The sequence below is a fragment of the Sinohyriopsis cumingii genome, chromosome 3 (genome assembly GCF_028554795.1).
Source record: "Sinohyriopsis cumingii isolate HCF-2022 chromosome 3, ASM2855479v2, whole genome shotgun sequence".
In the NCBI taxonomy this organism is placed as follows: Eukaryota; Metazoa; Mollusca; class Bivalvia; order Unionida; family Unionidae; genus Sinohyriopsis; species Sinohyriopsis cumingii.
The window spans coordinates 106085929-106356601 of NC_142963.1; the positions used below are offsets into that span (position 1 = coordinate 106085929).

At 36.9% G+C, this 270673-nt stretch overlaps 5 protein-coding genes across 9 annotated transcripts; 3 read left to right on the plus strand and 2 right to left on the minus strand.

Moving 5' to 3' along the window:
- Positions 1-46495: 46495 nt before the first annotated feature.
- On the plus strand, positions 46496-97114 carry LOC149803474 (caspase-3-like). The gene is made up of 7 exons (XM_089953196.1): positions 46496-46631; positions 50922-51009; positions 53914-53968; positions 57557-57819; positions 71685-71902; positions 79739-79874; positions 86453-97114. The coding sequence occupies exons 2-7, from the start codon at positions 50991-50993 to the stop codon at positions 86713-86715; spliced, it is 954 nt and encodes a 317-aa protein (XP_089809322.1). The 5' UTR covers positions 46496-46631; positions 50922-50990; the 3' UTR covers positions 86716-97114.
- A 17261-nt stretch (positions 97115-114375) lies between these two features.
- On the minus strand, positions 114376-134070 carry LOC149803475 (lys-63-specific deubiquitinase-like). Of its 4 annotated transcripts, none has more exons than XM_089953198.1 (4): positions 133934-134070; positions 127972-128391; positions 125710-125874; positions 114376-115332 (listed from the first exon to the last, which is right to left on the minus strand). In XM_089953198.1, the coding sequence occupies exons 1-4, from the start codon at positions 133936-133938 to the stop codon at positions 115131-115133; spliced, it is 792 nt and encodes a 263-aa protein (XP_089809324.1). In that variant the 5' UTR covers positions 133939-134070; the 3' UTR covers positions 114376-115130. The 4 variants fall into 4 exon arrangements, with proteins under 4 accessions (XP_089809324.1, XP_089809327.1, XP_089809326.1 ...); XM_089953201.1 differs by lacking the exon at positions 133934-134070 and adding an exon at positions 130620-130714; XM_089953200.1 differs by lacking the exon at positions 133934-134070 and adding an exon at positions 130604-130698.
- A 43-nt stretch (positions 134071-134113) lies between these two features.
- On the plus strand, positions 134114-143696 carry LOC149803476 (uncharacterized). 2 transcript variants are annotated; one of them, XM_089953203.1, is made up of 3 exons: positions 134114-134266; positions 138565-138857; positions 139928-143696. In XM_089953203.1, the coding sequence occupies exons 2-3, from the start codon at positions 138599-138601 to the stop codon at positions 140134-140136; spliced, it is 468 nt and encodes a 155-aa protein (XP_089809329.1). In that variant the 5' UTR covers positions 134114-134266; positions 138565-138598; the 3' UTR covers positions 140137-143696. The 2 variants fall into 2 exon arrangements, with proteins under 2 accessions (XP_089809329.1, XP_089809330.1); XM_089953204.1 differs by having other exon boundaries at positions 134185-134307.
- A 3692-nt stretch (positions 143697-147388) lies between these two features.
- Positions 147389-203331, minus strand: LOC149803477 (WD repeat domain phosphoinositide-interacting protein 3-like). The gene is made up of 10 exons (XM_089953197.1): positions 203153-203331; positions 175665-175739; positions 171076-171177; positions 168639-168726; positions 166123-166217; positions 163941-164131; positions 157877-157962; positions 157355-157456; positions 156081-156202; positions 147389-155129 (listed from the first exon to the last, which is right to left on the minus strand). Exons 1-10 carry the CDS (start codon positions 203223-203225, stop codon positions 155023-155025), a joined length of 1041 nt encoding a protein of 346 aa, XP_089809323.1. The 5' UTR covers positions 203226-203331; the 3' UTR covers positions 147389-155022.
- A 164-nt stretch (positions 203332-203495) lies between these two features.
- Positions 203496-243451, plus strand: LOC149803478 (enoyl-CoA hydratase, mitochondrial-like). The gene is made up of 8 exons (XM_089953205.1): positions 203496-203622; positions 216229-216423; positions 220083-220210; positions 229172-229271; positions 236830-236934; positions 238709-238828; positions 242026-242093; positions 243176-243451. The coding sequence occupies exons 1-8, from the start codon at positions 203514-203516 to the stop codon at positions 243239-243241; spliced, it is 891 nt and encodes a 296-aa protein (XP_089809331.1). The 5' UTR covers positions 203496-203513; the 3' UTR covers positions 243242-243451.
- Positions 243452-270673: the final 27222 nt, after the last annotated feature.

Here is a 270673-nt window from a genome sequence, read left to right on the forward strand (position 1 = left end):
ATAACGTGTCTATCAACTTCACGTCTGCAAGATGACATTGTTGCAAATCTGGAATTTTATACGCGACATCATGAACCTGGCAAGCTTGATCAATTGCATTTTTTGGATACTATCCATATCTTGGTTAGTCTCGTTCGTCAAGTAGGATATCGAGTCGGATTCCAGGACCACAATAATTATATCCAGGAAGATGCTTTTCGCCAGGATACTTAGCCCATTGAGCTCATGGTAATTTTCCTAGTGAAGCAGCGATATCTCCACCTGTTTTATTAGAGATAAATTTATATTTTTTGTACCACATTTTATACACTTGCCTGTAAGTGCACGCTTTTTATTCCTCGTCTTTATTGTTGTTAATCCACGGGGGGGGGGGGGGGGCTCTGCATCGAACACAATATAAATTCATATATTTCTGATATGTGTACAACATGGATATCATGACTTCTCAGCGACACGAAAGCAAGAGCCAGTCAAGCATCATCCAGCGCTACCAAATTCTATCAGAGTAATTATCATAGGTCCATCTGGGCCTGGTAAGACGTAAATGTTGCATAACCTGATAATGAGATGGCTCAAGTGGGATAAGTTGTATTTAGTGACACCATCTGTAGATGATCAGCGATGCTACAACGTAACAAAGATTTTAATGAAAATGCAAAGTTGTTGGACGAGGATGGTAATGATATTATTGACTTTATTACCGATATTGATGAAGCTCCATATGTTGATGCTCTCGATTGATGGATTAACAATCTTGTAATATACGATGACGTGATGATGAACAAACAATCAAATCCAGCTCGGATATTTTCCCGATGCAGACACAAAAACACGGACGTGATTTATGTTACTCAGCGATACACGCAAATACCTAAAGTGAACAGAGAGACCTGCAATCTTCTGGTCGTTTTTAATGGAGTCGATACCACACACTAAGAAACATCGACCAAAGTTGGTGTTCTGGGGGCCTGGATATGATTAGGTTAAAAAAAAAATATTCTCGCACGCGCAAGCGATTGCTCATGGATTTATTTCGATAAATTTACATGATCCTCGATCGTGATATCGTATAGGTCTCGATAAAATATTTGGTTGAGAGCACTGACCGCGTCTTTTTTTTTTTTTTTTCTTTTTGCACACACACACACACACACACACATACACACAATGGTGACTAATCAGGTAAATATATTTAACGCACAAAAAATAGCCCGGTTAGAGATCTCAGTGACACTTGTATTTTTCATTCTATGTAAAAGGTTTGTTTCGGTCTGTAAACCATCCCTGAGTTAGTGTTATTGACGCTTATATTTTTTTACCCTCCTTATGAATCTTTATTTCGGTCTGAAAATCTGGTCTGTTCACCCCCTCTGCTGCTCGTAAACATAAAGATTGACGAGAACGATGCTGCCATACAGAAACTTCTGAATGATAAACATCGCCTACAGAAGGTTTATTTAGAACACAGCACTTTGTCATATAAAGAGGCAGCCTTCACCAACATCAAGAGCATTGCCCAATACAAACTGGGACAGTTGCAAGAATCATGGACGAGCAATAAGGCAGATGAAACTCAGTCCTACGCGGATAGAATGACCTGAAGAAATCATATGATGCTTAAAAGACATTCTACGGGCCACAGTCATAAGGCACATCTCCAACAGCGAGTGCTGACAGCACCAAACTGCTCACTGACCAAGAAAATGTACTTCAAAGAAGGGCATGACCCTTAACAACATTATCTATAAACCGTCATTTATCAGGAGGAGGCAACTGATCGAATGCCCACCTGCAGATTCTACAACTCTGAATGAAACCGAGAAAGCAACTGACCTGGAGCAGCTATCGTCGCCGAGATCATCCTGTGCATAGTCACGTGTGGTTTTCTGTTCTATTGGCAGACCATAGGTTTGCTCCATATTTGAGGACTAACTGCGCTGTTGAAAAATAATTATATCTCTCTGCTTTTATCTATTAATCAATGTGACTCAGACTGCATACATTGTTTTAAAATCGATCAAATTCGCTCTAAAACTGATGATAACGTATATTTTTGTAGGCGTCTATATTCCTCGATCAGTTTCAAGGTTATATTCTTACGATGAAATCGATACTTTTGTATCCTAAATTATCGTCATGTGTACTTTGAATAAATATATGTTTAACAGTAGATTATTTTAATTCCAGAGTTCATAACGTCACGGATTATTGCGAAAAAGATGAGTTCCTTTTCAAACACTTCGATTTTGGTGACGATTACGTTCAATAGTTCAGTAATACCAGGACAATTATCGACGAGCATAAATTGCATAATAAACGAATAACACCTAAATAAATAAGTTATTAACGCTGGGGAAAAATGACAGACATATGTAGAAATAGTGGTCTTAGTATATTCAATGAAATATGTGGTGACCATGATAGTATTGTTTTTACAACTTTCAGAAATACGTCTGTTTTTGACTATTCAGAAATATGATAATAATTTATTCACACATTATTTTACATTTACATTTGCTTACTCCTTAACCTACAAAACTAGGGGCCCCGAGTGACCGAGTGTTCTAAAGCGCAACTGGCAAGCTTTCATGTGTGCAACATACAGATCAGAGCACAAATTGGCATCAACAGCCGTTCGCAAACTCTCTAAAAATCAGACCAGTTAGTGATATCATGATCAACTTCGAACAAATAACAACATGCAGTGGCGTCGTTTGACTAGGTTAATGGAGAGCAGTGGCTCCGATTCCACAGCAATGGCTGCACTATTGCTAATTATGCACCTCTGCTCTCTGACCATGATTTACTATCCAACTTTGTATATTATCCCTACGCCGACCAGCACGGACGACTTGTCTGACTTTTAAGAGTAATAAAATAGTTCCAAACACTAAGTGCCATTATTTTGTTCATCTGTATGAATTGTTGTGTGCAGTCTAATATATATATATATATATATATATATATATATATATATATATATATATATATATATATATATATATATATATATATATATATATATATATATATATATATATATATATATCTATATATATATCTATATATATATCTATATATATATATATATATATATATATATATATATATATATATATATATATATATATATATATATATATATATATATATATATATATATATATATATATATATATATATATATATATACATTTCACGCGGTGCTCCCTGTTTTAACAGAGCCTGCTGTGTGGCGCGACCGAGTACCCGGCGGTATAACTGGGTGGGCAGACTGGGCTCATTAGCCTTGGCAGGCAACCAGTCTAAGAGAAGGGAAACTCTGACCCCAAACCCGGGCAGATGAAGCTCGTTAGCCTTGTCAGGCAGTTCATCTAAGAGAAGGAAACTCTGATTCAAAACCAACCAAGCCCCATCCATTGGATTATGGCTCCACTGCCTTGTGGATATCTTCGGGAGAAGGAAAGGCTACGGGAGTAAACCCAGACAGAAAATCAGGAGTGGAGCCCCTAAGGCGGCTGGGGGTCGACTACGACCTCCTTCCGGCAGCTCCTGCATCCAAACTGGTGCCAAATGTCATGCTCAGCATTCCTTTGGACCCCACCAGTAAGGACGAGAGGGGGATCCTGACGTCTGGGCAGCCCTGGATCTCCATACTCCACGCCCAGGCTTACACCCTGGAGAGGACACTCCGGTCTCGCTACAGAGTGAGGAAACAACACGGAAGCTGACAGTTTACGGGTTATAAGTCCCACCCGACTGGCGTAGGGAAGGGGCGCCACGGGTCAGCTTTGACGGTGGGAGGGATCATCGTGTCCCACTGGCCAACTATCGCCCGCCTCAAGCCAGGCAGCCCCCGGTCAATAAGGTGTTGACCCGCCATCGTCTGCCTGCTCCAGTGGGTGTCTGGAGCTCAGTGTGTTGTTCAGCATGACAAGCAGACGGTAATTCCACACCAGACAAAAGAAACAAGAAACCAATAAAGAAGACTCCAGCTCTTCGATTTGCAAGCTGGAATGTGCGCACCATGTATACAGGCATCTCCGACGACCTCAGAGAAGTGGACGACACCAGAAAGACGGCCATCATCGATAGAGAACTCACCAGACTAAATATCAGCATAGCTGCCCTCCAGGAAACCAGGCTCGCCTCTAGTGGCTCCCTCAGAGAGGAAAACTACACCTTCTTCTGGAAGGGTCGAGAACCTGAGGAGCCCCGTCAGCACGGAGTGGGCTTTGCCATCAAAAACAATCTCCTGGCCTCGGATGAACCTCCCACAGGGGGCACTAAGCGTCTCTTGTCCATCCGCCTCACCACTGCTTCAGGTCCTGTCAACATCATCAGTGTCTACGCCCCAACCCTCACGTCATCAGAAGACGCGAAGGATCAGTTCTATGGGCAGCTGGACGAACAGATCAAAGGATGCCCCAAAAATGAACCACTATTCCTCCTCGGCGACTTTAATGCCAGAGTAGGTGCGGACCACGAGTCATGGCCTACCTGCCTCGGATATCATGGCACTGGAAAGACCAACGAAAACGGCCAGAGCTATGCACCTACCATGGCCTGTGCATCACAAACACCTTCTTCAAGTGTAAGCCACAACACAAAGTGTCATGGAAACACCCCAGATCTCATCACTGGCACCAACTCGACTTGGTCATCACCAGGCGCTCTGCCCTTAACAGCGTCCTCTCCACCAGAACCTACCACAGTGCAGACTGTGACTCCGACCATGCCCTTGTGAGCAGCAGAGTGCGACTACAGCCACACACGCTACACCGCTCAAAACCAAAAGGACGTCCTCGCATAAACACTGCGCAGATGTCAGTCCCTGCCAAGGTGGAGGAGTATGTGTCTGCCCTGAATAAGGCTTTCCAGGACCTGCCTGAGTACGACGCTACAGCCAAGTGGAACGCCATGAAGGGTGCCATCTACAGTACAGCTATGTCAACGTTTGGCAAGAAGGAACGACCCAGCCAGGACTGGTTCAATGCACACCTATCAAGGATGGAACCACAAATCGAGGAGAAACGAAAAGCCTTCATAGCTTACAAAAAATGCCCTAATGAACGGACGCTTGCTGCTTTCAGAAGTGCCCGAAGTAACACCCAACGCATTGCTAGACAGTGTGCGAACGAGTACTGGCAACAACTGTGTGAAGGGATCCAGCGCAGTGCCGAGTCCAGACACATCCAAGGTATGTACAGTGGCATCAAGAAGGCTCTAGGCCCTACAGTGAAAGGGGTCGCTCCCCTGAAATCCCTGACGGGAGAGAAGATCACAGACCGTGGGCAACAGATGGCCAGATGGATGGAGCACTACTCAGAACTATACTCCCGAGAAACGTGAGTCACTGATGCAGCCCTCAGCAGCATAAAGAATCTGCCCACCATGGAAGAGCTCGACAAAATGTCAACCTTAGAGGAGCTCAGCAAAGCAATCGACTGCCTTCCAAACGACAAAGCACCAGGTAGTGACAGCATCCCGCCCGAAGCTATCAAACGTGGAAAACCAGCATTGATTAAACCACTGCACGAGCTACTTTGCCGCTGCTGGGAGAAAGGAGTAGTCCCCCAAGACATGCGTGATGCCACAATTGTGACCCTTTACAAAAATAAGGGCGACCGCAGTGACTGTAATAATTACAGAGGGATCTCGCTCTTGAGTATTGTTGGTAAAGTGTACGCCCGCATCATACTCAACAGGCTGCAGTTGCTGGCAGACCGTGTGTACCCGGAATCACAGTGCGGCTTCAGAGCAGGCAGGTCGACGACAGACATGATCTTCTCCCTACGACAACTCCAAGAGAAGAGCAGAGAGCAAGGTCAACCACTCTACATGATGTTAATCGACCTCACCAAGGCCTTTGACTTGGTCAGCAGGAAGGGCCTTTTTGAACTTCTGAGTAAGATCGGTTGCCCCCCAAAACTCCTCAGCATGATAATCTCTTTCCATGCAGATATGAAGGGAACAGTCCTGTATGATGGATCCTCCTCAACCTCCTTCCCAATTAACGCCGGCTCAACTCCTTCCATATACGGTGCCTAAAACGCATCCTGAAAATCAGCTGGCAAGATCGTGTTCCACACAGCGAGATCCTGCAGCGTGCAAGTACCCCCAGCATGTACGCCCTGCTAATTAAACGCCGCCTTCGATGGCTGGGTCACGTCCGACGCATGGAGGATGGAAGGCTGCCAAAGGACATCCTATATGGACAGCTAGCCACTGGCATGAGAAGAGTCGGACGCCCCTCACTCCGTTTCAAAGATGTGTGCAAGAGGGACATGAAGGCATGCAACATTTCACCCGATGGCTGGGGAGAGCTGGCCGAGGACCGAGGCACCTGGAGACTGATGGTAAACAATGGCATATCAGTCGCTGATGCGAGGAGAGGCCAGTTGGCGGCAGAGAAACGTAAGAGAAAGAAGAACGCAGCAGCAACCACAGTAACGCAGACTTCCCAGTATGTCTGCACCAACTGCAATAGGGACTGTCACTCACGTATAGGCCTGCACAGCCACAGCAGACGATGCCAACAGAGACAGACAACACCCCAAGGGCACTATTCGCATGGTCTTTCGAGACCGAGTCGCCAATGATGATGATGATGATGATATATACATACATGCTGTAATGTAAAGTAAGTAAAATTATTCGTTTTAAAATGAGCTGACATGTGCTTTTTTATAAAAGGTAACATTGTCCATGATAATTGAAGGCAGATGCCTCAAATGCGAAGAGCAGACCACTGCACTTGACTTCGCACATAAATAATGTGCATCACGTGCTTGGTAGGGGTTACGAAGCCTACTCCCTTGTTAACAGTTCGAGGCTGGACAGACCAGGGAATACGGGAATCGTTAGGAGGATGAGGGCCAAAGAAAAGCCAGAGCGAAGCACCAGCAGAACTGAGACAGGTCACCACGTGGCGAGAAAAGAAACCGGAAGTTGGAGATGGATTATTCAGACAGCGATTCAGAATGGTTAACCGTTCTGTCCGATCTAATCGATCTGTACTATGGGACAAATAATCTATCTTCTGCCGAATCCAATCAGCTCGGGGAACCCTTGTTTTCATCTTCGCGACGAGTGACCCGTGAACCATTTGAGGAGGCCAAACAGCCGCAGTATGCTGGGAATGAAGATGATACTGGCACAAAAGTTCCCAGTCAAGCAACTGTTTCAACCAGTTTAAAGAACTTGCAGTCCGATGTCAACCATTTCCCATTACCCTCCTGCCCAGCAACGGTCAGTCATCCAGGGGAGGAGAATCGTGTCCTTGTGAAGGGGGGGACCCAAATTACAAATTCCCAGGGAACCGAAATATGAAGCCCTGCTTTTTCTCACTTTAGGGGGCATCAGTGGGGTCACAAGGGGGTGTAGACCACACCGGCGTGACACCATCAGAGGGGGTGAGACCAAAATAACTATAAAAGTTTTGAATTTTTGTGCAGGAAGGAGGTCCATGGGGGTGACACCATGAGTTACCGCACTTGACTGTCTATAAATTGTTTGAATTTTTGAATTTTTGTACAGGAAGGAGATCCATCGGGGTGACACCATGAGTTACCGCACTGGGTGACACCAACCCTAGTTACGCCACAAGAGGGATATGTCTCTTTATCCTCCCGTAATGATAACTTGGACTGAGGTCGAAGAGGAGTCGGTTGCGTTGTGAAGGATGTTGAAATGGCCCCCATGTATGTGGTCAACAACGAGGCAGATGCCAAGCTAATGTTATGGCAGGTGGCTGCCCTAATCTTGGAGAAAGAGATGAATCCAGATGGGCAACTGCATATAAATTTTCTGCTAAAGAAATAGATTTTCCTTGCTCTGCCAGGGGGACCGCTCAGCCAAATATTTTCAATATGCAGATCATCCATTTTATGGGGTTCCTTAACTTCGGCGCCCTGCGAAACATAGTGACCTCAGCTGAAGATCCAAATGGTCTCCTTGAATCATTCCAGAAGGCAGATGAGGCCAGGGACCAATCTACAGACAATATATTTAAATGGCTACAGGGCATCCCTGTTTGGATATAATAACAAGTGGTAATAGTAATAAATACTGGGGCCTGCGGTAAGTATTTGAAATACTTTTACGACAGGGAGTTTAAAAAATTTGCAGTAAGGGAGTAACACTTGTTTTGTCTTGTTTTTCCACTACACGTTTTACTATTGTAGAATAATGCATATTTGCTTTAATATTTTGTTTAAAAGAAACATTTATTGTCTTGGAAAGGTCCTCAGAGACAATATAAATTTGAAATCTATAAACTTTATGTTGTAATTGTTTTTTAATGTCTAAACTTCGTGTTGCATGATGAATAATATGTTGTCGAGGATAACAACTTTTGAAAAATTGTGGTAGTGTTACAAATTTTACATGAATACAAATATTCTAGTTTCATGTACAGATGGGTCTTTAGAGACAATGTTAAGTAAAAGGTTTTGCCAAAGAATGTTCGGTATGATTTATATTATATACAACGATCGAAGTAGGTTACTATGGTCGCCATCTTTGTTTTGGAGGCAATTAATGTATTCGAGGCAAGGCACCTCAGATTTTTACTATGCGGTGTGTACATGCATACTTGAATACTAATGAACAGTTTAAATATAACGGGTTTTAACGTAAAATAAGTTTTGCTTAGCAATAAAATAATGCACTTACCATCTTCTGCAAAAATTTGTTCTAATGTTCCCCCTTGTTTTTTTTTGGAGGGTTCTCTCTCCATTTTGATCTTCTCAGACCATTTAGGAGAGGTCCTCCTGCCCTGCATGTTATGGGTTGCTATTTTTGTCTGTTTTGCTATTGTGTTATTGATTTATGATTAAATGTTTTTTGTTTTTTGTTTTTTGTTTTTTTGTTTTTTTTTTTTGTTTTTTTTTTTAAGGATTTTATATATTCATATTTTTTAATGTATTCATCTTTGCTAAACCAGATTTCGATTTCCATTCTTTTTTCCTCCTCCTCTTGTTTTTGTCTTCTTTGTTCTTTTCTTTTGTTTTTCGTCATTTCTCTGAGCGCTTTTCGTACTTCCGGGCTTGTTGTTCGTTGCTCTTCTTCAGCAGTTTTTGTTTTCCTTTCTTCTTTCTGTGGATCCAAATTTCTTTGTTTTGTAATTGCATTTTCTATTTGAAGCGATTTCATCTTTTCCCTTTCTTCTTAGTAGTGAATGGGGTGAGATTAGCGACAATGGGAATTAGCATTAAAAACACCCCCTGGGTAAGATTAGCGACAATGGAAATTTAACATTAACCACCCTGGGTAAGATTAGCGACAATGGAAATTTAACATAGGCAAAAAACCCTGGGTAAGATTAGCGACAATGGAATTTAACATTGGAGAAAGGAAAAAAAAGGAAATATTGATTTTAGCGACAAAGGCATTCGAACAATGGAAAAAAAATATCGATTCTAGGGACAAAGGCAATTGAACATGGGGAATAGAGTTTGGGTCTGTCTAGGGACAAGGGGAATTGAACATGGGAATAGAGTTTGGGTTTGTCTAGGGACAAAGGGGAATTGAACATGTTAGAAAAAAAAAACTACTTTAGGGACAAGGGAAATTGAACATGGGATTTTTTTTTAAAAAAAAAATTAAAAAAGGGGTAGGCAATCGAAAGGCTATCTCTTTTCGAGAAATGTTGGTGGCCCTGAAAAGGGCCTTTGGGTTTCTTCTTCTTCTAATTTCTTCTATTTCTCCACCAACTTCTTATTTTCTCTCCTACACTCTTTCTCTTCTTTTCTTTCTTTTCTTCCTTCTTTTTCTCTTCTTTCTGCTTCTCCTCCTCTTCTTTCTTCCTCTTCTCATTTTCTTCTTCCTTTTCAATTTTCTCGTTCCATACTCTCATCCTTATCCTTTCCTCTTCATCCTCCTTCTCCTCCTTTATTTCTTTCATCACAGCACTTATCATTTCCTTTACTTTTCTTAAGTCGTTAATCTCCATCTTCACTCTATGTGGGCTATAAGAATAGTGATCCTCGTTTAACCTCACTAACATTTGCTCCATCATACCTAAATTGTCCAGGACGTCTTGCAATGTTTTCATTTTATCGAGCTGGTTCGAAGCCATCTTCTTTTTTTATTCTTTGTAGAATGGTTTGAACGACGAATACTGTGAGTTCTTATAGTGAAAGCACGGACGTGAAGGAAAACATCCCCCTACTTTCTCATTTCATATAATATACTATTCACATAAGTGAATCAGCAATAAACTAACCCCAAATCTACTATCCACACAATCGTACGTGAGCGGTTACAAAACCCAAACTATACTCTCCACATACGCTAAGAAACAATAAACAAACCCAAATCTACTATCCACACAATCGTACGTGAGCGGTTACAAAACCCAAACTATACTCTCCACATACGCTAAGAAACAATAAACAAAATCCATAATCTACTATCCACACAATCGTACGTGAGCGGTTACAAAACCCAAACTATACTCTCCACATACGCTAAGAAACAATAAACAAAATCCATAATCTACTATCCTCACAATCGTACGTGAGCGGTTACAAAACCCAAACTATACTCTCCACATACGCTAAGAAACAATAAACAAACCCATAATCTACTATTCACACAAACTTACGTGAGCGGTTACAAACACAAACACACAAACACATACACTCGCACTATGAAAAAAGAGTCAGTGTTTATATTCACACTACTCTACCTACACACATTGGCAAATTGATGGTTATTTCTTTTCTAGAGTATTGGGTAGCCCTGAAAAGGGCTGTTTTTTTGGAACTTCATGGACACCTGGTTAATGATGGCACCTTCCAGGCCTGGCGCCACATACACATCTTGTTCTTCAGTTGCTTTTTACTTTTTTGGGGAAGAGAGCAGAGGGAGGATAAATAGCTTCAGAATCCCAATTTTCTGTCTCTGGGATTCTGAAATTTCTTCTCTCCTTTTCCTCCTCTTCTTTGTTTCTTCTCTCCTCGTCCTCTTCTTTGTATCTTCTCTCCGTCTCTTCTTTGTATCTTCTCTCCGCCTCTTCTTTGTATCTTCTCTCCTCCTCTTCTTTGTTTCTTCTCTCCTCCTCTTTCATCCTTCCCTCTTCCACAATGGCTTCCGCGGCCAGTTCGTTCAACAGGCGCCTGGCATAATCCAGATGCACATGAAGTTCCAACAGTTTTGCTAGTCTGGTGTTCATTCTGGTGTTGATCAATCAATAAGGGTAGCTGGACTGCCGAACGAGTTTCAATTTATACTAAAAGTGCGGACGTGAAGGAAAACATCCCCCTAAAAACATAAAATTGATCTTACCTAGATCATGACCAAACAACGCGCGGACCAAAAAGAAACACTCACTCACTTTTTTATACTACCCATTCCTATTCTAAAAATTTTTTTCATTAATCACTTCAATATACTATTCACATACGCAAAGCAATCCAATCAAACCCCCAAATCTACTCTCCCCACACCTCAAACAGCCAAAAAAAACATGATCTTAATCTACTATCCACACCAACGTACGTGAGATGTTACAAACACAAACACACAAACACATACACTCGCACTATTAAAAAAAGAGTCAGTGTTTATATTCACACTACTCTACCTACACACATTGGCAAATTGATGGTTATTTCTTTTCTAGAGTATTGGGTAGCCCTGAAAAGGGCTGGGGGTTTTTTTTGTTTTTTTTTTTTGTTTGCTATGGCAATCTTTTAGTTTCTAAGAATGCGGTGTCCTCTGAGGATAGACTTTCTGGCGATAGGTCTGCTTCTTCGGAAAGAGAAGAAGAACTCTTTGGTGTCGATACGACAATCGACAAAGCCTCTGTCAGGTTCAGGTTGCTGCTGCTGCTGCTGTTGCTGTTGTTGTTGCTGTTGCTGCTGCTGTCTCTGAAGTCTGTACTTCTCTGTCCATTCTTCTTTCTCCCTGTTCGCTTCTTCTCTGAAGAGCTCTTCTATCAGGTCTTCAGTAACTTTTAACATTCTCACATTCTCTATCTCTTCTGGCTTCGGTATCAGACTGTGTCTGACCCTATGCAAATTCACGTAGGCTTCGTTTAGCTTAGCTAGTCTGGAGCACATCTTCGTAGGAGGATGAGTCGACAATGGATGGTTAGACTGGAAACAACCCGGTTCTTAAAGTCAAAGCGCGGACGTGAAGGAAAACATTTCTCTACGGTTTTCGAGCCGCAACGTTCAATGAGTGTCATGAGAGGGATAGTAAGAAGTCAAAGAGCATAAATCAACATTCTTATAGCCAAACAAACCACAAAGGCATTTTTTTCAAAACACAACATTTTTTATTCAAAATCACTTAACATTAACCAACAACTCTAACATTTTTTTAACAATAATCCAACAATATAACATCAAACATTTTTTCAAATGACAAACATTTTTTCAATTTACACTCTACTTTAAACAGGGTTGGCAACGTTGTGAATGAAATTGTGATTTCCACTGTTGCAAGTCATTGAGTCATGGAAGGACACTACGTTTCCTAGCTGAAGACAACAAAATAAGCATACTAGTCACAAAATCAACGATTTACTTTCTCATCGTTTCTAGAAAAATCGTGATCAAAATAAGTCACTAAATGTTCTTTTGCTGATAATAAGTGATCAATTTCGATCTCGACTTTCTCTTTGAATTTGTCAAAGAGGGCTTTGATGTAATGGATTTCTTGAGTCGTTAATGGAGGACAGAAATGTTCACGCAAGTCTTTATACCACCAATGTAACACGTCTTTTTTAAATAGACTCCAAGCTTCGACCAGATATTCGTTGAATTTTTCTTCTTGACTGATGTTTTGACATTCATAGTAATCATGCTTCATCCATATCGTAACTGTGTCTGCCAGGTATGTAGCACAGTAGGAGACCAATTGCTGTTCTTGTTCTGGAAATCTCGACTTGATCATGATGTCCTTTTCGTCTTTGTCTTGGGATTCTCCTTCCACGGTCTCCTCACATTTCATGTCTAAAGTTTCTCCACTAGGCAAAGAGGGATAACAGTCTTCCATGGCTTCTAATAGTCTAGAATGACTTCTCTCAAACTGTTGATTTCTATGGTATTGTCGAATTCTGCATACAGGTGGACGTTCACTGTGTGATCTGGAGGTGGATTTGCAAACTGAAGTTCCACACGAATCTGGCCCGATTTTATAGGGTGGAAATGTCCCTCGTCGCTGCCTTGGTCTGGAGTGAAATCAAAACCCCACAAAGCATAGCTTCCTGCATAATCGTCGTACGAAATACCGTGACTGGTGTTGGTTCCTAACTGTCCCGTGGCTTCGTACAGGGACAAGTACGATCTCAAATAATTCTTTGCGACACCAAAGTTGGGCTCAAAGGGTCGGGTACACAAGGTCTTGCCGTCGCGACTGACTTCGATCTTGGACACATTGTAATGTTGAAACTCAAAAGGATTTTGATCGTGGGTTCCGTTGAAGGCTGAATTCCTGACGATACCAACAATCAAACGCTTGGGTAACTGTCCTTGGAACAGATGATCTTCGATCATAGATCGCTGTCCAGCGGGAATGGTGAACGTTTTCACTTCTACGCGTCGTATCGGATACTTGGCGGTCGTTCTGCTCAACGTCTGACTCACGTTGTTTCCCACTTTAGGTAACACTTCCACACGACGCACGTAAAGTCGGGCTTCTTGAATGATAGTTTTGTATTCGTTGGCATGGGCCATCAAATGGAAAGCGGCACTGCTACGATTCAGTCTCAGACGGATATCCACCCCGTTCAGCAAATACTTTTCTTGCAACCACATGTCCAAATGCAAACGATCCATCAGTTCTAAACTTCGCCCTTGCAGAATTTTCTTACGACGGTCGTTAAACCCCACATTGTGAGGATTGTCATCTTCTGTCAGGACTGTGTCGCTAAACGTGCCTACACCTGCCGTGTCAGGTTTCCATACCACGCAAGCATCCAGATGAGTATTCTTGGCTTCTTTTCCGTACGTCAAGAGATTTTCCAAGTAGGCACGATATGGGTAAGTATCCATGCTGCTGCTGACCAATTTGTTATTCAAGTGCAAGTCCACTTCGCTGAACAAGGAATGCATGAAATTGTTGACTCTAGCATCGCATCCTGGATTGGTGTTGTCCGTTTTGATCACTTTCACTTTCAAATACAGGTAACTGCTATTCAGATCGATGTAATCTTCGGGTTGTCCTTTGATTTCAAACTCGATCGGAGCGGAACCCGTCAAAGAGGAGACGGGATGAAATTCCACCCATTGGGATTCTTGCATCGTCATCATGGTAGGGGGCATGGCAAAGAGATCCAGTTCCGACTTGGAACAAGCACAAGACTCTCGGTGCATCATTTTGTTCTGTGTCTCAATAATCGAAAACGTCTAAGTCTCGAACGGTTCTTCTTTTCTTTGTCTTTCTCGCATTAGACGTGTGAAGTCTGGTGAAAGGGTGTTTTCTTCATCGTCTCTTTCTGCCTTGTCCTTGCTGAATGCTTGACTCGGTAGCGTGCACGGCATTTATAGGTGTTTCGCGTCGGTCCAAAAGGTCTTTGCCCGTTTGCAGCAAGACATTTTTGCCTGCCCTCATGAAGGCTTCTTTAGGGTTTTGTTTGTCGATGATGACATTTTGGAGAAATTCTTTGCCTTGCGTCAGTGCCGCATCTTTCAAGGCGTGCAATCCGCGTGTCACCATCGGTTTCAACACCGGGGCCACCGAACGAAAGGCCGATTTTAACATATCTCCTAAACCGTGTCCTCGCTGTCGAGCAACCCCTCGGTACACTGGATACATGACTTAAGAGTCGTGAGAGAACCGTTTTCGAAAATGGAGTTTCACCGTGACTTTTCCTTTGGTGAATGGAATATTTTGTCCCAAATCTCCTTTTATAGCAATGTTGACCGTGTCCAAATACGACTTGCTGACAGGCAAGTAGTGAGGATGGACAAATTCGCGGTGAACGTGATAAGTGTTTCCACCTTCCTCGTCAGTGACCGTGGCAGAATCCACTTTGAAAGGAATGACACGCAGTAACGGTGCGGAGGTGTGTCCCACCACGTTATACTCCACCACATCGGAGTACACAAACATCAAATTCAGTCCTTGGTTCAGTTCTACCGGGGCACGAAATAACTTGCTAAAAGACTCGTTGTCGTAAACGATTGGTAATTCGTTTTTCTTGAGCATGGCCATTCTCATGTCCATGTCTCCGCCCAACATGTCAAACAATTCAGGTCAAAATAAAATGGACAGGATTTTACTCCCGTCAAATTTCATCAAGAAGCGACGAGCTGCTTTGTGGTATTCCATGGTGACACTTTTTTTGACACTCTCCAAAGCTTTCAGAAACACGACATTAAATCTGGAGGTTATGATGCTCACCAAATGTTGACCACTAAAATAATAGCCTGGAGGAATGAACAAGTGATAGGTGGTGTACTTTTGATTTTTTGTGCCAGGGGTTTTCTTGTCATATTTGCCATAGGTATCCAAGTACTGTTGCAATTGTTCGTCATGAACTTCTACATCAAAAAAATTTTGATTGGGAAGGACATTGAGGACTTGGGTCGGGTGAATGATTTCTGCTAAAGCCACTTCCCAATGGGCTTCGTGATCTAAGGGGATGGTCTGAGGTAATTTGGCCGTGTAACAGCACAACGTGTTCTTGGGAAACACCTCCATGGAACTGTCACTGGGTAAGGTTAAGTAAAATTGGTTTTGGTGACTCATAATTCCAGAGTTCTGTGGCTGTCCGAGGGGTTACTGGACGTCAGAGGCGTGTCTCCGCCCAAAATGGGGTTCTGGTTGTGGTTGTTGTTTGAGTGGTGACTGGCACTGGCACTGGTTCCCGTGGTTCCCGTTCGAAGAGAATTTCAGGGAGGGATTAGGAAGCAGGTAACCAATGCAACTGCTCAATAAAATGGTCCACAATTGTTTGTCTCCTTGTTGCAAACTCAAATTGGCAATGGCTGCCCCGATGACACAATACACCACGAAGATTTGGCAGAAAAAGACGATTTGCGTTTGAGGCACTCGTTCTCCGCACCACACCCACAAGGGTTGTTTTTGTAAATCGTGCAGAGAAGAACTGGGTGAAGGAGTGGTCGACGTAGCTGCGTCTGTGTGAAAGGGCATGATGGTCACTTCTTTTTATAGTCGATGACTTGCGAAGCGTCGATCCAAGAATCAAAACTGGGTGGATATCCTTTCCAACGTACTTTGACTTCTTTGACACGTCGTTTGCCTACTTTACGGGTTGTGCGTTCGAGAATGCTTTCGATGTCGTACACGTCGTCTTCTTTTTTGGTGACACGTTGTAACTCGGGCAAATAAAACGTTCCTTGAGCACTTCTCCGTTCATGTCTTCCAATTTATAGACGGCAGGATGACGGCCATGCACTCGTCCAGTGACACGAAACAATTCGGTCGTAAAGATAGGTAAATAACATTTGTCGAAAGTGCGTTTGGTTTTGCCAATGAGCACCCAATCTCCTACGGTCAACTCTCCACTTTTCTTGGGGACAGCCCTCGTCGGGGACGTACCAAAGAGACGCTCAAACACCAGCACTTCGTTGTCGGGAGTCACTTCTTGCGGGGCACGTCCGATGCTTCGATGGTAAGATTGGTTGTACGCTTGCACCAGGTGCGGTAAGATGTCGATGTACTTCAGAGTGTGGTGATGTGTAAAATATTTCCACATGCGTTCTTTCAAAGTGCGTTGAAAACGTTCCACGATGCTGGCTTTGGTTTCGGGATTCTCGGTGGTAAAAAAATGAATGTCACGTTTCTTTAATTCTTTTTGGAAAGCTTGGTTCAGAAATTCGGTGCCTTTGTCCGTTTGCCATCGAAGAGGGTGACGACCACTTTGTTTCAACACCCGTTGCAGGGCTCGCATTAACTCGCTGCTCGATTTGGAAGTCAAGGGCACGACCCAGGCAAATTTGGAAAAGACGTCGATGACACAAAACAAACATTTGTAGCCACGATTGTAGCTGGCCAAATGAGAGACATCGGCTAAATCGGCTTGCCATTGATGATCGATGCCTTCCACTCGGGTGCGACTTCTGGCAAACTTGCGTCGAATGGGTTTGTGTAAAGTGTAGGTAGCTTGTTCTTGTAACCATCGTTGCACTTGAGGTAAACGGAGACTTTTCAGTCGCGTTTTGGCAGCACGATACAATTTTTGAACTCCTGCGTAACCTGCAGGATGAGAGGGATCGTAGTAAATGCTGGCTAAGACTTTTTCCATTTTTTTGTGTTTGTGTGTTAATAAGACACCCACTCTTGGAGGATGCTACTCTTTTTCTCTTGAGGTACTTTCTTGGATTGCAATGCTTTGCGTGTGCGACCGGCAATAGGTGTTGAAGAGGAGGATGTCTGAGCGGGGGATATCGGTTCTTGTTTCACTTCTGTCTTCACTTCTGTCTTCACTTTCTTTTTCTCTTGTGATGAAGAAGGGGTGGCCATCATCTTTTTAATCCATCCAATTCTGGAGGTAGGTGGTGTTGTTAACTTGCGTACTTTTTCTGGTGGAGTTTGAAACCCTTCTTCTTCTTCTTCTCCTTTTTCTGTCTTGGTCACTGGTAGTGGTGGTACTGGTACTGGTACTGGTGATGGTGCTGGACTTTTCATCAAGGTCTTAAAATCTTTCAGAGTGGGTAGAGCTCTTTCGTCTAAAGCTTTCTGGTGAAAGAGTTGCAGTCGTTGCAAGAGTTGACCGTACTTGTGCGATTTTTCTGTTTCGGACAAATCTTGGCGATCCATCAAGGACTGCAATTCGTGTTGCAACTGGGACATCTCGCTCAAATGTGGATTGGGAGGTAAATGCGGGGTGCGTTGTTCTTGCCAACGATGGTATTCCATCCATCGTTTGTAAGGCACTAAAGCTAGTTTTCGTCCTTCCATGGGGTTGTCATCGGTCAATTCTGAGATCTTGGGACTTCCGAAGGCCTTTTTATCTTGCTCCCACCAGTCCTCCCAACATGGTTCCCAAGACTCCTTTCAGTAAGGGACCTAACAAGAGGGGTAAAATGCCTCCACGTTGGACCAACATCTTCTTCTTTTGACGAATGGGAATTTTCTTTTGAACCATTTGGCGAAGAACGTGACGCTGTTTACCTAAGCATTGTTTCTGGTGTTTGGACAAAGGGATCGTGCCTTTCAAGACGTTCAAACAGCATTCGCATACGGTATCGATGACCTCTTTGGAGGCTGATTGAATGAGTTTTTTTCGTAGAGGTGGAGAAGCTTTGGACAGGACAGATAACATGTCCCCATGTTTAACTAAACGAGGAGGCAGACCTTTTCTTTTCTTTCCTTGGGGCTGTTTAGCAGAGGGATGTTTTCTGGAGGGTGACATCTTTGAGTCTTCAGCACCAAAAACACTGATACCCCTACTTGGTCACAGACCTTTTTTATACTGGAACGCGTCGCCACTGATTGTCTTTACGTCGTATCAGATTGAGGACAGGCATGACACGTCGTGCAGGGGTACGTAACGGACTAAATCGAGCCAGTTCTTGCTTGGACAAATCCAGTAAACTTTGTAACATGCCCGATCTTTCTTGGACTTTGATTTTGGGAGAAGGTACTTTGTGAGCAGCAGCCACTGCCACTAAATTGGAGGGTCCTGCCACTGGGGAAGTTCTTCTTGGGGTCATCAACGGAGATGTTCTTGGTGTGATCAACGTCTCCAAGTACCCTTCAGTTCTTGGTGTCATCAACGGAGAAGTGGATGAACTTGAGGATGCCGAAGACGCAGTCACCGCCGTGGCAGGTCGTTGTTTGCGAGTGTAAAGTTGCGTCCTGGCCGAAGTGCCTCTCTTGCGACTAGTTTTCTTCTGTGGACTTTTCTTTTTCTGGGAGCTTCTTTTCTTTTTCCGAGGTGGCGTCTGGTAACAGGAGGGTCCCGCCACTGGAGAAGTTCTCCTTGGGGACCTGGTCTTTTTCTTCTTCTTGGAGCTTCGTTTGACTTTTTTCTTGGGGAGAAGTTTGGGGGCATTAGGATCCCATCTTAAGAGAGAGCGAATGATGACCCCCTCCTAGAGTACCGCTTCCTCCAGGTTTCAAAATGATTTGTTTTTTGGTTTGAGTGTCGAGGCGCGGATCGGCCCGTTGGGTCAAAGCGACTTTGTTTCGATCAAAAAAGCGTTTGGTTTGATGAGGAATCTGAATGATTCCTTGGAGTAATTGACGTGCCGTCACCGTGAACCATCGTAAGACTTCTTTGAGACTAGCTTCTAAGACACGAGCTCGTGTTTGTGGATTTTTTTCTCGACTGATGCCATACAAGGCACGAATCAATTTGACGGGAAGATGCGACTGAAGGGACGTCATGTTCAAAATGTGTGTGAGACAGACGAAAAGGGTCTGATGTTTTTATAGATTTTTTTTGTTGAGTGAAATGAAGTCGAGGACGGAGACGTGTACAGGACAGGCCCTCCGTCTTGGCACCAGTGGTGAAACAAGTGGGTACGAAATCGCAAATCCTCGGGGGTCGTAGGTTTCAAATCGACGAGTAAATAGGCGTGTGGTGTTTGAGTGGCATCGTCGTACGCCTGAGTCAGCCAAGGTGTCCCTAACTGTTTGGCTAAGACTTGCACTTGCGATTTATCTCGAGGGCTTTTAAACAAGACCACGTAATGCGCATTGAGACTGATGGTGCGATGGGCTTTACTTTGTTGAAACAAATTTTGGGTGATGTAAACGACACTGGCATTACGGTGATGCCCTTTGCGCGTGAACCACAGTTTAATTTCTTCTTCGTCTTCTCCTAACATGTCGTCAAAAATGACCAAATGGGTTTGACGGGAGTCAGAGACGATGCCGTCGTCTTCTTTAGGAATGCCTTCCACAAACACGATGGAATCGCCTTGACTTTCTCGCAAGAGGCTGTACGCCGATTGCCACTCTTTGTAACACCACACGATCCGTTGAGGTGGCCGATCGATCAAATGATGTTTATGTTCGATCAAACGTTTGACGAATTCGGTTTTGCTTGAACCGCTAGATCCAGCAATGAGCATGTTAAAAGGATGGCGAAGATACAAAGCCTCCCAACTGGCACGATCTAAGTGTTCGTCGATGACTTTGACAGTGGAGGAAGAGGGAGCAGAGACAGCAGAGGTAGCCATAGTGTCTGGAATGTCACTTGTGACACGAAAACAAACAAGACGAGAGTCTATATACTTTTTTTCAGAACACGTTTATTGAATGTTTCAAACATGAACACGAAAGACAAACAAATACATAAAAGCCAAAGGCTTAAGTACAAGGATAAAAGGCACATGATAACCATCAACGTGGAATAAACACAAGTGTCTGTACAACATGTTTTGGGTAATGTTCTGACCAGTTCTATAGGGGGTAAGGTCACACAAGTTTCCTCCCGAAAGGGTCTTTCAGGCCTGTCCACGACAGTCCTGTCCTTGGTGACGGGTTCTTCTGGCAACGTCACTAACACAGGTTGAAAAGTCGCAGGGCTCACAATCGCATTCCAATTCAGAAGCCCCACACTTGAATTGTGCCTGTCTAAACTTGTTTTGTGTTTCTGTGAAAGTATTCATCTTGTTCGCTCGGTCTTGGTAGTCACAATGAACTACTGATCTTGCCTAGGGTTCCTTTTTATATACAGACCAATACCGACGTGTCCATACGGTAAGGTGAAATGATTGGAAAGTCGCACTCGCTTCTGGTACACGATTTGATAGACTTTTTCCAAGGGTCGACTGACGATTTGGTGAGTGGGTAAACGTACAATCTTGTTGGGTTGATAGGTGGTCACTTTAAAGTTTCCATCCTCTCCCGATTGCAAGGCTTCTTTCAATACCCCAAAGTTCACCACACGACTGGTACGATAATTCAGAGTCAATCCTTTCACTTTACACGTCGTGTGCAATTCTCCTTGTGGGTCCCGGTATTCGTAGCCGTAATTTTTGGGACCACCACTGACGAAACTTAGAATCTTGTCGTCGGGATGTTCGTCTGTCCAGGCTCCTAAACGGTCTCCTTCGATGTCAGGGTGCTGTTGACTCGGGTGATGGATGTAAATGCAACTGTCCGTGTCAAAGTACAGGACACGTTCCCCTAACAGTTCTAAAGCTTCGTACAATTTTAAGCGAGCATGAGCTGTCACGTAAACCGCAATGATGACATTTCCAAAGGGGTCGTCTTGTACAAAGTCCAGATCTTCTTCGTAATTGACCAAGATCAAATCCTCGCGAACGAAGTCCACGTGTTTCATGTATTTGGTTTTGTCGTGAATCATCTGAAAGTAGCGGGGAGGTTCTGTCAAATATTCCGTCTTGGGTAAACACGGTCGTTGTGCCATTTTACCCCACAAGCAATTTAACATCACTTTGGCAAACGACCGCCTGCCTTCGTTTTTCTCGATGTGGTCTAAAGAGATGCCTTCTTGTTCACAGTATTTCTCTTTGAATGTCCTTTCGTCTTCGGAAGTGTGACACCAGGAAGGATAGCCGCTGGCTTCTTGCTTCAGTTTCAAAAAGGCATCCACGTAGTCGGCGAAAATCCCTTTCTGACTGGGGTCACCCTTGTGGTATTGTTGTGTCTTGGGAAAGTGGCAAATTTCGTACACTTCTAACAGTTGGTATCCCATGTCCAGAGCTTTGAACAATTCTACGCTGACCCAGGTTCCCGTCAAGGCACGTTCTTCCCGGGTGTGCTGACAAGGTTGGTCTTGGTTGCACATTTCGGCACAAGTACGGCACAAAGGAAACATCAGTTTGCCTTGGCAATGGTGAGGTAAGACGGGATGGTATAGGTTCGTGGGAGGCAAAACTTTATACTTGATCAAGCCTTCGTATTGTCGAATGTTTTTTTAGGTCGATGTGTTCCGTGAACAATTGTGGGTGCCCTACAGGAAAGCGACAATATTTGTGCACGTAAGGATACAGCGAACACACGTCCAACGTCCAAGTATTTGATTTCTTCTCCTTTCTCTTCGTCGGCTTGGTACAGCAAACAGGTGGCATTGGTCCTTCCTCCGTACAAACTATCCCTCAGGTTTAGGGGGCCCATCAGCTTGTAACTTTCCACGGCACGTTTAAACTCGGGATCGGTTTTCATACGGTGATCGTACTCGTGTTCCCACATTTCCACCACTTGGTATCCTTGCTGTTCTAACTTTAGGCGTCGCTGACAAGTGTCCTGGTACAAGTCTTCCATGGTTCGTTGTAAAAACTGATTTTTAGTGCTACGATCAGGGTAACAGACGGGACATCCGTGAAATAAGCAACCGTTAAACTCGTACACGATCTTGGGGTTTTCTAAGTCCCAACCATCGACCGAATACGTTCCGATGGTCTTTTCGCCTCCTCCGTTGCGGGCATGCTGAATCCATTTATCTTCCTTGTCGCACAAGTAATGTAACCAACGTAGGGCTTTGACCGAGTATTGACGTTTGACATAGTGGGTCGTTTGAGGACTGATGACAGCTACGGTGTTTTCAGGCATGAATCGTTGTCGATACACTAAGGAACACGCTTTGGCAATGGTGCAAGCTTCTTTCAAAGGATCGACCCCTCCGTGTTCCATGAACAGTTATCGAAATTTTCCACAGCAACGCAATAAAATGTCCACGTCGGAACGACAATACTTTAGCATTTCTTCCTGAAAGTCGAAAGGGTCGGAGGCGTGAGTCTGGTACCAAGCGTAGAAAGCTACTCGTTGTTCGGTACGCATGTTGTCGGGGTCGTAATAGTGAGCCTCAGGCAAATGGGGTAGAACGGCGTGTTGACTGGCTTCCGTATTGAAAAAGTATGGAAAGTACCCTTTAGCCATTTCTGTCATTCCAAACGTTTTAGCATTCGACTCAAAGGCATGGCCAAATAGCTCATCGAATCTTTAAACTGCACTTGTCCCACTTGCATGAAAATGATTTTGGCTCCGTTCAAAGTGACTTTAGGACGTTCGGTGCCTTGTTCCGTATAGTATCTGAGAAGAAACTGTCCATCGTATCCGGAGAAATTGTGAGCCATCACTGTGGCATGACGATGACAATCTCCGTAACGTTCGATGTCCTCTTGGCTCCACGTCTTGTCGATGGGATCTAAGACCCATTGGGCAAAATCGGCTAACGTGTTCGGTCCTCGAAAGATTTTTTCACGCCCTCCGGGAATCTTGCTGCAGTGAGGGCAATGACTGAAGATAGGTTCTTGAATGCACTTCTTGCACGCTCGATGAACTACCCAGAAATTAGGAATGTGAATGCCAGTCTCTTGCATGCATTCGAAATCGAAAAAGATGAAATTGCCTTTCTTATTGTGACCGTCCTCTTTCTCTGGTGGGGGTTGGTATTTTTGCACGTAGCATTCGTGTTGCAGGTCCACGATGTGGTGACAAATGTGACATTTTTTTCCCTGAACATACGTGTGTCTTGGTACTGTTGGTACGTAGGCCTTGTCGACACGTAGGGCACAATCGCAGCAGTTGACAAGCACATTTCTGCTGTGAACCTTGCGTCTTCAGATGTTGTTGGTAACAGGCGGGGCTGACAAACGTGCGCAGACAAGCAGGACAATGTACTCTTTCTTGTCCTTCGCTCAGACAGGGTGGAGAGGCCAAACATCCTGGGCATTTCCATCCGCAATGTTTGTGTTGCTCTCGATTGTTATAGCCATAGTCACATTTCTCACAGTAATAACTGTATCCCAGGAATCCAGTGATAGTGGTAATGGTATCGAAATGGTCATCATGATAATAGACATGAATGTATTTTCCGTCCTTAAAGTCTTTCCCTCGAAACAACAGAGGTCCGCGCATTTCTTGAGGGTGCACTTTCAAGATGTAGAGTGGAGCTAGGACATCTTGCAATTTCTGCATCTCAGGAATGCCACAGGGTGTGTCTTTGGACAGTCCGGCTTGTTGTAACAGGAGTTCTGCTTCGTTTCGTTGTTTGGCTCGGTCGGATCGTTGAATAGTTTTCCAGGCTCTTTTCCATTCTACCGTGTCCTTCTTGTTGGCATAGGTTCGTCCCACAACGATGGCTCGGGCTAAACACATCTGGTCTTGAGAATTGTGAACTTGGACGAGACTCTTTTTGGTGTTGCGAAGGTCGTTCACCAATAACACCTTATTGCGTTGTCCGGTCCCTTGAGGAGGAGAGACGTGGGCCATTTTCAGTGTGGCTTTACCATCGGTGATGTCAAACTGGTCATTAGATTGTTGTACGTGTTGAATCTTGTCCATGACTTTGGAAGGGGTTAGTTCTGCGGGTCTGCTAAACTCGATCCAAACAGGGGATTTCAAGCTGTCCTGATCTATGGATAGTGTCAAGCGATCGTCTTCTTTGGGTTGACATTGTCGCTTGAGTGCGGTGAGCAAAGAATCCCACATCTCGGTGATAAACCCTTCTGCTTTCTCCAATGGTACGTCGGACTTGAAATCTTTAAACTTCACTGTGTAGGTGTAAGCCGTGGTTCTAAATTTTCTAGAGGAGCGCTTTTCCGTCTCTCGAATGGAATAGTACTTTTCAAGGTTGACTAAGGGTGGTGAACTTTGTTTAGAGGGTTCGGATTCTGGTTCACTCATGTCCTCTTCAAAATCACTGGCATGAATTTGTGCCAAGACTTCAGCTCTGGTACGAGGCGATAGATCACGTTTCTGCCTCTTACTTTCTTCTTCTTTCTTCTCGAATGAATAGGATCGTTTCATCTTGAGTGCAAAACGTCAAATGACTCAAGTTTAAACACCATAGACTAATTTATAGTCATGGCAAACCAGCGTATATAAAAAGGGTGTGTGTCTTGTCCTTTCACTATTCATTTCACTCTCAAACCGAGCACAACGATGGAAGAGACTACCCAGATGGAACGTTTCATCAGAGCTTTGCGAGGGGTCATTAGAAAATTCTCTTCAGACCAGCCGACGGACTACTCTCCTTCCTTTCGAGATAAAAGTCAAGATACTTGCTATATCTGTCAGAAGAAAGGGCATTGGTCTTCAGAGTGTCCAGACCGTCAAAAAAGAACAAAAACAGGGGCTAGAAAAGACAAAAGTCAAGATACCTGTTATTATTGTCAAGAAAAAGGACATTGGTCTCCAGATTGCCCAAAAAAGAATCAAGAGGAGTCGGAAGAAAAGAGGGATTCTTCAGAAGAAGAGAGAGATTCTTCAGACGAAGAAAGCAGCCAGGTGAAGAAAAAGAAACAGGAGAAGAAAAGAAGAAGGGAAGAAAGTGAGGAGGAAGAGGAGGAAAAGACTGTGACGGTGAAGAAATTAAAAAAAAAGAGAGAGTAAAAAAAAAGAAACAGAAGAAGTGAATGTAATTTATAAAGTGTTCTGTTGTGAATTGTGAATTGGATTGCAACTATGGAGAAAAGAATACATTAATTATATAAGGTAAGTGTCTTTGAGTTTTGATTTTAAATAAGAAGCTACACTCACGCACTCATACACAGACATGTACTATAAGGGTAAAATGTTTTGTTTTTTTTTGTTGATTTTTGAGTTATTGGCAAATTGAAAGGCTATCTCTTTTCGAGAGAAGTGGGTGGCCCTGAAAAGGGCCTTTTTTGGTGTAGGGGTGAGTTTAAGCAATCAACTTTAACTGCCTTAAGCCTTTGCCACGGCCGAGGCCTACTTCTGATGATTTTGATTGGGTTGAAATCACTAAGGGTGGTACGATAGGCTTAGTCACAGGGTTGGCGTGTTTAGCTCGGGAAGGTCGTATTCTCTTCGGTCGTGATAAAGAAGTCTGATACATTTGTTTCAGACTTCTTAACTCCGCTAAAATGTCCAACAGTACCGTGGCCGTTTGATTTTCACCCTCTTGTTTCTTTGCTGCTACTTCTTCTTGTTGTTGCTTTTTTCTTACCTCTTCTTGTTGCTGTTGCTGTTGCTGTAGGAGAAAAGCTTGTTCCGCTTCCTTTTGTCGTTGCATAAATTTCTCCAATTCTTCTTTCTGTCTCTGTCTAAAATTCTCCACTTGCGGTAATGAAGAATGAGACGAAGGTTCCGGAGCAAATTCTTGCGAGGTAAGAAAATCCACAAAATCCCAATGTACCTCTTCTGAAAGTAAGTCCGGGTTCCCTTGGGCGGTCTCCACTGCTGGTGCACCCCAGTGAATCGTTTTCTGAGTTTCCGTCATGTTGAATCACTGTCTCGCATCGATTGACTGCACACAGGCGCTAGCGAATCTATATAGACCACGTGACGTCACAGACTGCTCTCTTCGGATTGGATGCGGGCTGACTGAATTTTGTCACGCGTGTTTGGATTGGTCAATGAACTCAATCCGGTTCGATCCTTCCTCTCCCTATAAATAAGCGCAATTCAGTGCATTGATTCACCTGTTCTCAGAGCCTCACGATATGGACCACAGATGAATCATCCACCCTTGTGTCTTCAATGATGTTTAGGACGGACATACCCATGTATGTCCGATCCAAGTGGACTGTTGTTGATAGGACAGATACTAGCCTATGGATGAGAAGAGTTTACATAGAAAGACAAGGATGCCTCAAGAGGGTACTTGTGTATGGACCTGCAGTTAGAAGGAGTTTAAGAAGAAGAAGATGTGACAGATGCCGTCTATGTTAATATTAATATTAACATAAAACCAAAGGCCCTTTTCAGGGCCACCCACATTTCTCGAAAAGAGATAGCCTTTCGATTGCCTACCCCTTTTTTAATTATTTTTTTTAAAAAAAATCCCATGTTCAATTTCTCTTGTCCCTAAAGTAGTTTTTTTTTTCTAACATGTTCAATTCCCCTTTGTCCCTAGACAAACCCAAACTCTATTCCCATGTTCAATTCCCCTTGTCCCTAGACAGACCCAAACTCTATTCCCCATGTTCAATTGCCTTTGTCCCTAGAATCGATATTTTTTCCCATTGTTCGAATGCCTTTGTCGCTAAAATCAATATTTCCTTTTTTTCCTTTCTCCAATGTTAAATTCCATTGTCGCTAATCTTACCCAGGGTTTTTTGCCCATGTTAAATTTCCATTGTCGCTAATCTTACCCAGGGTGGTTAATGTTAAATTTCCATTGTCGCTAATCTTACCCAGGGGGTGTTTTTAATGCTAATTCCCATTGTCGCTAATCTCATCCCATTCACTACTCTTCTTCCTCTCTTAATCTCCTATAAAATGGATGTTCCTGTGTATTTTGTTGCCTAAGTTTCTTAATTGTATTTTCTATCTGTAGTGCCTCTATCTTGTTCTTTTCTTCTTCCTCTCTTAATCTCCTCCAATATGGATGTTCATGTGGATCTAAGTTTCCTTGTTGCGGTGACTTGGTGCTTTTTGTTATTTCTGTTATTTGAGGTACTTGAGTTTTCTGGATTTCTTGTAAATGGAAGATTGTGATTTCTTCTTGTAATGAATCTTCTCTTAAACTCTTTATATAAGAGTGTTCATCTTACAGCTGTTTTGCAGTTTCTATTCATTGCTGTACAGCCATGGTTTGTTGTTGCTGTTGTGATCCTATTGGTCTATTGTCTTTTCCTTGTAGGCTTTGCAAGGTTTGTTGTTGTTGTTGTTGTTGGTTTTAATTTTTAATTGCTGTTGTGTCCTTTGTTGTTGTTGTTCTCTGGTTTCAATAACTTGTTGGCTTGGTGTGTCTTTTTGTTGTTGACTTATTTCTTCAAGTTGTTTCTGTTGTTTTGCTTCTTTGGATCTGTTGTCGTCTGTGCGTCGTTATTTCCTGCTTGTTTCTGTATTTGTTGTTGTTGTTGCTTTTGTTTATATTGTTGTCTATTTTCTACTTGAATCTGGGCTCGGGTCTGTTGGTGTTGTTGTTGTTGTTGAGTTTTCTGCCCTTGTTTTGCGTTTGTAGTTTCTTTCTGTAGTGACTTTTTTCTTTCCTGTTGCTTTATATTTCCTTGCTGCTGTTGAGGATGTATTTGATCTATCCTTTGTTTTTTAGCTGCTTGTATAGGTTCTGTCTGTTCTTGTTGGTTGTTTTCTACCTGTACCTGTAGCTGTTGCTGTTGTTGCTGTAGCTGCTTATAATGTTCTTGTCCGTTCCCATCTAGCAGCAGAGAGGGTGAACAGACCATAGAATTCCGACAAAACAAATAAAACAAACAAATAAATCATCTCGTAGAAAGGTCCAGATTTTACAAATGAACTTTCCTTGAGATGTTTATTTTTGCAATGACCGATTGTACTAATAAAACCTCAGTTCGAAATAGTATCTGAAAAAATAAAGTACTCTACGTGTTTATTTATTTCTTGTTTATTTTTTTTGACGACCAACGTTGGTAGGTACCCTCTCTGCTGCTATTAATTTACCACCATACCAAGTTTGATGAATATTTTTCAACACGTTCTCGCTGTTGTTTTTCCTCATCTGTTTCATCTTCATCTGAATCTTCGGAATTTGTTCTATGTTTCAAGTAATATTCAAGTTCTGATGGTGGTTTTTCTACTTTGGGATTTATGTTCTTTCTGTGTTTATAATATATCATCAAACTTCTGTATTCCTCTTCTGCTGATATTAATTAAATTATTATGTTATAATAAAATGGTACATCCAGAATCTCATACTACAAGAACAGCACGAGAACGATTAGAAACAATTAAAAAATTTCTTCCTGTCAGAGACTCATTTAGAAAAAACTTGCAAGCGCAGCAAGAAGCACAAGTTGAGTATGAAGAGGACACTAAAAAACTGTTTAAACCCGTCACTGCAGCTACTGAGAAAGCTGCGGCGGCTGCTGAAAAAACTATATGGGGAGATATTGCGGAGGAAGATGAGAGGAGGAAAAAGAGTATTTTTCCGGTATTAGAAAAAACAGCAAAAAGAACCAAACAGACAAAGAAGATTTTACGAGACCTTCCAACTGACATAGCTGCAGCTCAACCTCCACCTGTTGGTGAGGAAATACTTGAAGGTATTGGAGAACTTCGTGCTGAAGTCGCCGATGTGAGAAAAAAACTTGCATCTGAACCCAAAACAGCAGAAGAGAGCTTAAGATTAATTGCAAGATTTAACGAAGGAGTTGTTGAGGAAATTAGAAATATTGAAAGAGAGAGATTACCTGAGATGATATCAAAAAATATATCTAATAAATCTAGTATTTTAAAACCCGGTCATGAAAAAACAAATGATGATAATTTCATTAAATGGATATATCGCGTATATTACAATAAAAAACAAGCTAGAGGTCAAGAATTTAAAAGACTTAAAGAAGAAGTAAAAAGACTTTATAGAGAGAGACGGGAACAACCAGAACAAGGAGAGTCCTCCCAGTATCAGCTTCCTCCACCTCTGCAACAAATAGAACAACAACAATCTTCTTCGTCACAGCAAAGGTTGATGTCGGAAATTAAAAAGGCTAAAGAGTCACTTAAATCGCCCTCCTCGAAGAAAATTCCTTCACCTTTACGTAAAATTTCTGCACCGAAAATGACATTTACACCGACAGATTCACCACCTGGATCACTCCCGGTCACCACTGAAGTACTTACTCCGGTAATGCAACCACCAGTATTTAAAACATCTCAAGATGAACCTAAAACAGGATCTGGTTTATGTCCTGATAATATCATCAATGATGTGTCACGGTTAGAAGTTCTCATAGGAGGAAAACGTGCCGGAAATAATTCACCAGAAATAATTAATGAAGCAGCTGATATTTGTCGGCGACTATTTCAAGGTGGTATCATGGATATTGGCGCTTACCGAGAACTTATTGATGAGCTCGTTGATGACTAGTTGTTAGATAAATGGTAAATAAAATAAGATGATTGTGCATGATAATCATCGTAAACCCACACAGGTTAGAGCGGTAAACTCACGATTACCAATCTATGAAGCAATTTACGGAAATGGACTTGGTGATGTCATTCGAGGATTATTCACGAGGATAGCTCCAAAAGTAGCACCTGTTGCAAAACAATTATCGATGAAGGCTATTGATATTGTTCGTGATAAAGCTCCTGGTGCAATTGTCAATGTTGCTGGTAAGGCGTTCTCGGCGATCAAGGAAAGACTAGCACGATTATTGCGACGAAAACAACAACCACCGGTGAAACTGGCAAGTACTGAGGTGATGCCTGCAGACGTAAGTAAAATAATAAATCAGGCTGCAAATCAAAAACTAGCGGCGATATCTGAAGAAGCGGAAAAAAATATAACAGCAAATTTAATAGCAGGAAGTGGTCTTCGTCGACGATGATCATCATTTGGAAAAATGGTAACTATAATAAAATGTTCAGGCGCGAATCAGACCCAGTATTTGATATGGAGGCACCTGTCCTTAAGTACGAGTCAGTACGTGATTATCAATTTTATTCTTATGACGCAAGACTACCAAATCAGCGGGGAAGAATCGAATTACAGGTTCATGATACAAGTAGATATTTCTTGCCCGCTGAGGCGTTTATTGAAGTAGAAGGTAGACTTGTAACGAATGTTGTAGCTAATACGCCATATGCTGCTAATTTGCGTGTTGGTTTTGTCAACAACGGGATCATGGCGTTGTTTGATAGCGCCACATACATGATTGATGGAAAAAATATTGAATCAGTTCAGAAGGATGTTGACGTTGCTACAACAATAATTGGTCTGGCGAGATATTCTGACGACTTTAAAAGATCAGCTGGTCCAACAATGATGTTTGCTAAGGATATTACCAACAACGCTGATCATGTTCAGTATATTAAGTTACGAGCAGAACAAGTTACTGCAGTTAATCCACAACCGATTGATTTTGAACACGAAGACAGACCGGGTGCTGCTTTTGATATTATAAAAAGTGTTAGTGCGACTTACAACTTAGGATTTGCAACACGCCGATCAGCTCTGTCGGGAGATAATAGAAATTTTTCGTGTGCAATTCCATTATCACACATCTTTGGATTCTGCAGAAATGTTAGAAAAGTCATCTTTGGAGCTAAACACACAATTGTGCTCGTAAGAAAAGGTGATGATAATGATGCAATCTGGCGAGGTGCTGGTGTTGCTGATGGTAAAGTAAATATATCAAAACTTTCATTGTGGATGCCAGTAATAACTCCATCTATTACTGAGGAACAAAAATTACTATCTTTTATGGATCAAGGCGGTAAATCATTGCTATCATGGTTAACAGTAACCACAGATGCTGCTCAAAGCAATATTAATGGTTTATTTACATGGCATATAGCATCACAACAGGGTGTTTCTGCACCACGACATATTTTTATTGCACTGCAAAATATAGACCGGATAAATGATCAAGAACGTTCACATATGATATTTGATAACCTTGGAGTTAGTGAAGTTTCTTTACGGATAAATGGACATCAAGAACCATCCGAGGATATACAACTAAATTATGCACAAAATCATGTAGCGCGCGCATATCATCGTTTAATGTCATTCATGGGACGTGATCAAAATATAGATACCGGGTTGCAAATATCACAACTAGATTTTACAGGTCTATATCCGATTTATTATTTTTCACTAGAACATCTTGATTTATCCAAACAATCTGTTGTTGATATACACTTTCGAGCTCATGTTACTGCCCCGCCAGGTGCTGGTGCCTTTTACAGAGCGATCGCGGTCATACTTAGCGACAAGGCCATGTTACTTGAAGGTGGCAGTGGTCGAATGAGGGTCGTTGATGCACCGGTGGAAAATCTTTAATCGTGTTATTTAGAAAAATATATTTTATATAAAAATGTCGTATCGTCATGTTAATGTTACTCTGACCCCGGGTCAGGTAAAAAAGCTTCAATCAAAAACCGCCAACAAATGCGGAACTAAAATATCACTAAAACGAGATCAGATTGGTGGTGGTCCAAACAAATTATCGTTGACAAATAATCAGATTAAACATTTCAATAAAGCCCTAGAATCAAAAACTGGAGTTCAATTCCATCTCTCCCCGAGCGCCATCAAAGACATGGTTAAAACGGGTGGTATATTTCCACTTCTCGCGGCCATTCCGGCATTAATAGCTGCGGCTGCTCCAGCTGTAGCAAAAGCGGCCGCGTTAGGTGCTGTTGGAACAGCAGCTGGAATGGCACTAAAGAAAGCAACAGGGCGGGGATACAAAAAAAAGGGACGCGGTCTAAGATTACCGGGATCTCGTTGGGGGAGAGGCCTAAGGCTTCCAGGGTCATTTCGTTAAACGTTCCATCATCAAATTTTGATTTACTTGATGCTGCTAAAAAATTAAAAATATCTACCTTTAGAGGTGTTTTTATGCGAGATCAATTACCGAAACAACCAAACAAACTAGAAACAGGTATTATTAATCTTGACAAACGTTCCGGACCCGGTACTCACTGGGTATCATACGCGGTTGATCCGCGTGGAATTGTTTATTTTGATTCGTACGGGTTAGCTCCACCTGTTGAATTTATCAAGTATGTCGCACCACTCCACGCAACTAGAGGTTCCAAAGTTTGGTATTCAACGCTACCCACACAAACAATGACAGATCCGCCAATATGCGGCCGTGAAGTAATTAATGTACTCGATGCTATATCAAAATCATCCAGGCCACCACTATTATTATAATGGTTGACATTTACGGAAGATCTTCTACTAGTAAGAAAATAAAATCCGACGTTGATCTGTCAAAGTATGCGACTAAAGATGACCTCGCTGATATTATGAACCTTGCTGGAGTTGATCCAGATGAGGTTGTTATTTTTCAAGATCGATATGGTAAACTAAAAACCAGCAATATCAAATGGAATGATATAGTCCGGCGAGTACTTGGTGCAGTTACGGATAATATTCCCGTGTTTACTGAGAGCGGCAAAATCAGAGATTCAAGTATGTCACTTAAAACCATCAGAGATGAAATTGCAAAAAGTGTTGCTAATCGTATGAAAAACACCGGTGACACAATGATGGGTGAACTTAGCATGAACGGGAACAAAATAGTAGTTTTAGCGGATCCAACATCTGACGAAGACGCAGCAACAAAAAAATACGTCGATGTCAACTATGGCACCGTAGACGGTAAATTATCCACGTTACGGGCCGAATATGATGTTCACGTAACCGGTTTTTTAAGGCATCGAAGAAATTTTCAAAGGACCGATGATTCCATAAGTAAGTTCTTTGGAACTCCTTCCGTCATTGACATGAAACTCGTTGATATCAAAAATAACCTAGACACGATCAAACGAACACAGCAAGACGTCGTAGCGGGAATTCCTGAGATTATCAGTAAAACCAATCTGATTAAAATTCCAGCTGCAATAACTCCCGGGCATATTACAAACATCGTATGCACGGTATCATCGGGATTTGCAACATGGTCGCAGCAAAATAATACTATCAAATATACCGCAACAGTCACTGGCGTGTACAGGCTGTCTGTGTTTTCCGCCGCTAAGTTTGAAATATTTACAACGTTTCCATGGCGTCATTCCACAGACAGGTTTTCCGGGGTTGTATCTGTTGTATTAAATAGCGGAACCGAAGAAATATTTATTCTGGAAGCAGATGATAAGGAATTAACCTCAACATCCTTCTGGTGGTGTTTGGAATTTGTAGCTGAAACACCTCAATTGGTTACGGCATAAAAATATATATGGACGGTGCACAATACAGATACAATCAAGCGCGTGAATGGCAGGCTGCGCTAAAAGATCAAGTTGATCAATATACAGTAAAAGTAAAAAAATATCGACGACGATTGGTTATCGTTGATGTGATTGTTTATTCAGTATCCGCTGTTGTTGCTGAAACCGGTGTAATATTATCAGCGTTGACAACGATGTCACCAGTAGTTGTAACTATCTGTATTTCAGCAGCAACAACTATTGCAGGTGTGCTTGGCATCATCACAAAAAAAATATGTACTTGTACGAACGAAAAGTTATCCGATTACAAAATAAAATTACATACAGTGACGGCAGCATACTCGAAATTATCCTCGTTGTTATCAGCGAGTCTCAGTGATGGAATTATATCTGATTTCGAATTTTCAATGATGACCAAAATATACGATGAAGGTATTAAAGATACAAGTATCAATAATGACAGAATTACTCCAGCAGATCGTGACCAACACAACTCCGCCAAAGATAACGATGATCTCGGTAAGTTCAACTAATCCTGAATTTAGTGTTAATTTTCCTACTGCAATTCCAGTAAAAGAAATAGCACTAGCACAATTACGAGTATATTACAGCTGGCCAAATATCAGATCAAAATCATTTAATGGTACACCAGCAAATAATTCGCTTGTATTTACTAACAACAACAAACCCGATGGAACACCTGACTGGGTTGTTGTTGGAATACCAACCGGCAGTTACCAGATTGAAGAGATCGATGAGGAATTTGCGCGTAGAATAAAATCAATAACGGGAAAGGAATCAAAAATATCAATAAACGTTCACGAGCCGACGTTGTCCTCGACGGTTGAAATAAACTCGCCTGATTATGCCGTTGATATTTATCAATCTTCAGTCAGATCCGTGCTAGGATGGCCTGAAATATCACCACCGATAACACCGATACCACCAGAACCGAAAAAGTCTGATTATGTCACGGATAGACAATCATATCATGAAATTAATCCATCATACGGGGAACACCTACGTATTATAAAAAACTCATCAATGCTTCACAATTTTGTCTTCTTCGGTAGAGTTGAGGCATGGTTTTTTTATAATCCGGGAGAAATAGGACCTCATTTGGGTTTTCATCGAGATACGATTATTAGATATTTTCAGGAAATCAATCAAGAGTGTAAAAAACAACTAGATCAACTGAATCAATATTTTAACGAACATATTTTTGACATATCAGCGTCATCACGTGAAAAAATCATCACGCGTGTAGAAATATTAAATCAGCTTATATCAGATATGGAATATATTAATAACCGAATAGTTCAGGAGATGCTTAGTCTTTTAGAATCACCTGAAAATCCTGAAGTAAAAGCATGGTTAGAAAAATATAAATTAACAGAAGCCGATGTACCAAATTATAAATTTCCCGGGTATAGTGTAACCGAGTTGAGAAAATCTATCAATGATGTCATCGACGAGTTTTTTTCTAAACTACTCGATGCATGGACAAAATTAATTCCACCTCCAACTGTTCTTAGACATGATAATGATCCACACGGCGGCGGAAGGCACGTATCCCCGCGGATCGTTAATATAACACCGACGGTCGCGGTCAATCTGGTTTGTGACGTAATCGATGGCAGCTATCAAATAGATCTCGGAAGATCAAATCAAGCTCAACAAGGATACATCCTGTACACGTTCACACCACAAGTTCCTCCTGGAAATTTAATCGTGCAAGAACCAACTAATCCCGTGTATTTGCGGTGTCACAATAATATGTTAACACGAATCAATTTTAAACTCACAGACCACCTTAATCGCTTGATTGACATACGTGAAGAAGAGCTTATAATAAATCTGTATGTAAAGTCGTAAAGACTTCCGTCGTAAGACTTCCGTCGTAAGACTTTATCGTAGATCTTTATGTGGAGGGTTTTTACACACGAGGATTTCTTAACAGTTAGAAGAACATTTGTAACGGAGATCAGAATCAAATTCGATCAACTTAAAAAAATATTTTATTATTACTGGCACAAATTTGTGTTTGGTACAAATTAATCGGCCTAGGCAACTAAGGCCTAGGCAACTAAGGCCTGGGCAACTAAGGCCTAGGCAACTAAGGCCTAGGCAACTAAAAAAGCTAGTCGATGAAAGTAAAATTAAAATTTCTATCACAAAAAAAAAATAATATTTATTAATTTTCCTGATTTTACAAATTACTTGATTTTGACTACCAACTACCCCCTCAGAAACATAAAAATGCACGAACTACTTGATTTTGACTACCAACTACCCCCTCAGAAACATAAAAATGCACGAACTACTTGATTTTGACTACCAACTACCCCGTCAAAATCAAGAAAGTTCTAACCTTGTCAAATTGTTCCTAACAAATTTTATTTATTATAAATTAATTTTATTTATTAATAATATTATTTTTACTGAGATTTTTATTTTTTTTTTACTAAAATACAACGAAATTGCTCAATTTTCCTGATTTTGACTACCAACTACCCCGTCAGAAATCAAGTAATTTGTGCATTTTTCTTTGATTTTGACTACCAACTACCCCGTCAGAATCAAGTAATTTGTGCATTTTTCTTGATTTTAGTAAAAAAAAATAAATCCTCAGTAAAAATAAAATTTATAATAAATAAAATTTATAATAAATAAAATTTATTAGGAACAAATTTGACAAGGTTAGAACTTTCTTGATTTTGACTACCAATACATGTGGTCAGCGTTGACTTGGACCCCAGTTACCAAAACTTTCATTTTCATTATCATCAGTAACGAGGTTACCTTGGATCGTTTCACCAACGAAGTTACCTTGGATCGTTTCACCAACGAAGTTACCTTGGATCGTTTCACGATCTGACATTATTTTTCTTAATTGTCTTATGCGAGTACTAATCGTTTTCTTTGCCTCATACTCGTGGGATAATAACGACTTAATTCTTTCTACGGCGGTAGAAAGAGGAACGAACTCCTTCACATGATCATCTTCTACGGTAGCTAGCGACTGAAACATTGCCGATTGAATCCGTTTCATGAGCCTGTATTCAGATGATAGTGTGTGTGTCCCCATGGTTTTACGTTCTTGTAAAATCTCAAAGTCAGAAACTATTTTTTCAGGATTAAGTTCATCAGATATATTAATTCCATCTTTTTTTAATTTTTTAATAGCAACAATTACATCATTGATATTTTCATGGTTCATTATATAATATATATAAATCTTTAAAATAAAAAAAAAATATCCCAGACCCCCTTCGAGCTCGTCGGGATGTTTCTGGGACAGCACAAACATATAACTTAATTAAGGTACGCTCAGCAAAATCACACCCATAATAATTAATCCAGTGGGTGATACGAAAAATAGGTATCAACAACCAGTCAATATTGTGGTTGTGAATTTGCTGAGCGGAGGGGTTCTTGCGGTTCCCCCCACTATTATAAAAATCGCAATTATGCGCACCACCGACAAATTGTCAGCCATGGGGGTTCGATCCTGGACCGCGAGCGCCACAGTCCAATACCATACTGATCGAGTTATCAAACATTGTTACGAACATATGTTTCGGAAGTTAATATATAGCTAAGGAACCAATATTTACACTAAACAGCGGTTTCTGAATCATAACAGTTTCTGTATTTAACAGTTTCTGTATTTGTAGCGGTTTCTGTATTTATAACAGTTTCTGCATTTATAACAGTTTCTGAATAATAGTTTCTGAATAATAGTTTCTGTATTTATAACAGTTTCTGTATTTGTAGCTGGTTTCTGTATTTAACAGTTTCTGTATTTGTAGCGGTTTCTGGATAATAACAGTTTCTGCATTTATAACGGTTTCTGTATTTAACAGTTTCTGTATTTGTAGCGGTTTCTGGATAATAACAGTTTCTGTATTTGTAGCAGACCGAAAATCAATAATATAGTGGCATTAATGCACCAGTCAAGGAACTTTCCAGAATTGTAAGTTCAGTGAACACACAACTGCAGGTCAATTACAATGAGTAACGATTTCTGTTTACACACAGCTTCCTACGGATCAATAATATTATCATGTGTTGTATGATGGGAAAATATTTAAAAACCATAAATAATACTTATGAGTCTGTTCGTTCGGCACTATACGATGTAATTAGTTAAACTGACTAATTACAATCATAAAAAACCAACCATCTACGAAGAAAACTATATATTACAAAGTAATCTCCCCTTAAATCAAAAATTCAGTAGTGTATGGAGGACCTCTGTGGCATAAATTAAAAAAAATTAATTCAATGTGGTGATGATAGTTAATAATGTGGTGAAGATAGTTAATAATGTGGTGATGATAGTTATTGATACTGAAATGTAATTTTCTGCTTATATTTTTTCGAGAAAGTAGATCTGGTTATATTATCTGCGACGTATTTTACCACACGCGAGTTAATATCAAAATATGTCGCAGCCGCGTTCATAGACTGAAACATAATTTCTTCACCAGTTTCTATGTTTGTAGAAATTACCGCTCTCCTTCCGATTGTCTTATATCTTCCTGTATTTCCACGTGTATTATTCTCGCTGTAAGAGATAGCTTGTAAATTGGATAAATTATTGTTTTGAGTGTCCCCGTCAATATGATCAATAACAAGACCATCATTGATCACTCCGAAGAAACATTCATACGTAAATCTATGACAGAAATAATGTTTTTTTCCCCCCTCGCATGTGAACCTTAGATAACCAAAATTATTAATACAACCAACTTGTCTCTTCAACTTGCGGTGTCTGATGATACCATTAATATTTGATTCATAGTTTGTTATGACAGGATGTGGGACAAATATATTTTGCTCCATTATAATAATATTATATGTTTAAATCATTGTTTGTCTGAAATCTTGATATATAATCCTCCACGGATTTTATAGCGTTTTCACCGCTATTATTTTTTTTGTCATAATATCTTTTAAGTTCTCTGAACCGTTTCCCGCCACACTTTCCACATAATTTTGTCTTTCCTCGCACTCCAATACCACACCGTAGACATGGTATTGGTCCTAGACTTCCTCGTCGTATGTTTTGTGAGTGCATCCAACAAAATTCCTTTCTGCAGGATTTGTTGCATCGATTTACTGAGCCGATCATCAACCATCTGCATTGGGACATTGTATATATATATATATATATAATTTTCTTTATTTAAATATTTGTTTTAATTATATGAACGAGTTTGAAAGATTATCCCAAACTAGGCCTGTTAAGTATAAATTCAACCTTGACAGATTATCTTCTGACTTGCCAGTACGAGATCTGGTTGATCCGAAAAATAAAAGTTTGATCTCGAAAATTCATGACGCTAAGAAAGAATTTTACACGGATGGTGCATCTCATACATGGTCAACGTTCAAGATTATACGCGCTGACTCCGTCAAGGACGCTGTCATGGACGCCACAATGAATGACAAGCGAGCGGCAACTATCATTAACTACATCGCTGAATACGAGGGCAATCAAAAATATTTATTCAGAGTAAAATTTCTTGTATTAACAGAAACAGATAGTTGGATTATCCGTGACAAATATGATCCTGTCCTTGGCAATAATAAAACTATCATATTAAGTAAAAATTCCAGACCGGGTCTATTGACTGGTATTGATAAACCGTATTATGAGCGAGCGTATCCTGTAACGGCGGTTATTTATGGAATTTATGAGATAAATAAAAAACCCAACGTTGATAAACTAGCGCCGATGAAATTATCATCCTTGACCTTGTCAAGGTTAAATTGTGTAGCTGAACGAGTAATAGAAAACTTTACAAACGCGATGCGTGGAAATGGATTAACTGATTTAAGGCGTGAAAAAATAAACTCGTGGGCTGATTCAGTTAAGAACACCGGTGCTACAATAAAAGATGTTGCTGAGTTAGGAAAAATATTAAAATTTCCAATAACCGTAGCAACAATAACGGGAGAAGTACTGTACCAGTCGAAATATAAATCGAAAGGAGCTCCAATAAATATTATCGATCATAACGCACACGCATGGACTAACGCAGTAACAATATTTCCACGTGATCGAACTGTTAGATTTTATCCCACAGAATTATCTGTGGCAGATATGGCTGTGGCAGATATGAGTATGTTTGATTTTATTAACGAAATAAGTAAAACCGATCCTGTATCGGTATGGTTATTCAAAAGTAATGAGGAGGGTGAATTTGATCAGTTTGTCAAACCGAACGGTGAAATATATCGCACAGAATCCCTCCATGACGAGATGAAAAATCTTGCGACGTTTTTACAGTGCAAGCACGCGGAAAATACTGACAAATTACTAACTAATTGTTTTACCGTTCCATCTGTTGCGGCTCATTTCGCCAGAGAACGAAATTCATGGAAACCAACACGATTTGATTTACTCGAGGACGTACGCGCAAGTTGCGTCGAATATGGACATGGCGGATTATGGAATACCAAATACAATTACAATGATGTTATTTCGGTTGATATGGTTGCATGTTATCCAGGAAGTTTTCTGGGATACGGAGATTGTTCTACGTACTTTGAAAGATTTGGTCACCCTACAAACGAGATGACGCGAGTGGCAATTAATGGACCATTACCTGATTTTGATCTGACTGGATTCGCCTGTATTGAGTCGTTCGAGTTTAACGAAAATCTTCACAAGATTTGTTATGTTTGGTTTGGCAGACATTTTTGTGAAAAACGTTGGACACCTATAGTTTTGTTGCGATATATGCTAGATTGTGCGATACTGACATCGTTGGTGGTCAGTGAGGCAATTATATCATATCATGCACAGACCAAAGTTTGGTTGCCCATGTCAGATTCTGAAGTTATTAGCGAGTTTAAGGACGATATTCCTAATAAACTCAAAACCGCAAAAGATCTCGGTAGAAAAATTATAGGTAAATTTACTCAAGGTGGTGCATATGATTATAAAAGACATCACGCACGATTAATTTTAGATGATGCCGAGTACGATTTTATAATCGCTGATACAACGGCGAAAAATACATTTGTAAATCGAGAGAGTGTTTATTTATCCGACGGAACAAAATTAGGTACGATCGTTAGTTACATAAATGACGTATCCCCGCAATATACTCATCTAAGATCTTCCATGTTGGCTTATGTTTCTATAAATTTATTATCGATGATTAATAGATTTCCTGAGGCCGCAGTCAGAGTCGCAACGGACTCGTTTTATATTTCAAGTAAATATTTAGAACCTGTTATGAAATTTACAAGTAATGATGAACGATGGGGTTCGTGGAGAATAAAAAAGGAACTATTACACAATTATGTAGAATCAGCAGATGTTCCAATGAGAGATGTTTATCGTGAGGGTAATAAAATATCAGAAATGTCGAAGGCACCATCGTTGAGTGATCCAATAACCAGATATAAGACAGTATATCTCAATGGACCTGGTGGATGCGGCAAAACAACTCGAACGATTAATGTTTTTAGAAATTCAGATATAATCGTGCTGACACCCACACATAGACTTGCACGTGAGATGAAACAGCGGCAAGTACAATCGTGTACGTATCATAGTTTCTTCCGGTGGCGCGGAGATACATGGACTCCTGAACGGATGGGAGAAAAATATATACCTAAAATAATTATTTGGGACGAGATATGCACGGTGTCATTGGATACATTAAAAATGTTTCTTGATTGGTTGTTGACGAAAAATACCGCCATAATAATGTGTGGCGATCATGGTCAACCTCCGCCTTTTGTTGGACCATCTCCACATGATTGGTTAAAAAATTTCGTTGATTATTACGAAGAAATAGATGATGATCATAGAGCTCTTGATGCAAATTTGAAAGAATTTAAAAAATTAATCAGATTACAATCAAACAAAATTCAGTGTGAAATAATACGTGGAGTGATCTCAGAGACATCAATGAGTGATTTTTTGAACTCATGGAGACCCACCGATTTGATCGTAGCAAGTAGAAAAATAATCAGAGACGCTTTACAACAACAGTTATTTCAACTACATAAAGAACAATATTCAGAACTACCCGTACCGTTGTGTTATAGACCATCAGATACACGAAAACAGAATATTAATGTTGATATTCCAGGACCCTTGACAGAGTCAAGGAAGCAAAATCTCGTATTAAATGATATTGTCGCCGTTGATATCAGTGTGGTCGAAGATGCATTACGCGCTGACAAATCTCCATGGGTGTTGGGATACGCCATGACGATCCACTCGTCACAGGGATTAACTATTTCTGACACACGAGTCTGGATTATAGACGATCGCATCGAGTGGTCAAATTTAGTTTATTTAGCGGTATCGAGGGTCAGAAATATATCTCAATTACGTAGAATTATAATTCCTGAAATCGTTGATAAATTTAACATCATCGATGATGATATAATAAGAAAAAAATTAATCGGATACAAACAATCTGATAAAAAAAATAAACGTGACTTTGATCTTGATGTTGAATTTATTATTGAGTTAAAACAGCAGCAGAACAATCATTGCATCAGTTGTAATTGTATAATGTTATGGCGATATTCGAGTAATGATTCAAGACAATTTACCGTAGATAGAAAAGATAATAGTCGCGGTCATACACGAGAAAATACCATGTTAACCTGTCTTGAGTGTAATCGACGTAGAGGCGCTAGCGCCTTGGGTGCTAGTTAAGTGATCGAAATCACCGAAGTGATCGCGGCGGTAGTTGTGTATCCGCGGGAATTATTTGTAGTTGTTCACGTGTAAATCCACGTTGAGGAGCAGCTGAATCTAATCTGTAGATTGCAGGTCTGGAAACGCCTACATTTCTTCCAGTGGATCTTGTCACGGTAGATATTTTGTGTGTGGTAACACTCCAAATAGGATCAGTTGCTCTCGCGCTACCACCTTCAAGTTCACCAGGCTCATATAAATATCTGACTGTGACATCACCTAATATTTTTTGTTTTCCAGCATCTTTTCGTTGTGTTGGTATATTTTTTTTTGTGACCGCGCTAATGGGTTTCATGTTGGTTGTTCGTGTGATCTCATTATTTAATGCAGCTATCACGATTGGTAATCTTGCAACCCATTCACGAGATCTTTTATCCTGAATAAATTCCCTCGCGTATTGATATCCAAATAACCGCTCAGCAAGTGTTCGATTAAATCGCTCAACAATTGCCTGATCACGGTGAATTGCAGTATGACCTCGTCGTATTTTGGTATTATGTTGTTTCATCAACGATGATACTGGACCAAGAAATTCTTTACCAGGATCAACCTGTAGCAGCTGTGGCCATCGCAGACCACCTTGTGGTCCGAGTCCTCGTTGATAAATTCGTTCAAACGCATCGGCTACTTCAGATGATGTTTTCGCTGATAGCGGCTCTGCTTCTTTATATCTACTTGCAACATCAACTACGGTTAGCGCGTACTTGTACGTTTTTCCACGCACAGTATCATGCGGTAAAAACAGAATATCAGCTTGATGAACTTCATTAGGAACACTGACATCGAAATACGAGTACTGAATTTGTTTAGGACGTGGTAGATAAATTTGCCATATTGCTTGTTTAGATAACCACGTTTTAGCAGTAGAATGTTTAACCGATGCTGCATCAGCAAGTTTACCAATTGCTGCTTTGCCTCTCCAGTATCCTCTCGGTGAATAATAAATTGATTCCATTATTAATTACCAGCCCCAATCGCTAATTTACCTTTCATCGAGGATCTTACTAACCAATTAGCTAATGATTCTCTAATATTTTTATTTTTTATAGAATTTAATGAATGAATTAATTTTACATCTGCAATATGCCTATCTTGTAGATTTTTACTTTTATAAGCTACATCATGAGCATGACAAGCTCGATCAATAGCATTTATTGGTTCCTCGCCTGGTTTTGGTTGATCTTGATCATCGAGCCTGATATCGAGTCGAGTACCAGGACCGCAATAATTATATCCTGGTAGATGTTTTTCTCCGCTATATTTAGCCCATGGAGCACCTGGAAACTTTGACATCAAATTAGCAATATCACCACCGCGCTTATTAGGTAAAAACGAAAATTTCTTTCTACAGCATATAGAACATTTTCCATCGTACGCTATTTTTTTATTTTTTGTTGTAACTGTAGCTAAATCAATAGTTGGAGTTTTAACTTTACAGCGTAAACAATATAAATTCATGTTATAATATATATGGATATAATTGATTTCTCAGCAACTCGGCAACGAGAGCCAGTTAAGCATCATCCTGCGCTACCGAACTCCATCAGAATGATTATCATAGGACCATCTGGATCGGGTAAGACGCAATTATTACTTAATCTGATAATGAGATGGTTGAAATGGGATAAGTTGTATTTAGTAGCACCATCCGTTGATGATCAACGATGGTATGATGTACTTAAAGATTTCAATGAAAACGCGCGATTACTGGATGAAGATAATGATGTTATAGAGTTTATAACCGATATTGATGAAGCACCATCCGTAGATTCCATAGATGGATTTATTAATAATTTAGTTGTATACGACGATGTGATGCTAGATAAACAATCAAATCCAGCCAGAATATTTTCCCGAGGGAGACATAAAAATACAGACGTGATCTATGTTACTCAACGATATACACAAATTCCGAAGGTGATCAGAGACAACTGCAACATTTTAGTTGTGTTTAATGGCGTAGACACACACACGTTGCGAAATATTCATCAAACATGGTGTGGTGGTGACATGGATATAATTAAATTCAAAAATTTCTTTTCACGAGCGCAAGCTACCCCACATGGATTTATAACAATAAATTTACATGATCCAAGAACAAGATATCGTGTGGGTATTGATAAAATATTTGGGTAACAGGGGTGATGATAAAATTAAATTTAATTAAATAGATAATGAACAACTGTGCGTGGCTGCGTCAAGGAACAACAGATAAATGCAACAAAAGGTGCCGTGGAGAATATTGCAAGAAACATAATTATCTTATAAAGAAAAATCCTCATGCTGGTCCACGAAGATGTGTTGAAAACAACGGCGTTAGAGGATTATATCAGATTTGCAAAAATTGTGGTGGAGATCGATACAGAAGTTTGATGATATATTATAAACACAGAAAGAACATAAATCCCAAAGTAGAAAAACCACCATCAGAACTTGAATATTACTTGAAACATAGAACAAATTCCGAAGATTCAGATGAAGATGAAACAGATGAGGAAAAACAACAGCGAGAACGTGTTGAAAAATATTCATCAAACTTGGTATGGTGGTAAATTAATAGCAGCAGAGAGGGTACCTACCAACGTTGGTCGTCAAAAAAAATAAACAAGAAATAAATAAACACGTAGAGTACTTTATTTTTTCAGATACTATTTCGAACTGAGGTTTTATTAGTACAATCGGTCATTGCAAAAATAAACATCTCAAGGAAAGTTCATTTGTAAAATCTGGACCTTTCTACGAGATGATTTATTTGTTTGTTTTATTTGTTTTGTCGGAATTCTATGGTCTGTTCACCCTCTCTGCTGCTCATCTTGTGATATTTGTTGTTGTTAGGGCTGCATGTTTTCTGTTGCTATTTGTCTGCTGGATGTGTTTGTTGTTGTTGTTGTTGTTGGTACTCTTTCTTCTTGGTTTTGGGGACTAACTAATTTGGAGGAAAATGAGTACCGGATTACCCATTACGCATACAAAGCACGTATTTAGGGCACCAGAAATAATTCAAATTAAATTGATGATAAAACTGAATGAATTATATATGACCATTTTCGATCTGCATGTTCGAGTATTTTGATTTGGAATGATGGCAACACTGGTACTTTTCCCACCTTTTTAGCTTTTTAATATTGTTTTTTTTTCTGTTCCTTTGTTTGTTTGCTTCTTTTTAAGTATCACATTTTGTAAGGGGTGCGACACCATATTATCAGTGTTTAGGGCCCTTCTGACGCAGGACCCTGTCTATCATAATATAAAAGAGGCTCTTTTGTAGTAAGATAGAAAGGGTCCTATGTCAGAACGGGTCATGGGGGTAATCTGAGGTGATTTTGTCACTCGGTATGTTTTGTTTTTTGTTTCCATTCAAATCATTGCTTCTTTTTTTTTTTAAATATCAAGATCACGTCAAGCGCCTGTGGTTACAATATTATATAACTCTGTTCTTCGCACAGCTAACATCAGCCAACAACTTCCTAATTAGAGTTATCACTACGATTTTCTCTCGTCCTCATTTTGAAATCGGAAAAGGCGAGAACATGCTAAATGCTGAAAGAAGAAAAAAAAACAGCAATAGTAGCGTCCTGTACCTTTCCGACAAGTCGAGAAAGATACTGCAAACGGAATTACATCACAATTAATACTTCTGTAGTTCTAGTCTATTTTTAGAACATTTTTTCCTCTCTCATTTTGGTGGTGATAGAAGAGTTTTATTTATGCATTTTTGGTAGGGATTTGAAGGTAACTGTTTATTCTTGATAATATGTGCTCAGGGTGTTGTTGTCTGTATGTATTTTGGCGACAGTGCACAGTGAGTAATAAGGCCTTGGTGATGATCCGGAAGTGAAATTCGTGTTCTGGTTACATGCTGTTATGTTGACAGTCAATAATCTAAAAAAAGAGCAGGTCAACCTTTGACAAGAACTTCACCGTGAAGTCATCTTTGAAGGTATTTTAGATTAACATATGATTTGCATTGATTGTCACACAGTGGGAAGGTCAGTACTGAGAAACAAATGTAGAGAACATATAGTAAAATTAATTGTGTACTATGTCCAAACGTAAACTTTCTATGCCATTGAGTAGTCTGGTCCCTGCTCAGTATGCTCCCTGCGTTGCACTCCGCTATACTCACTAGTATCGCGGTGTGCAAGGCAGGGAGCATACTAAGTAGGGAACCAGACTAGAGGCGAATCAGCACCAAACATCAAATTATTGTGCGTTCCCACAATCACTTCGGTGGTTTTTTAATTGTGATGCAGAGATATTCCGATTGCACAATTATATTTAGCTTATCTAATAAGACCTCGATCAATTCGGTGTACAAGATGCAAGAAATTTTGTATAACATCGATGGAGTCTGGCTAAAGTACATGAAACATTAGCTGTGGACAAGATTTACCGAAAATACATAACACTCATCAGACAGGTACACCGATAGTATTGTATTACAATGAAACAGTGACGGTAACAGCAGATTGAAAGATAATACAATAGTACACTATATACTTATAACTTGGAAATATAGTTTTTAATCACATGACAGAAGGGAGTAAAATAAAAAATCTCTTAATTTTAATGTTAAAAGCATTTGAGACCTGGACCATGGCTGAATGATGAATCAGAATGCTGAATTCTCTAACATTAGGAACTGCTACAAAAATGCCAAATTCAAAAGTATTTGTAGATAGAAGCTTAGTATTGATGGAAACGTTGCAAGATCTTGTCTTGGTACAAAAAAGTGTCATATTTGATTTGACTGCTGATTTTCGTATAGCCCAAACAGCAAATTTTGAATGACCTCTGTACTTGGTAACAAATTATCATTGAGGAAGTAGTGAGTTAACACTTGTTAAGTCGATTTCTTTCAACAATTATTCTAGATTTATTGAGAGTCATATTTACGTAAATTTCATACCATGTATAGTCTGCTCTATTTTGGTCATAAATGAAAATTTCATAGCAAAGACACGTGTTCATTACTGAGTAAACATTACTATAAGGCCCATTGTTTTGTTATTATTTCAATAAATGGTAAGAGATATGAAATATGAAGTTTTTTTTATCAAGTAAAAATTATTTTTAAAAAATGGAGGGGGGGGACCTGTCATTTTGAACAGAAAAATAGATAGTAATCAAAGAATTGGTACCATCTCTATTGGACCAGCTCTTTAGCTGTTTCATTTACATAACCAAAATGAGTTACATTGTCAGTTTCTGATCTTTATGCTAGTCAGGCAGTACAGTTATAATAGAATAAAGGTTTGAAAGGTGTTGAGATCATAGATGTACAAGATTGTTATTGCCAATATACTGTACTTATAATTTATATATCAGATTTTTTTTATAAATGCAAATACATGTCCTGCTTTGTTACTATAATGATAAATATGGTTATATGAGTTTATATTAAAATCATGTATCAAATATTTAACTTTCAGACCTCAACCATGTTATCCAGAGAAAGTCAATAAGTCACTGGATTTAGATGATTTTTTATTTTTCTCATATTTATATACCTTTTCATCTTAGCTCATTAGCTAATGACCATCATTTATTGAATGAGATCTTGAAATTTAACTTTGTTAGAGGTAGAAAATTGCTCCACAGTAGTTGCAGTTTTTGCATCACATAAAACACAAGGATATCTGTCTAGGATGATTATGCATTTCATAGGAATGTACACCTATTAACCAATAGGTGATAAGGTATTTTAAAAAAATTGGACATTGAGTCTGATAAAAAAGATTTATAAACCTGAATGTGTGTGTGTGTGTCTATATATATATATAATACATGGTACCCATCAGGGTCATGTTCTGACAATCAAGCTAAATGGCATATCTGCCAGATCACAATGTGTCACATACAAAACATGATATTTGACTTTCCAGTCCCTATATGTGATTATATTTATGAAAAGGAAATAAAGAAAATTACCTTACCAGACAATGTAATATTCACCTGTAACCTAAAGTCAGGTAAACAGTGAACATTAAATTTTGTAATTCACATGCCTTTGTGCCTAATACATACACGTGAAACTCCTGCCAGGGAAAGTTTTTGTCCTGAGCTTAAGGGTGTCTTCTGTACTTCAGATCTAGTTGAAATAATATTCCTGAGACAGGTTTTCATGCAAACAACAAAAACTATCATAATCTTGATTGTATAATAAGTTATTATATAAAGTTATGTTGAGAATGACCGTCTGCAGAATATGGCCAGTGACAGTGATTTTTCAGGCAAAATATGCATTCAATACTACTGTGAATAACTGCATCGCAGAAACTGATGTAAACTCCATTGAAATTAATTTAATCTCTGTGCAGTTCGTGTTTGTTTTGAAATTTTTATGTTTAAGCAATTTGAGTTACATCGCTATGATGTCTGCACTGTACCCCTCCCTGTACACATGCATACTTTTTTACACCCACCAACTGCATACATATGCTTGACCCCCCCCAGTTCTGTAGAATGGCCTATATTTGATCCATGCAGAAATTAATAACGTGTTTAATAAAACAGATAGTCCACAGATGTTGAATGTCTGGCTGCATCAAAGGAATAAGCTGTGTAACTTCAAAAAAGTTTTTGTCTAGTGCTAAAATTCAAATGCAGATTGAACTCGGTTGAATCAGACAAATTGTTATCAATGCCCCCCCCCCCATTTCCTATGTGTATGTACATTATCAGTAGACTCCCCCATATGCAAGTGTATGCATTTGGTTAATCTCCCCTCCATGCATGCATACTAAATGGACGGCCCTATCTAGCACTTGAGCATCATGCCGCAGAAATGTGTTATCATGTCCTACCCTATCACTTTATCCTGACACAGGCCAACCATTTCTAACACTAACTTTTTAATAATAAGCACCAAGTGAGACAGTTGCCAGTACCATTTTTATAAATTTTTGGTATGACTTGGCCGGGGTTTGAACCTGCTACCTCCCAGATCTGAGCAGACGCTTTAGCCATTGTAGCAATCCTAATCCTTTATAACATAAATGTAAACCAGACTAAAGTACATGTCACTAACTCATTGTAATCCATAATGCCTAGACTAAATGGGGTATTTGTCTTTGTTTATAATACTTGATCATGATAACCATGTTCTGGATGTGATTGTCATTATTAAAGAGTGATGATAAAGATGACAACAAATGTGTCTACAAATTAGGCATAAAGCCACAAAGGGTGTGATTGTATAATGTATGTGTTTGTGCTTCATGTGAACAATCTTACTGACGTATAAATAACATACCAAGACAGTGCCAATTTCAGCAGTTCCGGCAGAAACTCAGCAATATGAATCTACACACTGGCAGGAAACAATTCAGACTTCTTGGCAGAGTTGGTAGAAATGTACTGACATTGCCACATTTAAGTGCAACACTAAAATTAGCATTTTCCATTTTGTGGAATGTTCAGGCTGACTCTAGAGGAAATCTGGATCCAATAACAGTACATCAACTCCTAAGCCTTGAGATCAACTATGATGAGGACTGTCATATTATACTGTATATTCCCAAATTAATGCCCCCAGGGTTGTTATATTTTCCAAATTGGGTTATTTATATAAACACAATAATTAAAGCTATCGTTTTTTGTTGTTGTTGCTCTAATCTTATAATGACCAACAGGTGTAGCTGCCACAGAAATCAGTCATTGTAAATATCAGTGGGAACTCCTGGTTGACAGCATTGATTTTACTATGTACAGCAGTGAAGAATAGCATTTTCTACTTTGCACATACTGTAGTACCATATCAGTATTAGTTATTTTGGAGTATATGGCATCCATTGGCACAGTAACAAATAACACCACCCTGTATCATGTCAGATGCAGAATAATATTATTTAAAGCTGATAAATATTCAGCATGATCTTTGCAGTTATTAAAACCATATAAAAAATTTGAAACAAAATATATTCACTAAAATTCAGTTATATCCAGATTCTTGTGATATTGCTTAGATGCACTGAGCCAGCCAGTAATATCTTATTGATGACATCATAATGTAATGATTATATCATTTTGAGAAGTTCAATAAACATTGATTGTACAATAGCAGATATACAAAAATGGGTCTGCATAATTCGTAAAACAATTGTCTGTTTTGCCACCTGTCATTTTTGATGAGCATAATTCTAAACTAATGGTAGAAACAGCTTGTAAGCCCACCTCTTCCAGATGTATCAAAAGCTTGTGAAAAAGTATTAATATTTGCAGTATAATTTAATACATGAACATTGTAGAGAATTGTCACATTTATTATGAAGCATGTAAAAAAATATTGAAAATCAAAGGAAGATTGTTAATTATAATACCAATTATTAACTTATAGTATCACTTGCTGCAAGTTATCATGTTTATAAAAATATTTTAATTAAATTTGCTTTCCATTTAATATGTTCTTTCTTTCTCTCTTTTTGAGTCAATTGTACACATTTAAAATATCTTTAACCTGTATCAAAAGTATGCTTACAAATCATATAGCCAAGTTATAGCTTTTGCCATGAGAACTTAAACTTTAGTGCAATTTTTCCCCAAAAGAACAAACCCTCAACTTTTTTGTCTAGTAAGGCAAATTAGGTATCACTGAAATTTAGACAGAGATTCTGCTATGAACAAGGAGAGAATCCTGCAAATAAGTTTAAAAATATATATTCTTTACTAAGCCATATTCCCTGTTCAAGTGTATACATTTAATTTTCAGATAATGAAGTAAGCTACAGTCAGTAGTAAGCAAGCACCAGGGGAGGCAACAAAGCAGTTCTCATAGGGCATGGCTAGTGGCAAAGATGGTAAATACCAATATAGATTTAAGGGCTGCAAAAATGCTCAAGAATTTCAACTTGCCCAGAGTGAATTATTTTATGAGACTGAATAAAGTTGATTTTATTTGCCTTTCTTGAGACCAGTATATTATGGAGTCTGTTTATCAGTTTGTCTTTCCATTATTTTTTACTTGTCCAGCCCATAACTTTTTAATGGTTGAGAGATATTTTAATGAAGCTTTAGCCAGTTATATAGTCTATATAAATGGTATGTCACATATCAAAGCCACACCCCTGCCATAAGGTTAAGGTCATTGCAAGAGAAAATGTAACTCTAGACTGGTATCCTTTTTGGCTTTTTATTTTGTTGTTCTGGTCATGTGACTTAATGTTTTGTTTGCCCAGCCAGATAGAGACTTGACTATGGCTCGATTGTATATGAATTGGCTTCTAAATCTTACCTGCAGAAGCCAGATGATTGATTGATACATAGTCCAGGAATTGGACTTTATTTAAGAGCATTGCATACTTTGCCAGAAAGCTTCAGTATTGAGACAAATGAACCAACATTTTATATTAAATGAAACTGACTTATAAATATACTACCAAGCCATTTCTAATACCACATATTAAAAAAAAACCCTGTGGTGATATTTTTGGATTTCCTGAAAATCTTGTAAAAATTTTAGATTTTACAATCTGTTAGTATCCACATTCGTACAGAAATAAAATTTGCTGGTTCAGTCTGGAGAAAAACATTGTCTACTGCCGACATTTTACAATTAATGTAAAGTAAGTGGAGATAAAGATGCCAAACCTGTCCTGTGGTTCCCCATTTCAAAATGGAAGGTTCCATATACAAACAAAAATTATTATGCCAATCAGCATGTTAAATATACTTTGCCAGGTATTAAAAATGAAATCTACACAAGTTTTGTAAAGTGGAATCTATCATTGGACAGTTGCATCCCTATTATAAATAAATTGCAGAGAAGACATATTGTTTAGTCATTGTACAGGACATGTATACCTGATTCATATGTACCTCCTGAATGGTGAATCTGACCAGAGTGCATATTCTGCCACTGTCCACTAACATTGAAACAGATTCTTTTTGAGTGTATTAACTTCCACTCTGTGAAACAGAATTTTCAGTTAAGAAGCTTTATGATGATGTACCACCAGATTTGTATTTGAGGGAATGTACTTTATTTAATAAATTGCTGTGTCTCTGTTTTCAAAGCTTTTATGATTTTATTCCTTTGTTTTTTATTCTCTATACATGTTACAGAATTGTAATATCTTTTCCATTAAGCTATTAGTAATTTATATTTATGTTTATTTGGAATGGTTTGTCTTCCTAAAGTGTTTATGCAGTTATTTATATTTTTGTTTAAAGGACTTTATTTTTAATTGGTACTGTATAATCACTATTGTACTGATGTGCAGTTAAATACTAATACATACATATAATATATTGTACAGATTCTGCCAGTCAGCCATCAAATAAATGTGTGGCTACCATTACTAATGCTAGAAAACTCTTTGAAAAGATTCTTCTGAACTAGAAAAAAAAAACCCACAAAAAATATTTAACATGTTTTGACTGAATTTGACAGAATCATACTGGATTTTCTGACTGGTGCAGTTAATGTGAATCTACCACCAAATGCAGCTGCTGTTACTAAAAATAATTAAAACTTGAATGACGTAATCTGCCCAGTGGAATTTGACCACATGTAACAGAAAGCATCCTTGTGTGAAAAGGTTTTAAAACATTTGTACAAATGATTCATTGAAATTTATTGATGGCCATCAAAACTAATAATTTAAACAACTTCTTAAAAACTGCTCAACCATATTTGATAAAATTTATAAATGGCTTTCATGCTTTCACAGATGATGCCAGTCTACTGTTAAAGATAATGTCTTTTGTTGAAATTAAAAACACTTTTAAATATTTATTTTCTAAAGGCACTCTACAGAAGGGAATCAAATATAGCAAAAAGCATTGTGACTTAAAGAATTTTCAGTTTGATGAAAATGATGTCAATCCACAATCAAATACAGCCAATGCTACCCTAAAAGGAAAAACCTTGAACTGACTCTTTCTGAAAAAGCACTTAGCTGAATTGAACCAATTTTGAGAGAAAGAACTATGGGTTTGAAGATTTGCCAAAAGTGATGCTACTTGACCACTAAATATGAATACTATTTCTAAAAGCGGACAAAAAAATCAAACAACTTAATCTGAACAAATGAAATTTGGCCAATCTTGACAGAAAGTGTCCTGGTATAAAGACCTTTCAATACTCTGTAAATGTTAGAACCCAGCTGTGTCAGATTTCTTGGCAATCTGCTTATGTATTTATCTATTAGACATATGTCAGCCAGATGAACGAATTAAGACCCACTTGAATCTCTTGTTTTTGTACTTGTTAGAAATATTTTTGGGGTCATACTTCCTTAGAATTGTGTATAGGCAATCAGCAGTATGACTTCAGTTGCACTGTTTAGTCTTTCTGCCAATTTAAAATGACTGCTGCTTGAAACAAAAATAAACAGAAAGTCTTCAACTCCAAAACTTCTTGACCAAACTTGACACCACAAGATGGAGGATCCAGAAATAGGACAAGAAAAACTGTCAGTGGATTTTTTAATATGTTTCTTTATTCTTTTCGATTCTTCTAATCAGGAAAGGTGATATATAAAACTTGTTCATTCATGTTTGCCTCTTTGTTTGTTCTTTACAGAAATTTTTAATTCCCAACTGGTCTCCCAAATTTAAAACCCCCAATAAAAACGTATTATTTAGGTTCCTTTTTGATGGCCTCGAGAGAGTTCTTGGCATGATATTGGCCAGATGGGTAATATCAGGCCCTCATCTGCTTTATAACCTCACTGTATATAATTGATCAATTTTCATTTCAGATGTAGATATACATGTACCTGGTGCCATTCCAAAACTAATCAATGCTATCATCAGGTAATAATTCTGTTTTTTCAGGCCTTAACTTTTCATAAAATTTTTTAAAAAGTTCTTCATTATGTTTTTAACGTAATCAAGTTATAGAGTTTACCATTCTAGTTCTAGAATGCATTTTGTAGGTTTTATATATTTTTATATGCCTATCTTATATTGAGCATTTTGTATTATGTCGCTCTCCATCTATCCATCTGTTAACAGTTGCTTGTCTGACCCATAACATCGTAATTGTAGGATAGATTTTCATGAAACTTTGTCCAAATATATGCTGTCAGTTTGGTGCATATCATAGCCAGGCTTGATGTCTCATGGTCAACTTCACAGCAAACCACTCTGGTGGCCTAGTGGTTAGAGCGTCTGCCTCAGATGAGGGAGGTTGTGGGTTTGATTCCCGGCCAAGTCATACCAAAGACTTATAAAAAATGGTAATAACAACTGCCTCGCTTGGCGCTCAGCATTAAGAGGTTAGTGTTAGGACTGGTCAGCCTGGTTTCAGGATAATGTGACTGGGTGGGGACATCATGCTACATGTCTGTGGCATGAAGCCCCAGTGCTAGACATCACTATAAACTGCCACACTGCAGACACTGTAGCGATATTACTGAAAAATTGTTAAAGCTACATTAAAAATCCAAATCACACACACACACACACACAACTTCACAGTAAGGGAAAATGTAATATGTGACTGTATCCTTCTCCAGAGTATAACTTTTGAACTACCAAAGATATTTTAACACAACTTTAGCCAGTTCTGTATCATGTAGTGATACCATAGCCATTCTCCACACTGCAACGTCAAGATCACAAGAAGGGTAAATGGAATTCTTTGACTTATATTCTTATCTGTAGTGTAACTTTTGAAGTACTGAAGATATTTTTTTATTGAAGTTATAGGTCACTTTTTGCACACCATAGCCATGCCCCCATCCTCAGTTTGAAGATCACAGGAAAGGAAAATGTAATTCAATCTTACATTCTTGTCCAGAGTGTTTGCTTTTGAAGATGTTTTCAATCAAAGTTTAAGCAGGTGTGTATCATGACTATACATACAGTACATCATATACCATAGTCATGGGCCTTGACCCAAAGGCAAGGTCACAGCAATCGAAAATATAAATCATTGACCTATATTCATATACAAGTATAACTTTTGAACCATTTAAGATATTTTAAGGAAAATTTGCCATGTTCAATATGTATTGAGTTTATTGTGTCTTGCATATTGACAGTCACACACCTTGTTTCAAGATCAAAGTCATAATAATCAATAATCTAAGTCAATAGCATACTTCCTTATCCAGGCTGTCACTTTTAAACTCGACTGCTTCAGTGGCCTAATGGCTAGAGCATCCACCTCAGATGCAGGATATGTCGTGTGTTCGATCCCCAGCCGAGTCATACCAGAGACTTAAAAAAATTGTACTAACAGCTGTCTTGCATGTTGCTCAGCATTAAGAGGTTAGTGTTAGGACTGGTCAGCCTGGTGTCAGGATAATGTGACTGGGTGGGACATCATGATACATGTCTGCATCATGATGCCCCTGTGCTAGACATCACTATAAACTGCCACACAGCAGACATTGTAGCGATATGACAGAATTTTTTTTAAAGCTACATTTAAAGTCCAGATCACACACACACACACTTTTAAATTCCAACAGATATTTTGATGATACTTTAGTCATGTCCACAATATCATAATACAGTAGTGAACATGCTAGCTCATGGGTTAAAGTCATTCATAGGAAAAGGTCATGAGATGGGTATATCATGTACTGTTGCAGTACTCTTTTACCCTCTCTTGGCTGAAGACCAAACCTGGCTTATGGCATGATCCTGTCTCTATCATGAATCCTCTGTTGCCCATCTTCTATCATCCATCCATCCATTAGTTTATCATCCATAATCTTTTGCTATTCTTCACTTCTTAAATAAAAACTGCTTTACTAATTCAGTTAAAATGTGTCAGAGCTTCCTGCTATCAAAATATTCAAATTTATATAAAATATTCCAATCTTCCATCAAACATGGCTGTAATTACTACAAGAAGATAAAGCTTGCAGTATTTCCAAAGTCACTAAATAGAATTAGGCCAGAGTTAGTAGACAGCATTTTGGCATTATAGCCCATCAAGTTTGTGTGCATGATGCCAATCTACCATCATATAGGATCTCAAAACTCAGAATAAAGAAAATGAGAAACTTGAAATTAACTTTAATTTTAAATTGCTTCAGAGGGTTGGAAACAGTTTAATAAAAAGCATACTGTCATTAATATGCTTTGAATTTAGTCAATAGCTTTTGAGAAAAACTCTGAATTTTAAAATTCAAATTTCCATAATTTTTGTATAATAAGTTCATCTTCTGCATGTACAAATTTTTTAATTTTTTAATAGTTTTTTTATGCTTTCAATGATGATAGGTCCACACCAACTTCATCTTCATTTCCCAACAATTTGCAGGACTGGCCCCTTGTAGAAAAAATAGAATTACTAAATGCATTGATCATAAAAAGGAGATTACTACTGCTTTCGGTTATTAATGGTAGGATGGAGTTAGAATTATGCTGATTGTAAGCAATATCTTTGTTTTATACTTTAAACCAGGTTACATTAATTTTACATGAAAGTATTTTTTAAATATTTTCCCATATTGAACATAAGTAATATTGTAGCTGAACATTTGCATGTACCAATGTTAGCATGTGATTGAGGACTACTGTACTTCTTTTTACAGAAAACATGGCATATGTAGTAGTTGATAGCAGGGAATCAAAATCACAAAAACGTTTTAGAGTTTAGAACAAAATTTCAATGTGGTGTGTGGGAGTAGGCAGGACAGTGGTTATTGACCAAGGGACAGTCTCTGTTTCAGTTTCACTGACAAGAAAATTAAATCCCAGATATTGACAGTACAGGGTAGAGTTGAATGAGTACCAAAACCACAGAACCCCTGCTTGGATGAAAAGAAATATGGTCAAATAACAGTAACACTTATAGAACTTTGGATGTTTTTTTAACAGAAACAAAAAAGTACTCAAATTTTTGCTGTCATGAAATTTTACTGCCAGCAAAATGTAATACCTCATTTTTACATCACCACTGCTGTTATTGCTGTTATATCACAGAGTGGTAAGCATGAATATGATTCATTGGAAATTTCAGATCATGGTTGTGATCTTCTAAATTTATCAGGGTTCAATCCGAGGTTAAGAATTGTGCAAGGGTTAGTGATTGTCTGTACAAGATCAGTGAGATCTTCCATTCTGTCCAGTTCTTTCCAATTCAAATATCAGTGTACACCAAACACAAAGCCATTGAAAGAATATTGCCAAATTTATTAGAACTTGTCATACAATCAACATTAAATGATGGTTGGTTTCTTGTTTTTTTATGGCACTTCAGGAACATTTTGGATTATATCATGCCAAGCAAAATGTCTTTCCCACTGGAGTGTCTGGTCAGTTATTGAAACTATGAACCATAGATTATGAGTTTGATGATGTGGCAGCCTCCATCATTAAATGAATAAGTATGTAAACTTTTCGGTCCAGACTTATTTATTTTTTATAATATTATACTTTTAGACCATTCAGAAAACATGAACCCCCATCATCAGAATCTGAGCCACAGCCAGTTGTTTGGGATGACTCTGATGAGTACTGTTTCACACACTCTAAGCGGGGTAGGGCTTTGATATTCAATAATGAGTACTTCAAGATGTATTCGTCACGACCAGGTTCAAGTCAAGATGCCAAAAACCTATCTAAAGTCTTACACAAGCTGGGTTTTGAAGTACAGTGTCTGCACAACCAGACCAAAAGACAGATGAAAGGGGTTCTAAAAAAAGGTATGGTCTTTAATACTGTCTTTTAGTTCATAAGCATCACCTATAGGCTGAGATAATCAAATATCATATTACGGTTAGGAACTAATCTCTGCTTCCTCACAAATCCAACCCTTGCAGAAAAGACAAAAGTCATCTTTGCCATCTATATCATGTAGACCAAGGACAGCAACTCTTTCCCTTTAGATCCCCTTGCCGCCACCTGGCAGCAATAGTTTTAAGGTTTTGCTCCAGTACATGCAACATCGTACTAAAGGTCTCTTGAAAATCCTTTGATTATCATCATGGTTTTTCAGTGGTCAAGGTAGACCTAAATTTTAGGGAGAAGTGATTTCACCTTTTGGACTGAACAGGGAGAAGTGAGAGCTAAACAGGGAGAAGTGGGACCTGAACAGGGGGAAGTGGGAGCAAAGCGAGACATGCAGTGTTTTTGTGTGTCTGCTTCATTCACTTATTTGAATTATGCCATCTATTTCCCAGTGTGCATATTTGCATTTAACATTGGTTTTAAGAAAAACTTTATTTTCAAGTAGAAAAGTTTCTGACTTCTATCTATATTATAAACACATTTGGTGCATATTTAAAAACTGTCGGGGGGGGCGAGTGGTCTAAAGTGTTCACCATTACAGATCACTGCCATCTCACCTCTGTCTGCGTTGGTTCGAGTGTCGGATTTGGCTAATGTGGTTATGTGAGAAAGCTTGCCAGTAGCTCTTCTTGGGTCGTTGGTTCTTTCCGGGGTTTTTTCTCTGTTCTTCCTCCACCATTAATACTGGCCGCCATGTATAGCCTATCTTGTGCTGAAAAATGGCATTAAACGCTACAACAACATCAACAAAAAATAAAAACTATCATATTCATATTCATTGTATTTTGGCAATATGACTTAAAAAGAGAACAATAGAAACTATACATTGTAAAGAATTTAAACTGAGTAACTAGATTACAGTATTGTAATTGCAAGTTAGTACAAACGCTTAATCAGCTACGCCTAATCAAATTTTTTTCTTCTGAAAGTTCATTATAAAATGGCATTTAAAAAGATTTCTGCACCATGCACATGCCATAAAATGCACACGTCTTTCAGACCATACTGTTCGTCTTAATTTCTTGTTGCAAATAAAACTTTACCGTGCCTGTTTATAGACAACACACTGAAGAATTAAAGTCAGTATATGAATGAACTAGACCTTTTTTCAACTGAGTGCATCTGTTTTTAGAAAGAGGGGTTTTCTTAATGTAACCACTCACCTTATAGCTTCATTAAAATAATATTGTTATGGGTTAGACCCCCCCCCCATCCCTTGATTCATTGACTGATACTCCTAATTTTATTTGTAATGAGCCCCTGTGGTTACAACAGTTTATTGATAGGATTGCAGATGTAAGATTTTATTATTTGTCTACATATTTGGTGTAACATTAGGCACTGGTTAAATAGTATTTGCTTTGCTGTTTTTTTTTGTTTTTATTTTCTTCATAATTTCACAAAAATTAGTAAACTCAGAATACAAACTTGACCTTACAGCATCTCGTCAAATTTTACAACATGGCATTGTCCCATACATTTATGACCTACATAATTGCATTTTAAAACTAAATCTTTAATAACATAATATCTAGTCTCAGCTTTCTTACAAATTGTATATTTTCCTAAATATATTTGCCCAATGGTTTATGAAAGGAGACAATCTAATAAAATGGTACTTTCCAGAACTGCAATGTCCACCAATACGGTTCCAAAGAGATTTTATAAAGAAAATAATGTACATGCGGCAGTTAAAATATTGATGCTACCAATTCTATTCTTAAAACTCACTTTGCTATTTAAGTTTCGAAACACAAGTTTGTATGTTTTTATCATCAAAGGATAACTTGTGGAAATAGGGCAGCAATAGTTGCTAAGTTACTCAGGAAATTCTTTATGGTCAATCAGCTATCAAAACATATGCCTGTAAATGTGCAAGAGTTTGTTTGTCAGTGTACATGTAATTGATATCAACACCAGCTGTTTGATGGCTTGAAGTGTACATTTTGACTTGAGATATATATAACATAACACTGGAATTAACCTGGCCAAGGCGATGGAGCATCTCAATAGGGATGGTCATTCAGTGTTCCTCTAAAAAAATCACAGGGCAAAGTCATTTTCACTTTCCTAACAGAAGAAGGCAAAGTTTACATCTTTTAGGTGACTTAGTCGCCCATTTTGCCTGGTAGCGTGACCCTTGGTTTTTAATGCTATGTCAAGAAATTTGATATTCTAATAGTAAGGAGTCTGCTACAGGTGGTATACATCATTTTTAAAATTTTGATAACTATTTGTGTGAAATTTATGGCAGTTGTAGAATTAATTTATTCTGTTGGAGAACACAGTATAACTGATGTGTATTCTTGCTTATGTTTGTGCACTCACTGCATGTTTTCATTTAATTGTTTGGTAATGAGTGTTGTTATTGTGACCTATTAACATGTTTGAATTATTTATTTATTAATTTGTTTTTCATTTCAGTTAAATCATGATGATGAAATGTACTAAATGCTAAAAGTTAAAGAACAATGGGGACATGCATGGTATGTGCCTCACCAAATACACATCATCTTGAACATGCAATGTCTGCACATTTTGTTCATGGTATTTGGTCCACAGTTTTACAGAAGTGTGTTAAGAACAGGGAGAAATTGGTCAAACCTCATACTGATCAGTCTGATTTATTGAGTATCGAGCCCAAGACAAAATCAGTTAGGGGCTTAGTTGGAGACCTTGCTGCTCCCTCAGTCCCCTGCCACCAACACCGAAAAGTGACATGTGCAATACCAATTGCTACTTGAGCCAAATTTGAGGAGCAACGACCTTCTTCACCATTGTTAGCGCTACAGATGCATCACCTGGTACAGGAGGTGAGAAATGCAGTTAATAAATTTTGGCTAGTTTCTGTCCATTTGTCTGTCTCACACTTCAGTAGATAATCTTGAATTTATGGTCCCTAGGCAGCCCAGTGGGCGTGAGTCCTCCAACATGTCTGTGTATCACCTTCATGCCCTTAAGTATGGGCAAATAGGGATTTTAATGGATCTGAATGATACATTCCATCATACAATAATGCCATATGGCATCCTGGGCTGCTGACCAACTCATCCAACTGTCCAGTCAACAGTACTCGGTGACCAATGACTGTAGATAGGTCACTTTGGCAATCTGTCCCATATACAGACCTATGGGGATGTGGAATATGGACACATATGGGAATCTTACTTAGATATCTCTTCATTTTATCATGCCATCAAAATGGCCGTGTTTAGAACTGACCATGCCACTGTCTTTATCATTGACACCCATTCTGACTGTTCAACTGGAAGGGCAGCTATCTGTACCACTATGATATGTTTGTCCTATACATTAAGAGGCAGTATTACAGAGGGTTGAAAAAGCAAGGTTCTCATTCCCCTTGCCTCCTATCTCCTGCAGTTGACTCACCATCCTGACCACCCATAGACAGCTTAGCTATGACATTTCTCGTTCTGTGTTTGCCAATCACAGTAACATTAGGATAAAAGCCTGTTACCATCTGAATCAATCAATACTTCTTCGTCTTTTCTGTCAGAATCATATGGATAGGGTTACCATGCCTCCTGATTTTTAAGGTCCTGGAATCCAACTGAAATATGAAGTCGATGAAAATATCCTGGAAACCTCCATGAAAATTACTTTTTGTCATAAAATATTCTGGAAATTGATATTAAAAAGCTAAACTTAAAATTTTGTTTGAGAAAATATGTTATTTTTCCAACTTCAGCTTTGCAGTGAATGATTTTGCATTGATCGTCATATTAGTTCGGTGACCCTAGTTGACACTGGTAACTAAGAGATTTTTGCACATGTGCATTCAACTGTGGTATTGTTTCTTTTTCTTTAATCAAAGTATGAGACTTTAAAAATGACTCTTGAAATTTGTCATTTTCTCCTTAAAATAGCCCAGAAAATCATTTTAGTGTAGGAAACCTGTATAAAGAAAGGGCAATAACTCTTGCCTATTATATTCCCTTGCTGCCACCAGGTGTTGTTAGTTTATGAACTTCGATGTAGCATTTTTAGCCATTGATACAGTAATTTGGATTTATATTGTGTTTGGATAGTTCTGACCAGTCAATCAAACCGAGCACATTAATTATTTTTGACCAATCAAAAATAGGCCTTGAATTCAATGCATAGTCATACATTGCTATCTCTGATATTTGCTTACAAACACAAGACCACACTTGATTACTTTCTGTATATTTTGCACATGTGAAAATATGTCAATGTGAAAAAATATGAAAATTATTTCATCAGTTAGTTTCTGTATTTCATACATTAATATATAATAAATTAAAATCATATTTCATATATAAATACACAAAGCTGTTTTAAAATAATGACATTATTTGTTGTGCTTATGAAAATTAAGAATTTTAAGCTAATTGTATGCTTATGTTCAAAATTGTAAATCTTCGTCATTATTTAGTTCAAAATTTAAATTGATTTGTAAAAAAATAATTTCATTGTAGAGTTTATTATTTCTTAACTTTGAAGAGGTGAAACTAATAAAATATTTCTTTTGTCTTTATTAGGCCTGAGACTTATATATAAATATCAACAAGCTATATCCTGCCATTTATTGTATTTTTGTCATGATGACTTCATACAAAACTTGTCTCTTACAAAGTACTTGATTTTATAACACCTGCAAAAAGTTATGACATCAGTGAACTAAGATAAAACATGTCACACTAATCATTATGAAGTAAGATAACGCATGTCACACTAATTCTCAAACAAAGAAAAAAGCAGATGCCAATATACCCCTGTCGATGTGCCTTTAGTTGTTTATTTTGACATGCCATTATTATTTCTTTCTATTTTAAGAGATTTTGATAAATGATCATTTTGCATGCATTTGATATAATTAAAGTGTGCTGGTTTATCAGTGATACTCTTGCAGAATGATTTTTTTCCATCCATCCAAGGATACACATTAATGTGGTGTAAAGATCATAAAACACTTAAGTCACATGGATAACTTTGTATACATTTTTCATTTACTTATTTTACCATAAATACTTTGCTAAAGCTTATTTAAATTGTTAACTGATAATACTTTTTTAAAAATTATTGTAAATTAGAAAAAGTACTTGGTTTATAATTCTTACATTACAATTATATGATGTCAATTTAATGAGTGTAATACATAACTAGCATTTTTTTAAAAAAATACTGAAGTCATAAAATATAAATTCAGATTTAATGAATTAACATATCCAACTTTGCAAGAACAGAAATATTATGTTATTCTGTCCTTGTCTAGTAAAATGTCTGCTGCAGCTTGTGAGCATGTTTGTTCCTCATAGACTGCAGCAACATGCTCCACCTTTAACATGATTTTTGCATAAAAAATTCTAATTTGATAAATATATCCTTGTGTGTAGTAGCTCAGGTGCAGTGAGGTAGGAAAGTTTCAAAACTATTATCAGGAATATTTTCCAATGAATCTGTTGTTGAATCCACTGTTTTGACGATAGCTTGTGAGCCAGAGCAACAATAACTACTGTTTGAGATCAGAACTATCCATTGAATATTCCTCTACAGGTAATGTAAATTATTTTTTTAATTTTTTCATATTTTCTCAAGAATTTGTCATGTTCTTGGACTTGTCTGTTTAGACTACTTGGTACAGCATGTTATTGTTGATGCTTGATGTGATTTGTGTTTTATGTCACACTTTGTTGTGTTTTATGTCACACTTTGTTGTGTTTTATGTCACACTTTCTTGTGTTTTAGTGACCTATTAACATGCTGTATTGTTAATTTATGCACTTTGTCATTTTGGTGAAACATGTTAACAGAGCGGAAAAAATATGCAGGATGTTCAAGGCCAGGGTAGACATGCTTGAGTTGTGCCTGGTGTGTACAAATTGTTTTACAGCCTTACCTTGCAGTGAATGTTCCATATGATCCAAGGATCTATTGGCCACTGTTTTGCAGAAGACATCCAAAGGCAAAGAAAAGAGGAAAATCTTGCAAGGACAACACAGACATATGAAGTATTCATCCACAGGCAGAATCTCTTGCAAGTCTTGTGGGGGATGTTGCTGGTACCCCCTACACAATGGTGGCATATGCACCTATCAGCTGCTATCACTTATGCGGTATTGGGGGTGCAAAACAATGAGGTTTTGCAGTCACAACTCTGCACTGTCCAATTCCAATTACAGATGTGTCAACCAGGACAGGAGATGACAATGCAAGTAATAAATTCTGTGCAAATTTTGCCCTTGTATTTCTCTTACTTCCACAGATAATTCTGACACATTTTAGACAGTCCATTGGGCATAATTTCCTCCACATGTGCAAGCATAGCCTTCAGGCCTGTAAGTCCTGGTGTATGAGCTTTTTTTTTTAACAGATCCATTGAATCCATCCTATATTATGGTATAGCTGTCTGAAGCCATCCTGGTTATCCAGCCAGTACAGCTGTCTCAGTTTGGGGATCATCTCTCTACAAATGTGGGGATCTTAGTAATAGATCCATCCATCTCACCAAGCCAATGGCTATACATACCTACCATGGCAGGGACTTTTGTGATAAATACATCCATCCAGCTATGCCCAAGGCACAGCAGGTACTGGCACCAACTGGAGTGCCTTCCACATGGTGAGCAGCTGTGATAACCATGCTACTGTTGAACCAAGCAATTTTTACCAGTATCACAAATTCATCCGGCAAAGCTTGCATACAATCTGTTCACAGCTTACCTGCAGGGAAGTTAGATTGATTTATATAGAGATGACAGTATTGCAGGGAGCAATAGTTTAGCACTGGATTCACCTGTAAAAAGTTAATTACTTAGAAGAGTTCAGTAATCCTATTTTTCCTTGGGTATAGTTGTCATGGATCACATGACCATCTGTTGTGATGTCAACAAGTTTGGAGTGCAGGTTATCTTTTATATACGGAATCCAGCCTTTCTTCCCTCGAAGGATGCCTGAATCATAGGTAGGATGCTCAGTATTCCCTCCTCCTGTTACCTGTTCTCCAAATGTTAATGTTATCGAGGAATGTGTGGGAATAAGAAAGCAAATTCTTCAATAAGTTATGTTTGTCCAAGAATATTTACTCAGTCACATTACTCAAAAACCCTACCAACCTGCCTGCAAATGTGAGCACCCTGGTTGATGTAACACTCAACTTAAAACTAGCACATCTTGGAGGCAAGAAGTAAGAAGCAAGAGTTTCTAATCTTAGTAGATATGATTATTATTTTCATCATTTTAGGAAGGCTGGTTTTGCCAGGTAGCAGAGCTTAGCTCCAAACATTAATGTGATCGTGTATGTATTCTTGGAGAAACATACTTTACTTAACATTTGCTTTTTCTGATCAGTAAAGCTTATGAGCCACACATACCACCCCCCAACACAAAGACAAAAATATGCCTTTTTGTACCTCAGCTTCCTGCAGATTTCATTGCATAGTACAGTTAGTTTGTAAAAGGATCAAAGGGAATACTTCAGCATGGAGTCAAGATGTAATAACTTACAGATAAGTATTGTATGGTAGAAGGAATTGGTCTAGATTAGTCTTGTTATGAGGAGTCAACTTAATCTGGGTAATATGGTTAATGGCTTAGATTCATAGCCTCTTGGCATAAATGTCATTTGCTTAATTTCAGGCATAACCAATTTGGACATTAGGATGCACCAAGTCTGGTTCTCAGATTTAATTTTTCTTCATCATTTCTTGATGCACTTAGTTTAAAGCTTAATATATCTAATATACTATTATTGTTTCAAAGAAGACCAATTCTTGTTATTATTGATCTTTCATAGTTAAATTTTCAGCAACTTTTCAACTTTCCATTTAGAACAATAAAGCCTCCAGCACAAATTTGTAGCAAACTTATGGTTTGCTTGAGGCAGCCTTGCAGGAATGCTTTCTTTTTTGTTGTGTATATGTTATTTGTACAGAACACTGTTTGTGGCAAAGTTGTGGCAAAACAGATCTTATGAACTTTTGCTTCATTTGTGGTACAAATGTCTAGCAACTCCTGGCATAGTTGTTGCACAGTTTTAGCACTGTTCTGGCACACAAATGGTAAGATTGTGCTACTTTCAAGGACACAATTCTGGCACACTTTAATTTTAGTTTTTTGAAAGTATGATTTGTTATAATTTACCTTTTTTGAACTGTAATAATTAAGCAAGTTTGTAGTATTGAGCACTTAAAGCAAGATTATGATCTTCAAGCTGCTTTTAGATGTTAATTTCACTTTCAGGTTTGTAAAGGCTGCTGTTCCTGTTAAATTTGTAATGATTAAATTACTCCAAAACTGGCTTCGTATTATATTCTGAAGAGATTCACTCTGTAGTTTGACACAAATGAAATCATGTTAATAAATTGGTATCAGTAGATCAGACTTACTCATCTAACCACGCTGACTTCAAGAAGTACAGCAAAGAGTACCAAGTTTTCACCTATTGAATGTAGTGTACTGTCTGGTAAAGGAAATGATGAAGAATCAATAGTTTTACCAAATGATAAGTATTCCGAATTAATTTCAGTAGGTGAAAGACCTTTGGTTTTCTATGACCTTCTCCAGTTATCGAATCAGCACTAAATCAGAGTAAAATTCACATATTCATCATCATTATAAAATGTTTGAGTCCTATTTGAGTTAATTTGAGACTCAGAAACTTTCATTTGTTTCTTGAAATTTGCACAGTTGTCTCTCCTGTCCAGAGTGAGTTACATGGGTTATTTGGCCAATTATGGAAAGATTGCACCCAAGAATCAACCGTTCTGTTGGCCTTGTGGTTAGAGCATCTGCCTCGAATGTGGAAGGTCGCTGGTTCGAACCATGGCTGAGTCATACCAAAGACTTATAAAAATGGTACTAACATCAGCCTCACTAGGCACTCAGCATTAAGAGGTTAGTGTTTGGATGGTTGGCCTGGTGTAAGGATAATGCGACTGGGTGGGACATGATGTTACATGTCTGCAGCATGATGCCCCAGTGCTAGTTATCACTATAAACTGCCACACTGCAGATATTGTAGCAATATGACTGAAAAATTGTTAAAGCTATGTTAAAAATCCAAATCACACACACCCAAGAGGCAAAAGTATTTCCACAAAATGGCTGCTTTTTGGTGTTTTCAACTGTGCAGAATGGGCAGATTAGTAACTGATTTTCCCATTTCTCATTTGTTTACTTGTTGTCTACAAACAAAAATGGGCTTAAATGGAATGGAATCAAGCAAAGAGCAAAAAGAATTGGTATTGCAGCTAACCAAAGGGAACTTTAGAATGTTAGGGTGCCAAGAATTGCAGAAATATTATAAATAAATCAGTTTACTGTAGTGGCATTTCCGTGGCATAAAACTACAAGGTTATGAAGTGGGAGACCTCAGAAAAGTAATGCTAGGACAGGCCACCATCTGTTTTGTATTGTAAAATGTACTACATCCTTAAAGGACATTACAAATACTTTTAATGATGGTACACCTTTGAAATTATCTGAATCAGCTGTGTCCAGACATTTGAAATTTCAGAGTGGTAAAGAAAAAAATATGTTATTAAAATTTTAAAGGGAGGGCCCGTTGTCATTCTAAATTGTATATGACTGTAGATAATAATTGTAGAATGTTATCCTCAATTGAAACTCATATTGGGTATTGGTAAAGACATAAGTCATGAGAGTATATTATTTGCTGCTGAGAAAAGGTCCCTACACAGTAGTACATAAGGATCCTAAACCCCATATTCAGGTAAATGTAATTATTTGGGATTGTGTCACTCACAGTGGCATGGGTGTCTTTGTCCCCACAAATGGCAAGAGAAACGCAAAAGAAATATAAAGCCATTCTTGAAAAAATGACTGGCCAGATGTCACTAGGGTCTTTCTTCAAAGTTGATTGACGTGTCGGAATGATAATGCAACCCCCAGCACATCATAATACATGATGCAGTAGAAACAGAACAATAACATTCCAACATTTCAGCCATAGCACAGCAAGACTTTGTATATGTTGCCAGTGACATTGAAGCATCTTTCACAAAGGCTGTCATAAGACGCTTGTATGCATCTCCCCCTACTCAAATGAATCATGTCCTTAGAGCTAATCGATGTATCACTAAGTTCTGAAAGAAATGAAATAAGGAATACACAAGTAAGGTGATTCAGGTCTAGATACTACATGAGGTGGCCATTTTGTGGAAACACTTTTGAGCTGCGAGTGTTAATGACTAGTGATGTATGAAAGACCTTACTTTGGATTATTATAATTAAAATTTATAATAACAATAATCTTTAACAGTCATAGTTATGATGCTGATGAATGATAATCTCAAATGAAAAATTTTAAAATGTGAAGTTTTGAATAATATCTTCTATAGTGCTTGACGATTAATTTGACAAAAATTATTGTCTTGGTTTAATTTTCTTGCCTTTTTGAGGTCTTGAATTTTCTTACAGTTTTATGTAGCTATAGATTGAAAGAGAGAAAGAAAATGCAAATACAGTGACAAATGAAACTATAAATGCAAATACAGTGACAAATGAAACTATAAATGCAAATACAGTGACAAATGAAACTATAAATGCAAATACAGTGACAAATGAAACTATAAATGCAAATACAGTGACAAATGAAACTATAAATGCAAATATGGTGACAAATGAAACTATAAATGCAAGCAACATTTTATATTTTAAAAACATATGTATATGTCAGAATAAATTATGTTCAAATTTAGATAGAAAATGTACCAGTCACCAGTACATCTAGGGCTGAAATAAATAAACTAATGAGCCCTGACAATTTAAATCAAGAAAATCAACCACCCAACATACATATGACTGTTTTGAACACTTTTTATGAATTCCATCTGCACCACCTCCATGGACAAGAATAACATACAATAAATCATTACTTTAAGACATGTTATGCACATTACTTTAAGACGTGTATTTCATTTAAGTTTTAAACTTCATTTATTAGCAAGCAGTGTAGAATAGGGCTGTGAACTTGGAATAATGGCAACTCACCAAACATTCAGGCACATGGGGCAGGATAGTCAACTCATTTGAATGAAAATAGGATTGTTTCCATTTACCATTTTTGGTATATTGTACTTGGTTAAAACAAGTCCAAAGCATCCAACGCATCACACACTAATTATCTGATGATATATCTAGGCTCAAAAGTAAGTCTGCCTCACCTCCACCTGACCCCACCCCATTTGAATCAACTTGTAGAATTAATGGGGGTTCTTCAGAATAAGCTAACCTCCACATCTGACCCAGAAATGAACAAAAAAATATTTGCAATTATTTTTATTGTAATTTAATTAATTTCAAAAGAGTCAGCATAGTTAATTTTTGTCTCTATTAAAACCAATGCTGTGATAAAAGTTATTAATTCAATAAAACATTTCAAACTGTAGTTTCTGACATTTTTTTCTTTAAGTGACACTCATTTGTTCCGAATATTTTTATGATTAAGATACAGTAATCCCATTCTTGAACAGCCTCCCTGACCAGCAGACAACCACCTTTTACAGCCAAAATCATTGTACACAAACAATTTTGCATTCAACAGTACCCCTTTTGGACAGTCATAGACCAGAAGAGCTCATGGGATGATCTGTTGTCGGTCATCTGAAATCTGCTAGTATATGTTTGATATTAAAATTAAATCGAGAATGGCCATGAAACTTTACACACACATTCGTGCAAAAGTCAATAGCTTATTCCTTCACCAGAAGACTTCTTATGACGTCTGGTTGGTTCTAAATGAAAATGGTGCCAGCCAGAATCCAGTATGGCAACCAGAGTGGCCATCTTGAAAATTGTATGCTACTCTTGAATGGAAAATGTTATCTACATATATAATAACAAGAGACAAGATTTGTAACTCGAGAGCTGTTGCACACTTAGCCCTCAGTTTCTTAAAGGCATTCATGTTAACACTGAAAACATTTGTGTAATCTAGCAGTCATTTTTAGTAATCTAGCAGTCTTTTTTAGTAATCATGCCATCATTCCTTGTCAGTGAGCTAATACACAATATGAGTTAGACCTGAGAGAACAGTCAAATGTCAAAATGTTGTGATTTTTCATCATGTCAGAAATGGTCTCATAATGTAAGAAGTTTACCCAGTAGTTATGATTGGGGGCGGGAGGGAGGCTTCTGCAACTCTACCAACTTTGCTACTAAGTACTTGTAATTCAAATTAGTCAAACCTTGAATTTCTAGGAAACTACTCAAAGGTACTTAATAAATGGAAATTTTGCTAATTGGCTGAAAGAATTTAAGGGTTTCTGTGTCCTAACCATGATTCAGTTTTTTCTAGTCAGCCATTGTCTCAACAGTATGTGCTTTATGAATGGAGTAGAATATGTGCATTCTGATGAAGTTGGGGAAAATCAGCCGAAACACTTAAAATATTTCATTTGAATGTAGGCTAGGAACCTTTTTTTTGTGAAAGTAATTAAATTTGACAGAAAGATCTGCTGACATCTTTGCTTTGATATAACAATGTGTCAGTAAAGCTACAGTCTTGAAAATAGCTTTGTCCTGGGACAAGCACAACACGGTCTATCCGATGAAATAGCAGAAAATTGTACCATTCATTTGCTGTTAACTTGTCAGAAGTCTTACTCACAAAGATGTGTGATAGAAACTTTTTGCTGTAAACATGAATACCATTAGGAAATTGAGGGCTGGGTGTCAAACTGTAACCATAGACATCTTGTCACATATTAAAATTTATCAAAGGGTCACAGTATTGGGTTTAAAATTCACTGTTTTCACTATGAACATATATACATATTTTAATGATTTCCATATATCTTTGTATGAAATGTTGAAGTTAGGCACTTGTTAATGGCAGAAAATGGATACATAGTGTTAGGACTGGTCAGCCTGGTGTCAGGATAATGTGACTGGGTGGGACATCATGCTACATGTCTGTGGCCTGATGCCCCAGTGATAGACATCACAATATACTGCCACACTGCAGACATCATAGCGATATGACTGAAAAATTGTTAAAGCTATGTTAAAAATCACATCACATCACATTCTCCAGCTTGCTATTAATTTGATTATTCTTACAACTGTGTGTTCGTTAGTTGTCAAGTTTTGTCAGTTTGATAATTATTTGCTATTATTACCACCAATAATTATCAAAATGACAAAATGCAAGATATCATGACAGTATAGTTTAATGCTGTTGAATCTTTAGCTGGAATACATTAATAATAAAATTACACATAATTATACAATTCTAATTGTAGGAAAATATTTTAGATGTTTGGTGAAATTGGGCACAGACTTGAATAGTGATTGCTTTTAAATGCAAAACTGATTCTGCCATGCAGTTTATTCCCATTTATATTCATGAGAGGATGGCAAATATATTCCTGCCAAAGACCTGAATGGATAAAACATTTAGATTTAATCACTTTTTGACCCTTGTGATGTGGAAGATAATTAAATGGATACCTTGTATTTAAAGTACTAAACAGAGTGTACTTTATGTAAGGGGTCCTGCAAGGGGTAAATATAAGGAGGCTTATTACTGAACAGTGCCTTCTTACAAGACCCCAAAAATATGTAAACATGTGGATAGGCTTTGTTACGAATCATGTCCTTATCATTGGGGAATCATCTTTCTGTGCTTTCTCTTAGCTCTGCTTCCAAAAATCTTTGCCTATAATCTTTGTATATCAAAATTACTTCCCTGAAAAATATAAAAAAGCATATAAAAGTTCAATCCTAAAGAAAAAAAACTAAAATTGTAAGTGACAAATGATTAATATAATTTCAGTCTCAAAAGAGGACCATTCAGATGAAGATTGCATTTTGATAGCTGTCTTGTCTCATGGGGACCAAGTGGAAGTTGAGGGGGAAACAGAAAGTGTATTAGAGAAACATGATGTTGTGTATGCCACCAATGGTACACTACTGACCAGAGAGGTGGTGCATCTGTTTACTGATGACTGCTGCCCTTCATTAATTGGAAAACCCAGGCTTTTCCTTATACAGGTGGTTTACTTTAATCTTACTGTAAACCTTTACTATAAGATATTACTTTTCAGTTCCTTCTGTATCATTACTCAAGATACAGAAATGGTTGAAAAAGTGTCTGTAGAGAAAAGAAGGAAGACACTATTTCAACTGAATTACATTATTTTATTTTATTATTACCAGGAGACACATACACTTCAAGTCGAAATTGTTATTTTACTTTTTACCTTTTGGTAACAGAATTTTATTTGTAATATGAGGTCAACTTAATTTTTCAACAGTTTAAAGAAAGATAACATACCAAAGTCAGATAGTTTAAAGGAATCAATAACACTCCAGTGGCAAATAATTTAAACAATTTGATAACACCCTAACATATGTCATTTTAAAGATATTGAAAACACTCCAGTGGCAGATAGTCTAAAGAAATTGATATCACTTCAGTGGCAGTTAAGTTAAAGAAATCGATAACACTCCAATGGCAGTAATTTTAAAGCAATTGATAGCACTCCAGTGGCAGATACTATAAAGCAACTGATAACACTTTAATGGCAGATAATTTGAAGAAATTGAAAACACTCCATTGGCACGTAATTTAAAGCAATTGTTAACACTCAGAGGGCAGATAATTTAAAAAAATGGAGAACACTCCATTGGCAGGTAGTTTAAAGCAATTGATAACAGTCCAATGGCAGTAATTTAAAGTAATTGATAACATTCCAATGGCAATAATTTAAAGTAATTGATAACATTCCAATGGCAATAATTTAAAGCAATTGATAATATTCCAATGGCAATAATTTAAAGCAATTGATAACATTCCAATGGCAGTAATTTAAAGCAGTTGACAACACTCCAATGGCAGATAATTTAAAGCAATCGATAATACCCCAGTATAAGATAATTTATAAGAAATTGATCAGTCTCCAATGACAGATTATATAAAGAAACTGATAACACCCCAACGTTAGATATTTGAAAGAAATTGATAACACAACAGTGGCAGATAATGTAAAGAAATTGATAACACATGAGTGGCAGATAATGTAAAGAAATTGATAATACTCCAGTGGCAGATAATCTAAAGAAATTAATAACACTACACTGGCTGATAATTTGAAGAAATTGATAACACCGCACTGGCAGATAATTTAAAAAAATTGATAACACTTCACTGTAAGATAATTTAAAAAATTGATAACTCTCCATGGGCAGATAATTTACCAAACAAATTGATAACACTCTAGTGGCAGATAATTTAAGTACCATATATACTCGCATCTAAGCCAAATAATTTTGGAAAAATTAAAGGCCTGGAAGGCGGGGAGGGTTGGCTTTTCCATTGGCCAGTGTCTAAACTTGACAGTATTTAAGTCTTTTTGTTGACTACTGTCAAGGCTGTAAATCCTGGTACACAACAAATAAGTTTTGCTCTGTCCTAAGACATATGCATGTAAAAAAAATCATTTTTGGTGACCTGACACTTGTCGAACTGTTATCAAGTTCTATGATTGATTTTGTTATTATTTTGCATGTGCATATTTTCTGATTTCTCTAGCATGAAATTAAATGAAAGTAAATACAGATTTAGAAATTCGTGGGTCGGTTGAGTTTACCAGGGAGACAAGGCTGAACTCTGATGTACAGTACTTACACAGTGCAAAGCGTACATAGCGTCACTTAAATCCATCCCAAAGATATTAGATGCAGGTTTTGTTTTAATTATTGTTTCGACCAAATTGCATTCTTCCAGATAACATTTCAGCAAGTCCTTAATAGCTGTTTCATTTAAGTTTAATCCGTGCTTACGAAATACTCATATTCAATGATATAAGCGATCCTACAAACTGAGGTAATATTTATGAAAAAGTACACACGTTTAATTGTACAAGGTACATAACCAGCATAACTTACATGTTCGTGACAAGTGGTAATAAAAAAGGGTAAACTTCTCATTATCGATCAACTAAGATCATCACCAATCTTTCTTTGTTTTGTGTTTTGGCTGAACAACATCAAACGTTCCACACAATTTAAAGCTTGATGTTTTGGCATCTCCTTTGTTGATGGTTAGTGGATTTGTCTTTTGTTTTCCAACTGCAATACAGGCCAGTTAATCATTAATACCCCAAAATTCGCTTCTATTAAGAGGGAATTTTGACCAGCAACTATACCAGTACATTCATGTGTAATTGCCTAAAATCAGGAGGTTTTTTGTGACATTTTTAAAGCCTTGTGTTTACTAAATATTGATCCATCTTCCGAGGCTAATATAGGCAAAATTCGCAAGGACATGTGGTTTCTTCCTTTGACGCACCTTATTTTCCCCAGGACGTGCCCTATTTTCATATTCTGGTCAGCTGTGGCCATACTGCACAATAGCTAAAGGTTAGTCTTAGATAAACAAGCAAGAAAGAATGCGCGACTAATTAAAAGTTGATCCATATCGATGCAACGATTTTGTGAAAACGACTGGCCCTCCATCATGATTCAAAGAAACCATGTTCTACACTACCGTGTGTTATGCAAGCACCAACAATTGATTGGGAAATAAAGGATTACCAATTTTGTTGAACTAAAGGTACCTAAATAGGCAGCCTTACGGTACCATACATGTAACTATTTTCCCCTCGTATATCCGACCTATTTCCCTTAATTGTCAGCTCATAAGGCATTTAGTATTGTCTACTAAAAAATATATATATATTTTGAGGACACATATGCTGCATAGTATGTATTTTTGTTCCTTTTTTTAATTTAAAGATGGTAATTAATGTTCATATATATGGTATAAAAATGCCAGGTGCTCACTCGTGTAAGTTTCTTTGGTGGGAATGGAGCTACAGCATATGGAGCTACAGCATTCACGTTGTTCATTCTTTGGATTGAAATTAATTGCCAACAATTTTGATGTTGTGGTTTATTTTTTGTTCTGGTTATTTTCTGACTTTTGTATTGTTGTAGATGAAAAAAAATCATAAATTTACGTGAATAATGTTTTAACTTAACATCATATTTAGTGAAGAAGCGAATTCTTTTTAGTAAACTAATTATTTTGGTCACGATAATATGCACAGTAGTCATATATGTAAGACCTCAATGCTGATATTGTGTTTTGGGCATCAGGGTCTTAGCACCAAAACATAAATAACATGTGATATGTCTTACATGTAGGACTATATTCACAGGTGATACAACAGAACATGCCTTCCATGGATTGCATACGATATTTCTATTTATTTAGGACTTTTCAAGTTGAGGGTAAATTAAAATTAAAGACATAATGTAATAATTGGGAGTTCTCTGCAAAACTTGGGAGATATCATGAAATCAGGAGGTTCGCATGAAGTCACCCCAAAATTCAGGATTTTCTTTTTCAATCCTGGCATGAGAATTGACAGGTATGGTGTAAGGTCGCTTACATCAAAGCAAACTACAACTCAGCTTTAACTGTATTAGGATAATTTTCGAAGGATTATTTCTGAAACTTCATTAGTGTATTTTGGAGACATTAAAATTTAGTGCAGTGATGCCCATGATTTGACTCTAGGGCATGTACTTCATTCAGCAGAATGTACTTCATTCAGCACGTGTTCATACCTACGATGTACATGCATATTGTTATTCGTTGTGTTGTCATACTGGGATCAAATTTTAATGAGTTAGTTATTTACAATTTCAAGGCAAAACAAAAACATAATTACCTGTGCACTGATATATATTGTCCAATGCAATGATGCATAAACAAACAATAATTGAGTCAGAATTGAGAGGTAGTGTTAAAGCAACATGAGATTGCTCAATTCTTGTCATTTTTGATCAAATATACACTAATCTAAATTAGGCAGAACCAATAAGAAAACAGACCACTCCAGTGGCCTAGTGGTTAGAATGTCGACCTTGGAAGTGGGAGGCTGTGGGTTCGATCCCCAGCCATTTCATACCAAAGACTTACAAAAATGGTACTAACAGCTGCCTCATTAGACGCTCAGCATTAAGAGTTAGTGTTAGGACTGGTCGGCCTGGTGTCAGGATAATGTGACTGGGTGGGACATCATGCTACATGTCTGCGGCATGATGTCCCAGTGCTAGACATTACTATAAACTGTCACACTGCAGACATTGTAGCAATGTGACTGAAAAATTGTTTAAGCTACGTTAAAATTCATAATCACACACACCCAATAAGAAAACAGAAAAGTAAATAAATTACTTTTCAAACAAATTTATACCATTTCTTTTTAATAATCACACATGCCATGCCCGAGATAAGTATATGTGTACTTTTTGTTAATATAAATTTGCCTAAATAAACACATTTATAACTTACCACATGCATCTTGTGATGTCTTGGAATTGTGGGTCGGCTTATACGCAGGTCGTGCACTTTTTAGTGTTTATACCTGTTCAGTTTTGGGGGGGGTCGGGTTATATGTGAACAGACTTATATGCGAGTATATACAGTAAATGGATAAATATCACAGTTTTGATGTGAAGATATATATTGAGTTTTTATTTTGTCATGGACTTAGAAATTTAAACTGAAATTTATTCATATTCATTTGGCTTCAGCTTTAATGAGAACCTTGAGAAACACTCTGACTATAACAATGATGACTAACACCATATATGCAAAGCCCAGAAAATCCCTCAAACAGCTGTACAGTACAGTAAAACCTGATTCAAAAACCTCAGCTATGAGCAGAAACTTGTCATTTATGCCAAGTTTTTATGCATGAATTGATTTTACTAGATAAATGCACTAGCATTAGTGACCACTTACTAAATGTGAACAGCAATCATACATTTTTGGTAAAAAATATGTTTCAGCACTGCTAAAAATTACCATATCACAAAAACTAGATATAATCACTACAAAACCTTTATTTAATGTTCAGTACATGTACTGACTACTGAGTATGTCTGGTTGCAAAGTACAGATGGTTCCAAACAGATGCAAAAAAACATGTATATTAAGGAAAAGTTCAGACTGATTAACAGTTTCATTAGTTTTAAAACCTAAAGTTGTTGTGTTCAGACCATAAACCAGACTCACAAATTGCCATAATAGTGTCCTAGTCATCAGAATCCCTGTTACATTGAACCATTCCATCTTGAAAGAATTAGCAGTCAGGTACACAAATAGGCGATTCAGAGGTTTTTAATGTTTGTCTTTGGTGAAAATCACACTGAGCCAAAGTCTTCTTTCTAGCTATTTCTGTAGCATGATGGGTCTGAGTTACAGTATATAATGACCAGGGTGAATGAGATCTTTGTCTTATCCATCTTAATAAGTTGTTTGTAGTTTCTGGATTAGTTAATTATAAAATTACTGTAAAGGTTTGTATTCTTGATACCTTTTCGATGTTACAGTTTTTAATAGCCACACAAGGTTGAATTTGCCAGGGTCATTGATCTTGCCATCTGTTCACCTTAACGCCTCAGTTACATCCTTTTCTTTATTGAGTTGATCCATTCATTTTTTATGCTTTCGATGACTTAGCTTTTTACATTTGGCTCTAAACTTAAAGACCTAATAATGTTTCCTACCTTAAATATTTTCAGCATGTTTTTTTTCTTCTAATTTCATGGTGTTTGTTTTTTGTAATCATATCATTATATGTTTTTTTATTATGTTATAGGTGTTGTCTAATGTTGTAAAGTGCTTAGAGCTTCTAAAGGTTAGGCATTATGCAAAGTCCTCATTATTATTATTATTATTAGTATTATTTTTAAACAAGCTAGTTTTACAGTTTGTGTACAGGATAAGAAACTGCTTCATTTTAGTTAACTTTGAATTTCATATGCCCATTTACTACATATGAAATACAGATTAAAAAAACAATGTTTATGACTGCTGTATTTTTAGTACTTTATTCTTTTTGTTTTATGTGATACTTGTAATACTTTTACAAGAACTATGAAGAATAGAATATATATGCAGAGTAATCATGGGTAATTTTCCTTCTTAAATCTGCTAGAATTTTGACCTTGAAATCTGGACCTCCAGCACATAACTGTTATGAAAGACTGCACGCCTTAAGCAGCCATATTTACTTGGCAGAAGGGATGGTCTCTGAAGACAGGGTTTACTGTACAAGGAATACAATTATCTACAGAGCCTTGAGAATCAAAAAGTAGCACCAAAACCAAAATCAAACTTGCAGTCATTTTATTACATTATTGATAGTCTCTAATTTCCTATTTCTGTTGAAATTTGCTGTAGTTATTATTATTTATTTTCAAGTCTGCAAGAAACACATCTTGATTGTACAAGATTAAGAAAATTAATTTGTGCATGCAATTCAGGTTTTTTTGCTGTGTTAGACCAAGATTACTGATATTTAAATATTAAACTGTAAAAAAATGAAAGCAGGAATATTTAAGATTATCTACAGGCAAGATTTCAAAACCTGTTTGACCTGGATTCAGAATTATTATCAACATTATTTTCTTGAAAAAATTTGTAAAGATGTTGTGAAAAGACTGTTGATTAATAAACACGGTCATATAATTTGGCTGTAGATGTTGATGGCACACACCCTCCCTAAAACTCATAGAATTCTGTGATAATGAATTCTGTTTGCTGACAAATTACATTGAGATGCACATGCTAATTCCTAAGTACTCTGTGTAAAATACATCCTCAAGTGAATTTTGTCCTATTTTGACTGAAAATGGTGAAATATCACATGCATGGATGGATGTGCAACATTCTGAAAGCTGAAGAACTTGATGCTATGAGGTGAGAAGACTTTGCTTTCTTTGAAAATTAAAATTAGATCTCAAAAAACACTCAGGGTTGATCTTCATGAGCAGAAGGTATTGTGGACAGCTCAGAGTCATAATAAAATCTGGAAATGATGAAAAAGTCCGATATTGATTAATATAGATTGCAAACCAAAATTAAGTGACAATTGAAATTCAGGTGCAATGTCTGACACCATAATAGACATCAAGCTTAAATTCACATTTGAATGCAGAAAGAAACAGAATAGAATTTGAATGCAGAAAGAAAAAGAGTAGAAATCTAATGTCTTACAAGTAAATGCAAAATAATTAAAGTCTCTTGTTTAATGATGTTTCACTCTGAAATCTGTTGGTCAGTTCATTAGGTTTGAAAAAATACACAATGTGATACATTGTGTATAATTAAAACTTTTAACATTTCAGAATTTCATTTTGTTAATGTAGTAATGCAACTGTTTTTGGCATTGATGAAGGATGGAGAAACCCTGCAGATTGAAGGTTTTTGCTTAAAACAGTATGTTATTAAAAACACTTGAAAGCACTAGATAACAATTATCATTATACAGTTAAAAGATATATGTTTCCTTTACTGTAGTAAATCAAATATCTACCATGTTTATTTAGCTTTTGTCTTTTTATTTGCTTGAACCATTAACAGTACTGTACACTCAGCAATGGTTTCTGAGGAACATTATTTGCCAAAGAACACAAATATCATAGCCTATACACCATCCATAACCAAACCAAAGAGAAGCACAGATTTATAAAGCTTCATATATCTTTCAGAGCAGCTAACATGGGCATACGGCATCACAGGTATGTGCCTATTATGGTGAAACTAACATGGGCATATGGTATCACAAGAATGTGCTTATTGTGGTGAAGCTAACATGGGCATGTGGCATCAGTTACATTCTTATTGTAATGAAATTAACATGGGCATATGGCATCACAGGTATGTGCTTATTGTAATGAAATTAACATAGTTTATGGCGTCACAGGTATGTGCTTATTGTGGTGAGGTATAAGCTCATCAAATTGACCCAAATAATTTGTTCATGTATACAGTGCATATATCATATGTCTTAAACATTTTTATTTCAGGCATGTCGTGGTACAACACTGGACCCTGGAGTTGAAGTCATTTTGAGAGATGAAGTTGATGCAATAGTTCCACCTCCAGTAATTACACCTGCTCCCTTATATAAAGATTTTCTAATAATGTATGCCACACCCCCAGGTAAGCTTTTCTTAGCAGGTAGCTATTCTTCAATTGTGATTTCAGCTTCTGTGCTGTGTTTTTAACTGGAAGATGCATTGAAGGTGACCAAACAAATTGCAGTTGTGCTCATTCTAGTTCTACTGGTCATAGTCCAGAAGAGTGTATATGATGGCCATCATATATTGTCTGTTTGGCATCTATCCATTAGTACAATTATTTCAACACTATTTCTCTTAAACTCCTTGGAGGATTGCCTTGAAACTTTACACATATTCATACCAGGTTCTAATTGGTCCTAAATGAAAATTTTATGGCCTAGACATCTGATATCACCAGAGTGGTGACTGCCTTGAAATTCTTGTTATCACTACTCCTTCTGAACTGATGGTCATATTGACTTGGGGTTTTCACCTTAAGGCTTCTGATAATGTCTTGTTTGTCCTAAATGAAAATGGTGCCCATCAGACATCCAGGATGACCGTTATGATGGACATCTTCAAAATCTTGTTATCACTTCACCATAATGGATGGTAATATTGACGTGAGTTTTCACTATAAGACTTCTTATGATGTCCAAATGATTCAAAAGAAAATGGTGCCAATGTGACATTCAGCAGGCTACCATTTTGGCAATCTTGAAAATATTATTATCACTAATCCTTTTAAATAGAAGGTCATAGTGACAGAGGGTTTTCACTGAATGACTTCTTTTTAGTGTCTAGTTGATCCTAAATTGAAATGGTGTCCTTTGGACATTTTAATATGGTCCCTGTCGAGACCATTTTGAAACTCTTGTCATTTTAACCCCATCTAAATGAATGGTCTTATTGACATGGTTTTTTTTTAAAGTAAAAGTCTTCTTATGATGTCTATCTGGTCCTAAATTAAACTGGTACTGATTTCACAATAAAAATGGCTGCTGTTACCATCTTGAAAATGTTAATGCTCCTTCTCCATAGCAGTTGGGTCATATTGACCTGGAGATTTACACAGGTGATGTCTAGTTGCTCCTGAAAGAAAATGGTGCCCTTTAGACATCAAACATGGCTGATGTGGGGACCATCTTGACAATCTTTTTTATCATTGCTCCTGAATCAGTGGCCCCAGTGACATAGGGTTTTCACAAAATGACTTTTTATGAACCTGATTGGTCCTAAATGAAAATGGGGATCCTTGGACAACCATTGGTGGTCATCTTGAAAATCTTGTTGTTGCTACTCTACCTGAATGGATGACCTTATCACCATGAAGTTTCCACAAAAAGACTTATTATGATGTCTAGTTGGCCCTGAATGAAAATGGTGCTGATCAGACCTACAGTTTCATGGTCATGATGGCCTTCTTGAAAATCTTGTTATAGCTACTTCTGAAATTGTACTAGAAGACACCTTGCCTAATGTAATTGGTTTTAAATGAAAATGGTGTCAGTCAGACCTACAATATGGACACATCGTAGTGATATTGAAAATCTTGTTATAGTAAATTCTCCTAAATAGATGTATCTTTAAACATGAGATGATGTTTTAGACTTGCATTTTTAACCGAAAAACATCTTATTATATATAATAGGTTTCTTAATAAAAATGGCGCTGATTATTGATGGCCATCTGGTAAATCTTATCACTGTTTCACTGGCATAAATGCCTACTTCTTTTTCCATACATGCCCAAGTCAACACATTTAGTATTATCATCTAAAGTAATTAGGTTCTCATGTGATCCTAAAAATCACGCTCAAATCATAAACTTCTCAACAATTAAGGATTAGATGCCTGAACAATGCACATGATTATAAATCACTTTTGATTGAAACAATACTGCCAAATTCATCCCTTTTTTTATGGGTGACCTTGACCTTGTGGATCCCTAAAATTATGACGAATATCGAGGTTATTAATACATGTGTTATGATGGCTGTTGCTGAAGGAAAAATATACAAAACATAAACTGCAGATATATGGACAGCGGAGATGTACATTGAGATTAGGTCTTGGTTGACATGAAAACATCGACCTTTAAACCAATTCATGCAAACTGGCCATCTGCACACATGATGAAGTAGCACTTTGGAAGGATCGGATTGAAATGGGTTCTGAGAAAGCAGCACTAATCCACTTATTGTTTATTTAACATTTAGTCGATATGTGCAAAACGTATATATGAATGGGAATAATATGTGCTTTGGGAAATAAAAAAGGACATGGACAGAGAATAAATCTGCATTTATTACTACATGTATACATCAGTCATTTTAACCTTACATCAGTTTTCATACTGAGGAACATCTGCATTCAATGAAATTATAATCAGATAGTTCAGCTTTCCTCATCATTGGTGTACTATCCTAATGTATATTTTACATTCTCAGCACTATAGGTAGCCTTGGTATTAAAACAAAGAAGCAGGTAATGCATTTCCCTTGCATATGACCAGTGGGGGGGGGGTGAATGTTGGATTGGTAGATATTTAATTGTGACTTTAAATTTGTGTTCTAGCTCACCCACAGAAATGACAGAAATTGGAACCCAATGAATCTTAAGTGGTTAACAGTCAGTGATTTTCTGCCCCTGATACAAGGTCAAAGACCAGGACAGAATATTTTGCACTGCACTTACAGGCATATTGTGAGCATGTTAAGTCAGATATATAAGAAAATATTTTTGTCAGTAAGTTTGATGTGTTGGAGTTTTTCAAGAGATTATTTCATTACCCAGCAGTTAATAAGAATAAAAGGAGAGAAGAAACAGTCTTGCTTTGGAGCAAGTTGAGCTTCAGTCACTTTGAGGGACTCGTTTGATTTTACAATCACAAGTAGTAAATCATTTGCTAACAAGTGAAGTTTTTAGAATGGTCTTTCTTCCTATTAAACACATTAAGAATAAATAGTTCTAAACTTATTGACTCTTTGGAAGAAAGACTTTTATATAAAACCTGGCTCTGCAGGGATATTTCACTAGATGGACATAAAATGGGTAAAAGTGATGCATTTTGTCAACAAGTACATTTTCTGTTGTCAGAATTATTGTAAATTAAAGTTAATACCATCAGCGGTACTATCAACACATAACTGTGACATACATCACAAGCGTATCACTTAGCATTTTTTGGGGTGGGGTGGGGAAGGATAGCAGAGGGAGACAATTTTTTAAGGCTGATATTGGGATCTGCACAGCAGTAATTTTGCTCATCGGCTAGAACATTACATTGATAATTAATTCATTGACTGTATGCATCACCATAGTGTGACAGATCAACTAATGGAAGTGTCTCAGTGAAATATGATTACATTTGTTTATTGGTATCATCCAGGAATTTGTAACACTTTATGGTAAAATTTTATTGCAGTAAAACAACAAAATAAATGCCAAGATTTCACAAGCTATAATGACGTAATTAGATCTGAGCTCATGTTTTTTTTTTACATTTGTTTAGATCAAACAAAAATATGAAAGTGTTAGAGCTTTCACAAGCCATAAGGATGAACATATTTAAGGGCTGTTCTATTGAATACATGGTACCCAGGAAATGCAATTTAAAAAAAAAAATATATGCTAGGGTATTCTGATTACTCAAGAGTTAATTTGAAAATGATACAAAATTCTAAATTTTATCTCACTATGACTACTCCAAAGTGCATTCCCTGGGTCCCAAGCATGTTTAACTGGAATAGCTCCAAGTCATAAACCAAGGCAAACTAAATATAATAAAGTACAGTCGGCTGTTATCGTATTCATAATCTTGCTTGTACCATTCATTACTTTATCTTGTAAAAAGATGATAATCATTTTGTATTTTCACTTCTGAATAGAGTGCACACCATAGATTGACAGTAAATATTAGGTAAAAAGATAATGCTCATTTTTTATATTCATATCTGAATAGATCACATGCCATACATTGACAGTAAATATCAAGTGAAAAGAAGATACTTCTTTTGTTTTGTCATATCTGAACAGATCACACATTATAGATTGACAGTTTCATCCCCTATATTGAGTTTGCCATTCCAACAGGTATCATAGTACAAAAGCAATTTCTATATACAGTGTTATGTATATGTATGTATGTATGTATGTATTATTATGGTCTTTTGACCTTGAAATCTTCTTAATGCATTTTCCCTAAGGAAAACCAGGTGACCTCATTTCTGATTGGTTAGCTGCTAAAGGACCTTACATTGTTGACAGTTAGAAAGATCTAGAAATTAATTATTCAGCGCTTCATTCTGGTTCTGAAATTGATCTTATATTTGTATATAAGGGATGTTTACCTGAGAATTAGCTATTCTTATCTTAAACATCAGTCTTAGTGGATTCGTTTAGTTGTGCTCAATAGAGAAATTGGATCTAATTTATTTATTTCAGTTATTCATTCAAATTACAAGTTGCTCATAAACTCCAGACTAAGTAGCTGTTTTGGAATTGCTGTCATTTAAAGACATTTTGGATTATATCATTGTGATACATAAAACTATTCCAGGCTATTGGCACATCAGCAACAATTCGACCTCATTCACTGGAACTCATTTGGAATACTCAGTACTTTTGGACTTGTGATAGAACATTTGGGACTATTTAGAACTTCATTTACCATACTGTATTGTTACTTTCAATTTTTCACTTTGTATTCTAGGTAAATCAATTATTTGTTGAATTTTGCAAAACTTGGTGTTCACTCTTTTCTAGTACTTAGTTTAAGACCATATATTCCTAATGACAGTATTGGAAGAACATTGAATCAGTATTAAAACTATGACTGTATGAAGTGATTGATCATGTTTTTATTGCAGTATATCCCCAAACTGTTGAAACTGTTCAATTACATGAGGTTATTGAGATGGGTTTTATTCAAGTATGATGAGTATATTTTTGAAATGGTAATTTCACCCTTATTGAATATTTAAACATTTGTATGATAAACATGTACACATATTTTGTAATGTTAGCTAGAATTGTCTGCATTTATTATGATACATAGCCACAACTAATTTGAAAAGGTTTTTAATATTCACACATGTCCACCAGATTAAAGATCACTATTTAAAGAAGAGAGAACTAAAAAGATAGAATCATAACAAAATAAACAGATGAATAATAGTGCTTAGAAATAAACTAGGAACTAATGTTATTTAACAGAACAAATTTTACCTGTTTGACATTCTTTTACACTATATGCAATTATTACTAGAAAAATATTGAAAGGCCAATGTGCATTTATTTTTTCACATATACCTATCTTTACTTGAACACATATAATCCAGATTTTATAATAATATCAGTAGATTTATTGAATAACAATAAATATAAAATTTAAGGAAAACCTACTGCTGAATAATACAGTGTTTATAGACACTCAGTGCAGTCCTCATTGCATCTTCAAATTACAGATGAAATTAAAGTCATAAGCATATTAATGAGACAGAAGGTCTATAATATTACCAGAGCTATAATTTACTTGTGTATAACATGTGTATCCATCTGCAAGCAGGGTAGGTCCAAATCTGCATGATATAAACCAGTGGTAAATCAATGTCCACACTCCTTGCTTCAAATCATAAATAGAAAACAATTGAACAGCCATATAAGACCTCAGATGTAAATAGTGGCCATTTTGAACTGCTTTTAAGCACATAATTCATTACATTATAATAATTTTATTACAACAATTTGATGCATGATCACAAATAGCAAAATAGGAGGTAATTTGAGACTATGGAAACTGAATAATATCTTCGTTTTTTTTCATTCAGAAGCTACAGGAATATAAAAATTGAAGTACAGGTATTTGATTGGTTGTTGAATGACTGTCTTACAGTATGAGAATCTTATTTATATACCTAGCTAGTCATTCATCTGCTAAAATGTTACCAGTCTGAGTCTGTTTTACAAAGTCCAAGCTAGTTAGCTCACATTGGAAAGAGATGAGGATGTTTGTATTGAAATAATTTGTAAATTAAGTCTTGACCCAGATCTGCTGATCTATTTATATATCTGAAAATCAGGTTCAGTGTTTGTAGCACCAGATCTGCTTCTCTATTTATGTAACTGAAAATCAGGTTCAGTTTTTGTAGTACCATATCTGTTTATGTATTTATGTAATGGCCTGTCGGGTTTTGTGGTGTTTGTAGTTTGGTTAAGTGTTTACCAAGATATGCTGCTGCATTTATTTAACTGCATATCAGGTTCTGTGTTGTTTATATTTTGTTGCTCATTATATTTGAGCAAATATGGAATTGAAAAATGTAAATTATGTAACATGCTGTACTGGCTTATATTTAGGAGTTATCATTGATGTGTATCATGTTGTAATTAGGTGGAGAAAACTGGAGGACCAATGAACATACTACCTCCACCAAATTATTAACAGGCAACCACAAATATGTACATTCATTGGCTGTGTGCATCAAACTATAGATTGCTAAGGGAGTATTAATTTACTACAACACAGCCAAATGTTGCAGGAAATGTCAGATATATTTTATCAGCATTAAAGTGGTACTTTATATGAAGTAAAATGAACAAGGACTCCATATTCAATGATTGTACTATTAATTTGTTTCCCAAAGTAAGAGTTTGTAAACCATACTTTTTCTTTCAGGTCACTATGCATTCCGTCGACCTGACACTGGGTCATGGTTCATTAAGGCTTTTTGTGATGTTTTCTCAGGCCCAGATGTGTCAAGCACAGAAATACAGAAACTACTGACCAGGGTAATAAAAAAGGTCTCATTTGAGTACGAGTCTCACTGTAAAACAAGAGAGCTAGCTGGCAAAAAACAAACCTCTTGTTGTTCTCACATGTTGATCAAAGACATTTATTTTAGGGTAGAATTGGATAAAGGTTTAGAGTCAAAAGAATAAGAAACCAAGACTTAACATCTGATTGAAAGGGATTAGAATGCAGAGCCACTGTATCAAAAGAACCTCAACGTAATGATTAGGGTAATATTTATTTATGTTAATGATTTTCAGGTGTTCATGACTTTGTTGATTGTTTTCCATATTGTATTGATTTTATTTCCTTAGTTATATTATCTGTTCTACTTTTTTATACTTCAATAAGCCCATTATTTTAACTTTTTTACATTTTATTTTCTTCCACTTTTGTGCCATATTTGATGCTTAGATAATCTGATAATATGATTGTCAATGCTTTATCTGATTTATTTATAATAATATAAATTATTATTTTAGAAACAGATGCCAAAATTTAACAAATTCATCGAAATCATGAGCTTTAGAAAGTAGGGGTCATGCTGAACTCCAGATTTCAGGGAAAGTGACTTGTCACTTGGGTGAAATAATGGCTTTATGTGGAGAAGTGAGGTAGAGTTCTGATTTTCTGATGGCTAAACAGGTTCATTGAGAACTTTCTTACTGGCTTTGCAAATTAAATAGTGTTAGAATACATGAAATTATCATTTTATACCTTTTTCAGATAATCATAATTTTTCTATCTTGAATTTGAAAAACTGCTGTATAGCTTCATTAGTTAGGACAGTAATTGTAACCTTAAAAATAGGCAACTGTTTCAAAAATAATTTCATTGGGCATACTAGAGGAGGTAGAGGGTGGGGTTGGTGAGAGTTCTTGTCAAGGTAAAGTCAGCTTCACGTTCTTGATATGTTGTAGCAAACTGTATGGACCAGGGGGACTATTTTGTTTATATCCCTCCCTAGCATGACCCCCTGATGTAGGTATTATGACTTTGGGTGTGCATAGTGGCAATCAGAGGGTGACCCCAATTCACCATCAGCACATACTACTGCAATCATTAATTGTCGTAAAGTAATATATTGATATATTCACATATATATAAGTTTTAACCATTTGTTTGAAAAAGTTGAAGATGGAGGGAGGATAATCAGGATTTTTTCAATAGGTAGGTTTTGATTATGAGAAGTTTTTTATGTCAAATATCCAACTTTAGGTTTATTAACTGAAAGATGCACCATTTTATCTTTTTTAAAAATGGGTAGGTGGAATTTGGTTAAATCTCCCCAACCTTATCTGTTGATTGCTGACTGACATGTGCTAGTACATATAGTGTCAACTAAAAGAACAAAGTAAAGTGCAAAAATCACTTGCAACCCTCTACCCTTTCCAAGCCACCCCAATCCAGAGAAAATATGGGTTCTTTACTGGGCAACAGTGATGGAAATTATTGGATTTTTCCTTTCATTTTATAACCATGCCTGCCTGGACTTTTCTGAAATAGTGAATTAAGGAGCACTACTGCATACATTTTCAGAAAAAATTACGATTTTTTTGTCTATGATTTTTAATTTAAGATGACACAAACCAACTTTCAGATCTACAAGACATCAAACCTTAGATCTTTTGAAGAAAAAAACTATCCCAAGAGTCATAATTAAAATTTTAAAACCACTATTTTTAAAGACTACCCCCCAGTCATGTCCCAAAGTTTCAAATCTGTTTCTTCAATGGTGTAGGAGATGCACTGCCTTACTAATGGAAGGATGATCAAACAGGAAGACATAATCATAAACTTTCTAAAAGATGCATGGTGATCAAAGTCTTGTTAATTTTATTTATACTTATTTAAACATTATGACTGTCATTAATAATTATGAAAAGATTTCAAATACTATTGATACTTAGAGAAATATCTTTGGCTGGCAAAGTACACCTTCTATGAAACAGCTTATCATTACATGAGAAACACAAATCAGATTCCAAATCTCTGAACTTATTAACATAACTAAAAACTATACACATTAACTTTATGAGATTTTTATTTTAATTTTTAATACCAACCATGCTTTCATCACAACTATAAACAAGAGAAACTCTAGATGAAACATTATTTTCCATCTGCCCTATTAAGATAATATTCCAGCTGTCTTCCAATTCTTCATAAATAGGAATTTTCCATTTGTCACAATGGTAAAAGTAATGGTTATGAAGTACACACAGATAGTGAATAGGAAAAGGAAAACTGCAAATAACAACATGTGCACATTGCAATTTATTAGTTTTTGTTTCTTGTGTGAAGCTTCCAGTAGCTGATTTTTTTTGTGGTATTTGTGATAGCCAAGTTCCTCAGATTACAAGGTATTAAATGTTTACTAAAGATGGCAATGAGAAAATTTTATTTCTCCACTTCAGATGATGATTTAAAAAGATATTGAAATTATTATCCTTATCATGATAATGGACAGAAACATTGTTTTACATGCAAACATTCATACAATCCATTCGTTTCCCCTTTCCAAGAACACAAATTTAACTGTATTTTGTAAACATAAACAAAATACGTTCATTGGATGCACTGTAAGTAAAATATAGATCTGATTGAAGTAAAAAATATACATAGAATCTTTCACCACAACAGTTAAACTTCTCCAAGGTAAGCTAAGTTCACGATCAGTTTAAATTGACAAAGGAATGTGGATTCTAATATATGAGAATCACTGCTAACTATGTTCACGTGAATAGTTCTGTTAAACAGTGGTTTTGAAGGTCCTTTATGTGATGTCTGAAAAAAAATTAATATGGAATATAAACTAAAACAAATTCACGTAGAATGATGCCCTGCTCTATACCTCTGCAGTACATGGAATGCACAATAAACAAATGTTGAGTAAAAATCAGCTGACATGGAGTTTAACAGTAATGGCTTTCTGAATTAGAAATAGTTTCAGGTTATGTAGATAGTGAGCATTGCAGTCATGCTGTCACAACCATGCTACAGTATTATGAATAATATGGCAGACAGGTGTGCATCAAGATTGTTCAGCCACCACCCTCACACACACACAGAGTCAACGTAAGCTGAGACCCTAAACAGCATCATATGATAACACTCATTAGATATAAAATTTTGTAACAAATAATTGTAAAGAATCTTTTTAGTAAATATATTAAACTTAAGTTCTCAATCACTGCTCAGTAATATTCTCACAGCATTTGACCTGGTTAGTCGAACTCCATTTAACAATTTAGCACATGATATGAAAGTCTATGATTTGTTTGTGAGAGTATCAATCAATCTTGGGTCATCTCTGTGCTCATCTGTTTCTCCTTCTTTCTCCCTCTATCCTAATTTCCACCACCATTCCTTCCTTTTCATTTCTGTCCTTCCTTCTCCCTTCTAACTCTGGGTCACTCCTATGCTGGCACCCAGAAAGCTTTATGTAGGCAGAAGACAAGGGACATAATTTTTTGTGCCCCTGCTCTACCTTCAGTTAATCAACCCACCTCATATTTTCTGTCAGATTAATGGGTGACTGACCTTACAAGGTCCAATATACAACTACAAATCTCCTTACAAAACTTACAGTTTTATGCCACCACATAAAAATAACAATTACTTCTATGAATATGGTAACACATTGTCTAATGTTGATATTTCCTACACCATAATCCATTACATAAATAATGAAGTAATTATTCATACTGCTTGAATGTCAAGAATTAATAAAGCCCTACCTAATGCAGTGAAAGTGCATACAGTAATCTTTGACATAATTAATAAAGTAATTACTCATACTACTTATTTCATAAGAATTAATAAAGACATACCTAACTCAGAGTCTAGGTTTATACAATTATAGATCTATGCTCATTACAGTCTAATAAATTCAAATGTACATCATACTCAGTGCAAACATAATTACAAGTAATAGCATGCAACATATTTACTTAATTACCTTTCAAAGCTCTCAATTTCAATTTTTTAACAAGCCAATCTAATCTCAAGGGCTACTTGGAGTGACTTTTTCTTTGACTTCTTCCACCCACCCCAGTTCCTTGTACCTAGAATATGCTGGTCACACACGGACACCAATACGTCTTCACTCTACCGAATTCTTCAGTGCACTACCCGAATTTAATGTAGTTTTCCTGCACATTCCCAAGTTACAAGCTTAATTTTTTTTTACTGTCCCCCCATTCAGTGTTAGCTCTCTAGTCTTCTTTGATTGGATCACTTGCATCCATTGAATTTATGGCCAACGTAACAAGGTTCTTAACACCAGATGTATAAGGTCCCCTACTAAACCTCAGGCATTAACTAAGCTTAGAACAAAGGATTATGTCTCTTTGAAGTATTCTGGTGGTCCAGGATTGCATAACACCAATGTAGTGACTGCTACCGGTCTAATAGACTGAAATCAATAAGTCAATAATCTGGACACAGACTTCCATACAAATAAGAGTTATTACAAATGCACTCAATTAAAGGTTAAAAGGATGAGTATGTGTGTATGCATTAACTTGACAGGTTAAAGGTCAAAAGGATGAGTATATATGTATGCATTTACTCTCCAGGCTAATTACCAGTAACGATAGTCTTATCCATTACATCAAATGCATATCCATTCCTCCGTCACTAATTTATGTAAATCTATCATTGTGTATTTTAAATTTGCTGCAGGTATTAATTTGAAATCATTCTCTCAGTTAGATCTGTAATTATCGAGCATTGTTAGTTAACTGTTTTGAGATGCCCATATTTCTCTCATATCAACTTATTTCAAAATCATTTTCCATAGGTTGCAAGTATCTGGCTCCAATGTATCTTTTGTACTTTCTGCTATTTTTTCTTTCACTGTCTCCGGAATGAAACTAATCCCATCAACACAGTTTCTCCACAAAACACATTTCTTTTTCTGGGTCTTCCTCACTCTCAGTATTTACTCTGAATCATCAGCTTCTATGTTAACAGCCACAATTGTTCGAACATGTATACCTTATTCCTGTGTACTGTTTATAAAATAAAAAACAACCTCATCATGTTTCAAATCAGAAAGTTAACTTTGATTATCTATGTAAACCCAAATGTTTTACAGTACTTTATAGTCAGAAGATTGTGTTTTTACAAGGACTACAATTCCCAAGAGTTTTCTGGAATTTTATATTTTGTCATATCACGCAGTAGTGCTCCTGTAAGGATAATTGTCACAATGAAACGTTAGCTTCTCCCTTTAAAATACTAACTTTATCAAAATAGAAACTGGTTGAAAAAAATTAAAGCATAAATGTTAACGCTTGATAGGAAGTGAATTCTAAGTCAGTACTACCTGGTGCCATGTTTGTTTAATTTTTAGTAAAAAATTGATTATGTATATGTATCTCCCCATTGTTCTGTGTTTTTGTATTCCTTGCAAGTACCATTCTTAAGTAATAATAAGTATGAAAATGGCATATATCATGTTTGATATATAATTCAGTTAATGCTCATCTCTTAAACTTAGTCAAATCAAATACATTTTTGCAACAGTCATATTAATTTACTAGTCATAATAGCCTTCTGATGCATGTTCATCCTTGTACTGAACAATTAAATGAGTTTACAGTGAACCCCTATGAATACACAAAATTTCTTCATTAAAACAGCAACTATCAAAAGCTAACAGAATACAGAATGCATACTATGGATACTGCATATAAAAATGGATATGTGGATTACAGCTTTAAAAAAAAAAATGCATATGTGTATTACATATGTAAACAAAATAAAAAATGCATAATATGTTTATTACATATGTAAAAGAAATGCCGAATGTATAATATGTGTATTACATATGTAAAAGAAATGCCGAATGTATAATATGTGTATTACATATGTAAAACAAAATAAAAAATGCATAAGATGTGTATTACATATGTAAAACAAACAAAAACATGTATAATATGTGTATTACATATGTAAAAGAAATGCCGAATGTATAATATGTGCATTACATATGTAAAACAAAATAAAAAATGCATAATATGTGTATTACATATGTAAAAGAAATGCCGAATGCATAATATGTGTATTACATATGTAAAAGAAAAAAAACATGCATAATATGTGTATTACATAAGGTATTCAGATTAGTGTTAGTACTGCACTACATCTAAAACTTAGCTAAATAAGAGTTAGTTATAAATAGGTTACACATCCATCTGTTTAATTATTGCTTTTATCTGCTTGTAGGTGTGGATAGTTAAATACATGCAAGTACTTAAGTTTTCTGATTGTGAACACATTGAATGTTTTGATTTTGTAGTTTTTTTTTAAAGAAATATTGTTTGATATATACATTTTTTTAATACCTCCATGACAATCTTAATATATAATTTTAAATATGTTTAAGGCTCTTGAAAATGAATCAAATTTAATACATAGTCAAACCTGTAAATAGCAGTCACTTATGTGATGAAGCCAAACTTGCCTTCATAATGCTATTATACCTTAATTGAAACAATGCCATTCTCATCAAACAGAAATTTAATTTGCATGCACTGAGCAGTCACTATTGATGTGCACCAGTGACTGCTTTGTTTGGTTAGGAGACACCTGGTGACCTACTGTGGAAAGCAGATGTCTGTTTTATGCATGATCGTTATATAGGAATGCCTGGATGAGGGGATTAGAGTGATTGTTATGACCAAGTGACCACCGTGTATAATGCTGACCACTGGGATATTTGACTGTACTTGTATTTTCACCATCCTGTGATAAGTAGGCTGGTTATGTTTGCGTTCTTTTAAAAAAAAAGTGTTTTCAATGTATTGTCAGTATTGATCGATTACAGGTTGCATGTACACATTTTCTGTTGTTCAAATCATATCGAATTATGACTTATTTTAACTTATAATATTTTTACAGATATATTTCTTTCTTTACTTTTATACCTTTATTTGTATGTACTCAACAGTGTCCTTATAGCAAAGGTCTGTACTGTCATAAAATCTTCTTGCCTTTGTAGAAAATAGTCCTATAGTTATTAGCACTGGGGAAAGACACAAGAGTTGTGGCACCAATTTTTACATCATAATTAAATGGTTTAGCAGCTAATACAGTAATTACATATGCAGCACAAAATTTAAATTTTAACATACATTTCATAGACATGCAAGATCGTTTAAAACTTTGGTATATTTTTTTTTCTATCAGCACTCGTTCATAAAATTGTAAATCATGCATGGGGTTTCATTGTATTTTGATATTGTCAGCATGTTTTCTTTAACTACTTGGTGTTATTCATGTGTTTCTTCAAATACCTGATAATAATATGTTAGAATTGCATATACTTAATAGCTAATACAGCCTGCCCATGCTAAGAAAAGATGTTCACTACATATTGGACTTGCTTTAGCTACAAAACTGATACTAGGATATCTGGTTGCCCTGGCAGAAGTGTACTTGGATGGTCTCCACTTTGATGGTTATTGGCACCAAATCCCATCCAGTCATCAGTTACCACTTGTGCCTCATCAGTATGTTGAATACAAGGTCTTACAAATACAAGTCTGCTTTATGCCTTGTGATCAGTTGAATGAGTTGTCTCATCTCAGAATAGTATATATTTTTATTTCTAAAGCAAGCACTATCATCATCATAGGCAAATATTCTGCACTTAACTGCTAATGCTTCATCGTATGATAAGCTATTTGGCTCATGATTAATTGCCTATCATTTGGTCTATAATACTTACAATTTAACTAGGTATTTGACCCATTTCTATCCATAAATAAAAAGTAAATTGTTATTAATTTCATGCAATAAATTCATTATTGAGGTTTTCTCTGGCAGTTATGTTAATTCAGAAAGTCCACATCACTGTAAGTTCAACATGATGCTTTGAGTTTACCTGTTTTTTTTATTTGTCATGCCTTCTCTAATTATTGGTATTAATAATAACAGGCAACGATTAAGTGTATGTGATGCAGGCATTTTGTTTTCTGGTGAAGACCACTCTTCCTGTATTAGTCGTATTGGGTGCAATTCAAAAACCATACATGTGACATGTGCTCACATTGGTCCAAGGGTGACAGTTGCAGCTAAGCAGTTAATCCAGAAAAATTCGAGAGCAAAGAAATCTACCTGCACCACCAACATTGTCAGTATTTTGACTGAAGCTTTGCAGGTGGAACGCTGTCCCATCAAGAAAAAATCTGGTGATCTTTGCTATCATGGGCTTCTGACATAACTGAAGCCTCACTGTTGCCCCAGGCCCCTGCCACAACCCAAAATATGTCATCACAGCACAACACATTGGGATAATACAGACATGGTATGGTGGCCCAATCAGACCAGTCATGGGCCTTCATTAATCACAAGCAGACCCCAGTACTGGCTTCAGTGATTGCTCCTGGTATAGTCAATACTGGATTTTTTGTACCGGACACCAGTCAGCCTCAGAACACGTACATTCCAGCTATGATCTTTCTTGATATGCCCAGTCTGTTGAAGATAGACAATGGAATGAACCCACAGTCATAAGGTCCTATTGTCCAATGAGGCGAGATGAGATGAAATAGCAAACAAAACTATACATTTTGGTAACACAGATGGGTTCTCAGAACCAATGACATTGGAACCTTCTCTTTGTCTCACCCTACTTGTCAGATGATGGAGGAGGAACTGTGGATCTTTGACAAGGCAGGAAATGAGATTTACCACCTTCTTCACAAGGTTTGCATCCAAAACCCTCGGAATCTTGGGATGCTAGGATTCTCTCCATTTTGGAGAGACTCTACAGGGCACAGCCTAAATTGGACCTTTTGTTGCTTGCCTGGTAGTGGTGAGGGAACTAACTCACCTTTGTCTCAAGACCAGGAGATTGCCAGACAGCAAAGAGTAGTCTATCCTTTCTCTTACACTTCAGGCCCTGGTTTCAGCCTCCAGTTAGATGGAGATTTAGCAATGACCTAGGCACATGTCCATGTTAAGTTTCTGGGGAACTGAAAGCTCATACTCTAGTTGACTTAGCCACCTATGCTGATCTTTTTTTAGTTGCATCTTTCCGTGTGTTGAAGTTGGAATTGTTCTGTCCAACTGTGTTGCAGAGATTGTTAGAGCCCATTATGCAGACATCAAAACAAACCCTCTCAATGTGTATGTCACTCTCTGCAGGGCTTGAGCACCGTCCATAGGGCTGCTGCTTTGGAGACATCAAAGATTTTGTTTGAGCACAGTAAAAGCCATTCGTGAACTTCCAAGTCATTTATTAGCTTCTTAATGTCATTGATTACTCTACCTCTGCTGAAGTTGTGGAAGTGAAAAAGTTTTCTCAAAATCACAACCATACACAAGACTATTTAATAATCTTAGCCCACATCTCACAGGAAACTCAGAACTGTTTCAGTTAGAAAAATTGGAGACAGGGCCAATTCCGTTACAAGAGGATGTAACTCCCTCTGCCTCAAACCAATTATGCCAATATATTATTTTCAGGTAATATATTTGAAAAAGAAACAATTTTAAAGGATAAATATGTTCCTTTAACAATACTTATCCAATTATAATACATACATACTCTCCAAAAGCCCTATCTGCAGTCCATGGAATATGGACTAATGGATGATTGATGGGTTTTGGTGCCATTTTCTCTATCTAATAGCAGACTACTAAAGTCTGATTTTTGTCTATGCCAGCATATGACTTTTTAGTACTTTTGTTGCTAAAGCAAGTCAAAGACAGGGTGAACTTTCTCATCTTGGGAGGATCTGGTCTTGCAATGTAGTGAATTTCTTTTCATTTCTGTTCATTTTTTACTGCCAGGTCTATATCAGTTTCATTGGTTCTGATTTATTTTTATTAAGTTAAAGGTCAAATATTTGTGCCAGTATCTTTTAATTGTTATCAGTTGTTATATATGACTTTACATAAGGGTACTACTTCAGGGCCTTCCATTAAGGTTGGAGGGTGAGTTGCCAAAGTAGGGGGCTTTTGTGGGACCTCTTTCAACAGGGATACAGAGGTATTTTTTGAGTAGCCAGGTGTAAAATAAAAGTCCAGTTAATCACCTGGCTTCTGGTTGATAAGGAAAGCCCTGCTACTTGTATGCAACTGTTAAATAAGGGTAGACATGGACAGTATTTCAGTCAGGGTGGACAATGACAGTATTTCAGTCAGGGTAAACATGGACAGTATTTCAGTCAGGGTAGACAATGACAGTATTTCAGTCAGGGTAGACAATGACAGTATTTCAGTCAGGGTAGACATGGACAGTATTTCAGTCAGAGTAGACATGGACAGTATTTCAGTCAGGGTAGACAATGACAGTATTTCAATAAGGGTTATGTTTTGAACTGTTAGCACAGCAAACTATTCGATTCTGTCAAACGACAGAAACACACACACACACACAAATGATTGAAATAGCAATATTTAGAATTTTTCAGGCTTTTATGATGTATTTGTATTTCTTTGATTTGTTCTCTTCGATTGCTTTTAGAATTTTGTTTAAATTTTAATATGTATCAGAGTAAACAGTTTTCAATAAACATCATCTACAGTTGACGTGAGTTTTAGTCCAAATTTTGTACCATGTCAAGGTCTTTCAAGCCTGTGTGAAATTACCTTTCACAAGAACTCATCTTTTTCAGTGAGTAAAAATGCGGTTGCATACTTTTCAAGCAGCAAGCTATGTCACTAAACCATTTGCTTTTATTTCAGCTTCCATAAACTAATCGACAGCCCATTTACTGCACTTGTAAGAGTATAACATATAATGCAGACAGCATAGACAAAATCTCATCTCCAGCCACATAATGTAGCGGTATTTAGGCCCTGTATTCCTAAAACTATGTTAGGTCATGAGTCAAGTGCAAGATCAAACCCATCTACCCCACTCCCAAATAGATATGAAAATTAGAGCACAAAGAACGTCGTGGAAAACTTCTTAATTTCAAAACAGTTGGTTTTATCCTGAAAAGTCTTTAAATATTTTTAAAAACACCTTATGTTTTGCCAAAATCTCTTTAAATTTATATGAGGGAATATAGAAGGTTTAAAAAGATTAAAATGTATCTTTAAATTTAAATTTTTTGTTAGTTACACATTTTTCAAAAATAATTAAAATTTAATCAAATTGCATGGATCAAAGGACCTCACACTAGTAGTTATGTAAGTTTGTCCTGAAAACTCCTTGAGTTTGAGAAAGTTGTTTTTATCCTTGAAAACCCATTACGTTTTTTTGAAAACCTTGAACTTTGCCAAAGACTGGGTCAATCAGATTACACAATACTAGTAGTTACCAGATAGAGCAGCATCCCTTTGCTGTAGTGGTGGAGTTATGTGTTTTACAACAATACAGGTAAACATCAGGGGATAATTTAAGTTCTGTATGAAAAAATTCTTCTTACAAACTTTAACTCATTCAGCCCCAATCCCACCGGTAGGCGTGATGAGGCTGTACCCTATTTCCAAGCTCTGCAGCATCAAGGTCATTTAAGATACACCACAGTGGGTGGTATTACAAAAAAGCAGACAGATATAGCTCTACAATGATACCAAATAATCTGGAAGTTCTAGTTGCACTACAAAATAAAGAGGGTAAAACCTTATTTTTTGGACCTGTTTGGTTTTTCACCCAAAATTCGCTCGTGGCCGGAATGCGATTTTGTGTCTGGATTTTAGACCTTCTGGCCTCAGCTCTAAGGCAGACCAGTCTGAACTGCACACAGACAGGTGAACCTTTGCATTAACAAGGTTAAGGTGGGCATTTGGAATAAACAGTGGTCTCCATACAAAAATGATGGGTCCATTAAGCAAAAGAAAAAAAAGAACTCCAACTTTTACCCTTCTGCTCATGCACAAGCAAAATAACAATGGAAAACAATGTTTCTAATACAACTAAGCATTAATCTCATGGAAAATCTGTTGAAAGCTGATGTATTCAAAAATAGCCCCCAAAATGTCTTTCCTACTCGCATTTCAGGCGAAAATTGACAAAAAGCTCCAGGGCTGAATGAGTCAAGTCCTTGAAAATTTGAAAAGTCATTCAAACTCACCAGAGCTGTAAGTCCACCTAGCCTTGAGGGGGATTCTTTGGATAGTATATTTGTTTACATGTAAAAACATTTAAAAAAAGAAATTGTTTTAAATTAACTTTCATATATTGTTAGTGACATTTTCACAATAGTTTCTGTTTAATTGAAATAATTTTGAAAGGATAAGGTTTCATTTGTTCTTTGAATACATTCCTCAAAAACATTAACATTTGGAATATAACCCAGCTACTGTACTCTCGAATCCAGCCCTACTAAATTACAGAAATTCATTTTCTCTGTCTACACCATATAGACAGAGGGCAGCAACTCTTGCCCATTACTTCCCCTTGCCACCATTAGGTGTAACAAGGATTTATGCTTTGTTTCCATGCACTATAACATACAGAATAAGGCTCTCGTTAATCCAAGTCTTTGTGTGTGAAATTCAAGCCATATATTTTTAAATTTTGGATTTAATTGGACCAGTATTGATTCATAAACAGGTGGCATGCATTACTTTTTTGGTTTGGCTGATATTTTGTGAAATTTGTCACTTTCTCAGACTTGGACATTTTAGACCACATTGTACATGCTGTTGTTGATGCATGTTGACTTTCATTAGTTCTTGCATGCCATCTTTTATTTTACACACTCTTACATGTTAATATATCTACTGAAGCAAAGATAAAGAGAAAAAGCAAGGCCAGTACAGATGTACTAATTATACATTAAATACAGAATCAGTTGTAAGCCTTGTGGGGGATGTTACCAGGTCCACTCACCCACCCACCCACCCACACATAAAACCAGAAGGCGAGATGAATGCAGATAATGTTGCTGTCACAGATATGCCAGTGTTTCAAGAACATATGCATTGACTGCTACAGGAGATAGCAAAGCAAAATTCCTTTACCTATCTTTCATCTTTAGCAGATAATTTGGATAAAATGCGGAATTGTTACCCCATTTTTAGGCAGCCCAGTGCATGCAAGTCCTTCCACAAATTTGAACTGGACTTTTGACCCATAAATATTGTTCGGATCCAGTGGATGCAGTATATAATACTGTCTTGCTGTCCAGAGATATACTGGCTATCCAACCAGCCAAGCCATCCCAATCCAGACTCAATTAAAGGGATCTTAGTGATATATCTAACCATTTAGCAAGACATATGGCTACATATATTGATAAGGATGAGAATCATAGTGAAAAATCCATTCATCTAGACAAGCCAATGGTTACACATGCAAATCAGGACAGGGACTGTTTTGGAAAATCCGTCTGTGCAGCCATGCTTCCAGTATGACCAGTACTGAAGCCATTCTTCCGGCAAACCAGCCATCTGACCAGGTGTGATAAAATTCCCTGGCAGAGCCAGCTTTTCTTACTTTGAACCACCTACCCCCAGAGTATTAGCAGTTGTTTATTTAGGGATGATGGCATTGCATCATCATTATCTCAAGGCGAAGTTTATCCTGAAATGGAAGCAGACAAGGACCAAGAGTATTCATACAGTGACTGTGAAGATACTTCTGAGCAATAGCCATACTTTGATCTAACCATGGAGAGGATGGAGTTTAGTTTTAAGGATGCCATTGAAGAAATATACCGTATGTTGCTGGCTTTAGAATGCCATCTACCACCAAGCATGACTATAAAATCAAAGCACTGGTCAATATCGATGATGAGGAATAGTCACCTTCTTTCCATCTGCTTCTCCAGTTAGCCAGACTCAAGGAGATGAACAATCAGCTGTTCAAACATATCTGTGACCTGGGGAATGCTAAAGCCTTCTTTTCAGAAATCTAGGTATTTACCACTTTGTCATTGCACTGGTTCTGGGCACATTCTACTAAACTCCCAGAGTCAGACAAGAATGTAACCATTAACATGTCTACCCCATGGCTTTTTATGGTGGATAAGAAAGTACTTCTTGGCACATCAAAGCTGGTTTGAAAAGTTGTCACTTCTTCAATGCTGAAACTGGCATCATTAGAAATTTTCCAACTACTGGAAAAATCAGCCAAGCAACACACCTGGGAGTCGATGCTTGAATTGCAGCTGACCATACAGTGGCAAATACATTGACTGCCTCTGCCAACCTTGACTTGACATCGTATGATGCATGTATTTCTGCCACTTGGCTCGCCATTGCTTATTTGGGGGGCAAATATGAAGTTGTTCAGAGAGAGGTGGTTCAGGAACCTCCTCTCCAAATGGTCACTCCATCAGCATCCTTGCTTTGGAACCTGCGTGGCAAGTCAGTCAAAAGATATCTTTTATGCCTCAAGGTTTGATCAGATCTAAACCTTTTGCCAGCAGACAACAGCTGAATCAGTCTTGGAGCAAATTTTACTGTGGAGGTATGAACAAAGTTCGTCTATCCTCAAGCCTCTGCCTTCCCAATGCCGACTTAACACCCCTACCGCCTGTAAACAGCCTACTAGTGGGTACCAGATTCCTGCATGTCTGTTCACACTGGATCAACTTATTCCCACAAAATGGGCCCCTGAGTCATTTCAGAGGGGCTTTGGATTTTGTTTATCCAACCCCCTTCTTTCATCCTCTCTACTTTTAATAGATATGCCATCAGATTGGCAAAAGGACCACATTCTTCACCAAAAGGAGCTCATCAACAACCAGGTGGTGAAGATCTGAACAACCCTTAAGGTGTAAATCAAGTTGAGGCCAATCATAGACCTGAGTTGCCTCAAGCATTTATTCTTCTGCCAAATGTCAAGATAGAGATGGTGAGGTCTATCCAAGCAGCAGAGAAGGTGAACAGACCACTTGCTGGAAGGTCCATTTTTGACAAATAAGGCTTCCTACGAAAACGAAAAAAATAAGGTCAATAACATCAAACCAAAGCCTCTAACTGACCGAGAGTTTCTCAAATTGGGTTAGTTTATTTTGTTACTTTATCTTTGTCTTTCATATTTTTGTTAATTTGTAAGTGCATTCGCTTACCCGCCGGATGTTTCATTGAGGTCACACCCTCTCTGCTTCTGTAATGTGTGAATATTAAATCTTTATTATATCAGTCTCTCTACCAAATATTTTATAAAAACCTATATGATATCACGATCGAGGATCATGTAAATTTATTGTTATAAATCCTTGTGGGGTAGATTGTGCTTTTGAAAAGAAGTTTTCGAACCTAATTATGTCCATATCCCCACTACACCAAGTCTGATAAATATTTTGCAGAGTATGTGTATCAACTCCATTAAACACAACTAAAATGTTACAGTTATCTCTGATCACTTTAGGTATTTGTGTATATCACTGAGTAACATAAATAACATCAGTATTTTTACGTCTGTCACGAGAAAATAATCTAGCTGGATTTGATTGTTTGTCCAGCATTACATCATCGTATACCATGACATTATTAATAAATCCATTGAGGTCATCTACAGATGGGGCTTCATCAATATCAGTGATAAAATCAATAATATCATTACCATCTTCATCCAACAATTTTGCATTTTCATTAAAATCTTTAAGTACATCGTAACGTCTCTGATTGTCAACTGACGGAGCTACTAAATATAACTTATCCCATTTGAGTCATCTCATTATCAGATTAAGTAATAATTGTGTTTTACCAGAACAAGATGGACCTATGATAATTGCTCTGATAGAATTTGGTAGCGCTGGATAATGCTTGACTGGCTCTTGCTTTCGTGTCACTGAGAAATCAATGACATCCATGTTATGCAAATATAATAAATAATATGGATTTATATTTTATTCTATGTAGAGCATTCACTCCCACAAGTGGATTAAAAACAATAATAACAAAAAAAAAAAAGCATGCACCTATAGACAAGTGTGTAAAATGTGGTGCAAAACAAATCTAAATTTATTTCTAATACTAAAATCGGTGGTGATATCGTTGATTTATTAGGAAAATTACCAGGAACTCCATGGGCTAAATACCCAGGAGAAAAACATCTTCCTGGATATAATTATTGTGGTCCTGGAACTCGACTTGATATCCGACTTGAGATCAACCAAAACCTGGAGAGTATCCAATAAATGCAATTGATCAAGCATGTCAAATTCATGATGTAGCTTATAAAAATCCAGATCTGCAACAACGACATATTGCAGATGTGAAGTTGATTCACTTAAATTCCATAAAAAAATAAATTTTTTGGAGAATTATTAGCTAATTGGTTGATAAGATCTGCGATGAAGGTTAAACTAGTGCTAGGGGCTGGTAATTAAGCATCTGATTATTAAAATAATGGAATGAATGTATTATAGCCCAAAAGGATATTTGAGGGGTAGAGCAGCGATTAGTAAACTCGCTGATGCAGCAAATGTTACACGTTCTGTTGCTGCAAAATGGTTAGCATGACAGGCAATATGGCAAATTTTACTACCACCAACTAAATAAATTCTGCCTGCTAATTTTGATGTCAGCACTCTTAATGAAGTTCATCAAGCAGATATTTTGTTTTTGCCACATGATACTATTAAAATTGGTAGACGTCAATCAAGTACATACAAATACGTGTTAACTGTCGTTGACATTGCAAGTAGATATAAGGAAGCAGAACTGTTATCATCTAAAACAACAGCTGAAGTTTCTTCTTTTGAACAAATGTATCAATGAAGACCCTTGTGATGGCCACAGTTACTACAGGTTGATCATGGCAGGGAATTTCTTGTTGCAGTATCATCTCTGATGAAAAAACATAATGTCAGAATTAGATGAGGACATACCACAATTCATCGTTATCATGCAATTGTTGAACGATTTAATCAAACACATGCTGAGCGGTTATTTGGATATCAATATGCACATGAAATAATTCAGAAAGGTATGAGTTCTCGCGAATGGGTTGCAAGATTACCAAGTGCGACAGCTGCATTAAATAATGAAATTACTCATGCTACTGCCATGAAACCCATTAATGCAATTACAAAAAAACATACCAATACAACGACATGACTTTTCAAAACAACCAGCATTAGGTAATGTTACTGACAGATATTTATATGAACCTGGTGAACTTGAAGGTGGTAAAGAAAGAGCAACTGATCCTATTTAGAGTATTACGATGCATCAAATTTCTAGCGTGGCGAGATTCATGGGTAGATCTGCAATCTACGGATTAGATTCAACTGATCCTCAACTTGGATTTATACGTGAACAATTACCAATAATTCCTGAATACACACAATTACCACTGCATTCACTTTTATAAACTAGCACCTCAACGTCGATTACATTCAAGACAGGTCAGCATTACATTTTAGTGTGTATGACCAACACTACTAATAATTCTATCTACAGTAAATTGTCTTGGACTATTATTTGAATACTGCCACAACATTACTGTGTTACAGCTCTCACAACGATTATTCTGTTATTGTTGTTTTAATGTCATGATAAATTCAGCATCAAGATCAAAGTTGAGCTTATTTTTTTGGTCACGCTGTTTATAACTAGTTATTTTCTTAATATGCCATTATTAGGTTCCTGAATTTGATCATTATTTTCTGTGAAGTCTATGACAATTCTCCACAGCTGAGATTTTGTTCTGACTAGAGACACTGTGAGATAAACTAAATTTGACCATTCGATACAATTATCGACTCTCCAAACATTTGTATCAGAGGTGGTTAATCCTTGTGATGAATAAATTGTCATTGCGTATCTTAGTGTCCATGGAGTTTTGTCCATAGTTAACGTGCTCTCAACAACATTGATAGGTACTTAAACAATATCATTTAATACAAGATTTTGTTTCTCTGATGATCCTGGTATATCAACGTCGATAGTCTGTGGTCGCATATCTGCTGGTTGATAAGAGAATGGTATGGGTAAATTTGAAAAATTTTCTTTATGTAACATAAATAATTGTTATGGAAGTGTATCACGAACTATCTTTCTACTTGCAACTATCAAATTATTTGGTCTCCATAAATTCCCAAAAATTTTAATAGGAGTTTCTGAAATTATTTCACGCATTATTTCACAATGAACTTTATTCGGTTTTAGTCTGATTAATTTCTTAAAGTCTCTTAATTCTGGGTCAAGCACTCTATGATCATCAGTATTTCTTCATAATAATCCACAAGTTATTTCAGCCATTTATGTAGAGACAATCCAACAACATGACCGCCACACATTATTACAGCAGTATTTTTTGTCAATAACCAATCAAGAAATATTTTTAATGTTTCTAATGAAACTGCATATTTCATCCCAAACAATAATCCTTGGAATATATTTCTCCCATTTGTTCATGAGTCCATTTATCTCCCTTCCATCGAAAGAATTTATGAAAAGTGCATGATTTCATATTTCTTTCTCTCATTTCTCTTGCGAGTCTGTGTGTAGGTGTTAATACAACTATTTCTGAGCAACTGTACTGTTCAAGAATAATTTAATCACACGAGTTGTTTTACCAGAACTTCCAGGTCCATTGAGATAAATTGTTTTATGTATAACAACAGGATCATATACCGATGGTGCTGATGAAAATTTTGATATTTGATTTTTTTGGTAATTAATATCCTTAATTTCATTGGTGGCAGATTCAGAATAATTAAGTATATTTTCTTGTTTTATTCTCCATTGACTCCATGATGCATTAGTGCTGATATGTAGTTGTTCTTGCAATCCCGTATTTTTTTATATATATATAAAATGAATCCAGTGACTCTGACAACAAAATCAGAACCTCTATTTGTTATCAATAATAAATTTATTGAAACATACACAAGCACTGAAGATCTTAAATGAGTAAGCTGCGGTGACTCACCATCAGTATAACTCACAATTGTACCTAATTTAGTTCCGTCTGATAAATTAACATTACTTCGACTTATAAACAAGTTTCTATTCATTGTATCAGCATTTATAAAATCGAGTTCAGCATCATCCATAATCTATCTTGTATAATGTCATTTATGATCAAATGATCCTCCTTGGGTGAATTTACTGATTTTTTTTTCTGCCAAGATCTTTTGTGAGTTTATTCTCAAAATCAGTTATATCAGGATTTTCATCATCAGAATATTACTTTTGTTGTGGTATCCAAATTTCCTACTGCAGATGACATGACATAATTGCTTCACTTACTGTTAGCAATAATAGTATTTTTATATCGTGCATATACCGTAATAATACTATTGGTGCCCACATTTTGTTTGAAAAATGTTTGCCAAACCAGACATACATAACAAGTTGGATGAAGATTTTCAGCAAAATTAAATCACTCGATTCAAGCGAATCCAGTCAAATAAAAATCTGGTTATGGTCCGTTTATCGATACTCTGGTCATCTCGTGTGTTGGATGTCCAAATCACTCAAAATACTTAGAATAGTCTCTCATAGCAAGAAAACTTCCCGGATAACATGCAACCATATCAACCAAAATAACATCTCTATAATTGTATTTAGTATTCCATTATCCACCGTGTCTGTATTGACACAATTACGTTGTATTTCTTCAAGAAAATCCAATCGTGTTGGTTTCCATGAATTTTTCTCTCTAGCAAAATGAGCAGCAACTGGCAGAATGGTAACACAATTGCTCAGTAATTGTTCAGCATCGTCATGGGTATATTTCAATGCAATATCTTTCATTTCTTCATGGAGAGATTCTGTGCGATAAATAACTCTGTTAGGCTGTACAAACTGATCATAGTTTCCATTATCTGAACTTTGAAACAGCCACACGGATACAGGATCATTCTTACTTATTTCATTAATAAAATCAAATATATCTCCTTAGTAAAATTTAACAATTCAATTTCGTGGAAATATTGTTACTGCATTAGTCCACGCATGCACATTATGATCAATAATTTGAAGTTCCTTTTGATTTATACTTTGATTTGTATAAAATCTCTCCAGTTATCGTTCTTAATGTTGTTGGAAATTTTAATTTCTTTCCTAATTCAGTAACGTCATTTATTGTGGCTCCTTTATCCAGGACTGATTCAGCCCATTTGTTTATTTTTTCACATCACTGATCCGTTAAACCATTTCCACTCATCGCGTTTGTAAAATGTTCCCTTACTCGTTCAGCTACACAATTTAGCCTTGACAAAGTTAAAGACGAAGATTTCAATGGTTTTAGATCATGAACGCTGGGTTTATCATTCAGCGGATAAATTCCATAAATAACTGCGGTCACAGGATATGCTCTTTCATAATACGGTTTGTCAATACCAGTCAACATTCCTGGTTTGGAATTTTTACTTAATACAGAGATTGTTTCATTATGAAGGACAGGGTCATGTTTGTCACTGATAATCTAAATATCATCTACTTCCTTAATATATTTTACTCTGAAAAAATATCTTGTCTATTGAGATAATTAATAATCGTCGTTGGTCGTTCATTGTGGCATTGACATCATCAGTGTTGCATGTGATTTTGAATGTTGACCACACATGAGATGCATTATCATTGCAAAATTATTTGTTAGCAATACGAATACTTTTAATCAGAGTTTCCACCGGATCAACCAGAGCTTATCTTCGTAAGTCAGGGGTTTTCCTGTCAAGATCGAAACTAGATTTCAGGTTTAATTCTAATCACTAATAATATCTCATCCATATTATAATTAGGACATATATATATATATATATATATATATATATATATATATATATATATATATATATATATATATATATATATATATATAATTCGTACAAAGAATAAATGCAAATGGCTTATGATAGGCTCTACAACTTGTAACAAAGCTTGCATAAATGCATTTTGCAGATATCATTTACAAATTGTATGGAGAGGGAGTTTAGGACCTAAACCGTGTTTGAGATATGGTGTTGGGTTTAGAGAAAAAATAGAGAGCTCAAAAGAATATTATGAATAACACTGATAATAATGACAAAGAAATGCAAAAGATTATGTAGCCAGATTTTCAAAATGATTTAGACGAATCATTATTTAACAAATGATATTATTATTTAAACTGAGTAAAAAGAATTTGTGAAACATCCTATCATCAAGGATTACAATGCATCTCGTGATGGTGTAATCAGGAACTGTCAGCTAAAAAATCAGTTGGTAATGTCACTAACGCTGGTTATCTCATGTTCAATACTAAGGGGAATAAACATTATTCCTGTCATAAATTCATATATGAGTGTTTCAACGGATTAATCGAGAAGAGTCTTGTGATAGATCATATTGATTCAGATAAGAAAAACTACTCTTTACGTAATTTCCGAGCTATTCCAGTCAGATCAGCAAATTTGGAAAAACCGAAAAAAATACAAAAATTGCAAAAATTATTACGTCTGTAAATACAGAAACTGGCTAAGAAATAATATTTCAGTCAATGAATACAGCTGTAAAATATTTTGATATTAACTCGCATTTGGAAAAACATGTCACATATAATATTTCCAGATCTGCTTTCTCTAAGAAATATAAACGAAAGATAACTGTCAAGCTAAAACTCTCTCCGGCAGAGTAATCAAGTAGTTACATCAGTTTAAGAAAATATTTACTTACCTCTGTTCACTCGAGAACGCACTTCCAGACTGACTGGGAGAGTTGTTTTTGAGTTTAATTATTGTGGCATGCACACAATTGTGCATACTAAATGAATATTTCACTTACCTCTGTTCACTCCCAAATACACTTCCAGACTGACTGGGAGAGTTGTTGTTTAGTTTAATTATAGTGGCGTGCACACAATTGTGCATGTGCCACTTGACTGGGAGAGAACGATTCTGTGCCTTTTATAGTCTGTGCAGAACATTGTAGAATGACGGGCATTTCCAGAGTAACTCAATCATGTGATTTTCTAGAACATTTTGAAATGACAGGGATTTCCAGAATAACTCAATCAGGTGATTTTCTATAACATTTTGAAATGACAGGGATTTCCAGAATAACTCAATCAGGTGATTTTCTATAACATTCTAGAATGACGGGGTTTTCCAGAATATTTTGTGTAGACTATAAAAGGCACATAATCGCTCTCAGTCAGTCTGGAAGTGTATTCGGGAGTGAACGGAGGTAAGTGAAATATTCATTTAGTAACCTAGAGGTTGTGTTTGCACTATATTACAAAATTATATTATATCGTCTTGGTTGAGGAATACAATATATATATAAAATGATTATTGAAAGTACCACCCAACCAAAGCAAATTTGCTTAGGTTAGGTGGCACTTTCAATAATCATTTTATTAAGATAATCGAGATCTGATAAAGCATGTTCTAATGTATTAATTCAATAATAAACGCTTCTTCCTCGACATCCCATTTCCTAACAAGATTAATAAAATCCTCCAGAATAACCTTGATAGTATATACTTAAACCTGGCCATGGATGTTTTGTACCATCAGATTTAATATTATATATTATTTTTTTGTCCTTAATTATATCACAGTCATAATTTTTTGGTAGTTCTGTAAACTTCCATGGGAATTTTTCTTGATATTTTGGAAGATTTATGAATATTTTCTTATCCGTGAGGAAATCATCAAGTTTTGGTTTCTGGCAGTCCTTGATATTCAGATGGAATTTCAGGCCATCCTAACACACTTCTGATAGATGATTGATAAATACCTACAACATATTTTTCGCAGCTGATAAAGTTGGTTCGTGAACAGTGATAGCCATTTTTTAATCTTTTCCTATTATAGATTTGATTCTGCGACGGAATTCATCGTAATTGTTTTCATCCTGATAATTACCTGTTGGAATTCCAGCAACTTGCCAATCAGGAGTTCCATCATCTTTATTTTTATGCAAAAATACAAGCAAATTATTTGCTGTCAATCCAACAAATGATTTTGATCTGACATTTTGCCAGCTGTAATATACTCATAATTGTGCTATTGCTATTTCTTTCACTGGAATTGCAGTTGGAAAGTTAACATTAAATTCAGGATTAGTTGAGCTTACTGATATAATCGTTGCTTTTGATGGACTTGTATTAACTGTAATGTTATTTGTTTTTGAAGAATAACTGCAGAAGACGTTCTATAGTATTTATTAAATACAAGACATCAATACAGCTTGGAAGGGGAGTAAAGTCTGCCCTGAGCGTATATTTCCCATGGAACTCAAACCCTAGTGAATGTATAACATAAACCAGCTGTTTGTGGTGTATCAGTTCTAGTCCAGTGTGGGATATCTGATTACTTTTACTGTCAAGTGATATTTCAAAGCTAATTAGATTAAGGCTTACACTACATTAACAACAATCTGTTGTAGTAATTCGTTCGGGGTTGATATTATTATTAGTATTATTATTTAAATCAGGTGTGGATTCTATCACAGTCATTGCTTCTTTGTAGATTTTAATCATCTCCGTGAACTCAAAATTTTCCATCACTGAGGCTTGATGATAATAATGAGGATAATTTGAGTATGCTAGCATTGCTGTAATTTTATTATATAATCATGCAATTTTGCATTTGTGCATGTACATATTTTTTTTTTCTTGTTGATATTTAGAAGGCCAGCAATTGTTGTTGCAGCTGAAACACAAATTGTTACAACTACTGGTGCCATCACTAGCAATGGTGTTATTGTTGATAATAATAAACCAGTTCCAGCAATAACAGCAGATGCCTAATATACAATTATGTCAACGACAACTACACGTAAGCGATATTTGTTTAATTTTGCTGTATACATTTTTTTTGTTGCCATTCACGTGCTTGATTATATCTAAAACGTTGAACGTTAATCGGAATGCGCATTATATTTTAAGTAGGTGGGAATTTAGCTACTAATTCAAGAGACCAATAATAAATCAAGCCGAGATTTTTTTCTTTGGGTTCCACAGTAGATGTTTCCTCGTCATTTTGCTCCAACATCACTAACATTGATCCAGAGGATCCAGTTAGTGGATAATGCTGTGAAATTGTGGTAGACATTATAAATGTTGTAACACCAGGTACTGACAGCCTGTATATACCAGTAACCTCAGCGCGATGATTAATGTTTTTATTGACTGGTGATCATAATGCTTGATCAGATGCTACAGTATACACTGAACTGTCGGTAAATAATTTTATGTCAGAGAGTTTAATATCAACGACTGGTGGACTTCCAAAAAATTCATTAATGGATCTATTTCTGTTTGTATGAAAATTCATAAACAATTGTACATGATTAGAAAAATCAGTTTTAAATGAGGTCATTTCATTATTAACTGCAACTAACGAGTTCATCATTGGAAGGTTTTTATTACTGATATATTTCTTTGTTACAGCATCATTGTCTGATTCTGGTCCCGAGTTTGCTCAGCAGTTTGTTTTAATGCCAGAAGAAGACTCACTGGCTTATGCAACTCTTTCAGTAACCTTTGTAACAGGTTTAAAAAATTGACGTTCTTGCAGTTTTTGTTTAAGAGCGTCATGAGCAAGAATATGTTTTAATTGCTTCTAATCTTTCTTGAGCTAATCTACTATTATAAGATTCCATTATTGATATATTAATGATTTAATTACTCACACATTTACAGCAGCAAAGGAGGTACGACCTCAATGAAACATCCGGCGGGTAAATGAACACACATACAAATTTAGAAAAGATAAAGGAACAAAATAAACTAACCGAATTAGAGAAACTCTTGGTAAGTTAGAGGCTTTGGTTTGGCGTTACTGACCTTATATTTTTCATTTCGTATGAAGCTTTATTTTTCAAAATTGAACCATCCAGCAAGTGGTCTATTCACCTCCTCTGTTGCTATCCAACTCTCCATCTGAAGAGATGAATATACAATCAGTCTCAATCTCACAGATGCCTACTTTCATGTCTCTTTTCACCTGGCATCAGTAAAATTTCTTCAGTATGCTTACTGTGAGAGAGTTTACCAATTTTGAGTCCTTCCTTTTAGAATAAATATTGGCCCCTGGGTCTTCAGCAAAATTATGGATTGCATCATCACCCTGTTCTGGTCGACATCCTCAATGGCCAAGGCAGCACAAATGGATGATCTCCTCAAAAAAATATATGGTAAGTGCTATTGTCCTCACAGGCCAAAACAATATTCTCTCCTTTTTGAATCAATCTGTGTTTTCTAGTAAATGGGGAAAAATCCAACCTTCATGCATCCCAGTGTTTTGTTCACCAGAGTATGAAGTTTATAACCAATCTCAGTCTTGTATGTTCTTCTCCACATATCTGCATTCTGTGGTTCATAGAAATCATAGGGCCATTTCCAATAGGATATGGATTTCAGTGAGAAAGTTCTTGTAGCTCCTCAGGTTACTCATTGAGGCAGCAGATCTAATCATGCTGGGCCACCTTTATATACGTGCATTACAATGTACTTTGCTAGCTCAGTGGTGCCATTTTTCCAGTCCATTCTATCAGAAGTTAAAGTTAACAAGTTAAGTACAATCATTCCTGTGTCAGTGGTGCAACCATGGTTGGCTCAAAACAGGAATTCCTCTGGAGAAATCCCAGCTGAAAATGACATTATGTACAGATGCTAGTATATATCGTTGGGAAGGCCCTCTTGCTACCAGGCTTCAAGACAGTCAGTGGCAAATGGGGACCATGGGAATGGCCTTGTCACATCAGCCTTCTATAAATGAAAGCCATCATAAACATATTTCGCTCTGGAAGGCGGATGGGGAGTCATGTTCTGTTGGGCATTTTATGCAGTGGTGTCTAACCTCAAACAGGGCACCAAATCGACTGACCTGTGTGTGTTAGTTTGACAGTTTCTTTGTTGGTGTTAACCAACTTGTTATCAACGTGTAAATCAAACACATTCCCAGCATACTCAATGTTCTGGCTGATGTTCTATTTAGACAGGGTCAGGTCTATTCATATGGAATGGTCCTTTCATCTGTCAGTTTTGCATTGGACATGTACACTTTGGCATCTGATGATCGGCCTGTTGGTGATGAGGTAGAACCACAAGATGCTCACCTTTGTTTCAACAGTCCCAGAGCCAAAAGCTTGTGCTGTGGATGTGCTATCAATCAGTTGGTTGGAACTCATTGAACCTGTTATCATAGAAAATCTGTTTCAATATAGCTTTAGCTACAGCTTGCAGGATGAGTGAGTTATATCCCCTTGAAGTCACCCCAAACTATCTTTAGTTCAGATAGAATGTGTCAATAATCGTCGGGGCCCCGAGTGGCTGAGTGGTCTAAAGCGCTCTCCATTACGGATCACTGCCATCTCACCTCTGTCTGCGTGGAGTCGAGTCTAGGATTCAGCCAATGTGGGTATGTCAGAAAGCTTGCCAGTAGCTTCTCGTGGGTCGGTGGTTCTTCCCGGGCTCTTCCTCTACCATTAATACAGGCCGCCATGCATAGCCTGTCGTGTGCTGAAAAATGGCATTAAACCCAACAACAACAACAATAATCGTCTGCACACAAAATAATTTGTGACCAAGAACTGGTTACCATCAGTGGGCAAACAGAGTCGTCATACCATCCCTCTCACCTATAGATAGGTTTAGAGCAATGACCCTGCAGATCCTGTTCATGCCCTCAAGCACTACTTTAAGTACATAGAGACAATTTGTAGTAACTGCAAAGACTTTCTCCCCATGAAGGCAGGAAAGCAGAATATCACCTTTCAAGCCCAGTCTTCATGACTTAACTTCAATATTAGCTCTGCATTTTCTGACGTCTCAAATAAATTAGAGTCGTCCCATGAAGAGGTCAGCTCATGAAATTAGAGTGATCTCTGTAAACCTCACATTTGAACATGATGATTCAGTTCAAGACATCGCAGAAGCTGTTGACTTTCCTGCAGATTCAACCATCTCAAGTTTTTATCTCAGAGATTTAGCTTTTGAGACAAAATTTTAATCTTGATGGGTTATATGGCTGTGGTCCAGATGACAACAAAACCTAATTAAACCAGCACAGCCTCTTAGTTTTGCTGGATTCACCCATGAATTTTGATGGCAAAAAGATTTCAATTATCATCTTCTTAACCACTGAGCAGTCATGGATCACATAACCATAGACGGTATTGCTTTAAGCAGGAAAATAGATTATCATTCACATGTGGAACCCAATCCTTCTTCCCATGTAGGATAGAAAACTTACCCAATCACATTACTTGAAAACCCTCACAACCACCTGAATATCCTTTATGGTAGTTCACTCAGCGTAAAATTGGTGACACTTAGAGGTGGCAAGGGGAGGTAATTTATGAGCTATTGCTCATAATCTTTATAATATAGACAAAGACAAATTTTCATCTTTTAGTAGGGCTGGATTCAGTAGCGAGCATGCTAATATTTCTAATGTTAATGTGATTCACTGAAAAACATAACTGACCACTATGGTGGCCTGGGTAGTCAGAATATCCACCTCTGATGCAGGAGTTCATGGGTTTGAACCCTGGTCAAGTCACATCAAAGACTTATAAAAAAGGTACTAGCAGCTGCACTCAGCATTAAGAGGTTAGTGTTATGACTGGTCGGCCTTGTGTCAGGATAATATGAGTGGGTGGGATATGATGCTATATGTCTGTGGCATACTACTCCAGTGCAAGACATCACAAACTGGCACAGTGCAGACACGATAACGATATGACCAAAATTATTATAGCTATGTTCAAAATCCAGAAAACACAAACACAGAAACATAATTTCCTATAAAATGTGTTTTCACAGAAAATACTAGTGTATCAGTGTATTGATGCTTTTCATTCAGACAGTTGGTCAATGTACAGCATTTGAATTTGTGAATTTTCAACTGTACATGGACCAGATGTCTTGATTAAAAAGAAATATCATCCCTGCATGATGATATTCCTGAAAAGAAACTGATAAAATTACAATGTTCTACATATGCTATTCTGAAATTCTTTATTGGCAAGTTTTAAGAATAAGTGAATCTGTCAGAAGACAACATAGATGACCTACATCTACATCACGAAATGTCTTAGGTCTGCATCTCTCAAATCTAATTATAAATAACGTTGATTATGTAGGTGAAGGCTGCAATTTTTTTTATTGGTGATGCTATAGTTCTTAGGATGCAAGCATTTACCAAGTTTCAATACAGTCCAAAAAACTGTTCCTACACTGTATCAAACGAGTTCTTTCACCTGACTCGGGACAGACCACTTGTGTGGTTTTGTATTTATTACATATCCTCTTTTTATTAACACATTCAACAAAAATTGTGATATATACTTTTTAAAGAATTAAGCTTTTTGCATTTTTATAAAAGCTACTGTACAACCCTCATGTATGTAAGCAGGGCTAGGTATATACAGTGCAGTGCATCATTGGACTGTCTGCATTCCTGACATGGATTTACTCGAGCTCAGAATTTTAAATATTTTGTATTGGACATGTGAATGAATTTAATCTGCAGTCACAGGCAAGTGGACTTTCATTCTTTCTCAATCGGAACAGAGGTTTGGACCAGTAAGTGACCCCTGAAAAGTAGCACTCCTGTACTATCAATGTCAATAGATCAGTTTTAAGGACTTTCATCTGTATGTAAATATTACACAGTACTCAGCATTTATTTTGTTCTATGGCATCATCTGTAATTATCAGGAGAAAAATGGTGCAATTCCCAGCTCTTGGAAAATTTTAACTTGATTCAAGCTGCTTTTTTAATTCTTCCTTCTCTTTTTCCAGAAATTCAATCCTTTGTTTGTTTGATTCCAGTCTATTCTCAAGTGCTTGCAGTAAAGGTCCATTCATTACATCCATTATGTGACACAGAGATTTAGTGTATACTGATGCATTGTGCAATTTTGTGAGTAGGTCAGCATCCTTGTTCTCTATTGTCCTAAAATGACAAAATTGATAAAACTGCATTTTAATAAAAGGCCTATATGTCAAATCCATGATCAAATCAATTAATGTAAAATGTGTGACCTTTATCCCATAATCAAATCAACTAATGTAAAATGTGTGACCTTTATCCCATGATTAAAAGTTGAGCATGCTGTGTTACAGGATGAATTGTTTTACCTTCATAATGATTCATCCCAAGTATGAATGAAATCCATCAAGTGGTTTAGTAAATTTAAGAAAATGAAAAGCACTTAAGTAAACCATAACACAAGTTTTGTTTGACTGTGACTTGGAACCCAAAATCAAAGTGTTAAGTTTGTGTGTCAAACAATTAATTGTCTTCACTTCATGATGACTGATCCCATGTATGAAGAAAATCAATCAGTTGATTGTGGCATTCATAATTTATAAATTATAAAATTTCCACTGAGATTATCATCCTAATGATATAAATTCTGTCATATATGCAAAGCCAAACTCATATTTCTTATTTAAGTCCTATTATAGAAATTTCCCACTTTGTTCAAACAGAGGGGTGAATTTCCACCCTAAATGTTTGGCTCTAGAACACACCCCAAATCAAAGGGTTTAGGAAATATAAACAATAAAGCTGAAATGAATAAATTTGAATCAAAATACCATTAATATCTGAATAGAAAATATATATTCAAATATTTGTTTCTTTACCAAGTGAATAACAAAACATACAACTAGACTCAGCAGCTGGCCATTCTGCCCATTGATAGGCATACTGCTGCTTAACACCATTTTGCAAAAGAAACATCCAAGGAAAAATGCAAACAATTCAAATATAAAGCATTTTAAATGGGAACTCCTAAAAACCTGCAAAATCACCTTAAATTCAAGTTATAACATGACTTTATATCAAAACTCATTCGACTTTAGATTTAAATGATATCCTAAAGATCAAAATTGCTCCGTCTTCTTTCTTGGATAGACAGGCAAGAAAAATTGATAGGGCACTACCTACTTAACTTCATTATTAGAAATGAAAATGCTGAAATATTTGTAAAGTAAGATGCCACTAATCAATGTAAATTAGGTCACTGTGACAGTCCTTCCTCTATGACATTCAAGATATTGGTTAGATCTTTACTTATGGTGTAATGATATAATCACTCATGGAAGATTTCTCGTTAAGAATTTCTTTGGGGAAGTCCTTTAAAGGTTCTGGATTTATTAACAGTGGCCATATTTGATGGCTTACCATCATCATTATGTTTAATTCCTGTCAGATTTGAAAATATCATGGAACATTTCGGAATATTTGTAAAATTTATTTTAAGCTATTTTTTAGTTGTTACAGGTTTTTCCATTTTTCATATTGGTAGCTAGCAATATTTGTTCAAATTTAAAATGTCCTCATTCCAGTATGATTTCCATCAAATCTTTTCAAATTTAAAATGTTGTCATTTCAGTATATTTTCCATCAAATCTGTTCAAATTTAAAATGTCCTCATTCCAGTATGCTTTCCATCAAATCTGCTCAAATTTAAAATGTCCTTTTTCCAGTATCCTTTCCATCAAATCTGTTCAAATTTAAAATGTCCTCATTCCAGTATCCTTTCCATCAAATCTGTTCAAATTTAAAATGTCCTTTTTCCAGTATGCTTTCCATCAAATCTGTTCAAATTTAAAATGTCCTTTTTCCAGTATCCTTTCCATCAAATCTGTTCAAATTTAAAATGTCCTTTTTCCAGTATCCTTTCCATCAAATCTGTTCAAATTTAAAATGTCCTAATTCCATTATGCTTTCAATTAATCTGCGGTTCTTTTTTAATAGATGAAATCATTTAAGGTTTTATTCGAAATTTTAGCTTGCCTGGTTGTAAGACAAAAGAGCTTACAGTATGACCCTGCATCTGTATGAATTTTTTAGTTCATATCACTAACAATTTTCTGATGCCTAATTCAGAAACCTTTACTTGTCAACAGTGCCAATTACACTATTATATTCCTTGCTGCACCTTTCTGTGTGTGAGTCTGTGTGTGTTTTGGACTTTTAATGTAGCTTTAACAATGTTTCAGTGATATCACTACAATGTCTGCAGTGTGGCAGTTTATAGTGATATCTAGCACTGAGGCATCATGCCGCAGACATGTAGCATGATGTCCCACCCAGTCACATTATCATGACACCAGGCCAAATAGTCATAACACTAACCTTTAAATGCTGAGCCCCAAGCGAGGCAGCTGTCAGTACCATTTTTGTAAGTCTTTGGTATGACTCAGCCGGGGATCGAACCCACGACCTCCCGCATCCGAGACGGATGCTCTAACCACTAGGTCACCGAAGCAGCCCGTATCTTTCTGTAAAAATGGCATATCTGCCCTGTGTAGAGACTACTGAATCAGATGTTTCTTCAGATCACCAATTTATAATGATGTACCTTAAATGCATGCATTGAAATATTCCAGAAATTGTATAATTTTAAAATTATTTTTGGAGACAGTACATATAATAATCTTTCAACATCTATGATGATTTAAGAAAATAAAGATCAGCAATAAAATTGCACTTTTTTATCCAAATTAGAGCAATTTTTTGCTGCTTTCCAAATGTTTGTTTTCTATTTTTAATAGGAGGCAGAGTGTCATATGATTCAATCAACTAAAACATTTGCCTCTGTTTCACAAAGTGGTGGTTGTACCATATGCACAAAACAAAGGAAGTCATAGGTATAGTTTTTCAAAATGTTGTTGGTTACAAACAAATTAGAAATTATGACATCCTAGCTTATCAGGAAAGCTGTGCTAGGCCTTTTTCAGATTCACTGCACACAAAATATGGAAACTTTATGCATATAAAGTCACGTTTGCAACGAGGTTTTACCGAAGACTAGTTAACTTCACGTATATAATTCACAATTTGCAACAGGTAGGAAAATATCCCAACAGCATTAATGACCATCATTTTGCAGATGGATCTGTTTGAGAAACAATTTGAATGGATTATGGATTTGAATAGCCCTTCCATTGACTTCCAGTGAAAGCCAATGCTTTGACAGTTTTATTTCTATAATGTATCATAGCATCTACATTTACTGCAAATATTCACAGAAATAAACTTACAGGACGTAACAAAGAATGGGTTGACATTTACCCACAAATCTGCCATTTCCAAATTAATTCAATCATGACCTTCTGCCCATCAATCCCAAAATACTTTGTAAACTAATACCACAGAAACTGACAATCTGTAGTAGCAGAAATATTGATCCAAGTACAAGCATTCCATGTGAGTGTACAGTGAATAATGCAAATGACATTTCATTCAGAAACCTCAGTTTTGATGCACATTAATAAAAGACTGAGAACTTCAGCTAGCATTAAATGCTCTAATCTTAAAACCAATATACCATTTATTGCTGTGGGGAAAAAAATGAGGCATCAAAATATTTTATCATAGCTTTCTTTTTTATATCAATACTACTTTTCAACTACTGGAAGTTCACGTATTGACATATTACATTCATAGAACAGTAATATTTTCTTAGCTTACTTCTAATGATACAGTATACAATATCTATTCCTGGTATAATTATCAATTTTGAGAAAACCCTCTACCAAACAACTCTACTTTCTCAAGTCACCTTTATAGTTGTCAGACTATTCTGCAGAGAGCAGGAATTTTTCATCCTGAATTGAATTCTTTGGTCTACAGTCAACATCATCATAATGCAGTCCATCAACATTATGCTGGCGGGTACAAAATTATATAAAAAATTATGTCAACTTTTCAAAAAGAGGACGAAGCAAGTCTGAGATTGTTCCCCTGGATAACATCTGCGTAATAGCCAATAGGCAGCAGAACCAAGAAGTCAGTCAGTAAATTTCTTCAAATGCTGTTAATTGTACTTAGTTATGAACACAACTGTTTAAAACTTTCCAAAGTTTTTGTATCTTAAACCATACCTGACAGAATATCACCATCATCTGTCCAATACTGAAGGGCCAGAATGCTTTCAGTCAAGGCTGGTCAAATTCTGTTCTGCAGTTGTATTTGAATAAAGTCGTGTACGTACTTTTAATAATGACAGTCATATTTAATAGCAAAATGGCATCATTTGTAGAAGTCTGAAAGATGTTCAATCTAGAACACATTCTGTCAAGGCCCTTCATGCTGGAACAGTGTCTGTAAAATTTGGTCAAATTTTGCTGATTGGTTTATGAGAAGAAGTAGTTTAATGGATCTTCCATTTTTTAATAACAGTCTCCACATTTAATAGTAAATCAGAATCACTTGAAAGCCATTAATACCTCAACACTTTTTGTCAAATCTGGTCAAATTCTAGAGAGTCATTGTGGTGAAGATGTTAAAAGGTTTTTGTAATTTTAGTAACAGCAGCCATATTGGATAGCAGATCAGTATCATTGGACAAATCTGGAAGACCTTCATGACACCATCATTGCTACAAATTTGGAAAACCTTCATGCCACCATCATTGGTAACAAATCTGGAAGGCCTTCATGACACCCTCATTGTCAAATCTGGAAGGAAACCAGTCAGCATTGGTCTACCACTATGACACTGGATCAATATCCCTCAAGATACAAGGCTCATTCAGAAATTTCTTCAATTGGTTGTCGATATGAATTGATGTACTCTTTTCTGATTACAATGAGTCTGCTGTTCATGAAGGTTGACCTAACTGTACTATTTACATTTGGCTGCATCATTCTATTCGGCCAAATACTAATAAACTTTTCAGGGCCAAAGCGAATACAAAGTGAATATTCATTACATGCCTAGTAGACAGGAATCATCTCTACAAATCTAAAAGATCTTCATGCCATAATACTTTATTTATTGGTAACACTTTCAAGAGTGGTTTTTGGGAAGTCATTTCGAGATTTTCCTTTTTTAGTAATAGTGGCCATATTTTAATGGCAGATCAGCATCATTGGTCTAAATGTGAATGCAACTCAAGCTATGAAGTCTTTATCCAAATTTGGTCAAAAGTGGTCCAGTTATTTTTGAGAAGTTTAAAATAGCAATTTGATCAATTCACAAAGCACAACACACAACAATGCAGGGCAATACCATACTAAAATCTTACTTGTTCTTATCGTCATTTCTTCTTTCTAACTGCCAAGTATTAAAACCATTTCTGACATTGTTGAGCAATAAAATTTTCTAATTGGCCACATTGGCAGCTATACTGGGTGTAAGATCAGCACCATTTTCATTTAGGATGAACATGACACTATTAGAAAAGTTCTGCTGAAAATGCCATGTTGAAATGACCATCCACTGAAGAAAATTTACAATAGTTTTTCAATGTTTATTCGGGCAGCTATATAACAGGTCAGATCAGCACAACTTTCATTCATCATTCATAACTGGTCACCTGGCTTTCCATTTAAAAGGAATAGCATCAGCAAGATTTTCAAGACGGCTGCCATGCTGGCCATACTGAATGTCAGATCGACATCACTTTCATTTAGTACCAACTGAAATGAAATCCCAATGTTGATATGACCTTCCTGGAAGAGCAACGATAATATTTTCAAGATGGCAGTTGTGGTGGCTATAAGAAGTCTTCCAATAAAAATGTCATGCTGATATAAAGCTGGTTGCTACAGTGGTCATAATGGATGTCAGATGAACACCATTTTCATTCATGGTCAACTATTCTTCAGACAAATCATTTAGTGAAAACTCTGTGTTGATATGACCATCCAATCAGGTCAAGTACATGTAGTGATAACATAATTTTCAATATGGTGACCATATTGGACATAAGATCAGCATCAATTTCATTTAGGACCAACTAGAAATCATAATAAGACCCCATGTTGTTGTTGTTGTTGTTGTTGTAAGGTTTAACACCATTTTTCAGCACACAATAGGCTATGCATGGCGGCCAGTATTAATGGTGGAGGAAGAACCCGGGAAAACCACGGAAAGAACCACCGACCCACGAGAAGCTACTGGCAAGCTTTCTCACATACCCACATTGGCTAAATCTGAGACTCAACCCCATGTTGATATGACTTTCCCTTCAGGAGGAGAGGCTGTAACAATGGCTGTCATGGCAGCCAAATTGGACATCAGATCTGCACCATTTTCACTTAGCACCAACTAGCCATCATAAGAAGTCTTTTAGATAAAACCCTCTTTTGACATAACCATCCATTTAGAAGGAGTAGTGATAATAAAGATTGTCAAGATAGCTGCAGCGGTGACCATATTGGCTGTTTGAGCAGAACTAATTTTATTTAGCACTAACTAGACCTTTAGCTTTATGTTTAGGAGGGAAAGTGATTAAAAAAACTTGTGCTAACAGATGAACAGATGTCAGATGATGGATAATATGAAAAGCTAGTTTATGACCAGTAGAGCTAAATATGGATAAACCTTTAAATGTAAGAAATCGTTTTTTCCAAGTCTAATATGTTTCTAAGATAATACCTGTTCTATCATAATACCTTAGGAGAGAAATAGTATAACTCTGCAATTCCAGCCCTCCCAGGCTAAACAATTTAGCTAAGATAGTATTTACAGAGATCAGTTACTACTGGAGTGAAATGCATGCTCTCAATAAGAATATAACTACAAGGAGGCTGGAGGAGTGTAAGTGTATTATGATTAGGCATTATTGATGAAACCTATTTTAACTAGAACAAAAAATGGATTCTTCTTCAAATACATCACCCAGTCATATTATCCTAGGATAACAGGTAAGAAGTGGAGCGAATTAAATCCCCTAGCCCCAGAAAGACCATCTCCAGTCCCCTAAAGTAGGTAAGTCTGCTTCTAGTAAATCTGGCTCAAGAAATGACTCAATATGCAGAGGTATAGGTTCTTCTGAAGTGCATTAATTTGCCCTCCTGCAAAGTCATCAAATTACATCCTTCGGAAGGTAATCTGTTTTGCTACAACAACAGTACCCAACAGGTTTAGTTCAGCATTTTGGGATGAAAGCTCTCTGAGGCAGAAGCTCCAGTATGTTGACTCTAAACTCCATTCCATGCTATATATACTGTCACCTAGAGAACATTTTCTCTTTAATGCTTCTTGAGATGAGCTGAAATGCATTACAAGTTCATTTGATCTTGGGTTAATTCTTGATATGCAGAGAGATAACCCATTTTATCTGGAATGAGAGTAGCTGTGCTGATATGTCACCCTTTCCCTGTTTTAAGAATAGACAACTTTTCTCTCCACATACAGCTCTTCTTCTCAGGTACCACTGCAAGGCTCTCACCAGGTCCCGTATATGACCGTGAGATGAAGGGTCCTTTTAACAGAGATTTCACCATGAAAGATTCCCATGAGCAGGAGCCTGTTCTTGGCAATGAAAATGGGAACTATCAGGAGTGACACTGACCAATTCTATTGGAATTGTAAGCAGTTCAGGTGGACCGACTTGGCACATACTTCACTGATTCTGTCATTGCTAAAGTGAGCAGGAAGCAGGTCCTATACAAGAGATGAACCAATAAAGTGCTTGAGGATGGTTTAAAGAGTCTTACTAAGCCAGGTTAACACCAGTGATAGATTCTACTTTCAATACAGAGCCAACACCTTTGGACATGTGAAATCGAAAATAGACTGAAAATGTGAATGGTCTTTGTTTCGTCCAATGATGCAGTGTTTTGGAGATCGTGGATTGGTACCCTTTTATCATAAATGGCACTAACTGTTTCTCCTCAAAGAAAATTCTTAATTTCCCCTCATATACTTTCAAAGTGGACGAACTTCTCACTGGAGTGATTCTCTACACAACTTGTTTGTATTTGTTCTTGACATTTAGTTTAATTATGATCCAGACATGCAAGTTCAAGAATTGTGGATTCGGATGAAACATCTGCCATCATGGCCATTTGAGCAAATTGAGAAATATCTCTATTTTCCTTTGGATTTCATCTGCTAGATTTATTTGATAATTTATTCACATTTTTTGTTTCCACTTGAGTGGAACAATCAGGATGAGGAAATGCTCCAATTTTATTTATTATCACCTTTGGGATCAGTGGTGTTTTGGGGTAAGCTTATGGAAAGTGCATTGACTGTCACAAAAAGATTCACCAGTGGTCCATTGCAGCAGGTACATTTGCAAATGACGCAACCATTTTCTTTGTATTAGTTGATTTTTCTGCAACAGCAAATTCACTAATACATTTAGACAATTTGGAATACAACAAACTTGTATGTGGATTTTTCATTGAAGATACCACCTGAGAAAATGCCAAACAAGTCTAGGGATGTGGTTCCCCTTGTCATTTAATATAATTCACAATACTGGAGTTGTTGGCAGAATGAGAATGCACTTCCATGTAGCACACTTTCAGTCTGGCTTTTCTCTAAAGGCAATCCTGAGTGTGCCACACTTCACTGGCTTCCTGGAATGATGGAAGGAGATGTGATCCACTTCCCAGGACTCTGTGCTTGCAACTGTATAAACCATCATATCCAGAGGTTGAACCTGTAAAGGAACATCTGACATTGGCCTGTACAGGTTGGCATCTCTAGACTGGTACTGGTTGGTCTAAGTGGCAAAGTCTCAGCCACCATTGGACAATGGAGTCATCTGTAAGGATGTCATAGTAAGGCAGCCCAGGATGATCAGGTATGCTGCTGCACTGAGTGAAACCAGTAAGTGAAGGAATTTTCAAGCTGAGAGACTAATGCCATGTGTAAGAATCAAAACCACCACTGAGCTCATTTTCAATGCACATTCCTGTGGAAAACATACAGTTTACATGTGTTTGAACTTTGAGAAAAATGTTTTACCTATGCCTGTTTAAATGTATTTGAAATATAACAAATTGTAAATCAGCTGTCATGACTTCTGGCATATTATTGTTTAGGGGTTTTAGTCCTGAGGGTTATTGTCCAGGGGATTTTGTCCTGAGGAGAAGTGTTTTTCTAGGGATTATTGTCGTTGGTGGTGGTGGGGGTAAAAAGGTAAGGTATAAAGAGTGTTTCTGTCCTGGAACCATGTAGCCTGGCATGTGTCCTGCTTCATGGGCTTAGAGAGTGGTATGTACACAGCAACACACATAACAATTTATCTGTAAGAAGGGTCCATGCCTAAACAATACTGAATCATCGCTATTAATACTGACAAAGTGGACACTATAAATTCCAATATAACTTACCTGTATGAAAGACCAAAAGTGCCTATAATGGTAAAGTCATTTAAGTGTCACTTTAAATAACTATGAAGTGAATGATATGACTAAAACAATGTACACTACCTGTATGTATCCCACCATTACAAAGCAATTTATTTTAGTTCTCTATAACACACAATACCTGCACATAAACAGGAGCTACACCAATGGGAGAGGATGCATAAGGGGCATCTATATGTGCAACAAAGTGATCATTTTACAAGCAAAAAAAACTTTGTTGTGAAAGAAAAGAACAAAAAAAAGTTGGAAAACTGTAGATAGAGTATTTTCATTCAACAGAAAACTCCTCCAACTTGCTTCAAGATAGAAAAACTTTCACACTTCTTGTAGGTGGATTGCAAGATCTCATCAGGTGAGAAGAAGCAGTAACCCTAAAAGTAGTGGGATATGGTGCCAATACTTGTATCATGGGGAGATCACTCTATCTAACTGACACCTAAGCGAACATGTAACATTTAGGTTTCATAGATAAAAAGTTTCACCTGAGAGGACTGGAATTGCAAGGTAGTAGTAATTCTCTTAAGTTATTATGATCAGGTAATGTATTTGAAGATAAAAAGTCTAGCCTGGGAGGACTGAATTTGCAACGCAGTATTTGTTCTTGGAAGTTATTATGATTGGGTACTTTTAAAGGTCTTCACAGAAGGATGCTTCTGTCAAATTTAATTAAATTCTGGCTTCAGTTTTTGAGGTAAAGTCTTGAAATGGTTTTCTGTTTTAGTAATATATTTAAAGCAATGTCCATATTTTATGGCAGCTTGGCTTCATTTGTGTAAAGACTTCAGGCTAAATGGTTTATTGAAGTTAAAATAGTAGATCTTAAAAAGATTGTGCATGATGGAGGGCATGTGCCACAAGCAGGACCATATAAGCTCATTTAGCTTATGGTGTGGCCAGATAAGTTAAAAGGTAGGTCAGTGTGAACTACTTTTATTGTAAGCTCACTTGGCTTATAGTATGGCCAGATGAGTTAAAAGGTTGGTCAGTGTGGACTACTTTTACTAGGCCTCCTGAACATTATTGCATCCATCATGACTGCAAATTTAACAGCTTCAGAAATATATAGCTACATGCAAAAACTTCACACAAGATCTCTTCTAATACAAATATAAATGCCACAAAAAATATGATACCTGTCTATCACTTGTGCTGTGCTGTGTCATAGACAAACAAACTCAAACTCAGTCATCTGTAGAAACTTTACCTTTGGTATGCCTCTTCTTCCTCCATTCTGAGTATTTGGGGGAGATTTGCCAGAGATGTAAGACAGGCTGGTCCAAGCCACTGACTTGACACTATATGAAATGGCACCTGAACACGTGTGTAGTCACCACCATTTGAGACAGACTGAAAACATGTTACCTGAATCCTGAAGAAAAAATACAGTCTCACATTAAAACAGTTTTACGTAGGATTTTCAAAGTGACAGACCAAGGTCATTTTTGCATAGATATATATATATACCATGTTTATAGTCCTCTGTGTGAGAATTAGTTGGGAGTTGTTGACTCTGGTCTCAATGACCTCCATCTTTGGTCAACGTATGCAATCTTAAACTAACCTGAATGTGCAGAAACTATTATTTTCTTATTAGACTCCCCAAATCCATGACCTCTGATCTCTAGACCTCTGGTTTATTTACTACCATAAGTGCAAGTCATAAGTTTTGTCAAAGAATTTACTCAAACAAAAGTCACTCTGAGAAACCAACATTTCTTGAGCCACAATAACCCTAATCCCAAAATCAATAAGCCTCTTTCATACCTTAAGAGCAAACCATCCACAAACTTTGGACATTAAATTTTGACCTTTTAAGCACAATACAAAAGGTATTTTTCTTGACATACACAAACTTTGGTGAAGGTTCATGGTCAATAAAAAAAATTGTGCAGAATTCATTTTTCTTGTTTAAGTCAGTGACCTTGACCTCTGACCATTTGACCCACAAATCAACAGTCTTTTTTCTGACCCAACGTGCAAACCTACACAAACTTTGAACGTATAAGTAAGGTAGAACTTATGTTATTGTGCAAAAACAACTTTTCCTCCCTATGTCACAGTGACCTTGTCCTCTGACCCTGCACACTTACTTGCATCAAGTGCATGCCACCTACAAAGGTTGAATTTGTGATTTTTAGAGTTAAATGCCATTTTTAGCATATAATAGGCCATACATGGCAGCCAGTATTTGTGGTGAAAGAAGAACCCAGGATGTCCCCAAGAAAAACCATCGACCCAAGGGAAGCTACTGGCAAGCTTTCCCATATAACCACAATGGTTGAGCTGAGGCACTAAATCCATGCAGACAAATGAGATGTGATTGATCCGTACCTTAGACCACTCAGCCACCCTTGGCATCCACGAAGTCATGAACTGAAGAGGGTGGAAAACTCAAGTTACTGTGTGAAAATCATTCTTCTTCTTTCAGTCAGTGATCTTGACTTTCAACTTTGTGACGCTAAAATTTATAGGGTTTTTCCTTACCCTATACGCAAGCAATCTACTAAGTTTGTTAACAGTAAATGGTGGACAACTTGAATTATTGTACAGGAAAATGAAATTGATAGATGGACAGACAACATTATAACATAACATGGTTTGGTAATGCCTAACCAAAAGTCTCCAGCTCTTGGAAACAGCCTCTCACAACAGAAATTTATGACTTAGTTCACGTTTCAAAAAAATTTCAAAAACAATACCAAAGGTTTTTCATTTAATAAAAATGTTTAAACTAATATTCTTCAATATCAGCATGCAAAGGTGTATAAACACTTCTCTCGAAGATCTACTTTATCATCATTTTTACAGCTATTCAAACACTGTTACGCATAACCAGCACTGTACTTTTCAACCATAGTCTCCTAATTTAAAAATAACGAAAACACTGAATAGGTAAACATTTGTTGATCATTGTTTCTTTGACTCAATCAAAGTAATGCATGTGCAAACAGGAACTTTGATAAGTGTTCACATTATTAAGATCTATATATGCTTATGTTCATAACTGGAAAGAATGTGCAAAAAATGTATTCACCTTACTGGACTAGTACTTTTTTACATTGAGGACAATACTACAATAAAAAAAACATTATAAATATTTTGACTATCAACACTACCAATTATGAAAATAATATATGAGATTAATGAAAATAATGTGTGGCTTTTATATCGAGTCCAACACAATCTTCCAAACTCCCAAACTCAATTTTGTTATGGATCATGAAGAAACCCCAAAAATATGCTCCTCAAAAAACAAATAAAGAACAGTAGCCAAAATTATGCAGCAATATAAATTTTTGTTCATAACTACAGCACCTTTATCTCTTTTCTTTCTAAATGGACAAGTAACCAAAGATTTAGCAGTCATCATGAAAAATTATTAGTGGGGATTTTGGCTACCAGAAATGTGAAACATAGTAAAAGACAAATGGGAAATATAGTAAAAGAAAGTTTCAAATATTCCTACCTATTCTGCTTTGTGACTTTATCTTCACAAAAAACAGAAAATATCAAGCCAATAAAGCCCTCATCCATCATTTGATACATAGCTTGAGTCCGAACATCTACATGGGATGGCCACACTGTAATATGGGGATGTGAATGGTACCATCCTAAAACCCTCATTGGTCGTTTAAGTTCATATGCCAAATGCTCAGCTTTAGTTGAAGCATCAGACAGCTGTTCAGGGGAAATTTCAACACGATCAGCTTGCTTATCAGATCTCCTAAGTATGATCACAGCCGAGATATGGGATATTCGTTTTTCATCCACCTCTCCAATCAAAAGTCCCATGACCTCCTCTCTCTCAGTAGAAAGAGCATGTGTTAAACAGACAAGGTAGGCATCTGCTTCAATATGAACACAGTTTATAGCCATTCTTGAGTCTCTGAAACAACAAGATGACAAAGTGAACATTAACACCTAAATAGATATTATTTTTAAAAGTAATAAAAACTTAAAAGTATGTCAGGTCTTACAATACACCAGTTATCTCCCCCAAGATCCTACAAATCTCATATGGGTTGTTTTCACAGACGTCATGACTGAGTACGCAATTATCCACAATGCAATGCACATGCACCTTGCACCGCCATTTTGAGTCCCAAACCTTTGTCAACATAAGTCATCATGTATATTCAAGATAATAATCCGATTTAAATGTTGATAAGGACATTTACTTCATCGAAATGATACATAGATTATACCTGAAATTAAGTGCCCTATAGCATGAAAATAAAAATGCTGGAAGTTCCCTTGTATAAATCACAAGACAGAATAGTGAATTTGAACCATACTTATGCATATTGCTATAAAATAGAAATGCAGTTGTTTTTTTTTACAATGAGACAATATTGACATTTTTAAAAAGTGTTTCATATCATATGATATCCCTAAGCTTGAAAAAGGGTTTTCCGGACAATGATTTTTGGGATACAATATTACTTACGAATTAAAATTTCATAGCATGTGTTTTATGTCAGAACTTTTATGTACAAATACTTTTCGTGACAACAGGTGTTTGTGCCAAAGAAGTTGACAAACCAATTTAATTTGCATGGTCAAATATTGTATTTGTGGTGGAGATGATGGATGTAGGATGATACTGAATGAAGGTGATAACCGTTCAAAGAAGTTTCATCTTCAGTGTATTCAAACGAAACATGTGCCTTACGGAACATGACTTTGTGTTGAATGTCAAAATGACGTATTCCTGAAATGCTTTTAAAAATATGAAATTATATATTAACAATAATTAGCCTCTTTTAAATTAAATGATAACCAAATGTTTCTACTTGTTTTTGTATCCATTTGTTTATGTGTTTGTTTCTTGTTGTTGTTCTTCTAGGATTTAACGCCATTTTTCAGCACAAGATAGGCTATACATGACAGCCAGTATAACTGGTGGAGGAAGAACCCTGGAAAACCCAGGGAAGAACCACTGACCCACGAGAAGCTACTGGCATGCTTTCCCACACACCCACGCTAGCCAAGCCTTGGACTCTAACCCACGCAGACAGAGGTGAGATGGCGGTGATCCAGAACGGTGAGCACTTTAGACCACTCTGCCTCTCAGGGCCCCCGTTTGTTTCTTGATTGATGTATTTGTTTATGAAAGAAAAACATAGATGGCTGAAATTTAAATGTTTTACTTGAAGAAAACAAGTAGAAAAGTCATGCATTCAGTCTAGTGTGGTTGACATGCACAACAGAATGTGATGTATCATATTCTTATGCACAAAATGAGACATGCCTTCATAATTATGCGGAAAGAACAATGTTATTAGGCGCCAGTTTGTGGGGCTAGGGACTTGAAATGGCTGATATGGAAGTACACACATTTTGTGACGTCACACAAAAACAACAAATCTTCCAAGTTTGCTCAAAACTGGATCAGAAATATATAATCCAGAGTTTAAAGATGTAATTGCTCAAATGGGTGCACTCACCTTAATGCCTAGTGAGTTAAATACCTAGTATCCCTGCATAAATCCTGTAGCCCAAAGTAATCACTTTAACATGAAACTGTCAACTTCAATACTATTATTTTACTATCGTATGTGTTATTAACAATTATTATTCATTGTTAATTATATTTCTGTCCTTTTAATAATGACCCAATTTGATTTTCATAAACTTCAATGTAGACGGTGACGGAATACCCACCCCAAATGGAAACTTCATAGTTTTCAGTTGTATTATTTTAATTCATTTTAACAAGTTATAGATAACAGTTCCATCTAAGACAGCAAACACGAGTCCTAGACAAATACCCGTTAAAGTGTGTTCTCCTTCGTTTTAAATTTTTTTAAATGGGGTCTGATCATTTTTTTAATAGAAAAACGAGTTGGACTGACGTGTCTGTTTTTACTGTCTCATATTTTACTGTTCATAAAAATAAATAAATAAAGACATAAAACTACGATTGGGTAGGCTAATTTATGTTGTCTCGAAAATACGTCACAAATATTTGTCTCATTCAATCGCTTTAAGCTTTCAAAATAGCTATGACTTGCATCATATATATCATAAAATCTAACAAAATGCTATATTTTGTAAACTCTATCAACGTCCAAAGCATGCAACTCTGACATTTTTACCAAGCCTTGTCCTTACTCTACTTCCTAGTCAATGGGAACACCTACTGCTCCATTTCGGGTGCATAGAAACACCGGAACGCACCGAAACGCCGGAACGCAGTAGAGTAGATACACCGGAACGCACATCAGTTATATCGTATATACCATATCGTATATTGGTGGTGTATGCATAATTCATATTTGTGACATTTAACAGTAGTTATATAATAAATTAATATGTAATTTCTTTTCTGCAAGTGATGCAACATTAAACTAAAAAGAAGCTGGAAACTGCGCATTTTGGCGACAGTTCTTATAGTAACAAAATTTAATATTAACAGCGTGTAATGCAATTTATACACGAGTTTAATGCTTCAGCTCTTAATAATAAAAACATTAATATTGATTTAATATTAATTTCTTAAGTTGATTATTATGTTGTGGTTATTACTTATTAATTTTTCTTATTATCTTAAGTTCCGAGATGTGTGAGAATTGTGCAACCCAGCATGCTAAACAGCTGTATAGTTTGAGTGTAACTATCATGAATTATGCGTGCAAATGGTCTAAATGCAAAAAAACATGCGAGATTGGCGTGTCAATTCATTTCCCTCATTCGCTGACCTTTTTAAACCTATTCTGCTATTTGAAGAAGAGTATGGGATAGTGGTAGAAATAGGTTTAATACACAAAGACAAGATTTGGATCATATTTCAAAATGTATATGTTACATATAACACACAAATGTTTCAAAATTAATATACAAATAAGGCTTGCCCACTCAGAAATAAAATAATATTAAATGTAGCAACAACATGAATAAACACATACCAAGTTATACCAATTAAATTGATAAGACTTTGGCCTCAGCATACAGCCTCATTGCCAAAAAATGTATGAATCGTTGCGCAGTTTTACCCGACGAGCAGCATTAGCCAACATGGTGGCATATATATATATATATATATATATATATATATATATATATATATATATATATATATATATATAACATTCACTAAAATATACAAAGTAATTAACACGTTGCCATGCTATATATTCCAAAGGACAATTTACTAGTTTATACCTGTTTATATACAAAGCATCACATAACCTACCATCAATTTATGATATAATTCCTATTAATATTAACTTTAAAACTTATACAAATATGAATAAGAAAAGCGGGCATGCAAAGATACTAGTTTCACAGCAATCAAACATTAGATTGTTGTTTCATATAACACACAAATGTTTCAAAATTAATATACAAATAAGGCTTGCCCACTCAGAAATAAAATAATATTAAATGTAGCAACAACAGAAATAAACATGCTATTTACTCGTCTTAGTCTTTTGTTTCATCACTGTTCGTTTGTTTATTTTTCGTTTTCTTTGTCCTGGTTTCTTTCCACGTGTCCTCGGAGCCACAATTTCTGAATGTCCGCCAGATGATGTCATGTATTTACTGTCTGTAACAATGAATCGTCTGAATTTTGTGTAGAGTTTATCTCTTTTTTTGGGTAGTTTGTGTCACCCAGTCTGTCTTCGAAATGTGAAACTGCCTGTAACTGTCAGCAAGTCGGTATGCCACAGGGAAATTCAGCCATCTATCTTAATTCACTAATGAAGATAGCCAACTGACCTAAGATTTGTCCGCGTATAGATCTTGATACACTTCCACTGTAGGGCTATTTAAATTGCTGATTTTCACGAAGTTCATTCATCCCGGCATTAATAATAAATCATACTATGTATTAATTAGTAAGAGATTAAGAATTATAATTATGTAACAATTGTATTAGACACTATTAATAGTAAATGTTCAAAATTTCACAATTTTCAGCTTTGGTATATACGATATTGCGTTCCGGTGTTTCTACTCTGCTGCGTTCCGGTATTTCGGTGTGTTCTGGTGTTTCGGTGTGTTCCGGTGTTTCTATGCACTGCTCCATTTCAACTATTGGTAGGTATATAGCTCAGCCATTAATTTGATCTGGTTCCCTGCTCTTTATAGATTTGAATACCTGAGTGCAACGCATGGAGCATACGAAACAGGGAATCAGACTAATAACAGGGCAATATTTATTTCGTTCAACATTTGCAGCTTTCGATATGGCATCACAGAACACTGGTTAGAATCCGTTCACACCTTCAGACTGATCTCGTCCAGAAATGTCCGCGTACATTACATTGTATTTCTCGAGCGTGTATATGATGACAGCCCAAGAAATAAATATGTATGAAAATCAAAATGGTAATTAAATTTAAATAAAAAAGAAACCCATTACTGAAATACTGCATTTGTATGGGGGAAATATGAACGGGTTTTTCTTAAAATTACTGAACGACCTTGTGGAGTAGAGTATTTTTTAAGTGGAAAAAAAAACAAGTTCATATTTTTCCATTTTAAGTAACTGAGGCTTAATAATAAAAAGACATCACAAGAAATAATGTAATTTAATTTATGCTTTATTCCAAAATAACCGTAGATTCACCAATATACAATAACAATAATCATGCGCACATAGCTCTGTCCAGCGACCATTTAACTTACTCGCGCTGTACATAAAAACGCCATTTTTCAGCACACAATAGGCTATACATTGCGGCCAGTATTATTGGTGGAGGAAGAATCCGGGAAAACCCTGGAAAGAACCACCAACCCACGAGTAGCTACTGGCAAGCTTTCTCACATACCCACATTGACCGAATCCGAGACTCGAACCCACGCAGACAGAGGTGAGATGGCAGTGATCCGTAACGGAGAGCGCTTTAGACCACTCGGGTCCCCTATCATTTGATGAATTGTAATCAATATCCTGGTCTCAAACGCTTTATATAGAATGAATTTGTTCACATGATTTAAATTTCATTACTAAATTTTTTTGCTGTTGTTGTTGAAAACTTAAAATTTACATTACATCTGTTAAAAAACAGCAAATTATATATGTCGTGAAAAACTGTTTAACTCTCTTTTCCATACATGTCAGCAATGTATGGAATTTCTTGGGAAAATTGTAGCAAAATAAAATTTGGAAGAATAAAAATAAGAATAATTGAAAAAAGAAATGCACGTCTAGTTACTAAATAGTACTAATATTAGTACCCAAACTTCGCCGACGTTAAGCTATGATGTAATTACTAAAATGCACTGAAATATACTAAAGTACACTCAAATATAGTCAAAAACGTTACTTATTTCAATTATCTTACGGAAGTAATGGCTGTTCTAATGATTATGAAAATAGAAATGTATGTGTCGTAACAACACTTTGCAGCTGTAAATCGGACTCGGTGTAATTTAGAAATGTCGTCATATATTATACGTTTCACATTTTATTTACTTACAACATATTTTCTCTGATAAATTTGCATTATAATGCATTTTAGTGGTGGTTTGCTGCAAATACATGTGCCCACATTTTTACACGTAATGGATTCGTCTAAAGTCGAATGCGTGTAAACATTATTCGACTCTCATCGAGAAGAAACTAGGTTTCGAATCGATGCAATAAACCGACATAAATTGTCTGGATCGTGTAACGTTTAAAAATATATTTAGGTTATGTTACGCGTACTAATAGAGTATCCAGTCAACGTTCTCGTGTAACGCTAATAGGCTAATGCGTTGGTTGTTGACAATGGTTGAACTGGTGAAGTTTATATGCCGGAAACAACACAGTAAGATATATATTTTTGGCTGAGACAAGATTATAACTGTTGTGCGTTTAATATTTTTATTGCCGATGTAAATGTGTTTTCTTATAGCCTTGGTTTACGGTATGCTTTAGGATAGTTTTTCTCTGTTATTTCTACCACAACTTGAACAACTCCTTTTTGCTGATTTCAGTCGTGATTATTTTACGGTTTGCATGGTTTCGCTGTAGCTTTACCTTTGATTAAGCTTTATTTTTTGAAAAAATTAGATATTATAAAAAGGACACATAGTCAAAATTTAAAAAGTACGTTGCTCTTGCATTAGTCCTAACTGTATATTACATCGACCTTTGTATGTTAGTATGTTAGTCCTACAATCTAAGACCCCGACCCCGATATTTATGTTTTGGGCCTAGACCAGCAAGTTGTTCTCCACCTTTTTTTTTTGTTTGACTGGCGGCGGTCAAACAAAAAAAAAAGGTGGAGAACAACTTGCTGGTCTAGTTTTGGGCCATAACCTAAATATCGGGGTCGGGGTCTTACATTGTAGGACTATTGGTATGGGGTGGGGGTGGGGGCTCTTTTATTAGCTTTAAAAATTCCATATCCATATGCCATGGATATATATATGCTTGTGCATGCAAAATTTGAACCTCTTTCATTAAAATGAGTACTTATGAAATGTATAGATATGTTGATGTGCTCTCTTTCTCAAATAAATCAGTAATTATTATATCAACTATCAAAGCAAACGGATAATGAGAAGATACATTTTCGATGTGCAGACTATCAAGTGAAATTTTTGTTGTTTTATTTACGTCATAAATGTTCACTTCCTTCAACCCCATTAAAGGTAAGAAAACTAATGATTGAGTTTAAAAACTGCAACAATTGCCCAGAGAAATCACAGTACATTATAACAAATAAAGAGGACTTAATTTTTTTTTAAAAAAACATGCAGAACACCAATTGTTATTGTGTTCTGTTCCTTGTTTTGTTTTCCAAGCTGCTTAGCTTAGCCTCATTTCTGTAATACATGAATATTAATGAGGATCCTATTAAGAATGGCCACTGTGTGTGTGTTTGGATTTTTAATGTAGTTTTTAAAAAAATGTGTCATATTGCTATGATCTCTGCAATGTGACAGTTTATAGTGATGTCAAGAACTGGGGCATCATGCTGTTTTCAAACCCATGACCTGCATCCAAGGTGGACACTTTAACCACTTAGGACACCAGAGTGGTGTCACAAATAATAAGTGCGTGTATATGTGATTTAAATTTTTAACGTAGCTTTAATATTACTACAATGTCTGCAGTTAGACAGTTTATAGTGATGTTTAGCACTGGGGGATCATGCCGCAGACATGTAGCATGATGCTTAGTCCTAACACTGACCTCTTAATGCTGAGCACCAAGAGATGCAGCTGTTAAAGTACCATTTTTAGAAGTCTTTGGTATGACTCAGACAGGTTTGGACCTGCAACCTCCAACATCTGAGATGGACCTCTAACCACTAGACCACTGGAGCAGTTAAGAATGGTCAATACTAAAATTTACACTTTATTGGCCAACAATATCACTCCTATGCAAAATCAGTATGAACTGGGTGAGGCTAACAGTTCATTGACGTTATGCTTAGATGTGCATAACTAAATCAAGGTTATGTTGGATTGAGATAATCTTGACATTTGTGGTTGTCAGAAGAAGAGAGAACTATGACAATCATGTTGATCAGATTAACTTTTGAACATATTAAATCAGCATTTCTTTGCTTGTCCTTTTAAATTATAAACATTTAAACAAAACTTTGGAAGATGTGGTGGTTGCAAAAGTTTTGTTGGCAATTCAGGATTAGCACTAGCTTTAAAAACGTTGTTGCCCAAAAGATTGTCAATCTCATATTGTCGCCAATTTTCAAACAGTGTCGCCATCTTCATAATACGGTACTATCTGTTTATCTCAACATCCTCATGACCATGGTAATGTTGTCAACATAAGTGGATGTTTAGATAAGTAAGGAGGGAGGGTTGAAAATAAATTGAAATTTCACATACAATTGATGTGATGTGATTTTGATTTTTAACATAGCTTTAACAATTTTTCAGTCATATTGCTATGATGTCTGCAGTGTGGCAGTTTATAGTGATGTCTAGCACTGGGGCATCATGTCGCAGCCTGAACTTTCTTGTTGCAAACAGGAAACTTTCATGGCACAATATGTATGTTCCAATCACTATGAAAAATGAAACAATGCTTTTTTTCAGTATGTTGCTGACTTCCTTTGTATGTTGCTTATTTCACAGGTCATCGGCTTGCTTTGATTAAGGTGCATGTGTTATTCCAGGTGCCGCTAAAGCCTCTGTGTGAAGGACCAAACAAATACCCATTTGTTATTGCTGTGGCAACATAATTATAATTATAGAACATTGACTGAGACAGAATTTGTTTTTCATTTGCTTACTATATGTATAGAACAATTGGTGCTTCAAAGGTAATCAGGTTTCTTTGAAGTTGCAGCAAAACTAATTTTCTGATACAAAAAATGAACATCTTCCGTTGTCTGGTCAATTGTAGTCATTCCCGTTCCTGCTTCAGTGGTGGTCGATTGTAGCTAGTCGGGTAGAATGACTATTTTGGTTTGTATTGCAGCATACGCTACCAAGGCCAGATATCAGCATAAGCGGATTATGATATAACAATGCACTGTTTGGGTCGTTTGTCAATATGAACCAAGGATTTGTTTATGTAACAATAGATTCCAGTTCATTTTTATATCCAAGTTTGTGGCTTCCTGTCATGGTGCCCTTTAATTTCTCCACTCCAAAGCCAAGACTATATTCAGCCAAAAATGTTGTCACCAAAATTATCGCCAGAAGGTATATTTTTTTGCCAATAAGGGGAAAAAATCACAGTTTGTGACATTGGTGAAGCCCAGTGTTATCCCTGCAATTAATTTCCTTCATTTGGCAAAATGTTTAAAAATATGGGTGTTTTAATTAATGTATCATTTAGGAAGAATTTACTGGATATTAAACCCCGTGATTTATTTTGTGGATTGGAATTACTCATGAATAATGAAATGGAATAATTTTGTTTTATTGTATTTGAACTGTTAAATCACAATGGCTCTTATAAGTGTTTGCTCTTTTCTGTCTGTCTTAGAAACAACTTGCCAGTGATGATCATTCCAACTCGCAAACCCCAAAGAAACAGGTCATTAGTAAAAATTCTGACAAGAAAGTTGTCAGAAAATTTAAGGAAGGGTTCAAAAGGTGAACTTCCATGGGTAACAATTGTTGTGAAGGTGGAAATAAGGCATTGATATGTGACTGATGTAATGAAGCTGGAAAATCAAATCCATTTGTCACTGAAAGTAGTTCCAATCCCCAAAAATGGAAAATAATATAACCTTTTTTCTGTTTAATATACAAAAATAAACAGTCATACATAATTAGAAAGAAACAATTATACGAAAGGTAGTATTGTTCCTATCTGTATCGCTGTCTGCTTGTCAGTCTCTCACCCAGTAAGAGTGTTAAGAGTTTCTCATGTTGTTTAGCATGAGATAATAAAAATCTTAAACATCAGTTTGCTTTTCAAATAACAAACAGTCCCAGTTAAGAGCTAATGACCATAAAAAAACTAATGACTCTTGAGATTTCAGTTTTGACCATGAGATATTCATTTTGACTCTTCAAATTATGGGCTCATGGGTAAGATGACTCTTAAGTTTTGAAATCTGTTGAGCACCTTGTTATGTTCTCTCACATTTGCTTCCATATCCATGTCCTCCAGTTTATCACCTTCAAATTGATGTCATGCATCTAGACAGTCTTTGACAAGCCAACTTTTCAGAATGATTTGAGAACACTTTTTCAACAATTGAACTGTTTACCAAACTGGTTTTCTGTCTTAATCATGTAATTGCTGATAAACACCACTGGTGGTTGCTCAATTTCTACAGGATTATAATTGTTAAAGACAAGTAAGTGTCATTTATTTCCCAAGACACATGTCAAAGAAATCTCATGAGTTATATTACTGACAAATATCACTACAGTAGGATTTTGTTTGTTTACTATTTTGGAGGTTCTTTTAACTCTTATATATATATATATATATATATATATATATATATATATATATATATATATATATATATATATATATATATATATATATATATATATATATATATATATTGTGTGTGCGTGTGTGCAATGGATGATTTTTTTTATAAATAATCGGGGGGGATTCCCTCCCCTCCCGATCAACCATGTTTATATTATTGTTCAAGCTTTTTCTTTTTTTTTTCTTCAGTTTTTGCCTGAACAACTGAAAGATTATAGCAATAATGGCAGGGAAAATTGACCAGTCAATCCTAACTGATGAAAAAGAAGAGAGTCAGTTGAAGGAATTCTTCAAATTTATTGGCGAATACTTTGAGCTTGACAAGAAATTCCAGAATGCTAAAATCTATGCAGAAGACCATCCTATCGTGTCCTTATTTTTTCTTATCATCACAGCGATGTGTACAGGGCCAATAATTTGTTTTGTAATATTTGTTGTTGGAAGTGTCACTGTTACCTTTTGTGGATTTCTGTTTGTTGAAGGTAAGATATCTAGAAAAGCAAATGTCATAAAATGTATCTATATGATCTATATCTGTGTAACTTCATAGAGATTTCTCTAGGATTTTAAAACTAGGAGTCCAGGATGCCTAATTTTCCCAAAATAGGAGTCCCACCAACAAAAGTTGCAGTCCCCTACCAGAAGCATATTGGGCATCCCTGAATTGACTAAATTTCCATTTGAGAAGAACCAGCAACCATTGAGTTTAATGTTCTAACTTCTTTACACCACTGACATATAGCTCTTGTTTGTCCATTAGAGTGAGACTGAATTATGTAAGGCCAAGGAAAGGTCTTATTCCAAGCACTAAGCTAGGCATCACACTTTCTTACATATGGCTACTGTTCCATGTAAACTATCAGTTCTAGCAACTTTAACACTCTTCTGAATTTCATTACAGTCTTCATCAGTTTGCCGTTTACCCCAACATACTTTAAATTTTTTATTGTTTAACCCACTATTTGGTCCTTAATGAAATTGGTGCTGGTCTGAAATCCAATATGGCCTCAATAGTTAATCTTGAAAATCATATAATAGCTACTCCTGAACAAAAGCCATATTGACAGTTTTCACCAAAAGAATTATTAAGAATAAATTAAAATGGTGCTGATCTAAATTCCAATATGTCCACCAGGGCAGCCATCTTGAAGTTATTGTTCTTGCCACTCCTCTTCAACAGAAAGTCATACCAGCATTGTTGTTATTTTTAATGTGCACTATCGGCAGATTGGTGCTTGATAATTTGCTATTTTGCAATTTATCACAGCAAGTTTATTATTCTGTGAGATGTTACATTGGTAACTTTGCCATTAGTCAAGTTGTCATTCAGCAAGTTGTGGTAGACCTTACTGAGACATTTACTTTGCACAGCATTGTCATGTTCTTGATAAGTGCAGGGAATGTAATGAAAATCTCAAGTAAAAGTCTATATGATCGCTCTGTTTTCAAAAGTCTCATATAGAGGAGATGGTGTAAAGTGTTTACCATGTCTTGTTAATAATTGATATATGCATGTATGCCTTAATTATATTATCTCTGTTTATTTTTACAGGTACTTTCTTGATTATAGCAATCATGGTGTTAGGAGGAGTTCTGGTATTTGTGGGTCTTACAGCAGTGGGAATCTGCATCTTTCTCCTGGCCTTGACATATATCATCAAAATATCAGGGGATTTGTACCAGAAAATCACTGAGATCTTCCAGAGTTACCTTCCTTCCATTATCTCTTCCAAACAGAGAATAGAGGCAAAGGCAGAATAAAACTGGAGGAAACATCAGATGCACAGATTCTCAAAAGGAATATTCAATTTTAATTAAGAGAATGATATGTTATTATTAAAAGGCACAAAATAAGTTGTTCTTTCTTGCAGTGCACATGTTTCAGTCAAAATAAAGCCAATATCTGTGTGGTGATGTAGCAAGACCAAAAAAATATTACAAAAACTACATTAAATTTCTGAGGAATTTTAATTTAAATCATTAGCAAATTATGTAACTGTTGTGATGGTTTATCATATCAAGTGATACCTGCTTTTATGCATTGCCTAGGTTTTATGTTTTAAGAACTCGATGTAGAATGATAGAATGCCAGCTACGTTGATACATGCATAGTTAGTTTGCTTGTTGTTCTCTTTCAACACCTTGTTAATTAACACTTATTGGTTGCATCTTGCCAAATAAATGGGATCTAATTGCCTTCCCCAAGGACACATCAAGGGAGCCAATCCAGTCAGGCCTGGGTAGGTATCAAATTTGTTACCCTTGGGTTATGAATTGAATGCTTTGTCAGGTTATATAAATAACTGGTAGGTGTTTTAAATTTCTTTAAATTTGTTTTAACTGAAGTCCTTAAATTCAGTTAATAATCAGTTGGTATGTACAGTACATATAAATAATTTTTTTTGTGTGTTCTCAACATACAGTGAATTCATGCAGGGTGTGAGGATATTTGGACATAACTGTAACAATGAGCCTGCCATATTGCTTAAACGTGTCCAAAAAGCAAAGTTCACTTCACCATGCATTGATTTCATGCTATTTCCTCCACCTCCTTTTGTTTCAATAGAATTTGTTAATAATCATTGTAAAACATTGACTTTTGTCTCATTTTCCCTTCAAAGAGGAAATTGGAAAGTTGGGAAAATAAGTTTTCTACTCTTTTGTCAAGTTTGTTGCTAATTTGATAATTATAAATATCAGAAATAACATTGCTATTTTTGGAATTCCTGCCATAAACTCACACATCATCCTGGAAAAAAAATGAGAGAAAAATTGAATTTTGTAGCCCAGTTGAAAGTACATTGTGACACATTGGACAGATCCAGGTCAGTTGCTGATCAGATTAATGTTTTTAACCAATATTTCCTCCTATAAACATACAAAAAGCAGAATTCCACTACAAAAGCAGTTGCCAGTTTATTGACTACAACCTAAGTTCGAGGTTGTCATTTGATTCCACAGCTGAGGTGAAGGAAAATATTTGCAAAAAAGTTTAAAATGCTTTTAGAAATTTCTAATAGTGTTTCATCAGTATGTTTATTTTCTGATTTGAAAATGTGCAAAACCAAAATGTAAAGTAACCATTTTCACCAAATAGATTATGTACTTGCTACACTCACATTCTTAATACTTTCAACAGCTTTGCCCCATTCAAGCTGGAAAGAGAAAGTCATTGCAGCCAAAATTTAGAGTCTGGCATGGATATTGCACTGATTTTTTTAAGGATTTTCATTGACTTTATGACTCCTTTAAATCGTAATTTTTTTTATCAAATAAACAAATATTTGTCTATAAAAATAAAAGAATTCAATTACCCAATCTAGGAATTTAAGTACCTACCTATATGTACCTGTATTTACCATAAAACTTTATTCCCAAACAACAAGTTAATTCACAACACTTCTATAAATTTTCTTGATCTAAGTTACTGTGAGTTATTATTTGCTCCTGTGGCCCAGTGGTAGATCATCTGCCTTGGCTGCAGGAGGTCACAGGTTCGATTCCCGGCCAAGTCATACCAAAGACTTTTTAAATTGTTACTAAGAACTGCCTCGCTTGAGACTCAGCATTAAGAGGTTAGTGTTAGGACTGGTCATCCTTGTGTCAGGATAATGTGACTGGGTAGGACATCATGCTACATTTCTGCGGCATGATGCCCCAGTGCTAAACATCACTATAAACTGTCACACTGCAGACATTGTAGTAATATGACTGAAAATTTGTTAAAGCTACGTTAAAAATCTAAATCACACACACACTTATTATTTGCGAGACCACTTTGGTGGCCTAAGTGGTTAAAGTGTCCACCTTGGATGCAGGAGGTCATGGGTTTGAAAACAGCCTAATCATACCAAAGAAATAAAAACAGCTACCTTGCTTGGTGCTCAGCATTAAGAAGTTAGTGTAAGGACTGGTCAGTCTAGTGCCAGGATAATGTGACTGGATGGGATATGATGCCACATGTCTGCAACAGCATGATGCCCCAGTGCTAGACATCACTATAAACTGCCACACTGCAGACATCATAGCGATATGACTAAAATTTTTAAGTTATGTTAAAAATGTAAATCACAGACACAAAACATTATTTGCAAGATGACACTTATATATTTTGTGGTTGATACAAATCACAAATTTAAAGACATGACTTCAGCTGAATCAAAAAGACCCTTTCACCAATCCAAAGCGAGAAAAATGAAAATAAATGAATTCACATTATGCTGTTTTCTGATTTTAAGCTTTCATTAGTGTTTGTCATTTGCAAGATCCAGAGGTGGTATGACCATGGATGTATAATTGTGTAATATTTGTACAAATAGAAAAGAGAACAACTTTTTCATGAGTGTAAAAGAAAGGTTTATCTAGTGCATGAGCACACGAAGCATTTGCAAAGACTGATGTCATCTGTCTGAAAATGAAGCATATTCAGTTTTTGAAAATCATATGAAAAAGTAGGGTTATTTCATTACTCAGACTTGACAGAATTTCATCTGTATACCTTTCATATCTTTACATACAATTTTATTCACATTGGCAGGTTCTTGGCTATTGTTATTCAATGATTTAATTTTATTTTTGCAGATTTTTTTAAGCATGCATTTATCTTGATCAGTGAATTATGTATAAACACTGCTTGATCTTAAAATTGTACAAGTTTCTTAGGTATCCATGTTCATTACTTGAATTCATGGATATGTCCCAAGGTCCAATTTTCTTTGCAGATAGATCATTATTCATTGAATCTTTACATACATGGTGAGAAGCAACCACAGATCCCACAACCAGATTGGTACCCCATGAATAAAATTTATTTTGCAGTATTTTAAATACCGACAAGATACTTTTTTTATTTAGCTTTCTCAGCAGACAACTCATTGAAATTGTTTTGTCACTTCAAAATCTCCATGTAAACTGTTGCTACAGATATTAATATGCTCTTCCTGACTGTTTGATTTGGTAGTTCTTTAGTATTCCCTTCTTCATATCTCTTCCAGGGTGCAAAAATTTTGGAAGATGATGGAACTGTGATGAACTTTTGAAGAAATCCCCAACTCCCATTCTCTGTGTTTAGTCTTCCAACCCTGCTGTATAATTAAAACAAAATGTCTGTGAGAAAGATTGTTAAAATTGTGACTTGAGGGGGAAAAAATTACAGTCATTATAATTAATTAAAAAGTATTTTTTTACCTTGATAGTAAAACTTGTTATATAGAAATGTGCCTTATATTTTTGTTAATTATTTTTAGCAGTAACCAAAATTTACTCTCGATTTGTATTATTGTTATATGGATTGGAAAGATGCAATAAAAGTTTTCATTGAATTTGTGTCTGTGTGGTTTGTTTAATTCAGATATAAAATTGCAACTTGCTTCTTTCTATATTCATATTTGTTGCCATTGGACTTGAGGCCAACCTTATTTTGTGTGGCTGTCTGAATTATTACATAATTACATGATTATTTTTAGAAAGTGCATGTGTATGGATTTTTTATCTGCACCAAGTAGGGGGGCCCCCAAGTGGCCGAGTGGTCTAAAGCATCAGTGTTACGGATCACTGCCATCTCACCTCTGTCTGATGGGTTTGAGTCTCGGGTTTGGCCAATGTGGGTATGTGAGAAAGCTTGCCAGTAGCTTCTCGTGGGTCGGTGGTTCTTTCCGGTGTTCTCCCGGGTTCTTCCTCCATCAATAATACTGGCTGCCATGTATAGCCTATCTTGTGCTAAAAAATGGCGTTAAACCCTACAACAACAACAACAGGACCAAGTAGCTTTCATAAATCTATAAGTATTAAATCAGCATAATTAAATTTCGAGAACATACTACCCTGAAGCATCTGATGATGTTGAAGCACTCCTATTCTTAAAACTGAGGAATCTTTCACAACATTTTTTTATATAGAGAATTCAGAACAAAAGCTTATTCAATTTATAACATGAATATGGTGTTATATAGGTTCATAAACCTAAATCATATTTCAGTCTCACACATTTGTAATATAGCGGCCTAAGTGTCTGAGATTATTCACCTGGCTGACAATGCTTAGAGTAGTGGCTCAAGAAATCTTGGTCAGTCTGTTTAAATTTCTCACAATGCTGTTGATTTCATTTGTTATGAAAGCAATTATTGTAAGGTTTCTCATGTTTTTTTTAAATAATCTTTATCCATATTTGATACAAAGTCAGCATCATTTATTCCATATTAAAAAGGCTCCGTTGACCAGGCAATTTGTTTCCCTTGAGTTCTCTTTCTGTGGACATTCACCACAGCCATGGTACTTACAGAGTAAATTCTCAGTGTTTTGTCACTATAAGAATTTTTTCAGGAAGCTGTTCACTCTACAGTAGTAATTTTCAGCTGTAGAGGTATGTGAAATATAAAATCGTATTCTTTCTTGCTATCCATTTTATGTGATATAATTGTTTTATATATTTCATAATGTATTCTAAATTTTATAGATTCAGATCTATACCATATAACCCCATAATATTTTTTTCAGTAATTTGTATAATTGGACAGACAGATTGAATTAAATTAGATGTTGCATGCATTAAATGGTGAATAATAAGTTCTTATGATCCAGTGAGATTATTTTTGTTGGACACATATTCATGTACAAGCATGGTTATTAATAATAGTTTTGTACAATAGATCTGATAAGATAATGTGTAACAATGTCAATTAATGTGCATGCATGTGTGATGCACACCATGCATTTTTACTTAATCATGTATCATGTACTATACAGATCAGTCATATTTTTAGCTGCTTTTGGTGATGGGAGGGGATGCAACATGCATGTTGCCTTGGAGGATGTTATTAGTTTAACTGTAGTGAGGGACCAAACTTTTGGGACCAGGTGGTCTAAACGGAATAAGGAGGCTCTCCAGTGATCCTTTGATAGACTGGGAGGGGTGGACCATGCATTGCTTCTTGACCATTTGATAAGATTTGTCAAACCAGAAATACATTGTGGTTGTCAACTGGACGCAACAAGATACATTGTTCTTTTTCAGAATCATTATTATTCAATATCACTGTATAAGTGAAATCAGTAATACATACATCGTACTTGTGGATGAAACAAACTTTATATTTTTGTTCAAATTCTATACATTGATCACCCTTGGAGACAGAATTATATATTGTTAACAGTTGTGTATAATCCTATACTTTTTGATATCCTTGTTGATAGAATCATACTGTTCAAATTTATCTATAAATTCTAAACATTGATCATCCATGGTGATAGATCCATATATCAATCATATTTGTTTATAAGTTCCATATGTTGATTCTTACTTGATTACTCCTTAAGTTGCACATATAATTAAGTTCAATCCTTATATAAAATATATGTCAGCAATATATTACTAGCTAATTTACTCATAAACACACACAGCCATTTCTCCCTGTTTTTCTCTCACTTCCCCTGATTTTGTCAAGAAGTCACTTCTCCATAAATTTCAAGTTTAACTTGACTCCTTTAGTACAATACTGGTACTATGCTGCCAATTAAAGGTCAAGATTTTAAAAAGCTTGAAATGTTACAAGACAGAATTGCAGATATGCTTTTATTTGAAAAGGGGCCAGCATTTTGTTGTCATATATCAACTTATTTTCTGCATGATATATAATGGCCACTGGAGACCATTAGAAGCTTTAAAGAGGTGAGCTAAGCTATGTAATTGTTGATTACACTCTGGTTCTATTTTTAGTAGCATTGCCATATTTAATGACCGATTGGCAAAACTGAAAGCCCTTCTTGCCAGAATGCTTTCTGTTAAATTTGGTCAAATTCTGTTCAAGTTATTTTGAAGCAGTAACAGCTGTCATATATAAGGCAGATCAATGTCATTTAACCAGCTTGAAAGGCCTTAATGCCAGGATGCTTTGTGCTATGTTTCGTTGAAATCTGCTTCGTGATTTATTTTCCCTTCTTTGTTTTAAATAGAAAAAGCTGCAAATAACAGTTGATGGACAAGCACAGTTATCATATTTTAATAATTGCAGCCATATTTAATGATCAGTCATCTTCATTTGTACAAACTTGAAAGGCTTCCAAACCAGGATGTTCCTAGGGGTCAATGTGTTTAAGATTTTTGGAAGTGACCTCCTCTGGTTTTATGGCCAGGTTTTCATAGAGTATATACAACAGAGTGAATGCCATATTGCTGTTGGGCCCAAAGGTCAAAGGCCATTGTCATGGGTTGAATTAGCTCCATCTCTCACTTGAACATGAACTGTCAGAGATAATCAACATGAAAACTTTGATGGCACAGACAACAAAAGTGTACAAATGGTTGATGTAAAGTAGTTTTAAAATATGTGATGTCTATAGAACGTAATAAGCCATCTCATCAATAGTTTAACGAGAATCCACTGAAAACTGCACCAGTACATTGCATCCAATGTAAGCTAAGAAGACAGTAACATGTTCAAGAATCATGAGATTTGTAAATTATGTATCTTTAGGTGATGACCAACATACGTTCTGAATTTCACACCTATTCATAAAAATGCTGCAAGAAAAACGGGAACTAATTGCACTAATGAGATTGTGTCATATGCAGCAATCAGCAAAAAGTGGGGGAGTCAAGTGTTCTTAAAAATATGTGCATCTTCTGGTGACAGACAATATATACCAAGATTCATGGCAATCAACCAAACACTGCATGACTAGTTGTGCTAATGAAAGTGTGGCAGGACAAAAAGGTCAATAAATCTAACACAGATGGAAGGATCAAAGTGACGACCATAACATTTACCACTTTCACAGCAATCCATCAAAAACTGCAGAATAAGCTGTGCCAATGAGTTCCAGATCAACAGAAGGATGCACAAGGATGACTAAATATCACCACCTCTATAAAATGAAAAATACTCGATTTATAAATGTTTATATCTCGTTTTTAAAGATGCAACAAAGCTTGCAACCATTGCAAATTGTGTAATATACACATGGCAGGTTTAAAAATCTTGTTTAAACTTGGAAGAATTATCAGGAAACAAATATATACTTAGATCAATATACCTTTATTTACAGCATTATACATTACCATGACAATTCTTTTATCATGATTTCATATGTATATACATATATACAAGACAATAATAAAACAAATGTGCCTTTTAAAAGCCATTAATGATCACTATTTGCTTTTACTATCCTTTCATTCATTCATTCAATTACAATATCCAATCTGGGATATTATTATAACTGCCCTTGCCCTTATGGAACACTTTACAAGCTACTTGTACCTATGAAAATACTGACCAAGAGAGATCACAGATTTCTATTCATGGAAAAGTTATTCAATAAGTCCCTGTGTTATCATCTTGACTATGAAATCTAACTATAACATACTGTTAATTCTTTCATTTTAATGAGCATCAGTTTTTGTGAAACATTTTATTACTCCTTTAACAAAAGGAAAGTTGGCTTGTGTAGTAAAGAACATACTTGACATGGTGCATAGAAAATTGTGAAAAATGCCAACTTTGTGAAACCTTAGGTGGGAAGGTAGTAGCCTACCTTGACAGTGCACATGATAAGAAAGTAACCGATGTACAGATGTACCAAATTCTATACATGTTAGCAGAACTGCACATTCTAGCTAATCTTGCTATTTTCTTCTGTGCTTTAAAAATAGGTCTATGTAGCATATTTTACAATTAAACCAATTAACTAGAAAAGACATTAACTTAAAACAAAGGTTTCTGTGGAATACTATGTACTGCTATTAATGACAGCAGAATCTACTAATACTTCCAAATAAATGTTTTTGCAAATTCGAGTACTAGCTAAAGACATACAGTAATATTTAATATATAATACTGAAAAACAATAAATACAAAAACAGGAAATCGTGACTTCGTTTTGGCATCAACGTGTAAAGTTAACATAATAGTCACTGAGCTACAATCAACATATCTTTTATTTTATTTTTAAAAGCCAAATTACTTTTATTAAACAATAATTAGGAGAATTTTTGTATATTTTTATTTATGGATTGCTGTTGTTACCATTTCAAAGTGTATCAATCTAAATCATGAACAAATGACTCCTAAAACAAAGCAAATAATGCAACAACATGGTGGTCAGCTGCTGGCAATTTTGTGACAGGAATAAGAAGGGTTCAACAGTTAGCATGTCATATCACACAATAACAATAGACCATCCATTGCTTGTGGACTGGTCCAGAATAATGGATTCCCTTATTAGAATCATTTCCCTCCTTATGAATCATTTTGTGACAATATCACTGAGTATTTACTGTGCAATTTATGTCAAAATAAATGTACACACCTTGATCACACAACAATCAATACTATTAATTCTGATCTGCAACTTCAGTGCCACCTGAACATGAAAAGGAGGCTGCACTGACCAGCTTTAATATAGTACTTAAGTGCTTGTGATGCAGTTAGTAACGTCACTATAACAAAAAGTATATGATCAACCTGAAAAACATTTCAGGTTGATGGAACATTGAAAACTGGTCACTGGAAATGGAAGCAAATATTGATAAACACAGCACCTCAAGGTGCTTGCACCTGCCATTGATTTCCTCCTTACCTGTTTGTCGTGTGACAAAATTGCAATTTCATTAACGGAACATAATTTTTTAAAATCAAATTCTATAAATAAATAAATGTTGGTACTTTTAGCCAAAAGTTGCCAAAAATGTCCAACACGAAAGTTAAATGTTTATAAAGAAATGTCGAAGATCTACCGAATGAAGATTATAAATAATGACAAACACTGCTCTGTACAATGACCCATAGTAGGCAAAACTAGCAACTTTTGTTACATGTGAACAATCAGCCAGGTAAAAATCATGTCCTAATAAATGCAAAAGTTTTTATGGATATCTCTATATAAAAGGCATATGTTTACAAATAACAGTAATAAATGTATCAAATGAATTGAAAGTTTACCTACATTCTTTGCCACTATCTCGAGAACACCTGTATACAAAAGCCAACAGTTTTATTTCTTTGAGTATCCTCCACAGACCATTGACATTGTTACTGTAATTAAAAGTGCTGTGCTTCCTCAAACTTTCAAATGCATGTGTCTTCTTCAAGAAAAGACATTCTGTTGCAGAGATATACTATAGTGTCAAATACAGCCAATAAGGCATCTGTTGTTATTTCAAAATACCACACAAAACAGTATGTAGAAATCCTGTTCATGAAAAATATCATGAAGGCTCCTGGAGGCAGGATAGGAACAAGATAAAATGCCATCAAGTGGTTTACAAATGCTTTCCAGAGGGAATGCCATTGAAAACAAATAATTCTTGCTATAAGAATTTGCATGGGATCTTCTTTCATTAACACAATATCCACATTTTAACATTTATAATTAAACAACATAAAATTGCATCACATTTATAAACATAAGAATTCTAATTACATGCAACTAATGCTGATGAAACAAGGGAAGAATACATTTACATCCAATGTATACAAGAAAAATGAACTAAACAATCTCAAGCATAAATAATGTCAAAACATTGTACACATATGAGCAACAGGCCCAGCCACTTAAACAGTAAGATATTTTCCAGTATTAATACATAATTTACTGCTTTGTTCTGAATCCATTTATTCAAATGAAAATATTGTTCTGAAAAAATGCAGTATCTGGTTCATAAAAAAAAGATGCTAAAACAATGCACAAACCTATCCATTTACCAAAGAATAATATGTTTTCAAATGTGAATGGACCCTGGGATCAGGCATTACTTTATGTGGCAACAAATCAGGATCAATGTAAATGCACTGATCCTTGGATCAACCATTACATCATGTGGCAACTAATCAGGAACAATGTGAATGGCTTAGACTTAATGATCAGCCATTATATGACAACAGATCAGGATGAACATGAATGGCTTAGATGTGAGATATGTCATTACATTATGTAACAACAGATCAGGATGAATGTGAATTGCTTTGACCTGAGATATGTCATTACATTATGTAACAACAGATCAGGATGAATGTGAATGGCTTAGACCTGAGATATGTCATTACATTATGTAACAACATATCAGGATGAATGTCAATTACTTACACCCTTGGATCAGCCATTACATTTTGTAACAACAGATCAGGATGAATGTGAATGGCTTAGATGTGAGATATGTCATTACATTATGTAACAACAGATCAGGATGAATGTGAATTGCTTTGACCTGAGGTATGTCATTACATTATGTAACAACAGATCAGGATGAATGTGAAATACTTAGACCTGAGATATGTCATTACATTATGTAACAACAGATCAGGATGAATGTGAATGGCTTAGATGTGAGATATGTCATTACATTTGTAACAACAGATCAGGATGAATGTGAAATGGCTTTGACCTGAGATATGTCATTACATTATGTAACAACAGATCAGGATGAATGTGAATGGCTTAGATGTGAGATATGTCATTACATTTGTAACAACAGATCAGGATGAATGTGAAATGGCTTTGACCTGAGATATGCCATTACATTATGTAACAACAGATCAGGATGAATGTGAATGGCTTAGATGTGAGATATGTCATTACATTATGTAACAACAGATCAGGATGAATGTGAATGGCTTAGATGTGAGATATGTCATTACATTATGTAACAACAGATCAGGATGAATGTGAATTGCTTTGACCTGAGATATGTCATTACATTATGTAACATAAGATCAGGATGAATGTGAATTACTTAGACCCAAGATATGTCATTACATTATGTAACAACATATCAAGATGAATGTGAATTACTTACACCCTTGGATCAGCCATTACATTTTGTGGCAACTGATCAAAATCAATGTCTGAATAAACTTCATTGCCCTAATCCAACAGTCAATTCTGCCATGACAGATTTTGTACTGTGGGAATTTTTAGTGCGGGGAAAAGTTTTAGTAATTTAGCAGTCTCATGGTGAGATCATAAAAATAATTTATGTCCAAGTTTACAACCTTAAATATTAAAACATCTCTATAATATAACACGCAAGACTTAAAATCCAATTTTTATTTAAAATATTGCTAGCTTGTCATGCATGAAAAAATTATCCACATCTAGTATGCAATATATGACTACCCTTTTTACCTTTGGATTTGTGTTATACACAAGCAAAAAAGTCAGTCCTTGAAAGGTAATGTGAGATAAACCTGATTTGATGCCAGTGATGTGGCCCATAATTTCCTTTCCTTTTGAATACAATGCAAATACCTTATGTTTTTGCATGGAAATGAGATGATATGAGTCTTGTATTTGAGAATTTGAAGACATTAACGGTTGGTTATAGAACTGTACATTGACATATTTCCAGTAAAACAATGATCATGGTTCTAAAATACTCAAATATAAATGCTACTAAAATAATACGATTTTCAAAAATTCAACTGTATCACTAAATTTTACAAGACTCTATAATTAACAGTAACTATTCATCCTGACCTACACTCGTGCCACTCAAAACTATTCTGACCAATCAAACTACATTTGTATATTTAGTTTATAATTTCCAAGTCTCTTAAGATTTAACATTTATGTGAAATATTATTAAAGTAGATCTTTATGATGGAGGGCCCTAATGCTAACATCTTCATATCTTTTAAACTAGATGTGTCAGAATACACTGACAAAAGAAATTTACATTAGTGTGTTCCCAAATGTTTATGTGACACACAATCTAGTCATAATATAAAGGTAAGCAAAGTTTTATGAAGGTATCTCAAACTGATCAGGAGATCTTAACTATACACAATTTTTAAAACACAGCAATAACTAGAAAAGTACTTGTGCAGCAAAAAGCCAACATATGTAAACAAAATTTTTCAGCTGGGCAGATTACTAAAAAGTACCTGTCTGACAAAGTCACCTGCCAAGCTATAATAACCATGCCAACAAAGAAAATGATACATGCACATACTTGGCAAGAAAGTAAAAACTAACATTTAGCTCTGTCTAAATTTTAACACTGAGCTTAAACTAAGGCATCAACAGAAGACACAAATATGCCAAAGTGATTGTGACATCAAGCTTCTGCTAAGGCTGGTCCAACGAAAACAGTGCAGGAAATATTAACATCTGACAAAAGTGTGAAAAGAGTAAACATAATTTGTCAAGTGGGGAGATAACTCACTATTCTGACAAAGCCCACTTATGTTCTTGACACACTGCCTACTCTTGATTTATATGAATAACAAGTTTTATAAATACAGCAAACAGTTTATACAGATAAATTGCTAACAAAAATTAGATGGAAGGACAAACTCACTCCAGTACACCAACCTCAACCTAAACTAAATTTCCAGCGGTACTAGATTTAAGCTACTGCTTTTTTAATAAACTGTTTGGAGGAACTTCAACAAAGCAAACATTCATCCTAGGAGGTACTGGTTGCTGCTTAAGACAAGTTCTTTAAAAGTACACCATCCTATGTCTGGCATGAACAGAGAGTTTAGGATTCCTAAAGACCAAGCAAATCTTCAAATTAAAAACCAAATGACATTCCACAGTGACCTAAACACAAAACTTGACAAGAAGGATGGATGAACAGACATGGGCAGTACTACATACCAACTCTACTCATGAAGGGACATAAAAATGTAAAGTTTCATCCTTTGCAATCTAACATATCCAACACTAATGTTCCATATCAGATACTAATCCAGATCTATGGAATAATCAATAACTGTATCAGCATTTTCTTTATTATCTGACATCATGAAATGGCATTTTCTGAATCAATCACATAATTTTTTAATTGGGCATAAAATATCATCTCCTTAAATCACAAATGACACCATATAAGACAAGAACGTAATTTTCAGGTCCGTAGGTTCTTCATGGCATTTAACATACTCAATTTAGTTCATTATATATATATATATATATATATATATATATATATATATATATATATATATGTCATATGAATGAAAATTATTTTGCATTCATGATAGTATAATTTCTTTTAAAACTATACAATTCATTTCCTATAATTTGCTTTGTCAAATGTTTGTGTCCTGTAATCAATGTGTTGTTTATTAGTGTTGGATACAAGTGTTCAAGAAAACTAAAGTATTTCCATGAAAACTAAAGCTTTTCCATGTAATCTGTATGTCTTAAACTGTCAATAAATAGTACATTTCAGATGCATGATAATCTCCAATAATAATAACTGCTTCTGATAATAATATTTTACAAAACTTGTGTCCAACAATAAAACCAATAACAAATGTTGTGTCCATCAAGAGAGAGATAAAAAAAGAACTATGGTATCATATAACCAAAAACAAAAATTACTGACAACCTTTTGCTGATTTATACTGTGTTCAATATAATTTTCAATTATACTGATAACAACATATAAAATTTAATGTACAAAAACTAGTCAGGCAGTAAAGATTATATTACATTTAATTAAATTAAGCTAAAACAGGACTGAAGACAAAATAAATCTGATGATAAATTGCAAAGATAAGCTTTTGTTTACATTGCCTAATGAAAAAGTCTTAAGAACCATCATTCATTACTTAATGCAAATACTCATAGACTAAATGATGATACTAACTACAAGAAATATTTGTAAAAATGGCCTTAATGACCTCACATTCTAGGCAAGAAAACAAAATGACCGTAGGGCTCTACCAAAGTGATCTGGCAGTTGACCTTTAATTGGGCTATATATCAGTGCCCTGTCACTTAAATATTAGGAGGAGAGATGAAAGGGTCTTTTGCATCATTGTTATTGACCTGTTGGCTGATCCATACCCAAGAATATACAACATATGCACATCATCTTACCTACTGTACCTAATGTAATACTTGTATTGCATCAACACCAAGAATACATCATATATGCACACCACTTAATGTAGCTGATTTATGCACTGCATCCACACAAGAAGATTACATGATGTATGTACATCACCTTGCCTACTGTATTTGAAGTAATTTACTGCATCAATATGTACATAAACTTATCTACTGCATTTAATGTAATGTAATGCATCCATGTACCAAGAATACCTCATCATAATAAGTAGACAACATTAAAGTATAGCATCACTATCATGTGCTTGTGCATTCACACAATGATTTAGCTCCCTTTATCTTTGTTAGAAACACTGTACTCAAAACGTTCAATCTATCTTCCAATATGGTTGTGTTCAGTACAACACATGCTAAATCTATATTTGACACAGATTTAGCCCAGAAAGTCAAGTGATAACAATTTTCCAGGTATGATTTGTGGTAGGTTGTGAGACAATATTTTTTTCCAAGGTTAATTTGTTTTAGGGTCTAAGAAAATAATTATGTTCCATGTGTGAATTTAAGTACATGCTTCCCCTCCCCCTTTGCTATTATCAAAATGCATAAGTTTACAAGTGTATGCTGCATTATTAAAGTTTTGATGAAAAAGAGTAGCATGCATATATTATAAAAAAGTGTAAATTTATTGCAATCAATAGGGTATTTCTCACGTGGAAAGGTTCAACTGAATATGCCAGTTAAAGTTAAAAATGCCAGGTTGCTTTAGTCTTCTATATTAAATTAACAATATTGGGCATATAAAGAAGTTTGATTTAACTGCAAATGATACTGTGAAATAGTCAGGTGTTAATACTATGTTCGGTCATCTGTCATTTCCAGAAATTGGGCATAAACATCACGGGTGCATTCTCCTTTCTGGTTGAACACAAACTTATAATAGCTGCCATCAGCACATATCACTGAAAAGAAAACAAAAGAGGAAACTGCAGTTATTGTTATTTATTAGCACTTTTTCTTGGATCATCTAGAAGAATTAGTATAAAAAACAATATAAGACATAAGAGAATGCTACATTATATACTGGCAAATAATCATATGACAAAGCAACTGAAAAGAAAAACAATATTTCATGGAACATTATGCCTTCAATTTATCTTCCACAAAAACTGTGTGGCCAATCTCGTTTTTGAGAAACTTATGAAAAAAACAGCACTGCAGATAATAAAGTATCCTGTTTAATTCTCCAGACTGTTAATTTATGTGTTTATTCTTGTTGATATTATTAATCGGAGGGTTGATAGTGTCTGACTCCATTATAACTCCAAGGGTAATGCCCCAGTCATTTGCAAACAATAATCAGTTCCACTTCAACCCCACTCAAATATAAGGTAAATTTTTTGACCGTAAAGATGAAAATGCAACACTTTTATAAGTCAAATCTACTCTGTGTGTGTGTGTGTGTGTGAGAGAGAGAGAAAGAGAGAGAGAGATGTACTGAGAGGAGGGGAAAATGATCCTTGTTTCCAAACACTAGGAAAGTTAAATTTTCTAACAAGTCCCATCGGTTGGGGAGCACTGGCTGTTGACCAAAGCACAAAAGGCATGTAGCCTTACTGTGTACATGACATAATATCTTGGCTGCTAGCATGGTAAACACATCTACTGCCCCCTATTAATATCAATGCATGTTTGCATCATCATCATCAACATAAAGATTTATGTAAGGCCACTGTAAGGGATGAACCCTAAAAGAATGCATCATCACCATCAGTTATATATGATGCCATCACCAAAATAATAATCAACATCATTATCATTCCTCAGCACCAGCACTAATATCCACACCATCACCATTCGTATTAAAATCTAAATGCAGCCACTACATAAGCAAGGGTGCAGTGTAAGCATACCAATAACTGAGTTGCTGTCTGACCCAAAGGCACAGATACAGTGAGCACCACCTGGGACTTGGAATTTGGAGAAACTCCACTTGGAACTGAAATACTTTGGTAGGAATCCTGCACCTGCCAGGCTGTGAAAATGAAATTCAGGCATAATGTTACAGTCCAGTTGGAATATGACATAAAACTGATGGACAAAAGATTAAGTATCAAAAGATCGACACTAATATAATATTGTGTTCATATAGTAATCTTACATTTAACTATCCCTTAAGTACTGCTGTACAGTGTCATGACCCTATCAAGTTCCCAACAATTGCATTATGCTAATGTTGGAACAATTAAATTTGTAATTAAGTTCTGGAGACTGTTCTGATGCCTATCTTGTTGAATGCTGTTCCATCTAAACATACACAGTACCCAGGGAAGGAAGTTAATATTTATGTATATGACAAGGTACTCTGATTACTGTACGAGTTTATATGAAAATTACATAAAATTCTAAACTGCATCTGTTGGTGACTACTCCCAAGTTAAAGTGTGAAAGTTTCTTTTCTGTATTCAAACTATGCTTCACAGGAACTTCCCTGTTAAAATTGAGGTAAGATGCCTAAGAACTAAACACTGTTCTTTTGACCTCTCGTTTTGGATAACTGATGTGAGTGCTAAAGTCCAAGACATAAAATTTTTTTTTAATAAGATTCCAGGTCAATCAATCCACATCTTTCCATACTACAGACTGTTCAAACCTGATGATGTTTAAAATAACTCCAAGATTATGCTAACCAATAAATCCAAGACATTCTACTGTTTTAAGAGAAGGTTGGGTGGAGTTTATTGCCTTGTGAGAATATGAAAACTGCTTGTAATATGCAAATAGAAGATTCTGCTAGCTTGGGTAATAAAGCTCGACCTGCCAGTTTATTTCGCTGATAAATGGAAATAAATACAAAATTATGTTGTATTTATACCATCACAATGCCAAAAACATAATGGATAACCTGAGGAAATTCTTGGTAGTGCATCTTCTAACGACCTCAGCACTAACATCAAGTGCCGAAAACAAGGTCAATGTTTAGCGCTAAGTTGTCCTACAAGTTGCAGTGCAATCAACTGCCATGCACTTGTTTACTCAAAGCAACATTTTCTTGAATTAAAGTTCAGAAAGAAAGATAAAGAGACTGAGAGATTTCAATAAATTATTCTGCCTTTCTTGGAAGATTTCTGTTATAAACAAGTGCTACATAAGCTGAATATGAAGGAATATTCTTAATGCTATTTACCTGGACTGTTTGTTCTTTTTAGGGTCCTCTGTGGAGAAAACATGGACTGTTCCATGATCACTTGATACACAAAGCATGGTGGAATCCTGATTAAAGCTTATACTATAATGAAATATAAAAAAATTTGGTAACTAAAAAAATTAGCCAAAGAAAAGACAAGTTTACATAATATTGGCAAGTAAAACGCTCCACAGAAACTTTAGGATATATACTATGCACCGTGGACAAATTTTGCATCAATAACTTTTCTGCTAAACCTTTTAAAGTACCTTCATGACTGACTCAGATGTTAGATTATGTCTGCATGATTTTCTCCTGGCAACTTGTTTCAAAAAATTACTGGCTTTATCTTGGTTTATACCACCAATATTTTGTCAAATAAAGCCATTGACAAATTCACAACATAATACATGTATTGCACTTTTTTATCGCAAACTAATTGGTGTACAGTTAAACAATAGGAGAAACATGGAAAAGCACAAGTACTAAAAGAGTTATAAAGTTTTACAGGAAAATACATACCAGTATATGTTGGCGTGATTAGCTCCCCTTCTTAACTCGTGTAACTGCTGACCAGTACTGGAATCAAACACTCTAATTAAGGTGCCCTGCAATTACAAAAATTCCTTCCTCACAGAACTAGTGACATCTCAAAAGAATCATAAATGGGCCTGAGACATCTTCCTAGAAGTCAAACTGATAAGAACAGTTAGCCAAGAAATACGTCTTAGCAGGATATCAAACATTTTTTATTATCTGTTGATTGGTTTTGAAAACAGCCGTTTTAAGGTTTCTCCATCATCATATCTTCATCCTGGTTTAAAACAGATCAGCATCATTTACATAAAAAAATGAAAGGAATATATGTCAGCTAGCTTTTTTTGTCAAATTTGGATCAAATCTGATTTAGTTGTTTTGGATAAACAAAAAATCAATTTTAGTTCTTTAATTTTTTATTAACACAGGCCATTTTAGATGTCAGATTGCTTCCATTTTTACAAACTGTAATGGACTTCATGCCGGAATGCTTTTTGTCAAATTTGTTAACTTCTGATAAGTGATTCTGGGGGAGAATTTTTCTAAAAAATATTTTAAATGTGGCATATGTAATAGCTGATCAGCATCATTATTTTAAAATTGAAAGGCATTCACACAAGGATGCTTTCTTTAAAATCTTGTCATACTCTGTTGTGTAATGTTTGAGAACAAGTCATTCAAAGGTTTTTCTAAATTTAAGTAATATAGGCTGAAGGTGTTGTTGTTGCTGTAGGGTTTAAAGTCATTTTTCAGCACACAATAGGCTATACATGGTGGCCAGTATTAACGGTGGAGGAAGAACCCGGGAATGCCCCGGAAAGAACCTCCGACTCACAAGAAGCTACTGGCAAGCTTTCTCACATACCCACACTGGCTGAATTCGAGATTCGAACCGACGCAGATAGAGGTGAGATGGCAGTGATCCATAACAGAGAGCGCTTTAGACCACTTGGCCACTTGGGGCCCCAACTGAAGGTGCATTAGTAACATCTGCATAAAACTGAACAGGCTTCATTCCAAATGCATTTAAATATGGTCAATATCTCTTGAGCGGTTGTCGAAAACTGATTCAAAGTTTTTTTTTCTGTCTTTAGTAATGTAGACCATACTTGATGGTGGCTTTGCAGGGCCTCCCATGGAAATATTTTTCTTTGCGCCATGAAATTTTGCCAAATTTAAAAGTTTGGAGCCACTTCAGCCAAAGGAGCCATTTTACTGCCATGATGCATGGACTTAAATATATGCGTTATATTATATTGGCCCTATTTTTAATCTATATAAACATTTCGTAGCACAAGAATAATAATGAATAAAAATAACAATACCATTATATACACGTGAAGTTCAGTGTATAGCATATGAAAAGCAAGAATGAATAAGAATGTTTCTTTATAACTGATAATACAAAATATTGCTTAGTCTTTATGAACAATGGAACTGACATTTCATCAATATCTGCCTCATTTTTTCCCAGACCATTTCTTAAATGCCTTCTTGAAATCAAAATTCTCAACACTGGGCCCATCAATAGAAATTCTCATTAAAATTTTCAGAGTAGATATTCCCACAGAATTTCGTTTGTTTTGTTCCGATTCTGGTGACTGAACCCCCCCCCCACACACTCTACAGTAGAAATAGAGGCAACAAGTAACCTGGTAGCTGCTTCAGAGGCAGCTGGTTATAAATCTTTGTCTTTCAGAGCTACATTAGCCATATTCTTTGTGCTTGATACAGTCTTGTTTTATAAAGTAAATTTTTCATTATTCATAGATATAAGCAACTCTGGACCATTACAGTCGACGACTGGCATCTTTGTAGCGTCATACTGTGTTACTCTGTCACATCCCAACCACAAAAATGTTTTAAGTAAATAATCCCTAAAACTCTACACAGTCCCAAGTGTGTCTCGCACTCTCAGTTTGCAATAAACATAAATAAATAACACATGCAAATGACACCAAATCTTTTTGCTGACCCATTGAACAATAGAGTATAGTATATCCCCGGTCATTCCTTATTTCCTACTAATCACATTTAATTGCTTCTCAAAACTGACTGACTACTTGCAGTTAGCTGCAATCATGTTTAAATAATGTCTTATTTATGATCTACCGACATGGTCTAAAATCATCAAAGGGCATTTGAATTTGATTTTTAGGAAGAGGTCAACATTTTCTTTGAGTTGTATAAAGCTAAGATGAACACCAAAACTGGGACACACAACTCTAAAACTATAAACAGACACAACAATTACACATGTACAAACTACAAATTTGTAAATATATTACAAGCATTTTAATGTAATTTAAAAGGCATACAGGTACATAATCTTGTAAGTGATAAATCAGACAGGGATATAACTTAGTGAAACTAAACAGCTATAAAATAACTTGATGCAAAATATCTGTATAGCAGAGAACAAAGAATAAAATATGGAACAGCCATAATACATAAGGCATGCAAGTAAATTGCTCAGTAAGATGTTTTTGTAGTGTTGACAATCTGTACAATCTATGGACCAATCAACTAATAATACATGGTATTAAAGTTTTATAATAGGCCGATTCTCTGTCTCTAATTTCTAACAGATAAATGTAGGTTTTGCCTGAATTCTACACTATATGAATTTTTAAAATATAAATCATGTCTAATTATCCAACAAAGTTTCTATGGAGAAAAATTCCTCAACAATGGTTTCTATTTAAATAAATGTAATTCCAACCAATCATATTTTCATGTAAAGTTCCCTACTTTTCTCTAATTTTGAAAAGTAGAGGTAACAACTTAAAGTGGGCACTGTTGCCAAGCCCTTAACATAATCTTTAAATCTCCTCTGCCCTGTTGCAGTTTTCAGCTTAAAATAGTGATTTATTTGCAATAGACTATGAGACCAGTCTTGAACTAATAGTAATTTTCTTCCTGATCAACCAACAAGGACACAGCTGAGATATTTTTAAATATGGCTAGAAATGGTGGTTCAGCAGGTCAGGCTGGATTTGATTGATCAGCCTGCTTTGTTTAAGAATTTTCATCACAGAAGGTTAACAACATTAAACCAAAGTGACTGCAATCTGCATAAACTGTTCCAGATATTTTTTTAAAATTTATATTTCATTGGTAAAGAAATTAACACTACTTATATCTATTCTGCGATATTTCAGAAAAATTGTTAACTGAGGTAATGTATAAGGCAATTAAAATTATAAATCCAATACTTCCCACCATCAGCCTCTGTTAAATAACTTAAAAAAATAAGCAAGCAGACTCAGTGAATTTTTGTCTCATGCTAAGTATGGTGAAGTCGTCATCCTTCAATCACAAAAGGCTAAAAATTATTGAGTCTAAGTAAGATGGGAAACTTCAAATACTGCATCACAATCTTGACCCTGAACACAGGTGTGTCACAAATTCTAATGATGTCGTGTATCAAATTCAACATTTCATCCTTAAACCTCAAACAGCTTTAAAACTGGAAGGTAAAGTGTGATGAAAACAAAATCATGATCAGTGGCCATGATTATGAAGACAAGACACACCTTCTACTGATGATATGTACACCAAGTTTTATTCCCTAATATCCAATGAATTAAAGTTATGGAGTAGAAAGGACAAGGGAGCAATGACCGTGACCTTGAAGATAGAAGGAACTTGCCACACCTCTAAATAAGATACTTGCTTTCATTCCTTAATCTCAAATGGCTTTAAAGCTACAAAAGGTGGCGCTCACCAGATAATATGTACTTTTGAGAGAGTGACGTATGTAAGGTGAAGTAGTTCGCATTTAAAACATGCACAGTGGAGAGAATGTTTGCATATCTCTATGCTACATTAATGTAATGTGGATGATATTTCTTTTGGATATTGTACTTTTGGAAATTTTACACGATTTAAGCACACTGCTAACTAAAATGACTGCTCCCTTGTGTTAAAAAATCAGTCTGAATTAGTCTAAAGTACACTATACATAGCAGCTATTAAAATAGGGAAAATGAATTTTGCCAGACTAGACAATACCAGCTTCTGAAAGTGCAATGAATGAATTACCAAATATATAAAATGTAAAAAAAGTTATCGGCTCTTTTTTATACAACTGACCTCTGAAGTTCAGGAAGTGAAAATGACCAAGTAGAGCTAGCACTTTTTTGAAAGGTGCACATTTGAAGTAAGGCCAAGCTGTATACTCTATAACCCATAGTACACCCATCAATCATACACCAAAATAAAGGGAATTAAAGGTTCTTTGCATTATACCTAAGATATACAAGGTCTTTTTTAAATAGCCAGTATAACCAGTGAGGAAAGCCGGGGACATTCTTTTTCTTTAAATTCCTAACCCTATGCAAAATGCGAAACTGTATAGCGCCACCTTAAAGAAAATAAAAAAATGTTTGCAATTATTTTTTTTTATTTTCATATAATTATGTATGATGTTCTGAATAAAATGGTACATTCATATTGCATTTAAGCATGAAAATAAGCTAATTATGATCATTTTTCTCTTGCTTACATAATTTGCCATGAGGTATGTTTGTGTGAGTAGTGACCTTAATTATGGGGAAATTAGAAGACTTAGAATATAGGAATAGAGTCAACTTAAATTTAAAACTGTTGCAATAAGTGACAGAAATATATGTTGAAAATGTTTCTTTTCATTTATTTGCAATGAAATAAAAAAATAAATGAAGAGAAAGTGAATTCGCTTCTTCCATATTAAACAATAGGCAAATATTTTACACTTTGACCTTTGACCTTTATGAAGCTGATGAGTTACCTCCCTTTTCTAATTGTAAAATTCATTGTTGATATCTCAGAAATAATTCTGGCTAGTTTCATGTTCCTGTCATTCAGCATAACATTGGTTGCTATGTTTACAAAATGTAATGTGCATTCTTAAAATAGCTCACTTTTATCATGGGGGGGGGGGGAGGATGGACTTGTTAGAGACTCTGACACTCATAAATACTGTTCTGTGGGGAAAAATGCAGGAGAATAATTCATAAGGATTGTTTTGATGCTTGCGACTTAAATGTTTCAACCATATAAACATAATTAAATCATACAAAAATAATACCTACATCTTCTTTATGGTGGCGCTCACCAGATAATATGTACTTTTGAGAGAGTGACGTATGTAAGGTGAAGTAGTTCGCATTTAAAACATGCACAGTGGAGAGAATGTTTGCATATCTCTATGCTACATTAATGTAATGTGGATGATATTTCTTTTGGATATTGTACTTTTGGAAATTTTACACGATTTAAGCACACTGCTAACTAAAATGACTGCTCCCTTGTGTTAAAAAATCAGTCTGAATTAGTCTAAAGTACACTATACATAGCAGCTATTAAAATAGGGAAAATGAATTTTGCCAGACTAGACAATACCAGCTTCTGAAAGTGCAATGAATGAATTACCAAATATATAAAATGTAAAAAAAGTTATCGGCTCTTTTTTATACAACTGACCTCTGAAGTTCAGGAAGTGAAAATGACCAAGTAGAGCTAGCACTTTTTTGAAAGGTGCACATTTGAAGTAAGGCCAAGCTGTATACTCTATAACCCATAGTACACCCATCAATCATACACCAAAATAAAGGGAATTAAAGGTTCTTTGCATTATACCTAAGATATACAAGGTCTTTTTTAAATAGCCAGTATAACCAGTGAGGAAAGCCGGGGACATTCTTTTTCTTTAAATTCCTAACCCTATGCAAAATGCGAAACTGTATAGCGCCACCAAATGAAAGGGAAAGTGTGACAGCTAGCAAGATATATTGAAATAAGGATAGCATTATCTCCTCTTTTTCTCTGAAAAGGTGAAGGACAAATACTAACTTGGGAATTTAAACTATTGGTGCATACTTGTCACTGAGCAAATGTTACTTGTTTTAACAAACAAGAAAGTGTAACCCATGTAATTATGATGATGACTACACACCTCAAATTTGCCACACAACATGGCTTAGCGCTGATGCACTAAGTTTGATTAGGTTCAAGAAAACTTCAATATATCAGGCATGATATAACAACGAAATTACTAAACTGATACCTTTTCAGAAGATGTGGCTAACCGTGTCCCCTGTAGATTGAGTGCTATGCAGCTGAGTGGTGCCTCATGGGCAGCTATATCTAGAGGAGGTTTTTCTGTGTTGGCCAAGTCCACAACCTGTACGTGACCCGTCTTCCGGCCAGGAAATGTGAGGAGGGAATTATTACTGTTGGGACACATCACACACAGACCTGCCAACAGCATCAGTAAAATTGGTGAATTATTTATACATTAAATGGAAAAACTAAGGTGTTTTAAATTATTCCACTCTGAAAAAAATCCCAATCGCACATTCAATAAAAAAGTTCTCCAATAATTTTTTATAAATTGACCTCAGTTTTATATTCCACATAATAAAATATCCACTCAACATTCAGTAGATATTAAAATTAAAATGCAATCATTCTTCATTCTTCAACCTTTTACAAAATTTGTATTGTTAACTCATCTGAAGACTTAGTCGTATCTGAGAAGATAAAAAGATAACAGACCGTTTAATATAAAAGATTTCTTTAATGTTGTTTAATTTTATGATTCAACTGTCATCATCCAATTTATTATCTCTACTAATGACAAAATGCCCCATTAAAATATATTTCACAATCAAAACGTAAGCCGAAATTAGTGAAACTCGTGGCCAGAAATCATGTTTTATGAAGACTGCCAGAAAGTTTGTTTTAGCTGATGGTTAGACATCTCAAATGATAAGCAGATTACTCTTTCTCTCCTACTGTATTTTTCTCTAGTAATTTTAGGATAATACAAAAGATAACAGTACTATATAATCAAGATTTAGCTGCTGCAGTTAAAGTCACCTGTGACAAAACAAAAACATAGAACTTGTTTCTGTAAGAAAATGTATGTGCAACTGCATTTAACAAAAAACAATCCAAACTTCACTAATAATTAACTGGAGATTATTCTAGACAGATACTTTTAACACCCAAGTACAAATGGTTAAAACATCTTAACATTATAATGGTACCCCTCATATACGGCCACCCCTTCTGCTACGGTAAAGTGGCCTTATAAGACAGGTGGCCTTTCCAGAGGGGGACTATATTTGTGAGATGTGTATGTAAATGTGTATATAGTAGGAAAGCTACATATAACTTAAAGCAGTTATTATCTTCATTTAAAAGAGGCATTAATTATTAAAATCATCTTGTCTTCAAAACAGATTTACTTCACGGTAACATAATAGTTTCTATTCTTATGCGTGAAATGTGAGAGAGGTATTGTTGGCATGTGCATTACAAAACCATTCAAAAACATTATTTGAATCTTGGTACATACGATGTTTCATATTTAAAATAACTATTTCCATTTACTCCATTTTCCAACTGCTACAGAATGTTCTCTTATTTTTTATGTTCTTATTTATCCGAGTCTTCAAAACATACATTTTTCAGCATGTGAACTCTCCATTGTCATCAAGTCAAATAACTTTTGTTTTTCTTCTAAAGTATTATTTCTTTGTTTACGTGACAGGTTAAAGTTTTGTAATGATTTATTCATATGTGGCTAATTGTACAATACTGCAACTTAATTTTGCAGATGAAACATTTGTAAACGAAATGCCTTATTATACAGTGATAAATGAACTGTCACATGATTTTTTGGTCTTTGTCTGGTACCCTGTTTTGTTCAATGTTAATTGTTTGTGTGTGTGTGTGTGTCAAACCACACAACCTATTTTTAGCCTATCTGACCATGTTAAAATCTTTACAGTTATGTCAGTCATAATCATCAATAAAAAAAAAACATAATCTGCGAAGCGTAAAGCTCTATCAAAACACTGCTGACCCTATTTCCTGCAAATATCAATGTTCATGATATAACAATAACCTTAGTGGTACATGTAATTTAGCCAACACTTCTTTCAGTAACGAAAACCTGACGTCCGCAAACATACATTGAGACAAATTGGATTACTTCACCATAATGAAATACTGGTTCTGGACAAATTAATAATAAAATGTGGCCGCTTGTGAGGGGTAAATTTTACATTTGTGCACTAATATTGTGGCCGCTGGTCATGTTAGCAGGATGGCCTTTCATGAGGGGTTCTTTTAAACAAAAACTCATTGGTGCCAATGGATTCTGGCAGTAAAGAGTGGGTGGCCGCTGGTCAGGGGGTCTGTTCTTGATGGGGACCACTGTAGATCAAACAATATTTTACCTTTGGGATTATGACAAGTTTCAAACACATGTAGCTGTTGTGGGTTTTGTGTGAAGGTATATACTTTGATCATTGCATCTAGAACCACTACAATTCTGAAATAATGAAGAAATAGGACACATTAATATCACTATTATAGCTATAAAGTAATTTCTACAAAAATGTTAAATTTGATTCTAAATTTAAATAGGATCATAAGCTTTATTTTTAAAAAAACTAACATTTTTTTAAACTGTACAATTTTATAACATTATTTATTGCAGCATTTATATTTTTTTCAAAAGTGAGTCCTAGTTAACCTCAGTGATAAAGTGAGGATGGGAGTGGATGTGATATATGTTAACAAAAAAAAAATAAATGGATTAATGGAAGGATGGAATCTTATTTCTTTCCCGATAAACATTACAGATCACAAAAGGTTTCTCACACCAATATTTAAATTTTACTTAAATAAGTTTGGTCCACTGCTCCAACCAAAACCACTACAACGTATTATACATCTGCGATAAACCTTAACTTTGCCAGTAGCTTCTCGTGGGTCAGTGGTTCTTTCCGGGCTTTTCCCAGGTTCTTCCTCCACCATTAATACTGGCCGCCATGTATGGCCTATCTTGTGCTGAAAAAATGGTGTTAAACCCCAACAACAACAATAAACCTTGACTTAAAATTTAAGTCAACAAATTCATTCCAGGACATACATTTATGACAATTGTTTGCCCTTTTTGCATTTGCTGACGTGGAGTACATTCATGCATGATTATTATTTGCCATATGGCTGTGTAAGATGTATAAACTTGTTAAATCTAGGATTAAGTTCTTTACACATTTCTGCTTTTCATGAAAAATAAAACTGGCTTACTATCTATACTTGGTTATAGGTCTGCTCAAACTTCAAACAACAAAGATCCTGATCTGCCATAGCATAAAGCATATGCAATCCAGGGTCTATATTGTTTGACTACCGATTATTCCTATCAAACTGCACAAACCCATCTACTGGCACATAATGTGTCAGCAGATCTTGGTCTGTGCAGCCTGCAGTTGGGTCTCGACTTAAAAGTGAATATATCATATATAAGCTTCTGGGTTGTTTTTCAACATCCTGACTTAATTCAAAGTTGTATAGACATCTTCAGTGCTTTCAATTTGGCAGTTCTCTATTACCTTGCTCCAGTGTAGGGAACAGTTTACAAAATGTCCGCTCATTGAGGTTTAAGAAGTAATGAATCTGGAGACTGACTCCATCAAACAAGAGACTGACTCCATCAAACAAAATAAATAAATGGTGATAGTAAAGCCATAATTTTCTCCACCAATAAAATGCCTGAATAAAGCTTCTGATCACATCTGGCCTAGGTTCTTGGCAATTATCACTGATGACTATCTTTGCTTGAGAATGCTCACAACTATCAAACTAGTATACATGGTGGGGCTAAGATATGACTATGGTAACGCACTTACTTTGCACAGTCTTGAGTTCAATTCTGGTTTCAAGCATGAACCATGGATTCGTTTGGTAAGGAAAATGTTAAGCAGTGTTAGCACAGTAGCCATTTTAGTATTACTGAATACCCAATCCTCTCTTGGAAATTTTCAAAATTTTAATCATCACTGACAATTGCTCAAATTGATTTGGCACAGCATTAAATTTTCCAACATTTCAAATGTGTTCTTCAAAGATTTAAATAAATATAACTTGCCCTTATAAAATGTACAGATCTTTAACTCATCATCAATGATACAAGTTTAAATACATGTCAGACATACAACATTCACAGTAATATTTATCTCTGTATCTAGAATCTGCAAGCCTCTGTTTACAATCTCATTTGGCAAGCTCACCTGTTAGTAAAACTAAATCTGCATGTATTGTTCAGTGTGGGCTACTTCAATCATGATTAGCTTTTGTCATCCCAGGCCATTCACTGGCAACCCATGTAGTATAATTGTTTGCCAAATGCTAGCCATATTGAATGCAGCCCAGGATAGGTGGCTGCACCCCCAGGGCAAGTGGCTGGATGCCCAATGTTGCTGATTTTCTACTGTTTCCTCCAGCTCAAAAACAATATCATGATAATAACTGACTTCCCTGAAATGTGAAGCATGCTCCAACTACTGGCTGTTAGTAGTAATCTTTAAAGAAAAAGTGGGTTATTTATTTGCTTTTGAAAAATATTCCTTGTCCTGGCCAATCACATGGGGCATTTAAGGACCTTAAAGAGAATTTCACGAAAACTGGATGAAAAATGTCGACTTAGGGAAGAGTTAAACTTGTACATGTTATATACTCAAAACTACACATTACACAGTGTACTAATTGCTGTTGTCCAACTGACCAAACACCTGCAGTCAAAATGAGATAACGTAATAAACGTTTCTGGCAATTGGACTGGTCAACTGTCTATAGGAATTTTATACATTCATTTAATGACAATGATGTGCCAATAAAAGTACTTAATGTAAGTTGCAAAAGTGTTGTTGTCAAATCAACATAAAATACATAAAGTTTATCCCACCTGTCTCTTCTGAGCCTCACGCTTCTGACATCACTTGAAAATTCCAGCTCTATTACATGTTTCTTCTTCAGGTCATCCCACACCATCACTGCAAATATATACTGATATGCAATTTCATCCCTGATCACTGCAGTGTCTCATTAAACTAAGTGTACACACGTGGGTCTAGAACTCATTTATGCATCATCATTCATTACATTTAAAACTGTTAGATTAAACATATCATATAAATCAATATCACCTAAAGACTTTTTTAACTTACTTTTTTTCTTCATGTTTGCTAAATTTCATTAATGAGATTTTTAAATAAGATTCAATCAGTGACAGGACAGCCATTATACCTCATGACCATGCAATCAGCTCTACATTTTTGTGATTACAAGACCTAGAAAAACAATTCAATTGGCCCTGTATCATTTGTGTAATAAGGCAGTAACCACAGCAGAAGATTTAATGAATATGCAATGCCTATAAAAGCAATAGCCTGTTGTGCTTAGGTTAGACAAAGCTGAGCAGAGAGTACTTGCATTTAACAAGTTAGAGGGAGATTGGATAAAGTCATAGGCTGTACTCACACTTACTTAACCAGGTTAGAAGGAGGTTGGATGAAGTCATGTACACTGTACTCACACTTACTTAACCAGGTTAGAAGAAGGTAGGATGAAGTCATATAGACTGTACTCACACTTACTTAACTTGGTTAGAAGGAGGTTGGATGAAGTCATGTACACTGTACTCACACATACTTAACCAGGTTAGAAGGAGGTTGGATGAAGTCATGTACACTGTACTCACACTTACTTAACCAGGTTAGAAGGAGGCTGGATAAAGTCAAGTAGAATGTACTTGCACTTATTTAACTAGGTTAGAGGTTGCAATGTATAGTACTAAACAAAGTATGATTGAGGTAAAAAAAGGTCAAGTATGCTGAACTAGCATTTATAAAACAAAGTTGTATTAGCATTTACCAAACAAGATCAGACATCAATTGCATAAAGTCAAATAGACTGTACTAGCATGTACCTAACAAATAGACTGCAATAGCATTTACTTCCATGTAACAACTTAAAGTTAAGGGCACAAATGTTAATTTTGCATCAATTGTTGAATCTGTCAAATATGTCACAACAAGATGGTTTTAAACTAAGTATAGAAAGAAGCAAAACCAAAATGCTTTGTAAAACATAACAAATAATTTAATTCTCAAAGTTATACAATAAAAATATAGGATGAATTTACAGTAAGGTGAATTAAATCAAAAATAGTTTTAATTTTTTTATCACTAGTCCAAATGAAGTGTTCCAAATGACTTCCAGGTCATGGATGTCCTGATGTACCAATATCATGGGATGGGATACGCTGAAGTGTCGACAGCCTTGATGCATCACAATGGCATTTTAAAGAATGTCTCTGAACGAATTCACAATATAATATTTTAGTCCAAAGTAAATGATTAATCCAAACAAAGGAGTCCTCTCAAAATTATATCTAAACACAACATTAAATACAAATGCAGACTGATTTTAAAACAAGAACACTGGAAATAGGAATGAATTGTCTACTCCAGCATCCTTATAATCACCCTGCAGCTCATTTTTGCAATATTTTCCCACTAGATATATGTCACAATATCTCCAGGCTCCCACAGGGCATATTTCACAATACATCTCCTTGCCACAAGCTAACACACTTGGCTTAATCATCCGATTACCCTAAACCTGTAAACAGGTTCATTATTAAGACTGAAATTAAAACTTGCAAACACCTATTTATAAGCTCACAGTCATGCACCAAAAATTAAAGACATTACAGATTTACATAACAAAATTGAATTCTTTCAATTCTTTTATGAACTTTATGTAAGAGTGCTTTTCATCATAAAGCAAGAAAAAAGTTTCACTGATTTGTACATGTTTGCATGTCACTTATTTTCCAAGGTTACATGACATAAATTATTCCTATAATTTGGAAAAAAAATCTATCTGCTCAAGTCTGTTTTTCAAGATGATTTCATAAATTTCAAAATAATTCTTAAATTGTATAATCTTTTTTTAAAATACAAATTACCAGTGTTTTAAGATCAAAAGCTGCTAAAACATTTCTTTTTAAATCCTGCTGTCTTGGAAAAAATGCTGACTTGGGAATGTAGAATACATCTGATACATTCTCCTGCATGTTGTAAAAGGTAAAAGGTAACTAATGGAGTCAGCAGCTGCAGTGGCTCAGAGATTAGAATGCTGGACTAAAAAATATCCCAAAACATTTCTGCCACTTTTTACAGCCAAATTCCTTCTTCCTTTTATGACCTAAGAATCAATTCCATAGATAAAGTTTTAAAATAATACAAAAAGCAAAACTCTTTCTCAATTACACATTATCAACCAATACGGAGAAAACAAATTCTCAAATAAAACGTAAAGGAGGAAGTTGTTCTTACCTTTGTTCGGTGAATATTTTGGACTTTTTCCTCCTCCAACCAATGCGAGGTAATTACATCTGAACAACATCTCTATGTTACCTATGCCACCATCAGTGAAATCTGAAATAATTGTCAAAATATTCTCCATCAATAACAATACCCTCATTGTTTGATAGTCAATAGTTCTACTGTCTTGTGATGGAGCACTTATTTAAAGAATTAGGTTGAGAAACAACGAGCTATCATAAATTGTGTGTCAATTATTCAAATTAACATATAACTGCTTGCAAAAGCTAAAGGAGAATTAAATTATAATCTCTAGCATGGAGTCTTAATAATAAAAGTTTTTTCTTTGGACAATTTTATGTTTAAACATTCATTTTATTGTTATCACTTTCTGGACAAGCAAAATATATGTTCAAGTTTCTAGTTAAAACAGCCTTACACAGTCAGGCACAATCCAAGTGCCAACAATATGGCAGACAAATGTAAAAAGTAATTAATTAAACTTTCAAGAACTCAAAACAATGATTCCAATTATGTGAAAATGATATTATCAATTAAAAATACTGGATCTATTTAAAAGTGGTTACAATGAAGGGTTGATTATTTCTGATGATATAATAACCTGTCTACACATTTGAACTGATTCCCAACACTAGCTATCATGAACCAACAATGGTTTTTTGGAATGTTCTGTACTGCCTTGGCATCATGTACTGATGTACCACACACATACATGATATATCTGGCATATATAAACTTTCATAAAAAATATAATAACAGAATCCAAATGCTGAATTTGACATTGTGCTAATGCCAGTGTCACAAAAATGGTACCTCCTTGTCACCATTTACCAATACAAGCTAGAACATAAGCAGTATTAGTGTTTTCATAACAGCTGAGAAATAAGACATTTCAAACTGGCTATCATGGCTTTCCATTTGGAATCTTCACATTTTTACATACAAGTATCATGGTTTTTCATTTGGAATCTTCTTGCTTTGTCACATACAACTACCATGATTTCCCATTTAGAATCTTCATGCTTTTCACATACAACTATCACGTCTTTCTACTTTAGATCTTCATGCCTTTTACAAACAACTCTCATGGTTTCCCATTTGGAATCTTCATGTTTTTTCAGATACATCTATCGGGGACCCCCGAGTGGCCAGATAGTCTAAAGCGCTCTCCGTTACCGATCACTACTATCTCACCTCTGTCTGCATGGGTTAAAGTCTCAGATTTGGCCAGTGTGGGTATGTGAGAAAGTTTGCCAGTAGCATCTTGTGGGTTGGTGTTTCTTTCTGGGGTTTTCCCTGGTTCTTTCTCCACCATTAATACTGGCAGCCACGTACAGCCTATCATGTGCTGAAAAATGGCGTTAAACCCTACAACAATAACAACAAGATACATGTACATCTATCACAGCTTTCTACTTGGAATCTTCTGCTTTTCACATACAACTATCACAGCTTTCCATTTGGAATCATCATGCTTTTCACATACAATTATCATGTCTTTACACTTTAGATTTTTATGCCTTTTACAAACAACTATCACAGCTTTCCATTTGGAATCTTCTTGCTTTTCACATACAATTATCATGTCGTTACACTTTAGATTTTTATGCCTTTTACAAACAACTCTCATGGTTTTCCATTTGGAATCTTCATGCTTTTCACATACTGCCTACTCAATATTTTAAGACAGTACATGTATCATTCAAGATTTTTGCATCCTGCCATGACACATGTAATTTCATTATATACCCCTGCCCTAACCATAACCCCGGGGTCATAGCTCAAAATATGTTATACCTGTGTTTTTCTTCTATGAATGCAATGATACATCTTGTCAATATACATTTAACAATAAAAGAGGTCATATTATATAAATATCTGCCACAACTTCTTTTCTGATAACCCAGCAAACACCAGAAATTGGTCAAAATGTGTAAATTAACTATGGTGTGGCATATAAATATGGACAAGAGTGGAGCTTTGTAGAACATAAATGACCATTTGACTTTCACAGGAAAACTCCAGGAAATGTCAAGAAAAATAATGCCGGATCGTCCCTCATGCAAATGGTTACCAAAACAGGGAAAAGAACACTAAATGCTTTAGTCAATTTCCAAACAATTTAGGTGGGTAAAAGATACACATTCACAAAATATAACAATATCAACAAAGCTATTTATAAATAATAATAATAATACAATGGCAACTTTATCAAAACATGCCTTGCTTTGTCCACACACCATCACCAAGGCCAGCTGCTTCAATGTGTCTTTGAGAACGGCTGCACAATTCACCCAAAACCACCTAATTCCACCAAAAACCTGCCCCAAACAACCCAAAATGTGCCCAAATCCACCCCAAACATGATGTAAATTAAATGAAAAAAATACCCCAAACCACAAGAAAACATTGGCAAGAGTACTATCTTGTAGAAACAGACAACAAATTATGCTGCATTTAGTATCTACATTGGATGGAAATGAAACAAGACAAATGTTACTCGATTCATCACCAGTGCTGGTTATCAAATCAAAATGGACCCAGTCAATACGTTCCAAGTAAAAATAGCTTCATTGTGAGGTAAATAATAGACCATCAGAGCCATACATATCAGTGGAGATGAAAACAATAAAATAAATATTTTTACATGTATTTGTACTTATCTTTATTAACAATTGGTTGTTGCTTTGGGCTATAGCAATATATTGTATTTTTTCTTGACATTCAATATAAATTCTTATAGTTAGAAATCATGTAAACGTAGCGATTCTTTTTTTTCCCAAACTGAAGCGCAAACAACTGCTGATCCATTATGTACTTTTATACTTCATGTCATTACATAAAAAATGTTATTATCATTGCTTGGAATTTAACAATAAAACAGTCTTCTGTGCATAGAATTTATTTATGTGAGGCAGATAAAAAGATCCATGAATACATACATAAAAATGTAAAATAATTTCTTCAAAACACAACATATTTTAGAATACGCTAAACTATTATTTGGGTACATGCTATGACAAAGCAGCAGTCCACAGAAGGCGGCAAGAATCAAAGAAGTGAGCAAATAAAAGATGTTCTAAAATGAATGAGAAAGGTGATATTATTTTGTAATTAATTTGATTGGTGTGCATCAAGTTGCAATAGCAAACTGTACCATTTTTGTACTTGAATTGGAAAATAGACTGCCTGGTTTATACAAAAAACAATGTAACATGTATGAAACAAAAAATAAGAATATTACATATATTCCAACTGAACCACAACCTGAAGAGGTACTTTCATTCCATAGATATTACAAAAAGATTAAAGGAGATGAAAAGTTTTTAAAAAAGTGTAACAACTATAATTAAGGCACCTAGCTGAATGCATCTTACCTATAAATGTGCTGTGGTAGTATATTGTGGGCAAAGGTCTTTAAAATTATCCAAACACACAGAAACAGTAAGCATAATGAGCTCTCTTGGCAAACAAATCCAAATATTGTAAGAGAAGCTGTAAATGTTCTTGTGGTTTTGGGTATGTTTCATTTGATTTACATGTTTGTAGTGGATTTGGGCCAGTTTGGGGTGAATTGTGCAGCTCCCTTGAGAAAGGCACTTAGTTCCAATTTCCTCTGCATGATATAGCCAATACTGTGTTAAACGGGCTGTTAAAACCAACAATATTTAATTAAGTCACCACCACCCATTGAATTTATTTTCTTTTTGTCATAGGTGTAAAATAATTCTAGCACACATATTTCATTTAGAACAACTGGAAACACACAGCTAGTCACAACACTTAATTAGCTAGGATGGCATGTGACCTTGTGATAAAAGAGAAGTCACATGACAGAAAACAATGTGACCGGACATTACAAATATTTGTTTACATGAGCAACATTTCATTACCATGATCCAAATGAAATTACTCAAGCAGTTGTGGTCATAGGGTTCGAGGTGCCGATGGTTAATGTTCTTTAGTGGTGCCCCTACCGAAGCAACCATGGCCAATGTTCTTTAGTGGTGCCCCAACTTTGCTGCAGGGAAGTTTTTATGACACTGCCAACCTCCCAGTTTTCCTCTCCTCCAAATATAAGTTTTTTGAAGAATTGTCTCCATTACACTAAGGTGAAGGTGAAATACTATGAAAATATTACCTGCCAATAAAAAGGCTCCTAACAGTATCCCAGTCACCTTGTGCCCAGGGCAAATAACCCCCTCCCACCAACTCCCTTCCATCATTTAGAGAAAGAGTAGACTGCAACAAACTTCTAAGTCATTTTTCTCAATGGCAATTACGACATAATAATGTATGTAATTTAAGTGCAATCCACCTTCAACTTGGTCAAGGTATATTAGAACTACACTTTATTATGCAAAGCCATTTTTATTCAGTCACCAAACTTTGATGAAGGCGCATGGTCAAGAACTATTTTTCTTTCTTTCTGTAATATGACCTAGAGCTGTTGACTCCAAACTGGATTTGTCATGCTAAAACAAAGTTGGTAACAGATGGATGGAAGTGCAATAAGATGTGCTCCACCTAATGGTAGGCATATGAAAAATGGAATGCAATAACATGCAGGAACAGATTACCTTGCCTTTCCTTTTCTTTCAGTGGATCTGCATTGTATACCCTAAAACCATTTTCCATCCCACAGGCAAAACACCCTGGAACAGAAGAAAAAAATTAAAAAATATATGTATAAAGCTTTTTCTTAAGAATATTCTTATATTTAAATTCTGGAACATTCTTTCAGGTACAACAGTGTCAGCTCTAGCTTTGTCTCTCTTAAAATCCATGCCATAATTTTGTTTTTGATCTCCTCTGCCTATTAGGTTGGATGAATAACAGAGCTGATGGGCTTCTAAGTCTAGCAATGGGTCCACTATGGCAGCTGGATTTGTCTAGCATAAAGATGAAACAATGACATTCCATCAATTATGTAAATATCTGAAGATTAAAAAATAACCATGTTTCTCCTCTATTTGGATAATTTATGTGTTCATGAAAATTATCATTTTACTAAATATCTTGTGGTGGAAAAGTAATACTGCCAAGATTATATTTTAAAACTAAAATTCATTGCTGGTCAGAAGTGGGCAAGGTAAACATGTTGCATTATGTTATTGTTTGACAGTAAAAAAAACAACACATGTATAATATTTCAGTGCTTCCTTGTATATATTTAATGAATTCTGGTTGCAGTGCTGGTGGGGTTTTTTCTTTTTGTTTGTATAACCATGTCAGTCAGTTCACAATTATGCAGATTTGTACAGTACCTAAATAGTATCAGTGACCAGTCCCTAAATGACAGAAAATGACTTTAATGTATGTAAACCGAAGGCAAGTTTGCAAATGGCATGTGTATGGCATCTGACTGAATGGATATAAAGTATGACACAAATTCAACTGATTAAAGCCCAACAACTCTCAATCACAAGAATATGATCTCTAACCATGACCCAGAATAAAATAATGCAAGTAACCATGACCCAGATAAAATAATTTATGCAACTGTTGACCTAACCATGACCCAGATTGAAATAATGTTACTAACTGAATGTATACTATTTGTATATCCACCTATGAAATTTTGACATTAAAGTTCATTTCTGTCAAAAATCCTTGAAATAATCTACATACTACCAGCCAAATGTGAGGATTCTGCCAAATATGCAAATCACTTATTACACAGTAAACCAAACCAAAATAAGGCTATCAATAGGCAAGAACTCTGCTATGGAATAAAACAGATGACAAGAAGTTAAATCTGCATGTTGGAGATGCTGATCACTTAGTTTTAGTAATCATGAGTAGTGGAGGTTGTCGAGAGTCTGAATTTATGCTGTGGCAGTGCTCATAGATAATACATCTAGATAATCCATGCAATAATTGGGTAATGGTTTCATGATCTGACATTTGTCTCTTCAATCACCTCATTTTGACATATGGCATACCTTCAATTACAATTATTTTAAAACATATATACTTGATGTCTAAATAGTTTATGTACCATCGAAAATTATGAATAATTTTGAAAGGATTGTGTCCTGAAAACTGAAAGGTCAGATATTTATTTTAATTACTGTACTTCCAATGTGTCAGCTGTCAATTTTTCTAATTTTCTTGTATCACTCCTGCCCAGACAACTAGATCAGTCAACTGTTAATGTTGCTGGGCACAGTTCAATGTCTTTAACGTGTTGATGTGGTTTTAAACACCATTTAAATTAATCTTAAATTACCCATGAAAATACTACATACATTAAGTAATATTATTAGTGTAAGGCCAACAGAAAAATATATTTCCCATTAGCTGACAATCCCTGATTTTCATAGCCGACCATATCCCTTTTTTTTCCCAATGGTAAAAAAACTCCAGAATTTGATTTGTGAATCTAACTGAACCAGTTCAGTCCAGTACTTGAAACACATAGTACAGTATAAATAATAATCATTATAACACACATATATACATATATATATATATATATATATATATATATATATATATATATATATATATATATATATAAAATGTTAAAAAAATACATACCAACCATAATTTTAAAATCAGAGCAACAGGAAACATATTGTTTTTGCCTAACCACTTAAACAGAGGCACCAGTTCCAATTTCAACCTGCTAGCTCAGTACAAATGATGCTGGAAAAATGGCACCCAAATACGAAATTTAGTCATTTTGTTCTGAGAAAATTGGTCAACAAACAACTGTAGTTTTGAAGCTGTTTGGCAAGGGTAATGACATCCGCTGTCAATACATGTATATATCATACAATGTTGGATTCAGGTGGAAGCTAAAATGGGACTATTTCATCCAGATTAAACTTGGAGAAGTGAGTTTGAGGGGAAATTAATAAAGATGTACAGTATAGCTGATATTTTCCTTTGCAAATGAATAATGTAAATAAATATATCTTTACTTAAGTCAACTGCTCTACTGCTGTTTTGAAATTAAATATGTTGTGATGCACATTTATTACATACTGTAATGACACTCTTTTAAAAAAACAGTATGGTAAAATGATATATAAAGTAATACCTACACATATCTAGCAAAGAATTTTTAAAGCCAGCCTTTTCACAGAAAAATAAGTAGTGTTAAGTAAAAACTGGGACCTGTACATACGAAGGGATTGGAAATTCCCAATAAATATCTCAATACCCATTCCAATAATCTGTACCAACCAAATCTTGTGATATTTAATGGAAGTAAAAACTAAGGGAGTGGGCAGAAAGGATGGACGGCTCATGTTGTCTCTTTTAAAATCAGAGAAGATTCTAACAGTACAATTTTGGAGATCACATTCCTGGAATTGGTAATCATTTCTCACAAAATGTTCCCTTTTGGGAATTTTTAACACACAGGCTTATGATATATCTAAACTCTTATCTTCCATGACCCTGGTAATTTTAGTTGCAATTTGTTTATATATCCCTTTACAGCTGATTACACCATTATTATAATATGGGTGCACTTACAGTGTACACCAAAATTTTTTTTAAATAACTGTTCTTGTTTGGCAAAGAATTTACCTTTCTGCAGTAGAATTAATAGTACAGATATATTCATTTCTACTGATGTACATGTGGTGATATGCCATAATACATCACTGCAATTAAACTAGTTATTCATAATAACTAATACACAAAAAGCTGTAATTAACAAATAATAGCAGGCAATTAAACCTTTGGCTTAACAAAGATTGAAATTAAAAAGTTATTTTTAAAAAAAATTGAAAGTCGTGTTTCCAGAAAACACTGAAGCTGCATTTTGGAAACCATAAAATCTATCCTTTTTATAACATCCATAAGTAGTGAAGGGGGATACTATACGTACAATGGGAATTAGCATTAAAAACACCCCTAGGTCAATATACGTACAATGGAAATTTAACATGGCGAAAAATCGTGGGTCAATATACGTACAAGGGGAATTTAACATGGCGAAAAATCGTGGGTCAATATACGTACAAGGGGAATTTAACATGGCGAAAAATCGTGGGTCAATATACGTACAAGGGGAATTTAACATGGGATTTTTTTTTTAAAAAAATTTAAAAAGGGGTAGGCAATTGAAAAGTCATTCTCTTTTCGAGAAATATGGCTGGCCCTGAAAAGGGCCTTTGGGTTTATGTTAATGTATTCATTAACATAAATGGCACCACATTGGTCTTCTTCTTGTTCTTAGGCTGCGTCTCACTGTTGGCCCGTAAATCAGCACTCTTTTCAGGCATCCTTGTCTTTCAACGTAGATCCTACGTATCCACAGACTGGTGTTTGTCCTGTGGACAACGGTCCACTTGGATTGGACATACATGAGCATGTCCGTCCTGAACATCATCGTTGACACAAGCGTTGAAGAGTGCACATCGGTCCACATGTTGAGGTGCCAAGAACAGGTGAATCAATGCAGTGAACTGCGCTTATTTATAGGTAGAGGAAGGATTGAAACGGATTGAGTTCATTCACCAATCCAAACACGCGTTACAAAATTCAGTCAGCTCGCATCCAATCCGAAGAGAGCAGTCTGTGACGTCACGTGGTCTATATAGATTCGCTAGCGCTTGTGTGCAGTCAATCTATACGACAGTGATTCAACATGACGGAAATTCAGAAAACGATCCATTGGGGTGCACCAACAGGGGAGACTGCCCAAGGGAACCCGGACTTACTTTCAGAAGAGGTGAATTGGGATTTTGTGGATTTTCTCTCCTCGCAAGAATTTGTTCCGGAACCTTCGTTACCTTCTTCATTACCGCAAGTGGAAAATTTTAGACAGAGACAGAAAGAAGAATTGGAGAAATTTATACAACGACAAAAGGAAGCGGAACAAGCTTTTCTCCTACAGCAACAGCAGCAAGAAGAAGAGGTAAGAAAAAAACAACAGCAACAACAGCAAGAAGAAGTAGCAGCAAAGAAACAAGAGGGTGAAAATCAAACGGTCACGGTACTGTTGGACATTTTAGCGGAGTTAAGAAGTCTGAAACAAATGTATCAGACTTCTTTATTACGACCGAAGAGAATACGACCTTCCCGAGCTAAACACGCCAACCCTGTGACTAAGCCTACCGTACCACCCTTAGTGATTTCAACCCAATCATCATCAACATTACGTAGTCCAGAAGTAGGCCTTGGCCGTGGCAAAGGCTTAAGGCAGTTAAAGTTGATTGCTTAAACTCACCCCTACACCGAAATAAAAAAGGCCCTTTTCAGGGCCACTCACATTTCTCGAAAAGAAATACAATTTCAATTTGCCAAAAACTCAAAAAAATAATGAACCAACCCATTTTACCCTTATAGTACGTGTCTTTGTATGAGTGCGTGAGTGTAGCTTCTTATTTTAAAATCAAAACTCAAAGACACTTACCTTATATCATTAATTTATTCTTTTATAAATATTTACAATCCAATTGACAATTCACAACAGAACACTTTAATATAAAGTTCATACACTTCTTCTTTCTCCTTCTTTAGTCTCTCTGTTTTTTGAATTTCTTCACCATTTTTTCCTCATTTTCTTCCCTTCTTTTCTTCTCCTGTTTCTTTGCCTCTTGTAAACAGAATTGTCTTCTTTCTTCCTCTTCTTCCTCTGAAGAATCCCTCTCTTCTTCCGAAGAATCCCTCTCTTCTTCTGAAGAATTCCTCTCTTCTTCTGAATTCTTCTTCTTTTCTTCTGACTCCTCTTGTTTCTTTTTTGGGCAATCTGGAGACCAATGTCCTTTTTCTTTACAATAATAACAGGTATCTTGACTTTTGTCTTTTTTAGCCCCTGTTTTTTTTCATTTTTGACGGTCTGGACACTCTGAAGACCAATGCCCTTTCTTCTGACAGATATAGCAAGTATCTTGACTTTTATCTCGAAAGGAAGGAGAGTAGTTCGTGGGCTGGTCTGAAGAGAATTTTCTAATGACCCCTCGCAAAGCTCTGACGAAACGTTCGATTTGGTTAGTCTCTTCCATCGTTGTGCTCGGCTTGAGAGTGAAATGAATAGTGAAACGACAAGACACACACCCTTTTATATACGCTGGTCTGCTATGACTATAAATTAGTCTATGGTGTTTAAACTTGAGTCATTTGACGTTTTGCACTCAAGATGAAACGATCCCATTCATTCGAGAAGAAAGAAGAAGAAGAAAGTAAGAGGCAGAAACGTGATCTATCGCCTCGTACCAGGGCTGAAATCTTGGCACAAATTCATGCCAGTGATTTTGAAGAGGACATGAGTGAACCAGAATCCAAACCCTCTAAACCAAGTTCACCACCCTTAGTCAACCCTGAAAAATACTATTCCATTCGAGAGACGGAAAAGCACTCCTCTAGAAAATTTAGAACCACGGCTTACAAATACACAGTGAAGTTTAAAGATTTCAAGGCTGAAGTGCCGTTAGAGAAAGCAGAAGTGTTTATCACTGGGGTGTGGGATTCTTTGCTTACCGCACTCAAGCGACAATGTCAACCCAAAGAAGACGATCGCTTGAGACTTTCCATACAACACGACGGTTTGAAATCCCCTGTTTGGATCGAGTTTAGCACCCCTGCAGAATTGACCGCTTCCAAAGTCATGGACAAGATTCAACACGTGCAACAATCTAATGACCAGTTTGACATCACCGATGGAAAAGCCACATTGGACATGACCCACGTCTCTCCTCCTCAAGGGACCGGACGCAAAAAGATGTTATTGGTGAACGAGCTTCGCAGCATTAAGCGTAGCCTTGTCCAAATTCACAATCCTCATGACCAGATGTGTTTAGCCCGTGCCATCGTGGTGGGACGAACCTATGCCAACAAGAACGACACGGTAGAATGGAAAAGAACCTGGAACACTATTCAACGTTCCTATCGAGCCAAACAACGAAACGAAGCAGAACTCCTGTTGCAACAAGCTGGCCTGTCCAAAGACACACCCTGTGGCATTCCTGAAATGCAAAAATTGCAAGATGTCCTAGCTCCACGATACACCTTGAAAGTGCACCCTCAAGAAATGCGCGGGCCTCTGTTGTTTCGAGGGCAAGATTTTAAGGACGGAAAATACATTCATGTTTATTATCACGATGACCATTTTGATACCATTACCAGTATCACCGGATTCCTGGGATACTGTTATTACTGTGAGAAATGTGACCATGGTTATAATAATCGAGAGCAACACAAGCATTGTGGATTGAAATGCTCAGGATGTTTGACCTCTTCACCCTGTCTGAGCGAAGAACCAGTGCCTTGTTCAACTTGTCTGCGCACGTTTGTCAGCCCTACCTGTTACCAACAACATCTGAAAACGCAAGGTTCACAGAAGAAATGTGCTTGTCAACTCCTGAGATTGTGCCCTACGTGTGAACAAGTCATACGTACCAATAATACCAATAATACCAAGGCACACGTATGTTCAGGAAAGAAAAAATGTCACATTTGTCACCACATCGTGGACTTGGAACACGAATGCTACGTGCAAAAATACCAACCCCCACCAGAGAAAGAGGACGGTCACAAGAAGAAAGGCAATTTCATCTTTTTCGATTTCGAATGCATGCAAGAGACCGGCATTCACATTCCTAATTTTTGCGTGGCTCATCGAGCGTGCGAGAAGTGCATTCAAGAACCTATATTCAGTCATTGCCCTCACTGCAGCAAGATTCCCGGAGGGCGTGAAAAAATCTTTCGGGGACCGAACACGTTAGCCGATTTTGCCCAATGGGTCTTAGACCCCGTCGACAAGACGTGGAGCCAAGAGGACATCGAACATTACCGAGATTGTCATCGTCATACCACGGTGATGGCTCACAATTTCTCCGGATACGATGGACAGTTTCTTCTCAGATACTATACGGAACAAGGCACCGAGCGTCTTAAAGTGACTTTGAACGGAGCCAAAATCATTTTCATGCAAGTGGGACAAGTGCAGTTTAAAGATTCGATGAGCTATTTGGCCATGCCTTTGAGTCAAATGCCTAAAACGTTTGGAATGACAGAAATGGCTAAAGGGTACTTTCCACACTTTTTCAATACGGAAGCCAATCAACACGCCGTTCTACACCATTTACCTGAGGCTCACTATTATGACCCTGACAACATGCGTACCGAACAACGAGAAGCTTTCTATGCTTGGTACCAGGCTCATGCCTCGGACCCTTTCGACTTTCAGGAAGAAATGTTAAAGTATTGTCATTCCGACGTGGACATTTTACGGCGTTGCTGTGGAAAATTTCGAGAACTGTTCATGGAACACGGAGGGGTCGATCCTTTGAAAGAAGCTTGCACCATTGCCAAAGCGTGTTCCTTAGTGTATCGACAACGATTCATGCCTGAAAACACCGTGGCTGTCATCAGCCCTCAAACGACCCACTTTGTCAAGCGTCAATACTCGGTCAAAGCCCTACGCTGGTTACATTACTTGTGCGACAAGGAAGACAAGTGGATTCAGCATGCTCGCAACGGAGGGGGCGAAAAGACCATCGGAACGTATTCGGTCGATGGCTGGGACTTAGAAAACCCCAAGATCGTGTACGAGTTTAACGGTTGCTTATTTCACGGATGTCCCGTCTGTTACCCTGACCGTGGCACTAAAAATCAGTTTTTGCAACGAACCATGGAAGACTTGTACCAGGACACTTGTCAGCGACGCCTAAAGTTAGAACAGCAAGGATACCAAGTGGTGGAAATGTGGGAACACGAGTACGATCACCGTATGAAAACCGATCCCGAGTTTAAACGTCTCGTGGAAAGTTACCAGTTCATGGACCCGCTGAACCCGAGGGATAGTTTGTACGGAGGAAGGACCAATGCCACCTGTTTGCTGTACCAAGCCGACGAAGAGAAAGGAGAAGAAATCAAATACTTGGACGTGTGTTTGCTGTATCCCTACGTGTGCAAATATTGTCGCTTTCCTGTAGGGCACCCACAATTGCTGACGGAACACATCGACCTGAAAAACATTCAACATTACGAAGGCTTGATCAAGTGTAAAGTTTTGCCTCCCATGAACCTATACCATCCCGTCTTACCTCACCATTGTCAAGGCAAACTGATGTTTCCCTTGTGCCGTACTTGTGCCGAAACGTGCAACCAGGACCAGCCTTGCCATCACAGCCAGGAAGAACGTGCCTTGACGGGAACCTGGGTCAGCGAAGAATTGTTCAAAGCTCTGGACATGGGATACCAACTGTTAGAAGTGTACGAAATTTGCCACTTTCCCAAGACACAACAGTACCACAAGGGTGATCCCAGTCAGAAAGGCATTTTCGCTGACTACGTGGATGCCTTTTTGAAACTGAAACAAGAAGCCAGCGGCTATCCGTCCTGGCGTCACACTCCCGAATACCAAATACAATTCAAAGAGAAATACTATGAACAAGAAGGCATCTCTTTAGACCACATCGAGAAAAACGAAGGCAGGCGGTCGTTTGCCAAAGTGATGTTAAATTGCTTGTGGGGTAAAATGGCACAACGACCGTGTTTACCCAAGACGGAATATTTGACAGAACCTTCCCGCTACTTCCAGATGATTCACGACAAAACCAAATACATGAAACACGTGGACGTCGTTCGAGAGGATTTGATCTTGGTCAATTACGAAGAAGATCTGGACTTTGTACAAGACGACCCTTTTGGAAATGTCATCATTGCGGCTTACGTGACAGTTCATGCTCGCTTAAAATTGTACAAAGCTTTAGAACTGTTAGGGGAATGCGTCCTGTACTTTGACACGGACCGTTGCATTTACATCCATCACCCGATTCAACATCACCCTGACATCGAAGGAGACCGTTTAGGAGCCTGGACAGACGAGCATCCCGACGACAAGATTCTAAGTTTCGTCAGTGGCGGTCCCAAAAATTACAGCTACGAATACCGGGACAAACAAGGAGAAGTGCACACGACGTGCAAAGTGAAAGGACTGACTCTGAATTATCGTACCAGTCGAGTGGTCAACTTTGGGGTATTGAAAGAAGCCTTGCAATCGGGAGAGGATGGAAACTTTAAAGTGACCACTCACCAACCGAACAAGATTGTACGTTTACCCACTCATCACATCGTCAGTCGGCCCTTGGAAAAAGTCTATCAAATCGTGTACCAGAAGTGAGTGCGACTTCCCAATCATTTCACCTTACCGTATGGACACGTTGGTATAAAACATTGGTTGTAAGAGGATAGTTACCCCACCAGAAAGATGACTTCGCCAGAGCAAGAATCGAGTGAGAAACCCGATGAGAACTCCAAGTTCAAACCCTACCATTTTCCAGTCTTCTTACCTGACTATTGTGATTGTGCCCGTCGATTGGACACGTTTCAGAAATGGCCTACGGATAGGGAAGGATTACCTTCTTCGCATGTTTTAGCTAGAACAGGATTTGTCTACTTGGGACCTGAGTCAGGATTGGGATACGAGGTACAGTGTTTCGCTTGCGGACTGAAGTTACGAAGGGATCTATGTATGTATAAAGATTCAGCTATTCTGGAACATACTCGATGGTCTCCGCACTGCCCTTACCTTTCTATGGCCTTTCCACCCATCACACTACGGTACAATGTTGACGGTACCTTAGAGACAGTACCTTCCAGAACAGGACATAAAAAACATAAAAAAGGAAAGATGTACAAGCTGGAGACTGCATTGCGACTAGTATAAAAAGGGGGCTATGGTCAAGATCGATAGTTCATTGTGACTACCAAGACCGAGCGAACAAGATGAATACTTTCAGAGAAACACAGAACAAGTTGTTTAGAAAGGCACAATTCAAGTGTGAGGCTTCGGAAGTGGAATGCGATTGTGAGCCTTGCGATGGGTACGATGCTGTACCTTGTGACCTTAGCAATGCCGTAAAGCATCATGGGAACTTCAGTGTCCCTACCCCTATCATGGAAAGGGATGCTGTGCGTGTCAAACCTGAGGGATGCGAAAGTGATGCCGCTCGTCCTCTTGGACATTTTACTGGGTTTCGTTTTAAAGGGGAATGTTCACCTTCACGTCTACCCCGCTACGGATGTCATCCAGCCCTGAGCAAACTCCTACCCATGTCACTCAACCCTCATCGAAACGAACCTGTGAAAGACGAATATTCGTTTCCTGTGCGTTTGTCGGAATACTGCGACTTTGAAAATCGTCTTCAATCGTTCAAAGGAAAATGGTCTAAGTATCTGGGAGGACCGACCCCCGAAGAATTAGCCAGAGCTGGATTTTTCTACTTGGGCGAAGGAGATAAAGTCAAGTGCTTCAGTTGCGGTGTATCACTTCACCACTGGGAACCACAAGATTCGGCCTACGTAAAACATGCTCGATGGTCACCGAATTGTCATTACTTACCCTTAGTGGGACCGAGACATTGAAGTAACTTCTTACCATAATCTGTTCATGGATACTTTACAAGAGAACATTCGTGCTTTGCCTGTGGAGTTGAGAGAACGCATTACCGAGAGCTGGTCAAAATACAAGTGAAACGTAAAGAACAATTGCATCCGTTACGTCACCGGTGTTTGAACCACTGGTACCTGAAGGCTATACAAGGACTGATTCAATTGAAAGTGTTCCATCGGACAGACATTGATGAACGATCCCCTGGTTTTAAAAAGGATTGGTTTGGTATGAATGATTCTACCTACATCATAGTAAACGTACTACATCGAATTCCAGAGGAAGAGTTAACGAATTACCAACATCTTGAACACAATGTCAACTTGGTGAAAGAGGAAACTTCTGAACGAATTGTAACGTGTAGATTAGTGACTGAACGATTTAAATTCGACACTGAAGTAAAACCATGTTTGTGCAAACAGTACATTTCTTGTGTCAGACCAAAGAGGATTTAGTATGACCTATTCATGGATACTTTGCTAGAGAACATTCGTACTTTGCCTGTGGAGTTGAGAGAACGCATTTACCGAGAACTGATCAAAATACAAGTGAAACGCAAACTCAAACTGATTCATCCGTTTTTAAATTATGCTATGTTCCAAAGTACAAGAAGACTGATTATGAGTGGATATTACATTAGGCACAAAGTTAAACGAGGCTATTGGACACCACCCAACGATTCCAAAAACAGTGTATATACTTAAGAATACTTTACAAGAGAACATTTTGGGCTTGCCTGTGGAGTTGAGAGAAAGGATTTACCGAGAGCTGGTGAAAATACAAGTGAAACGTAAAGAACAATTGCATCCGTTACGTCACCAGATCTTTAACCACTGGTACCTGAATGGTATAAGAGGACTGATTCGTCAGAAATTTTTTCAGTGGTCAGACCTTGTTGAACACTTTCAGTTTGTGAATGATGATGGACTAGACGTTCGTAATTTTGGTTACTTCAAGATTCACTTATTGTAATGTATTGAGGAAGACGAGTTAAAGGATTACCAACATTTGTTACATGGAATCTGCTTAGAAAAAGACGAAGCATCTAGACAAACTCTGACGTTTCAGTTACAGTATGTAACATTTAAATTCCCTACTGGAGAACGAACGTGTTTGGTTAGAAATTACCTTTATTGCTTCCGAAACAAAGACACTATAAAATCAAGTTGCCATGCCACGGATTATGTCACATATCATTGAACAGATTCCGTGGAAGGAACTCAATGACCATAGTCAAACCGTGGATCATTACCATCGATTATTACAAGAATTTTATCCATTCAATTTGGGACGACAAGTGGTGTGTGTCTTAGTGACTTGTTTTCTGGGATTTCGTTTACCAGCCGATTCTTTGTGGACTCTTTACGATCAGTACTTACCACCTCAATGGCCTTAAATGGTCACGAAAAACTCCTTTTGCTCAAAGCCTTGCGTTTTCATCTGGATACTTCTCGACCTCAACAGGAAAAAAAGATTCGTCAACTTTTAGCTACCCAAGACGTGTATGACGATGTGTGTGTAGCTTGTGACTTACATCCCCATTGGACAGATGTCCGTGCCTGGAAAGAATGGGGTTTTGAGGCTTGGACCCAAGAAGTGGCCCAGTATGCACGAGAGTTGTTCAAGGAAAAAAGTTACTTTTCAACCCGTGTTAGTGACGGTGCCAGAAGAACCCGTCACCCAGGACGGGACTGTCATGGACAGACCTGAAAGACCCTTTCGGAAGGACACTTGTGTGACCTAACCCCCTACTATAGAACTGGTTAGAACATTACCCAAAACATGTTGTACAGACACTTGTGTTTATTCCACGTTCATGGTTATCATGTGCCTTTTATCCTTGTACTTAAGCCTTTGGCTTTTATGTATTTTTGTCTTTCGTATTCATGTTTGAAAAAAAAAAAACATTCAATAAACGTGTTCTGAAAAAGTATATAAACTCTTGTCTTGTTTGTTTTCGTGTCACAAGTGACATTTCTCACACAATGGCTACCTCTGCTGTCTCTGCTCCCTCTTCCTCTACTGTCAAAGTCATCGACGCACACTTAGATCGTGCCAGTTGGGAGGCTTTGTATCTTCGCCATCCCTTTAACATGCTCATTGCTGGACCTAGCGGTTCAGGCAAAACCGAATTCGTCAAACGTTTGATCGAACATAAACATCATTTGATCGATCGACCACCTCAACGGATCGTGTGGTGTTACAAAGAGTGGCAATCGGCGTACAACCTCCCGTCAAACCCATTTGGTCATTTTCGACGACATGTTAGGAGAAGACGAAGAAGAAATTAAATTGTGGTTCACACGCAAAGGGCATCACCGTAATGCCAGTGTCGTTTACATCACCCAAAATTTGTTTCAACAAAGTAAAGCCCATCGCACCATCAGTCTCAATGCGCATTACGTGGTCTTGTTTAAAAGCCCTCGAGATAAATCTCAAGTGCAAGTCTTAGCCAAACAGTTAGGAACGCCTTGGCTGACTCAGGCATACGACGATGCCACTCAAACTCCACACGCCTATTTACTCGTCGATTTGAAACCTACGACCCCCGAGGTTTTGCGATTTCGTACCCACTTGTTTCACCACTGGTGCCAAGACGGAGGGCCTGTCCTGTACACGTCTCCGTCCTCGGCTTCATTTCACTCCACATAAAAAGATCTATAAAAACCTCAGACCCTTTTTCGTCTGTCTCACACAGTGTGAACATGACGTCCCTTCAGTCGCATCTTCCCGTCAAATTGATTCGTGCCTTGTATGGCATCAGTCGAGAAAAAAATCCACAAACACGAGCCCGTGTCTTAGAAGCTAGTCTCAAAGAAGTCTTACGATGGTTCACGGTGACGGCACGTCAAATACTCCAAGGAATCATTCAGATTCCTCATCAAACCAAACGCTTTTTCGATCGAAACAAAGTCGCTTTGGTCCAACTGGCCGATCCCCGCATCGACACTCAAACCAAAAAACAAATCATTTTGAAACCTGGAGGGAGCGGTACTCTAGGAGGGGTCATCATTCGCTCACTCTTAAGATGGGATCCTAATGCCCCCAAAGTTATACCCAAGAAAAAAGTCCAACGAAGCCCCAAGAAGAAGAAAAAGACCAGGTTCCTAAGGAGAACTTCTCCAGTGGCAGGACCCTCCTCTGACCAGACACCACCACCCCGGAAAAAGAAAAGAAGCCCCCAGAAAAAGAAACAGAAAAAAAGTCCCCAGAAAAAGAAAAGCCCACAGAAGAAAACTAGTCGCAAGATAGGCACTTCGGCCAGGACGCAACCTTACACTCGCAAACCACGACCTGCCACAGTGGTGACTGCGTCTCCGACAGCCTCACGTTTATCCACTTCTCCGTTAATGACACCCAGAACTGAAGAGTACTTGGAGACGTTGATCACACCAAGAACTTCTCCGTTGATGACCCCCAAAAGAACTTCCCCAGTGGCAGGACCCTCCCATTTAGCGGCAGTGGCTGCTGCTCACAAAGTACCTTCTCCCAAAATCAAAGTCCATGAAAGATCGGGCATGTTACAAAGTTTACTGGATTTGTCCAAGCAAGAACTGGCTCGATTTAGTCCGTTACATAACCCTGCACGACGTGTCATGCCTGTCCTCAAACTGATACGACGTAAAGACAATCAGTGGCTACGTGTTCCAGTATAAAAAAGGCCTGTGACCAAGTAGGGTATCAGTGTTTTTTTGGTGCTCCTGAAGACTCAAAGATGTCACCCTCCAGAAAACCCCAAGGAAAGAAAAGGAAAGGACTGCCACCACATTTAGCCAAACATGGGGACATGTTATCTGTACTGTCCAAAGCTTCTCCACCCCTACGAAAAAAACTCATTCAAACGGCCTCCAAAGAGGTCATCGATACCGTGTGCGAATGTTGTTTGAACGTTTTGAAAGGCACAATCCCTTTGTCCAAACACCAGAAACAATGCTTAGGCAAACATCGTCACGTTCTTCGGAAAATGGTTCAAAAGAAAATTCCCATTCGTCAAAAAAAGAAGATGTTGGTCCAACGTGGAGGCATTTTGCCTCTCTTCTTAGGCCCCATACTGAAAGGAGTCTTGGGAACCATGTTGGGAGGACTGGTGGGAGCAAGATAAAAAGGCCTTCGGAAGTCCCAAGATCTCAGAATTGACCCCTGACAACCCCATGGAAGGACGAAAACTAGCTTTAGTGCCTTACAAACGATGGATGGAATACCATCGGTGGCAAGAACAACGCACCCCGCATTTACCTCCCAATCCCAATTTGAGCGAGATGTCCCAGTTACAACACGAATTGCAGTCCTTGATGGATCGCCAAGATTTGTCCGAAACAGAAAAATCGCAAAAGTACAGTCAACTCTTGCAACGACTGCAACTCTTTCACCAGAAAGCTTTAGACGAAACAGCTTTACCCACTCTGAAAGATTTTAAGACCTTGATGAAAAGTCCAGCACCATCACCAGTACCAGTACCAGTACCAGTGACCAAGACAGAAAAAGGAAAAGAAGAAGAAGGGTTTCAAACTCCACCAGAAAAAGTACGCAAGTTAACAACACCACCTACCTCCAGAATTGGATGGATTAAAAAGATGATGGCCACCCCTTCTTCATCACAAGAGAAAAAGAAAGTGAAGACAGAAGTGAAGACAGAAGTGAAACAAGAACCGATATCCCCCGCTCAGTCATCCTCCTCCTCTTCAACACCTATTGCCGGTCGCACACGCAAAGCATTGCAATCCAAGAAAATACCCCAAGAGAAAAAGAGTAGCCTCTTCCAAGAGTGGGTGCCTTATTAACACACCAACCAACACAAAAAAATAAAAAATGGAAAAAGTCTTAGCCAGCATTTACTACGATCCCTCGCATCCTGCAGGTTACGCAGGAGTTCAAAAACTGTATCGTGCTGCCAAAACGCGACTGAAAAGTCTCCGTTTACCTCAAGTACAACGATGGTTACAAGAACAAGCTACCTACACTTTGCACAAACCCATTCGACGCAAGTTTGCCAGAAGTCGCACCCGAGTGGAAGGCATCGATCATCAATGGCAAGCCGATTTAGCCGATGTCTCTCATTTGGCCAGCTACAATCGTGGCTACAAATATTTGTTTTGTGTCATCGACGTCTTTTCCAAATTTGCCTGGGTCGTGCCCTTGACTTCCAAATCCAGCAGCGAGTTAGTGTAAGCCCTGCAACGAGTGTTGAAACAAAGTGGTCGTCACCCTCTTCGATGGCAAACGGACAAAGGCACCGAATTTCTGAACCAAGCTTTCCAAAAAGAATTAAAGAAACGTGACATTCATTTTTTTACCACCGAGAATCCCGAAACCAAAGCCAGCATCGTGGAACGTTTTCAACGCACTTTGAAAGAACGCATGTGGAAATATTTTACGCATCACCACACTCTGAAGTACATCGACATCTTACCGCACCTGGTGCAAGCGTACAACCAATCTTACCATCGAAGCATCGGACGTGCCCCGCAAGACGTGACTCCCGACAACGAAGTGCTGGTGTTTGAGCGTCTGTTTGGTACGTCCCCGACGAGGGCTGTCCCCAAGAAAAGTGGAGAGTTGGCCGTAGGAGATTGGGTGCGCATTGGCAAAACCAAACGCACTTTTGACAAAGGTTACTTACCTAACTGGACGACCGAACTGTTTCGCGTCACTGGACGAGTGCATGGCCGTCATCCTGCCGTCTATAAATTGGAAGACATGAACGGAGAAATGCTCAAAGGAACGTTTTATTTGCCCGAGTTACAACGTGTCACCAAAAAAGAAGACGACGTGTACGACATCGAAAGCATTCTCGAACGCAGAACCCGTAAAGTGGGCAAACGACGTGTCAAAGAAGTCAAAGTACGTTGGAAAGGATATCCGCCCAGTTTCGATTCTTGGATCGACGCTTTGCAAGTCATCGACTATAAAAAGAAGTGACCATCATGCCCTTTCACACATCAGACGCAGCTACGTCGACCACTCCTTCTTCACCCAGTTCTTCTGTGCAAGATTTACAAAAACAACCCTTGTGGGTGTGGTGTGGAGAACGTGTGCCTAAAACGCAAATCATCTTTTTCTGCCAAATCTTCGTGGTGTATTGTGTCATCGGGGCAGCCATCACCAATTTGAGTTTGCAACAAGGAGACAAACAATTGTGGACCATTTTATTGAGCAGTTGCATCGGTTACCTGCTTCCCAATCCCTCCCTGAAATTCTCCTCGAACGGGAACCTTGTGTCCAGTGCCAGTGTCAGTCACCACTCCAACCACAATCATAACCCCATTTTGGGCGGAGACACGCCTCTGACGTCCAGTAATATCCCCTCGGACAGCCACAGAACTCTGGAATTATGAGTCACGAAAACCAATTTTACTTAACCTTACCCAATGACAGTTCCATGGAGGTGTTTCCCAACAACACGTTGTGCTGTTACACGGCCAAATTACCTCAGGCCATCCCCTTAGATCACGAAGCCCATTGGGAAGTGGCTTTAGTAGAAATGATTCACCCGACCCAAGTTCTCAATGTCCTTCCCAATAAAAATAAATTTGATGTGGAAGTTCATGACGTGCCATTGCAACAGGAATTGAATAAGAGAACCATACCTGACAAGAAAACCTATAATGAAAGCACTCAAAAGTGGACCTACCACTTGTCCATTCTCCCAGGCTATTATTTTAGTGGTCATCATTTGGTCAGCGCCATAGCCTCCAGGTTTAATGGCGTGTTTGGGAAAGCTTTTGAGCAGGTCAACAACAAAAGTGTCACCATGGAGTACCACAAAGTAGCTCGTCGCTTCTTGATGAAATTTGAGCGGAGTAAAATCGTGTCCATTTCATTTTGTCCTGAATTGTTTGACATGTTGGGCGGTGACATGGAGCTGAGGAAGAAAGTAGAACAAAAACCCGAATCATCAGCCATTTTCGACAACGATTCTTTTGCCAAGTTTTTTCGTGCCCCGGTAGAACTGAACCAAGGACTGAATTTGATCTTTGTGTATTCCGATGTGGTGGAGTACAACGTGGTGGGACACACCTCCGTGCCGTTACTGCGTGTCATTCCTTTCAAAGTGGATTCTGCCGCAAACGCTGACGAGGAAGGTGGAAACACTTACCACGTCCACCGCGGATTTGTCCATCCTCACTATTTACCGGTCAGCAAGTCGTATTTGGACACGATCAACATTACTATGAGATTTGGGACAAAATATTCCATTCACCAAAGGAAAAGTCACGGTGAAACTCCATTTTCGAAAACGGTTCTCTCACGACTCGTAAGTCATGTATCCAGTGTACCGAGGGGTTGCTCGACAGCGAGGTCACGGTTTAGGAGACATGTTAAAATCGGCCTTTCGTTCGGTGGCTCCGGTGTTGAAACCGATGGTGACACGCGGATTGCACGCCTTGAAAGATGCGGCACTGACGCAAGGCAAAGAATTTCTCCAAAATGTCATCATCGACAAACAAAACCCTAAAGAAGCCTTCATGAACGCAGGTAAAAATGTCTTGCTGCAAACGGGCAAAGACATTTTAGGCCGACGAGACACACCTATAAATGCCCTGCACGCTACCGAGTCAGGCATTCAGCAAGGACAAGATGAAAGAGACGACGATGAAGAAAACACCCTTTCACCAGACTTCAAGCGAGAAAGGCCAAGAAAAGAAGAACCGTTCGAGACTTAGACGTTTTCGATTATTGAAACACAGAAAAAAAAATGATGCACCGAGAGTCTTGCGCTTGTTCCAAGACGGAACTGGATCTGTTTGCCATGCCCCCCACCATGATGACGATGCAAGAACCTCAGTGGGTGGAATTTCATCCAGTCTCCTGACTGACCGATTCCGCTCCCATTGAGTTTGAAATCAAGGGACAGCCCGAAGATTACATCGATCTGAATAGCAGTTACTTGTACTTGAAAGTCCAAGTTCTAGATAAGGATAATGGTCCAGTAGATGACGCTGAGGAAATAGCTCAACAATTTCATGCATTCCTTGTTCAGCTCAGTGGATTTGTACTTGAATAACAAACTAGTCAGCAGCAGCATGGATACATACCCTTACCGTGCCTACCTGGAAAATCTCTTGACGTACGGAATAGATGCCAAGGATATTCATCTCAATGCCTGTGTGCTGTGGGTACCTGACGAAGCGGGCAAGTTCGAGGCAATGGATGGAAGCAATTCCGGCTTTGAGGCAAGAGAAAGCAAAATCTTAGACAAGAAGAGTTTAGAACTGATGGATCGTTTGCATTTGGACATGTGGTTGCAAGAGAAATATTTGCTGAACGGGGTGAATGTTCGCTTGAGACTGAATCGCAGCAGTACCGCTTTCCATTTGCAGGCTGATCCTGCTAAGGCTCCTAAAAGCAAAATCGAAGAGGCCAAACTCTACGTACGATGCGTAGAAGTGTTACCCAAAGTGGGTAACGAAATCAGTCAAACGTTGAGCAGAACGACCGCCAAGTATCCCATCCGACGTGTGGAAGTGAAAACGTTCACCATTCCCAAGGGACAGCATTCTATGATCGAAGATCATCTGTTTCAAGGACAGTTACCCAAGCGTTTAATCCTTGGTATGGTCTCGAATTCAGCCTTTAATGGAGCCTTCGCTGAAAATCCTTTCAACTTTCAACACTTCAACGTGAAGAAAATCGAAGTCAGTCGCGATGGCAAGACCTTGTGTACCCGACCTTTTGAACCTGACTTTGATCCCAAAAAATGAATTACTTGAGATCGTACTTGTCCCTGTACGAAGCCACCGGCCAGTTAGGAACCAACACCAGTCACGGTATTTAGTACGAAGATTACGCAGGAGGCTACGCTTTGTGGGCTTTCGATTTCACTCCAGACCAAGGCAGCGACGAGGGACATTTCCACCCTATAAAATCTGGCCAGATTCGTGTGGAACTTCAGTTTGCAAAAGAACTACCAGCAACAGTGAACGTCATCCTGTATGCCGAATTCGATAATACCATAGAAATCAACAGTTTGAGAGAAGTCATCCTAGATTACTAGAAACCATGGAAGACTGTTATCCCTCTTTACCTAGTGGAGAAACTTTGGACATGAAATGTGAGGAGACCATAGAAAAAGAAGAAGTGATCATGATGAAATCGAGATGGCCAGAACAAGAAGCCCATTTAGTCTCCTGTTTTGCCAAACACTTGGTCGAAAAAATGACGGAATTAATCAAGAAAAATTGCTATGGATGTCAAAACGATCATCCCAGTCAAATTCAACACGATAAATGCCTGATGTTAAGTCAAGAAGAAAAATTGGACGAGTATCTGGACGAAGCTTGGAGTCTCATCTCGAACAAAGACGTGTTGCATCAGTGGTATAAAGACTTGTGTGAACATTCTTGTCCACCATTAACCACTCAAGAGATCCATCGTATTGAAGCTCTCCTGAATCAGTGAGGAAACAGAACGAATAACCGTTCATTCGTCAGACATTTTCAAGCAAAAAGTCAGGATCGAATTGACGACTTATTATTACCTGTGAAGAAGAAAAAAGCACACACAAAACATGGATACCTGGGAACTTTATTACCTTTTGAACCACAGTTCGTATACGGCTTCTTGGAATCCTGTCGTCTGTGCTAAAGATGAACTCCCTCATCGCAAACCTAAAGACCATCAAGCTTACGTGATCAACACGGACGACAGTCATCTCCCAGGAACCCACTGGGTAGCCGTCTACTTTCCTCAAGAAGGATGTGTGGAAGACGATATCATTGACTTTATGAGAAGAAATGCTCAAACCACCCGATTCAATAACGTCAAATTACAAGGCACAGATTCCTTGGTGTGTGGACAGTACTGTGTGTATTTTCTGCATCATCGCAGCCTGGGCTATTCCTTAGAACATTTAGTGACTCATTTTGATCCTCGTTCTTCTTCTAGAAACGATGTGAAAGTAGATCGATGGTTTTGTGACCATTATGCTTATCTTTTGTCTCAAGCTAGGAAACGTAGTGTCCATCAATGACCTAATGATTTCCAACAGTGGAAATCACAATTTCATTCACAACGTTGTCAGCCCTGTTTAAAGTAGATTGTCAATTGAGAAAAAATGTTTGTGATTTGAAGAAAAAAATTGTTTGATGTTATCATGTTGGATTATTGTTAAAAATATTAGAGTTGTTGTTTAGTGTTAAGTGATTTTTGAATAAAAAATGTTGTGTTTTGAAAAAAAATGCCTTTGTCTTTTGTTTAGCTATAAGAATGTTGGATTGATGCTCTTTCATTTCTTACTATCCCTCTCATGACACTCACTGAACGTTGCGGCTCGAAATCCGTGTGAGGGATGTTTTCCTTCACGTCCGCGCTTTGACTTTAAGAACCGGGGTTGTTTCCAGTCTAACCATCCATTGTTGACACATCCTCCTAAGAAGATGTGCTCCAAACTAGCTAAACTCAACGAAGCCTACGTGAATTTGCATAGGGTCAGACACAGTCTGATACCGAAGCCAGAAGAAATAGAGAATGTGAGAATGTTAAAAATCACTGAAGACCTGATAGAAGAGCTCTTCAGAGAAGAAATGAACAGGGAAAAAGAAGAATGGACAGAGAAGTACAGACTTCAGAGACAGCAACAACAGCAACAGCAGCAACCTGAACCTGACAGAGGCTTTGTCGATTGCCGTATCGACACCAAAGAGTTCTTCTCTTTCCGAAGAAGCAGACCTATCGCCAGAAAGTCTATCCTCAGAGGACATCGCATTCTTAGAAACTAAAAAAGATTGCCATAGCAAACAAAAAAACAGCCCTTTTCAGGGCTACCCCAATACTCTAGAAAAGAAATAACCATCAATTTGCCAATGTGTGTAGGTAGAGTAGTGTGAAAATAAACACTAACTCTTTTTTTAAAAAATGTGAGGGTATGTGTTTGTGTGTTTGTAAGTGCTCACGTACGTTGGTATGGATAGTAGATTAAAATGTTTGGGTTTTTTTTGGCTGTTAGAGGTGTAGATTTGGGGGTTAGATTGGATTGCTTTGCGTATGTAAATAGTCTATTGAAGTGATTTATAAAAAAATTTAGAATAGTGATGGGTAGCATAAAAAAGTGAGTGAGTGTTTCTTTTAGGTCTGCGCGTTGTTGTTTCTTTGGTCATGATCTAGGTAAGATCAATTTTATGTTATTAGGGGGATGTTTTCCATCACGTCCGCGCTTTCAGTATAAATTGAAACTCACTCGGCAGTCTAGCTACCCTTGTTAATTGATCAACACCACCAGAAGAATGAACACCAGAATTGTGAAACTGTTAGAACTCCAGATGCACCTGGAATATGCCAGGCGCATACTAAATGAACTGGCCGCGGAGGCCATTGTCGAAGAAGCAAGAATGAAAGAGGAGGAGGAAAGAAGAAGAAAAGAAGAGGAGGAGAGAAGAAACAAAGAAGAGGAGGAGGAAAAGGAGAGAAGAAGAAATTTCAGAATCCCAGAAACCGAAAATTGGGATTCTGAAGCCACATATCCTGCCTCTGCACTCCCAAGAAGAAAGGTGAAAGAAGACTGGGGAAGAAGATGCATGTGTGGCGCCAGGCCAGGAAGATGCAACCATTAGATAGGTGCATCTGGAGTTCAAAAAAAACCAACAGCCCTTTTCAGGGCTACCCAATACTCTAGAAAAGAAATAACTATTAATTTGCCAATGTGTGTAGGTAGAGTAGTGTGAATATAAACAAAAACTGTTTTATTAAAAAATGTGAGGGTATGTGTTTGTGTGTTAGTGTTTGTAAGAGCTCAGGTATGTTTGTGTGAATAGTAGATTATGGGTTTCTTTATTGTTTCTTAGCGTATGTGGAGTATAGTTTCGGTTTTATTATATGAAATGAGAAAGTAGGGGATGTTTTCCTTCACGTCCGCGCGTTGTTGGGTCATGATCTAGGTAAGATCAATTTTATGTTTTCAGGGGATGTTTTCCTTCACGTACGCGCTTTCACTATAAGAACCCACAGTATTCGTCGTTCAAACCATTCTACAAAGAAGATGGCTTCTAACCAAATTGACAAAATGCAAACATTGCAAGACATTTTAGACAACTTAGGAATGATGGAGCAGATGTTAATAAGACTCGTTGAAGACCACTATTCCTATAGTCCCCATCGTGTAAAGATGGAAATTAATAACTTAAGAAAGGTAAAGGACATGATAAGTGGTGTCATGAAAGAGATAAAGGAGGAGAAGGAGGATGAAGAGGAAAGGATAAGAATACGCAAATGGAACGAAAAAATTGAAAAAGAAGAAGAAAATGAGAAGAGGAAGAAAGAAGAGGAGGAAGAGAAGAAGAAAGAAGAGCAGGAGAAAAAAAAGAAAGAAAAGAAGAGAAAGAGTGTAGGAGATAAAATAAGAACTTGGTGGAGAAAAAGAAGAAATTAGAAGCAGAAGAAGAAGAAAACCCAAAGGCCCTTTTCAGGGCCAGCCATATTTCTCGAAAAGAGAATGACTTTTCAATTGCCTACCCCTTTTTAAATTTTTTTTTTAAAAAAAAATCCCATGTTAAATTCCCAATGTACGTATATTGACCCACGATTTTTCGCCATGTTAAATTCCCCTTCTACGTATATTGACCCACGATTTTTCGCCATGTTAAATTTCCATTGTACGTATATTGACCCAGGGGTGTTTTTAATGCTAATTCCCATTGTACGTATAGTTTCCCCCTTCACTACTTCCATAAAAGACAGGCATGTAACACTATCAACCACAAACAGAAAAGATCAAGTTGAAATTCTGTAAAAATAAGTTTTTCTATAAAAAAAAAAATAACTCTACAGAATTGCAATATACAAACTCACAGCAGTATGGTATAAGGTCTGGAAGAGTTAAAAGTCATTAATCCAAAGGATTAACTGCTGCCAGCTAATTATAGTAAAGGGAGAATGTGATATCTGACACCACTGGATATACTTAACTGCTCAGAAAATCAAATATTAAGGAAAGATAGCATGTTTTCTGGTGCCTGCATTAGTTTGACTCCTTGTAACTATGTAAAAATGGTTAAAAATTTGTAATTTTTATTTCTCCGCTATGTGCAATTTGGCACTGTAGTAGTGACACATCTTGGTTGCAAAACTTGTCTGGTCCCCATATAACTTATTACATCATTTGCCATGAGAATAATGTATTATATTGAGGTATATACAGTACGACACAGAGGTCTCACTAGGATTTTAAAAACAGGAATCAAGGACTCCCATTTTGGTAAAAATATGAGTCCCACCAGCAAAAATTGCAGTCCCCTCCCAGAAGATGTGAACTTTGAAGATAGAAGAACTATTGGTTGCCAATGAGTTTAATTTCCACATTCTTTATAACACTGACATATAGCTCTTGTTTGTCCACCAGTGTGACTGAATTCTGTCAGTTTTGTCAATCCAAGGCAAGGTTTTGCTCCAAACACTAAGCCAGGCATCATACACTTCCTTACATATATCAGTTCTAGCAACTTAAGCTCTCTTCAGAATCTCATTACAATCTTCATCAGTTTGCTGTTCAACTCCAAAATTCAAATTTGCAAATGGCATTTTATCCAAGTCTCAATATGTCCTGATTTTATTTTGTGGGGGAGCACCAGACAGATCTTCAGCTACACTCGGAAATGAACAAAATAATGAAAGCTAAAGTTGTTTATTTGATGTACTCTTAGAAATAACAGCATGTAGATCTCTGAGTCTTTCTGCCTCTTAACTCAATCACTAAATATCAGTACAACTTCTCACCCAGCTGCCAGTCAAAGTCTTTGAACTTGCCACCCAGCTACTGCATCATGTTCTTTTGATGTACTCTTATAATGGCAATATGCTCATGGGGCTGGTGGGGGGAGTGGGTAGCTACTGAAGTTTGTCATTATAAATACCAGCACAGCTAATTGATCAACACATTTTTCCACTTAGCAGGTGGCTAAAGCAAGTCTGGCAAGTCTTTGAATTTTGCACCTATTACATGCATGCGCAGGACTTTCGACTAAGTAATTTTCTGCATCCTAGATAAAATATCTGCCTCCAAATATGTGATTAAGCATTTCAAAGACCTGTTATATTTTGTTGGATTTGTTTACTAAAAATACTGGCATCATTTATAGCATTTGTTGAAACGAGGACTTAAGATTAATGATAAATAAACAAGTAAATCTACTTTCTTCTTCGGCAAGTAACTTATTGTCTTTTATTTACTTTCATTGCTCGGTACAACATGAATACAGCATGTCATGGTCGATGTTGCTGTGTTATTTAATATGAGACTTCAGAATGTATTTATCTAACCTAACATAAATTAAGGATGCATTATTACTAGAATAAAAGTGTTTTATAATCATGTGGTAACAATAGTTTCTTTCACATAAATTAAAGATCTCTTATGGTCTAAAGGATACAAACCTTGTGCAGCATATTTACCAAGTCAACAATCTAGAAGACTGAACACTAGTAAAAGATATATTCCCTTTTTAATAAAAACCTTGAAATAGTGTGTTAATAAAAAAAAAACATGATAAGGATGAAGTTCGATACCTTAGAAGTTATCTAAAAGACATTAATTCCAAACATTCTTTGGCAATCAAATCTTGGGTTCTATGTTCATTTTAATAATTCTAAGCACAAAATTATGCAGATTAGCTAAAGAACAGAATCCACTGTACGTTTTCCAAACAGCTAGTAAATAAAACCTCTTTTTAATTAGGGAAAGAACACATATTTATCAATAATAAAACAGGAGCTGTCTGCTTCCTTGTGTACTCTTTAACCATACATAAACCATTCAAGAATTCAAATATGATGACAAATTTATCAAGATGTCTACCAGGAAGGAAAATGATAAAATCACAATTCTGATCCAGTAACATGCTATATATATGAATATGTTGAAAAATTCCTGGCAAGCAAGATGTTTAAATTTTCAATTGGGATATTTTAAAATAAAAATTCGGGGGCCAACAACAGGAAGTTGGGCTGCCAGGTGACCCTGATTAGCACAGGAAAATAATCTAAGATTAAAAAAAATATCATTTAAATAAGAACAAGTATTTGTCCCTTAGTTTTAAAGGGTTCATCACTATTTATTTGTTGTCACATTTACATTTTTTTAAAAACTGGTAAAACGTAACAAGTTTCATTATCAAAGCCTGGTCTTTAGTATGAAACATTTCTCGTATTATGGTCAATCCATACCCAAGTTGTTTCATACCCAGTAGAAATTGGTCATTTCATACCCAAGGTGATGGTCAATTTGTACCTATTATTGTATATGGTCAAATATACCATACTGTTACATTTATTACCGCTCCAGTTCTAATTATGAACCTAACTTTTGTCTAATGAACTGTTCCTGCCATAAAAATTGATGAGTAAAGCAGATCCAGGCAAAAAATTGTCCAAGCATTGATAAACATTTGTACTGTTTTCATTGAATAATAGCATATATATATTTATATATGTATATATATATTACATTGCAAGTACAAATAAAAAGAAAATGTTGACCATTCTTTTGCAGTCGTTTAAATCGACAAACATTGCCAAAACAATTACAAATATTTAGTCACTTAAAGGAACCAGAAAATCAGCGACCTTTTAATAATGGGCTAAAAGCAGATAAAACAGTGTTGCTTAATTAAATGTGTCATCTCCAATGACAATACTGGTGTTATTTCAAATTATGTCGGCTTCTACTCCCTCGTACTCAAACTGTTGGCCGCGGTATACTATCTGGACCGCCAAACCATTTCTCTGAAAACTGCTGGCCGCAAAAACATACTTGTGCAAAATGTTTTGGATAATTTCACCGATCAAAAGAATCTAACAAGTTAGTCACAAAACTGAATTTATCATAATGCACCCAAGGTAATATGACATATATACAACACCAAGGCATTGCCTGAAATCGAATATGTTACGTTTTGAAATACACAGAAAACATATTTTTGTATAATTTTGGTGGTTATATTTGAACTTAAATGTCTGCAATAAATGACTCTAGTTTAAGGTATGAAATGACCATAGCACTGGGTACAAAATGACCATAGCACTGGGTACAAAATGACTTGGGTAAAGAATGACCTGCTTTGACATTTTTCCACATACAGCTTTTCTGTTACTGTATGTTACTGGGCATAAATGATGTCACATAAATCAACATTTGATTTTGTTAATTTGACTGCAAATGATCTCCATTGCTTCCATTTAAAGCTTCTACTGGGCACTTGTACATGCACAGGGTTAGAAACTCAGAGCTCCCACCTCTCATGTTACATCACTTTTGCTTCAGCTTTTGTGTATGAAGTTCCCACTATGCAGGCCCCATGAATTGTTTGCAGTCAGCCATGATGGCTTTTAAACTTATTCAATTTACTTGCTTGCCCAAAACAAAGATAAGATGATTTGTCCAAATCCGATCTTCTACTTGCAATACTATGGCTTTGTTAATAATGCTAAAAAACTTACCGTATAAACATATTTATAGTAAATATCTGGCATAAATCAACAAACACATTACCAGAAAAAGACATGTTTTACTGCCGTTCTACATGGTCAATTAATATTTTTGAACAATAACAATATGACCCCATTTGTCCATTTGTGAACATTAAATATAAATTATCTTCTAAAAGGTCACACAAATCTTGTTCATTAGCTAAATTATAAATAAACAAATTCCCATTTACTGTAGGACAAAGGGGGTGGACAACAGCGGATACTGTCTATTTTATGTTAAAGTAAATGGTGTACCATGATCCTGATTCCATCCAGCATAAAGCAGGCCATTCCCATATGAATTCGAAGCCGCTAAATTCATCATCATTTGGAAAACACGCCTCCTGAAGATAATGAACACTTCAACACAACATCATTTCCGATCAATCGGTGATAGTTAAACTATCAAAGCTTAGGATCAGCCTAATTGACATACTCTCTAACCTTTTCAAACATAATCGCTAAAGATGAGTTTTAATAAATGTTTGCAAAAAGTAAACCATAAATGCGACATGGAATATTTTATTAATAAATAAGCCCTCTAAATATATTCTTAAATCGAATATTATGTATATTAGCACTTCCTGTTTATATTCGAGGGTGATGAGTATCCAATATGGCGTCATTGAACTTTGCACGTAACGTTTTCGCAAAACTCATACTGCCGGCCAAATGTAATTTAAGACCATTGGATAAAGTAATCGGTTCAAGATGCATGTCTATTGGTTAGTTGAACTACCTGTATTTCATTTTTTTAATGACATGCACGATTTTAAATAATAAATAGTTTCAATATCATAAGGACATAGAGTTACCTAATTTCGATGGGCTACTCATCTATAATAGGTACTATATTATTGTCTGCAAAGATGTACAGCCTTATACTTATTTAGTTTTTCCAACTAGTCGAAATATCAGCTTCAGGTCCAAAAAAGCAATCAGCCCCTCTTAGCCCCTCGCGTGTCGTGGCTTGACTTTATATTACGTTTACTTGAATTTTTTTTTTATAGGTTAGAAAATATATCAACTTCCAGAGCATATTTCTTTTTTTTTTTCCTTTTCCACCTGCTTTTTTAATCTGTTGGGTAAGCCAGTGATTTTTGGAGTACGAATGAACTACCATACATTTATATCAGTCTCAGTTGTGATTTTAAAATTGTCATTGTGAATTAAATAAAACAGGAACCATGTGTACTATACAGGCCATTGTCATTTTATCACTGTGGTAAGAAATGTCAGAATATTTGAGAGAGAAAAATCCTACAATGTAAATTCAAAGTAATCCAGAACAAATCATTGTGAACTGAATATCAGAATATTAGAAAAATCAGTGACACCATTTCCAAAGTCAAGGTCATGTGTCCTATGCTGCAGAATAGTCTCCCTTTCATATGACCAAGTTCACAATACATCAAAATAAATTGTTTAAATTTTCATTGTATTTTCAGTATAAAATGTATGTATTTATTAAAAATAAAGAAAGACTGCACTGTTTATAATTTTTTATTAAACATTTAGAATTCCTAAAGGACTATACAGCAACATAGGAAGGGGCCTTATTAATGAGGGTCTTTTGCATTCTGTATTTTCAAGATATTTTAAGTTTGCAACAAAAACAAAATAGGAGTATATATAGTACTTACAAAATAATTACATTGTTGTAACTATCACTACTAATGCAAAAGTTCTTTAATGATTTAATTTAAATGGTTATTAAAGTCATAATCTGATAATTCATTGTCACTTCTATATTTCTTGTCAGTTGAATGTTCATAACAGCACCACAAAGAAACTCTGGAATGATCTTCCTGTCTGAAATATGATCAGTACAGTTGATATACATTCTACGCAAATCTTACTGAGTGCATCATGAATTTCCAAAGCATTCTTTCATGTTGTTGCATGTTTATGTTAGTTTAACAGTTGTTTTGTTTGGGGCATGGTCATGGGGATGGCTTGGAATTGGATGTTGATATTGCAAGTATGTTGACAAACCATCTTTACACCCTGAGGTGGACCTAAGTATGTACTTCATCATTTCCTGGTCCTATGTATCATTTTTTCTAGTATACAGGTAACCTTCAAAAAAAAGTTTAGAACTTCCATTTTTTTGTGTGGACACCACAAGACTTATAGTTATGATAAATTAGCAGGCCTTTGAGGTGGCCCACTTTAGGCCAAAAATTGAAAATTATTTTATATCTCTGTTTCACCCCCACCCCCTTGAGATCTGCAATTGTGGATGTTCAAAACTAAGGATGAATTTGATTAGGAAGGAAATGTATTTATGGCTTTTGGATTAGATTTTCTCTTTTTGACAGTGAAGAACTTGTTTAGATTTCTATTGCCAGTTTTCTATTTATTCCATCCCCAAGCCTAAAATTTTTTTGAGAAAAACTGGCTTGCTCTCCATTCATCAGGCATTACACCTTATGTCTGGTTTTCTCGCCACTTTTGGTGAATTTTCCCGGGATCTATGTATTCATAATCATCCATTTCATGAATGTTAAAAATAAGTGGTACATTGTTGTGTTTTGTGTTATTAACCCATAAATATATTGGTGTGGACTTCTCTGTTTGGAATCCTTTATGAGTCTTTTTGTTTCTGTTTTATTATTCTATTAAAATAAAAATAAAATTTAGAAAATGAAAAGTGTATAATTATGGAAAATAGTTATTCAATTGTTCAAGTTGGGAGGTAGGTGTTAGAACAGTTCTTGCAGGTTAGGTGGCAGGTACGCTGGGTAATTCACCAGACTCCAAGTGGGAGAGATATACCCATCTGGTTCCATCCAAGTGGCTTTGCTTTGATCCACTCCCAGTTTCATGTATAGTTTAGTATTATAGTTTTCCATCCAATTTTATTATTTTTTTTTTAAATCATGTTCTTTGGTGAGTGTCTAATGATCACTGAGTATGCCACACTTTTATACAGTTCAGTGGTAAAAGGTAGGAAATGGAAAATTTGGGAAATATGTATTGGTTTCTCTGATTTGTTTTTTTCTTGTCATGTTTTCTCTATCAAGCACGAGCCTTAACAGAAAGCTCCAAGGCTGATCTCTGTTCGTGCTAGTTTGTTAAACCTTATATTTAAGATGTTTGTTTGTTTTTGTTAGTTTGGAATATGTTAACTTTTTATCATGAGCATATGACTCGCTTCAGGACATTTAGATACAAAGAATGGTGTATTCCTTTTGATCTCTGAGAAAGACAGAGAGAGGGAAAAAAACAAAAAGAAAAAAGGAAACAATCTTTTTGTTGCAGTATGTATGCATGATAAGTGCCTTTCAAAAACTCTTGTAGTTGTTAATATATTTATTTTTTCCCCCCATTTATATTTCACATTCTTGCTTGTGATGCTTTCCATTTTGGAATGATTTCTTTGATAAAAACCTTGAATTTTTATATTCTCTTCAGTAAATGTTTAGTTGGGGGAGGGTTGTTGCTCATGGGCCCTTAGTTGTTTTAAAAGTAATTAGAGGAGATTGAAACCAGAATTTTACTTGTATATTCTTATAAAAGCTACCTCTTCAGTCAAACAGAAGCCTTAAATAAACCTCACTAATTTCAAATGGTATATATTTGTTTTCCAATTTTCCTCTCCAATAACGCTTTAAGTAAATCTAAATGATCTCAGTCTCATGTTTGTTATGCATTTTGTCCTCAGGACTTAAGATGCTAAGCAATTTTCTTTTCTTTGTGAAGCCATCAATTTATTGTAATCACTGATAGTAATAATAGACTGTGTCTTTATGTGCTGTGGCTTTTTTGGTCGTATAATAATTCAAATTGTGACTTTTTGTCATGTGATTTTCTGTCCATTTACCAGAGAATCCTGACAAGAAGGGTTTTCATATTTGTACACATGGCTGTCATTACTCAAATTATATTACCCATTTAAATGAGATCCTCACAAAAACGGCTGAGAAGAATTTGATCAAATTTTACTGAAAGCATTTTGGCAGGAAAACCTTTAAAATTTGTACAAATTATGCTAATCTGCCATCAAATATAGACACCATAACTAAACAAGATGGGGCCCCGATTGGCCGAGTGGTCTGAAGCACTCTCCGAGTCTTGGATTCGGCTAATGTCGGTATGTGAGAAAGCTTGCCAATAGCTTCTCATGAGTTGGTGGTTCTCTCCGGGGTTTTCCTGGGTTCTTCCTCCACCATTAATACTGGACGCCATGTATAGCCTATCATGTGCTGAAAAATGGCGTTAAACCCTACAACAACAACAACTAGACAAGAAAAACATCTGCATCACTTATCCAGAACTTTACTATAATTTGACCTAACCAGACCAAAAGCCTCCTAACAAATTTATTCCAGAAATGTAAAAAGGGGTTCCAAAGGTCCCTCCCAGTTCAAAGTGGAGTCATTTAAAAACGCACAAACGTAGGTTATTATTCTTACCTGTTAATTGTTTGTATAAGCAGACATCTTGCAGGCACTTGCATCATGAATTGATAAATTTTTGCAACAAATAGTCCCATTTCCAGCTTCATCTGTTTTGACTCGATCGTAGACTCTGACTGCAGCATGGTTTTCTACAGTTTTCATGTCCACTGATATAACCATGTTTATTGATCAGGACAAGAATATATTTGTGGACCATGCTACAGTCTGACTCAGACTGATTTAGAGTGATACTGGAACAGTGAATATATATTGCAGAAATTAATAAATCCATGCCCAAAGTGACTGTGTGTCCATTATCACCCACCCCCACCCCATCGTGAACCTTGCATAAATGGATTTTAATTCTTCATGCTTGAGTAAATCTTACTATATCCCCACTATAGTATTCTCACACCATCCTGTTTCGATTTTAGAAACAGAATGCATCAAGGATATAAAAAAATACACAAACTTAGTTATTTCATTCATTGATATATAATTTTTAACTTGATTGTCACCTGGGGATCTTAAACACTATCATCTTGTTGATATTTTGAATTAAAAGAGAGTTTCTTTAGCAACACGGTTGCCATATTTTCTTGGGTTAGTCTATGTTTTCTAACAAAACAGATGGGATTAGTTCACCATCTTTGAAAATCTCTTTGAACAATATGTATGCAAGACTTTTTCCTCTTGATTTGTTCAGTTTGTTTTAGAAATATTAAAATTTGACATACAATGTATCCCCTGGGGGGTGCAAGACTGAGAGTAAAATATCTCCTTGGTGTCAAAACGGGGGTGGGGGGGTGCAGTCAGACTGAGTAAAAAACAAACGTTGATATAAAAACTATGGGTCAAATTAAAAATTTGGAGGTCTCTGAAACACAAATGAGGGTAAAGGGAAACACTGACATAGCAACCAAAATAGTCTATTCTAGTAACCAGAAATGGACAATGAGCAGTCTGTTTTTGTGTTTATATCAGGAGCTTCTGTTTGCATTGAAACACCAATAGTTCAACAGCGTTAGGAAATCTTGGCAACAGTCAGGTTATAAATCATAAATCAGTGAATGAAATGACTAAATTTGTGGATATTTTTTTCTTTGATGCTTTTCATTTTTAGAATCAGGAGGGGATACAAACAAACAAGAGGGTATGCGAATACTATAATTGCAGCAGTATTTTTGCTGAAGGTTTTGTCTTACATTTTCTTCCAATTATCATTGACCATGTGTGCTCAGTTGGTGTCCTAAGTTAATTAAAATCAGTATGAGATATGTTAGCCAGTATTTTTTACTTTCTTATTCCTAATGGGCACTGGATGCACTGTATTCAATACGTTTGTGATACACTTTATTCTGTCTGTTGTCAGCTCAGATGATTATCTTGGGTCATTTTGTGCACCTATGAGTACCACAGAGGGGAGCTTTTTTCTACTATGAATGAAAAATAAGGCCCACTGGTACAAGGGCACAGCTGGAAATGAACCCTGATGATGTGAAGACCTTTCAGATTTGTACAAATGTTGCAGTTGTTGTAAAAGACTTCTCCAAAATATGGAATAGAATTTGATCATATTTAACAGAAATTATCAAGGTTTATAAATCTTTCCAGTTCATACAAATGAAGCTTATCCACCATCAACTATTCTGCCCCCAAAAAACAAATCTTTACATCACTTTTCCCCCACATTTTTGAATAAAATTTGACCTGACTCACCAGAAGGCATTATGGCAGGAAGACCTTTCAGATGTATATAATGATGCTGATCCATCATCAGATGTGTTCAGTGTTACCAAAAATTGGAAAACCTTAAAACCATATTTTTCCAAAACTGCTGAATTGAATTAAAATGGATGTAATTTCATATAGCCATCATGACAAAAAATGGAAAAATCTTGAAATTACAGTAGAACTTTGATTATCTGACACCTGATTAACCATCAGTCTCTGTTAACCATCAGGTCATTGTACATCAAAATAATAGAAACAGGTCCATGTACAAATGTAGACATTATGATTATTTGATGACTGGGTCTATTGTATAATGTAGACATTATGATTATTTGATGACTGGGTCTATTGTATAATACTTTCAATGTACATATTCTTTTATCCATCTATTCTCATATCCTTCATGGTCTCGGTCCCACACCCTGATGGATAATTGAAGTTCTACTGTACTTCTTTTCCAGGTACAGTATGTGAAATGCAGTTTTATCATAGAAAGCATCCTGGCATATAGACCTTTCAAATTTATACAGAAAAGTTGGCATTACTAAAAGTAGAAATAAGTTTAAGAGACTTCTCAAAACTGCAGTTTGGATGCTGACTACTGGTAGTTTTGATAGAGATGTACACAGATGGTGCAGATCCTTCATCAAGTACAGCCACCATTACTAAAAACAGAAAAATAGAGAAACGTTTATACAACTTTATCTAAAAAATAAATGCTGATGAGAATTTGACCTACACTGACACATTTTTCTTGGGCATTTGGCTGTCAGATGTCAGAAGTTTGTTATTTGGTTTTATTTAGACATCCAGTATGGCCATCTTGAAAAATTTTTATCACTACTCCTCCTGAATGGAGATTCATATCAACATATGGTTTTCACTAAAAGGCTTATTAGGATGTCTGGTTGGTCTGAGATGAAATGGGATAAATCTGATGTCTGTCACTGCCACCACAGTGACCATCTTGACAATCTTGTTATCACTGTATCTCCTATATGGATGGTCATATCATATGTCCTCACTTAAAAGGAAGAAATGGTCTTATCTTAAATTCCTTAAATTCTTTTTAGCCAGTATGGCTTTAGTCTCTTTCGAGGGACTCTTGTCAAAATTAGTGTGATAAGATTTTTTGTGAGATATATTTGTATGCTACACAGTGCATTAATATCATCATTATGTAGTTCTGAACTAACTAATCAGTCACACACACATTCAGGTTTGTATTTTGGACCATGAGAGCTTCATAAGCAATCATCATCATGAGATTAAACAAGAATATGTTAGGAATAACCCACATGCCCCAAAGAATTGATGTGTCCATACCAGTTTCTTTGTCTCTCGATTATTGTCCAATGTAAACAGTACTTAGAATTTGTTAGGAATAACCTCATGCCCCAAACAATTGATGTGTCCATACCAGTTTCTTTGTCTCTCGATTATTGTCCAACGTAAACAGTACTTAGAATTTCTCCAACTCGGAGATCACTCCAGGACCCATTCTCTTGTCAGTGGTCATTTTAGTACAAGATATTGTAAGTGTACTTGAAGTTAATAAGAACAAGATGAAGTTTTGTTTTAGTTAATTCATTGCTTACTACCCAAGAGTTCAAGTTGAGTTACCAGAACCAGCATCTGAATGGTGGACTATGTATAGCAGTGACTAGATATGAAGTAGAATGTCAAGGTCACTGTGACTGAAAGAATAAAATGGTTTCTGCACAAAAATGTCAGTTATCTATATTGGAGAATTATTTAATATGGAGGTGACATGATTTGCAATTCATGGTACTCTTGTTAAAATAACAGAATATCTTCAAAACTTAAAAGAAAAATGCTTCAGCATTGCAAATATGTGCATTCTGTGATAGTGAAATAATCTGAGTTACTATTATGCAAGACCAGTATTATCTAAAATTGTTATGAAAATAATTATGTCTGTTTTTATCACTTCTATAGATATGTATGGCATATTTTATTAATATAAATATACAAATTTTGTATGTTTGGGTTAGAAACTCATCTAATATAGAACTCTAGTTATTATGTTTACAATCTCCCAATCCCAGTGAATTGAACTTTGTCTGGAAAAAAAGAACAAAAACTTAACAATTTACTTCTAATAAGAGGGTATTCATATATTCTGTCTCCATCTTATAAGAAGATCTATGAAAAGCATTTTGCATTTTTTTTTTTTTACAGAGATGAAAACATTGGCTGTAACCTCATTCAGCTATTTCTCTATTGCAAATTTTTAAAATGACAAAAAGACAGATTTGTATAATTTCAGGATTCATATACACCCACCATAAGGTGGAGCATATTGTGAGGTTGTCCATCCATTTTGTTGCCATGTCTGTTACCAATTTGGTTTCTGAACAATGACTTAGGTTGTCTACAGTTACCAAACTTTGTGGATGGCTTGCACTTGGGATGAAGAAGAACCATAACAATTCTGAGTTCAAAATTTCAAAGGTCAGGTCACTGAGAATGAAAAATGTTTATTTGTATCTGAGTTTCCAGCATGGTCGATTTATTAATCTGTGGTCTTCTTGAGGACACGTTATGACAAATCATTCATTTTAATTCCACCATACTGCATTACAGAAGTTAGTATGGATATTTTATTGCTGTTGAAAAGTTGTAATACTGTGCCCTACTAGAAATATCCTCATTTTCTTGTCATCTTCATGAATGATGATGATGGTTCACATAATTTTCTAGCTGTGAAAAAAAGTAATTAAATAAAGAAATAAATGTAATGACATAAATTATGTGTTTAATAGCAGTGCCATAAAGATGCATCATCAATTAAGAATTTATTGTCTGTATCCAAATATATTACGGAAGACTGTTTTACAGGAACCCATTGCAAAAAATAAAATAGACATTTATTTTTAAAAAATGATTTCAGTGAGTTGAATCGTTTTTATTTACATATTTTCTGATGCTTGGATCCAATTTTATAGTGTTACAGATTACTATAATAATATTGTATATACAAAAATTAAATTGTATTTTCAAAAAGAAACAAATGATAAGTATACATGTTTTACAACAAAAAATTACAAAATTTGCATTGAACATTCCAAAATGAAGTATTCACTATTCACTCTGAAAAATCTCTTGAAAATGCATAATTGTTACAAAAAAAGATGATACCCAAGTGGTTATGCTGATTTTTCAAAACAGATCTAAGACTGTTCTTTTAAGATGATTAATATTTTCTTGTATTCTTCAAACTTTGTGCAGCCCATAACCTTATATTTTATGAGAATTTATGACCTTAAATAAATGTGCACATGTGTGAATCACATAAATTTTCATAAACAAAATCCCATATTACATTTTTTATATGTTAACAGAAATAAAAAAGCACTTAAGAGATCATCAGAAGTGTTATTAATCTTTAACAATCATTTTCTTATAAACGATGTTTTGAAGAAAGCACACTCAGGTAACAGAAAATTATATTTTTAAGTAGTTTGACAATAGATGAATTATTCTTATAATAATTGAACTCGAAAAATACATTTTAGCAAAACCATTTGCAAACTCATTTTCTTCTGTATATGGTAATTGAGGCAAGTTTGTTTATCTCTTTGACTCTTGTGATTGTAACGGGTGACTCAAGATTTCCACTTTTTGATAACGTTTGTACCACACTGTTCATCAGGCCCATCAGATAAAGACTAGAGTGGTCTAACCTTTTGCAGATTGATGGCAGATGGTTTCCAATTGCACATCCCACTGATTGTTAAGAGATTTTTTTCCTTTGTTAGGATCTACATCTCCCGAGAGATTCGATTGAGATGGGTCTTTTATATGTCATGGTCAGGTTTGAAGGTGCAAATATTATTGCCCCATTGCATCATTCTGTCCATCTGTCTCCATGGCAATGCTTGCAGTCACTTTTCCTGCAACGCTTCTTGGAAGATTTTAATGAAGCTTAGTAGATAAAATACATGTTTGGCGTAGGTGCATAGTAAGGTTTTGCTTTTTCCCCCGACCCATTCTTTGGAAAATTTGTTGATTTTTTTTATTAAAAAAGCAGTATATTTATACATGTAATTGAGTCCACAATTACATCTTCTACCACACAAACTTTGTAGGCTAGTAAAGTGTTTGGTTAGGTGTGTGACAAGGTTTTTGTTTTTTTTCCTGACTGACTTCTGGGGACATATGTGAAAAATTTGTCAGAAAGGGGTGTTTGGGATATTTAGTTTATCATTAGTACTTCTCCTTCACTGCATTTATGAAATTTAAATATCTTATGTTCTGTATGTGGTTGATGTAACTACACAGTAAGATCTTCCATTTTCCCTCTGGCCTATTGTTTTTGACATTTCTTTGCACATAGTCAAAAATGGGCTCCAGGCCTTTTTGAAACATTGTAGCCCAGATATAATGTTGTTGTAGATGTGAAATAAGGTTTTGCTTTTTTTTCCTCTGACTCAGTTTTGGAGACATTTCTTGAAATGCTTTTTAAAGAAGATGTATTTTGAGAAATCAGTTAATCATTATTTCTCCTCCCACATCACATTTTTGTAAAACTTTGTAGTTTAGATATATGACGAAAATATGCAGTAAGGTCTAACATTTGTCCTCTAGCCCATTTTTAATGAAATTACTTTTAAAAAATTTCAGAAAAGGTGAATTGTGAGAGTATAGCTTGATAATTTAGGTTTATTTGACTGTTTGCAATATTACTGCTGGACATGTTAATTTCGTGTTTATTTGACTGTTTGCATTATTACTACTGGACATGTTAATTTAGTGTTTATTTGACTGTTTGCAATATTTCTGCTGGATGGACATTCACAAATATACAGGAAACATTCTGATGTTTTGTAGCTCTCAGGGTCTTAGAGAGGTTTTGTTTGCCATAGAGAAAAATCATGTTAAAAACATGCATGAGGAGATATGCATGTCAGTGAGTTCATTTATACTTAGTTGGACTATTGGTGTAGATTTTTCTTTTGCTTTTCACAATTCTTCATTTTCAATATTTATTTGTCATTTTCATCATTTTTATGTCAATCTGTCCATTATTCACATGTTTATTTCAGGAGCACAACTCCCAAACCATTCAAGATATCTAAGTGAATGTTAGTACACATGTTTAAAATGTGCCTTTGACTATCACAGTTCCTTAGTTTCTATTTTTTGTGTGTGGTCCATTTATCTACCATCAATCCATTTTCTATTCAGTTGTTTCCAGTGCAGTAAACTTCACAACCATTTTAAGAAACATGTTGCTCATTGAAATTTATTATACATATTAGACTAGTGATGTCAGTGTTCCTTTTGCTATTTCAATATTTGTAACATTTTTTGTTTGTTTGTTCATCATCCATCACCCATTCACACTTTATTTCCGAGACATAGCTCATGATACCTATCACTTCTCTGTGCACTTTGCAAATACAAACTGCCTCTTTATAAAATCTTTTTAAAATCATTCAGTCTACTTCCAGACAATTTGGCCTGGCAGGGGAATATATAGATGGCTTTATCTTGATAGAAAATATAGTTATCACTACATCTGTATGTCTGTCTGTATATCAGTCTATGGATATTTTCATTTTAGGATCAACTCTCAAACCAGTTATTTTAACCCGGATTGGTCAAGCAAAGTTTTGTAGAAGTGTCTTTTGTTACTCAGACTTTCCATATTCAGTATATTTTTATGTTACCATGGAAACAAAGTGTAGCATATGTAGTATGTAAAGTGTGCACAATAGAGTACTAGCATAAGTAGTACAAAATTGAGAGTTCTGGACCATAGTGATCTTGAAGTAGAAGGCACTATATATGCTGGAAATGGGGAGGATATGCTATCTTTTAATGACAGTTATAATGTGTCTGCCCTTTTGTTTTGCCTTGCCCATAAGAAAAATGCAACAAATTCATGGAAGTTCCACACATTTGGGTTTTTGATCTGTAATTATTCATGTTACTCAAGAATGTCCTAGATGCTGGTAGGCTTGGCTAGTAGACAGATGCACAACTAGTTTTATTTTATATAATTGTATATGGCCTTGTGGCAATACCAACACCACAGCATATGCAATTAAATACAGTGTAAAAGGCTTTCAAAATACAACCAGCCTATGCCTCTAGACCATTCCACATTACTAAAGACATATATTAGCATTGCTTTTTTTTCCTCCAAGAATAATTCTTCAGTGGAATTCCCTTGCTGAACATATTGCTTGAATGTAGAAGCAGCTTTAAATGATAAATATAATCGAGTAACATTAAATATAACAGAGTAATACCCATTTGGAGAAACAGTATTTAATTCAACTGATTAAAATGGAATTGTTACCAAATTATTACTATCAAAAGAATGTAATGGGTAAGTGTTATGTTAATTGAGTAATCTATTACACCATTTGAGTGATTCCCTATATCAATTGGTTAAAGAGGCATATAGATTTAATGAATGCTTTTGATGCATTTTATGAATATTAGAAAAGGCATCAACAGTGAATGCAAACTACAAGGTACCTACCATCTTAAAGAATCCTGATATGATAGGATGGATTCAATTGATTTTTAACATTTAAATAAATGGTATTGGGAATTTAAGATTTTGCAAGCCAGTTTGATAAATATATTCCCCCAGGGAAATGATGGATTCATGAAATGAACCTTGTTATTGTAACCAGTACAAATGCTACCAGTGTTTTTAATCATCAATTGATATCGAGTTTTAAAAGCTGTGTTAAATTTAAATCTTTATTTTCAGACATTTACACTAGACCAGAAACTGGTTGATTAGCAATTAAATGTCCAAGTACTGGCAGTCATTGATAGGCAGAAAATGTGTTCATGGTTTTTGTTTATCAAACCGACAATTCAGTATTAGGCTGCTTTACCTCATTGTACAGACTGTAACTGATCTTATTTTCATGTTGCTGAAAATTAGGGTCAAGAATAAAATTATCAACTATGACATAGTATTTTCATTACGCAGACAGATTTAGAGAAAGAATTATGGGTGTCTTGAAATAGGTTGTCTGAAGAATTAGGCTACAACAGCATTGTTTTCACTGAGTATGCAAGAAATGGTGTTAGAATTCTTAAATATAAGCACTCCCAGCATTTTTAGAAAGACTTGCTGTGTAAGGAAGTGATGTGCATTTTTGCACCACTCTTTAACCAAGAAGAATATTTTATTTTTTGCAGGAAATTATGAATACATCATTGCAGAAAAGAAAGGAGAAAAGAAGAATGTTGGATTAATCAAACTGAACCGTCCAAGAGCCTTAAATGCATTATGTGATGGATTGATGAAGGATTTAAAAAGTGCTCTGGATGCCTTTGAAACAGATAAAGATGTTGGTTGCATAGTTCTGACTGGTTCAGAGAAAGCATTTGCAGGTATGGGCAAATTCTTAGCTTGCTGCTGTGTGTGTGTTTGTATGTATGTACAACATGAAAAAGATGAAACATTTTACATATATTTTCCGGGAGAACTGCCATAGAAGTAATCTCTCATATCCATTGTTTAACCCGCTGCTGATCAGCAGTTGCTAAAACCTACTTTACAAACACACACTTTATTTCTGTATAAATAAGAAATGAAACAAAATTAAAAACATGATTTTGGAATTAATTTTGAGGGTATTTATGACAAATGCATACAGTATCAGCTTATGGCAAAAAATGTTTTATATATGCAGCTGTTGAATGAGCGATGTAATCAATTTAGTGAACAATTAAATTTTAATTCATTTAGATCATTAAATTTATCAGGGAATGGTAAAGACTGTAAACATAATGTATGCAAATGATATCCACCCACCTACCAACTCTTCTGCCATGATGACAACTAAAATCTGTGTTACTCTTTCATTTTATTTGTCCCCGTCTTGTGTACGATAAAGTGACCTGCTCTTAGCTCCTTTCTTTATAAGTAAGGCATGATCTGCATCTCAGCATGTTTTTAGTCCTAAATTGATACTTTTGTATTTAATTTAGATTTTGATTTCAACCTATACATTTTAGTAACACAAGTTTTTTTAAGTTCTTCAAAATCATCATAAAATGTGATTCCTTAATACAATCAAGTCAAGACTTTGAGCTTGCTGCCAAGCTTTTGGTACTTGTTCTTCAGATGTACTCTGAAGGTGACAACATATATATCTAGGTTTTTTTTCCCACTGGATTTTCTCACTGTAAATATCAGCACAGGTAAAATGATCATTTGATCAACACATTTTCCCACTCAGAAGGTGGTTGAAGCATGACTGGCAAGCCCTAGAATTTGCCGTCTGGCAAATGCATGTGTATGGATGACTCCTGTGTAAGTGATTTTCTGCGCCCCCGATAAAAAAAAATGTGTCAAAATATGCATGATTAAGCATTTCCAAGACCTCTACTTTATTGTTTTTTATCTTGTCATTAAAAAGAAGATAGTTTTAAATCATGCTGACTTTAAATAAATCTTAAGTCTTAGAGTAAAAATGCATGTATAACTGTTATTTTATACATCAAGATAATAATAATAATAATGAGGACTTTGTATAGCACCTAATCTTTAGAAGCTCTAAGCGCTTTACAACATTAGACAACACCTATAACATAAAAAAAACATATAATAATATTATTACAAAAACAAACACCATGAAATTAGAAAAACATTAAAAAATAAAAAACATGCTGAGAATATTTCAGGTAGGAAACATTATTAGGTCTTTAAGTTTGTTCTTTCAGTCGAAATAAGTGAGCTTTGAGAGCCCTCTTGAATGTGATCACTGTGTCTTTGTGTCTAAGTTCAGTGGGCAATTCATTCCACGTTGCTGAGCCTTGGTATGCAAAAGAACGCTGTCCATGTGACTTTGTTTTCATAGTGGGAATAATGAGTATACAATTGTCAGAAGAGGAGCGTAAGTATCTTGCTGGTGTGTACACATGGGTGAGGTCGGATAGGTATGTTGGACTAGAGTCTGACAGTGAAACGTAGCACAGAGAACAAATTTTGTGTTTGATTCTGGATCGAATGGATAGCCAGTGTGGGGTACAGAGCAGCGGGGAGGTGTGCTCTGATCGTGGTACTCTAAGATCACAAGGCTCCTTAGGGGCTTGTGTGTACCCACACTCAGGAAGGGTAAATAACAAGAAGCAGTATACCAATATAAGTTAGTGTGATTAATATGTTGATATTTGTTATATAAACAAACCTTGTTTTGGTTTTCTACTTTTTTCTTTCCCTTTTGTGATATTTCATTATCTAATCATGGGTAGCTCCAAAATTAACATAGCCTGTCATTCATTTGTTATGATGCATGTCAGCAATTTCAAGGTGACTATTTGATAATTGTTACTAATATAACTTGTGGGATTTCTTTTAAAGGTATATTTGGAAATTAATAGGTACTTATCTCTGATTATTAGCAACCTGGATTTTATTAAAAGCAGACTCAATGTAACAAAAATTTAGCATAAAAAATTAAGTCAGTGATGGAAAATATAATGCAAGATTTTCATACATTCGGCTGATTTTGGGCACAATTGTTTTTTGAAATTAGCATGAATCCTGCAATCACACTTCCTAGAATAGACCTGTAAGACTGGGAATTTACATGAACTAATAGATATACAGTAACTGTGGCACTATTGATAGTAAACATTGACAGTATTTTGCTCTGTAACATGTCCCCACAAAATGTTTGCAAGTTTTACAGGAGTCAGTGGAACTATAATGGCAACCTCTTGAGTACAGAGTTAAAATATGTATTAAATAAGTAACAAGTAAAATTCTGGTCATTTACTTAACAAGTTTAACAAAATTGTTGCCTTGAAAATTCTGCACTAATTACTTGTATTTTTAGAAGCAAAATAATATACATGATACAGCACATCTGCTGAAATCTCCCTGACATTGTTGTGCATTCACTACCATACAAATATTTGATTTTTATGCTGGGAATTGTTTTATGAGAATTAACACAAATGATTGAACAAAAAAAATAAAGGTAGACCTTGAATGTACAATAAGCAGTTAACATTTATTTTGGTTGATTTTTCAGCTCAATTTATTTTTAGAATATAGTGTGAACATCTTACAACTAAGAATTGACATGAAATATCTGGAAAGTTTGAATGACAGTTAACACAAAGACATAGCTTTGTAATTATGTTGGACACTTAAAAGCATTTGTTAGTGCAGATTACCTTTGAAAACACCATCAGATGAGAATTAAAACAAATACCCAAGTTTATTTTAAGAAGAAAAGTAAATAAATTGAAAATTTATCTAGACCATACATAGTTCTTGTGCTTAGTGCATACCTGCCACATTCACAGACAGCTTTGTAGGGTTTGGGGAATTCAGAAGTTTGTTTTGAGTTCTCAAGGGGGGATGGGGGAATCAGTGCACATGACCTAAACTTTTAAAGTTATTTTACTTTATGCTAGTTCATGATCATATTAAATATTTATTGTTGAATGAACTTTGTCCAAGTTAAATTACCAGCAAATACACTCAGGCCTTACTTGAAAACAACGCAGCAGATCTTCTAAAAATTGTAAAAAAAAATAATAATCAAACAATGTCCAAAATTTACAAGGCATTTAAATAATATTTCTGGCCAAAAATTATGATGTCTGAAAAAATGCAGAAAATTTGGCAATAACTTTATGTCATGAAAATTGAATGTCACTTGTAACAACTTACAATATCAAAGTCATCAAGAAATTCAGTATCTTCGCAGCCATTATAAATAGAAACTTGTTCCTGTTTTTGAGACAAAAACATTAATAAAACTCTTTGAATAATATTATATACACTTTGCAGTATCCAACTTAAAAAATTTCATAGATTTAATATCTAATGAATGCTCATGTGAAATCCTTGTTGTATATTTTATGCGAGATCCTTGTTGTATATTTTATGCGAGATCCTTGTTGTATATTTTATGTGAGATCCTTGTATATTTTATGCGAGATCCTTGTTGTATATTTTATGCGAGATCCTTGTATATTTTATGCAAGATCCTTGTATATTTTATGCAAGATCCTTGTATATTTTAATTCAGCTGGAGCAGATATCAAAGAGATGTCACAGAAAGAGTTTTCTGAGGTGTATGGCGGTAATTTTCTCAGTCATTGGAATTCACTCACACAGTGCAAGAAACCTGTAATTGCTGCCGTGAATGGATATGCTGTAAGTTTGTCTGACGTCTTATCCTCAGACAGAAAACATTTCTCCACATGTTCAGAAACAGTTGTTTCACATTTAATTTCCAAACACATTATGAATTGTATACAGTAAATAAAAAGTATGCAAGTACTCAAAACATATTCTTTAATTCTTTAACTGAAAAAGGATGATCACTTATTTAATGCTAAATGGTTTCCAGTTGTAATTTACTTAGAAGCATGATCTGCTGCTTTAAATTTATTTCCTGCTATGTACACAATGTTAATATGGTGGAACTCTCTATATGGCATTTAAGTATAAAGGAGTCTCATTTTAAGGCTGGTTTGATCATTAATTACATTTCATTATTTAACAGTAACACAAGGTTAACACAGATCTGGACAAGTCCTTGAATTTTTTACTGCTCCTTGAAAAGTAGTCAAATGTTTTACAAAAGGAGTTTTATCCTGGAAAAGTCCTTGAATTTTGTACCCCAGAAAAACTTGTTTCCAAAATTTCCTTACTAAAATTTAACTGATAATTTAGTTTTTAAAGGTCTTTTGCAAAAGTTTGATTGTGTAATCACAAAGCATATTTAACATCTCAGGATAATAATTTACCAGCGCACATTTGCAGGGGTCATGCTACCAGGCGAAGTGGGCGACTAAGTACTTAAAATATGTCAACTTTGCCTTCTTCTGTTAGGAAAGCAAAAATGACTTTGCACTGATTTTTTTCAGAAGAACATTGAATGAATGTCCTTTTTGATATGCTCCCTCACCTTAGCCAGGTTAGTTCCAGGCTATGTTACAGCTCAGGCGAAATGTAGGCTTCAAGTCATCATATAGTTGGTGTTGATATCAATTGTACTGACAAACTCTTGCACATTCACAGATATGTGTTTTGATAGCTAATTTGACCCTTTCCCCAAGTAAGTTAGCAACTATCACTGTCCAATTTCCACAAGGTATCCTTTGATGATAAAAACATACTAACTTGTGTTTCAAAAATTAAACTTATGTAAATAGCAATTTGTGTTTTAAGAAAGGAATCAGTAACATGAATATTTTAACTGCAGTGTGTACATTATTTTCTTCATAAAAATTAGTTTGGAACCGTGAAATAATGGCGGATATTGCTATGTCAGGGAAGTACCACTTCATTAGATTGTCTTTTTTCATAAACCATTTGGCATATATATTCAGGAAAATTCATGGAAAGCAGAGTCAAAATATTACCTTATTGAAGATTTAGCTTTAAAATGCAGTTATGTAGGTTACAAACATATGGAATAATGTTATGTTGTGGAATTCAAGAGACAGTGGACGGTCAAGGTTATATTCTGAGTTCTCTAATTTTTTTGAAAATACAAGAAGAAAAACTGAAGCAAATACTATATAACCAATGCTAATGTTACTACAAGTACGTTGACAAATAATAAAACCTTACATTTGCAATCCTGTCAGTGGACTGTTGTAAAGAAGCTATAAATTAAGTGGTTATAACTTATGTTAAGAAAACCCCTGTTTCTAAAAATAGATGCACTTGCATGCTGGCTTTGTTGATTTGGTGGGAGTTTAGTTCATTCATATACTGACTTAAATTCTTTATTGCATTGTCTATGAACATTTACAGTAAAATTTTATTGGCAACAAAGAAATTAGGACAAACGCTATGATCAGAATGACGTGTTCATTTGCTCTTATATATATGGTTCAGTGGTTTTTCAAAAAAGTTTAGAAATCTTTTCAATTGCCATTTTATAGTGAACTTTCAGAAAGTTAAAAGAAAAATTCTTGATTAAGGGTAGCTCATTAAGCATTTCTACTAACATGCAATCACAATACTGTAATCTAGTTACTCAGTTAAAATTCACTACAATGTAAAGCTTCTGTTGTTCTCTTTTTAAGTCATATTGCCAAAATAGATTGCATATGTATAAAACAGGCACCAAATGTATTTATAATATAGGTAGAACTCCGAAAATATTTTGCTTGAAAAAAAGTATTGCTGAAAACCAATGTTCAATGCAAATATGCATAAATATGCATACTGGGAAATAGAGGATATAATTCAAACAAAAGAACCGCTCCAGTGGCCCAGTGGTTAGAGTGTCCGCCTCGGATGCAGGAGGTCGCCGGTTCGATCCCCGGCCGAGTCATACCAAAGACTTACAAAAATGGTGCTAACAGCTGCCTCGCTTGGCGCTCAGCATTAAGAGTTTAGTGTTAGGACTGGTCAGCCTGGTGTCAGGATAATGTGACTGGGTGGGACGTCATGCTACATGTCTGCGGCAAATGCCCCTGTGCTAGACATCACTTTAAACTGCCACACTGCAGACATCGTAGTGATATGACTGAAAAATTGCTAAAACTACGTTAAAAATCAAAATCACATGCACACACACCAACAAAAGAATGAAAACAACACACATGCGCATATATATATATATATATATATATATATATATATACAGCACATCTTTCTTTGCTCCAACTTTTTTCTTTTCAGCTCTCACTTCATCCTGTTCTGTCCAAACAAAATTCCCAATATCATCCTAGTGTCAACATTACATACTTCTTTGCTGCCTCTTCTTCACATGAAAGTGTTTCAGATATAATGAAACTAACGATCATTTTGTGTTACTCACCCACCACCAAACGACCAGAGGAATATGAAATCTACTGTTTCATGCAGTCTTATAAAGTTTAGGACCAAAGATGACGTTCTTAAAGCTGAAATACTGTGGACATTAACCTTTGTGACTGGTCACAATTTATTTTGGTAATCTGAAAATAAATAAACCAACAAAGCTGATGTTTTGATTCTCACATTGTTAACTCGCAATTTAAATTTATTTTTAATAATTGATCAACTTCTTTGACCTGGTAAGGCTCTGGAATCTTGTTTTGCCAATTTTATATGAATCATTTAATTTTATGTATAAAATGCTGCAATATAAGGCAACCTCACCCACAACGTGGTCCATTTGTATGGTTTCCTGTTACAAGGTTATAATGAGAGTATTGTTCCTTTACAATTAACTTTGGGGGGCCCCGAGTGGCCAAGTGGTCTAAAGCGCTCTCCATCACGGATCACTGCCATCTCACCTCTGTCTGCATAGGTTCAAGTCTCTGGCGCGGCCAATGTGGATATGTGAGAAAACTTGCCGATAGCTTCTCGTGGGTAGGCGGTTCTTTCTGGGGTTTTCCCGGGGTCTTCCTCCACCATGTATAGCCTATCTTATGCTGAAAAATGGTGTTAAACCATATAACAACAATTACATTTGTTTTTCAGCAGTTGTATTTTATTACCTAATGGCAACTGTCAGTGTAGTAAGCAATATCTTGTGCCCAGATAAGTTGCAAACCCACTTATAATGCAGGATCAGGTGTGGATCCCCCCTTTTTTTTTCTTCCAGAAAAATAAAGAATAAATTTGTCCCCATTTGTTGAATACATTAAAAAAATCAGAATCAGAACTGGTAAATGAAACTGTGATGTATGATATATTGCTTATTTTATCATTGAGAACAATAATTAGTGTCTGGAAATTTGAATCAACATCATAAAGTAATAAGAAGTCATAAATTTTCTTAAATTTTATTTAGCAAATCACACTACACTATAAGTAACTATTTGACAAAATTTTGATATTTGAAAATGTTGGTAATGCTTGCTTGCAACAGTACTTTAAGAAATAAATACCAGTTAAGTATGATTGTCAAGTGAAATTCATGTTTTAGTTTTATCTTTCAATTCAGTTTCAGTGTAATCATCGTAAATGTGATATGCCTTTATTGTATTCAAACATAGAAAGTGTCAATTTACTGTTATGGATATGTCCACAAGTGTTTCTGTGATAACCTGATTATAAGTGCTGTTTTGATCACTGATTTGTGGAAATGTTTGTTGTATTGTTACAATCAATTAAAGGTAATAGGCTGAGCTTATGACCACTACTGAAGTGATATTTCTGATCAATTTTGATCAGACATAGATGCCTATATTACCAAGGTCTTGGGCTAGTTCATTAATGAGCAAGATCCATGCATATTAATGAGGTGATCTTGCATCTGATTGGCTGAGCTTGTCAACACAGGAAAAGCAATATTTCTAATTCCAATTTGATCATACATGGAATATAGGATTATATTATAAAGATCTCAGATGATATTGATAATGACAAGGATCCATACATACTTATGAGATGCTCTTGCATCTGTCTCTTTTGAGCTTCTTTTCACTCATTATGCCATATTTAGGATCAGTTTTGAAATGTATTCTTGTATCTACAAGATTTCAGATGTGTTTGAAAATGAGTAAGATCCATTCATACTATGGTGAAGATCTTGCATATGATTAGCTGATGTTTTTTATTTAAACAAAAAGTTACCAGTTGTTTAGAATTATTTTCTGGTAGAAAAACATTTTTTCAAGGTTCACTTAAGACCAGTACCGAATAGAATTAATAAACATGCATAAAAAAATGTGCATTTTTAAAATCCACAGCTATTTCTATTTGGACACTCTTCCATATTATCTGAAATGAAAATATGACCTTATATTAATCCTCAGAATGTATCACTAGAAAATAGAATAACTACTGAAATTCAGAATGAAAAATATTGATCAGCATAGCACCAATTATACTTGAGCTGGGATCAGCTCAGATTACACTATAATGCTGGGATCAGCCTAGCATAGATTTACTTAAAGATGGGATCAGCCCACCAGAATACACAGTTATGCTGGGATCAGCTTAATGCATGGCGTACCTTAGGCTGTGACCAGCCCAGAATACACTTGAATGCTTGGATCAGTCTAGCACAGATTTTACTTGAGCTGGAATCAGCCTAGCACCAATTCTAATTGAGCTGGGATCAGCCTAGCACCAGTTGGGAATCATAGTCTTGTACTTCAGATTCTAGTCCATTAGTAGCCCCCACAGAGAGCCAAATGTTTTTAAATATATTAATTCAGTATTAATGTTATTTTAGTTATGATTTTGATGTTGTAAAATATTGGTAATATTGAATAGTGGCTTGTTTGAGAGCAAGTGAGAGAATGAGAGAGAGAGAGAGAATGAATGCATATACTCATGTATCCTATATTTTCTTACAATGCACATGTTAAATCTTTCCTCGTACAATTCTGTATTTTTTGTTGTGCATAAAATGATAATTTATTAATTTTTAGTTTATGCGCAAATTGTTGATCTTGAGTTATTTTAGGTACAAACTGCCAGTGTTGCAATTGTACTTTGTCTAATAATGACCATTAAGGGAGGAATTGGTGGTGTGGTAAGCTGATGTAATATTGAATTGTTAGGCTTAGTCATTGGCTAACACTTACATATGGTTATTGTACATGTACCTTGAAACTGACAATCAGAGAGGGGATTATGCAAGATGCTATTATTTGCCTCTTTACTTGCTGCCTTCATAGGGCTCCAGATCACATGAGGGGGTAGGGCATGATCAGAATTTTTCCTATTGGTTGGCATTGGCAGCTAAATTCAAAGAGCCAGCCAAAGTAGATAATCTTACGTAACATTGCATGATCATGTGGAGAACCAGATGATCAGTCACTTCTCTGGCTTTTCAAAGGTACAGACAATGGCTTCCTGACCACTTCCTCCAGCACTGCCATCAATTCTTCAACATAGTCTGAAGAAAAAATTATTACCCCAGTAATTCAAGAAACTGAAAAATGTCATCCACTCCCTATATTCATACTGACAATTTACCAAAGAGAAATAATGGAATTGGAACAAGATAAATAGTATTCATTTCAACATACATATAAATCATAGTTTAATGAATGAATGAATAATAATAATTTTTGTTGCGATATATGATTTTGAATATGTGCTACAAAAAAGAATCTGTGTTAGCTTTGTTTTGATTGAAATCTTTCAAGTTTGAGTTGCTTTTCTTTAGTTAGTTTCTCCCTTCTGTACAGGGCTGGGGAGGAGGGGGCTGACTGTATTCCTAGTGATATATTACTATACGTGCTTGTATACGAGTTTTCTCAAATGGTATCATTCATTATAGTAAAAATTGCAATATTTACATACCCTTGGCTACATGTCATACATCATAATAGTGTGTGGTTCTCATTTTCTCTCTGATCCATTTCTGTTCTGAACATGCCTATCTGTAATAATAGTGTCCACCTCCACACTGTGGTTCTGTATCTGAACATGCCTGTCTGTAATAATAGTGTCCACCTCCACACTGTGGTTCTGTATCTGAACATGCCTATCTGTAATAATAGTGTCCACCTCCACACTGTGGTTCTGTTCTGAACATGCCTATCTGTAATAATAGTGTCCACCACACTGTGGTTCTGTTCTGAACATGCCTATCTGTAATAATAGAGTCCACCTCCACACTGTGGTTCTGTATCTGAACATGCCTATCTGTAATAATAGTGTCCACCTCCACACTGTGGTTCTGTATCTGAACATGCCTGTCTGTAATAATAGTGTCCACCTCCACACTGTGGTTCTGTATCTGAACATGCCTGTCTGTAATAATAGTGTCCACCTCCACACTGTGGTTCTGTATCTGAACATGCCTGTCTGTAATAATAGTGTCCAAATCCACACTGTGGTTCTGTATCTGAACATGCCTGTCTGTAATAATAGTGTCCACCTCCACACTGTGGTTCTGTATCTGAACATGCCTGTCTGTAATAATAGTGTCCACCTCCACACTGTGGTTCTGTATTTGAACATGCCTGTCTGTAATAATAGTGTCCACCTCCACACTGTGGTTCTGTTCTGAACATGCCTATCTGTAATAATAGTGTCCACCTCCACACTGTGGTTCTGTATCTGAACATGCCTATCTGTAATATTAGTGTCCACCTCCACACTGTGGTTTTGCAGTTTTTTATGGCTCTAGAAAGTCCCTCTTTTTCCATGTCATAAATACTCTTCACTTCATTGATCTGAAGAAAAGAGAAGAAAAAAATGTGTTGAGCAAAATTAACAATACTTCTATTTCTTGAAATATGACATCATCTGTACATAGCTTAAATGTGTTTACCAACATTTTAAAAATGGACTTGTACATAAGTAACTTTGAAAAAGTAAGCTCATTTTCTTGCACGAGTGTCATGTATGAATGCGGACAAGTACATGAACGTTTGCAATGCTTTGCTCCTTCTCTTTACTTGCTGGACATTTACTTCACAACCTGTGTAGTTGGTGAAATTTTAGACATGTATTCTGATCAATAAGGTTTTCACACAGATGAGGATTTCTCATGAATATGTGCGTCAATTAAAGTGTATCATTTCTGATCGGAAACAAAACTTTACTTTTCCCTTTTTTTATATATCCTGCTAGAATGGGAACCATATATGCTAATTTTACCATACTTGGAATAGAGGCTTATATCAGCATGATCTCACAGGAATTTGATAATGACCAAGTAAATTATCAATAAATGTTTGTTTACTTCCATTGGTAACATTATGACCAAGAAATTTGATCTACAGTTTTGTCAGTAGCTTGGTCTTCTGGTAAGCATGGCCAGCCATCATGTAGGGGTACCAGGTTAAAACCCAGAGTGTACTTTTTTCTTTCTTTGATTGTTCATGTATGTGCTTTGGTTTTTTTTACTTTTAATTAGGAAAGAGAATTATGTTGCTGTTAATATTTCATGTGCAAATATACACAAAATACAGCAAAACATAAGTGGTGAAAAGCTGACATTATCGCATAGAATATCCTGAGAAATCTGCTACTTCAGACCGATATACATTTAATAGACAATATGCTTTGTCGAGTATAAAATTAAAAGAAAGTTTTCTCATTCTAAGTGAATAATAAATATTTTACATCTTGTGGACGAAAAGCTCGAGTATTTCACCTGCTTCATGAATATATCCATTATTCGCTCAATACAAGGAAGTATTCTCTCTGTTGTTCTGACTTCCCAAAGATCTTGTCCAATTTTTCTGAGCATTGGGAAAGATCTTTCTGCATCTGCCAAGATGAAGGATGGTACTACTGTGTTGACAGATGTCATATGCATTACTCAGGAATGACTAATGTTGATATGGTATTCACAGATGATTCATCATTCCATGCATTTTGACATTTATCCACAAACATGAGGAAAACCTCGCCACTGCTGTCTTTACCATTCCATCAACTGAAATAATCAAATCTTACATTTTATACACGGAGTAAAATCCAGCTTCAAAGAAATGTTGCTGCTGATCACAAACTAGCCAATGATCTTAATAAAGATGGCTTAAAGATTTTCATTCAAGCAACAAAAGTTAATAACTTTTGTTTCTTCAGCATGCTTCTCTGATTTACCAGACTTAAAACAAATTGGGTTTTTCCACTTTGTGTACTTTACTGGTGCAAATTAGCCTGAAGGGCTCTCCCACCGTAGTGCACAAAGGAATAGCAGAACAAAATGACCTTTGCTATTGTTAATTAGTTAAGTAATCTGTGGAGTAGTGATAGTTATCTCTTACCACCTTTACTTTATAATCTCCTCTACAACATTTAATCATGTAAACTGTCCAGGGGTAATATTCCTGAGCATCAAGCACATAGCTATGTGAATCACAACTGTTCATTGTAAATACAGGCAACAATTGCTATGGGTATACTGAGTGTCAAGAAAGCTCCCTTCTTCTCTCTCTCTCTCTCTCTCTCTCTCTCTCTCTCTCTCTCTCTCTCTCTCTCTCTCTCTCTCTCTCACATATTACACACACACACACACACACACAGAATAATTTTATACACATCCATATCTGGAGGTTTGGAATTTATGGTTCAGGTGATCGCCAATCTGATACTATACCCCAGTGTTGAATCTGTCAGATGTTGTAAACGTTTAAGTAGGAATTCATATTTATACGAAATCCTCATTTTTTAAAATCATGTCTTTTGTATGACGTGTTGTGATCCTATAGGTATGTACTTGATAAATACCAAACACTAAATATATTTTAGCTTGGTGGAGGATGTGAACTTGCCATGATGTGTGACATTATCTATGCGGGTGACAAGGCACAATTTGGACAACCAGAGATCACACTTGGGACTATACCAGGTACATTTTCCTTTACATTTTAAAGATACGCTGAAGGGTCTTACAATCTTTTGCCATATATTATTGTGGTTGATAAACCCTTCTTTTTTAAATTCTTATTTCCTGAATCAATTGCCTATTCAGAACAATTTTGCTGTTCACATTTTTTAATTCTCGAAAGTTCAGGCATCAAGGAATGAGACATTTTTATATGCCCCTTGTTATTGCCAAATAAATGAATAAATAAATACATAAACTACTGCTCACTGTCTTGTTTTCAGGTGATACATTTTTTTTAAATTGCCATATAATAACTTCAGCAACAGATTAATCAGCTTTATTTGGAAGACTAATTCAGATTCATTGGTTTTTTCATGAGGTGTCACATCCATCTTTACTTGAAGGTGTTTACATTTTTGTAGATGAACCACTTTGATATAGACAGTGCATGTATACCACATTTTCCAGTCAGATTAAATAATTATTAATGATGCGAGCCAAATGTAACTTACCATATGTACTCACATGATGAATCCAACTGCAAGCTGCTTAGACCCAAATCTGCCATCTCAAAACATGCCAGTAGATCTGGGTCTGTGCATTTTATTAGGAGGAATCAATCAAACAAACAAGATAGACTCTGATCTGCAGGTGGTACAGAAGATCAAGATCTTTGTTGTTTGCAATTTTACTCAATTTATAAGAGAATATATATATGGTATGCCAATGAAAATGATGTAGCTCTATCCACCCTAGTATACTGGCCTGAATGAGCTATCCCTACTCCTTTTTTTAAAAAATCTCCGGGCAGTTCAGATAATTTTTTTATCAAAACAGTTTATTTAGCATTCACATATTCATTCATGTTTTATATGTTAATATCTTCCAGATTTCCCCCCTTCAATTTTTCATATAGTACAATTTCCTAACGTATACTCGACATCTTTTGAAGTAAAAGACCTAAACCAGATATTGAAAGTATCAACACAGTGATTGACATGTCACTGTTGTTCACATATTTATGATGCCTTTTAAGTTGTGTGTTCAGAAAAAAATGTTCAGAACTTGAAGAAAAATGCAGTTTTGAGTAAATTTCAGAAAAGAATATTTGTATAAAACCCAAAATTCTACATTTGCATAAGCTAGTACATGTATTGTTAGTCACTTACAAATCTTATTAATAGAAACTTTTTTTAAAAGTCTTTCCCAAGACAATGAAACCTTGGAAGAGTCATTCCAGTGTTTAAGAAAAACTATCCTCTTGATAAACAAAAGTATTGACCAGTAGATATTTTGCCAACAGTATCAACTCTTTCAGAGAGCAGTAGGTAAACAGATGAATGCATATTTCAGAAGTTTCTTCCACCCATTTCTGTCAGCTTTTAGGAGTAGATATGGCTGCCAGTCTGTTTTGATTGCTATTATACTAAAGAATGGCAGAAGACATTGGACAGCAGTCATTGCGATGGTTTAGTTTTAATGGAGCTTTTCACTTCCCGCCACACTACCTTATTAGACAGTTGGATGATGGGGCTGTTGATGTACTTTGTAGTTTTCTGAGTAATAGTTCTCACTTTGATAATTGCAGTAGTGACTAAAATAACACTAATGGTCTTCCATAGGATTGTATTCTAGGTACAACTATGCTTAACATCTTTATTAATGACATATTTTATTTTGACAAGAAAATCACACTCATTAGTGTGGATGATATTAACTTGATTTGATCATACAAGAATCTTGAAATTGTTTGATCAACCCTTAAAATTGAAAGTAATTATGCTGTTGATCAGTTAGTGTGTGGATAACTAAATTATAGCTGATTCAGGTAAATTCCAGAGCTCTGCTATAGGATTAGAACCTTTTGATCAGAAACTAACTTGAGTAGTTTGGAATAAAGTGATAGCATGTGAAGAATCTGCAAAACTTGTAGTTATTGAAATTGACTGCTTATGGGTTTTTTGTCAGACATTTACATTAATCTGCAAGAAAGCCTCAAAACAAATAAACGTACTGAAATAGATTGAAAATTATCTGACCCTGGACAGTAGAAAACCAATTACATGTATCATGCATTTATCATGTGCAGTTTTAGTTTTTGTCCTATTGAATGGCACCTATGTGGCCCAACTAACTCTAACCTACTTGAAAAGCTGCATTTCAAATCTTTACATGAAGACAGCATTAGTAATGAGGAAATGTTAAGGCATAAGGCTGTTGAGACCTGCAAAATTTTAAATAGCATTTGTTCTCCATGCTTGCATTAACATTTAAAATTAAACGATTAAAAATATATATGGTAGAAATAACTTGATCCAGAACAGACAGGTATGGTAAAAACAGCCTTAATTCAGCCACATCATTTTTTTGAGAACTTCCACAAAAAAATGCAGGTACACTCAACATATCAGTTTTATGGAACATGCTTCCAAATAATGCAGGAATACTCAACAAACACTCAACAGCTGTTGCTGTAATTGATTTAAAGAAATTTATGAAATTTTGGAATATCATTAGGAACAAATATGATATGTGCAACTAGTCATTACTTGTGCTGGGCAAGTTTTTGCATGCTTTGTAAAGTTTGCTGTTCTGTGTAAATTTCTTTTTTTCTTTAATTTTATTTGCTTTTAATTATCCAGAGCTTTTAGTACATTAGAGATTTATTCCTTATATATATATGCAGATGCACAAGTCATGTAAGTCCATGTGAATGTATATGAAACAGTATATGAGGATGGTAGATATCTGTTGTATGTACATTTCAATAAGTAGAGGTGGGTGGGTGGGTGTATGTAGGTAGCTACAGTATGTTGGTATGCAAGCTGCAGGCTCTCCTCCCCTGCCCATTAAATCTGTGTGTGCATATATGCACTTAAAGATTTTTGCTGTTATGTTTTATTGTATGTACTAACATGGATTGTATGTATGTTTGTAGTACATTGGCAGGCATTACAATATACCAGTGATATCACAGTGAAGAGCAAGGAGCCTCCAATCACAGCCTGGCTCTTTTTGCCTTTTTTTTAATTTTATTTGGACTTATTTATGAGATTATAGATATAAGATAGGATCCAGTCATTGTGCTAGTTTATTAAAGAGCAGAGTTGATGTACAGTGTACAAAGGTTTAGATGACCCTGGGGTCAAATCAGCCTTTGGCAGAGATATATTCTTAAAAAATATGAGCTGTAATGAGCATGATCAAAAGAGCGATGTGTGGTTTTGAAGTACACTTCTCGCAGTTCATAACCTTTCAGAATTTATTGCTGCCATGAACCTTATGACCCTTGGGTCATGTAAACCTTAGTCCATCAGTTCCACACATTAGTACTTGAGCACACTGACCTTTTTTCCCAATGACCAGTTGAAATCCAATAGAAAACAAGGGATAAAATGACCAAACTGAATGCATGGCAGTTCTGATGTGCCACATTGAGATGTTATGGGTACATTAAAATTTGTACTGCATTCTACCAAGAAATGTTTTTGTCCCAGTGCCCCATCTCTGCAAGCAAATATTCGTGACATTTCTACCAACATTTAGCACTAGAGCCAGTGTGGAAAAATATTGCAGATAACACAGGATAAATTGAATGTGCTTAGAGTGAAAAAGACATAAAACAACTTAAGAAAATTATTGTTATCAATATTGATAGCATGTCTTAGGACAAAGTTCATATTGGAAAATAACCAATGTAACACTTGTGTTGTCTACCAATGGTGATCAGTATACATGTATTGAGAGGGAAGACACTCAGATGGTCAGTAGATAATAATTACCGGTACTCTTATCATTATTTTATGTGGTGGTAGTAACTAGTTTACCTTACTATTACTTTTTAAAGGTGTCAGAATTTGGAGAGGTTTTGTTTGTTTTTATCTTTACAGGAATTCAGGGCCTCCCTTGGAAATATTTTTCTTCGCGCCATTAAATTCACCAATTTTAAAAATTTGGAGCCACTTTTCAGCCAAAACCACCATTTTATGCCATGATGCATGGACTTTAATATATGTGTAATATTATATTGGCCCTATTTTTAATCTATTTAAACATGACAATAAAACAGTTTTTACATGTTTTTATTACATTTCAGAGCACAAGAATAATTATTAATAAATATAACAATACCATTATATACATGTGAAGTTCAATGTATGTCATATGAAAAGCAAGATAGAATAAATATGTTTCATTATAACTGATAATAAAAAAATACTGCTTAGTCTATATATGAACAATGACACTGACACTTCATCAATATCTGCCTCGTTTTTGCCCAGAACATTTCTTAAATGCCTTCCTGAAATCGAAATTCTCAACACTGGGCCCATCAATAGAAATTCTAATTAAATTTTTCGGAGTAGATCTATACTCATAGAATTTCGTAAGTTTTTTGTTTAGATGACAGATTCTGGTGACTGAACCCCACACACACACATACACACACAGTGTGCAGTAGAAATAGGGGCAACAAGTAACCTGGTGGCTGCCTTAGGTGCAGCTGGATATAAATCTTTGTTTTTCAGAGCCAGATTAGCCATAATCTTTGTGCTTGATACCAACTTGTTTTATAAAGTACATTTTTAATTGATATAAGCAACTCTGGACCTTTACAGTCAACGACTGGCATACATGTAGAGGCATTCTGTGTTACTCAGTTAAGTTCAGACCATAAGAAATTTTTGTCTAAGTAAATAATCCCTTAAACTCTTTGCAGTTTGAAGCATGTCTCACACTCACAGTTTGCAATAAACATAAATTAACAACACGTGCAAATGATACCGAATCTTTTTGCTGACCTGTTGAACAATAGAGTATATCCCCCGGTCATTCCTTATTTTCTACTAAACACATTTAATTGCTTCTCAAAACCGATGACAGCTTGCAGTTAGCTGCAATCATGTTTGAATAACGTCTTATTTGTCATCTACCGACATGATCCACTGACAGCTGCAGATAGTGAAAACCACCGGGGCTCATATCACTGCTTACAATTTAGTGGAGGCCCTGGAACTCAACTGATTAAACAGTGGATTTCACCCCTGTGTACAAGTTTTGAGAACACGTTTGAAATGCTAAGACATAGTTTTCATAAATATTACCAAAATGGAAGAATTTTTCTTAAAAATAACAGAAGTGCCCAATAGTGTACTGCCAAATGGACATTACACATGGTAGTAACAATGGCACCTGATTTTGAATTGCAAGAATAGAACATGTAAATGTGAACAGAATACAAATTTAACTTGAGCAATTTCATCGCATTGATGGAGAAAAATGATTATTACAATAACCCCGGAGAAAAATGTATAGTGGTGCTTATTTCTCTACAGTTGAAGGTAAAAAAGTGATGACAATTTACAGTATAACCATGTCCAAACTGAAGAATCAAAGTTACATTTCTCATGCAAAAAATTCATATTTTAAAATCTGTTGCACACTAACAATTATGTTAATACTGTATTATTTCCATTTGAAACAGAGGTACAAAACATTCCAAGATGAGGGGAATGTGAACTTAAAAAGAGATTATCTAATATCCAAGGATTATTGTCATAAAAATATAATAATATCATGTTCCTGCACTTGATGTATGAAAAAATGAAAAAGGTTTTTCATAATTCCCCTCTTTCTCTAAACATTTTCTTTTAACTTTAGATGTATATACACCAAGTTTTGTTTAGTCAAGTTTGTTTCAAATCCCTGGTATTATACACTGCACAGGCATGCAAATTTCTGTGTGTGTGGGTTTTGGTGACTACAATAGCACCATACCAAAATTTGGTTGCAGTGGCCTTCATTTCACACGTCACTGATTTCATTGAAGTTTTGTGTTTACGCTAGTTTCTCTGTCCTTTTTTGACACTGTATCATACAACTTGATATGTCCATACGTCTTGTTGAGTACAACACTAACTTACCCAAAGTAGGACAGTGATCCACATCTCCTGCTTCAGTGACTTTTTCACTTTGTATTTAATAATTACATTTCTCAGGCATTGTTGGTTACAGAAGCATGCAAATTTGCATGTAAATACATATTTTTGAGTACCAGCTTAGGTCAATGTTATCTGTATTTCAAACCTCACTGACTTCAGTTTTTTTTCATTTATGTCAGTTTTTCATTCACATTTTATGACAGGATGATTATATGAAAGAAGGATAGCAGAATTTTTGTGTTCTTGAACACATTTCTTGTCTTCTGAAAAAATGTTTTTCATCAAATGACAATGATAAATGTTTTTAAGGTAAATATACATCAGCTATACATCAACTATATATATATATATATATATATATATATATATATATATATATATATATATATATATATATATATATATATATATATATATATATATATATTAAAAAAACAAACATCAATCAGTTTTAGTCATCTGATCCAACAGTTTCCTTTTAAATTGTGCAGTATGCCCTATTCTCATTGTTTTAACTCCTTCCCATGTTTGGCAACATCACAGTCACTATAGGAGATCATTTCTCTTGATCTATTATTTAATATTTCTGATATTATCTTACTGAATTTTTTTTCACCAGACAAAATAAAAGTGACCAAAATTGGAACGATTGTTTGAATTCTTAAAAATTCAGATTTTAAGAAAGATCTGATGTTTGAATTGATGTAGAAAATTTTTAACTATTTTTGAAAATTGTTGTGTTTTGAGTTTTATATGATTCATTTGTTTACAGGCTTAATAATAATTCTCACATTTTGCATGTCCCAGGCCATCCGATAATAGATTTTTTCCTATCCATAATAATAATAAAGTTTTTAAAGAAAACCAGAAGTGTATACAAACACAACAATTTATACATGAAATGTAGTGGAGTCAGTTAATGGTTTTAAGTGTAATTTTGAAATGTAGGATTCGGTGTTGAGTTTTGTACCTGCATATAAAACTGCTTGTAAATGAGTTGAAATTTTTTGATTAATCTTAACATTTTAGTGATGGAACATTGCAAATTACCAACCAGGTGCAATTTTGTTTACAAGTATTGCCTCGCTTTGCAAAAGATAAGTGGACAGAAAACAATAAATTTAACTAAACAAATTTCTTACAAATATTGTTGATAACCATTTTTTTGGATTAATAGGTACTAGTTTCTGAGTAATATTCAGATGTTAAATTCCAGTATCAAATTAAGGTAAACACTTGAAATGATGATTTCATTTATATGACTCTAGAGGGAAACTACCATCTATACTCGCTTATAGGTCAAGTTAAACTGCAAACAACACAAATCCTGATCTGCCATAGCATAATGCACCTGCAGATCCAGTTCTGTGCTGTTTGTCCTACTGTTTACTCCTAACAAACTGCAGAGAGCCAAATCTGCCGGCACATTATGCGATGGCAGATTTGGGTCAGTGCAGTTTGCAGTTGAACTTGTCAAATAAGCAAGTATATATGGTATAGAGTTGTCTCACTTGAAGGGAAATAAATCCTGATACAATGTTTGTAAGAAGTGTAGCTATTTTAATTGGCAAATCATCTATTTCTCCTCAACAATTTACAAAGATATATCAATCTAATATATTCTTTGGTGAATATAGGTGCTGGTGGAACACAGAGACTTTGTAAAGCTGTTGGAAAATCAAGGGCAATGGAAATGATCCTCACAGGAGATAGAATGTCTGCCCAAGAAGCACAAGCTTCAGGTACATGACAGGGTGGAATGCAAGGTTTTTAACCCAACTCTCCCTGACATGTTAGGTCTGCTATTTTCTTAACTGTCCCTGTGCTTTTAGAAGAAAATACTGGAATTGTGTTATCCTGCCTTTCCAGGCATACATCAGCTTGTGTATGTAATATCACGTAACTCCTCCTGCACTGTTTAAGACTTAGACTTCAATACATTGGGATATGATTGGGAGTTGTATGTAATATCACTTACCTCCTCCTGCACTGTTTAAGACTTAGACTTCATTACCTTGGGATATGATTGGGAGTTGTATGTAATATCACATACCTCCTCCTGCACTGTTTAAGACTTAGACTTCAATACCTTGGGATATGATTGGGAGTTGTATGTAGAAGCACAAAACAGTTGTAAAATTGTGAAACAACCCTAGTGGGGATAGATATATTACATATATTGTAAAATTGTGAAACAGCACTGGAGGGTAGATGTTCATAAATAAGGGACTAATGTGTCTGATAATTATTGGTTGGTTATTGACCAGAGTATTAACATGCATCAGTTAATGGTTTTAATGTGACCCCTGGGTCCTGCCTCAGGGACATACAGTTCTGTCCTTTGGGTCACAACTTGGAAGATAGCGAGATCTCTACCATATAATTATATATAAATTTACTGGGAATGATAAAGACAAATTCATATATGCAGCTGACTTTTGCCAATAGTTCTTACAAAGAAAACTATTGAGATCACCACCCTATAACCATATATACACTTACATGGAACGAAAAGACATACATGTAGCCAACATTGGCCTGGGATCCATCCCAAACCTGGAAACTATTGAGATCCCCACACTTAAATAGCCTGAGAAGACAGATTTATACATGTAAATGACAATGGTTTGGGGATCAATAGATTTGAAATTATTGAAATCTCAATAACTACATACACTTACTGTGCATAACAAGACAAACTTAAATATGCAGCAAGATCCCTGGGTTTATTCTGATTCCTCTGGGACTAGACTCTAGGGCCATGGAATATGGGATCGAGTTGGTGGTATGGGTTGTGCAGGGATATGTTTTACAGACTCCCTAATATTTCTTAATATTTTTGTGCTATTTTCACTTAGCTTATTATTGCTATTTAGTAATTGTTCTCAGTCGAATATTAGTAGAATCACCCTGAAAGATTACATTGCCAGTAATAGCTTGAAAAGGGTCATCTAATTTTACCCCCAATTGTTTTATTATTCTCTTAAGAATTTACCTTTCTTGAACCTGTTCTTATTTAGCCTTAATTTTTACCATTATCTACCAGGCTTTCTTTTATTATTCACCTCTTTCACTAAACATTTTCTTTTGATGTTAGATGTATATACACCAAACTTTGTTTAGTGATGTAAATTTTACATATAGACCATAAAAATCATATTTTATTACCTTTCACTTGCAGACAGTTGCTGCTTAAATACATATTTGAGGGATATTTTCCAGCATTAAACAAGTCCATTACTGTGAATCTTTATGTGCTATGTGAACCTAAAGATTGTGCATAATAAATTAACTCTGAATCATTATCTTTTTGCATTTTAAAAATGTCACACTAACATTAAAATATTTGTGACCCTTTTTTGAAATCTGCTTAAAGCAATGTTCATTTTATATGCTTTTGTTGCTAGTAAGGTAATTAAGATTGTTGTTAATATAATTATTTTACAAAACATGGCAAAATGCCATGCTAGTATCAATTTTGCAATTTATAATATCTAAGCTAGACTCTTCCTGCAGGCCTTGTCAGTAAAGTTTTTCCTGTGAACCAGCTTGTTGATGAGACAGTCAAAGCAGCTGAGAAAATTTCCAGCTTCTCCAAACTTACTGTTGCCATGTGCAAGGAGGCTGTTAATACAGGTAGTGCATAGTTACAAAAATAGTTGATTCTTGATAATAATTTTAGTTGATTAATCCAGTTGTGATCTTTTCGCATCAATTCAATATAGTGTCATATGTGATAAATGTTTCATTAAATTAAGTTTATTCAACGAAATGGACCTTTGGTAACAATGAAAGTTGGAATAAAAAAAGTAGGAAATATCAGTATTGGCTATAAACATGAATTTGATCCAGTGTTTGTTTTTATTTGTCATTTGTAAAGAAAAAGAAAGTTTCAGATGTGAGAATTTTTAAAGAAATTGCAACATTAATGAAGCATGTCAAAATCAAGTCTTGTCAGAATTTACCATCTTAAATAGTATGACGTTTCTCAGTCTGCAATTCTTAAAATGTAACTAATTCAAATTAAAATCACATCTTTGAAAACAATTGGCAGGTTTTACATCCTCCAAAAATACATGCTACACAGTATTAAAATATCAAAGTATTGAAAGCAGGCATTTGGATATTTTTAAGTTGCCACTCATCCTGCAGGACAAAAGATCATGATGGGCCTATATGTTGTCTCAGTTGGTTTTCTGGATAAAGTTACACAGCTCCCTCGATAACTCGCGCCCGGATAACTCGCGATCCCGCTTATAACGCGGTGTCCATCTTGGCTCCCGATTTTTTCCAGACAAAATGTATTTAAAATGTCTTTAAAATATGCTGAACATGAAAAAATTACAATAAAATTGATAAATTAAACCTTGATACATTGCTCATTTTATCATCGAAAATGGTTATTAATGCCCGTAAATATATAATCCATATTTTGAAATTTGCAAGTTCTAAAGAAGAATTAATTTCAGAGATCTCGAAAACATTTAATTACGCGTATTTGGACGCCAATTTTTGATCTGGGATGCAGAAAATCACTGAGGCGGGAGTCCTCCATACGCATGTAATAGGTGCGTGGGAAAATTCAAAGATTTGCCAGTCCTGTTTCAGCCACCTGCTTTGTGGGAAAATGTGTTGATCAGTTAACTGTGCTGATATTTACAATGACAGAATTCAGTGACTGAAAGACTCTTTGATGTACTGTTGCCATTTTATAAGAGTACATTAAAAAAAAAAAAGAACATGATGCAAGAGCTAGGCGGCTAGTTCAAAGGCTTTGACTAGCGGCCGAGTGAGAAAATGTACTGATATTTAGTGATTGACTTCAGAGGCAGAAAGACCCAGTTTTAAAATCCTAGCGAGACCTCTGTTTAAAGATATCATATATTATGTAAGTTTTTATGATAAATAGTTGTCAGTATACTGTAAATAAACAGTCTGGTGAAATAGCTATCAATGAAAACTTCTGGTAAATGCTAACAGGTGGCAACAGAGAATGAAATAAATACCAGTTAAATGTCTTCCTGTGTGAAAGTCACGTTCTTATCCTTTAATTCCGTTTCAGTGTAAACATTATAATCACAACATATTATGTTCATTGAAAACATGAAAAGAGTCAATCGACCGTCACATCGAAACCCGTGAGTACTTCTATGAGAACCTAATTACATGTACATGCCGGCTTTGTTTTGATCAACAACTTGGGGAAGTGTTTGTTGCATTAAAAAAAAATCGATTACAAGAGACCCCGGGTGCTGGATTAAGGGTCTTGGAGCTGCCTTTGACGTAAAGCAAAACAGTAACAGAGACAACGACGATGATAGTGACTTCGAAATGTTTCAGTGAAACTGATGTCATTAATGCCGAGGCTGTTTGGGAGAAATTCGTACAGACTCATGGTCCTGAGACGGGCGTTTCTCTTGATATGGAGGAGTGGATTTGTGCTGACAATGATTGCCCCACAGCCGAATACATGTCAGATGAAACTATAATTATTTCTATAGCGAACAAATTTGCAGCAGAAGACGATTCTAACTGGAGTAACACAAGTGTTGAAAGTGATGCAGACGCAGATGTTGCACCCGTGGGGGTGGGCCCTATGCACAGGAAGCAATCAAATATTTTGATATTGCCATAAGGTGGCTGGAGAGCCAAAATGTTGACTATGTAAAGCTCATGCAGTTGAGAAATCTGAGGGATTTTGCTCGGCGGCAGAGAAACCAAGGAGTAACACACACAAAAAAATAACTGATTTTTTCAAAAAGTGAATTGATATTTGTCAAGCGTGGCACAAACGGCAAATATTAACTTGTTCTAATTTACGTTGTTTTAAATTTGTAGACCAATTAAATACGTCTGTACTGATTAACCCTTGTTTTTTTGTTTTCCATTTTACTTCTATCACATTTAAAAATATTTATCTACCTATCGTTTGATCGACACTGTTTCTCGAAAAGAGTCGATCTTTTGTATATAAAAAAACGTCTAATTTGGATCAAACAATATAACTAGAATGTATCCAATTCAACATAAAAATTAGTGACGTAGTACACAATGTGTGAAGTGGTACACATGTTAAGCGAACGGAAACCACGTGGAATAATGTTTTCGATGATCGCCTCAATATACTGTAATTTATCCTGAAATTAATGTTGTCCTATGCGGAAATAATAAAGTATACCGTTATGAAGAGATATTTATTAACATTTAATCTCAGAACGATTATAAAGTGAGTATTTAACTGGATAATCTACCAACCCCCAACCCCCTTATTTCTCCGTTATGTCGTCAATCACTTTATTGGTTTTGGGCGTATTTTATAGGTCCCTCAATAACTCGCGCCTCACTTATAGTGCGGTCGATGTTTCTGGACCCCGATGTGCGCGAGTTATCGAGGGAGTGGTGTACTCAGTTTTACCTACTCACTACCACTCCTCCTGTATGAGAAAGAATGATGAGTGGATGTATTTTATTTTGAGCTCAATGATAGGATAAAATTTCAAATTTCCATTAAAATTTCCATAGTACTCAGAGTTGAACATGATTATCCCCTGAAAAGATTTATTACTCTGGTTTCAATTTAATAAAATAAGTACCATCGCTTATAAGTTGAGTCAAACTGCAAGCAACAAAAAACCTGATCTGCCATAGCATAATCAGCGTCTAGGCTGTTTGTTCTGATGAGTGCTCCTAACAAACTGCACAGACCCAAATCTACTGACACATTACTTGATGGCAGGACTGGGTCTATGCATTATGCAGTTGGACTTGCCTTATAAGTAAGTATTGTGGTAAATAGTTAATAAAGTTAACACTTGTGTTTATTTTTGTTGCAGCATATGAACTTTCTTTACAAGAAGGTCTCCACTTTGAGAAGAGAATTTTCCATGCAACTTTTGCAACAGTGAGTATCTTTATTCTTAATTAAATTGTTTACTTATTATATGCTGCAAGAAAATTTATTTTTATGGCCAGAAAGTGGATTATGTTGATTTAAAGCCATTGTTAGCAGATTCGGACTAGAACAACATGTGTCAAAAGATGAGATGAAATACTAGTCGAGATGTATTATGCACTTTTCAAACCAATGTGTATATTGTTTTGGTGTTTTTGTGCTTTAGAGAAAAGCCACATAATATACATTACACTTATGGTGTTAAAATTTAAAGATAAAAAATTTTCATCAATAATTTTAAAACCCTCAAGCTGTCTACGGCAAGAAATATTGTAACTTTCTGGTTTTTAGTTGACACTTTAATAAAATGTCATGGTGCACCAAAACATTTAGTTTAAACCAAAAACTTTTTCTTGTCTTTACAATAAGTATCCACAGGCCTGTGTTTCAGTTCACTGAGACATAAAGTGAATTTGATTTGTCTCATGACCAGACAGATGTAATACAACTGAAACATCAGTTTCATGGTAGAGGTCCAACAGTTTGCTTTATGCATATGGTAATGAATTAATGGTAATGAATTAATGATAATGAATTAATGGTAATAAATTAAAGGTAATGAATTAATGGTAATGAATTAATGATAATGAATTAATGGTAATGAATTAATGATAATGAATTAATGATAATGAATTAATGGTAATGAATTAATGGTAATGAATTAATGATAATGAATTAATGGTAATGAATTAATGATAATGATTTAATGGTAATGAATTAAAGGTAATGAATTAATGGTAATGGTAATGAATTAATGGTAATGAATTAATGATAATGAATTAATGATAATGAATTAATGGTAATGAATTAATGGTAATGGTAATGAATTAATGGTAGTTTTTGGTCTTTGTGTGTTGCAATTAAAACTGTGACAACTAGTAGTATATTAGGAACATCCATTGTGTCAACAAATTTGAAGGAAGTTCAATTAGATATTACTGGAAACCATACTTTCAGTTTTTATTTGAATGACTTTTGATTTTTCAATTGCCATGCAGAGAATAAGTTCTAATCACACTTTTCATTTACAGAAAGACCGGCAAGAAGGAATGATGGCATTTTTAGAGAAGCGTCAGCCCAATTTTACAGACAGCTAAGTACTGTCTGTGATGATAGAAAGCTGTTTTTGAAAATTGCCTGAGTTTTAGATCATTCTTGTAGACAATGGACCAGTTAGATTCATATGAATTGGAATATTTCTTTTTGCCATAAAACAGTCTGTTGGAACAGAATCTTTTTGTACTTGTTCATGTATTTATATGCTGTGCATTTATTTGCTGTGATTAAGATTAAACAGAAAAATCATGTTTTTGGTTTATTTTATTTCTATCTGGGTGTTGTTGTAAAGTTGTTGTAGGGTTTAACGCCATTTTTCAGCACACGATAGGCTATACATGGCGGCCAGTATTAATGGTGGAGGAAGAACCCAGGAAATCCCTGGAAAGAACCACCAACCCTCGAGAAGCTACTGGCAAGCTTTCTCACATACCCACATTGGCCGAATCCGAGACTCGAACCCACGCAGACAGAGGTGAGATGGCAGTGATCCGTAACGGAGAGCGCTTTAGACCACTCGGCCATTCGGGGCCCCTCTATCTGGGTGTGGGTTGGTTGGTAGGAGATTAGAAAGGAGACAGAAAGAAGGGATTGACCACCATGCATATACACTAGTGCTAAATCCATAATTTCTGCTGGCTGTAAAGGAGAAAATGCATGCACAGACAGAATTACTGAACACTATGTCATGAATATCTTAGCAGTTTGTATCAAAGCACACTACTTCTTACAAGTTTCAGCTTCATCATAATCATGATAACAACAGTAATAATGCATAGAGAAAAATATTTAATAGTGATTGAAGAACATGACAACGTTGATCTAGAGTTAGCTGTCTTTTACTTTGCTTTTCTCGGATAACCTCATTAACCCAATAAAATTTCTTGTACCATGACATGTCGCACACCCACGCACACTTTTCCATACCACAGTTAGTAACAATATTGGATAGCACAATGCTTGCAAAGTTGATGTAAAGGTGTAGAATTTAATCCAGTTTTTAGAAGAAGATATATTTATGTTTGTGTTCATATAGCTGAAACTAGAGAAAGTTTTAAAATTTTAAACATGTGCTTAATAACTAATTATATAGGGTCAGGGCAGTGGGTTCGAGTCTCAGGCTTGGACAATGTGGGTACGTGAGAAGTAGCTTCCCGTGGGTCGGTGTTTCTTCCCTTGGTTTTCCCGGGTTCTTCCTTCACCAATTACATGTATATTGACCGCCATGTATATTCTATCATATGATTAAAAATGGCATTATACCCAATAACAACTACTACTACTACATAATTGTCTTAATCCCCAAAGCCTACAGAAAGCATGAAACAGTCATTGATCGGAGCTTTCTAAACCAACACATTCAGGCACCCAAGTTCAACATGAAACACCGAGGTCGATTATCATAGCTATTCAAAAGGAGGCTGTAGTCGGTTTAGATCTATAATATGAATACCCTCCTATTTCTCCTTCAAATACATTCCCCGATCACATTAACATTAGGAATATAAGCCTGCTACCTCTCGAATCCAGCCCTACTAAAAGATGAAAATTTGTCTTTTCGGTCTATCTTATATAGACCAAAGGGCAATAACTCTTGCCCCTTACCTCCCCTTGCCACCGCCAAATGTCGCTAGTTTTTAAGCTTCGCTTGTACTGATAACACGTGCATTATACCGCCAAACAATCCAAGCCATCTTAGTGTTAAATTGGACCATCCGAAGTGAAATTTGGATTTATTGCGTTGGACAATCATTCTTCTACAGGTTGTATACATTATTTTAACAATTTTTCTCAAAATTGAGTGACTTTGTCACCCTTATGGATTTTGTTTACTGAAGACCATGTTACACACGCTATCGCGGAACTCGTGTTGTTAATTAAGAGTTAACGCAACACTAATTTTGCTTACTTCGTTAGTAACGGTTGTGGTATTAGCGAATTAATAACATGCTGAATTGCTAATTTGTGCTTTGTTTTCTTTTCTTGTGTCGTTTCAGTAGAAATGTCAACCAAATGCATGAAATGCAAAAAGTTCAAAGCAAAAGAAGACAACCATGACTCTTGTATTGTATGTACCAAGTGTACATCATCTATACCATGCAGCATGTGTAATACTTGGACAGAGCAAATGTGGGCTGATGTAGTCCAGAACGCAGCAGAAGGGAGGGATAGACGGAATAAGTCGAAGAAAGATAGCATTGATGTCCTCAGTATACATCCGAAGACAGCCTCCATTGCGAGCCTTGTGGGGGACGTTGGGGTCCCCCCTCCAACTAAAGTTCGTCATTTGCAACTGTCAGCCACAGTAACATCAGCGGCAATGGAGGGAAATAATGTTGACAGGGTACAACAGTCCAACTTTGAACAGATGCGTCGTTTGGTCCAGGAAACGACGACGCAGCTATTGACATCAGGCCAGGTATTACCCTTATTTCCCTTGCTCGCTAACACAGCTTTGTCTGACTCTTTGGGGGAATGTTCCCCCAATTTTAGGCTGCCCAGTGGGCGTAAGTTCCCCCGCATGTCCGAGCATGGCCTTCGGGCCTGTAAGTCAGGACGCATGGGGTTTTTACCGGATCCATCGGATCCATTTCTTTATACAACCTCTACGTCACCAGCCGTCCAACCGTCCCAGCATGAGGACCCTATTGGTAAAACAATCCGACTAAACATGACTTACGGGGATTTTAGTGATAAATCTGTCCATCAAGCTGTACTGCCGGCAACATACCAATACTATGGCGGAGATTTTGGTGAGAAATCTGTCCATCCAGCCAGGCCATTGGAGCAGCCGGTACTGGTGATAGCAGGACCGTCGCCAACATTCAGACCGACCACAAGCCAGACAAACCAGCTGGCAGGGCCGTCCATCCATATGTTCATGGCTTATCCACAAGGGAGAGTTAGTGACAGTGTTAAGGATGATGGAATCGCGTCATCTATGCCACCTGGTATGTTCTATCCAGAAATGTAAGCTATTACAGAACACGACTCGGCACACAGTGAGGGTGACGAAACTCCTGCAAATCAGCCGTACACAGATCCAACCATGGAACGGACTGAGTTTGGCTTCAAGGCGGCAGTGGAAGAAATTTATAGGGTATTGGCAATTTCAGAATGCCCTCCACCTCCTACCGCCACTCATGACTACAAAATTAAGGCGTCTGGTGATCTTGACGGGGAAGAAGAGACGCCGTCCTTCCGGCTCCTTCCCCAGTCGGCAAAAATTAAGGAGATCAACGATCGTCTATCAGGACGAATAGGTGATCCGGGGAATGCTAAGGGGTTCTTTTCAGAAAGCCAAATACCAGCGACGTTCTCGGGTCGCTGGTACAAAACTCATTCAGACGCCTTCAGTACGGATCTTCCGGCCCTGGACAAAAATATGTCAGCAGTTCACATGTCCACTCCACTGTTTTACAAAGTGGACAAAAATGTGTTCCATGCCACGTCAAAGCTAGTCAGGAACGTAGTCGCTACGTCTTCAGTGTTAGACTTGGCTTCATTAGCCATTTTCCGACTCGCAGAAAAATCCGACAATGACCACGCTTGGGAAGCGACGGCCCGGATTGCTAGAGTTATTAACAGGGCAGCTCACCATTCCATGGCTAATGCGTTGACTGCTTCTGCCAACTTAGACCTGATACGACGTGACGCATGTCTGCGGTCCACGTCTCTCAAGCCCCATCATACTCTGGCGTTACGGATGACACCGTTTGGGTCGCCTTTACTCTTTGGAGGAAAAATTGAAGAAGTTCGGAAACAGGCAGCTCAGGAACTGCCCCTCCAACTCGCCGCCCAGCCCTCACAGGCGTTTAGAAAAAATCAGCCCCTGCCACAGCGGAGGGATGATTGGCGGACCAGGGACACGGAATCCTTACAATCAAATGTGCAGTATAGATCCCAACCCAATGCCAGGAGACAACAGTCTAATCAAGCTAGGAGGCAACCATACAGAGGCGGTAAGAAACAAAGTTTCTCCGTCTTCAAGCCTCCTAACTCTAAAAATTGACATACCCTCTCCACCACCCGCGGACAGCCTACCTGTGGGCGGCCGCCTCCTGCAATTTCAGGACCACTGGACCACCTTTTTTCCTCAGAACGATTGTGTGATCCAGATCATTTCGGAGGGACTTAGGATTTCATTTATCCAACCCCCTCCCCTGTCCTCCTCTCCCCTCTTCACGGACGTACCGTCCGATTGGGAGAAGGATACCTTTCTACAACAGGAGATACGGTCGCTCATAGAAAAACGGGCGGTGGAGATTGTGAAAAACCCGCAATCGCCGGGGTTTTATTCCAGGCTGTTTCTTATCCAGAAGGCAAACGGAAAGTTGAGACCGATCATCCACCTGAGTCGCCTCAACCAATACATTTTACCACCGAAATTCAAGATGGAAACGGCGAGATCAATCCGTCTTTCCATCCGGCGTGAAATTTCTCCGATTCGCTTACCGCGACGAGGTTTATCAGTTCCAGGTCCTACCCTTTGGCCTCAACAACAGCCCTTGGGCTTTTACCAAGGTTATGGATTGCGTCGTCACCCTGTTCCGCTCGACTTTATCTACAGGGATGGCATTGTACTTGGACGACATCCTCCAGAAACATATGGTAAGTTCTATTCTGCTCAAAGGCAGAAACGATCTTTTAGCACTTTTAGATCATCTAGGCTTTCTCGTGAACTGGAAAAAGTCCGATCTCCGTCCATCTCAGCGTTTTGTCCATCTGGGTATGGAGTTTCTCACCGATCTGAATCTGGTACGACTTCCTCGCGCTCGCGTAATTCGGATCGTCGAACTCGTTGAGTCTGTTTCCAACAGGACGTGGATTTCAGCGAGAGAATTCTTGCAACTCCTCGGATTATTCAATGCGGCGGCGGACTTGATCCCGCTTGGCCGTCTTTTTATGCGTCCCTTACAAATGACGTTAATGGCACAATGGCGCCCCTTTTCAAGTCCTCTCAATCAAACAATAATGTTCACGCACGAGATATGATCATTCCTGAGTCAGTGGCACAACCCAGGTTGGCTGTCCACGGGGATTCCTCTGGAGATGCCCCAAGCGGAGATAACGGTATGTACCGACGCCAGGACCTACGGTTGGGGTCAGCGGTACGTGGGAGCCAGAGGAGAGGTCTCTCCACATCAACCTTTTAGAAATGAGGGCTGTCATCAATGCCTTTCATTTCTGGAAGGATCGACTCTCAGGAAAAACTGTCCTCATTATGTCAGACAACTCTGGGGTAGTGACTTACCTCCTTAAACAAGAGGTCACCAAATCACCAGACCTGTGCATTCTGATCTGGCAGTTTCTACGTTGGTGCGACAACCTCCACATCAACGTACAAATCAGACATTCCCGGCAGACTCAATGTTTTGGCCGACACTCTGTCCAGGAAAGGTCAAATCATTCACACGGAATGGTCACTCCATCAATCAGTCTTTCTTCGGATTTGCACACTTTGGGGGCATCCGATGATAGATCTTTTTGCGACAAGGTGGAATCGCAAGTTGCCCACCTTCGTCTCTCCGGTTCCAGACCCAGAGGCTTGGGCTGTGGACGCTCTGTCAATCAGCTGGAAGGGGTTGTGGGCATTCGCCTACCCTCCCACTGTTTTGGTACCAAAAATAATCAAGAGGTTAAGGGGTCAGAACTGTCGGATGATTCTTGATTGCCCCTCTCAGATGGAACAAGTCCTGGGTCACCGATCTACTCGATCTAGCGATAGATCTACCCAGGAAGATTCCAACCAGCCCAAATCTTCTCAAACAACCGCAGTCATGGGTGTTCCACCCCTGCCCGGATCGTCGTCTTCTTCACGCTTGGCTCTTGTCCGGGCAGCCTTGCGAGACAAACAATTTAAACCTTCGATTGTGGAGAGAATTTCAAGAGCAAGAAGGCCCTCCTCTCTGAAGGCTTACGAGGGAAAGTAGCGTGTTTTCAGGGACTTATGCCATATCAATAACATCGTCCCTTTGAGTGTCTCAATCCCTCAACTGGCCGACTTTTTTCTCTGGCTTTTCGAGGAGAAACAGTTGGCCCCAATTACTATCAAAGGCTACCGCTCCATGATATCAGACACGTTCCACCATCATGGTAGATGTGACATTGGGCATAACAAAGATCTATCAGATCTTTTAGCCAATTTTGATTTCAATCGACCAAAATCCCTCACCCTGTTTTCAAAATGGAATCTGTCCTGGGTTTTAACATGGCTCAATTCAGACAAATTTGAACCTTTAGGCCACACTTCGTTAAAGCTATTATCACACAAAACATGTTTCTTGATAGCCTTAGCTTCAGCATGCAGGGTGAGCGAGTTACATGAGTAGTAAATAGGGACGATAGGGGGACAATGGGACTTATCATTAAAAACACCCCTGGGACGATATAGGGACTATGTAAATTTAACATGGAGAAAACCACTGGGACGATATAGGGACAAGGGGAATTAACATTAGGGAATAGTTCGTGGGACTGTCTAGGGACAAGGTTAATTAACATGGGGAAAAATCGTGGGACGATATAGGGACAAGGGAAATTGAACATGGGGGAAAAAGTCTTGGGTCACTCTATTTTTTTTAAAAAAAATAAAAAATGGGGTAGGCAATTGAAAGTCAATCTCTTTTTGAGACCTATGAGTGGCCCTGAAAAGGGCCTTTGGGTTTCTTCTTCTTCTAATTTCTTCTATTTCTCTACCAACTTCTTATTTTCTGTCCTACACTCTTTCTCTTCTTTTCTTTCTTTTCTTCCTTTTTTTTCCTCTTCTTTCTTCTTCTCCTCCTCTTCTTTCTTCCTCTTCTGATTTTCTTCTTCTTTTTCAATTTTTTCATTCCATGCTCTTATCCTTATCTTTTCCTCTTCATCCTCCTTCTCCTCCTTTATTTCTTTCATCACAGCACTTATCATTTCCTTTACTTTTCTTAAGTTGTTAATTTCCATCTTCACTCGATGTGGGCTATAAGAATAGTGATCCTCGTTTAACCTCACTAACATTTGCTCCATCGTACCCAAATTGTCCAGGACGTCTTGCAATGTTTTCATTTTATCAAGCTGGTTCGAAGCCATCTTCTTTTTTTTTTATTCTTTGTAGAATGGTTTGAACGACGAATACTGAGGGTTCTTATAGTGAAAGCGCGGACGTGATGGAAAACATCCCCCAAGACATAAAATTGATATTACCTAGATCATGACCAAACAACGCGCGGACGTGAAGGAAAACATCCCCTACTTTTCTCATTTCATATGATCTACTATTCACTTACGTGAAACAGCAATAAACAATCCCCAAATCTACTATCCACACACGCAAAGCATTAAAATGAAACCCTAATCTGCTATTCACACTAAGCAACTTAAGCTCTTACATAGCCCAATAATCTACTATCCACACTAACCTACGTGAGCGCTTACAAACACACACACACACATAAATAAAAAGAGTCAGTGTTTATATTCACACTACTCTACATACACACACATTGGCAAATTGATTACTATTTCTTTTCTAAAGGTTTGGGTAGCCCTGAAAAGGGTTGTTTGTTTTTGAACTCCAGGACACCTGGTTAATGCTGGCACCTTCGTGGCCTGGCACCACACACACATCTTCTATTCCAATCTTTCCAGTTGACTCGTTTGACTGGGAGTGCAGAGGGAGGATGATTAGAATCATCACCCCAATCCTCTGTCTCTGGTATCTTGTAAGCCATCCTGTCTCCTATTTTCTTTTCCTCCTCTTCCTTTTGTCTTCTCTCCTCCTCTTTTTTCTTTATCCTTGCCTCTTCTACTATGGCCTCCGCGGCCAGTTCATTTACTATGCGCCTGGCATATTCCAGGTGTATCTGGAGTTCTAACAGTTTCACAGTTCTGGTATTCATTGTCTTGTCAACGAATGAACAGGGTAGTTAGACTGCCCAGTGATTTTCAGTTTATAGTAAAAACGCAGACGTGATTGAAAACATCCCTAAAACAAAATTTATATTACCTAGATCATGACCAAACAAAGCGCGGACCTAAAAGAAACACTCACTTTTTACTATGCAATGCTAATTTAAAAATTTTCATTAATCACTTCAATATACTATTCACATACGCAAAGCAATCCAATCAAACCCCAAATCTACTCTCTACTCACGTAAGAAAAAAACATGATCATAATCTACTATCCACACAAACCTACTTGAGCACTTACAAACACACAATCATATACACAAACACATACGCTCACACTATAAAAAAGAGTCAGTGTTTATATTCACACTACTCTACCTACACACATTGGCAAATCGATTGTTATTTCTTTTCTAGAGTTTGGGGTAGCCCTGAAAAGGACTGTTTTTTTGTTTCCTATGGCAATCTTTTAGTTTCTAAGAATGCGACGTCCTCTGAGGATATACTTTCTGACGATAGGTCTGCTTCTTCGGAAAGAGAAGAACTCTTTGGTGTCGATACGATAATCGACAAAGCTTCTCTCAGGTTCAGGTTCCTGCTGCTGCTGCTGTTGTTGCTGCTGCTGCTGTCTCTGAAGTCTGTACTTCTCTGTCCATTCTTCTTTCTCCCTGTTCACTTCTTCTCTGAAGAGCTCTTCTATCAGGTCTTCAGTGACTTTTAACATTCTCACATTCTCTATCTCTTCAGCTTTCGGTATCAGACTGTGTCTGACCCTATGCAAATTCACGTAGGCTTCGTTTAGCTTAGCTAGTTTGGAGCACATCTTCATAGGAGGATGAGTCGACAATGGATGGTTTGACTGGAAACTGCCCCGGTTCTTAAACTCAAAGCGCGGACGTGAAGGAAAACATCCCTCCACGGTTTTCGAGCCGGAACGATCAATGAGTGTCATGAGAGAGATAGAGAGAAGTCAAAGACCATGAATCAACATTCTTATAGCCAAACAAAAGACAAAGGCATTTTTTCAAAACACGTTTTTTATTCAAAAATCAATTAACACTAACCAACAACTCTAACATTTTTTAACAATAATCCAACAATATAACATCAAACATTTTTTTTAAATGACAAACATTTTTTTCAATTCACACTCTACTTTAAACAGGGCTGACAACGTTGTGAATGAAATTAAGATTTCCACTGTTGGAAGTCATTAGGCCATTGATGGACACTACGTTTCCTAGCTTGAGACAAAAGATAAGCATAATGGTCACAAAACCATCGATCTACTTTCACATCATTTCTGGAAGAAGAACGAGGATCAAAATGAGTCACTAAATGTTCTAAGGAATAGCCCAGGCTGCGATGATGCAGAAAATACACACAATATTGTCCACACACCAAGGAATCTGTGCCTTGTAATTTCACATTATTGAATCGGGTAGTCTGAGCATTTCTTCTCATAAAGTCGATGATGTCGTCTTCCAAAGGGGGCAATCCGTACGAATCGAAATATTCCACACATCCTTCTTCAGGAAAGTAGACGGCTACCCAATGGGTTCCTGGGAGATGACTGTCGTCCGTGTTGATGACATAAGCTAGATGGTCTTGAGGTTTGCGATGAGGGAGTTCATCTTTAGCACAGACGACAGGATTCCAAGAAGCCGTATACGAACTGTGATTCAAAAGGTAATAAAGTTCCCAGGTATCCATTTGTGTGGTTTTTTTCTTCTTCACAGGTAATAATAAATCATCAATTCGATCCTGACTTTTTGCTTGAAAATGTCTGACAAATAACCGTTTCTTCGTTTCGTCTCCTCACTCTGATTCAGGACAGCCTCGATATGATGGATCTCTTGAGTGGTTAATGGTGGACAAGAATGTTCACGCAAGTCTTTATACCACTGATGCAACACGACTTCGTCCGAGATGAGACTCCAAGCTTCGTCCAGATACTCGTTCAATTTTTCTTCTTGACTCAACATCAGGCATTTATCGTGTTGAATTTGACTGGGATGATCGTTTTGACATCCATAGCAATCTTTCTTGATCAATTCCGTCATTTTTTCGACCAAGTGTTTGGCAAAACAGGAGACTAAATGGGCTTCTTGTTCTGGCCATCTTGACTTCATCATAACTTCGTCGTCTTTGTCTTGGGATTCTCCTTCCACGGTCTCCTCACATTCCATCTCCAAAGTTTCTCCACTAGGTAAAGAGGGATAACAGTCTTCCATGGCTTCTAATAGTCTAGAATGACTTCTCTCAAACTGTTGATTTCTATGGTATTATCGAATTCGGCATACAGGAGGACGTTCACCGTCTCTGTTAGATTTGTAGTAAACTGAATTTCCACACGAATCTGGCCAGATTTTATAGGGTGGACATGTCCCTCGTCGCTGCCTTCGTCTAGAGTGAAATCGAAAGCCCACAAAGCGTAGCCTCCTGCGTAATCCTCGTACGTGATGCCGTGACTGGTGTTGGTTCCTAACTGACCGGTGGCTTCGTACAGGGACAAGTACGACCTCAAGTAATTCTTCTTGTCAAAGTTAGGTTCGAAAGGTCGGGTACACAAGGTCTTGCCATCGCGACTGACTTCGATCTTGGACACGTCAAAGTGTTTAAAGTGGAAAGGATTTTTGGCCAAAGCTCCGTTGAAGGCTGCATTCTCGACGATAACAAGGATCAAACGTTTGGGCAACTGTCCTTGGAACAGATGATCTTCGATCATGGATCACAGCCCCGTAGGAATGGTGAAGGTTTTCACTTCCACGCGTCGTATGGGATACTTGGCGGTCGTTCTGCTCAACGTCTGACTGATGTCGTTACCCACTTTAGGTAACACTTCCACGCGTCGTACGTAGAGCCTGGCTTCCTCGATGACAGTTTTGCAAGCACTAGTACCTATCAAATGGAAAGCGGCACTACTATGATTCAGTCTCAGGCGGAGATTCACTCCGTTCAGCAAATACTTTTCTTGTAACCACATGTCCAAATGCAAACGATCCATCAGTTCTAAATTATCTCCACTATTGATTCTGTCTCTTCGTTCTACAAATCCCGCATTGTGTTCTTTGGTTGTATTAATTTCGAATTCTTCAAACTGGCCTGCATCGTCAGCTTCCCATACCACACAGGCATTGAGATGAGTGTTCTTGGCGTCTATTCCGTACGTCAAGAGATTTTCCAGGCACGCTCGATAAGGGTAAGTATCCATGCTGCTACTGACTAGTTTGTTATTCAAGTACAAGTCCACTCCACTGAACAAGGAATGCATGAAATTGTTGACGGGAGCTATTACCTCATCACCATCTAGGGGCGTATTATCCTCATCGACAACTTTGACTTTCAGGTACAAGTAACTGCTATTCAGATCGATGTAATCTTCGGGCTGTCCTTTGATTTCAAAATCGATGGGAGCTGAGGCTGTCAAAGAGGAGACGGGATGAAATTCCACCCACTGGGATTCTTGCATGGTCATCATGGTGGGGGGCATGGCAAACAGATCCAGTTCCGACTTGGAACAAGCGCAAGATTCTCGGTGCATCATTTTGTTCTTTCTCAATAATCGAAAACGTCTAAGTCTCGAACGGTTCTTCTTTTCTTTGTCTTTCTAGCTTTAGACGTGTGAAGTCTGGTGAAAGGGTGTTTTCTTCGTCGTCTCTTTCTGCCTTGTCCTTGCTGAATGCCTGACTCGGTAGCGTGCAGGGCATTTATAGGTGTTTCTCGTCGGCCTAAAAGGTCTTTGCCCGTTTGCAGCAAGACATTTTTGCCTGCCCTCATGAAGGCTTCTTTAGGGTTTTGTTTGTCGATGATGACATTTTGGAGAAATTCTTTGCCGTGTGTCAGTGCCGTATCTTTCAAGGCGTGCAATCCGCGGGTCACCATCGGTTTCAACACCGGGGCCACCGAACGAAAGGCCGATTTTAACATATCTCCTAAACCGTGTCCTCGCTGTCGAGCAACCCCTCGGTACACTGGATACATGACTTACGAGTCGTGAGAGAACCGTTTTCGAAAATGGAGTTTCACCATGACTTTTCCTTTGGTGAATGGAATATTTTGTCCCAAATCTCCTTTTATAGCAATGTTGACCGTGTCCAAATAAGACTTACTGACAGGCAAATAGTGAGGATGTACAAATTCGCGGTGAACGTGGTAAGTGTTTCCACCTTCCTCGTCAGCGTTCGTGGCAGAATCCACTTTGAAAGGAATGACACGCAGTAACGGTACGGAGGTGTGTCCCACCACGTTGTACTCCACCACATCATTGTACACAAACATCAAATTCAGTCCTTGGTTCAGTTCTACCGGGGAACGAAATAACTTGCTAAAAGACTCGTTGTCGTAAACGATTGGTAATTCGTTTTTCTTGATCATGGCCATGCTCATGTCCATGTCTCCGCCCAACATGTCAAACAATTCAGGACAAAATAAAATGGACACGATTTTACTCCCGTCAAATTTCATCGAGAAGCGACGAGCTGCTTTGTGGTATTCCATAGTGACACTTTTTTTGACACTTTCCAAAGCTTTCAGAAACACGACATTAAACCTGGAGGCAATGGTGCTGACCAAATGTTGACCACTAAAATAATAGCCTGGGGGAATGAACAAGTGATAGGTGGTGTACTTTTGATTTTTTGTGCCAGGGGTTTTCCTGTCATATTTGCCATGGGTATCCAAGTACTGTTGCATTTGCTCGTCATAAACTTCCACATCAAAAAAGTTTTGATTGGGAAGGACATTGAGGACTTGGGTCGGGTGAATGATTTCCACTAAAGACACTTCCCAATGGGCTTCGTGATCTAAGGGGATGGCGTGAGGTAATTTGACCGTGTAACAGCACAACGTGTTGTTGGGAAACACCTCCATGGAACTGTCACTGGGTAAGGTTAAGTAAAATTGGTTTTGGTGACTCATAATTCCAGAGTTCGGTAGCTGTCCGAGGGGTTACTGGACGTCAGAGGTGTGTCTGCGCCCAAAATGGGGTTCTTGTTCTTGTTATTGGAGTGGTGACTGGCACTGGCACTGGACACAAGGTTCCCGTGGTTCCCGTTGGAAGAGAATTTCAGGGAGGGATTGGGAAGCAGGTAACCGATGCATCTGCTCAATAAAATGGTCCACAATTGTTTGTCTCCTTGTTGCAAACTCAAATTGGCGATGGCTGCCCCGATGACACAATACACCACGAAGATTTGGCAGAAAAAGACGATTTGCGTTTTAGGCACACGTTCTCCGCACCACACCCACAAGGGTTGTTTTTGTAAATCTTGCACAGAAGAACTGGGTGAAGGAGTGGTCGAAGTAGCTGCGTCTGTGTGAAAAGGCATCATGGTCACTTCTTTTTATAGTCGATGACTTGCGAAGCGTCGATCCAATAATCAAAACTGGGTGGATATCCTTTCCAACGTACTTTGACTTTTTTGACACGTCGTTTGCCCACTTTACGGGTTCTGCGTTCGAGAATGCTTTCGATGTCGTACACGTCGTCTTCTTTTTGGTGACACGTTGTAACTCGGGCAAATAAAACGTTCCTTTGAGCACTTCTCCGTTCATGTCTTCCAATTTATAGACGGCAGGATGACGGCCATGCACTCGTCCAGTGACACGAAACAACTCGGTCGTCCAGTTAGGTAAGTAACCTTTGTCGAAAGTGTGTTTGGTTTTGCCAATGCGCACCCAATCTCCTACGGCCAACTCTCCACTTCTCTTGGGGACAGCCCTCGTCTGGGACATACCAAACAGGCGCTCAAACACGAGCAGTTCGTTGTCGGGAGTCACGTCTTGCGGGGCACATCCGATGCTTCGATGGTAAGATTGGTTGTACGCTTGCACCAGGTGCGGTAAGATGTCGATGTACTTCAGAGTGTGGTGATGCGTAAAATATTTCCACATGCGTTCTTTCAAAGTGCGTTGAAAAGGTTCCACGATGCTGGCTTTGGTTTCGGGATTCTCGGTGGTAAAAAAATGAATGTCACGTTTCTTTAATTCTTTTTGGAAAGCTTGGTTCAGAAATTCGGTACCTTTGTCCGTTTGCCATCGAAAAGGGTGACGACCGCTTTGTTTCAACACCCGTTGCAGGACTCGCACTAACTCGCTGCTCGATTTGGAAGTCAAGGGCACGACCCAGGCAAATTTGGAAAAGACGTCGATGACACAAAACAAATATTTGTAGCCGCGATTGTAGCTGGTCAAATGAGAGACATCGGCTAAATCGGCTTGCCATTGATGATCGATGCCTTCCACTCAGGTGCGACTTCTGGAAAATTTGCGTCGAATGGGTTTGTGTAAAGTGTAGGTAGCTTGTTCTTGTAACCATCGTTGCACTTGAGGTAAACGGAGACTTTTCAGTCGCATTTTGGCAGCACGATACAATTTTTGAACTCCTGCGTAACCTGCAGGATGGGAGGGATCGTAGTAAATGCTGGCTAAGACTTTTTCCATTTTTTGTTTGTTTGTGTGTTAATAAGGCACCCACTCTTGGAAGATGCTACTCTTTTTCTCTTGGGGTACTTTCTTGGATTGCAATACTTTGCGTGTGCGACCGGCAATAGGTGTCGAGGAGGAGGATGTCAGAATAGGGGATATTTTTTCTTGTTTCACTTCTGTCTTCACTTTCTTTTTCTCTTATGATGAAGAAGGGGTGGTCATCATCTTTTTAATCCATCCAATTCTGGAGGTAGGTGGTGTTGTTAACTTGCGTACTTTTCCTGGTGGAGTTTGAAAACCTTCCTCTTATTCTTCTCCTTTTTCTGTCTTGGTCACTGGTAGCGGTGGTGGTACTGGTAATGGTGCTGGGTTTTTCATCAAGGTCTTAAAATCTTTCAGAGTGGGTAGAGCTGTTTCGTCTAAAGCTTTCTGGTGAAAGAGTTGCAGTCGTTGCAAGAGTTGACCTTACTTTTGCGATTTTTCTGTTTCGGACAAATCTTGGCGATCCATCAAGGACTGCAATTCGTGTTGTAACTGGGACATCTCGCTCAAATGGGGACTGGGAGGTAAATGTGGGGTGCGTTGTTCTTGCCAACGATGGTATTCCATCCATCGTTTGTAAGGCACTAAAGCTAGTTTTCGTCCTTCAATGGAGTTGTCAGGGGTCGATTCTGAGATCTTGGGACTTCAGAGGGCCTTTTTATCTTGCTCCCACCAGTCCTCCCAACATGGTTCCCAAGACTCCTTTCAGCAAGGGGCCTAACAAGAGGGGTAAAATACCTCCACGTTTGACCAACATCTTCTTCTTTTGACGAATGGGAATTTTCTTTTGAACCATTTGGCAAAGAACGTGACGATGTTTGCCTAAGCATTGTTTCTGGTGTTTGGACAAAGGGATCGTGCCTTTCAAGACGTTCAAACAACATTCGCACACGGTATCGATGACCTCTTTGGAGGCCGATTGAATGAGTTTTTTTCGTAGAGGTGGAGAAGCTTTGGACAGGACAGATAACATGTCCCCATGTTTGACTAAACGTGGTGGCAGTCCTTTCCTTTTCATTCCTTGGGTTTTAGAAGAGGGATGTTTTCTGGAGGGTGACATCTTCAGGAGCACCAATAACACTGATACCCCGACTTGGTCACAGGCCTTTTTTATATTGGAACGCGTCGCCACTGATTGTCTTTACGTCGTATCAACTTCAGGACAGGTATGACACGTCGTGCAGGAGTACGCAACGGACTAAATCGAGGCAGTTCTTGCTTGGACAAATCCAGTAAACTTTGTAACATGCCCGATCTTTCTTGGACTTTGATTTTGGGAGAAGGTACTTTGTGAGCAGCAGCCACTGCCACTAAATTGGAGGGTCCTGCCACTGGGGAAGTTCTTCGTGGTCATCAACGGAGAAGTTCTTGGTGTGATCAACGTCTCCAAGTACTCTTCAGTTCTTGGTGTCATCAACGGAGAAGTGGATGAACGTGAGTCTGCCGGAAACGCAGTCACCGCCGTGGCAGGTCGTGGTTTGCGAGTGTAAGGTTGCATCCTGGCCGAAGTGCCTCTCTTGCGACTAGTTTTCTTCTGTGGACTTTTCTTTTTCTGGGGACTTTTTCTCTGTTTCTTTTTCTGGGGGCTTCTTTTCTTTTTCCGGGGTGGTGTCTGGTAAGAGGAGGGTCCCGCCACTGGAGAAGTTCTCCTTGGGGACCTGGTCTTTTTCTTCTTCTTGGAGCTTCGTTTGACTTTTTTCTTGGGGAGAAGTTTGGGGGCATTAGGATCCCATCTTAAGAGAGAACGAATGATGATCCCTCCTAGAGTACCGCTCCCTCCAGGTTTCAAAATGATTTGTTTTTTGGTTTGAGTGTCGATGCGGGGATCGGCCAGTTGGGTCAAAGCGACTTTGTTTTGATCAAAAAAGCGTTTGGTTTGATGAGGAATCTGAATGATCCCTTGGAGTAATTGACGTGCCGTCACCGTGAACCATCATAAGACTTCTTTGAGACTAACTTCTAAGACACGAGCTCGTATTTGTGGATTTTTTTCTCGACTGATGCCATACAAGGCACGAATCAATTTGACGGGAAGATGCGACTGAAGGGACGTCGTGTTCAAAATGTGTGTGAGACAGACGAAAAGGGTCTGAGGTTTTTATAGATTTTTTTGTGGAGTGAAATTAAGTCGAGGACGGAGACGTATACAGGACAGGCCCTCCGTCTTGGCACCAGTGGTGAAACAAGTGGGTACGAAATCGCAAATCATCGGGGCTCGTAGGTTTCAAATCGACGAGTAAATAGGCGTGTGGCGTTTGAGTGGCATCGTCGTACGCCTGAGTCAGCCAAGGCGTTCCTAACTGTTTGGCTAACACTTGCACTTGCGATTTATCTCGAGGGCTTTTAAACAAGACCACGTAATGCGCATTGAGATTGATGGTGCGATGGGATTTACTTTCTTGAAACAAATTTTGGGTGATGTAAACGACACTGGCATTACGGTGATGCCCTTTGCGCGTGAACCACAGTTTAATTTCTTCTTCGTCTTCTCCTAACATGTCGTCAAAAATGACCAAATGGGTTTGACGGGAGTCAGAGACGATGCCGTCGTCTTCTTTAGGAATGCCTTCCACAAACACGATGGGATCGCCTTGACTTTCTCGCAAGAGGCTGTACGCCGATCGCCACTCTTTGTAACACCACACGATCCGCTGAGGTGTTCGATCGATCAAATGATGTTTATGTTCGATCAAACGTTTGACAAATTCGGTTTTGCCTGAACCGCTAGGTCCAGCAATGAGCATGTTAAAGGGATGGCGAAGTTACAAAGCCTCCCAACTGGCACGATCTAAGTGTTCGTCGATGACTTTGACAGTGGAGGAAGAGGGAGCAGAGACAGCAGAAGTAGCCATAGTGTCAAGAATGTCACTTGTGACACGAAAACAAACAAGACGAGAGTTTATATACTTTTTTTCAGAACACGTTTATTGAATGTTTTAAACATGAATACGAAAGACAAAAATACATAAAAGCCAAAGGCTTAAGTACAACGATAAAAGGAACATGATAACGATCAACGTGGAATAGAAACAAGTGTCTGTACAACATGTTTTGGGTAATGTTCTGACCAGTTCTATAGGGGGTAAGGTCACACAAGTGTCCTCCCGAAAGGGTCTTTCAGGCCTGTCCACGACAGTCCTGTCCTTGGTGACGGGTTCTTCTGGCACCGTCACTAACACAGGTTGAAAAGTAACTTTTTTCTTTGGACGTTGAAAGGAAGGATCACAACTCTCGAGCATACTGGGCCACTTCTTGGGTCCAAGCCTCAAAATCCCATTTTTTCCAGGCACGGACATCTGTCCAATGGGGGTGTAAGTCACAAGCTACACACACATCGTCATACACGTCTTGGGTAGCTAAAAGTTGACGAATCTTTTTTTCCCGTAGAGGTCGAGAAGTATCCAGATGAAAACGTAAGGCTTTGAGCAAAAGGAGTCTCTCGTGAACATTTAAAGGCACCACTTTCATGTTGAATGGGTGGTAAATACTGTCCACAAGGAATCGGCTGGTAAACGAAATCCCAGAAAACAAGTCACTAAGACACACACCACTTGTCGACCCAAATTGAATGGATACAGTTCTTGTAATAATCGATGGTAATGATCCACGGTTTGAATATGGTCATTGAGTTCCTTGCACGGAATCTGTTGGATTACATGCGATAATAGTCGTGGCATGGCAGCCTGTTTTTATAGTCTCTTTGTTTCGGAAACAATACACGTACTTTCTAGCCAGAGATCTTCGTTCTCCAGTGGGGAATTTAAATGTTACATACTGTAACCGAAACGTCAGACTTCGTTTAGAAGTTTCCTCTTCCGCTAAGTAGATTCCACGTAAAATATGTCGGTAATCCTTTACCTTGTCTTCCTCAATGTGTTGTACTAGGTGAATCTCGAAGTAACCAAAATGATCAACACGTAGATCATCGGGGGCCTGGAAGTATTGAACAAGGTCTGACCACTGAAACAATTTCTGACGAATCAGTTCTCTTATACCATTCAGGTACCAGTGGTTAAAGATCTGGTGACGTAACGGATGCAACTGTTCTTTGCGTTTGACTTGTATTTTGACCAGCTCTCGGTAAATGCGCTCTCTCAACTCCACAGGCAAAGCACGAATGTTCTCTTGTAAAGTATCCATGAACAGATTATGGTAAGTTACTTCAATGTCTCGGTCCCACTAAGGGTAAGTAATGACAATTCGGTGACCATCGAGCATGTTCTACGTAGGCTGAATCTTGCGGTTCCCAGTGGTGAAGTGACACACCGCAACTGAAGCACTTGACTTTATCTCCTTCGTCCAAGTAGAAAAATCCGGCTCTGGCTAATTCTTCGGGGGTCGGTCCTCCCAGATACTTAGACCATTTTCCTTTGAACGATTGAAGACGATTTTCAAAGTCGCAGTATTCAGACAAACGCACAGGAAACGAATATTCGTCTTTCACAGGTTCGTTTCGATGAGGGTTGGGTGACATGGACAGGAGTTTGCTCAGAGCTGGATGACATCCGTAGGGGGGTAGACGTGAAGGTGAACATTCACCTTTAAAACGAAACCCAGTAAAATGTCCAAGAGGATGAGCGGCATCGCTTTCGCATCCCTCAGGTTTGACACGCACAGCATCACTTTCCATGATAGGGGTAGTGAGAACAAAGTCCCCACGATGCTTTACGGCATCGCTAAGGTCACAACGTACAGCATCGTACCCATCGCAAGGCTCACAATCGCATTCCACTTCAGAAGCCCCACACTTGAATTGTGCCTTTCTAAACTTGTTTTGTGTTTCTCTGAAAGTATTCATCTTGTTCGCTTGGTCTTGGTAGTCACAATGAACTATCGATCTTGACCATAGTCCCTTTTTATACTAGTCGCAATGCAATCTCAAGCTTGTACATCGTTCCTTTTTTATGTTTTTTATGTTTAGTTTTGGAAGGTACCGTCTCTAAGGTGCCGTCATGATTGTACCGTACTGTCATGGGTGGAAAGGCCATAGAAAGGTAAGGACAGTGCGGAGACCATCGAGTATGTTCCAGAATAGCTGAATCTTTGTAGATACAGAGATCCATTCGTAACTTCAGTCCGCAAGCGAAACACTGTACTTTGTATCCCAATCCTGACTCAGGTCCCAAGTAGACAACTCCTGTTCTAGCTAAAATATGCGAAGAAGGTAATCCTTTCCTATCCGTAGGCCATGCTTGAAACGTGTCCAATCGACAGGCACAATCACAATAGTCAGGCAAGAAAACCGGAAAAGGGTAGGCTTTGAACTTGGAGTTCTCATCGGTTTTCTCACTCGATTCTTGCTGTGGCGAAGTCATCCTTCTGGTGGGTGGCTATCCGCTTACAACCAATGTTTTATACCAACATGTCCATACGGCAAAGTAAAGTGGTTGGGCAGTCGCACCCGCTTCTGGTACACGATTTGATAGACTTTTTCCAAGGGTCGACTGACGATGTGGTGAGTGGGTAAACGTACAATCTTGTTCGGTTGATAGGTGGTCACTTTAAAGTGTTCATCCTCTCCCGATTGCAAGGCTTCTTTCAATACCCCAAAGTTGACCACACGACTGGTACGATAATTTAGAGTCAGTCCTTTCACTTTGCACTTCGTGTGCACTTCTCCTTGTTTGTCCCGGTATTCGTAGCCGTAATTTTTTGGACCGCCACTGACGAAACTTAGAATCTTGTCGTCAGGATCCTCGTCTGTCCAGGCTCCTAAACGGTCTCCTTCGATGTCAGGGTGCTGTTGACTCGGGTGATGGATGTAAATGCAACTGTCCGTGTCAAAGTACAGGACGCGTTCCCCTAACAGTTCTAAAGCTTAGTACAATTTTAAGCGAGCATGGGCTGTCACGTAAGCCGCAATGATGACATTTCCAAAAGGGTCGTCTTGCACAAGGTCCAGATCTTCTTCGTAATTGACCAAGATCAAATCCTCACGAACGACGTCCACGTGTTTCATGTATTTGGTTTTGTCGTGAATCATCTGGAAGTAGCGGGAAGGTTCTGTCAAATATTCCGTCTTGGGTAAACACGGTCGTTGTGCCATTTTACCCCACAAGCAATTTAACATCACTTTGGCAAACGATCGCCTGCCTTCGTTTTTCTCGATGTGGTCTAAAGAGATGCCTTCTTGTTCATAGTATTTCTCTTTGAATTTTATTTGGTGTTCGGGAGTGTGACACCAGGACGGATAGCGGCTGGCTTCTTGCTTCAGTTTCAAAAAGGCATCCACGTAGTCAGCGAAAATGCCTTTCTGACTGGGGTCACCCTTGTGGTATTGTTGTGTCTTGGGAAAGTGACAAATTTCGTACACTTCTAACAGTTGGTATCTTATGTCCAGAGCTTTGAACAATTCTACGCTGACCCAGGTTCCCGTCAAAGCCCGTTCTTCCTGGGTGTGCTGACAAGGCTGATCTTGGTTGCACGTTTCGGCACAAGTACGGCACAAAGGAAACATCAGTTTGCCTTGGCAATGGTGAGGTAACACGGGATGGTACAAGTCCGTGGGAGGCAAGACTTTGCACTTGATCAAGCCTTCGTATTGTCGAATGTTGACCAGGTCGATGTGTTCCGTCAACAATTGCGGGTGCCCTACAGGAAAGCGACAATATTTGCACACGTAGGGATACAGCACACGTCCAAGTATTTGATTTCTTCTCCTTTCTCTTCGTCGTCTTGGTACAGCAAACAGGTGGCATTGGTCCTTCCTCCGTACAAACTATCCCTCGGGTTCAGGGGGTCCATGAACTGATAACTTTCCACGAGGCGTTTAAACTCGGGATCGGTTTTCAAACGGTGATCGTACTCGTGTTCCCACATTTCCACCACTTGGTTTCCTTCCTGTTCTAACTTTAGGCGTCGCTGACAAGTGTCCTGGTACAAGTCTTCCATGGTTCGTTGTAAAAACTGATTTTTAGTGTCGCGGTCAGGGTAACAGACGGGACCATCCGTGAAATAAGCAACCGTTAAACTCGTACACGATCTTGGGGTTTTCTAAGTCCCAACCATCGACCGAATGCGTTCCGATGGTCTTTTCGCCTCCTCCGTTGCGGGCATGCTGAATCCATTTGTCTTCCTTGTCGCACAAGTAAAGTAACCAGCGTAGGGCTTTGACCGAGTATTGACGTTTGACATAGTTGGTCGTTTGAGGACTGATGACAGCCACGGTGTTTTCAGGCATGAATCGTTGCCGGTACACTAAGGAACACGCTTTGGCAATGGTGCAAGCTTCTTTCAAAGGATCGACCCCTCCGTGTTCCATGAACAGTTCTCGAAATTTTCCACAGCAACGCCGTAAAATGTCCACGTCGGAACGACAATACTTTAGCATTTCTTCCTGAAAGTCGAAAGGGTCCGAGGCGTGAGCCTGGTACCAAGCGTAGAAAGCTTCTCGTTGTTCGGTACGCATGTTGTCGGGGTCGTAATAGTGAGCCACAGGTAAATGGGGTAGAAAGGCGTGTTGATTGGCTTCCGTATTGAAAAAGTGTGGAAAGTACCCTTTAGCCATTTCTGTCATTCCAAACGTTTTAGGCATTCGGCTCAAAGGCATGGCCAAGTAACTCATCGAATCTTTAAACTGTACTTGTCCCACTTGCATGAAAATGATTTTGGCTCCGTTCAAAGTCACTTTAGGACGTTCGGTGCCATGTTTCGTATAGTATCTGAGAAGAAACTGTCCATCGTATCCGGAGAAATTGTGAGCCATCACTGTGGCATGACCATGACAATCTCCGTAACGTTCGATGTCCTCTTGGCTCCACGTCTTGTCGATGGGGTCTAAGACCCATCGAGCGAAATCGGCTAGCGTGTTCGGCCCTCGAAAAATTTATTCACGTCCTCCAGGAATCTTAATGCAGTGAGGGCAATAACTCAAGATAGGTTCTTGAATGCACTTCTCGCACGCTCGATGAGCCACGCAGAAATTAGGAATGTGAATGCCGGTCCCTTGCATGCATTCGAAATCGAAAAAGATGAAATTGCCTTTCTTCTTCTTGTGACCATCCTCTTTCTCTGGTGGGGGTTGGTATTTTTGCACGTAGCACTGGTGTTCCAAGTCCACGATGTGATGACAAATGTGACATTTTTTCTTTCCTCGACATACGTGTGCCTTGACAGTATTGGTACATAGGCCTTGTCCACAGGTAGGGCACAATCTCAGGAGTTGACAAGCACATTTCTGCTGTGAACTTTGCGTCTTCAGATGTTGTTGGTAACAGGCAGGGCTGACAAACGTGCGCAGACAAGCAGGACAATGTACTCTTTCTTGTCCTTCGCTCAGACAGGGTGGAGAGGCCAAACATCCTGAGCATTTCAATCCGCAATGTTTGTGTTGCTCTCGATTATTATAACCATGGTCACATTTCTCACAGTAATAACCGTATCCCAGGAATGCAGTGATACTAGTAATGGTATGGAAATGTTCATCGTGATAATAGACATGAATGTATTTTCCGTCCTTAAAGTCTTGGCCTCGAAACAACAGAGGTCCGCGCACTTCTTGAGGGTGCACTTTCAAGGTGTAGCGTGGAGCTAGGGCATCTTGCAATTTTTGCATTTCAGGAATGCCGCAGGGTGTGTCTTTGGATAGGCCAGCTTGTTGTAACAGGAGTTCTGCTTCACTTCGTTGTTGGCTCGGTTCGATTTTCGAATGTTCTCCCAGGCTCTTTTCCATTCTGTCGTGTCGTTCTTGTTGGCATAGGTTCGTCCCACCACGATGGCTCGGGCTAACACATCTGGTCTTGAGAATTGTGAATTTGGACGAGGCTACGCTTAATGCTGCGAAGGTAGTTCACCAGTAACACCTTATTGCGTTGTCCGGTCCCTTGAGGAGGAGAAACATGGGTCATGTCCAGTGTGGATTTCGATCGGTGATGTCAAACTGGTCATTAGATTGTTGCACGTGTTGATACTTGTCCATAACTATGGGAGCAGTTAGTTCTGCGGGTCTGCTAAACTCGATCCAAACAGGGGATTTCAAACCGTCGTGTTGTATGGAAAGTCTCAAACGATCGTCTTCTTTGGGTTGACATTGTCGCTTGAGTGTGGTGAGTAAAGAATCCCACACCCTGGTGATGAACCCTTCTGCTTTCTCTAACGGTACTTCGGACTTGAAATTTTTAAACTTCACCGTGTATTTGTAAGCCGTGGTTCTAAATTTTCTAGAGGAGCGCTTTTCTGTCTCACGAATGTCATAGTTCTTTTCAGGGTTGACTAAGGGTGGTGAACTTTGTTTAGAGGGTTCGGATTCTGGTTCACTCATGTCCTCTTCAAAATCACTGGCATGAATTTGTTCCAAGACTTCAGCCCTGGTACGAGGCGATAGATCACGTTTCTGCCTCTTACTTTCTTCTTCTTTCTTCTCAAATGAATTGGATCGTTTCATCTTGAGTGAAAAACGTCAAGTGACGAAAGTTTAAACACCATAGACTAATTTATTGTCATGGCAAACCAGCGTATATAAAAGGGTGTGTGTCTTGTCCTTTCACTATTCATTTCTCTCTCAAACCGAGCACAACGACGGAAGAGACTAGCCAAATCGAACGTTTCATCAGAGCTTTGCGAGGGGTCATTAGAAAATTCTCTTCAGACCAGCCGACGGACTACTCTCCTTCCTTTCGAGATAAAAGTCAAGATACTTGCTATATCTGTCAGAAGAAAGGGCATTGGTCTTCAGAGTGTCCAGACCGTCAAAAAAGAAAAACAGGGGTTAAAAGAGACAAAAGTCAAGATACCTGTTATTATTGTCAAGAAAAAGGACATTGGTCTCCAGATTGCCCAAAAAAGAAACAAGAGGAGTCAGAAGAAGAGAGGGATTCTTCAGAGAAAGAAGACGAAGAGGAAGAAAGCAGACATGTGAAGAAAAAGAAACAGGAGAAGAAAAGAAGAAGGGAAGAAAGTGAGGAGGAAGAAGAGGAAAAGACTGTGACAGTGAAGAAATTGAAAAAACAGAGAGAGTAAACAATGAGATAGAAGAAGTCTATGAACTTTTTAAAGTGCTCTGTTGTGAATTGTGAATTGAATTGTAACTATTGATAAAAGAATAAATTAATTATATAAGGTAAGTGTCTTTGGGTTTTGATTTTAAAATAAGAACGTACACTCACGCACTCATACACAGACACGTACTATAGGGGTAAAATGGTTCTTTTTTTTTTTAGTTATTGGCAATTGAAAGTCGATCTCTTTTCGAGAGATTGGGTGGCCCTGAAAAGGGCCTTTTTTGGTGTAGGGGTGAGTTTAAGCAATCAACTTTAACTGCCTTAAGACCTTTGCCACGGCCAAGGCCTACTTCTGGACTGCGTACTGTTGATGATGATGATTTGGTTGAAATCACTAAGGGTGGTACGGCAGGCTTAGTCACAGGGTTGACGTGTTTAGCTCGGGAAGGTCGTATTCTCTTCGGTCGTAATAAAGAAGTCTGATACATTTGTTTCAGACTTCTTAACTCCGCTAAAATGTCCAACAGTACCGTGACCGTTTGATTTTCACCCTCTTGTTTCTTTGCTGCTACTTCTTCTTCTCGTTGTTTTTTTCTTACCTCTTCTTCTTGCTGCTGTTGCTGTAGGAGAAAAGCTTGTTCCGCTTCCTTTTGTCGTTGTATAAATTTCTCCAATTCTTCTTTCTGTCTCTGTCTAAAATCCTCCACTTGCGGTAATGAAGGTTACAAAGGTTCCGGAACAAATTCTTGCGAGGTAAGAAAATCCACAAAATCCCAATTTACCTCTTCTGAAAGTAAGTCTGGGTTCCCTCGGGCGGTCTCCACTGCTAGTGCACCCCAATGGATCGTTTTCTGAGTTTCCGTCATGTTGAATCACTGTCACATAGATTGACTGCACACAGGCGCTAGCGAATCTATATAGACCACGTGACGTCACAGACTGGTCTCTTCGGATTGGATGAGGGCTGACTGAATTTTGTAACCCGTGTTTTGATTGGTGAATGAACTCAATCCGTTTCAATCCTACCTCTACCTAGAAATAAGCGCAGTTCACTGAATTGATTCACCTGTTCTCGGCGCCTCAAGATGTGGACCGATGTGCAATCTTCTACGCTTATGTCTTCAATGATGTTCCGAACGGACATACCCATGTATGTCCGATCCAAGTTGACAGTTGTCCACAGGACAGACACCAGTCTGTGGATACGTAGGATCTACGTAGAAAGACAAGGATGCCTCAAAAGAGTGCTGATTTACGGTCCTACAGTGAGACGTAGCCTAAGGACAAGAAGAAGACCAATGCGGTGTTAATGTATCCATTAACATAAAACCCAAAGGCCCTTTTCAGGGCCACTCATAGGTCTCGAAAAGAGATTGACTTTCAATTGCCTACCCCATTTTTTATTTTTTTTTTTATTTTTTTAAAAAAAATAGAGTGACCCAAGACTTTTTCCCCCATGTTCAATTTCCCTTGTATCTATATCGTCCCACGATTTTTCCCCATGTTAATTAACCTTGTCCCTAGACAGTCCTACGAACTATTCCCTAATGTTAATTCCCCTTGTCCCTATATCGTCCCAGGGGTTTTCTCCATGTTAAATTTACATAGTCCCTATATCGTCCCAGGGGTGTTTTTAATGATAAGTCCCATTGTCCCCTTATCGTCCCTATTTACTACTTACATGCCCTTTCCAGTGACCCGAACTTTCTTCAGTTCAGATCAGATGGTTCGGTGGTCCTCCTGACGCAACCAGGCTTTGTAGCCAAAAATAGGTTACCATCCATTGGCAATCAAAGAATTGTCATTCGCTCGCTCTCTTCCATAGATAAATCAAGAGCAGCAGCCATGCAAGATTCTGTTCGTGCACTCAAGCACTATTTAAAATGCACAGAGACGTGTCGGGACACACGTAAGCGCCTCTTTCTTCCGGTCAAAGCTGGTAAACGGGATATCACCCCTCAAGCCCTTGCTTCATGGCTGAAGTGGGTTATACGCTCAGCGTACTCTGAGGTCTCACAAGATCAGAGTCGCCTCATGAAGATTATGGCTCATGAGATTAGAGCAATCTCGGCGAGCCTGGCATTCGAACGCAATGTTTCGATCCGAGATATAATAGAAGCTGTTGGCTGGCATGCAGAGTCAACCTTCTCCAGTTTTTATCTCAGAGATTTGGCTTCTCAGAGGCAAACCTTGAATCTGGTAGGTCCAGTGTCGGCAGCCCAGATCACCACCAGACCCATTTAAAACAATCAGCACAGCCTATCAGCTTCGCTGGATTCGCCAGTGAAATTTCGTAGGTAAGAAGATTTCAATAACTATCTTCTTAACCGTATATAGGGGTCACACATCACGTGACCCTAGTCTGTGTTGCTGATGAAATTAGGAGAACGGGTTATCGTTCAAATGGGGAATCCAGCCATCATTCCCTAGAAGGTACCCGGGGTGGAGGTAGGATGCTCAGCATTCCCTCCTCCTATTACTTATTCTCCTAACGTTAATGTGATCGGGGAACGTATTTGATGGAGAAAGCAAATTTTTAGTAAATTATGTTTCTCCAAGAATACTTACCCGATCACATTACTTAAAAACCCTCCCAACCACCCCGCTATGCGAACATCCTCGTATAATATATATCGCTCAGCTTAAAAAACTAGCGACACCTGGCGGTGGCAAGGGGAGGTAAGGGGCAAGAGTTATTGCCCTTTGGTCTATATAAGATAGACCGAAAAGACGAACTTTCGTCTTTTAGTAGGGCTGGATTCGAGAAGTAGCATGCTTATATTCCTAACGTTAATGTGATCGGGTAAGTATTCTTGGAGAAACATAATTTACTGAAAATTTGCTTTCCATTAACATGTCTTCATTCGAAGCTCCTGTGGTTCGCTGTCAAAAATACCATGTGCCAGTTCATGACTTCTGTTTGATTTGAATATCAGTGTTTGGGTGTTTACATCAGTCATGATACGGGTCATATCACGCCTCTGAACCACCTTCACATCGTTGAAATCGAATAAATTGAATGACGTTCTCAAAAAATACAAGGTGGGCAGCCTTCTGTACATAGACGGGAGTTCTCTCTCTCTCTCTCTCCTTCCTTCCTTTCTTTCTTATTCCTTATCAGCAAGGACAAATCCTATTTGAGTTCATTCCAGCTCTTAATTCGCCTGGGAATGG

What these genes read in the sequence shown, in the direction of transcription:
- LOC149803475 (XM_089953198.1), bottom strand. An exon ending in AAAGTCACAAAGCAGAATAG is followed by an intron (nt 125,875 to 127,971) that starts GTAGGAATATTT and finishes TTTTTTCTTCAG; the next exon opens with GATTCAGGTAACATGTTTTC. An exon ending in GAAGAAGAGGCATACCAAAG is followed by an intron (nt 115,333 to 125,709) that starts GTAAAGTTTCTA and finishes TTGTCATTTTAG; the next exon opens with GACAATAGAGAACAAGGATG.
- LOC149803476 (XM_089953203.1), top strand. Translation starts at nt 138,599, where the DNA reads ATGGCAGGGAAAATTGACCAGTCAATCCTAACTGATGAAAAAGAAGAG. An exon ending in TGGATTTCTGTTTGTTGAAG is followed by an intron (nt 138,858 to 139,927) that starts GTAAGATATCTA and finishes TTATTTTTACAG; the next exon opens with GTACTTTCTTGATTATAGCA.
- LOC149803478 (XM_089953205.1), top strand. Translation starts at nt 203,514, where the DNA reads ATGGCGTCATTGAACTTTGCACGTAACGTTTTCGCAAAACTCATACTG. An exon ending in TTCAAGATGCATGTCTATTG is followed by an intron (nt 203,623 to 216,228) that starts GTTAGTTGAACT and finishes TATTTTTTGCAG; the next exon opens with GAAATTATGAATACATCATT. An exon ending in CACACTTGGGACTATACCAG is followed by an intron (nt 229,272 to 236,829) that starts GTACATTTTCCT and finishes TGGTGAATATAG; the next exon opens with GTGCTGGTGGAACACAGAGA.
- LOC149803477 (XM_089953197.1), bottom strand. Translation starts at nt 203,225, where the DNA reads ATGATGATGAATTTAGCGGCTTCGAATTCATATGGGAATGGCCTGCTT. An exon ending in AATCACGCCAACATATACTG is followed by an intron (nt 157,457 to 157,876) that starts GTATGTATTTTC and finishes ATTTCATTATAG; the next exon opens with TATAAGCTTTAATCAGGATT. An exon ending in AGACAGCAACTCAGTTATTG is followed by an intron (nt 155,130 to 156,080) that starts GTATGCTTACAC and finishes TTTTCTTTTCAG; the next exon opens with TGATATGTGCTGATGGCAGC.
- LOC149803474 (XM_089953196.1), top strand. An exon ending in CTAATCAATGCTATCATCAG is followed by an intron (nt 53,969 to 57,556) that starts GTAATAATTCTG and finishes TTATACTTTTAG; the next exon opens with ACCATTCAGAAAACATGAAC. An exon ending in AATGTATGCCACACCCCCAG is followed by an intron (nt 79,875 to 86,452) that starts GTAAGCTTTTCT and finishes TTTTTCTTTCAG; the next exon opens with GTCACTATGCATTCCGTCGA.